Genomic DNA, 275,530 nt, shown 5'->3' with positions numbered 1-275,530 from the left:
TTGTGCATTGATAGCTGGACTCCTCCTTTTCCATGGACAGCTGTTCATAGTTACCAAATATAAAAGTTTCCATAGTCTTTGGTACATAATTCTCTTGGTAGACGCTTAGGGGCGGGGCCAGTATGATTGTCCTGTAATGATGAGGGGGACTGTGAATCTCAGAATGCAGAGCAAATGTGACCTAGGATCTGAAAGGAAGGACTGCCTTCTACAAAGAGAAGGGCAAAATGCACCTTTGAAAGCGGCAGAGGGTTCTTTCATGCTGGCTGTGAGTCTATCTTGCCATTCACCATTTTAGAAAAGACACCTGGGGGGAAAAGGCATATGACACAAGGTCTTTAGGCTGCCGTGGCGGTCCTCTTAGGGTCCCTGTCCAGTCTTCCTCGTGTTTTCTCCTGCCTCTCATCTCAGAGACGCTGGCTAGGCCCAGAGCTCACCCATGCTGCCTCCAGAGGCATCTGTGAAAGATCTAGCTTGAAAACTAACCTTAGCTGGCTGAGGTAGCTGATGCTTGTAATCCTAGCATTTGGGAGGCTGAAGCAGGAGGAACAGAGTTCAAGGCTAGCCTCGGCTACATGGGTCTTTGTCTCAAAAACAGACAGAGACAGACTCACAATCAACACCAACACTAAGGTATCAGGAAAGTGGAGGCTGGGAGGAGGAGGAGGAGGAGGAGGAGGAGGAGGAGGAGGAGGAGGAGAAAGCTTCCATTGCAGCCTTCATCAGCTGAGGTTGTGACTCAGAGTAGCCATAGAAGTCCTAAAATGGGAAGAAGCAAAGAAGCTTCTTTTAAGATTTATTTTTATTTTATGTGTAACAATGTTTTGTCTGCACGGAAGTCTGTGGATGTATATGTACGTCTTCTGGCCCTCAGAGGGCAGAAAGGGTCTTAGATCTTCTGGAACTCGAGTTAGACATGATTGCTATCTACTACGTGGGTTCTCAGAGCAGAACCTGGGTCCCCTGGAGCAGCAGCAAATGCTCTTAAGCCACCTCTGCAGCTCTGAACAAAACAAGAAACACCTAATGTGTTTCACCTAATGCGTGGAGAGGCAGGACTGGCAGCCCTCCCCTCCTCTTCCATCACCTATGGGACAAGTATCAGTCGCAGTCAAATGAGCCCAGAGACAAACAGCTCAGGCCTCTCCAACTCTTCCCGGGATTTTCCATTAGCCACGCTGGACTCTGGTCACGTCTCTTGAGCCTGGAGAATGGCAGCTGCTTGTTTGCATACTTGACGGTACCATGGCAACCATTCCCCACCACAGGGTCAGTCACAGGACTGATGATGTGACCCAGCAGCCAATCGGAGCAGAGGAGACCAGCTGCCATGGTGACAAGGCGGGGGGGGGGGGGGGGGGGGGGGGGGGGGGCCGGCACACCGGTTCTCTGGAAGGGATGTGGGGGTGGGAGTGCCTCTGAGGAGCAGGCTGACCTGGGCAGAGCCCAGCTGGCTCTCCAGCTGTGTCGTCCTCATCTCAGATGAGGATCTAGCAGGTTCCTCCTGGATAACTCCAGAGCCTCTTATATGTCTGCCTGTTTATACTGTTTATGCTTCGAAGCCCATTATCAGGCTACCTCACTGCATCTTCCTATAATATTTTATATCGTCCCTTAAATACCCACCAAGGATTGGCCAGTGTTCTTTGAATTAAAAAAAAAAAAATTCAGTCCCCCCCCAAACAACGGCAACAACAGAAATAAAGTTTAAAAATGAATAAATAAAAATTACACACCCAAAAAGATTCCCCCAGAAACTAGACCTAAACAGATCTGGGGGTGGGGGGAGGTGTCTGGAAACCTGTTTCCCACACCAGCTCTCGGTCAGTTCTGTGAACATGGCCTAGAATTATACCTAAGCAACTACATTGAAAACTTATTCCCTTGGGGTTTCCTGCTCTGGATCTTCCCCTGGCTGCCTAAATTCAGATGTCACGTCTCAAGTCTCTGTAGGTGTGGAAGAGCCCAATGTGGAAACCAGCCCGCTCTTACTGGGGCTCCTTGAGAGGAGAATGTGGCTGTACTGAGAAGAAGCAGGGCATCAGAAGACAAGAAACATGGTCCAGCTCCGCCCTCGCCCAGCCTGCCATCAGTTCCCTTCTATAAAGATGGCTGAAGGCAGGTCCAGTCCCCTCCTCCCAGATTGAGCCAAGCGTCCCTGCATAAGTCCCAGGTTTCAAACAGCTAACTCATGCAACGAGCCCAGGACCTGGTACCACTGCCTAGATGCCTCCCAAACAGATCAAGCCAATCAACTGTCTCACCTATTCAGAGGGCCTGATCCAGTTGGGGGCCCCTCAGCCTTTGGCTCATAGTTCATGTGTTTCCATTCGTTTGGCTATTTGGTCGATCTCAGTCCTCGGGGGTGGCCTTGATCTGGAGGAGGTGGGGATGGGGGGTGGGCTGGGGGGAAGGGGAGGGGGGCAGGAAGGGAGAGAACAAGGGAATCTGTGGCTGTTATGTAGAACTGAATAGTATTGTAAAATAAAATAAAATAAAATAAAATATTAAAAAAAAGGAAAAAGCTGGCTGAAGGCACCAAACTGATAGCATTTTATCAAGGCCTCCAAAAGGCTCCAATTCTTCAGAAACGAGCAAACGGGAGACTGAGTATGAGGAGCAACACACGCACAAGACAGACAGACAGACACACAGACACACACACACAGAGACACACAGGCACACAGACAGACACACACACACCAGGACTTCCCACAGAGCTCAAAGTCCAAGGATATTCAAATGCTTTATATGAATGACAGCATTTGTATATAAGTATATAAGTTCTGCACATTCTCCCTTTTATATGTGAATCATCTCCGGGTGCTTATAATAGACAATACAGTGTAAATAGTTGTCATACTGTATTGTTTAGGGGATAACGGTAAGAAAATCTGTGTGTGTTCAGTATAGACGTAACCACAGTAGGCCTAACTACATTTTCAATCTGCACCTCGGAGGCTGATTTCCGTGGTCTCTCCAGAGTCAGAACCTGCGCTTGTCTTCCCAGAAGAGACCATTGCAAGTGACTCAGAGGCAGAGGAAGTGGGGAGCCCTCCAGTGGGGAAATGAGGAATTTTCCTTCCACCCAGAACCAGTCAACAAGAGACAGGCATTTTTCGTATATTATCTTTCATCCTGCCAGGGTGCCTACCTGTACCCACTTTACTATGTGGAGGAGGACTTGAAGAGCTGAAGTCATATGTCCATGGTGTCAGCAGAGCCAGAAATGGCCTCGCTCTGGATGGAAATACAGAGCCTACCCACCAGGCACACCCCCCACCCCGCTTCCAGAAGGTTCTCCACTATGCTGTGCCTCAATGAATCCTTACCATTCCTTCCTGAGCCAAAATCAATCTCTTCCCTCACTCTGTGTCCTTTTTGTTTGTTTGTTTGTTTGTTTGTTTGTTTGTTGAGACAGGGTTTCTCTGTGTAGCATTGGAGCCTGTCCTGGATCTCACTCTGTAGACCAGGCTGGCCTCGAACTCACAAAGATCCGCCTGGCTCTGCCTCCCGAGTGCTGGGATTAAAGGCGTGCGCCACCACTGCCCGGCTCTCTGTGTTCATTTTTAAACAGGTGAGGTCCAGCTGTCACCCACTGACAGGGCTTTGACATGGTGTGTCTATCGAGGTTCAGGAGCCCTGAAACCTCTCAGAGTTAAACATTGTTCCCAGCCATGGCAGTCACTGGGCTCTGAGAGGATGCCGGCAGGAGAGACGAGAAGAAAATAGTGAGCAAGTCCAAAAAGAAAGGGCTGGGCCCGAATGCAGGCTCTCAAACTTGATAAGTAATCTCACCTTAGGACGCCAGAGCTCAAGTTTCTTTTTGTAACTGTCCCCTAGAAGACAAAGGCAGCCAACGGGAGCTAAACCTTTCAGCCCACTCATTAGCACATATCACGAATGGACCAAAGGCTACCGGTTAAAATGAGACAAGATCATTGGTCTATTCCCTGAGCTCCTGGATGTACCTATCAGCAATGCTCACTTTCTTTCTGATTCCCCTGTCTGGGTATAAGGATTCTGTCCTTAATTACATCAACAGCCTGCGACAGCGTCCCAGACTAAAAAGCGGGTGGGCCCTCTGTGCGCCCCCCTTCTCTTTCTGCTCTCTCTCCCTCTCCCTCTCCCTCTCCCTCTCCCTCTCCCTCTCCCTCTCCCTCTCCCTCTCCCTCTCCCTCTCCCTCTCCCTCTCCCTCTCCCTCTCCCTCCCTCCCTCCCTCCCTCCCTCCCTCCCTCCCTCTCTCTCTCTCTCTCTCTCTCTCTCTCTCTCTCTCTCTCTCTCCCAATAAAGCTCTAAAAGGTAACCATGGCTTGTGATTCTCCCAACCAGTACTCTACTCTGTTGGCATGGCTGCTGCAGGCAGCGGCCAACCACGAGCAGCGCCATAGCGTAACCAACACTGGGCATGTGCAACATGGGCCAATCATAGGCCTCAGAACTCACTCAGGTGGTTCTATGGGGAAAGGGGCCTGTGGATCCCTGAATCCCATCCCTCTGGGGCTGAAACCAGGGCACTTACTTATCTGGGTTTGCACTTCTGAGTGATGTCTTTCCAGGAGGGTCCTGCGGGGTGAGAGGGTGGGAAGAACTGGTACTTGGGGAGGTCTGCTAGGTTCATGCCAGAAACTAGATTATGATTATAACTTCTCCTTCCCCTATAGGCATGGTGGCACACACCTTTAACGCCAGCACTTGGGAGGCACAGGCAAGGAGTTCTGTGAATCCCATGCCAGCCTGGTCTACATAGAGAGGTCAAGAACAGCCAGAGCTATGCAGAGAGACCTTGTTTCAACAACAAAGAGGGAGGGAGGAAAAGAGAGAGAGAGGAAGAGAGGGAGAGGGAGAGGGAGAGGGAGAGGGAGAGGGAGAGGGAGAGGGAGAGGGAGAGAGAGAGGGAGAGAGAGAGAGAGAGAGAGAGAGAGAGAGAGAGAGAGAGAGAGAGAGAGAGAGAGAGAGAGAGAATTTTCTCTTCCCCCCACACTGCAGGGGTCCCACACGGTAGGGGACATTTGGAACCATCAGAGAGAGACTGGCTGGGGCACCAGAGGCAGCTTCTGCTCCGGATTTGAGTCCCCTGCTCTTGCAAGCTCTGTAATCCCAGGAAACTTAAATTTGCTGAGCGTCAGTTTTCTTACCCATGTAGTGATTATTAAGCCTCGTGGCATTGTGGAGAGAATAGAATATAAGGGAACGAAATGTGTAGGTGTTTGTTAGCTTCATACTTGGTTCTAAGCAATTAGACGCAGGTTTTGAATACTGCTGCTGAGTGTGCTGGGAGGCGCATAAGGCTGAGGACATCACCTCTTGCTCTCCAACTTTGTCATGTCGGTATGCAACGAGTCACACTCTGAGTGGCCCAGTTTCTCCAACTCAGAGTTCTGTGTGTGTGTGTCTGTGTGTAGGGTGGTGTCTGGGTGAAAACTCCATGACTCCTGGCTCTTGGTCAGCCAGACAACACCAGGGATGGGATTTTCCTCAAGCAGATGGATTTTGTTATATTTCAAGTGCGGGAGTGGGGTGGGGGGTGGGGAGGTGGGGGGGGGGGCAGCAGAAAGAGACAGAATCTGGTCTCAACCAATGAGAATGCTCCATTTCAAACAGCAAAGGATGGGCACTCTCCTACAGGTTGGAGGTCCTGCGGAAGGGAAAGCTAGCTGGGACCTTTTATAGAGGCAGGTAAGGGGCCTGGAATGGAGGGAGTTGATGCATCTTCAGGGGGCTATGTGCCCGCCTGTGGTCCTCTTTCCTGAGACTGTTTGCTCACTGGGGACAGAGACAGGCTGTCTCAGCACAGGCTGAGAGACAGGCTGCCTCTGCAAACATTCTTTGAGGCTGACTAATGATGGTTGCGCAAGGTCAGCTGTATAACCCCATAGGAATCCTGTTTTTACAACCGAGGCTCCCCGTCACCTCTCACAGCCTCTACCAACCCAAGTGAGAATAACTTTCCACTGAGGTAGGACAGGGGCTCCTGTCTTGTCCTGCTCTGGCTGGCCCTGGCAGGTGAGGCTCCAGAGGTGGGGGTGATCAGGCAGGTATAGGCAGAGAGGTTTTAGGAAGGGACTTCCAAGGTCAAGCTAACAGTTCCTTTTATTTGTATCAGACTAAAGCCAGTCTCCCTTCTCCTCTGGCTCTCCCAGGCATCACTAATCCTGCGGTACAAATGCAGGCACACACCTCACCAGGTGTGTGAAAGATAGAGTTCACGACCTCTTGGAGGGGCGGGCTATGCTCAGGTCCCAGGACTGGGTCTGTCCTCTAAGAGTACAAGAATTGCCTGGTGGTGGTAGTGGCGGCGGCGGCGCACGCCTTTAATCCCAGCACTTGGGAGGCAGAGGCAGGTCGATCTCTGTGAGTTCGAGGCCAGCCTGGTCTACAGAATGAGTTCTAGGACAGGCACCAAAAAACTACAGAGAAACCCTGTCTTGAAAAACAAACAAACAAACAAACAACAAAAAAGAGTACATGAATTGTCCTAGCAGAAACTTGGGCCAAAAGCCTTTAAAAAGTCCTGGCTATTGAGAAGCTGCATGCTTTCGACAATGGCTCCTGGACCAGCAAGTCTCTGCTGCCCTGCTAATCCCAGTCTCCTCTCTCACTTCCCATCCAGGAGCTCTCCCCTCTCTTCCTTCCTGCCCACCCTTTGTGTCTTCATTCCCTGGCCCTCACGCGGCTTGGGTTTAGACTTGTAGAGAAGAACAGCCTTTGGGCAGAGGCACCCTGTGGAGAGACAGGCGCAGGAGCCTTAGACAGCTTGGCCTAGTGAAACTATTTTAAAGGCAGTTCTGCCAGTGCAAATAGAAAAGCCATTGTCTCTTAACATGAGTGGAAGGTAAAAATGAACATCATAAGAGACAGTGTATTCCCTGCAACTTGAAATAAGGGATAGGGCTTTGGGAGGAAGACCATGGTCCCAGGAAGCAAATGAACCTGATGACCCCAGGCACCACCCCTTCCTCAGCAGCAGAGAGAATCTCCAGAGGGGTGGGTGTCGGTCTGAAAGTGGCTCTGGTAGAGGATGAAAATATGCACACTCTGTATGCACACTCTGTAAGCCTATCTGCATCCTGCGAGCCCACCTTGTGCCAAAAAGTCCTCCTCTGTTGACGACCAGGATGGATGGGGGAGGGTGTGAGGATGGTTAGAACTCCTGTCTCACTGAGGCTGTGTCCTCACTAACGGCCCATCCCTTCAAGGAGCCTGCAACCTGGACCTTCCTAAAACGGACTGGGCTCAGGGCTTCCTGCTCCTTCTGGTCTTGCCTTGGCCTCGGCGACTCTTCCTTCTTCTTCCAAGGCCCTGGGGTCTGGTTCCAAGTCCCTTGGCTCACCTTCTTTTTCTATCCTTCCTGCTGAACCCCTCATCACCACCTGAACTCACGTCTCTTAGTTCCCACACTCATCGTCCTATTTTAAACCTTGGCCTACACGACACCCACTAGCTTTCCTTTCCCAGAGCTTCAGAGTTAAGGACACCCACCATCCTGCCAAACATCCCTGGAGATAGCTCCGTGTCCTCCACTCAGGTTCCCTTCTCATGGTGGGAGCTGGGAAAATCCCAGTCACCTCCACACGTCCAGGAGCTTGCCAGAAGGAAAGAGAATCAGATGCATTGTTCCAGTCTTCCCGGGAGCAGTAGTTCCAGGACCTGGACCTCCCCAAGGAAGGTCATTGCCACCTCCCTCACCCCACAGTGGGTCCCCTCAATGGCAGTAGTAACCAGGTTGGGAATTCCTGCTCTTCTGCCTACCTGTCAGAGCACAGGGTTTTTTTGTTTTGTTTTGTTTTGTTTTGTTTTGTTTTGTTTTGTTTTGTTTTGTTTTGTTTTGTTTTGTTTGTTTGTTTGGTTTGGTTTGGTTTGGTTTGGTTTTGGTTTCTCTGTGTAGCTTTTTGCCTTTCCTGGAATTCGCTTTGGAGACCAGGCTGGCCTCAAACTCAGAGAGATCCGCCTGCCTCTGCCTCCCCAGTGCTGGGATTAAAGGCAGATGCTACCACATCCAGCCTGAACTCAGGTTTTTTTTTTTTTTTTAAGATTTATTTTTATTTTATGTGTATGGCTGTTTTGCCTGCATGTACGTCTGATCTGGACCAGCAGGTCATTCTTTCTTCAGTGACAGGATCCTAAGGGGGATAATGGCCAGAGGAGGGGAAGACAAGAAGGTAGGGAAGTTGGAATCTGGAGGTCTTGCACAAACTGATGACTTATGCAAGCAACTTTGTTAAGAAATACAGCACTGGGACTGGAGAGATGGCTCAGAGGTTAACAGTACTGGCTGCTCTTCCAGAGGACCTGGGTTCAATTCCCAGCACCCACATGGCAGCTCACAACTGCCTGTAACTCCATGTTAAAAGCAATGAATGCATTATACTTCCATAGGACCAAAACGTTTGCATCTTTGAGATGGACGGTGGAAAGAGAGACCCACTTCCCATAAGTTGTCCTCTGACCTCCATGTGCATATCATGCACACACAAACACACACACCAAAAATGTAATGAAAATGTGAAAAGAAAGCCACAGAGCATATAAATGATCATCATAAAGATACCTAACTTCAATTCTCCCCCTTGAGAAGCCCACTGATGTCTTGGGATTGTGTATTCTCCTTTCCTACACATCCCTCTCTCTAAAACTTGACTTCAGCTTGAAAAGTGGGCACTCTTTATCACAATAAACGTGCTAACTTGCCTTCAGTCTGGTTTGTCCTGAAATTTTTTTGTAATGATGTGGTTGATATATTGTGTACCCTAATAAAATTATCTGGGGGTCAGAGAACAGAACAACCACTAGATGAGACATTGAGGCCAGGCAATGGTAGCACACACCTTTAATGCTATCACACCTTTAATCCTAGGAGGCAGAGATCCGTCTAGATCTCCGTGAGTTTAAGGCCACACTAAGAACAGATCCAGTCATGGTGGCACACACCTTTAATCCCAGTGCTTGAGATCTCATGTCTTTGCTTGGGAAGGACACATGCCTTTAATCCCACGAAGTGATGGCAGAAAGCAGAAAGGTATATAAGGCATGAGGACCAGAAACTAGAGGCTTTTAAGCAGTTTGACTGAGATCCCTTCCTGGTGAGGACTCAGAGACTGAAGAAACAGGATCAGCTGAGGAGTTAGCGAGGTGAGGTTAGCTGTGGCTTGTTCTGTCTCTCTGATCTTTCAGCGTTCATCCCAATAACTAGTTCTGGGTTTGTTTGTTTTTTTTTAAATTAATAAGACCATTTAGCAATTTGTGTTACATAATGAAGTCAAGGATCTGGCTGTACCTGAGTGGGAGAGAGGCAAAGAACTCTTTAGGCTGCTGAAGACAATGCTCTCTGCCACAATTGCTTATATCACCAAGCATAAAATGTGAGGCAAGGCCTTGATAAAATCCATAGCTCCATATTAGTGAGGGCCCCTGCTGTCATTCTTCAGAGTCACTCACTTGTTGAGGGGGTGCTGTGTGACACTGTCCCTGGGGACACATGAACAAACATCTACCCATCCTAGGTTAGGAGCTGACAACAGACCACAGCAACCATACCACAGAAATCCACCTTGGCGAATCAGTGAGTTTAAGTGGGGTTTCTTACAGGAGTGTGAGGGAAGGGTTAGGGAGCAGGAGCAGGGATGACTCAAGAGACAGCGGCATCACTAAAAGCCACCCAGCAACTCAGGAGAGCTGCAGCTCTGGAGCCCCGCCCACAACCTGCAGGCAGTGCCATAGGTCAGACTCCTTTCCTACACAGTCCATACAGCTTTACTAACCCAAAGGAGGGGCCTTGTGATCTGCTAAGTTTCAAGGACTTCCTAAGGCTTCTGAGTTGGTTCCTTCCTGAGTCCTAACTAGTCTCCCTTTAGATCTTGAGTCTTAAGGAGCCTCCCCTTAGAACTTCCGGAGTCTTAATGAACTTCCCTCTGAGATGAAATGCTTCAACTCTGAGGATATTGTTTTACAATAGTCGGGTGTGCTGGGGGTGAGATCACCTGCAATCAAGAACATACTCATCAACAGCTTTGGAGCATCTCTGTGCCCAGGTTCCGTATCTGTAAGATAAGACTGATAACGTCTGTCACAACAGACTGACACGTGGTAAGCACTCAACACTAGTGACTAGGTATGTCTACTTCAATTCTTTTTTTCGGCCATTAGCGTTTCCTACAGATTGTTATTATTTCTTCCTGAAAACATTTCCTCTTACCAGCCCATATTTTTCCAGACCCTCATCTCACCCACCATCAATACCTGTTGCTGAGGTTGCATCTTCTGAAACACTTGGAATGGCTGGTAACTTGGGGTATGTATGTGCCAGGAGCCTAGAATAGTGTTTGGCTCGCCACTGGTGTGTAAAATACTTATTGAGTGTTGTTCAATCTTGCCTCCTTATAATTTCACAAGCACCAGGGGGAAGTTTTCTAAACTATCAATCCAAGCATGTTATTTCCTTACTTAACACTCTTCAAGAATTTCTTTAACACTCCAATAACTGTTAACCCCCTGTGGTGGTTTGAATGAGAATGGACCCCATAGGCTCACTCATGTTTGAATGCTTGGTCTCCAGTTAGTGGAACTGTGTGGAGAGGATTAGGAGGTGTGGCCTTGCTGGAAGAGGTGTATTACCAGATAGTTAACTTTGAGGATTCAAAAGCAAGAGCCCAGTGTTTTTCTCTCTCTGGCTACCTGTGGATCAGGATGTAAAGCTCTCAGCTACGTCTCCAGCTCCATGCTTGCCTGCACACCACCATGCTCTCCACTATGGTGATTATGAACTACCCTCTGAAACTGTAAGCAAGCCCTCAGCTGAATACTTTCTTCTGTAAGTTTCCTTGGCTGTGGTGTCTCTTCACAGCAACAGAACAGTGACTAAGACACCATCTGACCTTGACCTGAAAGGCAGCACTAAGTCATCTTGCTTTCCATTCCAGCCTTCCCTGTTCTCTCTCTGCCTTCCAGTACCATTTCTGCGTCACCAACAATTCTCCCACAGGACTACACCTGGTCTGGCTCCAGAGTGTTAGCACCTAGCCTTAATCCACCTTTAGTTTCTCTTGTTGCCCTCTGTGAATCTTGTCTGAGAGTTTCCCAAGGGTACAAAACCTAAGCAAAACTTGAATGGGAAAAATGCAGCAAACTGTGATATTCCTTAATCAAGAACTTGGACTTGGAATTGGTCCCTTTGGAAGTTTTATCAGGGTATTTTGGGGATATGAGGAAAACCAACTTGCTGAAAGTGTAAATTTGGAGAATAAAAATGCCCTTGGCTAAGGGAAGGTGTCTCAGTCCTGCAGAGGCTGGTTATCCCTGCAGCTGGAAAGGCTAGAGACATCCTAAAAGTGTGCTGTGTCTTCTTTCCCCGGACCCACATGAACCCACACCTGTACAGCAACAAATTCCATTTTCTTACCAATCACTATCACATCATAATTCATGCTATCATTATTAGTACTGACTTATGCCCTTGTTGATTTATTTGTGTCTCCTGGCTGGAGTCTAAATTCCAAAGAGCAGAGGACATGAATGTTTCTTTTATTGTCCCATCCTCAATTTCTAGCTTGGGAGACTGAGCTCACCTCAGAGTGGACAGTCAATAAATAAATGTGCTGAATAACAAAATGGACTTTAGTAAATGAAATCTCTCTGCCTTGTGCTCTCATAAACAAGCACTTTCTGAGGGTGACTGTGCTCACAAAGCCAAGTGATTGCTGGGACAGCAGATGCCAAGAGATGAGTCATGAGTCAAACTCTGCTTCATGTTCAGCTTCATTGGGCGCCACAGTTCACACCCATGAATGGGTCAAAGTCTGTCTTTAAAACCCACAAGGGCAGAGGCCTGGTGTATTAGTTTTCTGTTGCTGTGATTAAACAGCATGACCAAGGCTACTTTACAGAAAAGGGTTTGTTTGGGCTTCTAGTTCCAGAAGGATAAGAGTCCATCACCATCATGGTAGGGGCAAGTGGCAGTGAGCAGGCTTCGTGAGCTCACATCTTGAACCACAAACAGGAAGCAGAGACCGTGAAAGTCTTTAAGCTCCCAAAACCTGCCTCCGCTAACATACTTCCTCTAGCAAGGCCATATATCCTAAGCCTCCCCCACTGGGTCCCCAACTGAGGACCAAGCATTCAAATGACAGACTATGGGGGGCATTTATCATCAAACCACCATATCTGGTCATCCTTAAACATTCTTCTAATGAAGTTTCTGCTGTAATACTAAATTTTGCACATAATCTCCCACATAAAGAAAGTCTCCAAGGGGTTGGGGATTTAGCTCAGTGGTAGAGCGCCTGCCTAGCAAGCGCAAGGCCCTGGGTTCGGTCCTCAGCTCCAGAAAAAGAAAGAAAGAGAGAGAGAGAGAGAGAGAGAGAGGGAGAGAGAGAGAGAGAGAGAGAGAGAGAGAGAGAGAGAGAGAGAGAAAGAAAGAAAGAAAGAAAGAAAGAAAGAAAGAAAGAAAGAAAGAAAGAAAGAAAGAAAGACTCCAAAATTGTATGTTTCAGGTGCCACAAGACTGTCTCTAGCAATGTCTATTGCACCTTTATGGACTCGGGTTATTTCCAGTTTGAGACTCATAAGCAGTGCTGATATATATTCACACACGTCCCTTGATGTACACATGAACACACTTGCTGAGGATGTATCCCTAGGTTACAGTATTATAATGCCAGAGTGATGTCTTATACCAATGCCAGTTACATTCCTGCTAAGACTGTGACGCTACCAATACTCAGTATGGGCAGATTTATTACTTTTAAAGAAACTTTTTTTTAAATTTATTTAACTTTATTTTATGTGCATTGGTGTGACAGTATAAGATTGCCTGGAACTGAAGTAACAGACAGTTGTGAGCTGCCATGTGGGTGCTGGGAATTGAAACTGGGCCCTCTGGAAGAGCAGCCAGTGCTCTTAACCACTGATCCATCTCTCCAGCCCAAGATTTAATTTTTCTTTTTTTCAACTTTATTTATTTATTTATTTGTTTATTTATTTATTTATTTATTTATTTATTTATTTATTTATTTATTTTAGTAGAATCAAAACTTATTCTAAGCCGGTCACCCTAGCGTGCCCCCTGCCATACAGCCTCCCTGGTTCTGGGGGTTGCAGTCTGATTGTTCTTTGCTTTATATCTAGAATCCACTTATGAGTGAGTACATACCATGTTTGTCCTTCTGGGTTTGGGTTACCTCACTTAGGATAATATTTTCTAGTTCCATCCATTTGCCTGCAAATTTCATGCTGTCATTATTCTTCTCTGCCGAGTAGTACTCCATTATGTATATGTACCACATTTTTCTTAATCCATTTTTTGGTTGACAGGCATCTAGGTTGTTTCCAGGTTCTGGCTATTACAAATAGTGCTGCTATGAACATAGTTGAGCATGTTTCTTTGTGGTATGATAGAGCATTCCTTGGGTATATGCCCAAGAGTGGTATGGCTGGGTCTTGAGGTAGATCGATTCCTAATTTTCTGAGACACCACCAGACTGATTTCCACAGTGGTTGTACAAGCTTGCACTCCCACCAACAGTGGAGGAGTGTTCCCTTTGCTCCGAATCCTCTCCAACATTGACTGTCATTAGTGTTTTTTATCATAGCCATTCTGACAGTTGTAAGAGTCGTTTTGATTTGCATTTCTCTGATGATTAAGGATGTTGCACATTTCTTTAAATGTCTTTCAGTCATTTGTGATTCTTTTGAGAATTCTCTGTTTAGCTCTTTAGTCCATTTTTTAATTGGATTGTTCAGTATTTTGATGTCTAGTTTCTTGAGTTCTTTATATACTTTGGAGATCAGTCCTCTGTCAGATGCAGGGTTGGTGAAGGTCTTTTTCTTTTTCTTTCTTTCTTTCTTTCTTTCTTTCTTTCTTTCTTTCTTTCTTTCTTTCTTTCTTTCTTTCTTTCTTTCTTTCTTTCTTTCTTTCTTTCTGTCTCTCTCTCTCTCTCTCTCTCTCTCTTTCTTTTTTTTTAGCTACTACACTTGTTACTCATTTCACTGGTGTGTAAAGTATCTGACAACAGCAACTTAAAGAAAGGCGCTGGCTTCCAGCTCCAGGGAGGTCACACGGACAGGCAAGGCACGGTGGCAGGGGCCGAGCTGCTGACCATGGATGGCTGTGTTCAGTTCGCTTTTTCCTCTTATTCAGCCCAGGCCGCCTAGTTCATGGAAAAGTACCAACCACATTCAGGGGTGGGTCTTCCCATCTCAATTAACTTAGCCTAGATCAGCAGTTCTCAACCTGTGGGTCACGAGTCCTTTACTTTGCATGAAATTATATGAACTTGACATTTCAAAGTCAAACACAGTCAGTTTCACAGCTGAGCTAATATTTCTTTGATGACTAGTGAGCATATTTTCACTTATGTGTTTATTTTTTGAGATAAGGTTTCATATGGACCTCAACCTTCAGATCTTCCTGACTCCACCTCCTGAGTGCTGGGATTTACAGGTGTATGTTACCATGACCATTCTCAATCCTCTTACTTACATCTTTTGTCCCGTGTTCGGGGTTGGACCCAGGGCCTTACCCATTGCTAGCACCACCAAGCTCCATTCCCAGACCCCGTGCCTTAATTTTAACAGGATCAAACTTGCCAACATTATCTTCTGTGCTTAGTGCTTACCTTATTTAACCAAAGTCATAAAGCATTCTCTAGGCATTTTATTGTTCTTCCATTTACATTTAAGTCAAATATATACTTGTAATTACTTTTGTCCATTATTTTCCAATTTCACTTTTCTATATGGATACGAAGTTTTCACATCTCATTTATTGAAAAGACCAACTGAATTGCCACTTATGGTATAAATCAAGTATCAGCTATTCATGTTAGCTGTTCTGTTCTATTGATCCTTAGTCAGTAATAAATACACTGTCTTAATTGCTTGTTGTAGAAAATCTCTTTGTACACTATGAAGATGTGTCTTTGCCGAGGTGCCTTCTGACTGGCTTAATAAAGAGCTAAGTGGCCAATAGCTAGGCAGGAAGTATAGGTGGAACTTCCAGGCACTGAGAGGACTCTGGGAAGAAGAGAGGCAGAGAAGCCAGCCAGATGCAAAACAATCCAGACACACAGAATGGGACAGAAATAAAAACCATGTGGTAGAACATAGATTAATAAAAATTAAAAAGGTTAATTTAAGTTATAAGAGCTAGTTAGGATCAAGCCTAAGCTATAGGCCGAGCTTTCATAATTAATAAGAAGTCTCCATGTCAGTATTTGGGAGCTGGCTGATGGGACAGAGAAAGACTTGTTACAATTACTGAAGCTTAATAATGAGCTTCCATACTGGTAGTGAGTGCCATTATCTTCATTAAAACTGTCTTGACTAGAGTCATGCATAGAGACGCACACCTTTAATCCCAGTGTTTGGAGAGGCAGAGGCATGTGGCTCTCTGGGAGTTCCAGGACAGCCAGAGCTACATAGTAAGACCCTGTCTTATAGATAGATAGATAGATAGATAGATAGATAGATAGATAGATAGATAGGTAGATAGATGACAGGTAGGTAGATAGATACATAGATAGGATAGATAGGTAAATAGGTTTTGTTTTTAAGACAGGGTCTCTCTTTCTCTCTCTCATATAACTATATAAATCTTGACTAGGGCTAGCAAGAAGGCTCAGTAGGTAAAGGAACTTGTCACTAAGCCTGACTATTTGAGTTAAATCCCCAGGACCCAAGGAGTAGAGAGAACTGACTCCCTCAAGTTATCCTCTGACCTCCATATGTGTACTGTGGCATATTCATGCTCCCAAATAAATAAATGTAATTAAAGTGTCTTGACTATTTCTGTGTGTGTGTGCATGTACACACTTCAACTTGTGAACTTGCACAAAAGAAGAAAATCAGAAACAGGAAGGAACCTGCTGACATTTTTATAGGGTCATACTGAACCTATATATCAATTTGAAGGATAATTGATGTATTTTTACAATGAGTTTTGTATCTACAAACAGAAAAACCTGTCAAATTATCTGAGCCAAATTTTCTCTGTGGGGATCTTGCACATCTTTTATATTTAATCATAGGTATTTCACTCTTATACTTGGTAGAAGTAAGCCTCTTTAAAATTTCATTTTCTAACTAGTCATTGCTAGAAGATAGAAATGGAATTGATTTTGGTATATTGATTTTTTTTCAGCCAGCTTTCTTGATAAATGTTCCCATTAATTTGAATATCTTTGGGATTTTTCTATGTTACCAAGGGTATCCAAAAAGACCTTTGCTCCTCCCTTTCTAATCCATGTATATTTTTCCTTTTTTTAAAAAAAAAGTTTTTTAATTCATTTTACATACTAACCACAGATCCCTCTCTCATCCCTCCTCCCTTCTTTACCCCATTTTTCCTTTTTTTAAACCCCTCTTTTGTAGAACAAGAGGTTAAGAGCGGACATTCTCTTTGTCGAAGGATTTCTGACCCAGGGTGGATCTCCCCAGAGGCAGACCCTGAGACAAAGATTTGAATGCAAAGCCAAGCTGCTCACACTGCTTAACTCAGCACTAGAACAGCAGCCAACACAAAGTACAGTTATGAGGATAGTTTCTGGACTTTAACATTGCTGATGAGTGATTGTGAGCCTCACAGCTATCTTACCCAAGACAGGAGGAAGCTGGAGGATTCACACACACAAGCCTTGTTACTCCGAGATGGAGCTGCCCTGTCGTAAGGAGCATGCGTTCCCCAGCATGTCCACTGATGGGAGTAGAAAAACTCTTGTTGGGGCTGGAGAGATGGCTCAGCAGTTAAGAGCGCTTGTTGCTCTTGCAGAGGACCCAGGTTTAATTCCCATCAGCCACATGGTGGCTCACAGACAAGCCTGACTCCAGGGGACCTGATACTCTCTTTTGACCTCTTTGGGCATCAGGCATTCACGTTTACATATATGTAGGTAAAACACCCATAAACATTTAAAAAAGAAGAAGAGGAAAAGAAAATTCTTGCCAAGCAGCAAAAGGAAGTGCTCAGGCAAAGATGTCTAGATCCTGACAGCTGGAAGTGGGACCACACACACAGGAGTGTAGGACAGTTCCTGGCATAATCTTCAATTCGGACCTTCAACATTTTACTACTACAGATAGCACGGGCAGTCCCCAGAGAATCAGAGCAGCTGCCAGAGTCTGAAATTGTTTGTGCATCCTACAAAAGTCATTTAGGTTGAAATGGGCAGAAAGAAAAACAAATACTATGTTACAGAAAGTACCTCAGACTCTGACGTCAAGGTGCTACCTGCCATCCAGGCTCTGTGATGCTGAAGTTCCATCATCAACACCAGGAGCTGAGTCCACCAGCAGCATCCCTACCCTTAACCCTGGCCTGCAAAGTGCAGCCCCGCTCAGTGAGAATCTAGTCATGGGCATGACCCACCCCAGGGTTTCTCACGACCACACTTAGCACTGACAACTGAAAATGTGGGTACCTGGAAAAAACCCAAACACATCAAACAAAGTTCTAGCTAAGAAAAAAAGAGGAACTAACAAATCTTAGACAAATGAGGGGAAGGAGGAAAAAGGAGAGCAGAAAAAAGAACCAGGAAGAAAAAGGAAGGAGGAGGGGAAGGGAAGGAGGGGAAATTTAACAGAAGCAAACAAATAAACAAAAGCTTTAATAAGAGAATTTATAAGGAATTATGCAAATAGATATGAATGCCTACATGAGTAATTACATGAAATATTTGAAAATCAATCCTTTTAGAGGCAAAAGCTTAAGCACACCAGTTTCTGCACAATAAAGTTATGAACGGATTTCCCAGGACAGCATTAAATCCATTTGCTTTGTCAGAGAGACTCCATGGCCTTCCAAAAGCCCCAATGCTATTAAAAATCTCCAGAACATTAAAAAGAAAGTCTCTGAAGTAACAGTAATATTGATATCTGAACCTGATAGCACAAAAAGAAAACTGTAAATTCATTTTATTTATGAATATAGATGCAAATATCCCTAAATAAAATACCATCAAACAGAAGCAATGACTCAGAAAATAAGCTGGTCCTTGTAGAGCAGGTCAGTAATCCCAGCCACTAGAGACTGAGGCAGAATTCCAAGTTCAAGGCTGGCCTATGTAACTTAGTAAGACTCTTTAGAGAAGAAAATTACCGCTGTGAGACACACTTCTGTTTTAATAGAACGAGGTCTGGGGAGGTGGTTCAGAGGGAAGAGTGCTTACTGTGCGAGCCTGAGGACCTGAGTTCAAGCCCCTAGAACACATGTAAAAAGCTGAGGATGGCATGTGTGTGCCTGCAACTCACTTAGGGGCACAGACATGGAGACAGGAGGACTGCTAGGTCTTGTCTGCCACCAGCCTGGCTTCAAGTTCAATGAGAGACCCTGTCTCCAGGAAAGGAGAGCAAATGACAGAGCAGAGGACCAACCCAACGTCTTTGTCTGTACTCCACCATACACATAACTCTCTCTCTTGCATACACACACCACCAACAAACTAATAAAAAAAGAGCTGGGGATGTATTATAGCTGTATGGTAGGCAGCTTACTCAGTAAATATTAATCCACAGGAATAACCAATCAGGACTTACCCCAATTATCCATGCAAATACATGTAAGGAGAAACCACCACAAAGAGTACATACTGCATGATTCTATTCAGAACTCTAGAAGATGCCAACAGAAAGTACAGTGGCTGCTTGTTTCCAAATAAGGAGGAAGAAGAGGATGCCAAAGTGGTACCCTATGCCTGCTTGGCTTTCTATGTGGATGCTAGGGATCCAAATTTCAACCCTTACACATGCACAGCAAGAGCTTTATCCACCAAGCTCCTGCCCCAGCCCTTCACCTGGTGTTTCCTTGTTGAATAACGTTGAGCCACCTGGATACTCTTGCTATGAAGTTGCTATTCACACACTGCCCATTTTGATGGATTGTTATCTTGTTCACATTAATATGTATACTTAGCACACAGACATGCTCACAAAGTAGATTCAGAAGACAATCCTTGGATAAAGATGCCTATGACTAACATTGTCAACCAGGGTGTGGTTAGTGAAGGTTTTAAATGTTTTTAGTTTCAATGAGGTAAAATTTAAATGAAGTCAAACTATACTATAATCCTAATATTTGAGGACTAAGGAAGGAGGACCAGCTTGAGGCTAGCCTGTGGTACATAATGAGAGGCTCTGTCTTAAAAAAGAATATATGCCAGCCCAAAGCATACAATTCTATAAATTCTGACAGATATACACACTTGGGAAATTGCTACTACAAACAAGCCACAGACTCTTTCCCTGAGCTATATGCCAAGACCTTGTCTCAGAAAGACCAAAATCAAACCAAACCAAACATCAGCTCAAACACAGTGATTCTTTGTCATTTTTTAAAAGATTTATTTATTTTATGTATAGGAGTGCTCAATCTGCATATACACCTGCGTGCCAGAAGAGGGCATCAGATTGCACTATAAATGGCTGTGAGCTACCATGTGGTTGCTGGAAATTGAGCTCGAGTTCTATGAAGAGCAGCCAGTGCTCTTAACCTCTGAACCATCTCTCCAGCCCTGTCAACTTTTTTTCAAGTGTATCTCACAGCTGTAATTTTTTTTTTTTTTTAAAGAAAAAGATCCAGGAGCCTTTTGTCTGAATAACTATACACATAAAACTAGTCAGAGAAGTCACCAAGGAAGTGATGGTCACACTTCATTATTGTTTGCCTTTTGATCTTTCATCTAAGTTCTTCTTCTATGTTCTTTAAGTTAAACATTTATTTTGGTCACAAATGCAACCCAAATGTGAATAACAAATAGGATTTTTTTTTAAAATCTCCCCTTCATAGTCCTATAGGTAGAAAAAAATTACTAAACGTCTCTTTATCGCATATTTGGCCATGGCTGCCTCACACTCTGTAAACTGGTCTTCTGAACCCCTTACTGAACTATAGCTCATCCAGTTAGAGCAATCCTAAGGCGTGCTTGATCTCATGGGGACTCTAAAGGTGAGGGTGGTGACTGGCACGGAGGCCACTGAGAGGTCTTCAGCAAACTGAAGACCACTGGGGAACTGTAGAGGCAAATTTTGTTAACAGGACAGCAGGTCCTTCAATTAAAGCTCAGATGCCACCTGCCCTGGCTTGAATGAGCAATGGCTCCCAGAGGCTAAGGCACTGAACACCTGGTCCCCGCTGCTGCTGCTGCTGCTATTTGGGAAGGTTATGGAGCCTGCGGGAGGTGCAGTCTTTGGGAGGAAGTACGTCATTGGTGTGTGGGCTTTAAGCTTCTTCTGTTTGCCCTCTCTGCTTACGTCCCGTTGAGATGTGATTTCCCACCATGATGGACTGTCCGTCTGGGACCACAAGCCCCCCAAACACTTCCTTCTGTAAGTTACTCCATCACGGTATTTTATCACAGCATAAAAAGGAACTGATATGCTACCCAGCACAGCACAGCTGACTCAGCCATGGACAGTGGCCCATTTCTTGTTGCCAGGGTGGCTCCTGGTGGGGAACCATGAGTGATGAAGTCCCAGGGATCTTTCCCTGAGTGGAATCACACACACTACAGCCACCACAGAAAACAGACCTCCCCAACGGTAAAGGTTTGTTCCCACTGTGGAGTTAACAGCTGTCAACCATATCACAACCTACGGTTTACACCACCTCAGAATTTCAAAAGCCTTTGACTGCTTGAACACTTCTCCACCTGTGGTACCAAAGTCATCCACCATGTGCCAAGGCTAAGGCTCTCATGTATTCCTCCATCTTAACTCCAGGCACGTGGGTCAAAGAGCTACGGTTCTGGAAATGTTCAGTCTGACAAGCCTTTCAGCTATTTAGTCCGCCTATTCTTTCTTGGGTTTGTAATTGTGTCTTGTATATGCACTCCTGCGTGTGGTGATGTATTGTGTACCCCAACAAACTTGCCTGAGGATCAGAGGACAGAGCCAGCCACTAGATTAGACACAGAGGTCAGGCAGTGGTGGCACACACCCTTAATGCTATCACTTGGGAGGCAGAGATCCGTTTGGATCTCTGAGAGTTCAAGGCCAACACTGGAAACAGAGCCAGGCAGTGGTGGCACACACCTTTAATCCTAGTACTGGGAAGCACCATGCCTTTAATCCCAGAAAGTGATGTCTGGGCAGAGAAGGGTATATAAGGTGTGAGGAAACAGGAACTCACTCTCTTAGGCTGAGGATTTCACAGAGGTAAGAACTAGGGGCTGGCTGTTCTGCTTCTCTGAGTTTTCAGCTTTCTTCACCCTGATATCTGGCTCTGGGTTTTTTTTTTATTAAAAGACCATCTAAGATTGGAACAACATCTGCACACAGGGGTGTGTACACCTGTGGAGGGAGGTGGCATTCACTGTCTCCCTACCGTATTTCCTGGAGACGGGGTCTCTCACTGAAACCATAACGAGGCTGGGGGCCTACACGCCCTAGTGATTCTCCTGTCTTCACCACCTACAGCACTGGGATTACAGCACGTCTGTCTTCCTGACATGGGAGCTGAGATCTGAACTCAGGTCCTCCTGCTTTCCCAGCAAGTGTTATCCACTGAGCAACAGCTCTATCCCCTGGTTTCATAATTTCTTTTTATGTAGTGGATTGTGAAATAGTCTACTTATCCTGCTTTTGCTTCTTGAGACAGGTCCTATATAGTCCAGACTAGCCTCAAGCTGGGTCTTCTAGTCTGAAGCTCCCCAGTGAGTACTGGGGATGCAGACATGCTCCACCATGTCCTTGGCTTAAGCCTACCATCTTTTTTTTTTTTTTCCTGGTTTTTCGAGTCAGGGTTTCTCTGCGTAGCTTTGCGCCTTTCCTGGAGCTTACTTGGTAGCCCAGGCTGGCCTCGAACTCACAGAGATCCGCCTGCCTCTGCCTCCCGAGTGCTGGGATTAAAGGCGTGCGCTACCACCGCCCGGCCAGCCTACCATCTTAATTCTTCATCCTACTGTGATTTTCCCCCATCAGTTCTGGTTCTGAATTTTTAAATTTATCTTTACCGTTTTATTATAAAATGACTTAAATGCATACAAAATTTGAATTACTATAATCAATAACCATAGTCTCTTCAGAGTCAATAGTTTTCAAACCAATTAGTAAATAAGTCTGTTTATACAGCACATACACACACATACATGGTTTTGCTGAACCATCTTTTTAAAAAAGATTTTTATGTGTATGAGTATTTTGTATACATGTATGTCTATGCATGACATGGGTGTACATGCAGTGTCTGTGTAGGCCAGAAAAGGGGTACTGGATCCCCCGGAAATGGAGTTAGATAGCTGTGAGCCATCATGTAGATGCTGGGAACTGAACTTGGGTCTTCTCCAAGAGCAGTCAATGTTCTTAACTACTGAGCTATCTCTCCAGCCCCATATCTTAACCTTTTAGAAGTCTGGGAGATCAAAATCACAGTGAATGAAAGTGCTCTGAGAAGTGTGACGCTGGGGCTGGAGAGCGGCTCAGTGTTTCTTCAGCTGCTATTCTTGCAGAGGATCTGGGTTCAGTCCCCAGCATCCACATGGTGGTTCACAACTGCAGTTCCAGAAGAACCAGTGCTTCTTCTGGTCTCTGTGGGCACCAGGCACCATGGGGCGCACACACACACACACACACACACACACACACACACACACACACACACACGCACACACACGCAAGCAGACAAAACACTCATATACATAAAGTAAAATAAAGTCAAGAAAGAAGTGGTGTGAAGTCCCTGTAAACGGGAGCTCCTGGTTCAGATGAGACGCAATGAGGACAGCCCAACAGCGCTTACCTGCATTATAAGTACACGCACATCTGACCCCTTCGCTTCCTTTCTAGGAATTTATCCGTTACTGCACCCCAACCTTCACCTCTGCTCAGAGTTCAGAGGCTCAGGCCAGGCTCTACCCTACCATGCAGCTTCTGAAAAAGCACAACAGAGCTGGAGTACAAATCCACTTTAATAATCCAGCATCAGCCAAGCGGAGATCCTCCCCTCAGTCCAAGGGTGGAAGATAAGCCTCGCCAAGGGGCCTCAGTCCACTATGAGGTTGCGGCTTACAGAGGGGTACAGCTCAAAGAAGCCCTGAAGTGAGAGGCAAGGGGGGGGGGGAATTAGTGAATGACCAGACGCCGGAGTCCCACCACCCACCTCCCATCGCCCTCAGTTCTAGTAACAGCAGCATCGAGCTTTCTACACTTGAGATCCTCTCTTGCCCTCAGCCCCTATCCCGCCAACCACTTCCTGAGGCCTTGAAAATGGTCTAGCTGAGTGTCCTCAAAAGTCCATGTGCTAAAGGCTTGCTCACCAGCCTGTGCCATGATTGGGAGGTAGTGCAACCGCTAAGTGGTGGGGCCTGACAGGAAGAAGTTAGGTCACTTGGGATAAAGCATGCTTTTGAGGGGACACTGGGACCCATTTCTATCACAGCCCCCCTCCCGTCACTGACAACTCTCAGGGGAGCAGACTCCTCTACCACATGTTCTCACCATGATATCTGCTTTATCACAGGCCTCAAATTAACAAGCCAACTAGCCATGGAATAACGCCTCTAAAACTGCGAGCCAAAACAAGCACTGGCTTCTTATAGCCTGTTTATCTCACTTGCTTTGTTAGAGTGATGGGAAGCTGATACACAGACCCTTGTTGTTCTACATAACAGCACCATGGCAAACAGCCCCAGCACCAAGGCTAGCCCCTTAATGATGGAGAAGAGGGTCAGGGGGAGTTACCTTGAAAAGGGTGAGGGTCTGGAGGACTCCAGTGGTACAGGCTGTCTCCCGAATAGAGTGCATAGCCAGCTGGGGGCTACCTAAGTCTAGCACCCGAAGCCCCAGCCGAGAAGCCAAGATAGGTCCAATGGTGGTCCCACAGGGGGAGTCATTCCGGACCATGAGGTCCTGGAGAGAGGAGGAGAGGTCATAAGTCAGGTATGCCCATTAAGATCAGGGAGGAAGCTGGCCCACAGCCACAGGGCTGGAAGACGATCTAGTTGTCTTGAAGTGTTTAACAACACTGTTTTGTTACCCTCACACCCAACCCGAACCCTCAATACACACAGGAAAACACACAAAGTAGCTTTAATGTAGTTTTAAAAGCTACTGCTGGGTTGGAGGTGTGGTTCACTTGGCTGAGTGCTGACCTAGCATCTGTGTGTGAAACCCTATCATCTGTGAAGCCCTGGGTTTGAGCCCCACAGTGCGTACTCTGGGCAAGGTGGTGCACACTTGTAATTCCAAGACCTGGGAGGCAGAGGGAGCAGGACTTGACAGCTCCATTCTGCTACACACTGAGTTTGAAGCTGGCATGGGCTACGGAAGACCCACCCTATCATAAAAAAACAAGGAAATCATGATGCTAGATGTTAAGATTTTTCTTTTAAGTATCAAACAGAACTATAAAATAAAAGTCAATTTTTGTCAAATGAGAATTACAGTATTAACTCATGATTTAAAAAAACAACACATTTTTTTTTCCCCTAGCAGCCAAATCTGAGAAGGGAAATGAAAAACTGAGGCTGAAATTTAAAAGCAAGGTAACTTTCAAAGGTCATGTCACAGGGCGTAGGAAAGGGCTCCCACTGTCAAAGTCACAACTTGACCACCACACATAATAATTCCATGGGCAGCATTCAATCAATGAACATTCACAATTTTGATAGTAAAAAAGGAAAAGCAAAGAAACTAATTTATAATGCCATTTGGGATAAAATTTCACCTTGAAAAAAGTTATTGAAGGGAAAGAATGAGCAATTATCTTGTTTTCCCATTAAGAATCATCTTTTAAATTTTTTGTGTATGCATGCATGTATGTGCTATGGTACATGTGTCAGAGGACAACTTGCAGGTATGAATTCTCTCCTTCCACCATATGGGTCCCGACCATCAACCTCGGGTTGCCAGGCTTTATGGCAGATGATCTGACCCACTGGGCCATTTTCTCTGGCCCAAGAATCATCTTTCATGATAACTAATCAGCCTGGATGATGGGGGCAGGTTCTACTTCACAGAATGGGAAGGTAAAGAATGGGGTGGGGGTGGGGGCTGCCAGTCAGTTCTAATGTAATTGCTGATTAAGCAAGTATTATCAATTAGTGTTAAGAGGGGAGCTCACTGCTTGTCCAGCCAGTGTTTGAAAAGGGGGAACAAATGTATCCAGTGATTTCATTTTACAAAGTTTAAAATAAATGCACAGGAAAAATCTGGAAGACTATATGAAACTTTAGTGATAGTTTTTTTCCTTTTTGAGACAGGGTCTTATGTATCCCTAGCTGTCTGGAACTCACTATGTAGACCAAGCTCAAACTCACAGAGATCCACCTGCCTCTGCCTCATGAGTGGAGCGCTGGGATTAAAGGCGTGCACTACCCTGCTGGGCCCTCTGGGGTTGATGTTGATGTTGTTTTGTTTTTTTGAGATAGGGCTTCTCTGTGTAGCCCTAGCTATCTCAGAACTCACAGAGATCCACCTACCTCTGCTCCTAAGTGCTGAGATTAAAGGTGTACGCTACCACCGCCTGGCAGGACCTGTTTTTTTTTTTTTTTTTGGGGGGGGTGGGTGTGGGTGTGTTTTTTTGAGACAGAGTTTCTCTGTGTAACAGTCCTGGTTGTCCTGGAACTAGCTCTGTAGACCAGGCTGGCCTTGAACTTGCTATGTGGCTGAGGATGACCTTGAACTCCTGATCTTCCTGTCTCCACTTTCCATGAACTAGGGTTACAAATGTGAGCTACCATACCTTTTGTTTTTCTATTTCTGAAGTTCTGAAGTACACATGGCCCGCTTCTGCTGTAAACTATTAGGAAGAAGCCTACACTGCCTTCACAATACCTTAGGATATAAATGCTCTTCCAGGGCCTCAGAAGCAAACTGGTGCAGGTGAGCTTCCTCTTATCCCCTGCTCTCAGTCCCGGCCTTCTCTTGCACTACTAGGCTAACTCATTCTCGCACTACTAGTCCTAACTCATTCCCATTCCCCTGCTCTCAGTCCCGGCCTTCTCTTACACTACTAGGCTAACTCATTCTCGCACTACTAGGCTAACTCATTCCCATTCCTCTGCTCTCAGTCCCGGCCTTCTCTTACACTACTAGGCTAACTCATTCTCACACTACTAGGCTAACTCATTCCCATTCCCCCAGCGGATCTTTCTGTTCTTTTCCTCTGGCTATGATGTTCTTCCGTGGATCTTCCCAGAGTACTTCTTTCTCAGTGGCTAGATCTCATTTCCTCCCAGAGGCCTCTCTCTGAGTAGAATGGTCTGGCATTACACAGGACAGGATGTCTGGTCCTGCCTCCACCAGCACTGTGTAGTGTCTGATACTGGACCACCTCGGCCCAGATCCCTGATGTAGGACTGTGTATGTACACACACAGTGTGACTGAGGACAATGATGGGTGATTTCAAGGCTAGAGGAAGAAGATGAACAGTTGGGGTTCTAGGCTCTCCAGTCCTAATATTCCTTCTTGGTTGGTGTACAAGACACAGGGAAAGTGGGTGAAAGGTGGAAAAAAGGCAGGACGAAGCTATCAGGTGTCAGGAGTAATCCTTAGAGAAATCAGCAGTGCAGGGATCCTTATCACCCCACTTTACAGATGGAAACACTAAAACCCAGACAGCTTAGCAAACTAGGCTAAAGTCAGCACAACAAAACCAGCCATGTTTTGTTGTACCCCAAACCCCTGATCTCATTTACTGGGACTCCCTCCGCTGAAGTCCATCTACTGTGCCCCCCACTCACTGGGGGCACACAGGTTTCTGTCTTCCTCCTGCTCCCTCCCCCAGGCCTCCCCAGAGAGGACAGACACTCACCTGCAGGGGCACCCCGACTTGGCTGGCCACCTCTCGGATCAGAGCCTCCGACACTGCATTCGAGGCATACCGCTGCTTGTTGTTCACCTTGATCACAGGACCCTGGGAAATCAAGGGGACAGAGATGGCACGAGGCCCAGGGGACCACACAGGCCAGAGCCGACCAGGCCACCCCGTCCTTGGGAAGCATCTTACCTTATGGAACAAGGGCCGGTGGTTTTCTTCATGCTTGTCCCTGTGAGAGGTGGTAAAGGTCAGGAGGGCACACTGCAGTGGGGGAGTCAGCACCTCCCACCCCTTCCAAGGCAGAGAGCACTAACGGGCCAGGGCACTCTTTCCGAGCCTGCCCTGCAGGGCCTCAAGGGCATTCAACACAAACATTTCAGGCCAATGCTAGCCAGGAAAGGAAACGAGGTTACAGACAAAGCTTACCTAAGACACATACCCGCCTCAGGCAACACTTGACTTTCACTAAGTCTGGCCTTAGGACAATCAAAAGACTCCCAGAACCTCCCAGGAAATGGAGAAGCAGGCAGGGCCAGGAACCAGCCTGTAAATGGGCTATGCTGGGCTCTCTAGCAGTGAGTACTGTCTGGTACGGAGACTCACGCATAGTTTGGGTGCACAGCATGGGCCATGTCTGCACTGATCATGAAGGACTTAGGTATGGCTTCCTCGAAGGCAGTCAGACGCTGAGGGGTGGCTGAGATGCGCCGTAGTACCAGCTCCGTCAGCAGAGACTGTGCTCCTTGGGCACTTTCTGACCCCACCTGGTGATGGCAAGAGATTTGACTCTGGGAATCAGAACATGGGCCTGGACACTGAGGTCAGTAAGAGGAGCCCAGTGTTCAGAATGGCCAGTATCCTCCTGAGTCACTTGGTAGGGATTGGCATCCTTAGAAACTTTCCTATGCCCATCCAGGTCATTACTGAACATCTGACAGGGACCAGGGCCAGACTAATTCCGTCATTTATAGTCTAGAAACAGCACTTACTGATGGGGTTTCCACGCCGGTCCCCAACACTTACATCTAGGGCTCATCTCAGCAGGTGCCACAGCAACCTGCGTAATTTCCCTTGATGCATGTGACAGAGACTGTTAACTCTGCACGATCTCTTTCATAACAGAAGACCCAAGCTGTAGCTATACAACCAACTACCCAGCTAGAGACATCATTCCCAGTCTTCCCTGCACTAAATGTGGTCACAGTAAGTTCTGTGAATGTAAGTAATAATGAATTCCATTTCTGGAGCACACCCTTGAAGACACAGGCATCTACTCTCTCTGCCTCTCCTTTATTGCTGACTGGGTGTAGACAAGATAGCCAGAGATCGGACAGTTAAACACCCAGAGTAACAGACAAAAGACCTATCCTAACTGCTAACTGATCCTAGGGAGTTACATGAGAGAGAACTAGCTTCCCGTCAAGCTCCACTACGGTATCTCAAGTTGCAGCCAAACACACAGCTGAGGGCCTACTATGTGCCAAGCCATATATGGGATCCAGTTAGTAGCAGATCTATGCAGACAGAAGGGAACAACATGTGCCGCGGACACACTGGCAGCTCTCCTTCCCCCGTCTCTAGGGCCTCTAGGGTGGCCCTGACTCACTCTGAGTGTCTGTCACCAGGCCGTTACTGAGACTCCACAGAAGGACCTCTGCCCAGAACCCTCCACCTACCTCTTCATTGTCGTAGAGTGTGATCATGCGCACATGTGGTTCCCTGGCCAAGGAGGCAGGGGATGCACAGGAATCAATCAAAGCCTGGATGGGGAAGGAGACAGGGTCATCATCCCCGCCCTTTCGCTTCTTACAACGCGGTCTGCCAGTGCCTGGGAGCGGCATGCCGCCCTGCCAGTGAAGTGGGCGGGGCTTTCAGCAACCTTTCTCTTAGGGCACTGCCTGGCAGTGGAGGGGCTTTCTAATAGGGTAAGTGAATCCACTCTCTCGGAACCCGGCTCTCACGCCTTCCCTTGCAGAAGGCAGGAGGACAAGCCTGAAGACAGAAAGATGAAAATCCTTAAGAGGACGACTACGAAGTTCATGCAAACTGATGGGCTTCCATTAACAACAGCTCTAGAGGCGGCCATGAACCCAGCTGGTTGGCTCAGAAGCAGACACGTATTGTAGAATATTATTTCAAGGTGTGTTACTTTTGTTTATGCTCTGGCACGTTTAATGAGGCAAAGATGCCTGTGATTAAATAAAATTCACCTGCAGTCAGGAGGCTGCGTCAGCAGCTGGCTGACAGGAAGTGGTAGGGAGGAGCCAGGTGAGAAAGGGTTTATAAGGAGGGGTGAGGAGATGCATGAGGGCTTTTTGGGGTACACGAGCAAGGAGAGGAAGGCGGTGAGCTACTTGCTATTCAGCCTCTCTGAAGAGCAGAATTCCACCCTAACCTTTGAATCTGAGTTCTTTCGAGGGAGAGAGCTTTAGTTCAGTTCCCTTCGCAGCTTTGCGAGAGTTGGAGCTGGCCTAACCAGAGGTGCAGTTGCTGATTCAGATGCTGTGGCTTAAAAGGCAGCAACCACTTAAAAACACCAGACATGGGCCCCAGGTCGGTAGTAAGTACCCAAACCTATCTCCAACCACAAGCCAAGCAGGAAAAGGCAGGTTAGAAGGCAGAGGAACGGCCTGACGAGGGTAGAGAGAAGGTGGAGGCCATGAAGGTGAGCAGGAGGTTCAGACCGCCCTACTGAGGTCCCAAGGAACACAGAGCTGAGAGGAGACTTAAGGCAGAGGCAGAAAGAGAGACGCAGACGGAAGTGAGAGGTACTGTTTTTTGTTTTCCCAGAGCTGAGGACCGAACCCAGGGCTTTGCACTTGCTAGGCAAGCACTCTACCACTGAGCTAAATCCCCGACCCCGAGAGGTACTGTTTTTCATGGTGGTGAGGACTTTCTTCTCAGGCGGAGGCTGTTAATCTAAGGAAAAGTGGCAGACTGGGGGAGGAAAAGACGCCATGGCAGACCTGTCGGCTTTCCCGTACCTCAGGCTCCTGGTCTCAGACCACACAGGAATAGTAATGTCAAGGCTGCAGCCCTTGGGCCCTTCCCAGCACCAGCCCAGTGAAGGCCTGGTTAAGCAGCCATTTCTCACCACCTCCTGGGGCTTGAGGGGAAAGCCTCCACCTCAACTCTTTAAGATGGGGACTTATCTCCCGTGGGTATGTGCTGCGTGGGGTGCTCGCGCTCCTCACCTGCAGGGCGCAGAAGCAGCTGTGCAGATTGTCCAGGCGGGGAGCAAAGATGAACTCTTCATAGGCTCCACCCAGGACCTAGAAAGACAGGACCAACACCCTGACCCAAGTGCCCAGGCCCTCACCTGTTTCTCCCTGTTCCCAAGGGCCAGAGCAACCACTCCTGACAGGTGGCTTAGGAAGCTATCCTTGCTGTTCAGCTGAGATGAAGGCCACGAAAACGGTGACCTACAGCATATTACCAGTGGGGCAGGTGAAGGGAGGGCTAAGTGGCCACACACACAAGAAAAAAAGCAACCTGGTGGTGGTGCACTTTAATCCCAGCACTCAGGAGGCAGAAGCAGACAAAGTTCAAGGCCAGCCTGGCCTACAGAGCAAGTTCCAGGACAGCCAGGGCTACACAGAGAAACCTTGTCTCAAAAAAAAACAAGACAAAATGCCAAGTAAAAGGAAGAAACCAGCTAACAGAAACTTAGAAGCGAGGATCTAGATTTAGCAGTCCTCTACAGTAGCAGCTGGGAGGTGTGAGGTCTCGTGCTCAGAGGCTCAGAACCAGTGCAGGTCAAAGCAGACAGGGACCACTTCACACCTCACACACTGAGGATCCAACCCTCCTAGAAATAATGAGAGCTCCACGGCCCAGATCTCCGCTTCCGCCCCTTTCCTATCGACAGATCCAGATTCCTGGCTTCTGTTCTCAAAGGTTCAGTCCCAGGGCACCAGGACTTCCGCCCAGTTCCGCCCATTGAGCTGCAGGATCCCAAAGGTCCCCACACCCTAATCACGTTCCCGTAGGTGGGTCTTGGGGGGGATGGGGCTGGGGGTGGGGAGTTCTGCTTATCTGGGAACTCCTGAAAGCAGAGGAGGTAAAATCTACTAGGAGAACAGGAGGAGACTGACAGAGGGGCGAAGTGCTGCAGGGGATATGCTGTGGTGGGCTGGCCACCACATCCCACAGCCACTCCTTACTGCAGGCTGGGTGTCGGCCAGGCAGAGCTCCATCTCCATGATGCTCTCAGGACTCAGCCCCAGATGGGTACAGAGCAGGGACATGAGCACTGAATGGTGCCGCTCATCCTGCAAGGCAGAAGATGTTGGAAGGAGGCCCCCTTCCTAGGGGACTCGTCTATTCCCACTCTGCCCGCCCTCCCAGGAGCAGGGGAGCTTCTTACAGCAGCGCTGAGAGGCCCTGGTTCAGGAGTCCCTTTCTCCAGCTCTTCCTGAACCGCTGTGGCAAGAATAGGGACTCTGTGGGGAAATGTTTGAGAGAAGAGGGTAGAGCAGCCATGATTAGGCCTCTCCTTGTCCTCCAGTTTCCAGCCCACTCTCCAAATGGATAGAAACTAGATTCCAAAAGTGGAACTTGATTGTGGCTATTAAGAAGTGGTCTTCTGGGTCCAATGGGAGCCCTGTCACCTGGGACCATATCCCACCCCTCACAGTCCTTGGTGTAGACTTACAGGTGCACCTCTGTGTTGGGCCCAAAGTTCTCATTGATATTTCTCTGCAGATGGATAGCCAGATGTGGGATGCGCAGAATGGGCCGCTCCACATGTACAAGCCGCTGCTCCAGCCGACCTGAAGTAGGGCACTATGGCCAACTGGCCAGGTCAGAACCGGGCACCTCCCAAATCCAACTGACTAAATCCCTCATTAACCCCAGAATAACCAAGTCTCCCCTTCCCCACGGGGACTCTTCACTGGTGCCCTGAAGGAATGTGACATTCAATCTTCCGGCTGCTGAAGTGAGAACCTTCCCAGTTCCTAGTCCCTCTATACCACCTTGATAATGACTCTTCCGGCCAAAGTCAGATCCCGGTCAAACCACGTGCTCCAGATTCCACCACCATAGGTCTCTACACCGACCTGGTGGAAGCCCACCTGGCTTCGCCGAGATCTGCGTTTCACCTGGGCATAGAGGTGAGGAGAAAGAGAAGGTCTGGATGACAACATCTGGAGGTGAGACTCAGGCAATTGACACGTTATACAGAGCAAGTATCACATCAGTTGATTGCGGAAGTGTGTGTGAGGAGGGCACAGGGTGGGTCTACCTTCTTTCCCATACCTGGGGATAGGGTGTTCCCAAAAGTCCCTTCTGAATCTCTTCATTCCACACTGTCCCCGCCACCTCCCTTCAGCCCAGCGGAGCCCTAACCCCTTACCCGGAGGCAGGGACTGTCCGTGTGGGCCCCAATGAGGCTGAAGCCATTGCCAGGAACATACTGGCCCCCCACAGCAAATGCAATGATGGAGGAGGAGTTTCTGGTTAGGAAGTACTGGAAGAGAGAGTTCAAAGCCACGGGTGTGAGTTGCTTAATCACGTGGAACACGGGGCTTCGAACCAGCCTCTCTCCCCAAACTATCCTAGTACCTTGTTTTCTGGTAAGATATCCCAGCCTTCTGTTTCCTTGAGTTCACGGAAGCCAGCCTGGAGGAGGCGGCTGCGACACTCAGCCACGACTGTAGGAAAAAAAGGATTCTCATAGCGATGGAAGTTGGTCAGGTCACTCCCAGTCCTCGCCTCCCTAACCCAGGCCACCTACCATGGAAAGGTGAGGGACTCCGGTTCACGAACTTGAGGAGCTCCCTGGCTGTGGCCTGGATTGCCTCTTTCCGGGCTCTGCCGTTCATGGCCACCTACGGGAGGAGGGGGGGCGCTCAAGCTGCTGCCAGGTCCGGGGACCACTACGGTCACCCGAGCTCCGAGGATCCACCCCACGCCCCCCAAAAAAATGAGAGCTCCGAGGCTAAGACCTCTGCTTCCGCCCCTTTCCTAGGCGACAGATCCGGATTCCCGGCTCGACCGATCAGTGCTCAAAGGTTCAGCCCCCGGGGCAGCAGGACTGCCACCCGGTTCCGCCCCTCGAGCTGCAGGATCCAAGAGGCCCGCCCCCTAAGCAGAGGGATGAGGGCCCGGGCCCCCTAAACCCCACCCCACGCCCCGCCCAGCCGGGAGGTCCCGATTCGAACTGAAACTCCAGCTCCACCGCGGTCTTCCGATCTGAAAACGCCACCGCCAGCCGGCGCGCCGCCGTGTCCGGAATCGGAGCACGGCTTCCCCTGTCCCCCCGCCCCAGGACACCCCTTCCGGCCCCGGGAAGGTCGGGGCCACCGCGGAGGGTTTCAGTTTTCACTTGGACGCCAGAGTCCGCTCGCTCAGTCTCCGCGCCGCGTTAAGCTTTAGCTCCGAAAGGGGCGCGCGGCCACCCACCTGCATGGCCCCGCTACGCTCCCCTCGAGGGGTTGGACCGGCTTCGGCCCGGCCCCTGCCTCTCCGCTCCTCCCTCCTCGAGCAGGCCGCGCCCTCGCCTAGCTGTGCGCTCCGCCTCTCGCCAGGCCGCGCCGGGGCTCCGCCCCTATCAGGCCTCGCCCCGCCCCCGCCGCCCCGCGAGCTCCGCCCCTGCCGGGCCGCGGTCGGGCTCCGCCCCCCGCGCTTCCCGCTCAGGTTCCCATCAGGCCTCGTTCTAACCCACGCGGACGGCTCCGCGCCACTCAGGCCGCGCCCCGCCCTCGCCACTCCGCGAGCCCCGCCCCTGTCGGGCCGCGTTCCGGTTCCGCTCCCGCCTCTCGGCCCCCCTCTCCCTCTCCTCCTCCAATCAGGCCGAGTTCTAACCACGTGGACTCCTCAGCCCCAATCAGGCCGCGCCCCGCCCCCCATGCTCCACTAGCTCCGCCCCGTCAGGCCTACCTCTCCTGGCCCTGCCCCCGCTGCTTCTCTAGCTCCGCCCCGTCCAGGCCTGCCTTGGCAGGCCCCGCCCCTGCTGAGCCTCTCGCCCCGCCCCCATCAGGCGGAGTCCTCTGGGCGCTGACCGCTGCGCCCTTCCTTTTGTCAGCAGCCTGGCGTTCAGCTCCTGGAGCATCCTAGACAGCGCCGCCCACTGCGGCAGCAGGGCCCTCTAGCGCCCTGGAGGTGTTAGCACAGCCGTTGACCTGTGGGCCCCAGGGGTACAATAAAACAGGGCTCTGCACAGCCACCCCCGTAATAGGAGCAGCATGGTTAATGGTCATGGGGCACCATGAGCTTCTGTTATGATAGACGTGTTATGGCGTCTAATTCTGTTTTCCTATCCGTGTGATTTTACTGTCAGCATTTTATAGATGAACTAATAGAGTGAGGAGATTACCTGTCCCTAGTTACAGATGGCGCAGCTGGGCTCTGGACTCCATGAATTTGTTTGCAGAAGCCTGGAGCAACTGCCGCGGGCTTCGCAGGTCTTTTCTATCGTTCTTGGTTAAATGTTATGCTATCCTGTAGGTCTCTGAGGGACACAGAATTCAATGACCTATTCAAGATCGCACGGTTGTTTAAGTGGCCCGGGGATTTGATTTTGATATCCATGCTTTTTTTCTTTCTTTCAGACAGGGTCTCACTCTAGTTCAGGCATTTGTGGAACTCACTATGTAGCCCAGGCTGGAACTCATCTATGGCAATCCTGCCTCAACCTCCCAATTGTTGGGATTACAGGCATGAGCCACCACTACCGGCTCTTTTTTACTTCTTAAAATGATAGAAGGGGGCGGGGGAGCAGATTCCATATATTCTTGGAGGTAATTCCAATATTTTATTTCCATGTCAAGAGTGTTGTGTAGCAATCTTAAAACTCATACGTCCTAGTTATAGCAATGGATCAGACTCTTAGTGGCTTTGAGGTTCAAAACAGAGCCCAACTACAAAGGGTGTAATAATCTTCCAGATGATCACAGGTCTCTGGGGGCATCTGCCACGTTTATACTTGGGATAGGAATGGTCAGGGGTTGGGAGAGATTCTGGAAGGGTCCTTCCACCCTCACTGAAAACGGGGCAGTTTCAAGATGCACTCAGTGGGTGACAGACTACATCTGTGTAAAAATTCCTTAACTATTCTTTGGATATCGTTGTACCCCTACTGATTTGTACAATTAATTCTTGTTAACAATTATAGAAGTAGCGTTATGTATAAAGCTCAGTGCTGAGTGGAACATGAGGAGGATATCTGTTCTCTGAGAGTCTGTTTCCTTGGCGGAGGGGCTACATTCTGAGCTGTTGAGATCCGAAAGAGGGTATAGTCAGTTCTCCGTGTGAGTGAGTTCTGCATCCTTGAATCCAACTAAGTGTGTGGGGCGAGTCCTGTATATTAACCAAGTAGAAACTATAAACATATTTTTAAAAAATATTTTTGAGAGATACTATTAAACTGCCAGGCATGAACATATGAAAGACCCTATCTCATGTCACCCAAGGAAATGCAAGTTTAAAATGATGTGCCATTTTTAATTGGTAAGATTAACAAAAATGAAAATGGTTGGCAGTGCCAAGCATTGGAAAAGGCTTGGGGTAATACTTGTCTTTATATCCAATGTTCTGCAATGTAAATATTCCATATGGCTGCTTTCAGGTTATGAACATGAGGTCACTGAACACAGAGTTGGGAAGAAATGCGCAGAAGCAAGACACTGTGTGTGTTTCTGGCAGACGGATGCTTTGGATATAAATAACCTCTACAGCAGAAATTTTAAAATGCAGTAAAATAGATGAGAACTGATGGTTTTAAATTTTTATTATCTCTGCAATATAATTTGTGTAATTATACATCTATATACTATAATGTTTTAATGACTGCTGCATTTAACAGCAGGATCACCAAATCCTTGGGAATCTGACAGTCATTTCTCATGAACTGGTCTAGGTCAGTGTTCTGCCCACACTCACCATCTTTGCTATGAAAAGTACTGTCATAAGACACCAGGCTGGGCCACAAGGTCAGGATGTTTATGGACTAGGAGCCCCTTGTGGCTATACCAAGCTAAAATTACTGGAGTTTGAGAGATGCTCACACCAGTAACAAAATAAGACAAGAGGGAATCATTTCCAAGGAAAAACTTTGTCCCATCAAATGCTCTCAATAAGTCCCGAGAGTTTTCCTAAATGTCAGCAAGGGCATGGCACTCTCATGCTCTTGGATTCTTGGAAACCAAACCCTGGGATCTCCCGGCTTCACTTGCTCTGAGTTAACCTAAAAAGCGCTCATTTGGGAGCTCATGCAGCTGAGCCGTACTGACTTGCTCACCAGCTTTGCTATGACACCTCTGACCTTAGGGTTGTGACGATAGTTGCTTAGGTTACTTTGCAGAAACTTGAAGCCACTTTTGCTGAAAACATGGACTCTGCACGTGCGCTTCCAGATCAATCTCTGCTACGTGACTTACATGGGACAAAAGTCTTGGCATGTCCTTCATATTCTACCTGTCCCTTTTGTGTTTGGAACCTTAGGTCAGATTCTATTTGGCATGCAGATATCGATCACTTTAAAATGTTTTGTAGGGCTGGAATGATGCCTTGAGTTCCATCCTGGAGCCTAAAGGTGGAGAGAGAACTGACTCCTGGAAATTGTCGTCTGTCCTCATGTTTGCTGTGACATGAGCAAGTCCACACTCACACACATACACAAGTCCATCACACACACACACACACACACACACACACACACACACACACACACAAATCATGCAAACTTTTAAATTGTCTAAGACTATATAATACATGTGGTGATATATTGTGTACCCTAACAAACTGCCTGAGGATCAGAGGACAGAGTCAGCCACTAGATTAGACATAGAGGTCAGGCAGTGGTGGCACACACCTTTAATCCTGTCACTAATGAGGCAGAGAGCTCTCTGGATCTCTGCAAGTTCAAGGCCACACTGGGCTATATGAGACCGATCCAGTATAGGAGAGAAACAGAGCCAGGCATGGTGGCACACACCTTTAACCCCAGCACTTAAGATCTCATGCCTTTGCTTGGGAAGCACACAGGCCATTAATCCCAGGAAGTAACATGGCAGGGCAGAGAAAGGTATATAAGGTGTGAGGAAACAGGAACTCACTCTCTTTAGGCTGAGGATTTCATAGAGGTAAGAACTAGTGGCTGGCTGTTCTGCTTCCCTGGTCTTTCAGCTTTTGCCCTGAAATCTGTCTCTGGGTATTTTTTATTAAAAGACCATCTAAGATTCGAACAACAAATACAGGGTTAGCTCAGCCTGTTGCCACTAGAGCTGCCTTGAGTGTCTTACACGCTGACCTTGACCTCGCTGCACGGCTCAAACACCTGCACTTCCTCAGCCTTCTCAGACGCTTCAGACCAAATCATGGGGCCAGGACATTTATGTGACAGTGAGTAAGTCAGTGGTTTCTGGGTTAAGTCACCACACATTAGCCTGCCAGCCACAAGACCAGAATGTGTGCACGAGAGGGAAAAGGTGTTTGGAAATCTTTCCCATGACCAATGGGCAATTACCAAACCTTAATCCATCCCCGAAAATCAATGAAAGTCTGCTGCTTGCTTCTGTTCAGCCAACAGCAGCCTGATGTCCCTTTCAATCACTGCTCCGCATGCCCCTTTGGCTCACGCTGAGGTTGGCTGGCTCAGTCTGAAATTATAACAAAGATGCCTTGCTTGCCTGTCTTGTCCATAATATATGATTTGGTATCCCTCTATTCCTCGTTTTCTGCCCCCTTTCCATGTATGTATGTATGTATGTATGTATCTATGCATGTATGTTTGAATGTATTTTTGAGACAGGATATCACCAAGTAGCCAAGACTGCTCTTGGATTCATATGTAAACAATGCTAGCTTTCAACTCACAGTGATCCTCCTGCCTCAGTTTCTCCAACCCTAGGATAATAAGGCTTGGTCTTACTTCTATTGCTACTATGTCATAGGCTCTCCATCATCTGGTGTCATGTTGACCCACACGATCAGTATCTGGGACATTTCTAGAAATGGAGAAAATCAGCTTACCACCAGACATGAGATATTTCTAGATTTCTTTTTTTTTTTTTTTTTCAGAGCTGAGGACTAAACCCCAGTTGTCGTGAATGCTAGATGAGCACTCGACCACTGAGCCACACTTCCAGCCTGATTTTACTGTCGTTGAGACAGTGTCTGACTATGTGACTCAGGCTAGCCTGGTGGCCACTCTGCAGACCAAGCTGGACTTGAACTCTCAGTTCTGTCTCGGCTTCCTGGACACTGGGATTGTGAGTGTGCACCACCACGATGAGTTTAGATGATCTGAATGAACATTAAAGTTTAAGATGCAGTGTTTCAGAGTTCTGCGCTACAGAAACCAAAACAAAACAACTCCTTAGGCCAATTCTTATGTATTATCACCTGAAAAATGGTTTCAAATTACATTGCTGAGTAAAAAGAAAAGCGAAGCGATTTCTAAAATGTTTACTAGGCAAATAAATACATTTGGGCAAAATGATACATAATGAACTCAATTTCTAGAAAAGTATCTATATGTATCCACAAACAGGCTCGGAAGGAGGGCAGAAGCCTATAGATGAGGGGTTATAATAGGGGCATGAGGCTGGGATGGACAAGTCAGAATGACTGTAAGACCAAGAAGTTTCTTACAGTCATTCCTGCCCTCAGCCTTCTGAGCAGATCCTCCTCACCAGCACTAGCTGGTGTTTATAACGTCGCCATTATTCATCCTTCATTTTGATTTAACAAATATTAAAGTGCAAATACCTGGGAGTTGGCATAGCAATCAATTATACAGCTCATTGGGAGACGATACAATATGCAAGTCCTTTCTAGTCCATCAGCTTATTAGAGGAGCCGCCTGAGCGGTAATGTGCCCCATGATTGTTAAGGGTGATTTGTGACTTGGGAGAGCAAGCAATACTGTAAGGAAGAGGGCGTGTGTGTGTGTGTGTGTGTGTGTGTGTGTGTGTGTGTGTGTGTGTGTTTGAATCCTACCCTATCTGCTAAAACGGGTATGGTGAGGGGCTGAATGAGATGATTTGATTCCTATTGATGCCTACAAAGGGATATCTCACTGGTGACAAACACATTGTTCCAATGAAGAAATCATTTGCTTCAGGATAATATGATAGAAACTTGCATAGTCAGTACAAATTGTCTTCTTACAGGTTTCCTGGGTGGAGGACGCTTTAGTTTCAAACATAAGACTTCTGCTCAAGGCTCATTTTCCATTCAAAACTCAATTGATAACTACAGATCCCAGATATCCTGAGGAGAGCAACTAACTCAGGGATGATAATTTTGAATCAATTATGTTCTAGGAGGGAGGCTTAAGAACTTTTATATTTTAGATGATTTCTCCCCACCCCAATTTTTATGTGTATGGGTCTTTTGCCTGTGGTGCCCAAGGAGGTCAGAAGAGGGTGTTGAATCCCCTGGGACTGGAGGTGTGAGCATTATGTGGATACTGGGAATTGAACCCAGATCCTCTGGAAGAGCAGTCAGTGCTCTTAAACACTGAACCATTTCTCCAGCCCCAGAATGTTTCTTTTGATATGAATATTTGGGGTGACAAAAGAAAGTCTAGCCGGATGGTGGTGGTGCTCCTTTAATCCCAGCACTCGGGAGGCAGAGGCAAGCGGGTCTCTGTGAGTTCGAGGCCAGCCTGGTCTACAGAGTGAGTTCCAGGACAGCCAGGGCTACACAGAGAAACCCTATCTCAAAAAAAAAAAAAAAAAAAAAAAAAAAAAAAAAAAAAAAAAAAAAAAAGAAAAAGAAAAAGAAAAAGAAAAAAAAGAAACCCTGGAGATAAGGGCCAGGGCTCTGGTCATCTGTCTTCTACACTAGGACCGGGGATTGCCCATCCTATCTGTTCCTCTCTTCTGATGTCTTCCTGATCCTCCATTGCATGGGCATCCCCCATGCACACCTCTGCAAGCCCCCTGACCTCTGGGATCTGCTTACCTTCTAAACAACACAAAGCACAAAAACCCAACCCTGACGGCTCCTGGAGGCTCAGCTGCTCCATACCTGTGTCTGTCCGCACCCACGAGGCTGGAGAAACCCACAGCTATGCTGACTGCCCTCACTTGGAATTCGATAGCCTTCAAGGGGTTCTTTGTCCTGCTCAGAGCTCCTTCCTACTGGACCTCCTAGGAGTGCCCTCTTCCCTCCCTCTAGAGGACAGTTCCATCCAATGTCCTGCCCTTTGCTGCTGGTTTTACTATGAAAACAGAAGCCTTCAAAGAGCATGTGGTCCTTGTTTCTGTGGGGGAGCCATCTGTGCGTCACCACCCTCTACCTGCATACAAGGTTCCCCTTTTTCCTTTCTATCTTTTTTTATTTTTAAGTGTGTATTTTTTGCTTTTTTTGCATATGTATGTATGTATGTATGTATGTATGTGTGTATGTATGTATAGTATGTGCGCATGGGTGTATGAGTGTGGGTGGACATGTGTGCATGTGTACATATACATATATGCACAGACCAGAGATCGATATCAGATGTCTTCCTCCACTGTGGAAGCGTGGTCTCTCACTGAATCTAGAGCTCACAGATTAGGCTAATCTGACTAGCCAGCTTGCCCCCGGGAGGCCCTGTCCCTGCTTCCAGAGATCTAGAACTGCAGGCAAGCTGCTATGACGGCCCAGCCTTTTTACGGGTGTGCTGGGGACCTGAGTTTCGGTGCTCATGCTTGAACAGCAAGTGCCTTATCCTCTGAGCCATTTCCCCATCCTGCTTCTTACTTTCTTCAGGGGAAGGCCTCCCTTCCTCTTCCTGTGAGCAGCCTGAAGTAAGGTTTCTGTGGAGATGGTTGGCTACTCTCCTTACCCAGAAAACCCCACAAAATCATGTAAATCAAGAAGTCCATGCTGGGCGGTGGTGGCGCATGCCTTTAATCCCAGCACTCGGGAGGCAGAGGCAGGCGGATCTCTGTGAGTTCGAGGCCAGCCTGGGCTACCAAGTGAGTTCCAGGAAAGGCGCAAAGCTACACAGAGAAACCCTGTCTCGAAAAACCAAAAAAGAAGAAGAAGAAGAAGAAGAAGAAGAAGAAGAAGAAGAAGAAGAAGAAGAAGAAGAAGTCCAGATCTTCATGTTCACTTGAAGATCCCCTGTGAAACTGCCCAGGCCATCAAGAGTATGCATATCCAAAAAGACACCAAGTATCTGCAAGACGTCACTTTAAAGAGGCAATGTGTGCCGTTCAGGAGGTATAACAGTGGAGCTGGACACAGGGTCGGTGGCCAAAAAAGAGCGCTGAATTTTTGCTGCACATGCTTAAAAATGCAGAGAGCATAAGGGTTTAGATGTAGAGGCTCTGGTTATTGAACAGATCCAGTGAACAGAGACCTAAGATTCGCCGACGAACCTACAGAGCTCGTGGCGGGATTAACCCGTACGTGAACTCCCCCTGCCACAGTGAGATGATCCTCATTGAAAAGGAACAAATTGTTCCAAAGCCAGAAGAAGAGGTTGCGCAGAAGAAAAGAACATCCCAGGAGAAACCGAAGAAACCAAAACTTATGGCATGGGAATAAACGCAGCCTCAAACAAGTGCAGATAAATGTAAAAAACAAAACAAACACAAACAAAACAGGAAGGCCTCACACTCTTCCCCTCTCTCCTGCATTACCAGCCTCCACAGCTCTAGGGTGTAGAACAAATACTACAGCTTCACCCACTAAACAAAACAATCTAGACATCGAGACGGCTCAGTGGTAAAGGCACTTGCTACCAACCTTGGTGACCTGAGTTCAGTCCTGAGACCCACATGGTAGAGGAGAGTATTCCCAAAAGGTGTCTGTCCTCTGAGCTGGGTGTGTTGGCACACGCCATCAATCCCAGCATTCAGGAGGCAAAGGCAGGCAGATTTCTTTGAGTTGAAGGTCTGCCTGGTCCACATAGCGAGTTCCGGAAAGGACGGGTGTACATAGAGAGCTCCGTCTTAAAAAACCAAAATAAACAAACAAAAGTTGTCCTCTGACCCCCACACTAGTGCTGGAGCACGAGCATTCTCACACATACAGTGAGGAAATAAATGTAAAAAGGATTAAAAGTAAAAATAGTGCTGGACAGATGGCTCAGTGGTTAAGAGCACTGATTACTCTTGCGGAGGACCCCGGTTCGGTTCCCAGCACCCACATGGTGGCTCACAACTGTCTGTAACTCCACTTCTAGAAGATCTGAGGCCCTCTTTTCCCTCCTAGGTTACTGCATGCATGTGGTACGTAGACATGCCCACAGGCAAAACACCCATACATATAAAATAAAAACAAATCCTTTTAATAAATACACACAATTCTCTCACCCCATCCTCCAACGATGGCCCTACTTTTCCGTGTGCTTTTGGGTCAATCTCTTTTGAAAACAGTTGCAAGCCTCCTGTCTGAACTACCCCTCATTCGGTTGCAAACTCTTTGGAGTGACATTTTTCACCTCAATCATGGCATCAATACTTCTCTTGTCAAGGTCAAAAACAACCACCGCGGACACAGAATCCAGCGGCCCATTTTCAGCCCTCATCGTTCTTGACCCACAAGGTCACATCTGCCAGTCAGTCACTGTCTGTTCTTGGAAACTCTCAGCACTTGGCTCCCAGGCAAGTTACTTACCCTTCTGACTGACTGCTCCTTTAGTCCCTTTCCCAACTCTTCCCAGTCGTCTCAGCTTCAAGGGGAAGCCTGTGGTGGTGTGAATGGCCCCCATAGTTTGCATGGTCCCCAGTGGATGACCTGTTTGGAAAGGATCAGGAGGCGTGGCCTTGTTGGAGGAGGTGTGTCACTAGGGGTGAGCTTTGAGCTTTCAAAAGCCCAGGGCCAGCCCCAGGGTTTCTCTCTCTCAGCCTGATGCCTATGGATCAGGATGTAAAGCTCGCCGCTACTTCTCCACCACCATGCCTGCCTGCTGCCATGCTCTTTGCCATGATGACGAAGCTGTAAACAAGCCTTCAGTTAAATGTTTTCTTTTATGAGGGTCGCCTTGGACATGATGTTTCTTCGCAGCGATAGAACACTGACTAAGGCAAAGTCTTAGGCTGCGTTCTTAGAAACCCACATGCTTTCACTCCTTGCCTGATCTATTCCAACCTCATGGCTTTAATTAGTGTCTACACCTTGACAATTCCCAAACTTACCGATCATCTACCCCAGATGCTTCGTCTTCTAAACTGCAACCCCACACATCCATCTGTTTATTGAAAATCTCCACATGTACATCTAATGGGAATCTCCAGTCTCACGTGTCTAAATCTGAGTTCTGAGTTCCCCTAAAATGACTCCATCTGTTCTTTTATTTTTATTTTTTATTTTTTGTAGTTTTTCAAGACAGGGTTTTTTTTCTGTGTAGCCCTGGCTGTCCAGGAACTAGCTCTATAGACCAGACTGACCTTGAACTCAGAGATCCACCTGCCTCTGCCTCCTGAGCGCTGGGATTAAAGGTGTGCGCCACCAGTGCCCAGCTCCATCTGTTCTTTCTTTTACTGTAGCATGGCTATTTCTTCTGGGCTTGACCAACCCTGGGCCAGAACACTGTGGCAACCTACAGGAGGCTGAGGCCTGCAATTGTGGTGATGGCACAAAATTCTTCCCTGAGATTCCAACTACCGTTCCCTCCACCCCAGCTCCAGTTAACCTTAGATGTGCTAACGAGGCCTGAGGAGATGGCTCAGTGCTCAGTTAAGAGCTCTTTGCTGCCCTTGCAAATGACTCAGGTCCAGTTCCCAGAACTTACACGGTGGCTCACAATCATTCATAATTCCAGTTCCAAGGCATCCAATGCTTTTTGACCTGTGAGGGCCACCAGGCATAGATGTGGTGCACATACATATGCAGGCAAAACACTCATGTGCATAAAATAAATAAATCTTTAAAAATTAAAGAAAAATGTTGAAATACATAATAGACGATGGTCGGGGGATGCAGCTTAGTTGATAGAGTGCTTGTCTGCCATGTAAAAAATATGCCAAGCCTGGCATGCATGGTGGCATGTGGCTGTAGTCCCAGCAGTTGTGAGGTAGAGGCAAGAAAATGAGAGTTCAAGATCATCCTTGGCTCCTGAATGGAACAGCAATCAAGTCATTACTTTGCCAACATGGACTCCAGAATGTTTATTTGGTCTGTTGGTTCCTTCTCTGCCTGGGGTGAGTAGACCATGTCTCCCTAGGAAGAGTGTCCAATACTCAGTTAAGGACGATTCTGCCCTGATAGCTTCCGGCCAAATCCCACACCGTCATCCTCGGCCCCTCTCTTTCCCACAATCCATGTCCAAACTGTTCGCCTATCCTGCTTCCTCTGCCCCCCACAGCAGCTCCACGGGGCAGCCAGCTGGTCCCCTGTCCTCTCCTCCTCTTACAGGAGTGTCACCTCCTGTCTCAGGGTCTACAGAAGAAGTCTCAGTCAACTGAAGATAACCTGCAGGCCAGGGGCAGGTAAGGATTCCCGCTTTGCTCCTGTAATTCTCAGCTCCTGGGATGCAGAGACAGACAGAAAGTAGTCGAGAGATGCAGGAGTGGTTAAGGGCACTTACTGCTCTTGCAAGAGGATCAGGTTCAGTTCCTAGGGCTTCCTTGGTGGCTCACCACCATCTGTCATCCCAGATCCAGGATATCTGATACCCTCTTGTGAACTTGCAGGTCACCGAGCATTCATGTGGTGTACACACATACACACAGCCAAAATGTTATATATTATAAACATCATGTAGTATTTATTACACATAAAATACATACATTCACACTCTCAACGGCATTTTAAAAAATTGATTGCTCTATCTGGGTGTGATGGCCCATGCCTCCGATCCCAGCACTTGGGCAGCCAAGAGAGGAACACTGTCATGAGTGTGAGGCCAGCTGAGCTACGGAGGAAGAGCCTGTCTCAAAACCAAGAGTTCTTTGTAAAATAGAGGGCCTTCATGGAGTGTTTCTGAACAGCTGAAAGCAAAGAACCATGTTAAAATTCAACAACTTGAATGGATCTCGTGGACATTAGGTTGAAATAAAATAAACCAAGTTAAAGCAAGTAAGAATTGAAAAATAGTTGCTGAACACAGGGAGGGTTAAGGAAGGCAGGTGTGACTCTAAAAGGATAGTGTTAGGAACACCTTCCTGCTATTTATTTATTTATTTGCAGCCCGCCTGCTACTGGCTTTGTAGTCCTTGAATTCCAGGCAGCTCTCCTGCCTCAGCCTCCCACATGCTGAGAACTATGGATATGCAGTGCTCCATCTGGCTTCCTACAGAACATCTTTGTGATGAATGTGTTGGCGGAGTTTTTGTCGGGCCCACCCCCTCCCAAATAACCACACAGAGACTTATAAATACTTGGCTGACAGCTTAGGCTTGTTACTAACTAGCTCTTACATCTTAAACTAACCCATATTTTTCATGTATGCTCTACCACGTGGCGGTACCTTTTTTCAGTTCGGCATGTTCATCTCTTGCTTCCTCTGCATCCGGCTAGTGACTGAGAGTGACTCCTCCTTTCTTCTTCCCAGTGTCCTCTCAGTTTGGCTCTGCCGCTTAACCTCTCCCTGCCTAGCTATTGGCCAGTCAGCCTTTTATTAAATCAATCAGAAGGCTCCTTGGCAAAGACAGATCTTCACAGTGTACAAAAAGATTATTCCATAACAATTCTGTATTTTAATGATAGTGGTGGTTATGAGTCTGCACATGCTAAAATAAGTGTTGCCAAGGATTGGCTGTGCAACTCAGTGGTATATCTTGTATGTAACATGCACAAGGTCCTGGGCTCAGTCCCTAGCACAAATGGGCAAGAAGGAATCTGCCAGAGAAAATATAGGATGTGCAGTTCCATTTGAGTTTAAAATAAACAAGAAATAGTTTCAGAAAATATATGTTCCAAATATTGCATGGTGTACACTGATGCTAAAAAGAATTTAAATTAGTGTTTGTCATAGCTCTCTTTTGTTGCTGTGATAAAATCACTATGACCAGCTAGGAGGTGATAGCGCATGCCTTTAATCCCAGAATCAGGAGGCAGAGGTAAGCAGGCATATCTCTGAGTTCGAGGCCAACCTGGTCTATAGAGTTTGTTTCAGGAAAGCCAGAGAGAGATACACAAAGAAACCCTGTCTGGAAAAACCAAAGCAAACCAAACAAAAACAAAAACATACATATAAACAAACAACAACCCACTATGACCAAAAGTGACTTAGGAAAGAAAAACTTATTTGGCTCTTATTTCCAGTTCACAGTCCACTGAAGCAAGTCAGGGCAGGAACTTGAAGGCATGGAGGAACACTGCTTGCTAGCTCACTTGCAGACTCATATTCTGCTAGCTTTCTTACATAGCCCAAGACCAATCACCTCGGGATGGTGCTACCCACAGTGGGTAGCATCTTAACTTCTGCATCAGTTAATAGTCAAGACAACCCCTCACAGACATGCCCACAGACTGGTCTGATCTTCCTCAGTCGAGGCTTTTCTCTCAGATGTCTCTAGGCTGTGTTAAGTTGACAACTAAAAAAAAAAAAAAACTAGGACAATATCCTGTATTTTAATTTACTAATTGTGACAATCCTAGGTGGGGAGAAAATGGCCTTGTCTCTGCCCACATTCACAAGGCCAATTTTCTGTCTGTGGTTGCGTGCTTTGTAATCACCAGGAGAAACGGAGGGAAAGAAACAGGCTTCTCTTTTACAGCGCCCTGTGAGTATCTGATGATTTTAAATGAAGAAGTTTTTCTTGAATGGCCCTGGAAGGAAAACCGGCCATTCCTGCTGGGTGATGCACGCGGCGAGCACTGGTTACCAGCCTTGGGGGCTTACAGAACACTAAAAGCCACACCTCGCCAAGGCCGTGGGCAGTCTTGCCCTGGCATGTCAACAATGCCGTGCAGTTATTGGCCATATAACAAACTGGTTATAAACGTGCGCCTGGCTCATCCTGTCTCTCAGTTCTCCCATCTATTAGCCATAGGTGGTGTTTGCCCTGGTATGCCGGAGCCAGCAGCCCCTCGGCTCATTGCTGGTCTCTCCCTTCATTGACTAAAACACATCTGGGAGCACACCACCCAGATTGGCAGAGGTTACAAACAAGTACTGATTTTTTTTTTCCCCTTTGAGTCTCAGTTTGCCCATCTGGGGAAAAAAAATGGAGGATGAGAAGAGCAATTATGTCAAAATGCGGCCAGGGTTAAATGAGATGACACACCCAGGCGCCTGTGGCTGAATTCGTCAGTGAACAAGAAATGGAAGTTGATGTAACCTCTTATACTGTTGTGCTTTTAAACTTGGGGAAGCTTGGGGGTGAGGTTATGTCTTGAGCTGTGTGTATGGGGTGTGTGTATGGTGTGTGTGTGTGTGTGTGTGTGTGTGTGTGCACGTGCGTGCGCGTGCCTTACTCATCCTGGTGTCTTTAGTAACTGACACAGTACCTAATTGATTTATTAGATGTTAAGTAAATGCTTGTGGAATTGCTGGGTGAATGGCAACTATTAGTGACTTGTCGTACGCCTCTAGAAAATTCTCATGTGGTTTTAGGCCTATAGAGACATACTTACTCTTTAATCCTGGGGATTGTCAGGCCCTGGAGCCCTCTGTCATGGAGTTCTGGGACACTCCCCCCAGACACAAGGCCTTCCCTTAGCCCTCACCTCCAAAGGCACAAGGCACGTGCTCCTGGAGCCCTCCCTCCAGGTAGCAAGAACAGGCAGGCCCTCAGCCTCTCCCTCCTCGGGGAGCCGGCGTGGGGCAGTTTTGGCTCCTAGCCTGTCTGACTAGAGGTCATTTAATCCTCGATGGATTTGTCGTGTTTATTTTAGTGAACAGGGCTGTTTACTCTTGGCTCTTAGTTCTAGGGGTGCTTGCCCATTTCGCTTCCCCTTTATTTACTCTTTGTAAGCACTTGGGTTTGAGTAAACATGTCTATAAAGTTCCAGGAACCGGGTTAGTCTGTGTCTGGTATTTTAATGGCCTTTAAACAGTGTCTGCTCAGGTAGGCATTTTATAGATAGATCGAAAAGATAGCAGGATTCTGTTCTGAGTGGCCTCTGACTCCTTCCGGGCTGACAGGGGGGTCACCAATAGCCTATGAATCATGGCTTTCCGTCCATAATAAAAATGTCAAAGCCAACACTCAACTGCAAAGAGAAATTGACCCACCCTACTCAGCCAGTCTGGGATTTGTGCCTCTTAGAACAGGTGTAAAGGCCCACATCCTCAGGGGTGCTTTTTAAGATGCACATTCCTGAGCCCCATGCCTGAAAATTCTGGTTTGGAAGATCTGGCCTGCGGCCTGGAGATTTGCATATTTAGCAGGAACAGCGAGGGATTTTGCTATCTTTGGGCCACTCTGAGAAGCAGTGGTCCAGAATCTCAAACACCCTTGTGCCGATGGGTGGTGGGTGGGCTGCGCTCCAGCTTCCTGCTGTGTTGCTGGGTGCCATGGTGAGCTAGGGACAACCTTGTTTGCTGGGAACAATTGCATTGTAGCTGGAGCGAGACAGGGTGATGGGGAGCAACTTTCTGCTGAGCCAGGTGCTCCGGGTCTAATCTGTTGGCAGACTGAGGGCAGAGACCATGTATCCCCCAGAATTCCTAAGATAGTGCACCTCCACGAAAGTCGTCACTGAGGAGAGAGGTGACCTGGACTGCATGGGCCAGGACACTGTCATTGAAAACAGGAGAAACCGGCCTGGGTACCCGGTGGTGATCATGAAGCCAGATGCTGAGAACAGATGTGGCAAACAGAATGAGCACCACGGTGACCTGGCCACTCCTCCTGAGGCTAGGGTTCAGAATTTTTCCAATGCCTGGTAGACATAAGCACCCCTCTGGCACAACCTGAAGGATGCTCACTGCGTTGCCTTAGCTGGCTGTGGTATCGTGAGTGCAAGCCGGAGCACAGCTATTTCACAGAGCCCCATGCTAACTGGTAGTAGCCTTTTTAAACAGTTGTACTGCTGACCTGGGACAGGGAATCCTGTGTTCTGGGAGGCCATCCGCAGAGACTTTGTCTCCTTGAAGAACTCCTGGTTCCTCCCACATCAGCCAACGCACTCATCATTCTAACTGCGTGCATTGGCATGCCCGTGGTCTGTCTCCCCCATCAGAAGGCACGCTCCTCAAGGGCACCCCTGCCTTGTTCCCTGTAGGACCCAGAGCCTAATAGTCAATTCTCAGTACAGATTTCTGGCCCATGAATATTTGAATGAGAGGCATCCCTGCCACCCACAATCCATTCATTTACTCACCCTACAGCACGCTCCGAACATCTGCTGTGGGCCAGGCTCCTGTCAGCCTGAATAACTCCCTTTCAGCCCTGAGCAGCTCCCCGGCTGGTGGTGGGGAACTGGAGACACATCCTTTGTGTAATACACCCTGACAAGGCCTAGATCTGAGGTCTGATGGAGACGGGGGCCGCACGGAGGAGCAAGCTGCAGCCATGACAGGTTCTTAACTTAGAGAAATGGTGTCTTGTCCAGGAGGATTTCCCCCTCCTGATTCAGGGAGCCCCATCTGCCCTGAGGCCTCTCCGCCTCTGCTGACAACCGCGGCGGCTGCTTGTTTCTGCTAAGATTGCAGCAGGGTGCTTCCATTGCAGCGATCTATAAAACACCATTTACAGCCATAACCAAACCACAAAAATCAATCCCCAGCGCTTACTCCCATCAACAAACATGCTTAGGGCGCCGTCTGAGTGTGGAGCAGAGTTTTTAGGTGTCATGGGGGATAAACGGATGAATAAAATAGGACTCTGTCCCAAGGGGGCTTCTAATCTCCCCCAAGGAGACAAGATACCTAGAGATGAGATGATGAACCACGTGAGCAGAATTGTGCATGCCAAGTAGCAAAGGAAGGTTCTGGAACCTCGATGCCCAATGTGGCTACTGAGCCCTTGACAAGGAGCTGTGCACTCAAGCACTTTGCAGGATGAGAGATGCTGCAGTAGAAACTAATGTACAGGTCAGCTTAGAAGCAAAATGTATAAAATAACTCCATTCAAAATGTGGATCGTGTGGTAAAATTCTATTTTGGATAGATTATGTATGTTGTTATTAAGATGAATTCCGTCTGTTTCTTGAATATTTCTTTAAAATGTGGCTTCTGGGACGTTTAACGTTGCCTGTGTGGCAGCACTAGTCTGGCATTTGAGAGGATCTGTGCTGTCAAAGCCGCTAAGGGTTCTGAAGAAACGGGCCGGCTAGTTAAGGGCCAGCAAAGGAGTAGGGAGGACATTTGAGAAATTCTCAGGAAGGAAGGAAGGAGGGTAGTTTCAGGAGGCTGAATATCCCAGCGACAGACACTCACCAGCTCTACCTTCCTCCATGTATCTTCCAGAAGGACAGACCCGGAAACACCTGCAGCTTTCCTCCCATGATCCCTGGTGGGAATCTGGCCAGAAATGGGGAGCTGTGTTTGGCTGCTAAGTACTGGTATGTGAAGTCCCTAGCCAGGCCATCCAGGGCAAGAGGGGGATTTTTAAAAGGTGGCGCTCTCAACTGAGCACGACACCTGTAATCCTAGGGAGGCCAAAGCAGGAGTTCAGGAGGCCAGCTTGAGCGACACCCGCAAGATCCTTTCTCAAAAAGTAAACCAACAAAAATCATTGCTCCTACCTGGCCCTGGGCTTGGGTAAGGGCCATGGCAGGAAAGGAGAGAAAGCAGATGCTGATGCCCTTAGAAGTAGGAGTCTGAGCCGGGCGTTGGTGGCGCACGCCTTTAATCCCAGCACTCGGGAGGCAGAGCCAGGCGGATCTCTGTGAGTTCGAGGCCAGCCTGGGCTACCAAGTGAGCTCCAGGAAAGGCGCAAAGCTACACAGAGAAACCCTGTCTCGAAAAACCAAAAAAAAAAAAAAAAAAGAAGTAGGAGTCTGAAGCAAGGGAGGCATCCTTAGGGAACAGCATGACCCTGGAGTAGGAAGCCAGGCTCTACCCTAGCTAGACTAGGGTATGTTCTGTCCAGGACATCTGGCAGCTGGAATCCAATGTGATGTTTGCAGAAAAGCCTCCGGCACTGCCTCCCACTTCCCCGCAAGCCACACATAGATGCTGTAAACACTTGAATACAAGGATTAGCTCCCCATGTGGTGTCTGGGACATTGTGAGAAACTCTTGGTCGCCGTGTTTGTATCTTGTTAAATTGATTTTTTTTTTAACCTCCAGCACTTAGAACATGAGGCTTGGTACATATCCAGTGTTCAATACATATTGATGCATGGATAAACGAAGGAAGGAAAGGGTGCCCCATTGAATAGAGGATAGAGCTATCAAACCACAGATGCAGACTCTTGGAACAGGCTAACCACAGGGTTAACCTGGGCTAGGTTTTGGGAGATGGCAGAATGAAGAGTTTGCACAGGCTAGACCCCACAGTGTCTGGGTCACAGGAGAATAGCTCATAGCATTCAACCGTTGAACCAGCCTGGCTCCATCTTAGGCTTAAAAGCCATCTTACAATAACGACGAGCTAGTCTCCTTCCTTTATGATTAAACCTTTGTTTCTCAAGGATTGAGCTATGCCCCACCTGTAACCTTGACTACAAATGGTTCTGTATTGCCTGTTCCAGGAATGAAAATCATGACTTTGTTTCAAAAAGTTAATAACCATCTTACAAAGGTGCCTTGGTTTCAGAAAGGGTTGTTATGGCTACCTTGTGATGACTACCTGTTGTTATAACCACCTTGTCTTTGTTTCAGGAGGCTGTTATAACAAACTTGATAAGTTTATGTTATGCTCCTGTAACCCCACCCATTTTGTCCGTCAGATTCCCCATTTGGAACCCCCCTACCCCTGAGTAAAAAACTTTATCTTCCTCACATTTAATGTTCAAACCCTGCCTTAGGGGGAGGTAGCCCATGTACACAAATTAAAAAGCTTGCTGTAATTAATTTTGGCCATGATGAGTTGGGCCGGTGATGTTTCTCCTCCCATCATTGGGATTAACACAATGTATCTTTCCTTAAGACTCTGGACTCTGAGACAATGTGTCTAGGTTTATTCCAGTGCTAAACCTTGCTTCCTAGTCTTTGATATTACTAAGTACTCTTTTTAGAAACCCCTAAGGTCTCCTTAAAAGGAAGGGTAATGTGAAGAATTCCAGGAGGATTGGATGAGCCTGGCGTGGGTGTGGGTAGTTTAAATTTCTGGACCAGTTCAGGAAGGGCGTCCCAAAGCCAGCAGGAAGACTGCAGTTCCCCATTATGAACACTGGGGGGCATCTGGACCATGGAATACCCGAGCTCCACCTCCCACATCTTTGGAAAACTGATTGAATTCAACAAACGTTTCAAAATCGTTACAATAATAATAGCTCCCGTGTGTTGAATATCCAATTCACTGCTGTATAAATATATACATATATTTTGTTTAATATTCACTACGATTGTGAATTGCTTAAGGAAAAACCTAGGCGGAAGGAAATCAATGCTCCTACCTAAGGCCACTTAGCTAAAATTAAAAAAATAAACAATAAAACAAACAAACAAAAAAAAAAAACATTTGGGAGAAAGGAGTTGAACCCCAGCCTGTAAGCACCAACAATAAATAACAAATGAATGTAAGGAAGCTGGGACAGGGGCCCTCTGGATAGAGGCAGGCAGGGGTGCCACACAGTCTCATTGCAGAACCATTCACACATTCTGAAACCAGAAGATGGATTACTGACAGTTTGTACATTTCATACGGTAATGTTTCTGCTTCCTCCAGAAATGATGTTATTAAATAAATGAAGTGTCTCACATCTATGGTATCTTAACACAGAAGAAAGACTGAGAGATACAAGGCAGGAAATGGTGTTTGCATTTGGACACTTTTTAACAATTGCTCAAAAGAATCCAGACTATAATGAACATGTTGTTGTTGGTTTTTTTTTTTTTTGGTTTTTCGAGACAGGGTTTCTCTGTGTAGCTTTGCGCCTTTCCTGGAACTCACTCTGTAGCCCAGGCTGGCCTCGAACTCACAGAGATCCGCCTGCGTCTGCCTCCCCAGTGCTGGGATTAAAGGCTTGCGCTGCCACTGTGAACATGTTGTTTGGCAGAGCTGGGAAGGATAGCCCAGGCCTTGGGGATGCCAGCCCAGCACTCTCCCACCCAGCCTTATCCCCAGCCCTTCAGTTAGTGCCTAACTAGGACTCTTGCACCCAGAGCTGTCCATAGCGCCTTGCCTGAAGTTCCTCAGCTACTCCTCATGGCCCTAAGCTAAGGGGTCACAATGTGATGATCCCCTTTACTGAAGATCCAGTAAATTACGTTGCTAATTTGGGGTGGGAAGAAGAGGGGTTCAACTGCAGGATTGGAAAGTGGGGTTGCTTCTGTCCAGCTAAGAGCTGAGGCCTCCTTGGCTGGGGACCCTTCTCCAGTGACAGGCCATTTGGGAAGTGCAGTGTGTGCTCAGGAAATGGCCAGATTGGATTTCAGAGAAGATTAAAGGAGCTAAATCTGGCCGGGGCTGGGGGAGGTGCCAGGAGAGGGAATTGCAAAGGGCCGGCAGCTGGGAGACCCAGAGGAGTCGGCCTGGGACCTCGGCCTGGGACCTGTGGTGGGGGTGGGGATCCCGAGTGAGGCCGGAAGCCCTTTTGACCCCAAGAAGGCTAGAATGCTGGGTCAGCCTGTAGAGACATTCTACTTAAACGGAGTTAGGGGTGGGATGGGGGTCAGATACCCGGTTGAAAAGAGATGCTGGGCCAAGCTGAGAAGAGACGGGGAGAAGCAACTGGGGTGTAACCCCGTTCTGAGTTTTTGTGCCTGGAACCCCAAGGCCCTGACTCCGGGGGTTGTCCTGTGATGGCGCGGAGCTACGGAGCTACGAAGAAAAGAAGTGGGAGCAACTCGAATCCCCTCCCCCACTGGGCCCTCCTCTCCTTGCTGCCCCTCCCCTATCCTGAGTGGCAGCAGCGGCTGTGGCCGCTCCCAGTCCCAGGGGTAGGAGCTCAGTGCTTCTTTCTATTCCGGTACCCGGGATGGGAGGAGGGCGTGATGATCCGAGACATGAGGAGGGGCGTCCCGGAGGACTCTGGGACCGTTGTGGGTACAGCTTCTGGGAGGAGAAACACTTCTTCCAGTGCTGTTGGGATGTTCGTGGGAAAGGAGCCTGTCGGGGGCCATCTCTGTCCCGGGGGACCTGGGGAGCTGGGGTGCTGGGAATCGCAGCAGCTGGCAACGGGCCTCAGAGTCTCTTTCCAGCTCTTGAGGTCTCAAGATCAAGCCTGGCTCCCAGCCCCTCGTCTTCAGGCAGCCTGTCTAGAAGGGATGTGTGGATGAGGCCGGTGGGGGGCAGTCTGTGGCCAGGGTGCTACCCAGGGGACTGCATTTGTGCGGCACTGGCATTTGTGGGGGGGAGGGGGAGGGGTGGTGTCCAGCTCTTTTGCCCTACAGCTAGGAAACCTTCATCCCCCACCCCCCACCCCCGCACCCATCCAAAAAGGCCTTGGCTCCCTCCAGGAGGGCAGTGGGGCTGGAGAGAGAAGTAGTAGGTTCAAAGGTCGGGAAGCAAATGAACATGGGACTTTTTCCCATGGAAATCCCCTCATAGGACTGAGTTAAAGAGAAAGGTTGAGGTCGAGGCTGCCACGTCTGTCCGCTGTATGGCCCACGCAGAGAAAGGGCCAAATCTTGGCGGTTTAGTTCTTCTTGATGGTGGTGGAGGTAGTTTGTTGTTTTTGTTGTTGTTTATTTGTTTGTTTTTGTTGTTTTTGTTTTTGTTTTGGTGGTGGTGGTGTGGGTTTTGTTTTGTTTTGCTGTGCAGCTTTAGGGAACATACCGCTCACCTCTCCAAGCTCTACTCTGTCTACTCCGTAAAAGGAAGACAGAAATGGCTGCTTCACACGGTTGTGAGGATTAGGCAGGGTTTCTTTCCTACCGCAGCTATCCACAGAACCCTGCCCGGTACATACAGAGTTGGTGCTCATGAGTGGCAGCTAGGTCTGACGAGAGGCAGCGTAGGCTGTGGAAGATCTGGAATCACAAGGCGGCCGTGGCTGTGCATCTTGGCCTTGTGCCTCTGCCCAGAAGTAACTGTTGTGGACAGGGGTGCGATGTGGCAATGGCTGGCCCTTACTGAGAGACCACTGTGATGAATGATTTAGTTGCTGGTCTTGTCTCCTCAATGCAAGGTGCTCTTCTCCTTTCACCGATGGAGAAATTGAGGCCCAGCAGTACTGGGGGTTGAATGTAGGACCTCGTGTGTGCTAGTGTTCGACCACCAAGCTACAGTCTGGTTGGTCTCCAGTTCACTGTGTATCCCAGGTTGGCCTGGACCTCTGGTGCCCCTGCCTACACCTTCTGAGTTCTGGGATTCTAAGTGTGCCATGTCTAGCTTTCATCAGCTCCTGCATTCTTTTCTTTTTGTTTTGTTTTTTGTTTTTTGAGGCAGGGTTTCTCTGTGTAGCCCCTAGAACTCACTCTGTAGTCCAGTCTGGCCTCAAATTTAGAAATCTTCCTGTCACCGCCTCCTGAGTGCTGGGACTAAAGGTGTGGGCCACCACTGCCTGGCTTACATTCTTCTTCTTCTTCTTCTTTTTTTTTTTTAAATTACATTTTAAAAACATTGATTTTGTTTGCATATGTGTGGATATGCATATGTACCACAGCTCATGTGTGGAGGTCAGAGGACAATGTGTGGGAATTTTCTCCTTCCATTATGTGGATCCCAAGGATTGAACTCAGGCCATCAGGAATGGCAAGAGTCACCTTTACTTGCTGAGCCATGTGGCTGGCTCACTGAGGCTCAGAGGGGTGAATAAACTCGCTCCAGAGAGATCCATCTGGAATCTGAATCTAGGCAGGATCTGCCTGCTCTTCCCCAATTCTTTCTCTGTGGAGTCAAGCAGAAATGGAGCCATTGTGTTACTGTTACTCAAAGGCTTTAAGAAGATGGGAGGGTAAAGGCTAGGGGAGCCCTAATAACATACAACAAGCCAGGTGTGGTGGACAGGCCTGTAAGCCCAGCACGTGAGAGGCTATGTAGCAAGACCCTGTCTGGGTGTGCCCTGGAATTTCAGACCCAGTTTCAGTGGGAACCTGGATAGTTCAGAGACTAAGAACCCACCCACCAAACAAGCGCAGCCTGTTGGGGTACTGTTGTGTGTTGTGGTCTGAAGTGTCAGAGAAGGCCCCTAGGGCCTGAGTGGACCCCCAAGATGACCGTGACTCCACTGGCTGTGGGAAGAGCAGGGTGATCCTGCAGAGCTATAAATAGCAGCGGTACGTAGTGGCCCTGCCTCGGCCAGCCACTCAGGCCCTGTTTGAAGTACCCACAGCCTCAGAGGGCTGGAGGAAACCTGGAAAGGGCCCAGCACAGCAGGAATATGACCAAACTAGAGGGGCTGGAACCAAAAAGGCCCATGAGGTGAGATGAAAGGAATGGGGATGAGTCAGAGAGGGAAGCAAGCGCTGAGTGATGATGATCCAGGATCCCGGCTGGAGGCCTGGAGCCACCGGTCTGTGCTACTCGAAGAGAAGGGCGAGCCGGGTTTACCTTGCTTTAGTCACGAGAATTGGCTCTGGTGGTGGCTGAAGGGCCCTGCACTGTCCAAGCGTGTCGACCCCCTCCTTTCCGCAGATCTCAACACCTGATGCTGTGCCTGGGGTGGTGGCGCACACCTTTAATCCCAGTACTTGGGACACAGAGGTAGGCAAATCTTTGTGAGTTCAAAGCCAGCCTGGTCTAAGTAGAGAGTTCCAGGCCACCCAGAGCTACACAGTGAGACGCTGTCTGAAATAAAAAACAGTAGCAAAGACACAAACCACAAGCAAACAAACAAAAAAAAAAAAAACCAACAAAACCAAACCTGATTCCAGGGCTGGCCAAAGAGTGGGACCTCCTTTTCTCCTCGCCAGCTCGGCCTCATTGTCCCTTGGACAAGTTCAGGGCTGGTCAGGGCTAAGAGGGTAATGATGAACAGAAAGGTTCAGGAGTATACCCTACAGTCTGCTGGGACTGGAGACGTGGGGAAACTGAGGCTCAGAGAACCCAGGGTCTGTATCTGCTGTGGGGACAGCCAGTGACTTCGAGGATGAGACCATAAGAAACCTGGGAGAAGGGAGAAAGGAACCAGGGTGGAGAGATGGTAGTACCACAGAAGGTTGGCAGAATAGGCATGTCAGCATGTGGTGGGTAAGGTCTCTTTATACACCTGTGATCTGGTTTCTCTTAATGGGGAGTCTGGGGTGCACAAAGACTCCAGGCCAGACTGCTCCAAGTGGCTCTGAAAAGTCAGTGAGAAATTAACTTCTGGGTCAGCTGTGTGGCTTGGTAGGCAAAGGCCCTTGACCTTAAACCTGGCGACCCGAGTTCAAACCCCAGTGCCCACATAGTAGAAAGACCGAACTGACTGGACCCTTGTCCTCTGGCTTCCGTATACGTGATGTAGTATGACTCCCTCCTAGTAAACAAAACAAACAAATAAACAAATGCTTTAAAAATTAAAATCAAGCCAGGCAAGGTGCCGAAGGCCTTTAACCCCACACTCGGGAGGCAGAGGCAGATAGATCTCCGTGAGTTCGAGGCCAGCCTGGTCTACAGCGTGAGTTCCTGAACAGTCAGGGATCCACAAGAATAACCCTGTCTTGGAATTCTGGATCCTCCTGTCTCAGCCTCCCAGGCACTAGAATTACAAGCCCCCTCCCCCACCCACCCCCAGCCCTTCTTCTTCTTTTTTTTTTTTTTTTCTACTGAAGCTTCTCGCTCTGGCCTCCACCTTCATGAAGTCTGCTTCCATTACCACCTGAATTTTGTGGCGCTGACATAGTCCTTAAGGCATCACCCCGAGGCCAGGCCTCAACCTCCTCCACCCCCCACCCCCTTTCATTCCTTCCCTCCTACCCTCATGGACACAGACGTCCTATTTGGTAAAAGCTGGGGTAGGAGGAGGTGAGATTAGCCCCAGACGTCTCCTACTTTGGCAGAAAACCCAAGGGACTCGATGTCTGTAAAAGGAGTGTGTGTGAGGGGGGTCTGGAGCAGGGCTGGGGTGAGGATTGGGGGATGAGGAGCCCAGTGGAAGAAGAGATTTTTTTTTTTTTGGCAGGGGATGGGGGCAGGGGCAGGAGCGGGAGGTGGAGATATTTGAGAACAAGAGGATGCGTTGGGGAGGTCTTAAGCCAATCAGAGGAGAAGCGGGGCAGAGGGTGGGTCTTTCTGACTGAGTCATTGCCCCTTCTCAATGCAGCCTGCGGGAGAGATGAGTTTCAGGGAGAATCCTATCCTGACGCCATCCTGGCTGGGCCCCCCCAGCTGCAGCCCCGCCCCGAGGGTTTCAGGAAGAAACAATCGCCTCTGGACATTCCTTCCCTTTTACAGTCACTCAGGAGCCTGAGCTGGGGAAGGCTTAGGAGCTGCTAGCGAGGGGAAGCTGAATGGGGGCGGCAAAGGGAAAGGGGTCCTCCGGAGACAACCTCCCCTCTGCTGCCCAGAGACTCAGCCTGTCCGAAACGAACACCCGTCCCCACCCAAACCAGACCTGGCCGGGTCCCCCTCTCACAAAGGTCACGCCAAGGTCAGAGAGGACATGGCGCTTGTGGGATGGCACAGATGACTGCAGGTTGGACCCATCCAGGATGAGCACCCATCTTGACCTCCCGTGGGAACTCGACTACGCTGGGCCCCGTGTTTGTGCCTCTAGCCGTTTTCCCTATCGCGTGCTGTAGTGTTGACAAGGGTACAGGCTCCCAGAGTTCACCGGGCGCCCCAGGGTTACCAGGGCCCTCTCAAAGGATGGCTGACCGGAAACAGACAGAGGGGGTTGGGCCCTGGGGAAAGGAGCGTGCTTGGTCCAGTTTGGATATGGTTTGTCCTCCTTGGGTTCCTGTGCTGGAAGTGTGACCCCCTGTATTGATTTTAAGTGGTAGCTGACTTCAGAGGAGGGCTGTAAGTGACCTTAGGTTGTGGAATCTTTAAGAGGCATAAATTGGGCGTGGGAGCTCATGTCTGTAATCCCAGCACTTGGGAAGTGGAGGCAGAAAGATCAGAGTTCAAGGATATCCTCTGCTACACAGCAAGTTTGAGGCCAGCCTTGGCTACATGAGACCCTGTCTTTTTTTTTTTTTTTTTCTTTCGAGACAGGGTTTCTCTGTAGTTTTGGTGCCTGTCCTGGATCTCGCTCTGTAGACCAGGCTGGCCTCGAACTCACAAAGATCCGCCTGCTTCTGCCTCCCGAGTGCTGGGATTAAAGGCATGCGCCACCACCGCTTCCCGAGACCCTGTCTTAAATAAAACATAAACTAGGTTGGTGAGATAGGTCAAGGCACCTGTCACCAAGAGTGATGACCTGAGTTTATTTAATCCCCAGGTCCCACAAGGTGAAAGAATGGAATCCTGCAAACTGTCTAAGATCTCTCTGCCTGTGCACCGTCTTGACCTCCCATGATCCTGAATGGAGTGTCACACACACACACACACACACACACACACACACACACACACACGTGCTCACGAGAGAGGTGAGGCATGGTTGGAGGGGGGTAAGACAGGCTGCTCTTTGGAAGTATTAATATAGAGATGGGAGAGATGGCTCAGTGGTTAAAAGCACTTGTGCGCTCTTGCAGAGGACCTGGGTTAAATTCCCAGCATCCACATGTAGGTTCACAGCCATCTGTAACTCTAATCCCAGGGGCTTAACACCCCTGTCTGGCCTCCAGAGGCACCAGGTACAGACTTGGATACAGATAAAACCATACATACATACATACATATATGTGTGTGTGTGTGTACATATATATGTATATGTATGTATGTATGTATGTATATATATATATAATTAAAATAGTTCTCAAGAAATTCCAATCAGCTCTCTGCAAGAGTAAGTTATAAAAAAAAAAATAGCATGATTCCTGAATCACTCTCAAGCTTTCAGGCTTCCTGCCTTGCTTTGTGATCTGTTCTGCATGTGTTCCCTCCCACACTGTGATGTCATCAACCTTCATCGAAGCTCTTCATGAAGTCCCCAGATTCAGGCATTTTGTGATAGCAATGACAACTGAAATAAGACAGCCAGCCAGTAGAGGGAGGACATGCTATGGGAGGGATCAGCACTGTCTGGTCCCTGGGATCCTAGGGTGAGGCCCTTTTCCTTGTTGCAAAGAGCACAAGAGTCTGGTTCTCTCTCTTCCCATCCTGCAGTTTTGGCTCATCCAAGAGTCTTGTTCTCTACCCCAGCTCTCCATCTATGCCAGCCGCCTGTCACCCATCTGTGCCATCCATGGAATCTTGGGGCATCTCGGGGTTATCCAGGACCCTTGTGTTTCAGGGAGCCCTCTGTGAGGTCCGAGATGTGCAGGGAACTGCATGTACCTGCGAAGCCTGGAGCCTGGGGAGAGCTTGGCAGTGTCCCAACACAAAAGAGGCTTAAGTAAGGGACATACAGAGAGGCAAGGCAGCTGAAGTTGTCAGAGTGGGTGGGGCCATCCCTGGGGCAATGTTTGCTACCAGCAAAGGTGTTCTCTGCTGCATAGTGGAGACAAGTTAGGTGTAGACGGGTAGGTAGGCTTTGTGCAGACAGTGAGTTCCTAAGCTGTGGAGGGGCTCAACCAGCCAGGTGCCCACAGGAACCGCAGTGGAGGAGATTAAAGCCGTAAACAGAGGGATGAGCAAGGGCTGTTCCATCCGAAGACCTGTGGGTCCCAGCCTTAAATGTCAGAGTACTTCAGATTTTCAGCGAGACTGTCTGTCTTCCTTCCTTAGTCAACAACATTTAACACCAGTATCCACTGTGGAAGGCCTGAATCTTACATCATACACAGATTGTGTGTGTGTGTGTGTGTGTGAGAGAGAGAGAGAGAGAGAGAGAGAGAGAGAGAGAGAGAGAGAGAAAGAGAGACAGAGAGAGAATGTATGTGCAGATTCATGTGTGCAGATGCATGTGGGTGTGCATGTACTTGTGTGTTCGTGCAGGTGAAGGACAACCTCTGCTGTCATTCTTCATTGCTGTCATTTTAGCTTTTAGGTTGTTTGTTTGTTTGTTTGTGTCTTTGTCTGGGACAGGGTCTCTCACTGGTTTGAAACTCCCTAAGTAGGCTAGAGTGGCCCCCAGCAAGCCTCGGGATCCGACATGTGTCTGCCTCCCCAGCGCAGGAGTTACCAGCACTCGCCACTTGCCCCACTTCCCCCCCTAACGTGGGTTCTGGGGACAGAACTCAGGTCATCATGCTAGCAAGGCAAACCCTTTACCAATTACCCCACCACAGCCTCCGAGAACTTAAAGTGTGTCCGACAAATAGGTTGGCCTGGGTGGACCTGAACATTTCCCAGTATCAATGAGCTCCAGCAAGAGGTGTGATCATGAAATAACGTGAGTTTACATTAAAAAATAACTCACCAAAGTAGGCATTCAAAGGTGTGTCCTGAAGATGTTCCAAACAGCATTGTTTATACTAACAAAAGACTATATAACTGTTCATAAATAAGGGACGTGCTGAATAAACTGTGCCAGATCCGTAGAGTGAAATACAAGCAAAGACATTAAAGTGAAAATCTTCAGTTCATAGCCTGCAATATTGTAAAGATGTTGATATCCCCCAAAGCTGTGCATATATTCAGTTTGATCTCTATCAAAACTCCACTTTTTGCCAGGCATGGTGGTACATGCCTTTAATCCCAGCATTCGGGAGGCAGAGGCAGGCGGATCTCTGTGAGTTCGAGGCCAGCCTGGTCTACAAAGCGAGTTTCAGGACAGCCAGGACTGTTACACAGAGAAACCCTCTCTTGAAAAACAAGACAAAACAAAAAGCAAACACAACAACAACAAAAACCCCAAAAAATCCAAATTAAAAAAAGCCCCATTTTTTTTTTTTTTTTATAGAAAACAAAAAATACGTCCTAAACTGCCTACGGTCTCTCAAGTGGCTTCAACTAAAAAAACAAAACAAAAGCTGGAAAAGAAGAACAAAGCTGGCCAACTTATATGTGTTGATTTCAAAACACTACTAAAGTTACAGTTATCAAAACAGTGTGGTACTAGAATAAATACAAATATATAGGCCAATGGGAAAGAACAGAACTCAGAAATAAATCTCACATAGTCACATGGTTTTCAACCAGGGGACCAAGATCATTCAATGAGAAAAAGGCAGGTCTCCACAAATGGTGGTGGGAACATGGACCATTCACATGCAAGAACCAACTTGGGGCCATTACCTTACACCCTATATAGAAATTAGCCCAAAATGTAACTGTACTTAAACACAGTTAAAAAGTACAAAATTGTTAGGAAAAAACCATAGTGGGGAAACATCATGTCACTGGATTTGGCAAAACTGATGATATCTTGGATATGGCTTAAAAATGTGAAAAAGAGAGATAAATTGACTCTTGATTTTCACAAAAATTAAAAAAAAAAATTATTAGCCGGGCGTGGTGGCGCACGCCTTTAATCCCAGCACTTGGGAGGCAGAGGCAGGCGGATCTTTGTGAGTTCGAGGCCAGCCTGGGCTACCAAGTGAGCTCCAGGAAAGGCGCAAAGCTACACAGAGAAACCCTGTCTCGAAAAAACCAAAAAAAAAAAAAAAAAAAAAAAAAAAAAAAAAAAAAAAAAAATTATTGTCACCTAAGGACACTAGGAGCCTGGCGTGGTGGCACACTCCTTTAATTCCATCACTCAGGAGGCAGAGGCAGGAGGATTTCTGTGAGTTTGAAGCTAGCTTGATCTATATAGTGAGCTCCAGGACAGCTGGGAGTATAGAGAGAGACTCTGTCTCAAAACCAAACAAACAGATAACAAAGACCAAAAAAACAGAACAAAACAACAGAAGCCACCCAAGGACACTGTTAAGAGAATGAAAAGACACCCACAGAATGGGACGGTTGCAGACCGTATACCTGGTACCTGGTAGAGGATCAGTGCCTGAGAATATATAAAGAGATCTCACAAATCAGCAAAGAGAACAACCCAATGAGAAAGTGGGCCCAGGATTTGAATAGACACTGTGCTGGCTGTCACAAACTAGAGTTGTCTGAAAGGAGGGAACCTCAATTGAGAGATCGGCTCCGTAACATCCGGCTGTAAGGCGTTTTCTTAATTAGTGATCAATGGGGGAGGGCCCAGCCCATTTTGGGTGGTTCCATCCCTGGGCTTGGTGATCCTGGGTTCTATAAGAAAGCAGGCTGAGCAAGCCACAGAGAGCAAGCCATGAGGAGCAAGCCCATAATCAGCTCCCCTCCATGGCTTCTGCATCAGCTCCTCCCTCCAGGTTCCTGCCCTGCTTGAGTTCCTGTCCTGACATCCTTCAATGATGCACTGTGATGTGGAAGTGTAAGCTGAACAAACCCTTTCTTTTCCAATTTGCATTTGTCACAGCAGTAAAAACCCTACCTAGGACAGACACTTATCCAAAATTGACCAATAAACATAGGAAGATGTTTAGCATCACTGATGATTAGTGATTTGCAAATTAAAACCACAGTGAGGTACCACTTCATGCTCATTAGGACAGATAATACAAAACAGACAAGGTGAGAACATAATGAGTGTTGGGAGTGATGTGGAGAAGCTTTTTAAAAATGTAACTATTAACTTTGTTCTTTGAGAATTTTTCACATGTACATGATGAATTTCAGAGTTAGATGTGCTACCATTGATCATGAAGCCACCACAGTGTATTTTGATCATGTCCACCCCTCAATCTCCTCTGGGCCCTCCTTTCTCCAGCACACCCCCTTCCCAATTTCATATGCTCTTCTGTAAACAAACAAACCAACCAACCCCTCTGAGTTCAGTTCATGCTACCTGTGTGCTGCTCATGGGTGTAGGACCATCTATTGGAACATGGGTGTGGTGGTTTGAAAGAAAATGGCCCCTCATAACACAAATCTTAAAAGGTCTTATAATAAAAAAAAAAACAGAGCCAGATATTGGGGTGAAAGCTGAAAGATCAGAGAAGCAGAACAGCCAGCCACTAGCTTACCTCTACGAAATCCTCAGCCTCAAGAGAGCGAGTTCTTGTTTCCTCACACCTTTATATACCTTTCTGTGTCCTGCCATATTACTTCATGGGATTAAAGGTGTGTGTCTGGGCTGGAGAGATGGCTCAGAGATTAAGAACACTGACTGCTCTTCCAGAGGTCCTGAGTTCAATTCCCAGCAACCACATGGTGGCTCACAATCATCTGTAATGAGATCTGGTGCCCTCTTCTGGCCTGCAGACATACATGAAGACAGAACATTGTATGCATAATAAATAAATAAATCTTTAAAGAAAAAATAAAAAATAAAGGTGTGTGTCACCACTGCCTGACCTCTATGTCTAATTTAGTGGCTGGCTCTGTCCTCTGATCCCCAGGTAAGCTTTATTGGGGTACACAATATATTACCACAACCCCCCAAAGGGAGCGGCACTCTTAGGAGATGTGGCCTTGTTGGAGGAAGTGTGTCACTGTGGGGGTGGGCTTTGAGGTCTCTTGCTCAAGCTTCTTTCAGTGGGCTTCCTGTTGCCTGCAAGATGTAGGACTCTCAGCTTCTTCACATCTGCCTGCAAGCTGCCATGCTTCCTACCATGATAATGGACTGAACCTCCGAAAGTAAGCAAGCCACTCCAATTAAATGTTAAAAGAGTTACCGTGGTCATGGTGTCTCTTCACAGCAATAAAAACCCAAACTAAGACAATGGGAAACATGCTCGTGGCCATACTCCCAAAGAAAAATGACTCTTCCTTATCTAGAAGTTATCCATTGCCAATGATAGCTCTTCAGCTAGAGTTGGGGCCTCACCAGCCTCTCCTCCCACCCATCCTGGAACTTTGATTGGCTTGGTCTTGTGCAGATGACCACAACGGCTGTGGTTCATGAGAGCAATGGCTAACGGCCATGTCACGTCCAGAAGACAGAATTTCTCATCATTCCTTTCTAGTCTCCAGTTCTTACATTCTTCCTGCCCTGTCTGCTGAGATGCTCCCTGAGGCCTGGGTCAGGGAGAGGTTGGCACAGATGCCACAGTCACTTATTCTCAGCACCTTGAATAGTCATGAGTCTGTACTCAACACTGCCGCTACAAAATGAAGCTTCTCTGACAAAGGTTGCGCTCATTATAGGTCTAAACAAATATTTAGAAGGCAACTTGACATCATCATCATGTATCAAAACAACAATAACAGGGCCGATGACCTCCCCAGCCATAGACTCTTGACCATAATCACATTACCAGGTGTGAATTCCCTCCTGTGGCGCAGGCCTCAAATCCAACCAGAAAGCAGTTGGTTACCCCCAGAGCGATCACGACACTATTGTGCCACCAGGCAGGTCATGCCTGGCCAGTCAGTGTTATAGCAGGGCATCATCCAGCATTATTCACAACAGCTAAAGGTGGGAACAACCCAATTGCCCATCAACAGTTGAAGCAACCGAAGGAGTAACATTACAAATGAGAAAACATCATTCAACCTTTAAAAGGAAGGGACTCTGGCACCTACGATAACATGGAGGAACCTTGAAGGAGTTGTGCTAAGTCGAATAAACCAGTTACAAGGAGATGCATCTTGTGTGATGATTCCATGTCCATAGGTACCCACTGCAATCAAATCCATAGAGAAATAAGATACGGTGTTTAAATGGACTTGAGGAATCCCTGTATAGAAGAAAGCCAGACAGGGCTCGTGAGTAACCCGATAGTTGTTTGCTCTGCAAATAGAAGGGAAACTTGACTGGAGCTATTTCTTGTTCAAGACTGTACTTATAGGAAATCATAAGCTAAGACAGGAGAATCGAAAGTTCAAAATCAGGCTGAGGTACAGAATAAGTTCAAGGTAGGTCTGGGCTACACAGCAAACCCCCATCTCAGAACAAAACAGAGAAAGGCAGGGTAAATATGGATGGAAAGAAAGAAATAGCGAACTTAGCCCAAACAGGTGGAAATAACAGGCACAGACCAGGTTTCCAACTGGGAGACAAAGGTAGACAGACGCAGGACCAATCCAGTATTGTCTTTGCTTTGTCTGTGTGTCTGGCCGGTGAATGCCTCCCCCTTCTGCTCCCTGTATGGAACTCTTGAACCACTTCCCTGTGCAGCCGCCTGAGCCGGAAATCATTGTCAGGGCCAATGAACTCCAGCATTTGTTTGCTTTGGAAACAAAATCTGTAGCCCAGGCTAGCCTCAAAGTTGTTATGTAGCCAAGAATAAACTTGAACTCCTAATCCTCCTGCCTCTTCCTCCCAAATTCTAGGATTATAGGCATGTGCTAAAACACGCCTAGTTTATTCAGTACCAGCGATCAAATCCAAGGCTGTGTGTATGTTGGGCAACTGAGCTGGATACCCAGTCTCTGCTCACACAAACTCTTCAAGATTTGTTAGGGCTGGAGAGGTGGCTCAGCAGTCACAGAGCACTGGCTGCTCTTCAGGGGACCTGGGTTAGATTCCCAACATCCACATCGAAGCTCACAATCACCTGGAATTCCGGTTCCAGGGGATCCTACGCCTTCTTCTGGCCTTCGTGGACACCACATCCCTGTGGTGTGCAGACATATGTACCAGCAAAACATCCATCTACATAAAAATAATGAATACTTTCTGCCTAAGATTTGTGCCTCAGTTTACTTTTTGCCAGTTTTTGTTGTTGTTTGATTGATTGGTTTAGTTTTTTGAGAGAAGGTGTCTCTAGGTAGCTCTGGCTGTCCTGGAACCCACAGTGTAGACCAGGCTGGCTTTGAACTCACAGAAATCTGCCTGCCTCTGCCCCTTGAGTACTGGGATTAAAGGTGTGGGCCACCATGATTGGGCTTTGACAAATTTTATCAAGGGTAGGAGGGAGAGCTGGGTGGAGCAAGTTACTGTAAAGCGGAGTTTCAGCTTGGGAAAATTAACATAGTTTCAAGGTCGGGTAGTGATCATGAGTGCCCAACAGTGAGCATGGGCTTGCTGCTGCTGACTCTGCTTAGAAATGGTAAAAAATGGCCAGAGTGGCCCAGGCCTATAATCCTAACACAGGATCAAGGCAGGTTTGGGGTCAGTATGGTCTATATTATCAAGGCTTAGGCTATCCAGGGTTACATGGCGGAAACTGTCTCAAACAAACAGATGAAGGTCAATTTTATGCTACATATATTTTATTATAATAAAGCATGACTGTTATTAGGGTACTAAAAACAGGACACTTTCTAAGACACCTGTGTTTAAACAGGTGTTTAACATTGCTGACTCGGTTGGAAACAGCTTGACTCAGAACAGCGTGTGAAATATTTTAAGAGGGGAAAAAGCCAGGTGGAGCGGTATACCCCTGTAATCCCAGCGCTCTGGAGGCTAAGGCAGGAGAATCTTGAGTTGGACACCAGTCTGGGCTACAGAAACACAAAAAGAAAAGATTAAAAGGAGGTCAGTTCCATCTATATGCTCAAAATGTCTCTAGGACGACAACAGCCACCACCTAAAATTTGGTTCTGTGGTGGGTGGGGGAGAGACAGGGTGGGATGGTTAACTGTTGAAAAATGGGAGACATTTTTTCACTAAACTCTTGTATACCTGTATCTTGACCATGTACATTGCCCAGCCAGGAAGATAATGATTATTTTTAGTGTGTCCAGTTCCCAGTGGCCCCCTCGAGAGGCCAACGTCTTGCTCCAGTGGCACTGTGTGATTTGGAGAGCTTCTCTTTTAGCTGCCTTCCAGGCCCCAGGGTGTTATTTCGCTGTCTTCCATGAGCATATCCTCAGGAGTGGAACTGCATTTTGGAAATAGTCCCAACTGGTTTGAAGCCAAGTCTGGTAGTTGTTGATTTTGACTAGTGATGATGCAATTTATCTATTTGTTTTCTGCCTCATTTCACTAAGAAACTGAGGGGGCCTAGAGCTGGTCTGAATGCCAATTCCCTTACGTGTGTTCGGGATGACTCGAGAGGCCCCAGACGCTGTCCATTCGGCAGCGTCCCAGAAAGGAATGTGCAGTGTCCTGTCACTCCCCTCTTTCTTTGGGCTGTGGATGACTGGAACCAACATCAAGGGCCTTTAGTGGAAAAGGAGTGTGTCGATCCAAGCGGAGGGTAAAGCCTGAGAGCACTGAGTACGGACAACTGCACCCAGGTTAGCAGCGTCTCCTTCCTGGCTTTCCAAGCCTAACATGTAGACAGCTCCCCGCCCTAACCGAGGGCAGGAAACAAGGTCACCACGAGGGGCCATTTTAGCTAAACCCGTTCCATTCATGAATCGCAGAGGAGATCTTTGATTGTCCCTCTATTCAGGCTCCATATCCCTTGAGCCAGTTCTCACTCTTGGGAGAGGCAATAAGACTGGCTGGGATCAGAGTCACATAGCTATAGCTACTCTTTGTGCTGGTGAGAAGAGGCGTGACGTCATCAAAGTGAAGGAAAGGGCAAAAAAAAAAAAAAGCCTGTAGACTATGTTAAGGGACAATGCCAGCTGAAGATGCTGCTTGGGGTGTGTTAAGGATCCATACAGCCTCCGGAATCCTCTAGAAGCATACGATCTAGACTGGGAGCTGAGACCCAAAAATAACTAGAACATAACAGCTTGCACTGACTTGAAGGTTGGATAAGAATATCTGGAACTCCTCATCCATCTCAGAAGCTTGTCTCGGGGATAAAAATTAGACGCTCATCGTGAAAGGCTTTGAAAAGACAGCAAGCAGGAACAAGTCCTTTACCGTTCACCTGCTGTAGTCACATCCAGTCTGGGCCCAGAGCCTACATAGACCCTCACTGTGCTGAGCTACAAAAATGGGATTTACGTCAGTCCGTGCTTCGTGAGGGTGTTGGAGAACTGGGGGGTCGTAGGTGTGGCATGCTCAGCAGGGATCGGCACATATGAGGCATTGCTGTTATTATTGTTGGGAGCTTTATTTGTCTCCTGGGCCTGTTCAGATGACCCTTGCACAGTCATGCGAGGCTGCCTGTCCCCATTCTGACTAGGGACACCGAGGGTTAGGGAGGTAAAGGGCATGCTTTCTAGTAACTCTTTCCGACCAGCCCCGGGCAAGACGACGGCTCCTCACCCAGTACTCTGTTTCCAGGGTTCAAGCTATGGGCTGCTGATCTAGTGTTCTGTTTCTAGGGTTTGCATTCCGCAAGGCTCAGTCCTAAGAGAGACCTGTTGAGGGCAGGGAAAGTGAAGAGCCACAGAAATGTGCTTGGAGAAATGCAGATGTCTGAGGGTCGGTGAGTGCCCTGTGCCGTGTGGAGTGGGAATGGAAGGGAAAGCACAAGCCCACTTCAGGGCTTCATTTCTGCTGGCATTCTGGAGTGACTGAAGCTTGTCCCCCCTGCCCCCAGCCTTCCTTGACACCTGTATCTCCTCAGGTGCCTGGCCCCTAGTCCCCAGAATCCCTCTCCTGTACCTTGCTTCCTAGCCCATGCGTTCATCCTCCTCTATAAATACCAGCTCTGGTATTTCAGCTTGGCAGCTGTTGCTGCCAGGGAGATGGCTGGGTTGACATGTGCCTCCTGACAAAACACAAACCCCTGGTGCGAGTGGGTGTGGGGGGTGTGAGTAGGGGGATGAATCAGAGAAGGGGGTGAGGGAGACAGGGACTGGGGGAGTCAGGCAAAGGCAGTGCCGGGCGGGGAGGGGGGGCGGGGTGTGTGATGGAAGCAGTAATCAGAATCGTTCTGGAAATTATCTTGCTGGCTATAAACTTGAGGGAAACAGGAGGCCTACATTCCTCCAGAGGGACACTGAGGCTCGGGAGCTAGAGCCCAGGCGTCAATGGTATGCATAAGCAGGCAGGCACTGGCCTGGGTAACTCTCTGCCCAATGTGTGCCCCCCTCTACCCTACAGGCCTGCCTAGAGACCCCTTTGATAGGCTAGTAGACTCCAGTCTGGCCTTTACCCCTGGTGGTTGGAAACTTCAGCATTTTCTAGGCAATCTTTGCAAATAAAATACTTCAGGGTTCCTTCTTGTTCATCCTAATGGCCTAAAAAAAAATCTCTTCTTGGAGGAAATAGGCGGCCTCAAACAAGTGAAAAATCTCTAGCCAGCTTTCCCGAGGACAAGGCAGGCCTCCAAATGGAAAAAGAGGCCGGCCTGGGGTCTCCTGTCAGCGAGCTGCCCTGTGAAACCCAGCAGGCCTGCCTGTCTTCAGTCCTCTTGGGGCAGATCAGGGGCGCAGGCCTCCTGCAGGGGAGCTGGCCTCCCCGCCCCCTCGCTTGCGGCCGCCCTTTCCTGGCAGGACAGAGGGATCCTGCAGCTGTCAGGGGAGGGGCGGCGGGGGGGGGGTGATGTCAGGAGGGCTACAAATAGTGCGGACGGCTAAGGGGCTCTGTCTCCCCTCTTCACATCCACTCTCCAGCCGGCTGCCTGCCCGCTGCCTCCTCCGTGCGTCCGCCCAGCCTCGTCCACGCCGCCACCATGAGCCAGGCCTACTCGTCCAGCCAGCGGGTGTCCTCCTACCGCCGCACCTTCGGTGGCGCCCCGAGCTTCTCGCTCGGCTCCCCACTGAGCTCTCCAGTGTTCCCTCGAGCAGGCTTCGGCACCAAGGGCTCCTCGAGCTCGATGACATCCCGCGTGTACCAGGTGTCGCGCACGTCGGGCGGGGCCGGGGGCCTGGGGTCGCTGCGGGCCAGCCGGCTGGGGACCACCCGCGCGCCCTCCTACGGCGCGGGCGAGCTGCTGGACTTCTCGCTGGCCGACGCGGTGAACCAGGAGTTCCTGGCCACGCGCACCAACGAGAAGGTGGAGCTGCAAGAGCTCAATGACCGCTTCGCCAACTACATCGAGAAAGTGCGCTTCTTGGAGCAGCAGAACGCCGCGCTCGCCGCCGAGGTCAACCGGCTCAAGGGCCGCGAGCCGACTCGGGTCGCCGAGCTCTACGAGGAGGAGATGCGCGAGCTGCGGCGCCAGGTGGAGGTGCTCACCAACCAGAGGGCCCGGGTCGACGTGGAGCGTGACAATCTGATCGACGACCTGCAGCGCCTCAAGGCCAAGTGAGGGCCCAGCGCCTTTCAGATCTTTCCCCCCCTTCACCCCATCCCCCTGCCGGGAACTAGGCACCCCCTCCCGGAGCCTGGGACCCTCCTCATCCCATATCTGGAGAAGGTCATTCCATGGGTGTTCCCTAGGAAGAGGTGGACCCCGGATCTTTCCGTGGCTCCTTCTCTATAACACTGGAGTGGTTTGCTTGGGGAGGTAGACAGAGAGAAGAAATGGGGGGGGGCGGGGGGGGGGCGCCTGGGGCGGCCTAGTGCATGCCGAGCAGCCGCCTTTGAAGGGATTCTAAGTTGCTGGAGTAGCGGTGCTGTGCCGACCAGAACAGAGGCAAGGTAGAGGGCCAGAGCATGGTCAGAGGGAGAAGAGGCTGGTGGGAGCCCGCAAAGCTGGGTGGGCTGGGAAGGGCTGGAGGAGGGAAGCAAACTTTCAGCTCTGCTGTGCTGAGGTCCTGGGGAGCGGGGGAGGGGGGGGGGGGAGGGGGAAGAGGTAGCTTGGTCCCTGGGCCTAGCTGAGGTAATGAATGCTATTATTGCACTAGGTAAACGATTAGGCTTGAGGAAAGGGGACAGTGGACAAGGGCTGTGGCCCCTTTTAAAGCTCAAGAAGGCCGGCCCATTCCACCATGATCCAATAGGAAAAGGCCGAGTAATGCCGCTATGGGGGCACGCCCCCCTGCAGTTCCTTGGGAGGATGATTCAGGAGGATTGCCATGTGAGTCTTAGGCAAATCTGGGATACAAAGCAGGTACCAAGCCAACTGAGCCTGCATAGCAAGACTTGTGTTTAGACAACTAAAAATAAATAAATAAAAGATAGAAAAGGCTCTGTACGTTCACGGTCCTGCTTCTGTTACCCAACTGAGCGGAGTCACCTTCTTGCCACCAAAGTCACAAACATTTATTTAACTAACAGCCACATGGTCAGGCTAGGCCTGAGAACACTGAGGTGGATAAAATAAAACACAGTTCCTAACCCCGGGGAGGTCAAGCTATTTGGGACATAGACTTCAAGGGTGTGGCTCCAGGGTTGAGACCCAGCCACTTCCTGTCCCCCCCCCTCCCGTGGGAGGGGCCTCTGCTATTTTTTTTCCCCCAGGCCTCTTGTTTCTACCTAGCAACCGGGCCTTGTCCCTGTGTCCTGAGCTGGCTCCCTGATAGGTCCCAGGCAGTGGTTTCCATTGACAGCTCTATCCCTCACTATTTGTCTGTCTGTCTGCCCTGCCTAGGCTGCAGGAGGAAATCCAACTGAGGGAAGAAGCAGAGAACAATCTGGCTGCCTTCCGAGCGGTGAGCCCTCTCTGGTCCCCGACAGGCATCCCTCTCTTTTCTCCCCCTTGGCTCCACTTGAGCTGTTCCAGACCCCAATGTTGTTGTTTCCCCGTGTATCCAGGATGTAGATGCAGCCACGCTAGCTCGCATCGACCTGGAGCGCCGAATCGAGTCACTCAATGAGGAAATCGCGTTCCTTAAGAAAGTGCACGAAGAGGTACACCAGGGCCCTTGGGGATTGGAGAAAGCAGCTAGAAAAGGGGCTGACTCTGAAATGGGGGAGCGGAGGTGTTCTGGCAGGGACTGGAAGGGGACTGAAACCCAGCTGTGTCCTTCAGGAGATCCGTGAGCTTCAGGCCCAGCTTCAGGAACAGCAGGTCCAGGTGGAGATGGACATGTCCAAGCCAGACCTCACAGCGGCCCTCAGGGACATCCGGGCTCAGTACGAGACCATCGCGGCTAAGAACATCTCTGAAGCTGAAGAGTGGTACAAGTCCAAGGTAGGTGCTCTGGCCGAGGGGCTCTGGCCCCCGTCCTCTGTCTCCATGTGAGGTGCTTCCCGGACCTGCATCCGTGGAGTAGGGTGAGCCTGGAACTTCCACACTCCCTTGCCCACACTGCATCCTGCCTGCTTCTCTCCATCTCTGCCCTCAGGTTTCAGACTTGACCCAGGCAGCCAACAAGAACAATGATGCACTGCGCCAGGCCAAGCAGGAGATGATGGAGTACCGGCATCAGATCCAGTCCTACACCTGCGAGATTGATGCCCTCAAGGGCACCGTGAGTCCCTCCCCATGCCCACAAGCTCGGCCTCTTTCTGCCCACAGCTCAGTTCCGCACCCTCCTCCCTCTGTGACACTTTGAGCCCATTACAGACCCTCTGGGGCCTCCATCTCCTCAAAGGAGGTACAGGGAGGTAAAGGCAGACGGGTGGATTCCTAGTTGGATACTAAGGAATCAGAGGACTCCCGGGGGTGTCTCCCTGTGTAGGGTTGGAGGGCTAGTATAGACGCTCCTTATTAGGTGGTTTGTTCTGAATGACCACATAAGACTTCTCAGGGTTCCATAGCTAAGGAAGAGGGCTTTGATGATTCTTCTACCTGACCATGACCATGAGGAGTTGCCTCCAACACTGGGTTTCTTCCCACCCTGATTCTCTGGTGCTCTCCTTCCTAGCTCTGCTCTGGGACTGTCCTTGACTTGGGCCCCCTCATCCCCTGCAGAATGACTCCCTGATGAGGCAGATGAGGGAGCTGGAGGATCGCTTCGCCAGCGAGGCCAGTGGCTATCAGGATAACATTGCGCGCCTGGAGGAGGAGATCCGGCATCTGAAGGATGAGATGGCCCGCCACCTGCGGGAGTACCAAGACCTGCTCAATGTGAAGATGGCCTTGGATGTGGAGATTGCCACCTACCGGAAACTGCTGGAGGGCGAGGAGAGCCGGTGAGGACTTAGGTAGGGTAGGTAGGGGAGGGTGCTGGGAGCCCAGTCCGTCACAAGATGATCTCAGCAAGACCTGAAAACAGTCCTAGACGAGAGGCCACTATTCTGCCCATCGCGGAAAATTAACCAGGGCCACCTGGGTAAAGCGAGATGTAATTAACAGCTTTTTATAAAGAAGAGAAATGTAAGTATTCCCTTATCTACCTTTAGAATTAAGAACCCGCAGCATAAAATCATATTCGGCAATCAGTAATAAAATATTACTGCCAGTCCAGGGAGAGATGAAAGCCGAGTGGAAAATGATGAGGAAGAAAAGGGAGGGGGCCTGCTGGAGACAGACAGACATGAAGAGGCAGGAAGCCTTGTGCATGGAAGGTCTCAGAGAGGGGAGGCTACAGTGAGTGTACACACAAGCACACACAAAGGAAAAGACACAGATGATGTGCTCAAGGCAACCCGCCCAACCTCCAGACAGGAGAAACGGGAGTGCAAGGGAATCTTCTGGGAGACCGTAATTCTGTGAATCTGGATTCTTGACAGTTACATGGAGATAGATACGTCTCCAAACTTACTAGATATACCCTAAGGGTTTGCCCATTTCATTATATGTAAATTTAACATCAATTTAAGACAGATCCATTATGCCAAAAAAAATGGCATCATCAATACTCATAAAAGTGTGACAGCCATGTTTAGGTATGAACTTACAAGGAGAATTCACGGTTTTTATTTGTTTCTTTCCTTTGAGAAGGGTTTAATGTAGCCCAGCCTAGCCTCAAACTCACTATGTAGTTCAAGGATGACCTTGAACATCTGTTGCTCTTGACTCTGTTTCCTAAATGCTGGGACTTGGACAGGCTGTGCCGTCATGCCTGGTTTCTGTGGTAGCGGGGTTTGAACCACAGCCTCATGCATGCTAAGCAAGCCCTTTACCAACCCAGTTACATCACCAGCCCCTGAGTTTTGGAGAATGACATCTACCTCTAACACAACATGGATGACCTTTTAAGGTAGCTAGAGCCAGATGCCCTTTTCTAGACTAGGCATAAATGGCCCACTCCTGGATCTGGCCTGCCTGGAGGGTGGGCACCACGTGAGTGTCACTTCCTCTAGTACCAGGAGCAAGGAGGACCTGGGGACCCGGAGGGTGCAGTGGGGTTAGGCATCTTGGTGTCACGCCCGAGGTCAGGATTCGAATTCGTGATCTTTCTAGAAGGGGACAGTTCCTGGAACAGCTAGAGTTGGTTTTTGATCTGTGCATTGTGGGGTAGTGAGAGTATTGGGCTGGGGGAGGAGGCTGGGACAGTAAGGAAATGGTGGCTTCAGGGAAGAGATTTGAGTGTCCTTAACCCTCTGGGGACACGGTCTCTCGCTTTTCAGGATCAACCTTCCTATCCAGACCTTCTCTGCTCTCAACTTCCGAGGTGAGTGTGTGCTGGGTGGTAGAAGGGGGCTGCATGGGCCAGGGAGTCAGCTTGGGTAGCCCAACCCTTTTAGGGGAGAAGGATGGAACCCTGGAGCAGACCAGGCATGAAGAGAAAGAAGGTTGTAGACACAGCACCGAGGGGTGGGGGAGGGGAGGTGGGGTGTTGGTTTGTGTTTTATTGTGCTGACTACATTCCCTGTACCTTCTGGATTATTGGGTCTCAAGCATCAGGATGTGTCTGTCCTGAATGGCAAACTCTGGAAGCTGCAGGGGTGTTCCCCTGGCAGTAGGAGCATCTCACTCTCTAGGCAGGAAGGTACCCCTTGCTCATGATCTGCCTGGCATGCTGCCAGAGAGCACTTGGCACACCATTCTCTGGCTGTTTGTTGAGTGCCGTGTTTGCGGGGAGCAAGATGTTTGGATGCACGGTTGAAAAGAGGGAGCCAATTTTTTTTAGCAAAGCCAAACAATGAAGAGAATGAGCTTCGAGGGCATTCTGCCATTCTGACATTAGTAATATGCAGATCAAGTGGCTTCCCAACCCCAGAGAGCAGAAAAGCGCTCACTAATGATACATTAGGAAAGGGAGTCGGAGATCTTGGCAGCTTCTCCTTTCCTAGATCAAACCTTTTACATCTTCGATGTTCATTTCCATCAGGAAAAATACATGCTGTGCTCCATCGAGTCAAACGTTCATTACAGGCTACTTGCTTGCTAAGGGATTCATGAACGCCAAACTCCTGACACCAAGGAACTGAATGTGACCCCCACTATGAAACTCAGGCTTCTTTTTTTTTTTTTTTTTTTTTTCCACTTAGTTGTTTATTCAGTTACCAAGTATGCATTTTGCATATCAAATCACTTCTGCTGCAGATCAGTAGCCCCTGTGCCACAATAAGGGAAGTATCATGGCTGCTGTTTCCCAGAGAGGAAACTGAGGCACAGTAGGGTCAGTGAAACACAATGAATCAGTGACTAGCTTTATCCATAGATAAAGAACTGGAGCCTCTACGTTCCTCCAACAGGTCCACAGGCCTGGGTTTTTGGGGCTCTCTGTCGTAGAGGAGAGTCTAAGGATACATACTCATGCAGGGCTCTTCTGGAAATCCAGAGGCAGAGAAGGCTAGGGAACATGAGTACTGGGCCTAGGCCTTGGGTCCCCTGCCATCCTGCACCAGCACTCACAACAGCATCTTTTGACTCTTGAGGACAACATCTCTTTAGCAGGACTGGATCCTGGCTCTACAGAACCACCTGCTTGCTGGGTGCTGGGCTCAAGGGTCAGGTCTTGGAGAAGTCAGAAGGTTGTCTGTCACGAGGAGGGTGCAAATCAGCTAGCACATGGGACCATGAAGCCCGGGTGGAGTTCCATCCACGGCGCAGCTTAGATATGAACTTGGCCAGGCTGAGCGTGTGTGTGTGGGGGGGTCTGTTACAGAAACCAGCCCTGAGCAAAGGGGTTCCGAAGTCCACACCAAAAAGACGGTGATGATCAAGACCATTGAGACCCGGGATGGAGAGGTGAGTGGTCTGCCGGACCCCTTGTCTTTGGTGGGAGTCGTGGGGGTGGACACCATGGTAGTCTGCCAGCCAGGTGTCTTTCACCAGCGGGGCGACTTCCTACCCTGAATGGGGGTGAGGAGGCCCTGCTGCCTTGGGGTGGAGTAAATGGAGCTGAGGCTCCCCTTAGCCAGCAATGAATGGACTGGACTTCTCCATCTGCTCAGGTCGTCAGCGAGGCCACACAGCAACAACATGAAGTGCTCTAAGCCAGACACTGTCCTGGCCCCGTCCTCACTGCCTCTTGAAGCCTGCCTCTTCCACTCTCGGAGGTCACACCCAGCTACTTCCCTCCACTCACAGCCTCTGACCCCCTCCTCACCGATCTCACCCCTTGGCGGTCTTCATGCTGCCCAGGAAATACCCCCAGCCACCTCTGCAGACCTTACCATGAGTCCTGGCTATTGGCGGGTGTCAAGCCTGGCTCTTCAAGATAGAACCCGGCTCAAGCCATGGCCCGGCCCCTCCCACCTTTGTTACCCCAGGCTCACTCTAGCCTTCGGCTTTGGAGAGGGTACCAGAGAGAGGGGGTTGGGAATCTGCAGGGTCAGGACAGAGCTTTATGGACATCCCCACATTCGACCCCCAGCCTGGGTCAGAGACAGAGGGAAGCCTTCTCAGATGAGATGGAGGGGGGGGGCCTGAAAAATGTCCGAATGACCCCTCTCTTTCCCATCCCAGTCCAGGATGGGCTTAGAAAAAAACGGGGACTGTAAAGAGGGAACAGGAAGGTGCTGGATGTGGGAGCAGGAGATACAGAAGGAGAGCGGGTGGGTGAGAAGCTGGAGGGGAAAGGAGAGAGAGAGGCAGAGTGGGCTCAGGCTGGTGGGAGGGTACCACCTCCCGCGCCTGCCCCTCCCACTGCAGGGGCCCTGGACAGAAACAATAAAGAGCCAAGCACAAACCTACATGGCCCTGCTGTCTTGACTGTTGACTCTCTTGGGGCAGGGGGGGTGGGATGGGGGGCGTGGGGCTGGACCCTGTCATTACCCTGAGATGGACTGTGCCACCCTTTTGCCCAGCTAGATTGCCCTACGGGCCTCCCAGAGCGGCAGGCTGTGTGCACCGTAGGGGAGGTTGGGTAGGGGGTTTCTGTTAGAAAGCCACAGCGCCTCCTCCTTAAGCCTCCTACCCTACCTTCCGATCATCTGGCCATCTGGGTGAAGGCAGGGATGGAGACAGTTCTCTTCCACAGACCGGCTGTGAGGGAAGCTCCCAAGTCCTTTCTCCCAAAGAAACTGCCGGCCCCTTTCATTTACTTTTTTTTTGGAGACAATATCTCATATAGCCCAGACTGGCTTCAAACTCCCTCTGTACCCAAGGTTTGACTTTAAACTCTCGATCCTTTTTCTTCAGTCTTCCAAGTACCTTTTAACCCTTTCTAAGGTGCTTTAATGCACAGAGGCCAATCCAGGCAAAAGAACAACGTTCACAAAAGTGCAGACAGAATTTTTATGTGGATAAGGAGGCTCGATCGACACTGTGAGAAAATGTCAACCCATCCTTCATCCATATGCAATTCCAATGGAATGCAGTCTCAATTAAAATACCCAAGGGAGCCACGGGAGGTGTGCCGCCTTACTCCTAGTGCTGGTACTCAAGAGGTGGAGGCCAGAAGACCTCAGGTTCAAGGCCAGCCTGGGCTACCTAGTGAGGCTCTTGTGTAAAAAACAAAAACAAATCCAAACAACATGAAAGGGTGTATAGGAATTATTAAAGAGAAGAAAAAGAAGGAAAAAAAAGAGAAACTAGAATAAAACATGTATATGTATTATGAGGCCATGATAACTTAGTACAGTGGTTCTCAACCTTCCTAATGCTGCGACCCTTTAATACAGTTCCTCATGTTGTGGTGACCCCCAAGCATAAAATTATTGTGTTGCTACTTCATAATTGTCAGTTAGCTACTGTTATGAATCGTAATGAAAATATCTAAGATACAGGATATCTGATATGAACCCCCAAGGGGGTCACGACCCACAGGTTGAGAACCCCCCAACCTAGAAAGTGATGTTAACAAAAAGGAACTGTGTAAGACATTCATGTAATAAAACAAGCCTCACATATGCATGGGACACTGGTGTACGTTTAAGGAGGCATTTCAATCTATGGATAGAAGACGTAATCGATAGTTTATAGAGACAACAGAGTAGCCCAAAGGTCTGGGGCATAAAGTTTGTCTTTCTTCCTAAAACATATTTCAGGTTAATGAAAGATTTAAGGAACATGCTAAGCCCTCGGACCTGAGGCTCCATGCTGCTCCTCCTGTATCTAAATGACGGCCCCTTAAAGGAGATGGGAGAGTATAGAAGGCAGAAAGACGATGAATACATGCAGGTTGCACGTGAATAAACCAACGAGGCTTTAGCCTTAACATCCCTACCGGCCATTCTAAAATAGCTTTCCAAAACCTTCCAGAATCCTTCCTGGTAGTGTTATCTTTCTTCCCCTTTTGGATACACCCGTTTTACCAGTTCCCCACCTTCTTGGCGCAGGCCCATTTTGAGGATCCACCCCGAGTCCCCACCGCTGCCACCTGTGACTGCTGGCCATTTCTGTCTCCCACATGCTCTAATGGAGTCAGCCTAGGGACAGCCTCTCATGGAACATGGACTAGAATGACATTAACGTCTTTACGTGGACCTAGAGCAGGAAACGTGAGCAAGGAGCTATCTTTGAGACTCAGATATGTGTTGACTTCTCTGGAGAATATCTGGGCTGAGGGCCTAGCCTTGGTGGACAAGGCTGCCACAGCAGCCTGGAAGAAGTTCCTGGAGCCTCACTGTTTCTCCTTCACCCCGAGTGAATTGTGTTCACTCATAGGCTCCACACAGGGCGGAAGGACACATAGGTCGGGGCTGGGGTAGCCTCACTGTCCTAAAATAACAGCTCAAGTACAGACTAATCCTTAGGGTGTGGGGCACTGGAGGTTCCAGACTCAGTCAGACCTCAGACAGCCCTCTTCTAGGAATCCCCTTCCCAGCCTCATCCCATCCCATCATCTGTGGCTGTTCTCTGGAGGCCCCTCCATAGGGGATGCTCTGAAGGGAAGTCTTGCCTTCACACACCTGTCTCCTGTAACTACCCTTGCCAGTCCTCAGACAGGAGGCCAGTGCTGCGCTCCACACCCAAAGGGTACATTTTGAGTAGAGCTTTTCTGAGCCTGCTCCCATGAGCTCACAGTGACCCAGGGGATGGACAAAACAAACCATAGATGATTCATGTCTCACATGGTTTTGAAACGAGTCAGCGTTTCAGTGCACCTTACCCCAATTGCTTCCACAGCAAGATCTTCCCCCGTTCCTTGAGACGCTGTGGAGCTTGCTACAAGACTGTGTACACCAAGAAGGGAACAGACCTTCCGAGGCTTCCATAACCCGAAGGCCAGGCTCAGGCTAGCTCCAATTCTCTGAGGAGGAGAGCAGGAAGAACTGTGGAGGCAGCTAGATCCCAGTGGGCACTCTCCTACCCCATCTGTCCACTCTGGCTGAACTCCAGCCCTGCCCTCTGAGGTCACTCCTTGCCATCTCATTCCTCTCTGCACAGCTCACCAGGGCACGTATGCAAATGAATCAGTGACCTTTGATTCAATACCTAAAAATGTCACTGCCCAAGGACAGTTTTTATCTGTTTTATTCACTACTATATCCCTTGCACCCCAAAGAGTACTTGGTGCGGGGTAATACTCATTAAATATTTAAATGCTTCTTGAATGAATACCCACTGGGCACGTTTATTTACTTTTCTCTATATTAAATATGCACTAGGAAGGGCTGGTGACACTCACTGCTTCACCCGTTCAATGGATATTTACTGAGAGTTCCCCTCACCCCATGAGCACATAGTATGTTATTGAGACTTGGAGGAGGAGGCTGGAGAGATGTCTCGGCAGCTGAGAACACTAGCTGCTCTTCTAGAGGACCCGGGTTCGATTCCCAGCACCCACATGGCAGCCTACAAACACCTGTAACTCTAGTCCCAAGGGATCCTGGGACTTCTTCCTGCCTCTGTAGGTATTGTATGCACGTATCCACAGATGTTCATTCACAAAACACTCATACACATAAACAAAAATAAATAAAATCTCAACAACAACAAAAAAAACCCAAAACAAAAAACAAACAGTAGCAACAACAAAACATTTGAAAAACCACTCCGAGGAGCCAGACACAATGGTTCCAAGCACTGGGGAGGTGGAGGTACACCATGAGTTTAAGACCTGACTGTTCTACATAATGAGTTCCAGGTTGACCTCTTAAAACAAACAAACAAACAAACAAAAGCAAGAACAACTTTGATGAAATGTTCTTTGGCCCAGAGAGGCGGCATGATCTGCCAAGGTCACACAGCCATCTATAGCAAAGGAAGACAGGACTGCTAGAGCCCAGAGATCTTTCCATGACACCATAGACTTGTGATCAGAAGGCAGGGCAACCTGGCAGCATGCACACCCAGCCTGGCGCCAGCATACAGGGTACTGTGGGGCCCATGCTGAGGGACAGACCAACACCTTACAGCCAGCTGTCTTGAGCAACTGGCCTGACCGCAGCCTGACCTTTTCTAGTTGTCTCAGCTGGGACAGCCTGGTCCAGGAGAGGGCGCCAGCGACTGTAGACCCTGGGGAACAAGTCCAGGTATACCTCTGAATGGACATAGAAGGCAGGAAACAAGCCGTGCTCCCGGCCCTGTGCCAGGGCCTTTTAAATAGTTAATATTCACTTTAATATTTAATATAATTTAATACCACCACAACATAGGTCAGCTCATGTAATTCTTCTCCTCAAAACCCAGAGATGCTTTCCCATTCTACTGAGAATAAAAACACCATGGCCTGCAAGATGCTAGGCCATCTTTTCAAGCTATATTTCACCCTGACTCTGTGTTCATTCCCTCCAGCCTTGCTGGCCTTCCGGCTCTTTCCAGAATCCGCCAGGCACATCCCACCTGGGTGGCAACGATCCTGCCCAGCTCTCTGCAGCCTGCCTTTCCTTCCTCATCCCTTCCAGACCGGCTCCAGTGTTGCTGTGGAGGTGACTCCAATGACCCTATATTATTTTTATTTTATTTCTTTATTTCTGAGACAGGCCTTCACTGTATATCCAAGACTGGTCTTGAATTCCCATCTTCCTGCCTAAACCTCTGGAATGCTGGGATTGCAGACATGTACCACCACAGTCTCCAGCCACCCTATTTTAAAGCGATACCCCCACCACGCTCATATCTCTCATTCCTTGCCGAGTTATCTACACACTATTTCTCTCCTCAGTCTTTACACTTTCTCTATTTGCCAAATGTCTGTCTTCTCCAATATAAGGAACCCCAGGACTGGAGTCTTTGCTTCATCCATGGCTATGTTCCTGGCCAATGGAATGGTGCCCGCCTCACAGGAAGAACTCAAGAAATATTTGCTGAAGGAACAAATACACCCCAAGTTTGACTTCCCCCACACATAGGTGAGCAAACTGAGGTTTAGAGGTGTTATGTGACTTGTTCAAGGTCACGTGGTTCATTTATTTAACCAACTAGCCAATCAGCCAATGTTTACAGACCATCTGCTGCGTTCCCTGTACGGTGAGGCATGGTGTTAGTTAAATGGCTTTGGGTGGTGAGCTTTGGGTATGTGTGCAGAGTGGGTGGCGTGCACAGGTGTACCACCAATGCATGCCTGTGTAGAGGACAGGAGTTGGTGGTAATGTCTTCTCTATTGCTCTTCACTTTATATTTTAAGACAGGATCTCTCACCGAATCTGGAATGTCCTAATTCCGGTAGGCTGGCCAGCCAGCCAGTGAGTCCCTAGGATCCACCTGTCTCTCCCTGTTAACACTGAGGTTAGAGATGTGTGTCGCCCTACTTGGGTTTTTTACCTGGCTGCTGTGGACCTGAACACCGGCCTCATGCCTGCACAATAAACACTTTCCCACTGAGCCATCCTCCTCTGACTGATTGTAAGCTTAAGAACAAAAATGAGACAGTATCTGTTCCTTTGTTCTTGGTGTTCTGTCTATTATGGCTTCTCTCTCTCTCTTTAAAAAAAACCTTTTTAGAATTCAACTTACACTGTAGAATTCAATTCATCACTGGAGGTTGCCAGGGACCGGTAGACAGGGTGTGGCTGCCTACAAAGAGGAAGCGCACGTGAATATTTAGGGTGATGGAGCTGCTTTTGTATGTTCCTGGGGTAGCAAATACACAATTTCATGCATTTGTCAAAACCCACGGACCTGCACATCACAAAGAGTCAGCTTTAATGTATGCAAACTACATGAAAAGTCATTCCCTAAGGCTCTTAATCTTTATGGACATAATTCAGTGTTAAAATTGTTTCTTCTGTACTGCACGCCTGGGAATGCATGCTCACGCTCACAAGCACCATTGCACACACGCATGCCCGCCCCTACACACACACACACACACACACACACACACAAACAAGCACACATGCACACATGCACGCTTTGACTTCAGTTTCTCAGAATGAAGATGGTTCATTTAACCAACCAAGAAGACAAGAATACTTACCCCCATCTCTGAGTGACCCTGGCTTTCAGCTCTTCCCAGGGTCCATCCTTTTAGAGTTCACAGTCAGGTCTGGATCTCTAAAAGGGCGTGTGTGTGTGTGTGTGTGTGTGTGTGTGTGTGTGTGTGTATGACTGCAAACAGAACTGAGGCGTTCAGAAATCCTATGCAAGCCCTCTAATACTGTGGTATTCCCTGGACTGTATACCTTAAATTTCTTTTGTTGTTGTTTAGAAATGTAAATTAATATGCCCTTGTCAGAAATAACACAGACAGATTCTGGACACTTCACTCGGGTTTTTCCAGGGGTGACACCTTGTATGAATATCAGGAAAGTGACATTGGCATGGCATATCCAGCTTATCAGATTTATATGCACTCTTGTTTGTATGGGTCTCCCCAGGGGTTTCTCTCTACTCTCTCTACTGGACTAGTGAGAAGAGCTTCTGCACTATTGTCCAAGAGGTCTCTGTGGGTCTCAGGCTAGACCCACTAACTACTGACCCTTGACCTCTGACCTCCATGTGGGAAGCCTCTACCTTGACACTTTCCCTGCCCTTCCCTGTTGATCTGCCCTTCCGAGTGGGCACAGCTGAGAAAATTGGGCACCTGGGAAGATGGTGAGGGGTTGCAACTTGTGTCTAGTGGCTTGGGCACCTGTCTCTACCCCCCCCCCCGCGTGTGTGTGTGTGTGTGTGTGTGTGTGTGTGAAACATCCACAAGTTTGGACAAAAGAATCATCTACTACAGCTTGAAATCAGTCGTCGCGCTTCCTGCCTTCAGAACGGAGTCCTTAACAACCCAAGCTTTGCCCTCATCCACGCAGTTCAAGCCCTCCAAACCCCACCTCTACCATGTTCTCCTCCAGCTGTCCCTCCGGCTCCACTGCCCTTGCTGCTGCTATTGGCTGCTGGTTACCATCCTAGTCAACTACCTCTTCCCCGGGCGGGGTAGATTGTGAGAGGGTTGGCGGTGGGCTGGGCAGTGAAGCTGGGCTGGTGCTGGTAGTGAGCGCAGGACCAGCTAGGGCCCAGAAATCCACCCGAACTCCAGGATATGGGTCTCGGTGCTTACCAGCTGTAATGGAGGTGCTGGGAGAGCCCACCGGTCCCTCTGCTCACCTCCACTGGGGCCTGTCTCTCCACGCACCTCTCAGACATCTCCTCTGGACCTTTCCCCTTCCTCTCCAGCAGCCTAGTGAGGCTGGGGCGCTGGGGCTGAAGAAAGGAAGTGGGCCTGAGCCCAGGCAGGGGTAACTCGACTCCCCAGGTCCAGCAGGCTGGGGGCGGGGTTGGGGGAGGACAGACATACCGCGGGGGAGGAGATTCTTTCAGGCCAGCGCTGGCGATGGGGGCACTGGGAGAGACAGAAGGAGCCACATGGAGTCCAAGTCCCCTCCTCTGCTGCCCCCTCCCTCTACTGCTCATTCGCAACCCGAGCCGGGGGGCCTAAAAATAGTCCCCGAGAGGCGCAACTGCCGGCGGCCCTGGTGACCTTCTGGGTAGCACAGGCCGAAGGCGGGCGGGCGGGCAGCAGGAAGGCCGGCCGCCGGCCCCATAGGACCCATCTCCTAAGGCACCATACCCCCCGGGGCGTCCCTCTGGTCACCCAGTTCTAGCGTCTCCGGTCCCCCAAGTCCAGATCACAGAGGCCATGCAGAAAGGCCGGGGCGCGCGAGGCGAGGACGCCGGCACGAGGGCACCTCCCAGCCCCGGGGTGCCCCCGAAGAGAGCCAAGGTGGGGGCCGGCAGAGGGGTCCTCCCCACCGGGGCAGGGGCCGGGGCGCCGGTCTTCCTGCGGCCCCTGAAGAACGCGGCGGTGTGTGCGGGCAATGATGTGCGGCTGCGGGTGGTAGTGAGCGGGACGCCCCAGCCTAACCTCAGCTGGTTCCGGGATGGGCAGCTCCTGCCCACACCGGCCCCAGAGCCCAGCTGCCTGTGGCTGCGGAGCTGCGGGGCACAGGACGCCGGTGTGTACAGCTGCAGCGCCCAGAATGAGCGGGGCCAGGCCTCCTGCGAGGCTGTGCTCACAGTGCTGGAGGTCAGAGGTAATGCAGAGGTGGGGCCTGCCTGGCAGGGCTGGGGGCACAGGGGTAGAGACGGCTGCCCAGGCCACGCGATGCAGGTTAAAGTCCCTCCCTCCCTCCTTCCTAGGTGCCCAGTTTTCTCAGCTGCGCCCACTCTGAAAAGGGCAGATCAACAGGGAAAGTGTGTCACAGTAGAGGGGCTTCCCAATGAAGGTCAGAGGTCAAGGGTCAGCAGTTAGTGGGCCTAGCCTGAGACCCACCCAGACCTCTTGGATGATAGTACAAAAGCTCTTCTTATCTAGCAGAAAGGAAACTCCCTGGGGAGAATTGCCCTCTTCTGCTCCAATGACAGACTTGAGACCTGGTGACCAGCCCCTCACAGATGTGTGTGTTCATCTGAAGGGGCCAATCCCCCTTTTTGGGGCCCGCATGGAAGGAGGGTGGCCAGATCTTCTCTCTTGAAGATTAGCACTGGGACAGGATGATGAGGTCAGGACCAGGCAAGGTGGAAGGGATCAGATGGGAATGAATAGGGTCCAGGGTTTCAGCAGATGAAACTAAGTCCAGACATGAGAAATGGCTGCTTAGAGTCCACGTGCATGTATGTGTGTGTGTCTCAGGGATTTGTGAGTTGTGGGAGGCTCTGGACTCTGGCGGTGTAAATACAGATATGTAAGAGGAGGGTAGATGGAGACGATATTGAAAACCTGTGGAGCATGTCTCCTGAGGTTCCCAGGTGAGTGTCCAGGGGACATGCTTTGGGCTGGTGTGAAGGCAGAGTTCTAGGTTGGTATACTAAGGCAGGAGGGGAGGGGCAGGAGCCTCCGTCTTGTAGCATGGTCCTCTTGTAGCTGGTGGGGGTGTCAGGCCAGGCTGATAGTCCTTGGGTCAGTTTTGGGGTTTCCTTTTTTCATTTTTCTGAACCACGTGGTTCTCTAAACCAAAGACAGTCTTGGACCTACCAAACTTTGAAAAACGGAATTCTGGGAGAGATGCAAAGGGCTTGGATGTCACCGTTCTGGTCATTTGCTAAGAGACACCTCATCCCACTCAGTGGTAGGATATAAGGGTCAATCTTTGGGATCTGGGGAGGAAGTCCAGCGATGAAAGACCCCCACCAACAAAGTGGAGGGGAAAGAAGTCCAAAGTGCCGGCAGGAGATGGACGTGAGGTGCCCTCCCCCAGTGTCTTCTCTCCCTGGCTTCACCCTGCCCATTTTCTGGAGTCTTCTTATAGTCCCAGTGGCCAGGCCTGGCCTGTAGATGGCCAAGGGTGGCTTCCATTTGGCCTAGAAGGTGCCAGTACAGACTTCCTTAACCTGGGCCTAGGGGCTGGAGCATGTTCTGGAAGCATTCTGAGCTGAAGGAGTCGATTCTTGTAGTTTTTTATTTACTTATAGTCTGGAGTAAAAGAAGCTGAAAACAGACTATAACTCAAAGATAAAGGTGGATAAATTAATACAACTGGGAGGAAAGAGAGACGAGGTCAGGAAAAGGAAAGACAGAGGAAGAGAGTGGCGGTCACAGGACTTGTTAGATGTTGGACAGGTCCATAGAGAACTGCCACTCTGCCGGGCGGTGGTGGCTCATGCACTTTGATCCCAGCACTCGGGAAGCAGAGGCAGGCGGATCTCTGAGTTCGAGGCCAGCCTGGGCTACAGAGTGAGTTCCAGGAAAGGCACAAAGTTACACAGAGAAACCCTGTCTCAGAAAACAGAAACAAAACAAAAAAACCCTGCCACTTCAAATGCTTCCCTGGACAGGTGAGAACAATGTGGGCCAGAGAGGAGGGACATAAGGGCTGGTTATAGCATGTCAGGACTGAGCATCCTGTTCGACCTTGGCGATCTTGGGGCCTCTCTACTACCCAAGATGTTCTGGGGGAGGGAAGGAGAGAGATTGTTCAGTGTCTTAGAAGGAGCTGCTAAGAAGTTGGCCTGGCCTGTCACCTGTGAAGATGCAGGCTACCTCCAAACCCCAGCAGGGATGTTTCTTTGATGCTTTTGAATCAGGGTGGCGGACTAGGCAGAGGTAAGCCCAGACTGGACTCACCTAGACATAGGGGTACAATCTCCCGGCTGGGGCCATCTTGGTGAAGAGCAGGGGGAGGGGCTTGGAGTGAAGAAAGGCTGTGGGGCTGGGTTTAAGGCCTCTGACATCCACATTAGACAGGAAGAGGGTACTGAGCTGAAGCATGTCACCTTTGAGAACATGACCACAAGTATAGATACAAGGTGGCGAAACAGTCCAGGCCGGGTGGGGGGCAATGGTTTCGGTGATGCTGGTGGGTAAGCGACATGAGTCTGGCTTCTGCCCCTTCTATTGCCCATCCCTCACATCCCTGCTCAGCGACAGCTCCTGGTCCAGGGAAGCCAAGCCAAGAGCTCAGCTTCATAGAAAACGCTCTTATTTGGAACCAACAGCACAAACATTCAAGGAACTTGAGGAAGCCAAGCAAGGACCTGGCTACAGAAGGAAGGAGTGGTTTCCTGGCCATGACTGCGTTCTGGCTGGGTGAGACAGGGTGATCTGAAGGCTCCTGGCGCTCCAGAAGCCTGAGATGTTAGTTCAGGGTGGAAGGGTCTTGGCAAGACTCTGGGAAACAAGTCTGCCTCAGGGTGGGAGTTTTGTAGGATGAGAACACCCAGGTGGTAAAGGTGCAGGTTTTGGGGTGTTGCGATAGGAAATAAAGGAGAGAAACTGGCAGAAACTCAGGATGCTGGTAAAATTCTTAACATGGATTAAGGGTGCTATCTCATTTAATTATTTAATCTTCCAAACTCTCTGATTATTATTTGGACTATACGAATATATAAGACAGCCCAGATTCCAAGGTATCCAAGGTTGAATGGCTAGTGAGTGAGGTAGCGGGGTTAGGTCTGGAGAGCTGGGTCTCTGAGCCTGGGTCCTCATTGCCTGTCCACAGAAAGAGAGGGGACGGCTAAGTGAAGAGCTTCTCACCACACCCACCTTTCTCCTGTCAATATCCCAGTCCTCCTCCAGCCTGCCTCACACACGGGTGGGCTTTCTCTTTGGAGGCATCTGGCTTCCATTCTTACATGGCTCCCTAGCAAGTGACCAGAACAAGTCAAATGGTACCCTCAGATCAGGGGGCATGTGTGGCTTAAGAGGAGCCCCCCCCCCCCCCGAGACAGGGTTTCTTTGTGTAGCTTTGGATTCTATCCTGTACCTCACTCGGTAGACCAGGCTGGTCTCGAACTCACAGAGATGTGCCTGGCTCTACCTCCCAGGTGCTGGGATTAAAGGCGTGTGCTACTGCCACCACCACCCAGCAAGAGGAGGCCTTCTTGCACTGCCAGGCAGGGGGTACAGAGCAGCTGAGAGAAGGGGCAAGCAGGGGGAGCTGGTATGTGTGTGTTAGCTGAAGCTTTATAGTGAGGATCTGAAGATTGATGTTAATCAGAAAGGCCAGTGGTCAACAGACGGCCAGGAACCATCCTGGACACTTGAAGTCATGGAAGGGAGAGGTTCGAGTTAAGATAGAAAGAGGGCAGTTTAGTCCAGGAAAGGAGAGGAATACAGCAGAACCCCGCCCCTCAGGAAGGACTGTTCTCTAGTTACCATCTTTCCCACCTGGACTTGGACTGTCTGTATAAAAAGCCACGAGAAACTACTGTGGAACTGGAAATGGGAAAAGAGGGTCACCATCCATGTGTGCATAGCACAGCAAGTGCCAATCAGAGAGAGGGGGAGGGGCCAGTGGGATCACAGAGGAACCCTGGGAGGGGAAAGAGAGTAGCAGAGAAGTCTCCCTCACGTTGTTGATCAGAGCAAGTCCTCCCTGAAGATCTGGGCAGAATGGGGGGTCGTCACTCCTCCAACAGTTTCTTGGGAACTAGCTGGGGTGGGACAGAGAGGAAGGAAAGGCTGGATGAAAGGGGCTGTTCTAGAAGATTCACCACCTGTTGTTCCCTACCGCTGCTTACCTGTCGCCTACCCGGGACTCACTCCCGTGTTTATCGAGTGTCTCCTATGTACCGGTTTTCTACCATTTTGGGTGCTTAGGGTACATAGCGGGGTGGAGGGGAGAGAACCAAAAGCTATGACCGAAAGCAAGGAGAGAGATAGTATGAGGCACCGTCCCCTGGACAGTAGGAGAGTGGCAGACAGGACGGTCATCAGAGGAAGGGAAAGAGAGGCTGAACGGAGGCAGGAAAGAGAGGTGGAGGGTAAAAGAGGGATGTGTGTGGCTCAGAGGAAGGTCTGCCAAGAGATCCGGGCAGGCAGCATCTTTTAGAGTCGTCCGTCCGTCGTGCCCCCCCCTCCCCCCCCCCCCCCCCGTCTCCCCCTCTCCCGGCTAAAGAGAAGGCTGGCGGGGCTGAAATGAGAAAGTGGCAGCCTAGCACAGATGCTCTGCCATGAAGAAGAAAATGGAGGTGGGGGGCGCCCTTGCTGCGAGTGATACCTCCCAGGCCAGTCCTTCAGGTTGCCGCGGACTCTCGGGGGCAGGAACACAAAATCCTGCCAGTGGCTCTTCGAGCCCAGCTGTCCCGTCACTCATGCCCGCCGCCCATTGGTTATTTTTGCTGTGGAATGTGCCAGCCCCTCGGATTCTCCCGGGGAACAGGGGTTCATGTTACCCTCTCTGTCCACTCAGCTCCTCCATCTGCAAGATGGTGTGTTTGGGGGGGTCTGGGGTCCTCGGGCTGGAACTAGTATGGACAGATAAATGTGCCTTCTCAATGCACATCTCTACCCATGAGTCTCCGTCTGTACCGTTGGCCATTTGTCTGAGAAACAAGGACCCCTGTATGTAGCCAGAATGTGGGAGGCAGGATCTTAAACTCCCCAGGTATGATGGTACGTACCTTTAACCCCAGAACATGAGAGGCTGAGTTTGAGGCCAGCCTGATCTACAGAGTGAGCTCCAAGCCCGCAAGGGCTATAAAGTGAGACCCTGTCTCAAAACAAAATAATAATAATAATAATAATAGTAATGATGATGATGATAGCATCTCAAATATGAACAACTCCAGGAGTCAGGTAGAAACAAAAAATGAGAGAGGTATTGTTGTCAACAGTTGAAAGTGAGTGTGTTGTCTCACCCTTAACCAAACCAAATTCATTGGGTCTGACTCTATTTATTTTAGTGCCAAGGTTTTTAAAGCAATAAGGTCAGGAGACACAGGGACGAACCGGCATACGGTTCTTTATGACATAATGGTCAATAACCTAGTCAAAGGCTCCAGCTCCCTCAATTTATTAGCCGTGCAACCTGGGACAAGTAATTGCTTTGTACCTCAGCCTTTCTCCTTATGGGGATTAATTGAGTTACTCACACAAAGTCCTCAGCATCATGCCTAGTACGGACCACGAAGGCAGTCCACGTTAATAATTAGTACTGTAGTCGTAGCTGGGGCTGGCACCACACCAGTGCATTCTGGGATGAGGAGACCTGTGGTGATACCAGTTCTCTTAGCCTCAGCTGCCTGCCATTTTAATGGGGATGGGAATACTCCTAAGAGTTTCAGGCTCCTGGGGTTGTTTTGAATGAACTGACTGACAGGTGTAAGGTGCCCGGTACTTGGCAAATGCTAATGAAACCTAGCTACATTGTTTTGACGAAAGGAAGGTAGAACTACTTTGTTTAGACGCAGTGTGTGTGTGCATGGTGCTGAATAAGGTGGGGTGGGCGTGGGGGGACATACTCAAAAATCTTGTGAGTAGCTCATTTGTGGGACTGTGAGTTGACTTTGATTATTAAGAATACCTATGAGCACCTTAGCCCGTGTCGTGTGTGTGTGTGTGTGTGTGTGTGTGTGTGTGTGTGTGGTGTGTAGATGGATGGATGGAGGGAAGAGGACAGTACAAGGAACATCCAGAAATTCGAGCCAAAGAGAGGAAAGCCCTTTTTTACTGTCCCGAGGAGCCTGGCTCCAAGTCAGCACGTAGCCCCAACCCAAGGATCTTTGTGCTGAGCATGACCCTAGGCGCCCCCACCCGGCGCTGTGGCTCCGAGGTGAGTCTGACCGTGTTGCCTGTGCGCATGTTTGCGGAGTACGTTAGCGAAGATGCTGTTGACCTTCCATAGCCAGCCTGCTGGAGAAAAGGGGGATGCGGCGAGGAGGCCGCCTCTCGCTGCCAACCCAAGTGGCCTGAACTAGAGGCTACTCCTGCACGCCTTTCTGTGCCTCAGTTTCCCCATGTGCCCAGGGTCCGAAAGGCAGATGCGGGGTGGGGGTGCCGGCTGTCCGCGCAGGGAGGTGTTCCGTGGGAGAGCTGGAAAGCAGGCGAGTGCTGCCCCAGCGTGGGGAGAAGGGCTCGCAAGGGAAGGGTCGCCAGGTAGGACTCAGGCTGGCGGAGGAGGGGCGGGCTCTGGGCGCAGCCGCCTTCGTCTTACCCCCACCCCGGCTCCCAAGGCCCGGCGGCTTCTTCCGCCACCCGCGCCGGCTCCGGCCCGCTCCCCAGCTCGCCCCCGGCCCCGCCTCCGACTCCGCCCCGCCCCCGCCTGTCCCCTCCTCGCCCGGCCGCCGGCCCGGCCCCCTCCCCCGCCATGAAGAAGCTGTGGGTGAAGAAGCGTTTCCAGGTGAGGGCTCCGGGGGCGGGTGGCGCCGGGAGGGGGCAGGGAGGGTTGGGCGCCCCGAGGGAGGGCGGGTCACCGCGGCTGGGCCCAGGGGAGGGGGCGCTGGAGTGGCGCTGGCCCCACCCCAGCCCGGCGGAGGGCGACGGGCCGGGCACATGGGGTGGGGGAGCGCCCTGGCCAGCGACTGGAGAGCTCAGGCCCCTCCCCGTGCTGAAGGGCAGAAGCCCCCATCATCCCCCATCCCCTCGACCCCTGGAGGCTCCGGTTACAGTCTCAGCACGCAGCGCCCACCGGCTTCTTTGCCATCTCACCCACATCCAGCCCTGGCTCCAGTCCCCGCCCGGCATTTCCTGGGCCCCCTACTCCGCAGCCTTCGGTAATTCCGGAGAGCCAGAAAGCAAAGCTCATGGATCCGCGCTGAGCTCAATAAATTTCCCCAAGCTCTGTCCTGTCCTCTATGTACTGGGGCCTCCTTCCTGCCTTAGCAAGGTGCTGGCCTTTGAAGGACTTTATCCTTTGCCAGCCACTACCCTGCCTGCTCGACACCTATCGCAGGTATCTGCCCTTCCCCGCAGCGGGAATCTGTGTCCTCCGTCCTCCATCTCTTATTCATTCTAGCGCCCCCACTCCATCTTCCCTCAGTCATGCTGATTTCCTTATCTCCTCCCCTGTATCTCTGGGCGTGCTGCTCTGACCCCAGGCTCTGAGCCTCCAGCCCTTAGGAAGTACTCGGGTTTGCTCTACAGGCCCTGCTGTTCCCCATCCTTTCTTCCTTGGCTCCTCCCCAAAGCCCAGCTGGATAGCCTAGGGGAAGGAGAGCTGAGCCCTTCCGACTAAGGCAACCTAATGGCTCTGGCCTCTGTGCCCTGAGTTCCTGTTTGAAGATAGCAGATCGGGATGAGAGGTGTATGGACTCAGGAACAAGCCTCCCCCTCAACAACGCGTTCTGGCTTTTTCTCTTTCAGAAAACCGGCCATTCCCGCCGGGCCTTTGGCCGACTTACCCATGGTGCGTGGACTTCGGGTTGCTGTAGCCCATGCCCACTTCTGCTCTTGGTTCATGCCCCTTCATGAGGCATCTCAGACCTGAAGATAGCTCATGAGATGTGGAACCCCCTCCCCACCTACCCATCCCCAAGAAAACCTCTATTCTCTGCAGCTGAGAAAGGCCCTAGTATTTGGGAAGGGGCTCCCTAGCCCACCCACCATGGTCCTCAGCGCTCTGTTATCCATCTGTGGGACCAAGTGAGAAGCATTACATTGCCATGTTCTGGCAATGACTACATGGCCCCTGATTGTTATGGTACCCAAGGGGAAACTGAGGCACGGAACATGATAGGCTCTGGGATGTTGAAAAATGCCCAGGAATCTTTGCTCCTAACCTAGCCATGGCATTTTTTTTATTATTTTATTTATTTATTTATTTATTTATTTATTTATTTATTTATTTATTTATTTATTTTTGGAGGACCATTCAGTAGTAGAGAAGTTCTGGAGGAAGATAGCTACCACAGCACCATGGAAACTACCATGCAAACACTGTAATAGAAAATGGTCCTGATTCCTAGCATTAGGGAGACAGACCTGAGTCTGTGGCCGGTCACAAGTGTGTGTGTGTGTGTGTGTGTGTGTGTGTGTGTGTGTGTGTGTGCGTGCGCACGCTGAGGGTACCAGAATCACTGGGCATTTGAGATGACAGCTGAAGCATATGGCTCCCCAGTGTTGGTACATTCTGGGGGGGTCTCCCTCCTCGTCCTACAGACCATCTCTGGGCACCAGGGACCCTTATGCCCCTATGTTCTGCCTGCCTTCCGTGCCCCTTCCCACAAACACTCTGATAACTGTCTGTCCACATCTCTCTCCTGCTGCTCCTATGGAAGCGAAGTTTTCCGCTCCTGCAGAAAGCAAAGTTACGGTAGGAAGCTGGCTCCTGCCCCTAGCCCCTCAACTCCCTCCCCCTACCCAGTCTGGGCTTCTCCTCACCCTGCCTCAGTTACGCCCTGATGCCTTCCGGCTGCTTTGGGGTTCAGGACAGCCTGGTCCTGCGGTTGGTTGCGTGCCTTGACAGTACAGCTCGGAGGTGACTCCTGGGGTACGGGAACCTAGACTTTGGAACCCTGGAACTTAGGGCCTTGTTATGTGGGATGCCGCTATCCGAGACCTTAAGGTGTTATGGACATGGAGAGGGTGGAAGAGGCAGGCCCTGGTAAGCCTGTAAGTGGGTGGGGGTGGCTTATTTGGAGGGGTCCGTGGAGGTAAAGGGTGATCATCTGAGGGTGAGTGGTCCAGGGATGGAGCCAGGGCACCTGCATGGGAGGGGCTGCCTTAAGTATCCCAGGCTGGACTGGGGGCGGGGGAGTCAGGAGCAAAAGAGTCGACTGGTCCTGGAAGCTCTCCCTGTGATGAAGATGGAACTTGCTATGGGGGAGGCAGGAGGCGACTAGGGAAGAGTTGGAGGCATAGGGAGGAGGTCCTTGCCCACACAGACCCCCTTCTTCTCCAGACTCCGAGACTGCTGAGGATGACATCAGCGATGTGCAGGGGACCCAGCGCCTGGAGCTTCGGGATGACAGGGCCTTCAGCACCCCCACGGGTGAGCTTTCTGGGTGCTCCAAGAGCAAGCCGCCTGGCTTCCTACAAAGGCTGCCTCGGTCTCACTGTGCTCCTTTTCTTTAGGGGGCTCTGATACCCTGGTGGGCACCTCCCTGGACACACCCCCGACCTCCGTGACAGGCACCTCAGAAGAGCAAGTGAGCTGGTGGGGCAGCGGGCAGACGGTCCTGGAGCAAGAAGCGGGCAGCGGGGGTGGCACCCGCCCCCTCCCAGGCAGCCCAAGGCAAGCACAGACAACCGGGGCCGGGCCACGGCACCTGGGGGTGGAGCCGCTGGTGCGGGCATCGCGAGCTAATCTGGTGGGCGCAAGCTGGGGGTCAGAGGATAGCCTTTCGGTGGCCAGTGACCTGTATGGCAGCGCGTTCAGTCTGTACAGAGGACGGGCGCTCTCAATCCACGTGTAAGTAATGGCCTCACCCGGGGCCCACACCGTCTCCATCTCACCATGCCGCCCCTGCGCTGGCCCATCACTGCTCCATTAGCCTCCATCCGGTCTCCTCTGCCTCATCCATCTCCGCACTCCATTCCCCACGGCTTCCACTCCTGGCACCGGCTACACTCTCTTTCCACACCACTCCCTCCTTGTGTCCTCACCACCCACGGGCCTCCTGCTCCCACCTGTGCGGGCTCCCAGGGCCGTCTTCACGGTCTCGTTGGACCCCTCTGCCCCCTTCCTTCCTCGTCTCCTCTAGGAGTTCCGATTTGTCAGGGCCCCTCTCCCGCCTCGCGCATGTAGGCTCCAGTTGTCCCAGGGTCCCCCCCACCCCCCCCCTCAGGGGCTCCTCCGTGCCTGCTGTCTCTGCAGCTGCCGTGTCTTTTTGTCTCTCTGCACATTCCTGTTCCCATGTGGGCCTTTTTCTGGGAGGAACAGAACCTTTCCGGCACGGCAGCTCCCGGGAGAGCAGGAGAGAGCAGGGGAGCGAGACAGCACCCAGGAGAGAGAAGAGAGCGAGGTGGTCAGGGGCAGCTGGGGCAGCTGGGCCACGGGGCCTGTGGGCACCGTGGGCACCGGGCACCGGGAGGATGTGGGTTGTGGGGAGGCAGCCGGCTGAGAGATGAGGAGGGGGTGGGGATAGGGAGCTGGGGTGTAGGTGGAGGGTCGCAATAACAGTGGGGGGGGGGAGGTTGATCTCATGGACAGAGCACCTGAGGAGGAGGGTCCATGGCTGACCTGGTAGGGGGTTTTGACAAGTGGAGGTGTTGGGGGGTGGAGGTGCTGAAAGCCCTTTTTGGAGATTCAGGAGATGGCAGAAACAGGAGGGAGTGGCTGATGGTAGATGTGAGGGTGGGTAGTTGGGTAGCTGGAGAGGGGCTTCACTTGTGATGAGGGTGGGTGTCGGGCAGACATGGAGGATGACAGGCGGGCCCTGGTGTGTTTTTTAAGAGGGTGGTTAGAGTGACCAGTGATGGACAGGGGAGAGGCCTAGGTCCGTGGCAGGGGCCTAGGGAGCTCCTTTGGCTTATCTTATTGGCTTTATCAGGCACTCCTTCCCTGCCTTTCTTTCCCAGGCCCCAGCCTGGAGCCTGGAGTTGCTATGGCAACTTCAGAGGAACCCATTTCCTTAGTGATATCTATGGTACAGAGTCTGGCCTGGAGCTGCGAGCTGCCGGCAAGAGAGGTCTCCTCCGCTGTCCCCAGTTTCTCTCCAGGCCTTACCCAGTTCCCGGAGACCATTCCTTAAGGACTCTGCTGCCCCTCCCTCACAGTGGACTGCCTTCTCAAAGGCATCCGAGGCTCCTTTGGCCCTTCCCCCTCTTCCAGGCAGGGGCGGGTCTACGGCGTGGGTGGTGACTCAGGTAGTCTAAAATATCCTTACATTGAAGCGCGCACAGAACTTAGGCTCCTGGATGGTACTGCATGATTTCTTCTCTTTTCCGTGCTCCCAGAAACCCAGACAGCTGGAAGGGAGCAAGGGCTTAGGGACCAGTCTATCTGTTTCATCCCTAGCACCACCTCCTAGCTGTCAGCTGGGGAGGGCCACTGGCCCTCCTTGAATCAACCTCAGTTTATTTATCTGTAAATGGGGACAATATCAGTTCCTCCCGGGGGGGGGGGGACACTTTTGTAAGGATTTAAATAACTCAGTGCGCGTGAAGCCTTAGTCCGTGTGTGGCACACGCTAAGTATTCAATGAGCTCGCTCATGAGTTTTCAGCTGGAATACGTCAGATCTGAAAAGAGCTCTTGGATGCCGTTCTTTGCCAGTCTCCATGTGCAATGTGCCGTTTCCCCATGTAGAGGTGGGGAAACTGAGATCTAGGTCATGGGCATCAAAACTGTTTGATGAGGAGGTACTCTGGGTTGACAGGCTTCTTCACGCCTCACCCCCCCCCCCCCCCGCCCCGCCCACACATTCTCTGTTCAGTCCCACTTGGTTGTTATTTCTGAGTGGGACTCATTCTGAGCGGGCCCCTTGAAGGAGGACTTCTGTCCTTCTCAGAAAGGTTTCCAAGGACTCAGATTATTCTCCCCCCCCCCCCCCCCCCGCCGTGAAGGGTAGACAGAGGTCTACACTAGGGGTAGATGGATGAAAAAGGTGTGCCACAGGGGTAGGACACTGCTCTCTCTGCTATGCCGAGTGAGGAGGCAGTTGCTTTTCTGGGAGCCACTGGGAAGGACAAGTATCCCGTCCAGTTTGGGCAGGGCCGCTGTGGGGACCAGCATGGGGCAGGAATGAGTAGGAGGCACATTCCTGAGAGGAGCCCCTCCCCCGTCTACCCCCCCCCCCCCGTGTTTTCCCTCACCATCTCATCTTTGGGTCCTCAGCTCCCTTCTTTTTCTCTCCCTCATGCTAAGTTCTTGCTGTGTCCCAGCTTCCAGGGCTGGGGGGAGGGGGCTGGCCAGAACCCCTGAAGCTGAGTCTGTATCTGGACCCAGCTACTAGGCCAGTCTTCTGGTGCATGAGCCGCTGGCCTCTCCCCAGCACCTGCTCTGGCTGTGCCCTCGTGGGGGGGTGGGGGTGGAGCAGGAAAATCTGGCCCATGTCACCCCAAGCCTGCCCAGCATGCCCCACTGCCCAACCCTTCTGACAAGCTAGGGGTCTAGGAGGAAAGGCCCCCTGAGTCCCCCACCCCTCTCGGCCTTGGTTCTGCAGCAGCATTCCTCAGAGTGGATTGCGCAGAGAGGAGCCTGACCTTCAGCCTCAGCCAGCCAGTGATGCCCTTCGTCCACGCCCTGCCCTCCCACCTCCCTCCAAGTCCGCGCTGCTTCCCCCACCATCTCCTCGGGTGGGTAAGAGGGCTTTGCCAGGACCTAGTGCCCAGCCCCCAGCTACTCCCACTTCGCCCCATCGGCGTACTCAGGAGCCCTCGCTGCCTGAGGACACCATCACCGAAGAGAAGCGAGGGAAAAAGCCTAAGTCATCAGGGCCGTCGCTGGCGGGCACAGTGGAGTCCCGGCCCCAGACGCCACTGAGCGAGGCCTCGGGTCGCCTGTCAGCGCTGGGCCGCTCGCCCCGGCTGGTGCGTGCGGGCTCCCGCATCCTGGATAAGCTGCAGTTCTTCGAGGAGCGGCGACGCAGCCTGGAGCGCAGCGACTCGCCACCAGCGCCCCTGCGGCCCTGGGTGCCCCTGCGCAAGGCTCGCTCGCTGGAGCAGCCCAAGTCCGAGGACAGCGCGGCGTGGGGCACACCAGGGGCCTCGCAGGAGGAGGAGCTGCGGTCACCTAGAGGCAGTGTGGCAGAACGGCGTCGCCTGTTCCAGCAGAAGGCGGCCTCCTTGGACGAGCGCACGCGACAGCGCAGCTCAGCCTCGGACCTCGAGCTCCGCTTCGCCCAGGAGCTGGGCCGCATCCGCAGATCCACGTCGCGGGAGGAACTGGTGCGTTCGCACGAGTCCCTGCGGGCCACGCTGCAGCGCGCCCCATCTCCTCGGGAGCCCGGCGAGCCTCCGCTCTTCTCCCAGCCCTCCACACCCAAGACTTCACGGGCGGTGAGCCCGGCCACCACCCAGCCGCCTCCTCCCAGTGGTCCCGGCAAATCTGGGGACGAACCTGGGAGGCCCCGGAGCCGAGGACCGGTGGGCAGGACTGAGCTGGGGGAAGGCCCGCAGCAGGAGGTTAAGCGACGGGACCAGTTCCCGCTCACCAGGAGCAGAGCCATCCAGGAGTGCAGGAGCCCGGTGCCGCCCGCCACTGCTGATCCCCAAGAAAGCAGGACAAAAGCGCCCTCTGGTCGGAAACGGGAACCCCCTGCACAAGCGGTACGCTTTCTGCCCTGGGCCACTCCGGGGGGCGTGGAGGGCTCTGCTCTGCCCCAAACCTTGGAGAAGAACAAAGCCGGGCCTGAGGCTGAGAAGAGGCTTCGCAGAGGACCTGAAGAGGATGGTCCCTGGGGGGCCTGGGACCGCAGAGGGACCCGAAGCCAAGGCAAAGGTCGCCGCGCTCGGCCTACTTCCCCTGAGCTCGGTAAGAGCACAGATGATGGCTGAGAACGGCAAGGGTGAGCGGGCTAAGGCAAGCGGGGTTTGTTTGCTGCTTCGGTTGCTGACACAGGGGTCGGAGTAAAGGTCCTAACAATCTGCCACTGACGAGGGGAGATGTGAGTGTGCTCCGTGGGGCAGAGATGTGAGCAAAGCCCGGTTGTCTGCTGTATGCCCTTTAAGGTCCAGCGAACTGCTTGCTACCAGAGCGCGGCAGCTGGAGGAGGCGCTGGCTGGAACCTAAGGAGTTCTCATGGTCCCCATCCCTTTGTGGGAAGAGAGTCTAAAATTACTGGGGGGGGGGGGGAGGAGGGAGAAAGAAAACCAAAAGAAAATGGAAGCTTCCCTAACCCTTTACTCTGTCACAGCTCCCACCCCACCCCCATTCGGGCATGATTCCCTTACCTCTTTGTGGCCCGCAAAGGTCTGAGCCACACTCTCCTTCCAGCCTCCCCTGTCTCATCCTTGCATCCTGTCTCACTGATTCCTAAGGATGATGAGCACCATCACCAGCAGGATGCTACTGTCTCTATCCCCGAACATTGCTAACAGCAACTCAGGGCCTCTTCCTGGAGAAGCAAAGGAAGGCACCCTTCACTCTCCCCGACTCCCTGGTGCTTTCTCCCAGGGTGTCCCAGGGCCTGCCAGTACCTGGATTATTTATTACGCTTACCACCTGGTAATTTTCCCTATCGAAATTATTTTTCATTTCCGGATCGGCCCCTCAGAATCTTTAGACCCGTGTAGGCTCTCATTCATCTTACTTAGCACCATTACTGTGTTTCCACCACACTGGCCCAGACGTTGCGTCAAATAGGCCCATAGAGCTGTTACTCCATTTCATTCTCCATGCCGGCTGTACAGAGGGCACTGAATGCCCTACCTTCCTCTTCTCCATCACATAGCTGAGGCTCAGAGAGATGATCTCATTTGCTGAAGGTGATATAGTTAAAAAGACAGCCAACCTGGGATCCTCGCCGCCCTTTTGGCTTCCTATGTGGTCCATTAGAATCTAGCTGATAAAATGTTAGAGGTGGGAAATACCAGGGGAGGGTTTGGAGGTATGGCTCAGCAGAGAAGCCTTTGCCCAGTATGCAAGGGGCCCTGAGTTCAACCTCCAGCATGCATCCAGAAGATACCTAGGGAGAACCACAACAGGGTGATTTTTATCTCTCTCTATGTATAATATCCTATAAGCAGGCACCATATCTGTTTTTTTTTCATTAAAGAATATTGACACACTCTCTCTTTTTTTAAAGATTTATTTATTTATTATGTATAGAGAAGAGGTGCCAGATCTCATTACAGATGGTTGTGAGCCACCATGTAGGTGCTGGGAATTGAACCCAGGACCTCTGGAAGAGCTGTCAGTGCTCTAAACCTTTGAGCCATCTCTCCAGCCCCCAGGCACCATATCTTATTTCCTGTTGTATTCCTGGTACTCGGTGTTCAGTGGGCAGTTCAGTTTATAGTGTTACTGTTTGCTGAAGGGGACATAATCAAAGCTGATCTTCATAGACCCCCTGACCTCTCTGCCACTGCCTCTTTGGAATCTGGTGGCCTTACGCATTTGACTGCCTCTCCCGTGTCCCCGCGCGCCCCCCCCCCCCCCCCCCCCCCGCCACGTTTGCCTGTGAACCTAGTATTGCTGCTTAGGTCTTAGGTGGCTGGTAGCTTGTTCTCTGTCCATTGGGTTTGGGTTTTCTAGGATTCCATACGACCAACATCTCCTCCTCCCGACAAATGTCCCCCGATGGCCCCACAAGGCTCATGTCCCCCTCATCTTCTCTACCTCTGCTCCTGTGTCTGGCAGAGTCCTCGGACGACTCCTATGTATCCGCTGGAGAAGAGCCGCTGGAGGCACCAGTGTTTGAGATACCCCTGCAGAACGTGGTGGTGGCACCAGGAGCTGACGTGCTACTTAAGTGTATCATCACCGCCAACCCTCCACCCCAAGGTGAGCCGCAGGGAGGGCTGGAGGCTGGCAGGAGCTTGTGGTATGGGGACAGGATAGGTTTCCAGGAATCCTCTATGGCAGGGTGGGGAAGAGGAAAATTGCCAGTCCATGGGGCTGCCCTGACTCCGGTGTATTCTGCAAGATTATCCCCTACCTCCCCAGCTCAGGGGTAAGGCAGCCTGGGCCTCTGGAGTGAGGGCAGGTTCCTCAGAATTCCCTAGAGGGCTGAAGGTACCCTAGTTGGCAGAGTGCTTGCCTAGCACACACAAGATCCTAAGTTTGACCTACAGCACCCCATAATGTGGCGGAGCATCTGTGACTTCAGCTATATAGTGAGCCTGGGCTTCATGGAATCCCATCTCATTTTAAAAGTTGAAAAAATATATATATTGGCATGGGAAAACATGTCGGGGAGGTAGGGTGGTGGGCAGGGATGCAATTCCCCAGCAAACCCTTTGTGGCCATGATGAGCTGGTTCTTCCTCCTTCCCCACAGTGTCCTGGAAAAAGGATGGGTCCACATTGCACAGTGAGGGGCGCCTTCTCATCCGGGCCGAGGGCGAGCGGCACACGCTGCTGCTCAGGGAGGCCCGGGCTGCTGATGCTGGGAACTATACCGTCACTGCCACCAACGAACTGGGCCAGGCTAGCTGTGCTTCCTCGCTGGCCGTGAGACCTGGTAGGGAGCCCTTCCAGATTGGGTCCTGCTTGGGGTGAGCTGTGGACGCTTCCTGGTGAATGTGGGGACGTGGGTTCAGAGTCTCCCCACTTGTGCCTGAGCACTTGGCTTCCCGGTGTGCTCGATCCTTCCTTAAGCTGGGTCTGACTCTCTGGAGGAAGCAGTTGAAGGGTCCCAGTCTCAGGACAAAGACACTCTAATCCGGAAAAAATCCATGACGTTGTTGAAATTCATCCTTGAACATCCTTTAAATGCTATCTTGCCAAGGCGATTCTCTGGATGGGGTCTGTGGAAAGGCCGATTGTCTCTGAGTCTCAGGGGTGTGTGTGGGTGTCTTAGTTCAAAGGATTTAAGAGGCACCAAGAGCTTCTGAGGTCATTTCTTTCCAGGACAAGAAGAAAATAGAAAGTAAGAAAGAAGGGCCCAAGTGCTGTGTCCATTCCTCTTAGGTCTCAGGCCCCACAGAGGCCACAGCTGAGAGTACCATTCAGAGATGGCCATCCTGAGGCTGCCTTGTCTATTTTTACGAAGGCTCTCACTTGGTGTCAGGCTACATCCTTTGGGTTTCAGCCCAGTATCTTTCTGGTTCAGGCAGGGCTGGACCAGTGTCTATGTGCATGGAAGTTCTAGTCATTTAGGTGGTTGAGTCTCACGGTGTGCTGATCCTGGGCGGTAAGGAGGGGATGCTGAGGGTGTTATATCAGGAAAAGGTACTGGTGAAACCCGCAGAGGTGGATGTTACCATTGGGTATCCAAACTGGCTGGGAGGCCAGAGCTCAGAGACCAGTTTTCTGGGATGCTTGCATTGAGACTTTGGGCCATCTTAGTTTTTTTTGGTGCATGCCCATCTTGTGGCCTTCTTCCTTCATTCCACACCCCTCCCTGGAGTCATCTGAGGCTTTCTCCTCTCTCCTCACCCTCCCACTGTGCTGAATCATGCCCACCCCTCCATTCCGTGCCTCCAGCCTTCCATCACCTCTGGGACTGGCTTCTGACTCAGCTCCCAGCTCTCTGAGGGGCCCCAGGTCTAGCTCCAGAGCTCCAGTCAGTACCTGGCTTCGGCTAAGAGCTGGCAAGGGGTGGGGTGTGAGGTGTCCCAACACTGGCTGGTGGCCATCCGGGAGCCTTTTAAGGTTGGGAAAGCAGCTTGGGGCGCGGACAGCTTTCGGCACTTGCCTGGGAGCTCTGTGTTTGCCACATTGACTCTCCCGAGCTTCAGTTCCCTCATTTGTAAACCAGAGATAATTAGGCCATCCTCGCGGATGGAAGTAAATGTGCGAATGGGCTTTATGAACTGTAAAGCTGTAGACAAAGGTGCATGGCTGGCGCTTGAGGGTGATGTTGTGCACGTTGAGCTCAGCTTTCCATGAGGATCTGGAAAGTGCCTTGTCCTTTCCCTGCCCGCTTCTCCACACTGTCTTGTACCTGGGGGACTCCACTCCTGCTCTTCCAGAGCCACTGCCTTCTAGACCTTCCCTGTTCTCCAGCCCCTGTCCTCAGCTTGTCATGACATCTCTTCGCCTGCTGCATCCTGGGGACCCAGAAACCTCTCATTATGTCATTAGGTTACACCAAGCATTGCAGCAGGCCCTGTAAGTCAGACTGACTCCAGCTGACTCCAGGACCCAAGAGGCTGGCACGCAGGTCCAGTGTCAGCGCTGGTGACGGACCAAACTGACTTTCTTACCCTACAAGGCACTGTTTGGTCTGGAGTGGTTGGACGGAGGCCAGGGGGCCCAGAGAGTAGTTGGAGCAGGCAGAACCAGTGGTGGCAAAGACATTTGGCAAAAAAAAAAAAGGGGGGGGGTGTCAGACCCGGCAGCTGTAGGTACTGAAGGATGGGATGAGGAGGGTGTCTGGCTGTGGGGGTACAGGGGGTGTGTGGAAGGAAGTGGCACTGTCGTGTGGAAAGAGGCCTGTATGGAGCCACGGCCCTTTCTTACAACCTCCCCACCCTTAGACTCAGTGCCATGGCAACCAGGGTGGATGCCCAGTGCACTCCAGGGGTACCCACACCATCAGGGCCTGCTTTTAAAACCCACGGATGTCAATTCTTGGTTGGGAACCCCAGGAACCGGGACCCAGGCAGCTTGAGAACACAGCCACTGGCCTGGGGGACGGGGGCTGAAGTGAAGGCTCTCTTGTCGGAGCCCCGGGTCCCTCTCGCCCACCGAATAACTCTCAAGCTGAATGTAGATGGAGGGAGTCTCCGGGGTGTGGGGGGTGTGCCTAACTGAAGTGAAGCTTCTGACAGCTGTCACATCTGTCATCCAAGCCTCTGTTGAGGCCCTGCAGATGCCAGGTGCCCTGTCTCTGAACGGTCGCTTCTGTTTGCAGAGTGTCATGTACTCTTTTCGTGTTTCTTTCCTCAGGCAATATTGCATCATGTACCTGTGCGTGTGCGTGTGCGTGTGCGTGTGCGTGTGTGTGTGTGTGTGTGTGTGTGTGTTACTCCCATCTTTCAGATGAAATGGGGGGGAAAAGAGTATGATTATGATTACATAGAGCTTGAACCAGGCCAGCAGCCTGGGAATCTGCCTGGGAAGTTTATTAATAATAAGTGATATAGTAATGGAAATTACTTATCCAAGTAACAAGTTAGTGCATGCCTTGGGTCAAAACAACCACTATTTGGTATTTGCTGGATGCTTCCTGTGTACTGGGCCCACTGTTGATTACACAGTCACATTTAACCCAGTTCTGTGAAGTAAGTTCTCTTGTCATGTCCACGTCACTGATAAGGTCACTAAGACCAGGGCAGTGTTAGCAAAGTGCTCCAGGGCAGTGGTGACCACCAGACCTTGCAAGACAAGGGAAGTCTTCTATGTCTGAACTGTGCGATGTTGTATGGAACACCAATCGCACACTGCATCCAACATTTGAAATGTGGCTAGTGCAATTAGGAACCTCAGGTTTCGTATAATGTCATCTTTTTTTTGTTTTTGTTTTTGTTTTTGTTTTTTTTGAGACAGAGTTTCTCTGTGTAGCTTTGGAGCCTGTCCTGGGACTCGCTCTGTAGACCAGGTTGGCCTCGAACTCATAGAGATCCACCTGGCTCTGCCTCCCGAGTGCTGGGATTAAAGGTGTGCGCCACCACCGCCGCCCGGCTGTATAATGTCATCTTACTAGTGATGCATGTTAATGGTCTCAGCCGCTACTTCCCCCCACCAGTTAGGATGCTAAGCTAGGGCAACTGGTGGCTGAATATCCCTAACCACTGCACGGTACAGCCCCTTTCCTGTTCCTCTGAAGAGACTGGAGCTAAGGTGTGTCCTGAGCTTGTAGGGAGGGCATTGCCCAGGCGGGCCTCTATGAGTAGCCAGATGTGGGGAGGGGGTGTCTCTGCCTCCTCTCTTGACTCTCCATCCTTTGTGGCTCTGGTCCTGTTGTGTCCTGATGTTCCTGGGTCCTTTCTTCTGTGAACTCTGGCAGGAGGCCCTCTAATGCTGGCCAGGAGGAAAGGGCTCAGAGAGCTTCATCCGCCATTCTATTGCCTGCATGTCTCATGTACTTGAACTCAAGGCCTAGCATTTTCCGGCCAAGACCTTGGTCTCTTCACTTTGCCTTAGCTGGCCTGGTTTTGGTTGTTTTGTTTTGTCTGTCTGTCGTGTAAGGATCATCTTAATGGATGAGCTATGTACTCAGTAAGACTGGCGAGGTTCTAAGAGGACAGAAAATTGGCCTCCAATATTTGGACCAGGAGACATCATTCACTGTGACTTATCTATCTTATATTTAAGATTATCACTAACATGTTTTTTTAAAAGATTTATTAATTTATTATGTATACAGTATTCTGCCTGCATGGGCACCTGCAGGCCAGAAGAGGGCACCATATCTCATTACAAGTGGTTGTGAGCCACCATGTGGTTGCTGGGAATTGAACTCAGGACCTCTGGAAGAACAGTTGGTGCTCTTAACCACTGAGCCATCTCTCCAGCCCTAACATGTTTTTTTTAAAGAGTCTATTTATTGGGTATCATGAATACAGAAGGAAAGGAAGAAAATCGTGCCACCAACCTCTACCCTCTTTGCCTGGTCTGGGTCCTAGGCGACCATCTGCATGGTTTGAGGTTCTTGACAGTGGCCACTGATAGATGAGCTCTCTAAATGTCACACAGTCCCTGTTAACCGTTTCACTGGGATCTGGACCACATTTGAGGAAGCAGAGCACCATGGTCTACTCATCCAGACTCAGTCCTTCCTCCCTGTCCTGCATCAGGGGTACCCGTGGACTGACTCCCCGAGGCTGGTATTTAGAATGATGGGGTTTACTCTCACCCACCACCTGTCACAAGAATGGAGACCCCAATTTAGTGTGGATGCAAATAGCTTAGCTGACCCAATCCAGCATCATCACATGTGAGAAACTGGGCACTCGCCTGGCTGGGTCGTGTGAATCCTCACCAGGGCGTCATACATTTAAGACTAAACCCGAAACACTCTGAGCAGCATTTCTTCTTGCCCCAGGGAGTTCTGGGGAAATGTTCATGCCAACACACTGAGACAAGTCCCACTTCCAAGCCCAGCCCCCATTCCTCCTCACCTCTTCACTGGTGATCACTGGGGCAGCCATGAAAGTGCCTGTCCAGAGCCTACCAGCGCGTATGGAGTGTGTACTATCGGTACACATGGCAGTACATATGGAGGGTAAAGGCCTGGCCACATGGAAGTACTGGCCACCCCTCAGCCAGTTCTTCCTTTCCCACAAACTCTGGGGGGCTCCCTCCGGCCTTCAGAACAAAGCCAGCCCTTCAATGGGCCTCCACCTTCTAGAGAACGAGGGCACAGGTCCCTCAGGGTGACGGGAGCCAGCCAGGGATTCCCGCTCTCACACGGCTGCCCCTTTCTTTCTTTTTTTTTTAAAGTTTATTTTTCCATTTTTATCTCTTACTTTATTTACCAATTTTGTCTCCTTTTCCAAGCGCCCCTACACACACACAAAAAAACCCCGCAACTAAAAAAATTGTTCCGCCAGTCCCTGTGTATCAGCCCTGGCTATCCTGGATCTTGCTCTGTAGACCAGGCTGGCCTCAAATGAATGCACAGAGATCTGCCTGGCTCTGCCTCCCCAGTGCTGGGATTAAAGGCGTGCGCCACCACATCCAGCCCTGTGGCCCCCTTTCTTAATTTGCCACCCACCTCTGTTCCCAGACAGTTGGCAGGCCTCTGAGCCTACACTTTCTAACTCATGTAGTTTTTAATTAGGGGGAGTTTGGGGTTTTTTTTTTAATTTTTTTTTAGAATTAATATCTCTAAAACAAACTCTTATTTATTTACTTATTTATTATGTATACAGCATATATGACTGCAAGCCACATGAGAGCACCAGATCTTGTTACAGATGGTTGTGAGCCACCATGTGGTTGCTGGGAATTGAACTCAGGACCTCTGGAAGAGCAGTCAGTGCTCTTAACCTCTGAGCCATCTCTCCAGCCCCCACAAACTCTTATTTAAAGACTACTTCTTCCCTCAGTCCCAGAGCCAAGAGGCATCTCTGTGGCCTTTACTGACTCCTCTTTGCTTGCCACTGCGTCCCCAGTCCGGCTCACTATTCTACTCAAAAGTATCTGGCTAGTCTTCCTTACCAAGCCAAAGTCCCCTCACTGCACGGCTGTGTCTTTTCCACATCGTGGTCCTTGCAGCCATGCCTGGAGGCCCTGCTAGACAGATTAGGGGCTGTGTGGATCACAAGGCTTGGGGGTGAGGTTGGAGGAATGAGAGAAGCATTGTCCGGGAAGTTGAAGCCTGGACACACCCTGAGTTCTGGAAGTACCTATGGAGACTGGGGAGACACACAGAGCAGTAAGGCTCTGTCTGAGATGGGAGCTTGGGATGGCAGCAGAGACCACAGAGATGTGGTCCTCTGAGTCCTGGAAAGCTTCAGCATCCCTTGGGGGATGTGCTGGATATCCAGACTGTTGCCCTACCTGTCCACCTAAGCCTGTAATCCTAGCTACTGGGGAGGCTGAGATCATAACCTGCTAGCGATACAGAGTGAGTTCAAGGCCACTCTAGGCAGCATAATGGAACCTTGTCTCAAAGTAAGTAAAAAAGAGACTCAGTGGACTGGTGGCATAGCGGTCCCAAGTCCCTAAGTTCAAGTCCCAGTACTGCAAAATAAATGATCCAAATAGACTGTCACCCTAGTCCATGAATCGGAAACCACAGGGAGGGTCCCAGTAGGTTGTAGCCCACAAAACTCTCCAGGTGATTCTAAAGCACAGCAAACTTTGAAAACCAACCAGCTGAGCTAGGCAGAGGTGGTGGTGGTGGTGGTGGTGGTGGTGGTGGCGGCGGCGGCGGCGGCGGCGGCGGCGCACGCCTTTAGTCCCAGCACTCAGGAGGCAGAGGCAGGTGGATCTCTGAGTTTGCATCCAGCCTGGTCTATAGAGTGAGTTCCAGTACAGCCGGGGCTACACTGAGAAACCCTGTCTTTAAAAAAGGAGAAGAGGCCGGGCGGTGGTGGCGCACGCCTTTAATTCCAGCACTCGGGAGGCAGAGCCAGGCGGATCTCTGTGAGTTCAAGGCCAGCCTGGGCTACCAAGTGAGCTCCAGGAAAGGCGCAAAGCTACGCAGAGAAACCCTGTCTCGAAAAAACAAAAAAACAAAAAAACAACAACAACAAAAAAACCAAACAAAAACAAAAAAAAAAAAGGAGAAGAAGAAGAAAAAGAAAGAAAACCAATAAGCTGGAAAAAAAATGTTTAAAATCACTGGCCTGGCGTTAAGGACCTGGCTCATAATGGGGAGCTGGCTGGTACAATTGGAATCACAAGGGCTGTCGATGCAGACGTCTGGCTTTATAGCTGTCCTTTGAAGTTGAATGGCCAAGTGCTCTAAGATTCAGTGAAATCGCCTCTTTGGGTTCCCATCCTCCCGCGAGGATTTGCCTGGGTCTCGAAACTTTCATGTGCCTAGGAATCCCTGGAGTGCTTTTGAAAAAGAAATACAGTTTTTGACTTCTCACTTCAGAAAATCAATTCTGCAGTCTGGATAAGGTTTAAGGCTCTGTATTTCAAAATAAGCCCCAAGTGGTGCTGGTGTGGGTGGCTGGAGCATCACTCTGACAGTCTCGAGGTAAAGGGCCTCGGGGGGATGCCATTCATGTGCTAGACACTGGGCGGGAGCAGCAGCTGTGTCTGTAGTGAAGGCACCACAGACAGTTGGGACCAGCTGGATGCACTGGCCGGAGGAGCTTCGCGGGCTTTCTAATAACCAGTTTTTTATGGAATGGGACTGACCTGAAAGCGTCATTGACAGGACAGCTATGTGAATGGAGTCACTGTGTGAATAGTGGCCCTTCAATGGGAGGGCTCTGGAGAACCACCACCACCCCCTTTTCCTTGCTGGTATAAGTGTATCTCCAACAATGAAATCTGGGTTTGTAGATGGATGGATCAGTCCTGGAATGTTAGGGACTAGTTAGAAAGGCGATTTTGCCCATCAGGCCAATGGAGCTTAGGATCCTCTGTTAACCTCCCTGGAGACACAGTTTGGGTTTATGGTGTAGCAGAGACCACTTTTTGCAGAGAGCACTCATCTAACCCCTCTGGACCCTGAGCCTCCAGCCTGGCTAGCCTTCTGGCCTGGAGAGACTTGACCTAGACTTGCTGATTGGCTGGGTAGCACCTAGGTGCTATTCCCCTGGTGGCCACCAGGGGTCTCCGCGGCATGCACAGACCTTTGCCAATCAGACTTCAATCTTTGCCCCGCCCTCCCTTTCCTCAACCTTGGGGCTGCCTCAGCACTGTCCAGCTTGGAGGTGACCCTGGAGCCAGGAATGTAAGCTCCATGGAGGGAGAGGAGCCCCCTCTCCCCAGGATTGTGCCTATGATCTCAGTGTCAGCTGGGGGTCATGTCTCCAGCGGCAAGAGCCATCCTGATTTCACTCTCCTCCCCAACCTTGAGACAGCCAACCTGAAACTGGGCCCTCCACTTGGCCTCTACCGCTCTTCCTCACTGGTAGTGCTGGGGAACACAGGTCATAGCTTGGGAATGTGGCCCTGGGTGGAGGGAGGGGGGAGGGAGGGAGAAGGACTCGTGGCCACTGGCTCAACACCTCTGTCTCTGTTGCTCTCTCCAAGCTCCTCCCCCGACTCCCCGGGTGCACATGGCTGCTGGTGAGGACTGACCACTGGTGGGGAATAGCCCACACCTTCCTAGTTACAGGCCTGGCGGGCTGATGGGTGAAGGGCAAGTCTCCAGCAGGGACCCGGTAGAGCCCGTGGTTGAATTAGATGCCGGCCTGGGTCCTGAAGTACCTGTTCTTCCACGCTGGCCTGCTGCAGGACCTGGGAGGCAGCAGCCATGTGCTTGCTACGTTTCCTTCGGTCGACAGGGAAGGGGACACGTCTGGGAAGGAGGGCTCCCAAGCCCGGGCAGTTCTTCGGTTCTCCATGTCTTAGAAAACCGGCTGTGGCCTCTTCTAGGGTTTAAGGCCGGCCAGTCATGCATTCCCAGGTTGAGTCTTGTTGGTTTGGGCAAAGCAAGGGGTAGGTAGCCTAGCGCCCCATTCGCCATTTGGCACTCCTTACGGTGGATCAGTCAAGAATATTAAATGCCGCAGTGCAGGGTCACCCTACCCCTACCCCCCTCTGAGGACTGCGGTCCCCACACCTGGAGTCCAGGCCCTACCAGGGCGCTCAGCGCTTGTCAGTGTCCCAAGCTGTAACGAGAGGAAAGGCAGGCGCTGGGTGCTTGGAATGAGCAGCGGCTAAATTCAGCCGGGCCGGGCTCCGCCCCTCCCCCAGTTCCTATTCCACCGCTCCCTCCAGGGGCTGCTGCTCCCTGTGGTCTCGGCAGGCACCACCTTCCCACCAGCCAGGGCCGGGCCTCTCGCTGGCCACCCCCACCCACCTCCTCCTTCCCCCCCCTCCTGGGCTCACTTCCCCTCCCCCTCCGGGGCCCGGCTCAGTGCGGGGCCTCCGCTGGGTCAGCGGGAGTGAGCGGGGCTGGGCAGGCTGAACGCCTGCTCCCTGGGGAGCTAAGGCCCAGTGGGCAGTGGGGCAGGGAGCAGGAGGGCCCGGTGCCAGGGCCGAGGCTTAAGGAAGGTGCAGGCCGGGGGTCCGTGTGCAAAGTCTCAGGGTGAGTTGGGGCGCAGCGCCGCTGGGGGCTTGGGGTTGGGGAAACAGGAGGAGGGGCCAGGGGGGCTGGGGCAGATTCATGGCTGTATTTGGCAGTCGGAGAAGCGCCAGCTCAGCGAGGCTGGGCCCCTGGCCAGTTGGAGGGGAGAGCTTCAGGGCCCTGGGGACACCCCTCCCCCCCCAGGGCAGATTCAGGGGTCCCCCTCCTCTTTCCCTAGGCGGAATCACCCTTTTCTATGGATGACTGTGCTTTCCTGTCCCCTGAGAATGTGGGGTTCATGCTGTAATGATGGGGCCAACAGGTGCCCCTGGGGAAGCTGAGAAGCGGGAGGGGGAAGGGCCGCCTGGTCACCGCCACCTCATTGGCCCTGGACAGAGGTCAGGATGGGGCTTGTCTGGGGTATGTGCTCTTTCTGCGCCAGGTCCAGCTCACCTAAGAAACCAGTGTCTTGATCCTGCTGTCGTGGGGTCCTAGAGATATCTATTGCCTCCTTTGGGGCTTGTGACTGGGAGTCTGGAGGCCCACTTCCTGCTGGCGACATGACTGAACCGCCTCAGTAGGACTCAGGATCGCCCCCAGACCAAGTAGTGGCCCTTCGGCTGACCAAACCTTTGGCTCTAGGCTCTTCTCTGTAGATTATCATCAGGCTCAGGGTTGGCAGCGCTTGGCAGAGGAGGAATCAGACTCAGGGAGAGGAAGTGGCTGGGCATGGTCACACACACAGCAAGGGAGCTTCCCCAGGAGGTGAAGTCAGGGCTGGGCCCGCAGGGGCGGCCTCATCTCTGTAACATACCCCAGCCAGCTCTCTCCATCTTTTCTCCCTGAAATCATCTATCTTTCCTCCAGGCGGGTCCACATCCCCTTTCAGCAGCCCTATCACCTCTGATGAGGAGTACCTGAGCCCCCCAGAGGAGTTCCCAGAGCCTGGGGAGACCTGGCCCAGAACCCCAACCATGAAGCTCAGTCCCAACCAGGATCGGGATTCCTCTGACTCCAAGGCACCCCCAACCTTCAAGGTCAGACCCCCGAGGCTGGTACCCAGCCTTCTGTGGACACTATCCCTCTGTGCACCCCTGGTTCCCCAGGCCACTCCTAAGTGTTGCACTTAATGGAACCTTGCCCCCATTAACCCTTGTTACCCAGAGACAGCCACTGACTGGTGTGGAAGAGACCTCTCTCCCAGGTCCCCCAGTTCTCAGCAGCCAGTGCTGTGCTCTGTCACCCCTGATGCTTTGGGATTCTCCTTCAGGTCTCACTCATGGACCAATCCGTAAGAGAAGGCCAAGATGTCATTATGAGCATCCGAGTGCAGGGGGAGCCCAAGCCTGTGGTCTCCTGGTAAGTAGCAAACCGCACATACCACCCACCAGTACCGCCCACTCCGCCCCACTTCCCAGGCTAAGCCTAAGAGCTGGCTGCGGTAGAAGGGAACAGAGCTCTAGAGAACTTCCCTTGGGACCCCATTTCAGACACAGCAGTACCACTCTGCATGCCTGCCCAGGGCCTCCTCTGTTGGAGAAGCATGGGACAATGAGTGACTTCATGTCCACCCCCACTTTGAATGAATGGCCGGGACTCCTCTGGCCATGTAGACGGCTGCTCGACTCTATGCCGTCAGCTGATGCAGGGTGATTTTTAAAGCCCAAGCCGCTCTATACCCGGGCTGTGGTGGACCCAGTCGTCACAATCTTGTTTCTGGGCTACCCATGTCTGAGTTAAATGTGGTTCTCAGCTGCCATGCCTGGTGCCTCCCAGGTGCCCGGAACATTACTCAGCATGCCATTGTCCCCGCCCCCACGCTGGTTTGGGTTCTGTTTTTCATTTTTAATTGATTATGTGGTCTCCGGCGTTATTATTATTATTATTATTTTAAGACTGAAAGTTCTTCAGTATCCCGTTGGGGGAATGGGCATCTATGTTTGTGTTACAAATAAGTGGAAATATGATAAGGGATCATTTAAGAAATATTTAGAGGTGACACAGGTTCTGAGATGGTAGAGATCCAGTTGGGTCTAAAAGTACTTGGAGAAGGCAGGAAGATGGAGGTGGGGTAATCCTAGCCTTGGATCCCAAGGTTGCCTTCACATCTGCCATACAGATTTGGGAAGCCAGTGAGGAGGAGAGGCGTGCAGCCCATGGGGAGGCTCCACAGCCTCCCTCCTCCTGCTGCTGTGACTGCGGTAAGGCCTTCAGGCTGTAGGACTGAGCCTTCTGTCTCGTTGACAGGCTGAGAAATCGTCAGCCCGTGCGCCCAGACCAGCGGCGCTTCGCCGAGGAGGCGGAGGGTGGGCTCTGCCGCTTGCGGATCCTGGCTGCCGAGCGGGGCGATGCTGGCTTCTACACCTGCAAGGCCGTCAACGAGTATGGCGCTCGGCAGTGTGAGGCCCGCCTAGAGGTCCGAGGTGAGAGGCACATGACTCATGAACCGCCTGCCTATCCTGGTCCTTACCCTCCTGACAGCTCACATTCCCACCTCAGTTACAATAGGTCAGGCTGGAAGAACCCCTAATCCACCTGCTCGTATCATGGTTGGCTAAACCGAGGCCCAGAGAAAGGAAGAGACTTTGCCCAAGATCACACAGTAAATAATTCCATACTCAGCTGGCTCCCCGGTTTGCCTTCCCCATGCTCCATCACGACAATGCCTGATGGTGGCTAGAAGCCCTGCCTCCTGTAGCCAGCCATCCCTCTTCCCGTCCTTCTAAGCTTTTGGCGCCTGCTCTGTGCAGGTCCATTCGTCACTGACCCCGTTGCCCTGCCCCTGTCCCCCGCTCGCCCTCCATACACATCTGATTGTGGTGCAGAAACGGTTGGGGTTGGGGTAGCAGTGGGGAGTGGCTGGTGGCTGGACCCGTTCGAAGGGACCCTGAGGGTATCATCGGCATGATGGAGGGGCATCAGAGGTGCCAGGGTTATAGAGCCCTGAAGTACGGAGAGGGCTGGGTCCTCAGGGTTGGGGGCATAAGGGGGGCCTCTCAGGCAGCTGGCAGAATAGGATCTCTCCAGACTGACCTTCGGAGGCTGCTGGGTCACCCTTCCAGAGGGTGGCCATCCACTTGACCATCCCTCCCATGTGACGTCACAGGATTAGGAACGTCTCCTCAGCCCCTCACTCTACCATGGTCCTTCCCTGCCCCTCACTGGGCACAGTTCCTTCAAGCCTGGCAAAGGCCAGCTCTGGGGGCTTCCCAAGACATTCCCAAGCCCCTGCTGGAGCTCAGACCTACAGTCCTAGTTCCCCGGCCAGGCCTCGCCTGCCTCAGTCTCCCCGGTTCCTCTGGCTGTGGTTACCAACCTCTCCGAGCTCTAGATTCTTCAGGCCCCTTCCCCGCCCTCTTCCTTCTCTGGGGTTGGGCTCTACCTCGCGTCTCTTGTGTTAACCTGTGTCATGGTGCTTCTTTCTCTTTGGGGTTCCGTCCAGCATTCCGAAGGCTTTGGGGTGCTCCTAACGGCTATGAACACCTCTCCCCTTGTTGCTCAGGGTCTCTGTCTGTCGAGGAACCCCGGGGACCAGGCTAGCCACTGGCCCTTTTACCCCAGCACGGATCTAGGAGGACCTAGATGCCCCTAGTGGCAGGTTTAGGGGCAGCTCCATATCCAGAGGGGCCCTAGCTAGGCCTGTGTGCCTGTGTGTGCGTGCACATGTGTGTGTGCGCGTGTGCGTGCGTGCGTGTGCCGCACTAACCTGCCGCTTGCTGACTGAGGTTTTTGTCTGTACACAGGCGAGTGAGCTCAGGGGGCCACCTGCGCTGCCCCCCGCTACCCTCCGGGCCGCGCCTCTGTCTCAGGACCTCGCTGTGTTTCACTGCCTCCTGCCCACAGACCCAGCCGGCTCTCCGGCCCGGACTTATCCCTGCCTCCCCTCCTCCTCCCTCCCTAGCCCATGAAGCACTCTGGGGTAGCCCATGGGCCCCAGTGGATCCATCCTCCCTAAGTGGGTATGGGGCTGTGCAGGCCAGGAGGCCCCCCAGAAGGACTGAGGGCTGGGAAAGGGACAACGATGAGGGGTGCCAAGCTCCCCCAGTCTCCCCGTAGGGGAGCTTCGAGCGAGTGCATGTGCTATGCTGCTACAGGCCACTGTCTGTCTGTCCGTTTGTCTGTCTGTGTGTCTGTGACAGTTAGGGAAGGATTGCCTCTGAGCTGAGGTGGAATAAGGCAGAACATGGCATCCATGGGATGGAGGGGCCCAGAGCGGCAGGTGCAGTGGCCAGGAGGCTCACCGGGAAGGGGCAGGGCACTGACCATTTCAGAAATGGGTTTTTAAAATGGCACACAACACTTTCTATTCCACCAGAGACCAAAGGCCAGAGGTCTGGGGCAAAGCCCTGGCTGCTGGCAAGCTTAGGGTCCAGTGGGGCGCCCTCCTTCACAGCCATGTCCGGCATGCTCTGTCTGGGAAGGAGAGAGAGAGCCAGGCTGAGTACAGGAGCAGGGTCACCGTGGGGGTGGAGGCTTGGAGATAACTATTTTGTAGCTCAAATAAAGTCCAGTTTGTACCCAGCCAGCGTGCTGTGTTTTCTTTACCGCCGCCGCCGCCGACCACCGTCCTTTTGGATCCCCTCCCCCAAGGCCCTTTCACCTCTCATCCCTTCTCCCTCCCAGGGGCCAACACGGGTTCCCATGCCAGAGCCAGGTCTAGGGGCTCCTTGCTGTCTTGCCTGGGGGCGGATGGGCTTTCCCAGTCTCCAGAGGAACCAAATGCATCTCTCTCTCTGTATCTGTCTGTCTCTCTGTGTGTGCGTGTGTGTGTGTCTTCCTTGCCCCGTGTGTCTCTGCTCTGTCTGTGCCCCCCATCCCCGTGGCTGCCTTCCCTCAGCACACCCTGAAAGCCGGTCCCTGGCCGTGCTGGCCCCCCTGCAGGACGTGGACGTGGGGGCCGGGGAGATGGCGCTGTTTGAGTGCCTGGTGGCGGGTCCGGCCGACGTGGAGGTGGACTGGCTGTGCCGCGGCCGCCTGCTGCAGCCCGCGCTGCTCAAATGTAAGATGCATTTTGACGGCCGCAAGTGCAAGCTGCTGCTCACCTCTGTGCATGAGGACGACAGTGGGGTCTACACGTGTAAGCTGAGCACCGCCAAAGGTACCTACTCACTCAGGTGCTGGGGCTCAGAGCCGGGGGGCGGGGACTAAGAGACGGGGGCGGGGACTAAGAGACGGGGGCGGGGACTGGTGCAGAACAGACGCCCCGGAAGAGGAATTCTAACCATGGGGGGCAGGAGAGAGTATGGGCCTCTGGCCCATGAACAATGAGCACTTAGATCAACGGTTCTCAACCTTCCTAGTGCAGTGACCCTTTAAGACAGTTCCACATGTGGTGGTGACCCCCAACCATAGAATTATTTTCACTGCTGGCCGGGAGGTGGTGGAGCACGCCTTTAATCCCAGCACTCAGAAGGCAGAGCCAGGCGGATCTTTGTGAGTTCGAGACCAGCCTGCTCTACAGAGCGAGATCCAGGAAAGGCGCAAAGCTATACAGAGAAACCCTGTCTTGGGGGGGAAAAAAAGAATTCTTTTCATTACTACTTCATAACTGTAGTTTTGCTACTGTTATGAGTCATAATATAAATGTCTGACATGCAGGATATCTGATATGAGACCCCTGTGAAAGGGTCATTTGATGGGGGGGTCATGACCCACAGGTTGAGAACCACTGACTTAGGGCTCTCTCTGGCACAGGAAGTGATGCTGTTCCCAGGTAGAGCGAGTCCATTGAGATACAGCAAACAAACCTGACTTGGGTAGCTCTATTCTTGCCCTGCACGTTCCCAAGCTCATGTCTTTGAACCAGTCCCTTCCTCTGTATGAACTTGATTCTATCCATCTGTGAAAGGGGATGGTGCTAATACCTACCAGGCAGGGGGATTGGCAGGATTAGGGAGCTAACCCCTGCAGAGAACAATGCCCCAGTGCCCGTCAAAGGGTAGAGACTCATGGATGCCAGCTGTTGGTACTGTCAATGGTATCTCTGTCCTGGTCCTGTTCTCTGAGGAGAAGAGAGACGAGGGCACCTGCCTTTGGGGCAGGGGGTCTAGAGTGGGACCAAGAGGCACCTGCTCTGGGTGTATGACAGGTGGGACAGTATGGGCATGAACCAGACACAGACAAGTCTGGGCAGGGGGCTTCTCTTCAAGAACCTACTCAGAATCAAGCTATGTTTCGTCTTGAATGGACAGAGGAAGGTAAGCGCTTCAGCAGGCCCTGTGTTCCTGTAGTGTCCCCAGCCCACACTGGGAGGCTGCTACCCATCCTTGTTGACCCCCTGCCTCCAAAGAAAGCCTGGTCTATGAATCTTTGCCCACTGCTTCGGCCTTCATGCACAGAGGCTCCGCAGGGCTCAGCCCAGGCTCTTAAGGCTGGACTGGACCCGTGAGATGAGGTGTCTGGGCTGCCACAGCTTTCTTTAACTCAGTGCTGCCCACTTCCTCGCAGATGAACTGACCTGCAGTGCCCGGCTGACGGTCCGGCCGTCGCTGGCGCCTCTGTTCACCCGGTTGCTGGAAGACGTCGAGGTGCTGGAAGGCCGCGCAGCCCGATTGGACTGCAAGATCAGCGGTACCCCGCCTCCCTCTGTTACCTGGACTCATTTTGGTATGGTCCCCTCCCCACTCTGAATATGTTGAGACAACGTCAAGGGCTAAGATCGGGTGTGCTTAGAGGGCAGTCCTTCCTTCTGCTCTAGCAGCTTCCTGTCTATGTCCTCCTGTCCCCAGGCCACCCCGTGAATGAGAGCGAGAACTTGCGGCTGCGGCAGGATGGGGGTCTGCACTCACTGCACATCGCCCGGGTGGGAAGTGAGGATGAGGGACTCTACGAAGTCAATGCCACCAACGCTCACGGCCAGGCCCACTGCTCTGCCCAGCTGTACGTGGAGGAGCCTCGGACAGCCGCCTCTGGCCCCAGGTACCACATAGGACTCCGGGTGCTGCCTGCCGTGCCTCTGAGGGACCCTTACCCTGAGCCAGGAGGGCACAGCTGTGCACATCTGGGCAGCCATGTGGTTCTTACAGCTCGAAGCTGGAGAAGATGCCATCCATCCCTGAGGAGCCGGAGCATGGGGATCTGGAGAGGCTGTCTATTCCCGACTTCCTGCGGCCACTACAAGATCTGGAAGTGGGGCTAGCTAAAGAAGCCATGCTGGAGTGCCAAGTGACCGGCCTGCCCTATCCCACCATCAGCTGGTTCCACAATGGCCACCGAATTCAAAGCAGTGACGATCGACGCATGACACAGTGTATGTGACTGGGAGGGGACCCGGCGACCTCTTGGCTTTTTGGATCCTCCCCTAGGAACCTCTCAGGGTCTTCTCTTCATAATTTGGTTAGAGATGGGAGGGGCCGAGGAACACAACCTTTAGGGGCTCTGAGGTCAGTCTGTCCTTTCTTGAGCCCACAATAGTGCCATCTGCCGAGTCATCCCCGAGTGGTACTTCCTGGGCCCTCACAGCCTGCTGCGGAGCAGCCTGGGGACTGCAAGCAGGTTACAGGACCCACAGTGCTCTTCTTCCCTCATTTGCAATGGAGCCGTGATGAGAATGAAATTAGTGATATATATCACCCAAAGCCGGGCCTGCAAATAACAAGCGGTCAGCAGATGATAAATCTTACGACAGGTTTTGTGGCCACCTACTCTCACTGTTGGTAAAGCCGAGCTGCCCATATGCCCGAGAAGTCTCAGTGGAAGGGCTGGCATGCACAGGGTCTTGCTGTGAAGGGAAGTAGATCCAGGCTTGCTGACGAATAGTAAATGACAAAGAGGAAGCCAGGGGATACGAAGAACAGGCTATTTGGGTGGGAGTCCTCTTGCCTGGTTATTTCCCCAAAGGAACACTTGTGTTCTATTGTTGAAGCAACATGGATCTCATGTGAGTTCCTCCTGCCTCTGCCTGGGATGGATTTCTTCTGCAGCTGCATCTAATAGCCCCTTGGTGTGTGCTTTCTGTGTGGTGCACCCCAAGTCCTGAAGCCCTGACAGGAACAATCTCACTTTGCCATAGGCCTGTGAGGCAGGTTCTCTTATACCTGTTTACAGATGGGGAAACTGAGGCTTAGAGAGGTATAGACACTTCCTCAAAGGTAAGCAAGGACTTTCTGACCCAAACCCGTCTCTCTAAGAGCTCCTGACTGGGGATGCAGCTCAGTTGGTAAAGTACTTGCCAGCCCCAAGCCCTGGCTATGACCTCTCCTTTTGCAGAAACTGGGTATGACAACATGCACCTGTAATGCCAGAATTCGGGAGGCAGAGATAGGAGAACCAGAAGGTCAAGCTCATTCTCAGCTGCATAGTGATTTCTAGGCTAGTCTGGACTACATGAAACCCTGTCAAAGAAAAGGGAATGTGGGAGAGAGAGGAAAGAAGAAAGGAAAGAGAAATAAAGGCTGTTTTAGTGACTAACGGTCCGTTCTCCCAACTCCACCCTCATCTCGTCTCTGGTGCCACCACAGCAGCCCTGCTCCCTCTAGAACTGTCATTGCTCAGACATTTCCTGTGTCCCCACTTCCTTGGAGGCCCTGGTAGGTGTCTGTCTCGGGATCTGAGCTGACGTCGGTGCTGTGCCTGTACCTGGGACCACCGGCAGGCGGCCTTTGGCTCCTCTTCCCTTATAAATAGCGTAGGCAGAGATAAGTGAACGGACTGGCCGTTCAGAGTGAGATAACAGGAAAGGAAGACAGGGCTGTTTGGGCACATCCCTGGTGTGGAGGAGAACAGTACAGGCCGTCCCTTCTTCACGTCCTGCCAGGGACAGCCTCCTTATCATTGACGGGGCAGAATGCAAGAAAGGAGCTTTGGGGGGAAATGGATCTTAAGGTCGAACCATTGCTTCCTCACTCATTAGCTGTGTCACCGTGGACAAGCCAATTAACGTCTCTGACCTCATTGGTAAATGGGGATAATTCTGTAGAGTTGTTGAGAGGATTAGGGTTGAGAAAAGCATGCCAAGTACCTGGCGTAGGATGAACGCCGAGCCGGCAACTCTTATTGTAATTTATATTATGACACATCTTTGGCACTTACTGCATGCAAAGCATTGAGTCCTGGGTGGAACCAGCAGAGCTGGACAGGAGCTGCCACTCATGGAAGTGAAAAGAGGAAATCTCCAAAATCACGGGGACCTGGTACCGGGCAATGAGCTTCGAGAGGGCTGGGGACCCAGGGAGGGCATCAGGGCACTGGAAGGAGGGGTGGGGCCATGGCAGGCTAGGCTTCGTGGACAGGTGCTTGAACTATGTCGTAAAGGAGAAGGGAGCTTTAGAAGAGTTGAGAACATTCTGAATGGGAGGAATTCGGTGAACCAAGACTCAGAGGTGGAAACCATTGGCCTCTTCAGGGCCCCGATCGTCTATGAGAGTTGGGAAGAAATAGCCAGATGGTGGGGAGGGCATGGGGGGGGGGGTCACTGGGTTTAGCTGGTCTCTAGCGGACTTTCCTCAGGCTCTGCGGGAGAGGAGGCACAGGCAGCGTCCGCTGGGGTGAGAAGAGACCGGGGAGGGACCCACTCACCAAACTTTGTCAGAACTGTGACTTGGAAGTCTCAACCCCTTGCGGGGACAGGAGTGAGGGGCCTGTCACGGGGTTAGGGACCCACAAAGACAAACCTTGTGTGAGAAGAAGATATGCCAAGTGACATGCTCGAGAGGCACAGGGACCAGCGTTGGCTGCAGGAAGCACACGTCTCCTGGCGCCCTCCCCCACCCCCCCCACCCCCCCCCCCGTTCTTTCCCCTTTCCCCTCTCCCTGCAGCGGGTACTGTGCGTGTGGCCAGGCTTGAGGTTACATGAGCCGAGCCCACAAAGTATTCTCCTGATCAGCCATGTGTCCCTGTCCCTCCCCGACAGACAGGGACATACACCGCCTGGTGTTCCCCGCCGTGGGGCCTCAGCATGCCGGGGTCTATAAGAGTGTCATCGCCAACAAGTTGGGCAAAGCTGCCTGCTACGCCCATCTCTACGTCACAGGTGAGGCAAACACCCTCCCTAGCCTATGGCATCACCCAGGGGCTAGGCTGGAGGTGGTGGTGGTGGGGGCTCCATACCAGCTTCCTCTCCACTCCGGAGGGAGTAGCTGGCATTGCCCTGTGCCTGTGGCTGAGCCTCAGCCCCAGCTCCCCCAGACTAAAGGTCGCTGGTCCTGTAGAGCCCTCAGGCTCTGAAGCACCCCCACACCTCCCACCTGTGGCTTTCAGATGTGGTTCCGGGCCCTCCGGATGGCGCTCCGCAAGTGGTGGCGGTGACAGGAAGGATGGTCACGCTGACATGGAACCCACCCAGGAGTCTGGACATGGCTATCGGTGGGTCAGGGCCACACAGGTCAGAGGGTAGGGATGGGGCATGGACGGAGAAGGCTCAGGCAGAGGCACTAAAATGTCCAGGTTTTCGAGCATAGGATGGGGGAATGGGTAGAATGCAAGAAGCGGGCCCAGGAACATCCTCTGTTGTTTCTTCTCTAGACCCAGACTCTCTGACATACACTGTGCAGCACCAGGTGTTGGGCTCAGACCAGTGGACCGCACTGGTCACAGGTCTGCGGGAGCCCGCGTGGGCGGCCACGGGGCTGAAGAAGGGACTCCAGCACATCTTCCGGGTCCTCAGCACCAGCGGCAAGAGTAGCAGCAAGCCCTCGGCGCCATCGGAGCCTGTGCAGCTGGTAGAGCACGGTGAGCCCGATGCCATGGGGGTCGGTGGCGGGGGGGGGGGGGGGAGGAGGAGTCAGTGACAGAGGCTTAAAGGCTGCTCCAGACTTGGTGACTATGGCGTGGATGGTGTCGCTCGGCAGGATCCCATCCCATCAGCAGCAGTGGTCTGGGTACAAAGCTAAAGATTGGTGTTATCCGTCCTTCCTTCCTTAGCTGCTTCCTGGCTCCGCCTCTCTGAGCCTCAACTTCTCCATCTTTCATAGCTGGAGAGTTTCTCTCTAGCTCCCGCCGAGCCCCGCCAGTCCCGGAGCCCACTTACAAAATAAACACATCGACTCTCATATTATTTAAACCGCCCAGCCATTAGCTCAGGCCTACCATTGTCTAGCTCTTACTCTTATACTCAGCCCAATTCTGTTAGTCTATATGTGGCCATGTGTTCCGTGGCTTTACCTGTTGCCTCTACGTGATGCTCCCTGGACGGCAGCTGGTGTCTCTCTTTCCTGTCTTCCTGTCCTTTCCTCTCTCCTCTCTGCTAGTCCTGCCTATATATACTTCCTGCCCGGCTACTGGCCAATCAGTGTTTTATTTACCAAACAATCATCCACAGCAATCTGTAAAACTGGAACTTCAGTGGGGTGGGGGTGAAGGTGCAGAGGGTGCCCTGGCCCCAGTGCCAGCCCAGTACAAAGCCTGTGTTCTCCTCCCCCCCACCCCAGGCCCACCCCTGGAGGAGGCTCCGGCAGTGCTGGATAAACCAGACGTTGTGTACGTAGTAGAGGGCCAGCCGGCTTGCGTCACGGTCACCTTTAACCATGTGGAGGCCCAGGTTGTCTGGAGGAGGTAGGAGTCCTTACTCACCAGCCCCCCCCCACCTGTGATAGTCCCAGCCCCAACCCTGCCTGGCAAGATCACCCATCCTATCCTTCTTAGCTGCCGAGGAGCCCTCCTAGAGGCACGCGCAGGTGTCTATGAACTGAGGCAACCAGATGACGACCAGTATTGTCTTCGGATCTGCCGGGTGAGCCGCCGAGACCTGGGGGCCCTTACCTGCACCGCCCGGAACCGCCATGGCACCAAGGCCTGCTCGGTCACCTTGGAGCTGGCAGGTGGGTGACGACGTCTTAATATTGCTCCCTCTCAGGCGCGCTTCCATTGCTGGAGACTCAATTCCACGTCCTCCCTCTCATTCCTGTCCTAGTAACAATACCAGCATTAGTAATAATAAGAGTAATATACTAATATTTATTGAGAATGCATGGTAACATGTTCGGTAATAACTACACTCAGGAAGCCAAGACAGGAAGATTATGAGTTTGAGGCCACCTGGGCCACGAGTGAGGGAGGTCTAGTCTAAAAAAAAAAAAAAAAAAAAAGCCTGGACTGTAGCTCACTGTAGAGTACTCGCTTAGCACAAAGCCTTAGGTTGGATCCATAGGCGCTGACACACACTCACACACATATACACACGTATACATACACAATGTTATACATAATGTTACATGTAGTATTTAACGTCTCCTATGTGCCGGGATCAGTATGAAGAACTTCACCTACCTCGTTTAACGCATTAACCTTGTGGGATGGGGTTAGTTGTCCTTCCCGTTCTGCAAATGAGGACGCAGGGTCAAAGTGTTAGGTAACCCGGCCCAAGGTCCCAGAGTCCGATAAGTACAGGAGCTGGGTTCAAGTTCCCACGTCAGACTGCAAAGCCCTGAGTACTGTTAGCCTGTGTGCTAAAGACAGTAAGGAAACCCTGTCTTAGCTAAATCGGTATAGGAGGAGGAGCTGATTAAAAGCAAACGTCCTTGGGCTGGAGAGATGGCTCAGTGGTTAAGAGCACCAACTGTTCTTCCAGAGGTCCTGAGTTCAATTCCCAGCAACCACATTGTGGCTCACAACCACTTGTAATGAGATCTGGTGCCCTCTTCTGGCCTGCAGGGACACATGCAGGCAGAATACATAATAAATAAATAAATCGTAAAAAAAAAAAAAAAAAAAAAAAAAAAGTTGTCACCCACCGCCCAGCTCTGCGGCCCCCAGCTGCACGTCAGGACTACAAGTCTGACATGTCACTGTCACCTGTTAACCATGTGGAGGCCGAGAACCAAAGTCCCTTTCTGTCATTTCTCCTCAAAAGTCAGAGCTTCTGGGGCTGCCGTGTGCATTAAGTAGCCATTGTTTTTTTTTTTTTTTTTTTTTTTTTTTTGGTGTTTTGCTTTGTTAATTAACTCCAGGATCTGTAAGTGCCACTGAAAAACCTCAGCTCCACCTGAACTGAATGTTCTTACCTGCTGAGTGGATCCAGTCCCAGCCAAAAAACAAAGAAAGTGACATTTTTAGTTAGCACAGACAATCTATGAGCAAATGGACATTTTTCTGCTGGGAGTGGAGGGTGGGGGAGGCCAGGTGGTGGTAGCACACACCTTTAATCCCAGCACTCAGAGGCAGGTGGATCTCTGTGAGTTCGAGGCCAGCCTGACCTACAAAGCGAGGTCCAGGACAGCTGTTACCCAGAGAAACCCTGTCTCGAAAGACAAAAACAAAATCGTTGAAGTTCTCTTAAAAACCTCCAGAGTTTTGACCTTGGTAGATGCCTCCTCCCTCAGCAGACTGGGGACCAAGCTCCTAGAGGGAAGACAGCTGTGGAGGGGGTACAAGCAGCCACGGGGGTGTGAAGAGGAGGTGGGGGCCCTCCTGACCCCGGGTCGATAGGGTTTCCATTTCTGGTGTTTTGCTCATGCCCAGCTCCCACCCTGCACTTCCTACTCGGTCACCCCTCTGTCCCCAGATCACAGTATCTGCTAAGCTCGTCACTTAAGCTTGCAGTCAAATTTAGGGCTTGGAGAGGCCTGGAGCCCTGAATCCTAGCTTGCCATGGATGGTGACTGAGGGAGACTATCTTAACCGGATAGTTATACCGGATGCTCCATTCTGCTTGGCTCTGCTTAGCCATCAGTCAGGCAGGATAGATAGAAAGGCAGCCCCCTTCTCTTTAGGTCTGCCACATAATAGCCTCTTTCCCAGACCCAGAATGGCCTCTCCTGTTGTCTATATAAAGCCAAGAGGTCCCTGGGGTGGTGGCAGTCTATACCCAGCTGCTCTATTTTTTTTTTTTTCCCTTGGGGCTTGATCAATCTCACTCCTCTTAAAGCTGGGGTCCTGGAGACGCACTCAGAACGCGGGGTCTGGAATTCACAGTCTTTACAAGCCACACTGCAAAGTGTGTTTAATTCTACCATGAGAATGAGAGGCTGCTTTGCAGGACGTAACATGGCCATGTGGTTTGTGGGAGAAGGAAGCCGAGAGTTCACTCCCAGACTGTCCGGTGAATACCTGGGCAGGGCATTTTGTTCAGCTTGCCGCCATCTCCCAGAAGGTAGAAGGCTTCCTAGACGCTTTAAATGAGAGAGGAGCTTCCAGATAGAGGCGGGGGTCCTTCAGGAGCTGAATTCTAGGTTACAGCCCCAGTCTCCTGCAGGGGCCAAGTAGAGGCAGTCAGAGGCCACCAGGTGGGGTGCTGAGAAGCGCAGTCACCCACAGGGGGCAGCTCCGAGCCACACTGCACCAGCCTCCTGGTGACTGCAGGGAAGGAAGGGCTGGATAGCCAGACCAGAGCAAGGGGAAATCCAGACTTCTTTTGTGTGTGAAAATGTCCTGATTTCAAAGCCATCAGAGGAATCCTAAGGGTCCCACAAAGCAACCTGTACCAGTGACGGTGTTTCTGAGCCTTGGAAAGCACCTTTGTTAGGATTTGCAGGAAGAGCCAAGTCAGGAACTCCAGTGTCCTCAGGCATGGTGGGGTGGGGTGATGGGGTGGGGTGGGGTGGGATAGGGTGGGGTGGGGTGGGGTGGGGTGGGGGATTGTGGGAGGGTCCGGGGAGCCAGGGCCTGGTATTCTCACCATCCCGGTTGCTGATCGGGACAGGGGCTGAGGAGGCAGACGCCTGTGGTGATGACGTCCGGTCCTCTTCTGTTTGTCACAGAGGCCCCTCGGTTTGAGTCTATCATGGAAGACGTGGAGGTGGGGCCTGGAGAGACCGCCCGCTTTGCTGTGGTAGTTGAAGGGAAGCCACTGCCAGACATCATGTGGTACAAGGTGAGAGGGTGATGTAGGCTGAAGCAGCTGGCAGGGAGCCCTGGGGTTTGTGCAGTTCTGGGAGGCCTTAGAAGAGAAACATCTGGGCAGAGGTGTGGTTACAGGAGGAGGTGGGGCTCAGGGGACTAACCGAGGGTTAGGGGCTTTTTTTTTTTTTTTTTGGTTTTGGTTTTTCTGAGACACGCTTTCTCTGTGTAGCCCTGGTTGTCCTCGAACTCGCTCTGTAGGCCAGGCTGGCCTCGAACTCAAGAGATCTGCCTGCCTCTGCTTCCCGAGTGCTGGGATTAAAGGCGTGCGCCACCACTGCCTGGCACTGGTTAGGGGTTATTAACAAGAGATAAGGGAGACGCTGGTTCTGGTCCCCGGGGTCAGAGGAACTGAACGGAGACAGAGTGGGGCTTGACAGGCAGGCGCCTGGTCGTCAGGTCCAGATGAAGAAGAAGGCTGTCTGGTGTAGAGGGAAAACTGACTCCCCGACGGCAGTAAGGTCAGACCTAGGCTGCAGGTGACACCCACTTCTGCAGGATGAGGTGCTGCTGGCCGAGAGCAATCACGTGAGCTTCGTGTATGAGGAGAACGAGTGTTCGCTGGTGGTGCTCAGTGCAGGAACCGAGGATGGAGGCGTCTATACCTGCACAGCCCGGAACCTGGCCGGCGAAGTCTCCTGCAAGGCAGAGCTGTCTGTGCATTCAGGTGGGTTAGTGTTTGGGGGAGAAGTTCAGGACAGGCAGGACCCTGCCCTTCATTTCTTACCACCCCAGGCCCCTAGTTCCAGCACCTGACTGAGTGCCAGCATTCCGCCCTTGGTCTTTTGAATCTGTCCCATGTGCCTTGTCTCTATGTGGCCCCCTTCCCGACACGGGAACATCTGCCTCCTCCCCAGCTCAGACAACTATGGAGGTCGAGGGGGTTGGAGAGGATGAGGAGCCCCGAGGAAGAAGACTGAGCGACTACTACGACATCCACCAAGAGATCGGCAGGTATGGGGCAAGGAAGAGCCGGCACCAGAGACCGACTGAAGGAGGCCGCTGGGTCTGAGGGCCAGGGAAGGTGGAGGGTCGGCGCTGCAGTGACAGCCGTGTCCTGTCACCCCGTGTCATCCAGGGGTGCCTTCTCCTACCTGCGGCGTGTGGTGGAACGGAGCTCCGGCCTGGAGTTCGCAGCCAAGTTCATCCCCAGCCAGGCCAAGCCCAAGGCATCAGCGAGACGCGAAGCCCGGTTGCTGGCCCGACTCCAGCATGACTGTGTGCTCTACTTCCACGAGGCCTTCGAGAGGCGCCGGGGACTTGTCATTGTCACCGAGCTGTATCCTGGGACAATATTGGGGGGGGGGGGAACGACGATGATAAAGACTGTCCTTCATCAAGGCAGATGGGGAACATGTTTTGCCCTTTGCAAAGTGGTCCTTTGAGCTAGGCTGTAACCGGGGTGGGATCTAGCTCATCCAGCATGCTTGAAGCCCTGCACCACATAAGAGTGAGTGCTGAGGCTCACACCTGTGACCCCCCAGGACTGGGGAGGTAGCTCAGAAGTTTATGGTCACTTTTGTCTACATAGCCCAGTCCAGGCTGCATCAGACCCTTAAAAAACAATGGACCTGTTGACAGTTGGGATGAATGATGAATCTGGGGACATCTGTGACAATCATTTCTAGATCTTTTGTTTAAAAAACTAAACAAAACCAACAAGAAAAACTTAAGTTCATGCCAGGCACGGTGGTGTATGCCTTTAATTCCAGCTGTCAAGAGATAGAGACAAGTGGATCTCTTTGAGTTCCAGGCCAGCCTAGTCTACAAAGAGAGTTCCGGAACAGGTAGGGCTACGTAATGAGACCTTGTCTCAAAAAAAAAAAAAAAAAAGTGTTAAGTTCACATAGCATTTAGCAGTATATGCCTGGCAATAAATACTGCATGGATTTTACACTTAGCATATACTCAGTCCTCATGGATATCTACCCAGTAGAATTTCATCCTTAGTTTCTGGCTGATGGAAGAGGCATAAAGAGGTTAAATAGTGTATTCTAAGGCCCTACAGCTAGCAAACACCGTATGTTTTTATCACAGGGTCCAATGTATCTACACATATGACAGGCCCCTGCTTCAGGTGAGAACCCACACCTCGTTTCCTTACGAGGACTCTTTTCACAAAGCCACACCTTTCTCTCAATGTGCTAAGCAAAGGCACCTTGAGCTAGCAACGCTGGCGGTTGGCTTCACCCTCCTGGAGCAGGGGGACTGTGACCTGAACACCAGCCTCTCAGTCTGCATTGTTCAAGGCCAGACCGCAGCACAATGACACATAATTTCATTACACGGACCTCCGGGTTACTCTCAAATACAGTTGAGGAGTTTCCTCTCTAGTCGACGAGATTTTACTGTAACGTGAACCCTATAAAATGTTCCATAGGCCAGGAGAGGAACGGTCACCTTCATTTCACTCTGGGAGGAAACCTATGCTCAGAAAGGGTCAGGGAGTTGCCTGGGAGTCCAAATTCAAGCAGGTCTCCCATGTGCATAACCTGATGCCAGGAAAGGGGAACATAGTGTCTGGACCTGCCTGTCTGTGTCAGATACGCTTTGTGGGGAAGGAGGGCCCTGGGCTCAGTTCTGAGGCCGGGCCGACCAGTTAGGAGTTAGTGCCTGACGCTTCTCCTTGACCTACGACACAGTTGTACAGAAGAGCTTCTAGAGCGCATGGCCAGGAAGCCCACCGTGTGTGAGTCTGAGGTGAGGGCAGTGGGCGGCAGGGGCCGGCTTGCACACCACCTGTGTGAACTCTAAGAATGATGGGTGGGTCCTGTGAGTGCCATTCGTGCCCACCAGGAAGCCAGGGGTGGCGGTGGAGAGCACACAGCCCCTCAGACAGCAGGAGTCCCCATCCCACCAGACAAGCCTTGCTCTGTCTTTTGTAAACAACAGCAGACATATTCCGGACCCCAACTCCGTGGCTTCCCCGTTTTCCTCACATGTACATTCTACAAAAACTACCGAGACTTTCATCTCACTGTATGGCCGGGCAAACTGTCTACTGCACAGTTCTGTTTATATAATATAAATCACGATCCTCGTTACGTGTACTGTGCCCCAACTCGTACAAATGTGTGTGGCAAATGGCGACCCTGAGACTTAGCATCCCTCATCCCGTGTGGTGGGCTACAGATGAGCTTTCAACGACCCACCTGAAGGTCACTGCCCAGGCATGGCCTGACCTCTCGCCACACCCCTGGTGATGCTCAAACAGAATGCCCCCCCCCCCACCTCCACGGACTCTGTCCCCTGTTTCCGCAGACCCGGGCCTATATGCGGCAAGTGCTGGAAGGAATATGTTACCTGCATCAGAGCCGTGTGCTTCACCTTGATGTCAAGGTGAGGAGGGACGTGGAGAACAGTCAGGAGGTGGGGGGGCTGTCATGTCCGGTGCTCGCCCTTAATCAGCCTCCATGCTTTGGTTACAGCCCGAGAACCTGCTGGTTTGGGATGGTGCAGGGGGTGAAGAGCAGGTGCGCATCTGTGACTTCGGGAACGCCCAGGAGCTCACTCCAGGGGAGCCCCAGTACTGTCAGTATGGCACTCCAGAGTTTGTCGCACCTGAGATTGTCAACCAGAGCCCCGTGTCTGGAGTCACTGACATCTGGTAATGCTGCCCATGCTGGCCATGCTGGGGACTTGCTCACTGGCTGGGAAGAGCTTCGGGAAACTGGGGTTCTGATAGCCAGTGGGTGGCGTTGCTCCTGAGGTTTCTCTTCCTGCCCATCTCCTTCCTGTTCATCATTCAGGGCTAACCCAGCCCTCTGGGCCTCAGCTCTGTAGCCCTCAGCTTCCAGCTTCCTTAGGGCTGGGCCTCCCCCAAGTAAGACTGGTATAAGCTTATTGGTCCTCAGACTTCTGGGGTTCTTCAGCCAACCCTGCCATGGCCCCTGACTTTGGGTTGAGTTCCTCCCTGAAGTAGGTACCTGCTATGCGGCATTCCCCGGGAGGACCCATCCTTTTCAGAGTGTGGTGGTGGAGAGATCGACTCATTTCTGGCTGGAGTGAGCTGGCCTCTCACCCATACTTCTGGTTTCCCACAGGCCCGTGGGTGTCGTTGCCTTCCTCTGGTAAGGACCCCTCTGCAGTCTCCTACTGGTCTCCCGATTGGGCCACCCCTACCATTTACACTGCCCACAGCCCACTCCCGTCTCTTCCACATATACTGCTCCTTCCCCCACTTAAGGGCTTTCACATGCATGAGGCTGCTTACCCTGGTTGGCATGTCCCAGTTCCATAAGAGGTGGGCATACTGGATCCACAGAGGCCCGTAGGCTTAGCACCATTTTGGCAGGGAACTTCCTGGTCCTAGGAGGTCCAGGGCATGGCCTAGAAGGAGATATGTCTCCTTATGGGAAAGCCACACTGCGGGAGGAACAGAACTTGTTCTCCAAAGCACAGTCAACCAGCTCCCAAGGTCTCCCTAACCCTCTGAGGACCTCAGGGGGCAGCGGGACAATAATCTGAAAACTCTGGCTTCCCGTCCAGATTTGCCCAGCCTCTGATGTCCCCACATCCTTAGGCCTCCCCTTGTTCCTGGTCCCCTGTCACCAGCATTGCATTTCACCTTAGCCTCCGCCTCTTACCATACCTACCCCTGACCCTGCCTACCTCTCACCATAGCCTACTCTCTCCCTGCAGTTTGACGGGCATCTCCCCGTTTGTGGGGGAGAACGATCGGACAACACTGATGAACATCCGAAACTACAACGTGGCCTTTGAGGAGACCACATTCCTGAGTCTGAGCAGGGAGGCCCGGGGCTTCCTCATCAAAGTGCTGGTGCAGGATCGACTGTGAGTAGACCTCTTCCCTGCAGAGACCCGCCCTCAAACCACATGCGTACTCCTACCAAGCCTCTGCCCTTAGACACGCAACTCCCTGCTCTTTTTCTTTTTTCTTTTTTTTTTCTTGTAGCATTTTTAGGATTTACTTTGAATTTTATTTATTTATTTATTTATTTATTTATTTATTTATTTATTTATTTATTTTATTTATTTATTTATTTCAAGGCATAGTTTCTCTGTGTAGCCCTGGCTGTCCTGGAACTCACTTTGTAGACCAGGCTGGCCTCAAACTCACAGAGATCCACCTGCCTCTGCTTCCGGATTACTGGGATTAAAGGCGTGGTGTTCACCACTATTGCCCGGCTAGTTTGTATTATTTTTAATTTTGTGTGTGTGTGCATGTGTACCTGAGTGTGTTATGTGCATATGAGCAATGGTATCTGTGGAGACCAGAGGCATCAGACTTCCTGGAGATGGAGTTATAGACAGGGCTCTGATCAGATCCCTTGGAAGAGCAGCATGTGCTTCTGACCACTGAACTATCCTTCTAGCCTTAAATCCCTAGTTCTTAGGAGGTCCCATTTTCTCAACCATTCATAAATGGATGCATGATAAATCATTACTTCTCATTCCTTTACAGGAGACCTACTGCAGAAGAGACACTGGAACATCCCTGGTTCAAAGTGAGTCTAGTCCTACCAAGTATGGTACAGAGATGGAGGGGAAGAAAATGTTACTAATGGCTCCATTTACAGAGCAGCATTATGTGTGATAACTATCATACCCATTTTTTAAAGTTTTTTTTTTTTTTTTGGTTTTTCGAGACAGAGTTTCTCTGTGTAGCTTTGTGCCTTTCCTGGAACTCGCTTTGGAGACCAGGCTGGCCTCAAACTCACAGAGATCCTCCTGCCTCTGCCTCCCAAGTGCTGGGATTAAAGGCGTGCGCCACCGCCTGGCTAAAGGGTTTTTTTTTATTATGTATACAGCGTTCTGCCTGCATGTATGCTTGCAGGCCACAAGAGGGCACCAGATCTCATTACAGATGGTTGTGAGCCACCATGTGGTTACTGGGAATTGAACTTAGGACCTCTGGAAGAACAGTCAGTGCTCTTAACCTCTGAGCCATCTCTCCAGCCCCTATGATATGCATTTTATGTACATGTGACCTATTATCCTCACAATGGACCTGTAAAAATTGTAGTATTGCTCCCATTTTATTAATAAGGTAACGGAGGCCCAAGTCAATGATCAAGTTGGAGTGGCTAGACTCTAAGCATAGCTCCTCTTTTACTCTGGTGGATCTTCTTCAGGGTTTTCACTGGCGCTCAAGACCAATAGAGGCCTAAGTCCCTCCCTTTTGTGTGCCCACCTCTGTCCTGGGTTGGTTCCACACACTAGTGGCTGGTTGGCCTGGCTCACTCACTTATTATGAAGGTCAGAGGGTCAGAGTTCTCCTTTTCAAGCCCCAGCATCCTGGGGCTAGGCACTGGCAGAGAGGCAGTCAGCAAGTGAGTCCAGAAAAGTCATCTCAATAAACTTGCCATTGGATGAGGCCATATAGCTCAGTGGCAGACTGCTCAATTAGCACGTTCAAGGCCCCGAGCTCGGTGCCCATCATCCTACAAAACAAAATACTCGTCATTGGGCACAGTGCTGGGTCATCTGAAGACAAGCCATTCTAACAACCCTTGAAGTAAGAGTTTCCTTCCTTGGACCAAAATCAAGTGGCACCCAGTGAGGTGGGTGGGGTGTTGCAGGGCAGCCTTGGTAGTCTGGGCCACCAGGACGGCAGATGTCTGGGATGCTTGTCATACATACAGCTGGGGACCACCAGGGTACCCACGCAGTACGCCAGGGCAAGCCACCCTCAGGTACTGCTCATCACCTGCTTCTCCCCTTACAGTCAAATGATTTGTCTCAGGTGTGTCTCTGGCCTGCCACTAGTCACAGGGACAAGACCCCCAGGAACCCATACTTCTTGCCCCAAGCCCCACAGTTGACTTTGTCTCTCAGAATGGTCGGGGGTTGACAGAGTGCGGTCCCTCGGGCCCTCTTTTCTGGGTTTGCAGACAGAAGCAAAGGGTGCAGAGGTGAGCACGGATCACCTGAAGCTCTTCCTGTCACGGAGGAGGTGGCAGGTGAGTGTGTCTGTCCTTTCCGCACTAATTTCCTCCCACACAGCGCCCCCTCCATGTGATTTCCCCCACCTCCCACTCCAGCCTGAGCTGCCTTCCCGTCGCCATATTTCTTGCCCCCAGAGTTGAAAAGGGCCTGGGAGCCAGTTAGGCCTCTGGGTCTTTCCGGTCTGACCTCAGTACTTTGATTGCAGCGCTCCCAGATCAGCTACAAGTGCCACCTGGTGCTGCGCCCCATTCCAGAGCTGCTGCGGGCTCCCCCGGAGCGGGTGTGGGTGGCCATGCCTAGAAGACCACCCCCGAGTGGGGGACTTTCATCTTCATCAGACTCGGAAGAGGAAGAGTTGGAAGAACTTCCTTCGGTGCCCCGCCCCCTGCAGCCCGAGTTCTCAGGTTCCCGGGTATCCCTCACCGACATCCCCACTGAAGATGAGGCTCTGGGGACCCCGGACGCTGGGGCTGCCACTCCCATGGACTGGCAAGAACAGGGAAGGGCTCCCTCTAAGGACCAGGAGGCCCCCAGCCCTGAGGCACTCCCCTCTCCAGGCCAGGAGCCCCCAGATGGGCCTGGCCCCAGGCGGCCGGAGCTCCGCAGGGGCAGCTCTGCTGAGAGCGCCCTGCCCCGGGTCGGGTCGCGGGAGCCGGGCCGGAGCCTGCACAAGGCGGCATCTGTGGAGCTGCCGCAGCGTAGGAGCCCCAGCCCGGGTGCCACCCGCCTGACTCGGGGAGGCCTGGGCGAGGGCGAGTATGCCCAGAGGCTGCAGGCCCTGCGTCAGAGGCTGCTGCGGGGGGGTCCCGAGGATGGCAAGGTCAGCGGCCTCAGGGGCCCCCTGCTGGAGAGCCTGGGGGGCCGGGCCCGGGATCCCAGGATGGCGCGGGCTGCCTCCAGCGAGGCTGCACCCCACCACCAGCCCCCTCCCGAGTCTCGGGGCCTGCAAAAGAGCAGCAGCTTCTCTCAGGGTGAGGCAGAGCCCCGAGGTCGGCACCGCCGCGCGGGGGCACCCCTCGAAATACCGGTAGCCAGGCTTGGGGCTCGCAGGCTGCAGGAGTCTCCCTCTTTGTCTGCCCTTAGTGAGGCCCAGCCACCCAGCCCTGCGAGGCCCAGCGTGCCCAAACCCAGTATCACCAAGACCCCAGAACCTCCCGCTGCCACACCCAGAGACTCTCCCCAGCCCCCCGCACCTCAGCCTGCCCCAGAGAAGGTCCCAGAGCCCAAACCAGAGCCAGTCCGAGCTGCCAAAGCAGCACAGCCCACGTTGGTTCTGCAAATGCCAGTGCAGCCTCTCACCCCCTATGCTCAGATCATGCAGTCCCTCCAGCTGTCCAGTCCCACCCAGACCCCACAGGGCCCCGCTGTGCCTCCATCAGAGCCCAAGCCCCACGCGGCTGTGTTTGCCAGGGTGGCCTCCCCACCTCCCGGGGCCTCCGATAAGCGCGTGCCTTCGGCCAGAACCCCCCCAGCGCTAGCCGAGAAAGCCCGAGTCCCCACGGTGCCCCCCAGGCCAGGCAGCAGCCTCAGCAGCAGCATCGAGAACCTGGAATCAGAGGCTGTGTTCGAGGCTAAGTTCAAGCGCAGCCGCGAATCGCCACTGTCCCGGGGCCTGCGGCTACTGAGCCGCTCGCGCTCGGAGGAGCGCGGTCCCTTCCGTGGGGCGGAGGACGATGGCATCTACCGTCCCAGCCCGGCGGGAACTCCGCTGGAGCTGGTGCGACGGCCCGAGCGCTCGCGCTCTGTGCAGGACCTCAGGGTAGCGGGAGAGCCTGGCCTCGTGCGCCGCCTTTCGCTGTCCCTGTCGCAGAAGCTGCGGAGGACCCCTCCCGGGCAACGACACCCGGCCTGGGAGTCCCGCAGTGGAGACGGCGAGAGCTCCGAGGGTGGTAGCTCAGCGCGGGGCTCCCCGGTGCTGGCGGTGCGCAGGAGACTCAGCTCCACCCTGGAGCGTCTGTCCAGCCGTTTGCAGCGCAGCGGCAGCAGCGAGGACTCCGGGGGCGCCTCGGGTCGCAGCACACCGCTCTTCGGACGGCTGCGCAGGGCTACTTCGGAAGGGGAGAGCCTGCGACGCCTCGGTGTTCCACACAATCAGCTGGCTTCTCAGGCTGGTGCCGCCACACCTTCTGCTGAGTCGCTGGGCTCAGAGGCCAGCGGCACATCGGGGTCCTCGGGTAAGGAGGGGATTAGGTGAGACGTGGGTGTGGGGTGCTGGAGATGGCTCTGAAAGGAGAAGGGGGCTCCAGAGGCCGGAAGGGTGGCACTGGCAGGGGCTAGAGAGAGAGAGAGAGAGAGGAGGAAGGTGGAGAGGCAGAGACTAAGAAGGGAACAGGCAGAGGAGAGGACAAGGTGTTTTTTGTTGTTGTTGTTGTTGTTTTTGTTTTTTTAAACTTTGAGAGCTCCAGGGATGTGGGTGCTGGCTGGTAGTGTCTACACAGGAGCTCATGCGTCTGGGTCTGTCTGTACAGCTCCAGGGGAGAGTCGAAGCCGGCACCGGTGGGGCTTTTCCAGGCTGCGCAAGAACAAGGGCTTATCGCAGCCAGACCTCTCCGCCAGTGTCCAAGAGGACTTAGGTCACCAATATGTGCCCAGTGAATCAGGTAAGAAGCCTCTCGGGTTGCTCTCCTGGCTGCGTGAGGAGAGTGTTTCATCACGGGGAGCTTGGGCAGCCATGGAAGAGGCCTCGAGTTAGGAAAACAACAATGATAATTACAGTAGCAGCTGCCATTAATTAGCAACGGCAAGTGTCCTATTAAGCATGTCACAAAGGCTGTCTTGTTTAACAGCACCGCGTTCTTTAGAAAGATGATCTTCAGCAGCCTAGTTTACCGGTGAGGAAGCAGGCTCAGTGAAGTGATGCTGAGGAGCTTGTCCAAGTCAGATCTAATAAAAAGAGCAGCCACAGCCCAGAAGCATCTCCAGGTCACTCTGCTGAGGCCTTTGTTTGGTTGGCCTTATGTCGCTTGTGAGACCTTGGAAGGTTTCTGCATCTGGGTGTTTTGGGGTTTTTTGTTTGTTTGTTTGTTTTTGGTTTTTCGAGACAGGGTTTCTTTTGTGTAGTTTTGGTGCCTGTCCTGGATCTCGCTCTGTAGACAACCAGGCTGGCCTCGAACTCACAGAGATCCGCCTGCCTCTGCCTCCCAAGTGCTGGGATTAAAGGCGTGCGCCACCACCGCCCGGCCCTGGGTGTGCTTTTGAAGCAGCTCAAAATCCTGCTTTTGTGCACCCAGAGCCCCAGAGTGTGTGCCCTCAAAGACACACTTTTGTCTCCCAGCTTGGACGTCTCCCTCAATTCTCTGCAACTCTGAACTCCTGGCTGCCTCTCCTCATCACCCACAAGGCACATCTTCGGGGAAAAGTAGCCCTCCGGCTTTTTTTTTTTTTTTTTTTTTTCTTTTGCTGGAGTAGAGGCCTGCCATATGCCCTAGTCTATTTCTTGCTCAAGCATCCTTAGGGCTGCAGGGAGGGAGGTATTCTCCACCTGGTGTCCTTTCACCTGGAAAAGAGGAGGCCAGACCACTGGGGTAGTCGGGAGGAAGCCACCAGGCAAAGCTGTACACATGAATTTTAGAAGCTGTCCGCTCTTATTCTGGCCCAGGTTTGGACTAAACTGCTCAGCCCGGGTCTGACCTTCCCTTTGCCTCAGCTGGCTTGCTGGAGAGGACTGTTCCTGAGCCCTAGTTGGGACTGTTACTGGTCCAGTCTCAGTGAGTGGCAGGGAGGGAAGACCAGCTGGCTGGGAGAATGGAAAGGAGAGAGATGGAGGAGAGCGTGGCAGTGAAATGTGGCATGGCTAAGCCCTTCCCACCTGGGGTCTCCATGTGGCTAGTGCAGCTGGCTCCCTGCTCAGCTGTGCCCTCTGACCTCATCTCCCCGCAGGAAGAAGCCTTTCCCACTTGATCACCTGGGGCTGGTCCTGGGGGATGAGATTAGGACTGGCTGGGCCCGGCCAGGGTCCTCTTTCACCTCTTCTCCTGGCCTGTTCTTCTCCCTCCTTGGTACCCCAACTAGGCCTGAGTGCAGCGGCTGATGAGGCTATTCCCAATACACTGGAGGATGAGGTTAGGACCCCTCCTCGGGGAGCAATAGACTACAGTGAGGAGAGACACACTCTTCATGTGCTCCTGCTGAATTCCAGATCCCTCCTGGGTCTTCAGATCCTGCTTTCCCAGGAGTCTTTAGCTCTCTTTCCTGGGGTGAAGAAAATAGCCCCTCCAACCCCCGTGATCCAAACCAGATTGGATCTTAAGGAACAAGCCGAGGGATCACAATCTCAAATCATCATGCCCCTGAGGAAACTCCAGCCCAGCAGGGCTGGCACAGAACTCCAAGCCTCTTGCCTTGGGCAAGGTCACCAGCCAGTGTCCTTCCTGCTTTGCTCAAACAATCCCTTTTTCTAGGCTCGACTCCTGGCTTCTCTGCTGGCTGTGTTAACAAGAAAATAGTAACAGCCTCAAGAAAAGCTAACTAACGTTTGGGAGTACTTCCTTCACACCAGACATGCGCCAGCTCTCCATGTGTCTCCCTTAGATTCTCACAGGGAACCTTCCCCACACCCAAGCTTGACTGGGCTCAGTCTCTCAATTCACAGATCAGAAGTGGAGCCTCTGAAGGCACATGTGACTTGCTCAGGGTCCTGTAGTCTCTGTTCTGCTCTCTCAGAATCTCTTTTTAGTGGCCTGATTTGAGTATGCAATAGTTGGAATGTCAGGAGCCTCCCCTATCTCCCAGGGAGGCAGAGAGACAGCCTTCCAGGGACTGCCCATAGGGGGCGCTGGCTTCCGGTCTCTCAAGACTAGTTTTAGTTGGTTGCTTGGTTGGTTGGTTGTTTTTTGTCTTTTTGAGACTGGGTCTCTCAAGTGTAGCTCTGGCTGTCCCGGAATGCACTATGTAAACCCAGCTGACCTCAAACTCACAGAGATCCTCCTGCCACTGCCTCCCAAGTGCTGGAATTAAAGGTGTGTGCCACCATGGGCCAGTCTTTTCTACATTTACATTTATGTAGTGTGTGTGTGTATGTGTGTGTGTGTGTGTGTGTGTGTGTGTGTGTGTGTGTGTACAAGAATCATGTGCCTGCCATGGCATGCGTGTGGAAGACAGAGAACAACCTTCAGAGTGTGTTTTTTCCTTCCATCATGTGGCTCTCTTCAGCTGAACTCAGGTCATAAGGCTTGTGTGTGTGCCACAAGACCGCACGTTCTGATCACAGATTCTGCATGCAGCCCAGGGTAGCTCAGGTCACTGAGTCTTCTCCTTTCCCTTCCCCGCTTGCCCTGCGGTGGCCCAGAGGGAGTTTAAATTACAGGGTTTTAACTGCTATCATTTTTCAAAAAAACGTGTTTGTTTTTATTTTAACAAATGCTCGTAGAATGCTTAGCGCTGGTCTCAGCTCTGAGTGATTTACAAAAGTGAGGTTTGCCCCGAGCATCTTCAACCGTGAGTCAAGGAGAAGGTGGTTCTACATGTGCTGAGGGCCCGGAGGAGGTGACGCTTACCAAAAGAAAATTCTTGAAGGCACGGCGTGAAGTTCTACTCCCCGCTGGGAGGAAAGAACCGTTGACTATGTTCCCTGCGGGCCGGGCCCTGTCCCACCGGGGCTCACATGCGTCTGTCCCTCCCTCCCTTGGCAGCAAGCAGCCAGGGCCCTGAGTTGTCTCTTTTCCTTCAGATTTCCCCCCAGTCTTCCACATTAAACTCAAGGACCAGGTGCTGCTGGAGGGGGAAGCAACCACCCTGCTCTGCCTCCCGGCAGCCTGCCCGGCACCCCGTATCTCCTGGATGAAAGGTAAGTAGCTTGCATCTTCCGCAGAGACAGAGACAGACGGGGAGGCAGGAGGTGACAAGTGGCTCCCAGGGAACCAGCATGGGAGAGGCTAGGCCGCAGGGAGGCAGGAGTAAAGGTCAGGTGTGAGAAACCTGACTTTACCCGGCTTCCAACCCCCCGCCCCTCCCCCCATGCCTCCTTGTCCCCAGATAAGCAGTCCCTGAGGTCAGAACCCTCCATGGTCATTGTGTCCTGCAAAGATGGACGGCAGCTGCTGAGCATACCCCGGGCTGGCAAGCGGCATGCTGGGCTCTATGAGTGCTCAGCTACCAACGTCTTGGGCAGCATTACCAGCTCCTGCACCGTGTCTGTGGCCCGTGAGTTGGGGGGGGTGGGCAGGGCCCCTGCCACAGAGATGAGGAGGTGGGGTGGAGCTTGCTGAACCCTTGGCTGGGGGGGGGGGCCTCTCCTTCTCCTTCCAGGCATCCCAGGAAAACTAGCTCCTCCAGAGGTGCCGCAGACCTACCACGATACAGCGCTGGTGCTGTGGAAGCCGGGAGACAGCCGGGCGCCTTGCACATACACTCTGGAGCGGCGGGTAGATGGTGAGGCCAAGGCGGGGTGAGGGGGTGGGGTGGGGTGGGGGGGAAGGAGGCAGCCAGTGGCAGGCCAGGGGTTGGGGGAGGGGCGCTGCTTGGGAAGGCCAGTGTCTTCTCTAGATGGAGGGGCATCTTCTCTGGGCTCTTGATAGATAGCACGGAGAGCTAAAGCCTGTCCCTTCTGAGGCCTTAACCCTCCCTCCCTGTGCCCTCTGCAGGGGAATCTGCCTGGCACCCTGTAAGCTCAGGCATCCTCGACTGTTACTACAATGTAACACACCTGCCTGTGGGTGTGACTGTGAGGTTCCGCGTGGCCTGTTCCAACCGTGCTGGGCAGGGGCCCTTTAGCAACCCTTCTGAGAAGGTCCTCATCAGAGGCGGTCAAGGTCAGTGGAAGGTGTAGGGTGCTAGTGGCAGAGCCCAGGAACCCCCCCCCCCGCCTCCCGGCCCCCCCATTCCTCGCCATCCCATCCCCCGCCTCCCCACCCCTTGGCACATCCATAGCTTTGCTCCCGGAACACGCAGTGATAATTTTCTTTGTCTCCTCTTAGATTCTTCAGCTCAGCCAGCTGCTGCTCCCCAAGATGCCCCTGTTACCTCAGGGCCAGCCAGGGCCCCACCTCCTGACTCTCCTACCTCACTGGCCCCCACCCCAGCTCTTGCTCCCCCGAGTCCCCAGGCAGCCGCCGCCCTCAGCTCCTCCCCCACGCCCCCCAAGTCTGCTAACCAGGCCTTGTCCTCACTCAAGGCCGTGGGTCCACCTCCCCAGACCCCTCCACGAAAGCACAGGGCTCTGCCGGCTGCCCAGCCAGCAGAGCCCACCCCCCCACCCCGTATCCAGGTCACCCCCAGCGAACCCCAGCCTTCTGTCCCTGACACTGGACCCCTGAGCCCAGCCTCTGCCCCTCAAGGGGTGAAACCAACGCCTTCCTCCTCGACGCCTCTGTATATGGTGACTTCCTTTGTGTCTGCACCTCCGGCCCCCGAGCCCCCAGCCCCTGAGCCCCCTCCTGAGCCCACCAAGGTGACTGTGAGGAGCCTCAGCCCAGCCAAGGAGGGGCCTGAGGGCACCACTCTCCGACAGGGGCCCCCTCAGAAACCCTACACCTTCCTCGAGGAGAAGGCCAGGTAAGCGGGGACGGGTGGGGGGGAGGGGAGGTGGGAGGAGAGTGGATGGGACACAAGGAACACAGAGCAGACAGGCTGTCCTGGCTGCACTGGGAGAAGATGCTGAGCTGCGGGGTCTTTAGAACTGTTGAGTTCAGCTAGGCACTACCCCGAGCTTGAGCCATGGGCTGTCATTTAATCCTCACCACCGCGAGAGGAAGGCACTGCCTTGTTATTACCACCCCATTCACAGATGGGAAAACTGAGGCTACGGACTCTCCCATAGGTAGAGCCAGCGAGTGCCGGAATCTTTGTTCCCAGCCCTCCGAAGCCCACTGCGTTCTTTTCCCCGGGGGTCCCCGCTTCCTGCTCTAGCTCTCACAATGAGAGTGCCCACCCTGAGTCTGTGACATCCCGCCCCCCTCCTACACACACAGGGGCCGCTTTGGTGTTGTGCGATCCTGCCGGGAGAACGCCACAGGCCGGACGTTCGTTGCCAAGATCGTGCCGTACGCGGCCGAGGGCAAGCACCGGGTGCTGCAGGAGTATGAGGTGCTCCGAACCCTGCACCACGAGCGGCTCATGTCCCTGCACGAGGCCTACATCACCCCTCGCTACCTCGTGCTTATTGCGGAGAGCTGTGGCAACCGGGAGCTCCTCTGTGGGCTCAGCGACAGGTAACTGGGTGTTCCTGGGAGATGGGGCGGGTAGCCAGAGTTGGGGAGGCTGGCTGGGAAGTTCGCCGCCGCCGCGGCCGCCACCACCGCCCCTCACCTCCCCACCCCCACCCTAGATTCCGGTATTCCGAAGATGACGTGGCCACCTATGTGGTGCAGCTGTTGCAAGGCCTGGACTACCTCCATGGCCACCACGTGCTCCACCTGGACATCAAGCCGGACAACCTGCTGCTGGCCGCTGACAACGCCCTTAAGATTGTGGACTTCGGCAGTGCCCAGCCCTACAACCCTCAGGCCCTGAAGCCTCTTGGCCACCGCACAGGCACTCTGGAGTTCATGGGTGAGAAGACCAGCCGCTGGTAGGGTAGAGGGTGGGGGAAGCTGCCAGAGGGACATGCCAGGCTCACCCCCTCCACCCACAAATGTGCCATTCACTGTGCGTTAACTGTTATGTAAATAATGAACAGAGGTTTTTTTTTTTCCCCATTGATCTTTACAATAGCCTTAGAGTTGAGCATAATAGTACTCCCTTTTTACAGATGAGGAAAGAGAGGAACCCTGACGTTAAGTATTCGTCCAATTAGACAGTTACAAATAACTGCGATGGGATTTGCAGAAGCTGGAAAGACGAGAGAATCAATTATGACTGTACAGAGCAGGGGAGACCAGCAGTCATTTAACTACCTGCTAACTGAGGCTTATTGTCTCTATCCCTTAGAGTTATTCTACAAGCCGCACTTTATAGACGAGACAATGGAGAACCAGGCCAGTTTAGTAAATCGCCCCAGGTCCCACGGTTAGGAGGGGCAGGCTTGGGATTAGAGCCAGCCAGGCTGATTTCAAATGCTCTTGAACTTGGTGCTAGCCACATGGAAATGATCCAAGGCAGCTTGGGAAGTTGTAGCTTAGGTCCTCTGGAACCTGCATCATCCCATGCCTCAGGTGGCCCATATCTCCTGGTGGCCACCCCCACTTCCGTCCTGTCTGCTGACCTATAAGGCCTGCTGCTCTGATTTTACTCATGACATGGTAACCTGGCCATGGTCCTGCTCCTCAAGGCCGCAGAACCCCCCCTACTCCCCCCCCCCCCCCCGCCCCTGCCTGCCTCTTTCTGTTCCCTGGTCACAGGGAACCTAGGGTCAGCTTGGCCTCTGTCTCTTGTCAGCTCCTGAGATGGTGAAGGGAGACCCCATCGGCTCCGCCACGGACATCTGGGGAGCGGGTGTGCTCACCTACATCATGTGAGAGGCCTCGCCCTGCTGCAAATCCCTGCTCTCCTGTGCCCATGATCCTCTCCCTCTGCCTGCTCTCGCTCTCAGCCCGCTTCTGCCCGCACCTCCTCCTTCATGCCCTGCCTCCCCACCACACAGCCAGTGGCCAGGTGGCAACTGTCCCCGAGTATTGTGCCCCTCCCAGATGCCCTACACTGATGTCTCCTAAGCCTGACAGCTGACCATCATTCTAAGGTGGAGGCAATAAGAAGGGTATCTGAGACCACGCCAACCCCCCTGTCTTCCACAACAGGCTTAGCGGATACTCCCCATTCTATGAGGCAGACCCCCAGGAAACAGAGGCTCGGATTGTGGGGGGTCGCTTTGATGCCTTCCAGTTGTACCCTAACACATCCCAGAGTGCCACCCTCTTCTTGCGAAAGGTCCTCTCAGTACATCCCTGGTGAGTAGGCCCCCGACCTGCCAACCCTCCAGTGAATGCAGACTGCCCTGCCTGCCTTCACGTGGCCAAAGACTCCCAACTCCTTCATATAGTGCAGCAGCAGCAGCTGCTGCTGTCTGTCATTTAAAGCCTGTAACAGCCCTGGGAAAGACACGGTCCCTATTCCAGAGACCGAGAAACTGAGCCCACGAGCTGCCCAGTAACACACACATATTCGTGAATCAGGATTGGTAAAGGGGCCTGAGGGAGGGCACAGCCTGCCCTCTCCAAGAGCGTCTTCCCTGGCTCACGGTCTCTGACCGGCCTGGCAGGAGCCGGCCCTCCCTGCAGGACTGCTTGGCCCACCCGTGGCTGCAAGATGCCTACCTGATGAAGCTGCGCCGCCAGACTCTCACCTTCACCACTAACCGGCTCAAGGAGTTCCTGGGTGAGCAGCGGAGGCGTCGGGCTGAGGCTGCTACTCGCCATAAGGTGCTGCTCCGCTCCTACCCCGGCAGCCCCTAGGTGGCATGGACCACAGCCCGGCCATGGGCATCAACTCGGGTTCCCACTCATGCTGCCAAGGGACATTCCAGAGCCCATGCTGAGCTGGACAGGCCGGGGGGCTTCAGATACCAGCAGCAGCAGCAGCAGCAACAACATCTGGCTGGGCTATTACCTCATGGACCTAAGGGGACAGGGCCCCTGGGGCTTCAGCCGGATGTCACCCCTGGCCACAGCCAGAGCAGGAGACCCCACTGGTCAGCCTGGGCAAGGGTGAGAACAGAAAGAGGCAAGAAGGTCGTGGGGGAAGTGAAGAGTGGGAAAGTAGAGGCCGGGGAGGGAGGAACGTGAGGAAGGTTCTGGAACGGGGTGGGAGCGGTATATCTCAGGGAGAACCCAGTGAGGGAAGCGGCTGAAGAGGAAGAAGGATCCCCCTGTGGCGTGGGGACAGTGAGCTGGGCCGTGAGTGTGGGACAGGAGGACAGGACATTAAGACAGCACCAGGAGCCAGAGCCGAGATATAAGGGAGGGCGCGGAGGTGGGAAGGAGGGCAGGCCAGCGGCTGAAGCTTCAGAAAGAGAAAGGAGAAAGGCAAAGACGTGGGCCTCAGGCCACTCAAGCTGGTCTCCTGTGCCCGCGGGTGCAGTTCTGGGCCCCCTCCACTGGCCCCAGGATGTCCCCACTGCTCCTCCATGGCCTTCGCCCTTCTTCCTGTTTGTATTTATTTATTTATTGCCTTCTACGGAGTTTCCTTTCCATCCAAGAGTCCCTGTTGCCTGTGTTGTCCTGACCATCCCCCTCAGCCATCCAGATGTCTGTGCAGCTCTCTGTCTGTCTGTCACACGAGGAAAATAAAAACAGCAAGCGGCAGGAGCTGTGTGTGGTCTCTGGGTGGGGTGGGAAAGAGGACGCTGGTGGCTGGGAGGGAGTCCCGAGGGCGCTTTAGCCTTCTCTGGGCAATGACGGTGCTTCAGGGGTACAGAGGGTGTGTCAGTGAGCGCCCTGGTACCTCACAGTCCTTCCCTTGGCTCTCACTCCTTTTTGTTTCTAGAAGAAGGGAGACTGTAGTCACCTACCGAATTCCCATTGCTACCCTCGGTCTAGATCCCAGGAACCCAACCCTAGCCCTATGGGTCCTCTTTGTAACTTGGAGGATTGCTGGGCTCTGGCATGGACCAGTCCCGTCCCTGGCCAACTCAGCCTCGTTTATTCTTGTCCTTCCCCAGGACTAGGGAGAGATGGTTTTATCTCAGTAATTGGGCCCTGACCCTAGCCTCTAGGGATCAGAGTATAGATCTGAATGCATGGAGCAGCCGTGGTGCTCAAGGCAGCCATGGCCAGTGTTTTCCTAGGGTTGACGGACACATCAGGCTGGACCTTCTTGTCTCCATGGTAAGTTAGGAGTCCCCTGGACCCTGACTGGACACACCCATGCAGTACCCCAAAATGGTCAATGGGTCCCAGAAATGAGCTTCCTAGACCTGAGGTAGAGGCAAGAGGGATCCTGGTTTTTCTGTGTTCTACCTTGAAGTTCTACTCTTGGCAAAAAATGAAAGGAACAAACTTCTGACTATAAACAGAGGACTTTGGCACTGGCTTGGGGACCCCTTGACTCAAGCTCCAAGAGCTGTTCTGGCTTCCTGAGACCTCAGGAAAGAGGTGAGGCTCATCATCATCATCATCATCACACACACACACACACACACACACACACACACACACACACACACACACACACACACACACAAGATGTTAGAACCAGTGAGAAGGGATGAGGGAGACACCTTGCCCGCCCGTCATTTCAGCTCTGAAGACACCCCGTTTGCCTACGAGGATCTCCAACCCCTACCCGCGGCAGATGCTTTCCTATAAAAAATGAGGTGCCTGAACTCATATCTTGATAAATGGTAAGGAATTCCTCTCCCGTCCCGCTTTGATCTGCAGCTCGCTCCCCATCTCCATTGGAAATGGCATGTGAACTGCTTCTTCCCAGCCCGGAGGAGCCAAGGTAATTTATGTCAGTGGAGTGGTGTCAAAACTGTTCTGATCAAAAGGTGACAATACCCCACACCTGAGCGAGTGCTTACACTGAGCGGAAACACCGCTCCTACTCGATACCCTAGCCTGCACAGACTGAACTCCGCTCAAGCCCCTGGGAGACGGTCCTTACCGCGGGCAGTCTGGTGCCCCTGTGCACCAGTGTGTATGCCCAAAGGACTTCACAGACCTAGGGGTTGGGCAGCCAATCACAGTGCTGACCTTCAAGGATAGGACTGACCAGCCGGACTCTACCCTGTCACAAAGAGGGACGTGTGTGTGGGGGATGAGGGTGGCACTGGGGTTCAGGGTGATGGCTGCTGTTCTCAGATATCTTTCCTGCACCCCCTTGGTGTACTTCATCTAACCACCAGGGGGCATGGTGTCAAAAGGACTCAGGGGTAAGGGTGGCTGTAAAGGTCAGGTGATTCCCACTGGTTTTGACAACCATGTGGTTCTTTTTACTATTGGCTGTATGGACTGTTCAAGGCTACTGTATTTAAGGATACTTCCACAAACACCTGTACCCCTTTTACTTACAGTATCAGGAAAAGGGCATGTAATATGACTGCCTGGAGGTTGAGATAAGTATAGAGACATGTCTCCCATCTGCCACCTCTGGTTCCCCTGAGAGTGGGATCTATACTCCTTGCCCTGAAAAGGGATGGGTCATATCCAGCTGTCCAGCTAGTCAGGTGCTGGTGTACCCCAGGGCAGTTCATCCCAGGCATCCCAGGGCTAAATAAGGAGCCTGCTTGGGCCAGTGGGTGCACCCCAACTGTGACATCTAAGGAGGCGGCCTACAAACAACCCAACTAGCCAAGTGGTCTGGAAGTCAACCCCTGTGGGACGAGTCCATTCCTGAGAGAGGTTTCAGACAGTCCTGTCCCGGGTGGGTGTTTTCCTTAAGTCGGGAGAGGGTTGAAAACCCAAACCTCTGGCTTAGCCTGGACCCCCATATTTGTGGTCTATCTATTTTTCAGATGTCCAAAACAGTTCCCGTGAGGGGAAAAAAACAAACAAACAAACAAACAAAAAACCCAAACCAAACCAACAAACAAAAAAAACCAGCTTCCCCACCTCCAGGATGTTCCTCTGGATATCAATGACTCCCATGTCCAGAGTACCTCCATCTGCATCCAGGCCTCCTACAGGGGGCCATGGATAAAGGAAGTGCAGAGCCATGGAGAGGAGGCTGCTAGACCTGCAGAGGACCAAGACAGGGTTTCTCTGTGTAGCTTTGCGCCTTTCCTGGAACTCACTTTGTAGACCAGGCTGACCTCGAACTCACAGAGATCCGAGGATCATTTTTAAAATGGAACAGTTCAGGAGTAGCCCCCTCCTAACCACCCCAATTTCCAGCTCAGGTATCTAGTGGGTCACAGGGAAGGGGCAGAGATGACGTGCTGGCAGATTGGGCTGGGAGCAGTCCTCAGTATTATTATGGGAGCTCTGAGTACTGACCCAGCCTGGGGTGGTGGTGGTAGTGGTGCATGTTTCAGAAGGAAATGAGAAGGGCCTGACCCGGGTTCTGGAGCCACTGAAGGACATAGTTCGGATGCAGCCAAGCTGACTTGCTGAATTTCGGCTCTCCCTGACCTGTTTATCCGCTGGAGTAAGGATGCAAGATGCAGGATGTGGTGGCCGATGATGTTGTGGAATTGGCTTACCTGGATCAGTTTAGCATCCATGTAGCCAGTCCCTTCTGCCGGTGCTCAGATTCCATGCGCATCTTTGTGGAAGGTACAGGTGCCATTGGCCAAAACAGCACCACCCGGTGGGCGTGGCAGTAGTAGCATCCAGGCTGGCATGCCTTTGTGGCTGGGCCTAGTCCAGATAGAATGATGAGTCCAGCCTCTGCATTGCCCGGAGGGCATGACAATTTTCTCCCCTACTTCAGGACCTGGTTCCACCCAGACTGTGGGCTCCCCTCCTACGACTATAGGGCCCAAGGTCATAGAGCAAGCCAAGATTTAAAATCCAGTTTTTTAGTTCCCAACCCAGAGCAATTTCCTCTACTCAAATCTGTCTCTGAAGGACTGTGAGAGCTGTATCACTTTTGATCTTCTACTCGACCCAGAGAAGGAGGGACAGGGCTAAGTCCTGTTTAATAGCTACAGAGATAAAAACCTTAGAGGCTAATCATTTGTCTGATATCATACTGTGAATTCAAATGCACATTTGGGCGAGACATTAGTTGGAATGGTGATGCTCTTACCGCACCTTGCCTTTACGTCCCTTACTGGTGGGGTTTCCCTGTTCTTCATCTGGTCCCGACTAAGATTCAAAAGGGACCTGATAACACTAACGTGCAAAGACACCATAGTAACACTGACCGCCCAGATACTAGCGGGGTGGGCTAGCCTCCCCCAGATGTTTGCTGGATGAAGGACAAGGGAAGGGCTGGGATCTGCAGCAGAAGCAGGGCCTGGGACTGGGACTGTTCCCAGAAACCTTGCAGAAGGATGAGGGTCGCTGGGTTGCAAAGAACCGTGCATTCTAATTAACTAGACTCTCCACGCGGGTAAATTGACCCACAGCTCCACTCTCCATCTCTCCACACCTCCCCCAGGGTGTTGAAATTGGCACCAACACCAACCACCACGTGGACCATTCTCCAGACCACGCCCCAGGACAGCTGCAGGTGTGAGGTTAAGTAAAGAAACAGCTTGCGCAGGGACCCAGCGCTTTCTCTCTGGTGGACGTGGCTTGAAAGGGACCGTCAGACCTTTCGCCCTGGCTGCGAGCCCAGGAACCGTTGGTACCCAAAACCTCCTCTGTCTTGCTTAATAAAACAGCTTTCTTTCTGACCCTCCGAATCTTTTTCTGTTTTTTTTGTTTTGTTTTGTTTTGTTTTTTTGCGTCTCCATTTACCCTCCCCCTCCTCCCCTCCACACCCTCCCCCGCCCCATATTTATTCCAAGACCCACAAGCCAAGGTCACAGAATGGTGGAGTCACTAGGAAATCCGGAGAGCGCGCCTAGTCTGGTGCTTCGTTTCACAGACAGTAAATCCGGAATAGGATTTCTCTCTTTGTCAAATATCCCACCCGGACAAACACGGGAAGCCTTCTCTTCTTTTGCTCAGGCTAGGTGCAGCCTCTCCCGGCAGTTGGCGCTCTGGCCCCTGTCCCTTCCAGGGCTGGCCACACCCCTTCCACCTCTAGTCGGGATTCTCCTGTGACCTGTCTCCCGTCCCTGAGCCCGTTCTGGGAAAGCTCAGGTCTCAGTATTAGTTTTTCATGCCTAACTTCTTTGCCTCCACCTTCACCTTTCTCTCTTTTCATTTACGCCCGCCCCTCGATCCCTCGACCAAACTCGTAAGTTTCCAGCGCGTTTCCCAACTGTTCTAATCAAGTTGGAGAGAGGACTTTTTCAAAACTACAATTCCCGGCATCCCCTGTGAAGGAGCTCTCGCGAGTTGTAAGAAGACACGTACGCGGAAGGAGCAAGCTGTAGCAGGCGGCAGAGCTGGCGTAAAGGGAGCTAGTGGTAAAAGGATCTACATGGTGGAGGGGTGGCGGGCAGAGGAGGGGTAGGGAAGAGACCCTAGACGTAGGGCGGCCTCAGAGGTCCTGTCCTGCTTTCCCCATGTCCAGGCTTGTGTTGGTTCTATAACCCTTGGCTACGAGGAGAAACTAACGTCTATATTGGACAGACTCAGTTGTGGGGTCCAGAGGGTCAGCAACCAATCCTCGGAATCCAGAGATTTGACACCAGTCGTCAGGACGGGCACTGCGGGACCTTGTAGGCTCAGTGTTCGGCGTGCCAGGGGAAACCTGTCCCCTGACTGAGCTTTAGCACATGCAGGTAGCTGTAAGATTCACAGTCAGCACCTAGAGGGGTCAGGATTGGTGCACATCAAACGCAGATTAGCGTTAGTTCAGTGCTTGGGGCTCATTCTGAAGATTGAAATGAAATACCCGGAGCTCACGCGGGGTTTGCGGTTCCATAGTCACCGCTGGGATTCGGAGCTGAGCATCTAGAGAGAGGACGCAGGAGTTTTCGAGCCATTGGGTTGGAGACTTCAGGTTTTTGAGGGTTGGGGTCAGGGAAGGGGGTCCGTTGAGTTCCCGAGTTTACAGAATTTGTTCATGGCCAAGGGGAAGTCGTTAGAGATGAAAGGGTGGGGTGCATGTTTTTTGAAGGCAACTGATTTTCTGGATTGGGAAGAAATCTGTGGTGGGAGGAGAGGACTGTACTGAACTTCTGAGTTTCCATCCTAGGGAAGGGCTATGTGTTGCAATTTGGAGCGTGAGGTCTGAGTGCAATTCTTCCGTTGGCGGTTGAGGTTTAGGTAGCAATCTGCATCATGCTCAAAGCTGTGATCCTCATTGGAGGGCCTCAAAAGGGTGAGGAGCTGGGGGAGAGGGTGGTGGGGTTGGGACAGAAGGAAGCAGGGGGCTAAAATCTTCTCTCCTCTCTCAGGGACTCGCTTCAGGCCTTTGTCTTTTGAGGTGCCCAAACCACTGTTTCCTGTGGCGGGCGTCCCTATGATCCAGCACCATATAGAAGCCTGTGCCCAGGTAATAGGTTCTCCTCTCACACCGCACTTCCTGTTCATCTCTTCCATGCCTCGTGTCTTCCCTTGCTCAGCCATGATCTTTTCCCACCAAGTGTAACAGATGTCTATGTGAATGGCACTTCTTCGGGTGGTGTGCTGCACCTAGCTCTTTTGACTTCCCGGGCCTCTCGCTGTTTAGATTTCACACCTAGTTTTACAGTATGGGATGTAAATTCTTCGGGCAGGGATCTTAAAAGATCATTTAGAGTCTTGGCATGGGGGCCCTTACTGATAATAAAGCACAGAGGCCTTGCTGTGGCTCCTTCTCTTTATTGCTTTGTTATTGGGATAGGTGAGGTTCGAGTTTGAGTCCAGTCTCCCTGCTGTGACCCGGAGCAAGCAAAAAATGTTTACCTTCTTTGAGCTCTGGTTTCCTTATCTGTAAAGTAGAGATTAGACCTCCTTTGTAGGGTGGCAGTGCTGTGCAAGTGCCTAATTCAATGCAGACCCTTGATAGACCCTCATCTCATGCTGGTGTCAAACCAGAAGGACGCATAATGAAAGATGATTCAGTTGGTACTGGACTGGCTTGCAGAAGCCTGAGGACCCCAGTTTGATCCCCATCACCCTTATAAAGAGCCAGTCATGGTGATGGGCATTTGTAATCCCAGCACTGAGGAGGAAGAGACAGGCAAGTGTCTGTGGCCTGCTGCCAGCCAGTCTATCCTAATCATTAGGTCCCAGACCCCAGTGAGAGACCCTGACTCAAAAACAAACAAACAACCCAAGATTGACCTCCAGGTGGATGCATCCACCTGGGCGTGTGCACCCACATATGTATGCACACACACACACACATGCTACACCTGTAGCTCAGAGATAGAGCACTTGTGTAGTTTGTGTGAGGTCTTGGGTTCAGTCTCCAGTACTGAGAGAGAAAGAGGAGGGCCCTGGAGAAGGAAAGGGGGGAAAGACGAGTGGATTATACATTAATCCAGTAGCTTGGTAGACAAAGTCATTCTTAGAGTGGGCTCCAGTTCAGGTGCATGGGAGAATATTAAAAAGTGGAAAGATCTGGGCTGAGAGAGTTCTTCTCACTTTTGCATCGTCCAAAGAAAAAGCAGGCCGGAATGGCTGGTTACCCAGGATACCCAGCTCAAGCTGAATTTGTATCCTCTGGACTTGTGGACCAGATTTTCCCAGTTCGCATCGGAATTTTCTCTCCCGACCTCTTCTCTTGTCCTAGGTCCCTGGGATGCAGGAGATTCTGCTCCTTGGCTTCTACCAGCCTGATGAGGCCCTCACCCAGTTCCTAGAGGCTGCCCAGCAGGAGTTTAGCCTTCCAGTCAGGTGTTTGAACATATATATGTATACATATGAACACACACATATACATACATACATACATACATACATACATATATATGTCATATACATGTCTGAGTCTCGAAGTTCTTGGGAATGGGTTGAGTCAGCATGTGCCAGGGTTCACCCCATACCCAAGGGATTCTTATTTGGGGCATCAGAATGGCTTCACCTGAGGTTTCTCTGCAGGCCCTGGCCAGAAGTACTTCTGACCAGGGCAGCGGTGTTGGGGGAGGGTGTGTCAGGTGCACTGGCTCCTGGTACCTCACTGAGCTGTCTGGGGTTCCTGGGAACAGGTACCTGCAGGAGTTTGCCCCCCTCGGCACTGGGGGTGGTCTCTACCATTTTCGGGACCAGATCCTGGCGGGGGGACCTGAGGCCTTCTTCGTGCTCAATGCCGACGTCTGCTCCGACTTCCCCTTGAGCGCGATGTTGGAAGCTCACAGGCGCCAGCGCCACCCTTTCCTACTCCTCGGCACCACCGTGAGAGGGCTTGGGGGGGGGGCCGCAGGCTGTGGAGAGAGAGAGGCCAGGGGGGGGGCACCCTGGGTCTTGGAGGAGGAGTGGCTGATGGGAAGGAAATGGAGGTGTCATTGGCAACCCCGAGCCCTTTGGTTGCTGGGAAGCAGGGAGGGGGGAGGGCAGCTGTCAGCTCTTGACTCTGCCGAAGGCCTGTCAATGTCGGAGCTGCGTGCCAGGTGCGAGAGGGGAAGGAAGGGAAGGAAGGGAAGACAGCCTTGGCTGCCCTGAAGAGGGCAGGTCACTGTCTGGGCTCTGTCTGTCTCTCAGGCTAACAGGACACAATCCCTCAACTACGGCTGCATTGTTGAGAACCCGCAGACGCATGAGGTGAGGGCAGGGCTGGGCTGGGTACCGCCTTGTGAGATCGGGGGCCCCGTACCGTACACCTCCAGAGAATGCTGAGACCACTTTAAGGTGGGGCCCGTCCTGTCAGACTGATAGGACAGTTGGGGTGCCACCACTGCCCCTCCCCTACCCTGGGGAATTGTCTTGTAACCCTTTAAGAGAGAAGGACTGGGAAGGGGTGCCAGTTCATTTCCCTAGGTGTGGTGTTTTTCATGAATGCACGCATGAGGTACTAGGGAACACAAAAGAGAGGCCCAGCCATAGCCTGAGGTAGGGCCTTCCCTCAGGAGCAGGGTGAGCTGAGTTAAACTTGAGGAGATGAAGGAGACTGGAGGTTTTGCAGGCGGAGAGAGCAGTTGGTGCAAAGACAGACAGGAAGTGCGTGGTGCCCCGTTGTTATTGAGGTGGAAACAGTCCCTCAGGCAAGAGGCCATTGTCCCCGTTTGCGAGAATCGCTGCCCCGAATCTCACTGGCTTTGACACAAAAACCATTTTATTCGTTCATAGTTTAATATATATATGAAACATACGTGTAATGTACACATGTGTGCATATGTGCATATGCAGTTTTGAGGCAGACACCAGCTAGACAGGAGAGAAACAGGACCATAGAACACATTCTCCACTGCTCAGGAAACCGCAGTCTAGCAGGAAAAAGAGTCAGAAGCCAATCCTTGCAAATGGCACAGTGTCCCGGGTGAGGTATGACCAGACCAGAGGTCAGGGGTGACAGGCCTGAACAGCTAAGAGGGGCTGGCAGGGGAGGACTGAGGAGTGACAGTGTCATCTGGGTTTCAGAAGGTGGATTTTCCAGAGGCAGAGGTGGGGAGGACATCCCGGTGGCCTGGAAGTGGTTCTCCTGGAGTTAGGGAGGCTAGAGCAGGTAGCCCTCTGGGGATGTAAAGCCAAAGTAGGGGCAAGGCGTGAGCTCCCCTTTGGGAAGTTGTCAATAGAAGGGGCCCGGAAATGAGTATGAGATGGCGGTGGTGGTGGTGGTCGCGGCCTGCCCTCCACTCTGAATTCTGCTTTCACCTCCCTAGGTCCTGCACTATGTGGAGAAACCTAGCACCTTTATCAGTGACATCATCAACTGTGGCATCTACCTTTTCTCCCCAGAAGCCCTGAAGCCTCTCCGGGATGTTTTCCAGCGGAATCAGCAGGATAGGCAACTGTGAGGCAGGCTCCATGACCCTGTGACCCCCACCCCACCCCCAACATCCTAAACCCGGACCCCTCCCCCACACCGGGCTCTGCAGTGACCATGTCACCCCGCTCACCCTGTCTCCCTTTGCCCCTTCCCACTCATCTCCAGCTAGGCCCCCCTAATCCTTCCCTTCCTAACCTCATTCTGTCCCTCTTCCTTACACGTCCCGGCTCCTCCTCCGTCACCGCCTGCCCATTCCCCTTCTGGTCCATTTCTCGCCAGCCCTGGGTGTCCCTGAGACATCTTTCCGAACAGACGGCGACACACACTTGGGTGCACATGTGCTCAAGTGTAGACACACACACACACACACACACACACATACACACGCACACACACACAGGCTGCCCAGAGCCCTGCTTGCTCCTGTGAGGTTTGTCCTTCCAAAGCCTGAAAGCTGGCCACTAGGCTTCCCCACCCCCACCCCCGCCCTGCCCCGCCACACTCCTCCCCCCCCCAGCTCCCATCTCATGCCTCATTCATTTGCTGACAACCATTTCTCACTCCACCATGTCTCTGCTTCTCCCCATCTCTCCCGGCTTCTCTGTCTCTGTTTCCGCTGAGCCGGCATCTCTACCATCTCTTTCCCCCCTCTCTCTGTGACTGTCTCTGCCCTCACCAGCTGCCTTGCTCTGGGGTGAGTTTGTGGTTTGGGGCCGTCCAGTGAGGGAGGGTGGTGACTAGATGGGTGAATTGGGGGGGGATGGGGGAGGTGGGCACGGGCAGGGATGGGAGGTGTGGGGTCTAGGCCTGGGGCTCCCCGGTTAAAGCAGTCCTCCGAGCGTAGCAGAAGGAGGTGCCGAGGATTTGGATGGACCTTGATAGAGCAGCCAAGCTAGAGGAGGGCTCCAAGAGGTGGCGAAAGCCCCTTCCGTGCCTTCCTGGAGAGACCCCGAATTCGGTCTCAGCTAGGGCACTCACGTCTCGTCCTTTCCTGGCCAGAGAGGAATCTCCAGGCTCGTGGCCGGGGGCAGGGACCATCCGACTGGAGCAGGATGTGTTCTCAGCCCTGGCTGGGCAGGGCCAGATCTACGTGCACCTCACCGAGGGTATCTGGAGCCAGATCAAGTCTGCAGGGTATGTGGGGGCTGGGGAAGAGCCTGTGCCTCGGATCTGGAGGCTCTAAGGGTGGCCTTGGGATGCTAGGCACAGGCCCTGCTGGACCCTGAGTGCCTCACCCTCCCTTTTCGGTCCCTAGCTCAGCCCTCTATGCCTCCCGTCTCTATCTGAGCCGATACCAGATCACTCACCCGGAACGGCTGGCCAAACACACTCCCGGGGGCCCACGAATCAGAGGTACCCACCCCATCCCATCATTACCTATCACTCTCCCACGCCCTTGTAGCCTACACTCTTCACCTCGGGTGCGGAAGTGGAGACTCAGTCTCTTCCCCTCCCTGTCCAGATGTGTTTTGGGGTATCTGCCCCCAGGTTGTTTCTTCTGCTTCTAGGAAATGTTTACATCCATCCAACTGCTAAAGTGGCCCCGTCGGCTGTGGTAAGATCTGGCCCCAGCCTCAGGGAGAGGCTCTGCGGATTGGTGGGGATCCCCAGGGACTGAACTCAGATGCCGGTCTGTCTCTCTGCCTTGGTACACCTGTTTTGTGGCCTTGAGCACCCCCACATCCCCACTCTCATGGTATGATGGTCCGTCCTCTCCACAGCTGGGCCCCAACGTCTCCATTGGGAAGGGGGTGACGTTGGGCGAGGGTGTACGTCTGCGAGAGAGCATTGTCCTCCATGGAGCCACTCTGCAGGTAGGAACCGGGCACGGAGTAGTGTGTGGTACCCAAAAAGCTGAGGGAGAGGGCCCAGGTACGCCTCCCAGGGCGAGAAGGGCGAGCCCCACCCCCAGGCTCTGCATCCCCCCACCCCCATCTCCCGCCTCCCACTCTACTCACCCAAAACCCATCCTATCCGACAGGAGCACACCTGTGTCCTTCACAGCATCGTGGGCTGGGGGAGCACTGTGGGGCGCTGGGCCCGCGTAGAGGGGACTCCCAATGACCCCAACCCCAATGATCCCCGAGCTCGCATGGACAGTGAGAGCCTCTTCAAGGATGGAAAGCTACTTCCTGCCATTACTATCCTGGGTATGGTTCGTGGGGGGCTGGGGGTAAGGGCTGGGAAGCTCCACAGGTGACGGACGGCGGTAGGGAACGTGTGTGTGTGTGTGTGTGTGTGTGTGTGTGTGTGTGTGTGTGTGTGCGTGTGTGTGTGTGTGTGTGTGTGTGTGTGTGTGTGTGTGTGTTTTGTCACACACACGTGTTATTCTGTCAGCAAACATTTACCAAGCTCCTGCCATGTACCCAGCCCACATGAGTCACTGGGGGATGAGACCAGGGCGGGGGCACAGGTGGGCAGCAGGGAGGACTCCCTCTTGATGGCCTGGCCATGGCCCCAGCTCCTCCCCTGCCCCAGTACCTCTCATGACCTGCTCCTGGTGACCTTGCCCACGCTTCAGGCTGCCGCGTCCGGATCCCTGCCGAGGTGCTCATCTTGAACTCGATTGTTCTGCCACACAAGGAGCTAAGTCGAAGCTTCACCAACCAGATCATCCTGTGAGGGTGCTGCCTCACGCGCACCCCCCCCCCCCCCCCGGACTCCCGCTCGTCTTCCTCCGGGCTGCGGCCTGCCTGGCCCGCTCCGTCCAGAACGGGATCTGAGGAAACCAGACGGAATCTTCCCTTGCAGGGAGCCACGTGTGTGGCCAGGGACGTCTGGCCACCCTCTCCACCCCCAAATAAACCCCTATGAACCTTGGAGGCAGCTTGGACTCCGCTTGTGCCTGGGCTGGGGGTGGCGGGGACAAGAGGGGCAGCTGAGTCAGGCCCCCCCACATTAGCATTTAAATTGGAGTCGTTGCTGCTGCTTCATGAATAATGAATCCAGAGCCTTGGTAAATCTCCCCCTCCCACTGCCTCGGCCTTCTGCGCTAGCTGCTTTAGACGAAGGCCCTCCAGGCTCCCTGGCCTGCTGGCCCCCTGACCTTCGCCCTGCCTGCCTGCCTGCCTGCCTGCCTCCCTGGGCCTGGCTCTCTAGAATGCTGAGAGAACGCTGAAAGGATTTCAGTGAGCACACTTGCTGGGAGGCTGGGGCCCAGGCTGAACACCCAGCAGCCTGCTCTCAGCTCCTGCCAAGACCCAGCCCTGGCCTGTTTAACGCTTTGCCAGCTCCATCTGCTCCCAGGCTGGCTTTGGGGAGCTGGGGGTTTTGCCCCCACCCAGGGGTCTTCCAGGGTCTCTCTCCCACTCCTCTGGCAGAGGTCTCTGGTCTAGGAGGTGCCTTGTTACCCCTTGACAGCCTGATACCTTCTGGCGGGTCATAGCCTGGCTCTTCCCACGTCTCTCGTGTTTGCCCGTGACCCCAGAGTGCCCCTCTTGGCACCCCCTTTCCGCAGCTGTGGGTGCTGAGCTTAGTTGCCAGATGAGCTGGTAATGATCGTAATCTGCTAATTGAGAGGAATCTAATTACCCGAAGAGAATAGGGGGGCAGGGTTTGGGTGGGAGGCAGGAGGGGGTCCTGGCAGCCAGCTTGGGTGGCAGGCAGGAGGGTGTCGGGGCCTTGTCAACAACAGGGTCTGGGACAGAGCCCAGGATATCATAGCTTCCTAGACAGGCAGTTAGAAAGGTAGATGGGAGCTAACCCAAGAGTGACCTGGGGACTAGCCTAGGTACGACCTCCCAGGTCCCGAGGGCTGAGATAGCCATGGGAGATGACCAGGTCTTAGCAATCCTAACCTGTAACCTGCTTCTCCCCAGCCCTTCCCTGGTTCCTTCCCAATCTGCCTGCAGCTGAGACCTATCACCGCCATCAGCAGAGGGTTGCAGACCCACTCAGTCTGGGGTCACCTCCCTAAGGAAGGGGCTAGGAGAGGGTTGGACCACGGGGCCGGGCTCTGGGTCCCTTTCCTCTCCTCCCCCTATCCTGACCCTTCTGTTCCAAGTGGTTGGCAGAGGCCATGGCAGCTCCATCATAAATATGATAATTTAATTATTTTCTCAGCAAAACACCGTGAAATCCAATAAGTCTGTGTCAGGCCCCGGCCCCCGGGACCCCCCTCCTAGACCCGGTGGGGGTGGAGACATGATGGCTGGAGACACTGGAAGGGGAAAGGGTCAGTGTTTGAAGGTGGGGTGCGACAGGGACGCTGGCCCCTTCAAGACATTCCTCGGGCTGAGGGGGTCACCCGTGCAAAGGGTCTTAACGGTAAGGGACGATGCCCCCACTTCTCCCCAACACTGAGAGGAGCCAAGACCCCATCTGTCTACGGGGGCAGCTCACACCCCATATGTGGGAGCATTCTGAAGCCTCAAGAGGTTAGCAGGGAACCCCCTCGTCTGCCGCTCTGGGACCCTGCACCCAACCTTGGTCTCATGGAGGAATAGGTGTAGGAGGGTATCGGCGGCTCAGGGATGGGTTTGAGAAAGGAGAAACCAGGAGGAACTGGGGTGGGAAGTTGGGGGGGGGATGAGCAGGGGGAGGGATGCGGGGGAGGGGTACGCTCCTGCCATTAGTGCTTTTTTTTTTTTTTCCCCAGTTTCCATAAAAAGATTATTCTGTAAAATCAGTGAAGGGGAGCGAGCTGGGGGCCAGGGAGGGGGGTGGGCCCCTGGCATCCAGCTGGATGGGGCAGGAGAGGAGACAGGGGAGGAGAGCTGAGGACAGGGACTGAGTGTGGAGGAAAATTTTGGATGGGCTTCATGAGCAAGCAAGGCAGGGTGAGCCAAGAACACTGAGTGGGGAGGGGGGCTGGTCAGAGCCGGGTTGGGGGAGGCAGTGCCCTCTCTCATTCCTGCCCTTTGGCTGGGGTTGCCCAGGGCCCAGTCCTACCTCCTCCGTCTTAGTTCCTCCCCCCTGGCACTTAGCAGCCATTATGGGGGAGCAGATTGCAGCCCCCCTCCCCCTCTCTGGGAAGCAGGCACAGCTGGGGCCCGCCACATCTGCCGCATCAGCACACGGAACACAGCTGGGTGTGCCCAGAGCCATGCTCCCCAAAACACAAAGAGGGCGGGAACACCAGGAGAGCCCGGACCCCTGAGATAGACACACTGTCACCCCTGCCAGCAGACACTCCTCAAAGTGAAGCAACACCCACCAACACACGCTCCCTCCTGTGCAGAGACTGAGAACTGGCAAACACGCAATTACCCAGCCCCGCCTGCCACCCCCGCTCCTCTCCTGCAGCCCCCTCTCTTTCCCTTCCTTCTCCCTAAGGCTGCTTTCTGTCGCCAAGGCCATCCCTGAATTGTCCTAGGCTAGGTGTGGGGGAGCAGGGGGTCTCATTGGCACCAAGAACACCCTTCTAGTAGGGAGACGGATGGTCAGGGATGCCTCGGGGTCTCACCCTGGGAAGCCGCTTACCCTTATCCCAAGATTGTACCCCTTCCCAGAAGGAGGCCTGCCCATAAGGAGGCCTGCCCACAGACGGGGTCTCCATGCCACTGGACCACCAATGACCTATTCCCGTGGCTCGCCGATGTTCCACCGGCCACCGCAAGGAGGCGCTGTGTGCTCTCAGTATCTCCAGACCTGTTCTGAGCAGCTCCAGGGGCCAGCCTCTGCCAACCCTATTATCCCGTAGTCCTCTACTCTGCTCAGCTCATCGCTCGGCTTAGCTCTGCCACCCCGGGCGTGTGTGGGGTGTCGGATTCTGCCCATAACAGGAAAGTCCTCCTTCCCAGAACGGATGATCAAGAGTTTCTTCTCTCTCCTTTTCCTGGCTAATAGCCCCTGATTAAACCTGCCTCCTCAAAGACCTCATTTCGGCGCTCTCGTCTCCTTGGCCGGGTGTCTTGCCCTCAACTCTCTCCTCCCTGCCCCCTCCCATCATCCCACACGGCACCCGCCGCCCCCCCCCCCATGCCCCTCGGAGCTTTAATCCCTCCTGCTGCCTTGCCGCCTTATCTGCTCCCAGCAGCTTTCGCTGCTGCAAAGCCCTCCCCCCCCTCCTTCTCGGGATCTTCCCTCTCCTTCCTGCTCTCTGACCAGCGCCCCCTCCTGCCCAGCCTCTCTGTCACTCAGATCCCCCCGACTCGGGGCTCCCTGGCGGACACCAGATCAGTGCCTGACGGCCCTGTGCCCTCTCTCCAGGATGCTCAACCAATTCCCACTCTTTCTCTTAGCCCTCTCCACTGACCCCTCAAACTTCGCCCGGCTTCTGGCCAGTCAGGATTTGTATCTTTTCTGCTTCCTGGTCTCCCTTTCCAAGTCCCCTCCCTGGCTCCTCCAGATTCCTCGCATCTTGGACCCCAACCTCTCCATTCCTGGTGGCCAACGACCTCCGCTTGAGAATACCCAAATAGGGATAGATGGTATGAATGAAAGGCAGAGGAGCATGGGCTTCCCTGGGATAGCCCAGGGAGGGCCTTGCGCGCGGGGTGGGGTGGGGGTGGGGGGTTGCATGGAGTACTGGTGACAATTGGGGGCAGGGCCTGACGGTGGGACGCTAACCCTCTTCAGTTGCCTCAGATCACGTCCGGGCCTCCCCATCCCCCTTCGCCGGGACTCTCATTAACCGCTTCTCCTGCCTCGTCCGTGGCATAAATAACCCAGATAAATCAGCCCGCCGTCCGCCCCCCGCCCCTCGGCCCCCGCACAGCCCGTTTGTCACCGCTGTTCGCTCGCCAGCCAGGCCTGGCCTGGCCACCCCCTCCTCCGCCCCCCCATCCTTGTCCCTTCCCGCCCACGTCTGTCCCACACTGGCTTCCCACCCCCTGGTCAGCACCAGGTCCAGGTTTCTGAGCTGGGGCGGGTGGCAAGGAGGTGTCCCCTTGGGATCAGGAGGCTGGGGATTCGATCTATGAATGCTCCTTAAGAGTTCAAAGGTCGTGCTGTTTATGGATAGAGCCAGCCAGCCAGCCGGGGAGTCAGGAGCCCACAAATGACAGGAAGGAGCAGGAACCGCTTCCTTTGGGGGCGTCCCTGGGCTGTGAAGAGGTTCCCTGAGAACCCCTTCAGGTTCAGTCCCGGGAGGCCTGGGTCTCCCCTTGGGGACATTTTGCTCAAGTAAAAACTCTAAGCATCCTCCTCCCAGTACCCACTAGCTAATCCGTCCTGCTCTCCCTGTGGCCTCCACCCCTTTCCCGGCATGCCTAGCACAGAGTACTCCAACCTCAGCTTCCCTATCTCGCTACCCTTCTCTTTCCTATTTTCAGGAAACCTAATCCGCATCCCAGGGCAGGGAGAACTGGCCTGTGAACAAATCTGAGAAATGGGGATAATTGGAGGGTGGAAGAGTCTGAGCGGGGCTCACATCCCTGCCTGAATGGCAGCCCCGTCCCCACACACCCAGCTCCGGGATCCCTAGAAGCCCCTCCCCCTTGCTCACCACCAGTTTAGGTCCTGGCCGGCCCCCTTCAGCCCTCTTTCCCCTCCCTGGCAGGGGCAGCTGGTCCCCAGGGAATGGGTGAGAGGAACGGGGAGGGGCTGAGGGAGCCGGGGCGCAGGGCTGGGGGTGGGGGTGGGGAAGAAACTGGGCCGGGCCCCAGGGACCAGCTGGGCAATGAGCCGGGGAAGCTGCCGGGAGGCTAAATGAGGGAGATTATCACCCAACTGCAGCCGGGCAGAGAAGGAGGCAGGCAGGGAAGCAGGGAGAGAGGGGGGGAGAGGGGACAGGGCCAGAGGCGAAGGGGTGTGGAGGGATAGGAAGGGGGCCAGAAGGGGCTGGGGAGGAGTGAGTGGAAAACACCAAGAGATGGGCTGGAAGGATGGGGGCCCCCACTGAGCATAACCGGATTCCTAGAGGTCTGGGAGACTGGATTGTAGGGACTTGGGGACAATTAGAGACAGCTGGCCACCGGGCAATGGTGGGAGTCTGCATGCAACAAACTGCTGCTTCATTCCGGTGGCCTCGAGTCCCCCCCCACCCCACCCCCACACAAACCCCAGTTACCACCCAACCTCTTTCCTTTTAGAGGTGGAAGGGTCCCTGCTGACCTGAAGAGGGGAAGAGGGTATTATCTGGGCTCATGATGGAGGTCAATGTGCGGTGGAGACAGCTTGACCCTGAGATCTCAGCAGATAGCCAGGTATTCAGACAGGATGTCAGGGCGGTAGGGAGTGTGCTGGGGAGAGATTGGGGGGCAGCTCCCACTCTCTTGGCAGAGCCCCAGACTGAAGTAACCTAAAAAAAAAAGCAATTAAATCACCTTTTTAAAAAACCCAGTAAAGAAAAATCGATATTGGGAGAAAAGGGAAAAGAGAGGAGGGAAGGAGGAATAGTGTGCTTGTAGCTCCAGGTGGGGGTGGGGGGCTCTGGAAAGGTCTGGGGGTCGAACAGGGAGCGTATGGGAGAGTACTGCCAGGATATGGGGTGGAGAGGGAGCTGTCGGCGGCCACTTGGACCCTTGCATAGGAACTCGGCACCTGCTGCCAATACCAACTCGACTTTCTCCTGCTGTGTCCCAGCCAGAAGCAGCCGGAACCTGTCCCCAGAGGTCGTCTCTCCCCAGCTCTGGGAGCCTGCTGACCTAGACTCATGGGAAGCCTGTGGGGGAAACCCAACTGTGGGGCCCTGGGAAGCCACTTTGCTGAAAGATTGGGGACATCTAGTTAGAGCACCGTGCATGGCTAGGACTCGGGTGTGTGTGGGTGGATTCCACACAGGAGTGACCCTCACTTAGGGGTCTGACCTCGCCTTGTTGCCAGGGTGGGTTGAGCAGCAACCTGAACCCAAGGGGAGCCACACTTGGGACCCTCCCTCAGGGCCAGGCTGAGACTGCGGGGCCAGCCTGACGCAGGGGAGGGGTGGCCGCTGGGCAGCGCGTGGACCTCGGGCTCTAATCCCCAGCAGCTGCCGTTTCCCTCAGATCGATTCCCTTCTCACTTTTTTTTTTTTTTTCAGCTGCTGGTTCCGCGGCTTGGATCGATGGAGCCGCCTCCCCCTCCCCTCTGAGCTTCCTCTCCCTGCTGCTCATTAGCGCCCCGATTAATCAGCCCCCCCTTCCTCCCCAGGACAAGTGCTCCCTCCCCCCATGAGGATTCACACTTTCACATGCCCCTTGGAGGGGGGGCACAAGTGGACTATTCTTGCTACCCCCCAGAGGGAGGTACCAATGTATCTGCCTCTGTGAACCAAGAGGGGCTCCTACCTCCTCTTGTGGTGATGGTCCATGGGTCTGAGTCCTCCTCCAAGGTAGCAGCCTGCAGGGCTCCCCTGCCTGGCTCTCCCGGGGGACAGGACATCCTTGGCACCATATTTCCTTAGTTTAGCATTTCCATTAGAGCCCCCACTCACCTTCCCACTCCCTCTAATAACCCCCCGTGGGCTCTTCATTTCCTTCTCCCCTGCCTTTGCGCTCTTTGCTCCCTGGTCTGGCACCTCCAGCTGCCCTCCTTTTCCCCAAGCCGGGTCATAGCAAGGGATTTGGAGCCTACAAGGCTAGCAAAGTGGCCACAGATGAGCACGTCGGCCAGGGTGGCCGCTGCTCCAGTCACAAGAATGGCTAGAACTGGGACTGGGGACAAAGTCAGAGAAAGGGACCCACCGGTGCCCCTCCTGGAACGGGTAGGGGTGTGGCGGGTGTTGGAATCAGCAGCAAGGCTCTAGGGAAGGAGAGTCCCGGTGAAAACCACAGCTGTCCTTTTTATCTTGCTTGCCCATCCCTTCCTTCCTTCCCTCCCTCATTCAAACAAGTGGCTCTCTCAAGGAGTTTCTGGAAGCTGCTGTGAGTGGGGCAGTGAGATCAGCTGAGGCTGGAGTCAGGGAAGCCAGGAGCTGGGGGACAGAGTTGGTTGACCCTTCGTGGGGTGTGGTCCAGAAAAAGAGGCAAGGAGGGAGTGGGCTGAGCCCTCTGAGCATAGATAGCACCATTCCCTGGATGGCCTGAGACTGGACTCTCTGGGAGCCCCCACAATTGACTAAGGTACAGCGAGAGTTTCAGAAGCACCCTCAATACTGGGCTCTCCATCCTGGGCTGGGGTAGGGCAGGGCGGGGGGGGGGGGCGTTTTCCCTCCCTGGCCTGGCTCCTGCCTCCCGTGCCAGTGCCCGACGGTGAAACGCTGTTGACATGTCCTGAATTATTAAGCACGGGGTGGGCTCCAGAGCACATGCTGAGCGGAGCGGCTGGGGCTGCGCGGCGGCGTGGCGGAGCAACGCTTGCTCCCTCGCTCCCTCGCTCGCTCGCAGGGACACACGCAGGGGCTGACAGCTGTGCTGGTGCTGATAAGGGAAGCCACAAGGAGACGATCGAGGAGAGAGACAAGCAAGCGGCAGCAGAGGCAGCAGCGGCAGAGGCAGCGCCGGGGCTGCGGAGCCGCTGGGAGTGGGAGTGACGCCCCCACCTCGGGCCCCCACCCTGTCCCCATCCTCCTCCTGATTGCCCTGAGTTTTAGAAGAGCAGCCGCTGCCGCCACCGCCACTCCGGAGGGCACCAGGGCTGCTGTCCAGGGAGAGACAGTAGCAGTGAGGCTCTGGCCAGTCCCAGCAGCCGGGGACAGATGCCGATCGAGATTGTGTGCAAAATCAAATTTGCTGAGGAGGATGCAAAACCCAAGGAGAAGGAGGCAGGGGATGAGCAGAGCCTCCTGGGGGCTGCCCAGGGGCCAGCAGCCCCTCGGGACCTGGCCACCTTTGCCAGCACCAGCACTCTGCATGGGCTGGGCCGGGCCTGTGCCCCAGGCCCCCATGGACTGCGCAGAACCCTGTGGGCACTGGCCCTACTCACCTCACTGGCTGCCTTCCTCTACCAGGCAGCCAGCCTGGCCAGGGGCTACCTGACCCGGCCTCACCTGGTAGCTGTGGACCCTGCTGCCCCGGCCCCAGTGACGGGCTTCCCGGCTGTCACCCTCTGCAACATCAACCGATTCCGGCATTCGGCACTCAGCGACGCTGATATCTTCCACCTGGCCAATCTAACAGGGCTGCCCCCCAAAGACCGGGATGGGCACCGTGCAGCTGGCCTTCGTTACCCAGAGCCTGACATGGTAGACATCCTCAACCGCACCGGCCACCAGCTTGCCGACATGCTCAAGAGCTGTAACTTCAGTGGGCACCGCTGCTCCGCCAGCAACTTCTCCGTGGTGAGTTCTTCTAGCCGGGCCACCTCAACCTGGGGTGGCCCAGAGGCTGAAGTGGGGCGTGGGGGGTGGAGGGTGGTTCTTGAGGGCATCCTCAACAGGGCTTCCCTTCCTTCTGCCACCACAGGCAGGCCTCGTGTCTCCCCCAGCTGGTGTTTCCCTCTGGCTCCTCACAGCCCTGGAGCCGTGGAAGCTCAGAAGGGCTTACCCTCAGTGGTACAGCTCCTCTTCAGCTGCTGATGCTGATGCTGCAGTGCTCAAGCTTGGGGGGCCAGGGGCATCCCTGGGGATGGGCTCAGGGTCCTGAAGCTGGTCTTCATCCCAAGGCCAGACCGACTGAGCGCTACTTTGCTCTTGTTCTTCTTTTCTTCTGGGGCTACCGGATTCTTCTTCTTCCCAGCAAATGAAAGTGATGGGGGAGAGGGTTGCTGGAGGGGAGAGGTGTCCCCGTCAAAGGAAGGACTCAGGGCTGCCTTCTGGGGAGCTGGCCCAGCCCGCCAGCTGGATGGAGATGGTCTTCGTGTATACTGGGTGACAGTCTCTTCCGTCTCTGTGTCTTTCACACACGCCCCTTCACAGCCGCCCTCACACATCCCTCTTTCATGCTCCCCTTGGTCTTCCCTGCTTGCCAGGGCCCCCACCCCCCTCCAGCCCCTGTTCTTGCTGCTCCCTTGCCTGGCTCGGGCTCTCACACTGGGAATCACTCATTCCCTCTCTGTGCATAACTCACCCTCAGAGCTGGCACATGAACACACACACACACACACACTCCTACTGCTCAGGGACACAGTTTCCTTGCATACTCCCTGTCATGCACATTCAATGTCCCTGTCACTACACCCATATGCACACCTGCACACCCACACTCCCAGAGAACTATTCATTCCATGCCTGTACCCCAGCTCACAGCTGCCAAGGATGGGGTCATGCTTGGGATGCCATTCCGCTCCCGACACCAACCCTCCATCTGCCCCAACCTCTTCCCTCCATTCTCCAGGCAGGGACAACTGTCACCGCCGCCCCCATGTGTGTGAAGACAAACACATGTACCCATACCAGCAGCGGAGCATCAGCTCTGCCTGCTCTGCCCGCACATCTCCCACAGTCAGGTGTGTGAGTGTGGAGGGTGTGTCTTGGCCTCTGTCAGGTCTATCAGGGTTCCTTTCATCCACATTCCCAAGCTAGTAGTCACCATGTGCTTGAGATGCCTGTCCCCAGTTCCTAGTTGATGTCTGTCTTTATGTATGTATGTGTGTGTGTGAGGTTTCATCCTTGTGGCTATGGCCTGGTGTATGAGCAGATGTGTGGTGTTAACCTGACGCCCATCACACCCGGCCTCCAGCAGCAATGGGTACTTTCCCTCTTAGGAGCCTGGCTCCCTATCCACAAGCTCGCCTCACTGCCTCAGTGTTACCAGGAAACCTGCATCAACCAGGTTCCTGGCCCCACTGTGTCTGCAGTGTCTAGGGCCTCTTGCTTTGGGGTTGTGTGGGTGGGTTCGGTGGGTGGGAGAAATTAACATGAAAAGGGGGCAGGAGGGAGGAGATTGTACCAGGAGTGGAACTAGGGAATATCAGCCTGTTGTCTGGCTAAACACTCTGTCTTCTAGGAAAATGAAATACTGCTCTCCAAAAAAAACCAGAGCTGGGGGAGTCCCTACAAAGGAAGTGGTGTGGAGAGTGTGAGCGTGGCCTTTGGGATCCACGGGACTCCTGTCTTGCAGTCTCACCCCTCTGCGATGGGGGTGGGGTGGGGGGGAAGAACTCAGTCTCAGCAAGTGTTGCCAGGGCAGAAATCAATGGGGTCTTTGTGTCCCTGAGTTTGTGTCTTAGGCTCCAGTTGGGGTGGACAGGAAAAGGGAAGGGTAAAGATGACACACGCCAATGGAGGAGAGATGGAGGGCATTTAGGAAGTGAGCGGGAGGTGACAGAGGGTTTCTGTTAGGATGAGAAGAGCCCAGAGAACACAGCGGGCAGGGATTCCCTTGATCCAAGCTGAGAGTCCCTGGAATCCTGGGAATAACTGGGGTGGAGGTGGGGTGGGGGAGTCAAGGACAGCTTTCCCTAGGTCCTTTGGTACTCTGGGGCTGGAGACAGGAGGGTCAAAGCTTATGGACCTCTTCTATGGGGCTGTCCCAGGAACATCAGTGCAAGTCGGGCAAAGCGAGCACTGGGGGACAGAATTCCCCCCTTTGGGGTTCTTGTTCCCCGGTGCCCACCTTAGCCAAGACTCAGCCTCCTGCCCACACCCCATCCTCCACCTGCTGCATGTAATTCCTTCTGGACCTGGAGTACTTGGTTGAGTCTGAGATAGTTGGGAGCTGGGCTGGGGCTCATGGCGATGGAGAAGGTTGGATGCGTTGCCTGGGTGAGGCTGGGGAAGGTGAGGTGGAAGGGAAGGGGAAGGAGGACTCCAGGCCCCTGGTGAGGACACGAGGTCCATAATCAGCTCTGCGGTGAGGGTGTGGGCTGCATGATGGGGATTTGAGGGTCTTTGGTAAGGAGATGAAAATTGGAGCCCGTTGGGGTAGCGCCTGCCCCCGGAGTGGGTGGTGGAATGGTCAGTGACTGTGACAGACAGGCTTCGGTAAGGGACTGTGATGTGTTTTCTGTTGCTTTCCCTGTTTCCTCCTTCCCACTCCCCACTCTGCTGTGACCTTTCCTCCGGAATCCAAGTTAATAAATGTCACATTTTCCAGCCTATTTTTACTCTGGGTAATGTGCCCTCCCCCAGTCCCCCAAGCTTCTGCTCTTGCTGCTGGTACCACTGAAATCACTCTCACCCCCATGCTCCCAAATATCCCTTCCCGTTTACTCCTAGGCAGGCACTCAGAATGCTCGCCGCTCTGTGTGCCTGCACACACTGGGTCCTGGCTAGGACCTGGGGGGGGCAGTAAAGAAGGGACACCCTAGTCCTCAAACCCTGTCCTCAAGATGCCTTCAGTCTCACGGAAGAACAGGGACAGGGATGCTCAAAAGCTTAAGCAACCATGCAAGAGTTAATCAGCCATGCAAGCAATGTCATAAGGTGCCAGGATTAATTGCCAGATGAGGCTCCTGGATGGTAAGAGCCCGAGTTCAGAGAGAGAGAGAGAGAGAGAGAGAGAGAGAGAGAGAGAGAGAGAGAGGCCACTCTGGGCTAGGAGGGCTAGGAAGGCTTAAAGGATGAGGCAGCCTGACTGAGATTCAGAGAGGAGAGAAAGAGCGACATGGTTTCTGAGGTGCAACGCTAGGACCATTTCCACACACACCCCATCCTCCACGAAGGCCCCTGGCTCTTCTCTTCCCTTTTCTCCTTCACTCAGGCTCACACCAGCCCGTTCCCACTTCTATCTCATGCTCTCATCACCACTCCACTCCCCGACACTGTAGAGGGCTCCCCCTCCCTTCTCCATGCCACTGTCCCCCAACTGTGTGCCAAGCCCCAGTTCGACCTCCCTCATCATGGCTCACTCGCAGTCTGTCAGCTTGGTGGGAGGCGATTGCTTTCTCCCTAGCCTCCCTTGCTTGATCTGTACAAAGCAAAGGTGTCTCTAAAAGGCAGCATCTCCTCTCAGCAGGGGGACTGCACACCATGTGTGCGCTCCGGAGCTGTCTGATCGCGTGGACTTGAACCTCGGTTCTGTTCAATTCCGCGGCCTTGGAGGAAACCAAAAGGCTTCCATGAGCATCCATTTGTGTATTCATTACATAGGCTACGGGGAGGTGGTGAGGGCAAGCTGCCCGGAAAGAGTTTCGCACACTGCCTGGCATGCGCACAGTATACACTCAGCAAGCGTCAGTTGCCACAAACACCACCACCTCAGCTCCTGACCGTCCTGTCCTTTAACCTCGCTGCTCTCAGCATCACCCCATGGTTTCTGATCCCTGCTCCAGAACAACACTGCTTGCCATTCCCTAGTCTTCCCCCCCCCCATGTAGCTCTCAGACGCTCACGGTCCTCTCTGCAGTCATAGCCCTCCCAAGCAAGCATGCACATGTACATATGTGCATTATACTCTATAGGTCAGGGTTAGATGATTAAACCTTCTGTGGTGATGGAAAGAAACCTCCCATGGACTACCGTTGTCGGACGCGGTAGTCACTAGGCATGCATGGCTGTGGAGCATTTGAGATGTGATCTGGTATGTGCAACTGGTACATGCTGGACAACATTACTGGTGAACAAGGTTCAGATTGCCTGGCCGAGGCAGGGCTAGAATTACTGATGGGACTAGAGGATACACTTACGATGATGTTTTGTGGGCTGCGATTAGAAGCCAAGCTGAGGTCCCAGATTAAGCTGAGGATGGAGCCAGTGTCTTGGGGTTGGAAGCTTTGGGGTGTCTAAAAGCATCCTGTGAATGCAGATACTTCTTTTCCTAGAGGCAGACACGACCTTGGTCTCTTCTCTTCCATGCCCCTGCCTGAAAACTGTGGCAGGAAGGAGGAGGGAATCCCTTAGCGGGTAGGGGCAGGGCCCAGCTCCTGGTTGTAGGACTCCCCAGGGTCAAGGGTGCAGACAGCCCCTAGAAGGGTAGGAGACCAAGGCCCCGTGGGTACCTCACTGTCTCCATCCCCTCTTGGCTCTCAGGCTTCCCTCCCCCTCCCAATCCTCCTTCCCCACACGCTGGTGACTGCCGTGACTATTAATCACTCGCCCTGTTCTCTTCCTCTCTACTAATCAGGCACAATTAGACAAGGCCTCTTCCAGCTGGGCAGTCCCCCCTGCCCTCCCCCTCCCCTCACAGCCCTCCCCATCCGCTACCCAGGACAGCTCTGAGGCAAGGAGGACTTCATGCAAAGCCCTCTGCTACTCTGGTTGCCCTGACCCCCAGTTTGGGGCTTTTCAGGGAACCTCCTCTTTCCATCCATTTCCGCCTTAGTTCCCACACTCTTGTCTAGTGTGGTAGTCAGGCCAGTATTGGCAGGCTGTACCTCTGACCTCCTGCCATCGGCTATAGAAGGGGCTATCCCATGCTCACTTCCCAGCTCCAGACCTTCCCTATAACCCCTTGGCTCTAGAAAGGGGGACATTCCATCTGATGTGGATCCAGGCCTTTCACATGCCAGACGAACTTTGTTAACTCTGCCTGAATCCCCTATCTGGTCCTCTGTCCCTACGGTCCCATTATGTCCTGAGGTGTGAACCTCGTACACATTTAGTGAACATCTAGTTGAGGGCTGCTCTTGCCTTGGGGAGTCGGGCGGGTGGAATCCGTGAAAGCAAGGTAGTGAAGGGTGGGATCTCAGCCTCAGCTCTCGCTAACTGCTGCCCTGTGTGAGGGTGTCAGTATGCTTCTGTGGCATCAAAAGAAGCCCCAAATCTAGTTGCTTTCAATAAAAAAAATCCCCTGATTTTAACAACCCTGTAGGCTGCCTACAGTTCAGATTGCAGAGCCCGGGTGGGTACTGCACACCTCTTACTTGGCACTGGCTGCTGCTCCTCCAGTCCGCCTGGAGGTGGCGCTCTCAGTCTGGCTGCATTGGCAGTGAAGTTGGTGGACACTGTTAGGGAATTATGCCTACAAGGAAGGGCAGGGGAAAGCATCACAGAGGGCCGGTCTTCAAGGGCAATGGGGAGGGTCGTGAGAGGCATGCCCCACCCGGCCCCACTCAAGAAGCCCTGTGGCCTCTTCATTAATCAGGAATCAGCCCCGAGCTGGGCTCATTATCAACTCAGCTTCTCCTCGCACTGCTGGAAGATGCTGATTAGCATCTGAAGAAATGGCCCCCATACGTTCCCCTCCTAGCCTCTTTATGGACCCCCATGCCTGTCCTTGGGCTTCCAGGGGGAACCTGCCCCCTCTTGTGGTGGAGAACAGGGCTGCCTGACCTAGGTCTGGGCTGAGGAGCAGAAAGGATCAGAAACCTGGAGGCAAGAGGGTCCTAGAGATCTCAGAGAAAGTCCAGCCTCTAGGCTACTGGACCCACCCCCTGGACAGGGAGTGGAGTGGAGATAGAGCCCAAGAATGGTCCAGGAGAAATGGGCAGCCTCCCTGGAGGAGAAGGAAGGGCAGTAACCTCGAGCTGGGGAGAGACCAGCTTTTCCTGCCCTTTCTGGCTCTCCTGCATCCACCTCCTTTCAGCACCTGGATCAAGGAGGTGGGGACAGCCAGCTCGATGGGCAACATGGGCAGCTGGAAGACGATCTCATCTACCAGAATTGTTGTGCATTTGGTTGTCTTTGTTTTTGCGTTTGGTGGGCCGTGACAGAGGCTTAGGGTCTTTAGAGTACCCCCCAGCCCCTACCCCTACTCCCCACCCCCGAGCCTGGGAGTAGGCAGGAAGACAGAGTCTGGGGCTGAGAACAGAAAGGTCTAATGCTGTGTGTCTTCTAGAAAGGGCCAAGGATGCCTGCATTTCCTCCCTTGGCTCCCAAGCAGGGGGTAGCAGGACCGAATATCCAGCCCACCCCCTAAGTGTTCACAGTGCCCTTGGGACACCGCTTTGGGTTGGAGGGGGAGCAGTTCCAGAGAGATAGGCATAGGCTGCGGCAGGCGAGGCAGCCGCGAGAGTTCAGAGAGGAGCCACGGGATGATTAAGGGGAAATGGAGGATTGATTTAGGAGGAAAGATTAAAGGAGCTAAATCCGTGGCGCTTGGCTCAGCGGTGACTAAGCGTGGACAGGATAATAGCTTACAAATGTGTGAAAGGTGTAAATACCAAGCGGGGGGTGGGGGAGGCAGCTTGGCTGGCCAGGGGAGTGGGGACAGGGGGCTGGGCAGAACCCGGGCAGGGTTGGAGACTCCTGGGGGACTGCGCGGTGGAGTAGGCCTCTCCCTGGCTGGGATGCAAGCGGACGTTGAGGTGTTTGGGAGCCTCTAGTTTCAAGAGGAGGTTTCATTTCTACGGCCCAGCTCCCTGGACCTCGGGGTGAGTGACCTCCACATTTCACTCCAGCCAGGCTAGCGACTGAGGTCGCGGGTTCAGATCTTCCTCTAGCCCTTCAGCGCCGCCCCAGCACCAGGCTCACTGGCCACGTCCAGCCCTGGTCCCCAGCTCCATCTACTCCTGTCTGCGCTGTTCCAGCTCCCGCCCATTTGATCGCCTCCCCGGCCGCAGCGGGGGGCGGGCGACGACGGGCGACGGTGTCTCCCTCCGCGGTGGAAGCCTCTGGCGCTGCTGTGTGCGCGGAGGTCACTTTGCCGAGGAGCCGAGAGCCGAGGGAATGCAAATGAGGCGAACCCGGGGAGGAGAGCCGAGGAGCCCGAAGGAGACGGAGGGAGGGCGCTGCTCGGTGATGGATGCCTGCCCCGCAGGAGAGGCAGCCAGCAGGGAGCGTGGCCCGTGGGTGCGGCCTCGCGGTGCAGCGCGGGCAGCTAGGCCTGAGCTGCTAGAAGTGCGTCTAGGACAGGGGCTCCTGATGGGCGCCCACCCACTTGTCCAGCGGACACACACACACACACACCACCACCACCACCACCACCAACAACAACAACAACAGCAACTATTACTATTACTGCAACTACCCCAGTTCTCCCCGAGTTTTGTTGGAATTGAAAACTCCCGCCCACCAACTGTGAGTGTGAAACTCTTCTGGCAGTTTTGTTTGCATCAAGCGGCAGGAATGCCGGGGAAGGACTTAGTTACCAATTAAAAACATTATCGCCTGCAAAATTGCCTTTCTGGGGTCTAATGCTTAGGCAACGGCTGCCCAGGAACAGGTGTAACTGTTTCCCTGGGTCCTGGAGTCCCTCCTTCATCCACTTGGGAAACAACCCCGAGCTCCCCATTTCATACTTCCGCTTCCTGTGCCCCCTCCTATGCTCTGGCCAGTGGGCCTTAGCCAGGTCCCCCTCCCCATCCACCACGGTTCATTAGAGAAGGGTTCCCTGAAAAGCATGTGGGTGGCATTGGGCACTGGGAACTGTGTACTCCACCTGGGCTACACTTCCACTGTCAGACCTACTGGAAGTGAGGGAAGTAGCGTGTCTCCCCTAAGTCTGCCGGATGTCCTTCCTGGGTGGTGGGCCAGCCAGCTTATTCAAAGATGCATTCCCTAACCCTCCAACTGGAGCCAAACTCCTGTTGCATCGGCCGTGGCCTTGGCTAGGATCTCCAGCACAGCATGGCCCACCGCCATGTGTGTGTGTGATTGTCAGGTTTGTGTGTTCCGTTCCCTCTTGTCGACCTGGCACTTTGAATACGCCTGGCACATGGGGTAGGTGCTCAGTGAACACTTTTTGAATGAATGCATGCGTCCACATCAGACAGCAAACTCCTTGAGACAGTTTTGTTCCGGGATGTATCCCCAGCACCAAATTCAGTGCCTGACACATTGTAAAGGCTCAAGGGATACTGTCTGACACATGGGTTGTTCCAATACCCACCATTCTCGCGCTCTGCTACATCATGTGACCCTGGCAACGTTTCTTACCCTCTGTGCCTCCACCATCTTGTCTGTGAAATGGGGACAATGGAAATAACTTCTATCATCCCCCGCCCCCCAGCATTAAAGAGTTCATTTATGTAAAGCTCTCAAATCTGTGCTCGGTTCAGAGTAGGCATTTAGAAAATTAGCTGTTGCTAATGTGCTATGTTATCTCTTTTCTCATGCCAACTTGGAAGGGTACCTGATTTCATTCCCATTTCACAGATGAAAAATGGAGGATCAGGGGGGTTCCGTGACGGAATCTGAACCCCACAGACTTCAGTAAGAACAAGTCCTGGAGGTCAGCCAGGTTGAGCTTTCCATCTGCTGGAAGAGCCGCGTCTCCGAGCCTGTGAGGTTTGCTCTGAAAGAGCTCCATGCTGATCAGTTCCTAAGGGCAGACATCTTTACCGAGAGGCAGAATGCCCTGTGAAGATGGGCCCAGTGGGAATCCAAAGCAGCTGTGGTCTCTGACTGGAAGCTCCCTTCCCGAGGTCGGCCCCCCCTCTCTGAGTGTCTGCCATGCATCACTCAGGAATCTATCTCTAATCTGCAGTCCTAACCTGAGGAGGAGGATTGCTGGTTGCCTTTTATGGAGGTGCAAACCAAAGGCATGAAGAGATTGTCAGGCACTCGGCTCTTGATCCCTGCCTCAAGTTGTTTGTTAAGGTTGACGGAAGAGGTGGGATTTGAACTCTGCTTTGTCAGGCTCAAACTCTTTTCCATCTCCCCCGTGTTCGGAGGCTTCTGTATCTATTCCCAGCATCACAGACCAAAGCTGGGGTGTCATGCATATGATTTTACTTTACAAATATCTATTTACTTAATGAAGGGGGGGGGTCTCGGGGTGTTGCCCCAAATTCCTGGACTGAAACAATCCTCCTGCCTCAGACTCCTAAGTAGCTGAGACTACAGGGCCTTGCCTTTGGGTCTGGTATTTTTTCTCCTTTCAACTTATAACTATCCCCATGAAACAAGGCAGGCAGACATTTTTCTGGAAGGTTCCATTTGACAGAAGAGAAAACTGGGGTTCAGAAAAGTCGAAAAATCACTAACCCAGGTTACAGGCTGTTGTTGGAGGTAGACTGCAGCCAGACTCGATGTCCACTGACTCGCAGGGAGGTGACAGAGTTATCGAAGAACGCTGGCACTGGTTGGGGTGGTGGTGGACTGGATTATAGTGCTGAGTTTTATTCCCCATGGGCTCTTGGACATGAAGCTGGCATCTTTAGGCTTCTGCTTTAGCCTTGTTTAATGGGGGGTTGGTCCGCGTGATCCCAAACTTTTGGCCAGCACAGACATTCAAGCATTTTGAGTTGGCACTATCGTTCTTCCTCTGTCCCTGGAGAGGCTAGAGAAGGATGCAGTACTAAACCTGGATCCTGGGTCACCCCTGAGTACAGCCATGGCTTAGGAGCTCTCCCAACCAGAGTGCTAGTCATGGCTGGATGAAGACGTATCCAACCCCTTCTATTGGTCCACCGTGGACTCCCAGGCACTGGAGGGTAGAGGGGAGTTCATTCTGGGGCAGCTAAGGAGGAGGCACAGGGGTGGACCTCACGGAGGAGGGCAGAGGGATAAAGGAGAGGGGCTGCCATCTATAGAGAAGTAGCTAGGAGGTGCTGGGGTCTTGGCAGAAGCTGGGTGCCCAGAAGGCGGTGGAGATAAAGCCCAGGCTGCAGATTAGCTATGGGATTAGCTGCCCGGTCTTTGCTGCTTCTGGCTGCTTCTTATCTCCTGGAGGCCCAGGGCCTTCTCCCACATAGCTGAGCCCTGGCCCTACTAATTGGCTATTAACCCTATGGGCTTTGTGGCTACAGGGAGGAAGAGGAGCTAGGGAGGGCTGAGGGGGGGGGGGAGCTAGCAGCCAGGCAGAGAGAGCTATCTTGGGAAATGGGAGCTGTGGATGGATGGAGCTCAGAGGGCTGAGAGAGAAGCCATCGCTCAGGGGAGCAAGCTCTGGACAGATCTCTTCCAGCTCCTGATCATTGTCTCAGGCAGATGGGGAGGGCTGGGGGTTGGGGGAAGGGAGAGAGAGGAGACTAGGGAGGGCATCTGGGTAACCTTAGGCCTATCGTAAAATCTAGGAGGAAGACAAGATACAGAAACTGAATACTCACGTGGACAGAGAGAAAAGTAAATAAGATAGAGGTCGACAAGGCAAGGGACAAAGGGACCAGACAGCATCTAGGCGAGAAAGATAATAAACAGGGGGGGCAATGGTTAGAAGCAGAGAAACTGAGTCCAGAAGGACTCTGGTTGGGTGCCCAGAAAAGGTAAACCAGGGAGCTAGAGAAATGGAGAGACAGACAGATCGGAAAACAGACAGTGACCCGGGCCACTGCTGTTGGGAGAGATAATCAGAGAGGGACCAGATGAGGGCTGGCTAGAGGAAGCTGGTGGAGGGGACCCCAGCTGTCCTGTTTACAGCCCATCCGCTTTGAGCTCAGGGAAGTTCCGAGAGGCTACACACTCCAGCTCGGGCTGGTATAGCATGGGATTGGAAGCCAAGATAGAGAGGAGGTGATAGGGCTTTGACAGGATCAAGGCCCCGTGGGCAGCGCTTCGAAGCTGAGGTTATCTGGAAATGGCCCTTCCGCCATCAGGACACTTCATGGCCCAGCGCCAACCCTCTCTGTGACTGGGCCCCCAGGCTCTCAACTCTTGTATACACACACATCCTCCTTTCGGGCCAGTCCACGGGGAGGAAGCAGTGGACAGCCAGTGGGACCTTGCGGCTGAACGGCCGTGCCGTCTCCATGGAGGAGGCTGTGGGCTGTGCTGCCACCAGAATTCTACCACTTAGGAGCCAGTGGCTGGCTCCATCACCAATGCCCGGGCCAGGGACGGTCTCCGGGGCAACGACGTGCTCTTCCCAGCAGTGGGGCCTGACCCAGGCTGTGCGGGTGGTCCAGTCCCGACAGCCTGGTCTGTCCGTTCTCTCTCGAGTGTCCTTTGAGCCCGGACTATTTTCACACGCCGTTTGTGTCACTCACAGCCCCCCCCCCCCCCCGCCGGCATACAACCACGTCACCAGCACATTTGCTAGGTAATCAACTCCTCCCAAGTGAGGTGTGAGCTCCGTCGTGCAGGAGGCTGGACTCACTGTCCAGTGGCCTGCGTCTGTGGACCTGTGTTGAAATAGAAACCTCCAGGACAGTTCTACCAAGGGAGCATCTTTCATCCACTGGGCCCACGCCAGGCATTTCCTAAGTACTGACTGTACTGTACATGGGGTTCCGTCTGGTTCAAGTCTCTCCTGCCCTTTGCTGGCTGTGTGCACTTAGCCAAGTCCCTTTCTCCTCTCTGAGTTTCAGTTACTTCACCCTTCGCAGCGGCAACAATTATCTCATGTGGCTTGCGCCGAGGCTCCAAGGAGAAAATATACCAAAAGCAATTCTGAAAAAGACCTGAGATGCCGGGTGGTGGTGGCACACACATTTAATCCCATTACTTGGGAGGCAGAGGCAGGCTGATCTCTGTGAGTTCGAGGCCAGCCTGGTCTACAAAAGTGAGTTCCAGGACAGCCAGGATTGTTACACAGAGAAACCGTATCTCAGGGGGAAAAATTGACGTGGGATGAAATGAGGATGTTTGATCATGCTTGACGTTCTCCTGCCCTTTGCCTTTCCTTTTGCTAATCTCACTGGACTTTGGGAATGCCCAGAGGGAAGGAAGCAGCGATCCATGCTTCAGGGTATTGGAGACCTGTGAGTGAGGCTAAGCTCCAGAGAGACGGTGGCATTGCTTGGCAGACACGCGTGAGCAACACAGACCCGGGGTTCCCTCGCATAGCCTGGGCCTCATTTAGCCTCTCAACGCAAGCATGCACTCAAAACTGGCTGAGTTGGCAGGAATTGATTCCAGCGTCTTCTTGGCCTGAAACAGGAAGATGTTGGGCACTTCAACATTCCCTGTATCTGCCTTTCCCATGTTACCAGGGAGACAGGGAATCTTGCACTCAGCCCATTTCAGGTTCCTCTCTCTCCACAGACATGTCCCGAGACCATGACAAGGCCCAAGCTGTCTTGCTTGACTCTTGTATCTCCTAGTCATTTTCAGTTTTAGCACCGGAGATGGAACATTGGACCCCCCCCCCCCCCACACACACACACGGCATTCACTCTACCACTGAGCTATATTTCTGGCCCTCTTTGCTTTTCTTATTTCGAGACAGGGTCTCACTAAGCTGCTGGAGCTAGCCTTGAACTCAGTTTGCAGCTCAGGCCAGCCGTGAATTTATAGTCCTCCTGCCTCAGTCCGGAGCTGCTGGGGATTACAGGCCCGTGCCACCATGCCTTGCTCACCTAGACCTTTCTACTTACTGTGCGGTCCATGGATCAGCAGGTTTGTAGAAACGCAGAATTTCATTCCAGGGAATCCTTCTGCCTCCATGTACTAAACCAGAAGCAGCACGTTACAAAGGGGATCTGGGTATGAATCGGCATTTGAGGAACGCTGATCTTGGAGACCGATGCAAGCCGGTCCAGTTCTCTGCGCTTCTGTCTCCTCATTTGCCCTCTGGGTAGTTGTGGGGCTTCGATGAGCCTGAGCATGGACCCTAACATGCCTGGGGCACTTTGAATGCTCTAAGGTGTCTGTGATGCCCGCTCCTGTGAGGTCCCTGGGATGCTCCACAGGGGACCTACTGTGATGGAGGGTACACAGGACTGGATCCAGACGGGGACAAGGACTGGACCCCAGAAGCTGGAGGGGACAGAAGACACCAAGAGGAAGGGGCTGAGGAATGGAGCTGAAGGTACAGAGGAGCAGGGGAAGGAAGGTCCAGTACGAGGACATCCCAGCTCTCTCCATCCTGAGGATACTAGTAATGAATCAGGGGAGTGGCTGGAGCTTTGCATCCCCATGAGTTCCATCCGACTGGACCACTAGCTGTGTGGCCTCATTCCAGTCACTACACCTCTCTGAGCTTCAGTTTCCTTTTCTGTCGCCAGGGTCATTAAACACGTCTAAAATCAGAGGCCCCGGTAGATGACACAGCGTAGCAGTGGGTGTTTTCATGTTTTGTAAATGTCAAGGCGCCGGCTCTGTGCCTTTTTTGTTGTTGTTTCAGAAATCAGTTTGGGAGGAGGAAGTCCTGGGGTAGGGGGTGGGGTGGGGGTAGGAGATTGCTGAAGCTGCAGATAGCTAACTCACCAGAGGAGGGAGGCCAGAACTCTCCTACCCCACCCCCAAGATGTCCCGGGTGGTGGTCCCCTCAGACTGCCTCAGAACTCCACTTTCCAGGCCTCGGCTTCTTCAGCACTCTCCCGCCGCCGCAGTCAAGCCTGGGGAGATTCTTTCCCCTTCGCGCCACTTCGTGCCCTTTCCCAGCTCTTACAGTGGGAGCACGTGCGTTCCCAGGAGAGGGGTGGAGGTGGTGCTGGAGCACACTGACCCCCTTGCCCCCAGAGAAGGCGCTGCCTGTGATGGGTTTGACCCAGGGGCACGTCTCTGCGGGGTGAGCCTGGCACAGGGGGGCAGCCAGCATCCGCCTCTTTTTCAGTAGCTCTCCCACTCCAGGGGCTCAGTGACTCCAGGCAGCCGCTGAAATCCCCGGGCTGAGACTGTGCCTTCATCTTTGGATCACCAGCGCCATCTGGTGTCTGTGGGGCAGAATGCTCATCAAGGAGACGAGCTGGGCTTTGGATAGGAAAGGTTTACGAAAGCTCCTTATGCACCCCACAATGGAACAAGTGTATGGGGACACCAGGCGGGTTCCCTGCTCCTGTGCAGCGTGCTCTCTAGTGGAGGACATGGGCAATGGACAGGGAAATGAGTAGATGAGCAAAATCCCAGGCCTTGATGCATATACCGAACAATCTAACCGAGTGAGCATGGGGTGTGAGGTTGACTGGGGCAGGACAGCTAGCTCTGCCACGCCTGGAGAGAGAGCGACAACAAAAATCTGAGGTGAACAGGAGTACCAGATGCTTGAGTTTGTCACAGTTTCAGGAGTGGAGGGGCAGAAGAGAGTCAGGGCCACACTGAAGGGCAACTTTAAGGCTAGGGCAAGAGTCTGACTTCATTCTCTGGAAAAAGGGAAGCCATTGTGGTTTCGTGTAGTCTAGTTTAAAAGTAAGTTTTACTGGGGCTGGGGGATGGCTCAGTGGGTGAAGGGCTGGCCATGCCAGCGTGAGGACTTTGAGCATCCACGTAAAAAGCTGGACACTGGGGCACGTGCCTGTAATCCCAGTGCTGCGGAGGCAGAGAAAAGAGGATCCCTGGAGCTGACTGGCCAGCCGGCCTTGCCAAATTGATGATCTCCATGCTCAGTGAAAGGCTTTGTCTCCAAAACTAAGGTGGAGGGTGCCTGGGGAAGATACTTGATTTTAAATCTCTGGCCAGCTCCACCTGAATGTACAGACCGGGTACAAATGCACTCAAGCACAATAATGAAATAAATCTTATTGTGCATCCCTTATTGTGTATACCTGTAGCATGGTGTGTAAGCTACAGACAAAATCTGGCAGGGGGACTTGGTTGGCTTGAGTGCTTTGACAGCCGTGTGGAGAACAGAAGGAAGGGATGGATGAAGGGAGGACCAGGTAGGTGGAGATCCTGTTAGTTTTCTATGGGAGGGGAGGGAGGAGGTGCAGATTTTAGGGCTCCTGTCTCAAAAAACTAAGTAGCAATAAGAGGACCCTTTTCTCAGTGGAGGGAGGGCAGGACAGGAATAGCAAGAGTCTGAGCTTGAGTGGTGCACATGTGTATTCCCAGAGCTCGTGTGGTTAGAGCCAAGAGGATTGTGAATTCAAGGCCAGCTACATGGGGAGCTCTTGTTCACGCAGTGCAGCAACTCTTGGGTAGGGAAATTCCTGGGGTGCTGCAAGGCTCTGGGGAGGAGTAGATCCAACTTGAACTACATGGTGAGAACCTGCCAGAATATTAAAAAAAAAAAAAAAAGAGTTCTGTTACTGATATGTTCTATCTCCCTCCAGGTCTACACTCGCTATGGGAAGTGTTACACCTTCAATGCAGATCCTCAGAGCTCACTGCCCAGCCGGGCGGGTGGCATGGGTAGTGGCCTGGAGATCATGCTAGACATCCAGCAGGAGGAATACCTACCCATATGGAGGGAGACAAGTATGGGGCGGGAAAAAGATAAGGGCCAAGTCAAGGGTGGGGCCTGGGCTCTGCTCTCTGTCTGGAGTAGGTTCTGAAGCTCCTCATCTCTGCTGTGCAGATGAGACGTCATTTGAGGCTGGTATCCGGGTGCAGATCCACAGCCAGGAGGAGCCTCCCTACATCCATCAGCTGGGTTTTGGTGTGTCCCCAGGCTTCCAGACTTTTGTGTCTTGCCAGGAACAGCGGGTGAGCATTCCCAGCTAGTCCTAGCCTGGGCACAGCATGATGAATCTCTGTTTCAAGGGATGCTGGCCAGATCTGCCTTGCAGACATCCAGTCTGCCAGCCCCATGGCCTTGCTGGGGCTACTGACACTGGAGGACTGGCCTTGACTGACACACGCTTGGCCTTGACCTTGTCATGCCCCATCTCTGCAGCTAACTTATCTGCCCCAGCCTTGGGGCAACTGCCGGGCGGAGAGGGAGCTCAGGGAGCCTGAGCTTCAGGGCTACTCAGCCTATAGTGTGTCAGCCTGCCGACTTCGGTGTGAGAAGGAAGCCGTGCTCCAGCGATGCCACTGCCGGATGGTGCACATGCCAGGTGGGCACCTCCAGCCAGTCTCTGGTGCCACTCTTCTGGGCTCTTGAACTTCCAGGGGGCAGAAACATGTGTACAGTGTGTACACGTGTCCACACTCATGAGCATGTGCTCATGGGTATGGTCTGGTTATTTGTGCATGTTTTCCTATGTTTGGGAATGCATATATATACATGCTTGTGGCATGCTAATGTATATGTTGTGTGTGTGTGTGTGTGTGTGTGTGTGTGTGTGTGTTTTGGGATTGTGTGCATGAACGTAAGAGTATACACATGGTTGCGTAAGTAAGTGAATGATTACATGTATATATGTATATATGCCTTTTTATTGTTTTTATGCATGTTCTTATACATTGATCTGTTATGTACATGTGCAAACATGCATAGATGTGGATGCCCACATGGGTGTGTGGCAAGGGAGACGGGAAAGGACTATAGATCTCAGACATACTCTTCTCTCCTTCCAGGCAATGAGACCATCTGCCCGCCAAATATCTACATTGAATGTGCCGACCACACACTGGGTGTGTGTTGCCTTCTCGTTCCCTGCCTCTCCCTGCTCTCTTCTCCTCCTCTGTGGCTTCTCACCTCTCCTCCCAACCTGTCCTGGGGGAGGGTCTTGCTGAGGTTGAGCTTTATCTCATGCCTCAGGGGGACAGGCCTGAGGGCTTCCGCAGGTTCAGACACTCGGGTAAGTGGTGACAGGCCATGGGGAGATACTGCAGAGAACCCAAGACTGTGAGTGAAGGGCTGGGTTTCTCATCTCAGTTCTGCCATCTCTGTCTCTGTCTCTGTCTCTTTCTCTCTCTCTGTCTCTCTCTGTCTCTCTCTGTCTGTCTCTGTCTCTGTCTCTCTCTCTCCCCCTCTCTCTGAGAAAGTGAAATGACTTCTGAGCCCTAGGAAAAATACATTGCTGGATGTCAGTATGGGTAAAACAAACTCCCATCTTTCCACAGGCCTCACCTGATCTGCAGCTCATCCATCCATCCATCCACCCACCCATCCATCCACTCCCCCACCCCCCTAACAACTGACTGATTGATTCATTCTCTAGACCTATTCAACCTGTTCTGAATGTTGAGAGTGAGGGACCAAGAGTCCTGTCCATGAACACTTACTGAGGACCGATAGTAACAATGTAACAGTTCTTGAATAGGGTGTTACAAGGGCCTGGGGAGGGACCTGTGGCCCCAGTCTGCAAAGGCCAGAGGATTCTACGTGGAAAGCTACATATTAGCAGAGATGTGAAGGGCTCTAGGAGCAGGGATAGCATGTCCCATGTCCCAGATATCTTGTGGCTAGAGAAAGCAGGCTTTGTCTAGGACACCCAAAGGTCACTATAGCTGGAGGCAGAGGTCAAGGGAGGCAGCAGAAAGTAGAAGAGGGAGGTTCTGGGAAGCCAACCAGGGCTTGAGGCTAAGTGGAAAGGTGAGTGAGACACCAGCTAGGAGTTCACTGCAGAAATCTAAATGTGATGGGCCTCTGGGGATGCGTTTGAGATGCTGGGTAGCAGACTGGTGTACCGAGACCCCCTCTATGCCCCCATACCGCCTGCACCTGTCGGGTGTGCAAGAGAACATTAAAAAAAAAAAAAAAAAAAAAAGGAACAGGGCGGGCGGCGTTGGCGCACGCCTTTAATCCCAGCACTCGGGAGGCAGAGGCAGGTGGATCTCTATGAGTTCGAGGCCAGCCTGGTCTACAGAGTGAGATCCAGGACAGGCACCAAAATAACACAGAGAAACCCTGTCTCGAAAAACCAACAAGGGAAAAAAAAAAAAAAGGAACAGACGCATCCGCTGGAGAAGGGGAGCCATGGGTGTGGGGGAGAGTCCATGAAATAAGTGACACCAGGGAGCCTTCACTCTCGGGCCGGAAGGAAGGAAGGAAGGAAGGAAGGAAGGAAGGAAGGAAGGAAGGAAGGAAGGAAGGATGGATCACGGAACAAAGAGAGAGAGAGAGACAGAGACAGAGACAGACAAAGAGAGTCAGAGAGACAGAGAGAGAGCACACACCTAGGGCTGTGTGAGAGGCGTGGACGGTGGCAGTGTGGCCCAAGAGGAAGAAGGCACCCTCTGCCTACCTGTGGCCTGGAAACTGGAGAACCGGGGAAGAAGTACCCAGGCTCCTCTGCCCTCTCTTCCTCACCCGCCTGACCACAGGCTGGAGGGCAAAGGGGTCAAGGTGACGGATCTGACAAGGATCAGCAGCCTCCCGGGGCATAAGGCAGGGAGGAAGAGAGTGGAAAGAGGGCCTCCCGGGGCGAGCAGGGACATCGAGCATATCAAGTGTGTGGACCCTGTTCGTTCTGTCTATCCGTCCGTCTGTCCACCCATATTCCCCCCTCCCATCCCAGCATCCTTTCCTTAACTCCCTGTGTGTCTGAGACCTCGTGTTGACTAATTCTGGCAGATACGCTCTCACCTTCGGAGCCACGGGCCCTCCTTGTCCCAGGCAGCTGGGGACAGAGGGGGAGATCTGTGGAGGTGCTGCCGTCATGGGTAAAGTTGGTTTGAGGCAGCCCCCGCAATCAGCATGCTCTAGGAGGTGGCAAGTCTGGCCCCTCGGATGGACTTGCCAGCTCAGGCTAGGCTCTGTGCCTGTCCCCATAGCCAGCCGCCGGGGCTGTGGACCCCCCCCCCCCCCCACCGCAGCTGGGGCCTGTCTTTGTGTCGCAGACTCCCTGGGCGGAGGCTCTGAGGGCCCATGCTTCTGTCCCACCCCATGCAACCTGACTCGCTACGGCAAAGAGATCTCCATGGTCAAGATCCCCAATAGGGGCTCCGCCAGGTACCTGGCGAGGAAGTACAACCGCAACGAGACCTACATCCGGTAAGACATGCCCACAGACGGGCTCTGTGGGAGGGCCCTTGGGCAGGCCCCGGGGCATAGTAGTGACTGAGAATGAGCTGCTGCTTTGTGTCTACTGGGTATCCTGCCAGGGATGCTATTCACCATCTTCCTAACTGCCATCCTTTGAGTTACATCCTGGTCCACTTCCAGGAATGCCCTTCCCGGCCCAAGTCTGAGTTGTCACAGCTCCTAACACACATGCCTGCCACTGCGGATGCCAGTGTTTAGACCCGTTTATGTCTTTCCCCTCAGATACATAGGGAGGTTGAGGCCAGTGTGGACTATATGAAACCCTTTCTCAGAAAAACAAAGTAACCACAAAGCTAACACGGCTGGACCCGGCTCCCTCTGAAGCCACCAGCTCCCCAGCACATGGGGGTCTTAGATCAGGATCAGCTAGCCTGGGGATGCCCTTGACCGCTGCCCCCTCAAGACCAGCAGCCCCACACGGCTGTCCTTTCACACTTCCCAGGGAGAACTTCCTAGTCCTGGATGTCTTTTTCGAGGCCCTGACGTCTGAAGCCATGGAACAGAGAGCAGCCTATGGCCTGTCAGCCCTGCTGGGTAAACCCTGACCTTTGCCCCCACTCATGTGTGGCTCAGCCCAGCCTGTTCCCACTGACCCTGCCCTCTTGCTCCTCAGGGGACCTTGGGGGACAGATGGGCCTGTTCATTGGGGCTAGCATCCTCACCTTGCTGGAGATCCTTGACTACATCTATGAGGTAAGGGCATCTACGTAGGAAAGGCAATGTGAATGGACGTGGCTCCTGGGTGGGCAGTGGGCTCAGGGTTCTAGAAGTGCCTGAGGGTCTGGCTCTGAAGAGGCTGGGTTGGGGGTGAGGACCCCTATGAAAGGGCTGGCTAGGCACCAAGTCCTGTAACTGAGACCCTTCTATACACCGCCTTGACCTGCAAGGTCTCCTGGGATCGACTCAAGAGGGTGTGGCGACGGCCCAAGACCCCGCTGCGGACATCCACTGGAGGCATCTCTACTTTGGGGCTACAGGAGCTGAAAGAACAGGTGAGTGACCTACTCTCCCCCCAAACCTGGAAAGCACCCTCTCTCCAAGGCCAGAAGAGAAGGAAAAGCCACTGTTGAGACGTGAGTACACAACTTGACCTCTGTCCCATCCCCTTTTTCATTTTACAGAGTCCCTGTCCGAGCCGGGGACGTGCTGAGGGTGGAGGGGCTAGCAGCCTGCTTCCCAACCATCACCACCCTCACGGGCCCCCAGGAAGCCTCTTTGAAGACTTTGCTTGCTAGGATGGTGCTGTGTGGGGAAGTACCCATGAGTCTGGGCTTCTACCCACCCAGGCCCCCCCCACATATCTCCTGGTCCTGGGACAGAAGACCTGGGGTAGCCCAGGGCTAAGGGAAGGGGTGGTGCTCACTGAGAGGCCAGGACTGGGGTCCTGCTCTCCCCGACCCAGGCTCGGCTGCCTTGCACAAGGGTCCTTCTTGTCCACACTCCCTGCTCCCAGGCGGGTGTCCAGGAAGGGCTGGAGACCAGACTAGAGGCCCCTGCGGAGGGGAGGGGAGGGGGGAAGAGAAAGACGGGGGAGATGGAACCCTGGCAGGGCCCCGCTGTACATTTGTATATATTCAGGGACTGGGTGGGGGTGGGACACAGACATAGAAGGGTGGGGCTGCAGGGGAGGGTGACACAGGATAGTCAGGGTCCCAGCCCTAGAGGTAGATGGCAACTCCTCGGGACCCAGGCATGCTGGGCTAGTTCTACTTCCCCCTCTCCAGGCCCAGCTCCCCTCTTGGCAGGGGGAGTGGGTGGCCCAGCAGGCCTGGCCCAGCTCCCAGTTCCCCCTGTACCAGCCCCACCCCAAGTTCCCTCCATGGGGGGCGGGCGGGCGGAAGACCTTCCAGGCCTTGGCTGAGCTTAGGGGGAGGGGAAGCGGCCTTCTCAGTCCTTGCTTCCTAAAGACTGGTTTTATAAAGTGCAGGCGAAATTGGGAATAAAGAGTCACAAAGAATTCTGTGTCTGTGTGTGTGTGTGAGAGCGCGCACGCGCGCGCGTGTGCTGGCATACGCTTGCCAGGGGCCGGGCAGCTGTAGGACTTGGTCCCTGTGAAAGGAAATGAAAGCCCTCACAGGAACAGGGCCCCTCCATCCTTAGAGTCAGTTCTCACCGCTCCCACGTCTATCTTGCCCAAACTCTGAATCACCAGTCCATCTATACTCATTAGTCCACATGTAGTCAGTTTATTACAGCCAGGGCTTCATCATGGATCCAGAAGGGAGGTGGTGGTAGATACCAGACCCCTCCTCTCTCTGTTCCCTCCTTCTCCAACAACTCATCTACAGCCCAGCTCCCCGGACAAGATCCCAGGAACCATGGCTGGCGTCAGGCATAAATACATAGAGAGACCACAGCCTGAGTCAGCAGCGTCAAGGGGTGGTGGGGTGGGGGTGGGGGGGCAGGGAGACTGGACAAGAGAGGATGGCTCTAGGGCACCTCTCTCGGGGCTTGTCCTGAGCCCCGTGGGCCCACGAAGCAAAAGACAAGGGACCAGTGGGCTGCCCTAGGGTCTGAGGCTACAGCCAGCCCTGTCCAGCGAGGCTGGTGCGTGGCTCCAGGTTATCCGGGAAGAGCAGGGAACCGGGGTAAGGAAGGGGGCTAGGTGCTATTGCCCTGTTCCTGCTCAAAGAGGAGCATGGCAAGCTGGGTGCGGGAGCCGAGACCCTCGAGCACGCTCTGGCGACAGCGGTGGTACAGGTCCTCACTGAGGCGCGCGCTGCACGGCTGGGCCCGGTAGCGTTGCAGCAGGGCCGGCTCCACCGCCCGCAGCACGTGCAAGCTGGAGAAGCGCAGAAACAGCTCGTACACGTCCAGGCTCTCCAGCAGCTCCTCCTCCTGCTCCGAGGCCGCCACCAGCCGTCCCCGGGCCGCCACGTAGTCGGAGTTGTAGAAGCACGCCTCGCTGGCGGCCTGGCGATCAAAGTGGCCCGTGTCGCGGCCCAGTTCCGGCGGCCCAGGCCCCTGAGGTGGGGCCACGGCGGGGTGAAAGGCCTGGAAGTGCATGGGGAAGAAGGCCTGCCAGCCCGAGATGGCGTGCATCCGGCAGCGGTTCAGGAAGTCGGGTGTGAGCACTGTGTCTGGCCCGGCCAGCAGGAACAGAGTGTCTAGTGGGTGCTTCTTGGAGAGGAGATCCATGAGACGCAGCGGAGAAGGTGCAGCCGTCTGCACACTGAGCCAGGGCACTCGGGCACCAGGGAAACGCCGCTCGAGCTCTGCCACGTGGGCCTTGACAGGTGCGAAGACGTCTGCGTGGGCCGCTCGCTGGGCCTGGCGTGGCTCATACAGCAGCAGCAGGGTCAAGGACGCTGCATCACCGGGCTCCAGCGCTGCCGTGGCGAAGGCTTCCAGGAAGCCAGAGGCCAGGTCGCGCTCGGCCGCGGCGAGCGGGAGGAGCACAGTGAGCCGAGAAGCCTCCGTGACATAGGGCACCGGCAAGATCTCCACCCGGCTCAAGGGCCGGAGGAGCTGGACCCTTCGGGTGAGGGGCCAGCGGCCACCCTGGGGCGTCAGTGCTTCCAGCCGCAAGTCCAGCGTGTACTCCATGCCTCGGGCTGGATCGAAACGCCGGTAGCCATTCACCAGCTGCTGCTTCTGGAGCCGCAGTGCTGGTTGGTAACGACGATTGAGTTCCTCTAAGGCTGTCCCCAGAACATCAGCCACGTCAGCCTGGTCGGCCCCACGCAGTGGGCAACGGGGCGAGCCATCGGCACAGGAGAAAGCGTACTGTTCCGTGAAGTAGTCCCAGCGCAGAACCTCAAAGCGTGAGGCGGGGCGAGACGGTGCCGGGATGCCTACTGGCCAGGTAGAAGCCCGGTCCCCATCAGCAGCCAGTCTGCTCGTATTCTGGATCTCCCACTGGGCCAGAAAATAGGCCATGAGCAAAGCAGGGAACCACAGGGTCAGTAGACATCTAGAGGCTACGTGGTCAGTGACACTCAGAGAGGACCCGCAGCCTACTACAAACCTCTGCTCACCCAAGGGCCCCACACAGTCTCTCCACAGGTTGAGGCGGCTTGAAAATTAAAAGGGGGAATTTCCTGGAGGTTCCACAGAGGTCAAAGACAGACCTGGGATTTTAGCGCTGACTTTTTATTCCTCCCCATGATCTCTCAGAACCTGTTCCCCTTCACCCCATTCATTCCCCTAACCCTCAAGAGTAGACTGTACCTGCAATTGTTGAATCTCCTGGTACGTGCGGTCCAGCTCAGCCCGGGCAAACGCCTTGTGTAGCTGGTACATGTGCACAGGATCACGCACAGGGTGGGCCGTCAAGGCGCTGCGGAAACGGGAGTCCCCCTCCTGCACAGGTTCCCCAGGGCTCAGCTCCAGATAACTGTAGTGTACTCCCTGCGGAGAGGAAGGGAGGCATCCGTAATGGGAACAATGACAGAACAGTCTCCCCCCCCCCCCCCATCTCCTAGCTAGTGTCTCCTCTCCTAATGCTATGGACTTGGGAGTCAGAGTTCTGCAGATTTTAAGTCAACGTGATCAGCTGATGTTGTACAACCCTGGTCAAATCTCTTTGAGCTCATCTGTGAAAGCTGCCTCAGAGGTGTCCACAGGACTCAGTAAAATAACTGACACTGAATACACACAGTATGCAGGGATCTCTTACTTTTCCCTAATCCCTACACAGCCCTGCCTAATAACTGTTCCCATCAGCATGCACGGGGTTACTGAAGCTCAGATCTGGTAATTTACCTAGGACCACTGGGATTTTTAAAAATGATAGATTTAACATGGAAACCCAGGCCTCTCTCTCTACCACTCCGTATCTCTCCTGGGAACTATGCAAGCTCTGAGAGGAGACACTAAGGGGGAGGCTCATCTTCCTACCTCATGGTCACCAGTACAGCCCACGCCCGTGGCATCAAGGATGCACCGCCCCAACCACTCATCTGGGCGAGCACTGACGATGTCGTTGCGGCAGCTTTCCAGGTGGGGGCGCAGCTGCTGCAGCAGCGTGCGCGACAGTAACACTCCAAAGCCCCCGTGGCAGTAGCGGCCGGGGGTGGTCTCTCCACCGATGAAGTCCTGTGGCCGACCAAGATAGAGGTGGGTTGCCGAGGCAAGGCTGAGGTGGCCAGCTAGACGGTCCAGTCCGTGCGCCTCAGTGTAAGTGGCATCGGGCACTAGGAAAAACCAGTCAAAGTCATCGCCGTGCTGCTCCAGCAGGTGGCGCAGCGCCAGGTGCAGGTGTCCGATGGGCCGCTCTTCGCCCAGTGTCACCACGGCCATGCCTGATGGGGTCCGGCGACCCCGAGCACCCGTCAGGAACAATACACGCTCCAATCGGTGTCCCAGAGTTCGGTTCACAGCCACGCCCAGTGTAGGCAACGTGGCCTGTGAGGTCAGCACTGCCACCAGCAGCCTCTGCCTGATGCCCAGCTCCGTGCTGATATACCGAGTTCTGGGAAAAGACAGTTACAAACAGGATAGCACACAGGCTCTGCTTGTTCTTTCTTCTCTGGGCCTGTTCTGCACCCATGAACAGGGTAAGAATAACATCTCTCCCACGAGGCATGAGAATTTAAGTGAAATACAGGTCTTAGCGTTTAGGACGTAGCAATTTCCATGCAGGTCAAGAGAGAGGGATATTAGATCTAATTCCAGGTTTCACAGGATAGTAGTTGTATCCCTGAGCGTAATACTTAATTTGAGCCATCTGTGAAATGGGACTGGTTGTATGTAAACAGTAAAGTGCTTGGCACACCTTGCATATACTTCCTGCTATACGAAGATGCTGTCACCCCCCCCTCCCGCAAGAATGTTCTACTACTAATGATGTGTAGGAATATATGCCATAGTGTTGTAGAGAATGTCTTTCCAGAAGGGACAAACTATGACAGTAACTCACCTTCCTAAAGGTAGAAGGTAAGTTGTAAAACTGGAAGTCACTGTTACTTAGAAGGAATTACTTCAATTCGTGGGCAGAGACATCAATGTGATGAGTACCTTCCTCCCTCTCCCATCTCATCCCAAGGTGGCCCTTGAAACCCATCGAGGAATGAAATACAGGTAAATTCCAGTTCCCCCCTTTTTCTTTCCTCCTCTTGATACACTTATCCTCCTTAACACTAATTTCTCTAATCCTAAACAGACCAGCTAGGGGCCGAGAGGGTCTTTGGGAGGAACTATGGGCGCAGCCTGTTTAGCTCTGCTCAGATCCGGGCGTGATCCAGAGAAAGCTTCAAACTGGCCCCCTGCCTCCCTGGAAAGCAGGGTCATAGGAAGTAATCGAGGCCCAAGGACTTCCTGGCCGGCCAGCCCCTTCCTTCCGGAGCCTGACCCGGCCTCCGGCGGCCTCCCCAGCACGCGCGTCCGGGTTGGTACCCGAGGGGGGGGGGGCGGATGGAGCGGATCAGTACCTGACGGCTTTCTTGGCGGCCTGGCCGGGCTGTGCCGGGTGGTAGGGCAAGACACGAGGCTCCCAGCTCTCACCGGCGCCGGCGCCAGCCCCGGGTCTCTCGCGCTCCGCTCCGGGCTGCACCGAGTTGGGCCGGCGCGCCGCGTTGGTGTTGCCGCGCGGCGGCAGCTCAGAGTCTCCGGGTTGGGGCGGCCCGGGGCCGCAAGGCTCCTCCACCCAGGTGACGCTGAGCAGGCTCAGGGTGAAGCCCAGGGAGATGCCCACGGCCACAGGCCCCGCGGGCCGCAACACGGACAGCAGCAGCGACGCCCGCATGGCGTCCCGACAGCGGGGCCCCGGCCCCCGCGCAGCCCGAGGAGGCTCCGAGGGGGCGGGACCGGGGAGGGGGCGGATCCGGAGGGCCCGGGCCCAGCAGGCGGGCCCGCTCCCTCCCCGCCGAGCAGAGCCAGCAGCGAAAGCCGGAACCCCCGCGCTGCTCCGCTGCCCCTCCAGCTGCGCTCCGCGTCCCGGGCCTCCCAGGCGGCTGCTGTCCGACGTGTCAAGCGAGGGCCCCGCCCCCGAGGTGGGGTCTCCGCCGTCAGCGACCGGAGAGGGATGGAGGGGGAGGAGGTTAAAGGGGAAGGACCCCCGGAAGTGCCCCCTCCTCAGCGGCGGAGAGGCAGACGCCGGGGGCGGAGTCCCCCTGCCTCCCTCGGCGTGGTTGGTGCATCCCGGGTGACGTCAGATGCAACCCGCCCCTGCCTGGATGGTGCACCCTGAGTGACGTCAGGAGCAGAGGCCGGAGCTGTCCATCAGCACCAAAGGCCGCCGGCGGGCTCAGGGGCATGGGGCCGCGGCTCCGGGGCAACCCGAGCTCCTGCTCCTGCTCCTGCTCTTTTCCCTTCCCCGGGCCGGGTCCGAGTCACCCGGCCGTGGGGCCGCAGTGCCAGCCGGTGTTGGAGGTGGAGTGGCGACGCCGTCGCACAGAGACCTGTCTCTCCGGCCCAGCAGCCCCCTTCGCGCGGCGGACTTTGCCCGGACCCCAGTCAGTAGGAGCCTCTGGCGTCCCACAACCCCGGCTCCTCCGGCCCTTGAACAGCCTCTCTTGCTCGGAAGCTCAGGTCACCTCCAGCCCAGGTAGATCTTGGACAATTCCAAATTGAGCCTCTCACAGATGGTGCTCGGGCTTGCCTCTTTTTTTTGCCAGCAGCGCCCTACCCTCGCCTGGCCCCGTCTAGTCCCTCTTTTAAGTCCATCCCAACCGCCTCTAGCCGGGCACTTGTTTCCCTTTGTCTTTGCTGCCCGTTCCAGAGACGCTTCCAGAGCTGCCTGATGTGGGCACCAGTTCCTTTGTCCACCGTGCCCTTGCTGAATTCCCCCACTCGCACTGTTATCCTGGTGGAGACCCACCACTGACTCTTGACCCCGATTTCCCGTCAGGTTGACCTGGGAGGGTGACCCTCTTCCATTCCCAGCACTATGCCGGGTACTATGGAAACTCTGCGGTTCCAGCTGCTGCCCCCGGAGCCAGATGATGCCTTCTGGGGTGCACCCTGTGAACAGCCTCTGGAGCGCAGGTATCAGGCACTGCCGGCCCTCGTCTGCATCATGTGCTGTTTGTTTGGAGTCGTCTACTGCTTCTTTGGTGAGATCCCCCTCATTCCTCACCTGTGCCCCTCCACTGTTTCCCCGAGGTTCCTTTTCTGGTGCCTCCCCGAAACCATTGCCAGCCCATCTCGCCCCCATGGCTGTATCTTTCGCTTGTTGATCCCAGATATATTTGTAGATCATTGACTCTAGATTCTACGGAGCAGAGGTTTTTAATTTAGGCTCTTTGAGTTTGAACCTGGCTCTATATGTTAGTCACTGTGGTGTAATAGGGACATTAACCCGAGTCTCAGCTTTCTCACCTGGACAAAGGCAACAATGTTTGTCTCATATACATGAATTAGTAGGTACTCAAAGGACAGTAGCTATTGTAGTGAAGATGTGTTTGGATCTCCAGGCTAAGCAGTGAAAACACTTAGCATGGTGGTTAAGCATGGTCCCTTACAACAGGGCATATTGTATGGTGGGGGCGAGACCTAGAATGTTCACACTTGTGATACATATTAGTGTGGGCTGGATGGTAGTCACACACATGGAGATCGCCTACAAGGCAGACTCCCATAAGGATGGTTATTGTGAAGAGTTGTATGGGGGAGGGCGTGGTATGTCTGTAATCCCAGCATCCAGGAAGCTGAAGCAGAGAAATGGAAGCTCAGGGCCAGTATGGATGACATGGTGCAGTGGGTTGTATGCGTGCGTGCGTGCGTGCGTGCGTGCGCAGTAACTGCAGGAGTTCAGTTGAACAGGTGACTGTGGGTCCAGTTGACAGCTCTCGAGGTCTTGGCCCAAGGTCTTGGCTGCCTTCCTTAAAGAAAAGTGTACCTTTTTCTCATTTCCACAAAGGTTATCACATGGGCTAGTGACAGCTTAGAGTAAATGCCCAGTGGATTCTTCACAAAGTTATAGAACTTCACAGTGGAGCCTGCCTTCTATGAGTAGGGACCCAAAGAAAGCCTCCAAGAAGATAGTAAGTATCAGAACCAGTTTGGGCAAAAGGGCCGGCAGGTTTGCCAGAGTGTGGCAGACTCTATACCTCCCAATAGAACAGTTGGGGATATGGGGTGTGGGTCAGATGGTCTTTCCTTTACATTTTTACAGAGTGGGCAAGAGAAATGCTCCCCCGCCCCCACAAGGGTTTAGGACATGTAATGGGTCTTCAATGATCTCCACTCCCTCTGCATGGTGCTCTGGATAGCTTCATTCCTTAGCCTCAGCTCCCATGTCATCCTACCCATCTTGGATGCTCCTGTCGTGGGATTCAGAGCCTTTTTCTAAACTCTGCTCCTCTCTGACTCCAGAACCTTCTGGGATCTGATTACACCCCCCCCCCCCATTCTTGGGACCAAATCTCCTTTTTCTTTTTAGTATCTTTCTCTTTGCTCTCCCTGTCTCTCCTTGACTCCCAACTCTGCCGTCCACCTTCCCAGCTGTTCAGGATCTACACCCCGCCCCTCTTTCAGGTACTGCCGATGGGTGTAAATTCCCTATAACCCCCTCTTCTGAAACTCCACAACCACACCTTCTCCACATAGTCCTCTGGGATTCCCTACTACCCCATATGGATCCTAGCGCCCTCCACTGGCTCTCTTTGATCCCTGCAACTCCAATCAGGAGACCATTCCTCCACACTGTGGTCTCTAGTGATCTGACCCCACTTCTCTGGCCTCAGCGTTTCCCTCTGTCTTTAATAATCTCAATGCGTCTACTTTTGTCCCCCCCCCCCGAAACCCAGCTCTGCTGTCTCTGTAACCTCCCAGCAGTGCTTTAGTTCTGAAGCCCTGTGACCATAAAAGGATCTCATCTTCCCACAAACTTATGTGACCTCACCCCTGTACATCATTTCTTTTCTGACTTCCAGAGTCTTCATCTCTGACTAGTCCCCTCCTCAGAGGACTCCATTGCTGATCCCCTTGTAACTCCAATGAGTGATCTCTCTGAACCCTATGATTCTAAAGACCCCATTGACCCATTACTGATTTACTCAACCCCAGTGATCCTTAACTCTCTGACCCTCAAAGACTTCAAAGCATTATTTCATTAATTACCTCTTTCCAGAGATTCCCAGCAAACATTTACATGCTCCCCCCTGAACTCTAGCTCTACTGCTGAGCCCTGTGACCTCTAATTTTCTTATTTCAGCCCCCCGTGTCTCTGATTTTCTTGTGACTCTATGTTCCCAACCCTCTGACTTCCAGCCTGGAGACACCATTCTGGCCCCTCACTGACCCCTGTTCCCCTCCAGGTTACCGCTGCTTCAAGGCAGTCCTCTTCCTCACTGGGTTGCTGTTTGGCTCAGTGGTCATCTTCCTGCTGTGCTACCGAGAGCGGGTTCTGGAGACGCAGCTGAGCGCTGGGGCAAGCGCAGGCATCGCCCTGGGCATTGGGCTTCTCTGCGGGCTGGTAGCCATGCTGGTGCGCAGCGTGGGCCTCTTCCTGGTGGGGCTGCTGCTGGGTCTGCTGCTCGCTGCTGCCGCCCTACTGGGCTCTGCACCCTATTACCAGCCTGGCTCTGTATGGGGCCCGCTGGGGCTGCTGCTGGGAGGCGGCCTGCTCTGTGCCCTGCTCACGCTGCGCTGGCCCCGACCACTCACCACCCTAGCCACCGCCGTGACCGGAGCTGCGCTCATCGCCACGGCCGCCGACTATTTTGCTGAACTGCTCCTGTTGGGGCGTTACGTGGTGGAGCGACTGCGGGCTGCGCCTGTGCCGCCCCTCTGCTGGCGGAGCTGGGCCCTGCTGGTACTCTGGCCCCTGCTTAGCCTGATGGGCGTTCTGGTGCAGTGGAGGGTGACAACCGAGAGGGACTCCCACACGGAAGGTGAGAGGGCACAGGCTAGGGTGGGCATGGGAAGAAGAAGGGATGGACAGAGATGGGTAAGGTGAGGGAGGGGTCAGTGAGCCGGGACCCGAAGCTATACACACCCCAACTGGGAGGGCCTCGGTTAGGAAGCTGACTCGGCCAGGGTCTAGGAGATGAGGGCTAAGGAACAATATTCATTCGAAAGGAATGTGGGGGACACTGGCTGTAGGTCAAGCCCATTCCAGGCACTGGGGTGACAGAGCAGAGATGAAAGGAAAGAAGGACAGAGGATGTAGCTCGGTACATGCTTGCCCAACATGCGAAGGGCTCTGAGTTTGAGTCCTAGGACCACAAACAAACGCTACCAGACATGGGCTCGTGCCCTTACAGGGGTACATCCAGGGCAGCCGAGATAAGAAACATGCAAACAAACCAACAAGTTAATTCCAGTTGTGCGGAGTGGTATGGAGGGATACAAGGTAACAAACATAAAACTGTAACTTTATGGAGTTCACTGTAGCGAGAGTGGCCGAGGAAGGCAGCTTGGAGCAGGTGCGGTTCACGAGACAGGCTGATGGTGTGGACCCTCTGGGCTGGATTTTGTTAGGACAGTGAGATGCCCGTGGAGGGCTCAGAGCAGGGGAGGAAAGGACATGGTTAATGTTGGGAACGTAGAACACATTAGAGCAGTGGTTCTCAACCTGCCTGATGCTGCAAGCAACCCTTTCATACAGTTCCTCAGGTTGTGGTGACCCCAACATGAACTTATTTTCGTTGCTACTTCATAACTGTAATTTTGTTACTGTTACGAATGACAATGTGTTTTCTAAATGGTCTTAGGCGACTCCTGTGGGAGGGTCGTCTCACCAAGGGGGTTGAGACCCACAGGTTGAGAACCACTGCATTAGTTGGGAGGTCAATGGAGACAGGAAACAGTGAAGGAGCAGCTGTCCAGTAAAAAGGTGATGGCGGCTGCCCTGGGAGTCACCCAAGGCCTTAGGATTGGAACAGCAACACCAGTTGTGGAGGGGTGTTGCACATACAGGCCTTTGCAAGAAAAGAAAAACTGTGGCAAGTGCCATCTTGGAGGCGGGAAATGAGGAAAGGAAGTAACAGGGTGGAAGTGGGGGGTCAGAGGCAAGGGGCTGTGCCAGCCTAACGCCCCCCTGAGGGAAAGAGAGGGAGAGGGCTCAGGGAAGAGCTATGTGAACTGAGTCTTCTGTGCCCCCCACCCACTCTCTCCAGTGGTCATCAGCCGGCAGCGGAGGCGGGTGCAGCTGATGCGGATCCGGCAGCAGGAAGAACGCAAGGAGAAGCGGAGGAAGAAGAGGCCCCCTCGGGCTCCTTCCCGAGGTCCTCGGGCACCTCCGCGGCCTGGTCCCCCGGACCCTGCCTATAGACGCAGGCCCGTGCCCATCAAACGCTTCAATGGAGACGTCCTCTCCCCGGTGAGAGCCCAGAGCCCCTCCAGCTCCAGGGTGGGAGGAGTGTGTAGACCAGCCATGCAGGACTGAGCCTTCTAAGGGGACCCTGGCCTTAAAAGGCCTCCGTTTTTCTATCTATCAGAACCTCTGTACCTGGGCCCTGATGGATCCCGCTTTGTAGATGTCCACAAGTACTGACATTAAGTGGATATGGTATATGGTGCGGTTTAGGGCTGTGGACTCAGTGTGGAGATGCCTTGGGTTTGCGCAAGTCAGGAGAGTGTCAGGCCTGGGTGGTCCAGGGAGAGGTGGATCTGCGGCAGTACTCAATGCCCATGCTTATCCCCACAGAGTTACATCCAGAGCTTCCGGGACCGGCAGACTGGGAGCTCTCTGAGCTCCTTCATGGCCTCACCCACGGACACGGACTATGAGTATGGGTCCCGGGGGCCACTGACAGCCTGCTCGGGACCCCCTGTGAGGGTGTAGTCATGTTTCCAACGTCTAAAGACTACTCTGCAGTCGTCAACTCTGCCAGCTTGGAGACGTCCTGCCAGACCACTACTGCGGCTGCACGGCCCTGTGGTCTTTGGCCGGCTCTCCTTCCCTCCTTGGAGAGGGCTGGCCAGCCACCGGAAGGGAGGCTGTGTCTCAGGCTAGGTAGGCCTGGCCTGAGGGAGAAGCTCCCGTCCAAGCTCCCGAGGGACTCGGGATGTGAGGCCCACTGGGATGTGCTCAGGGTTGTGTATTGCCCGTGTATGTGTGCAAAGGGGTAGGATTTCGAGGGGACGCTGGGATCCTTGCCTTAGATTTCTGATGGGCAGGACTTCTTCAGGGCCAGCCCTGCCTCCCGTCCCACGGCTGGGGTCCCACAGGCCACTCTCCTGCATGTCTGTGAGGAGGAGGAGGCCTGCCTGCCTCCCCTAGTGCTCTGCCTTCCAACCACTCATGCAAGGGTTCTCTGTCACTGTCCATGGAGCTAATGCAGCACCCCGCACCCTGGTCCCCTGGCCTCTGCAAAGCCACCAGCCTGAAGGGCAGTGGCAGGGGATGCGGGTGGGGAGTGCCGTTCTGGGTTGGGTTTGGGAGGAGGGTGGAGGGAGAATGGAGGGAGAAGGGCTGAAATGCACGGTGCATGTCTGGTGTCTGCCATGCCACCCTAGACACCTCATGCTTCTGTCCCCTCCCACCCCGTTGAACATCTTTTATAAATGTGCCAAACTACGTGGCCTCTGCCAGAAGTCTTCAGTAACTGGTACTTCCATCAACCAAGTTGGAAACACCCTGCAACCTTGGAGCTATGTCATTGACTCTAAGGGGCTCCCAGCACACCTGCCCTCCCATGGCACACAGACAGGCGTGGGCACAAACAGTAGTGTGTTGTTGTTGTTGTTTTAATTGTTTCCTGATACCTCCGGCTCCCCCCTTCCCACCATGCCCAGCATAAGGGTACTCGTCTCCTTTCCAAACTGTCTGAGGGCATTGGTCTGGTTCAGTCTTCTAGTCACCTGTAGAAGAATGACTGCATGTGGGACCGGGGTTGGGGAGAGTACGGCAAAGCCAATTTCTTCCCCCTGGCAGAGTCTGGGTACCCACAAGGGGAAGAAGAGCTGGGTCCTCACCCTTTCGGAGCCTCTGTCAAGGGTGTCTGTGGGGCCAAGAAGGTGGGAGCAGGTAGGGTAGAACACACAGCAAAATGTGTGAAAGATGTGCCAAGATTTGGGGTACAGTGGGCACCTCCCATGTGAAAGAGGGGAGGGATGGAAGGAGCTTGCCCAGGCTGTTCTTGAACCCACTCAGGAGAGCAGCAGCCAGCTGGACAAAGGGCAGGAGCGGGTGAAGGACAGGTACCAGCAGATACTGGTGGGGAGTGAGGGGAAGAGCAACTGGTAGAATGGGGTGTTCTGGGGAGACAAGCATGCACCAGAAGCAGAGGGAAGAGGCCCTTAGCAGGAAAGGTTCTAGGAAGGTCAGGGAAAGTTCTGAGACTCAGGGTTCCCTTTCCTCTTCAGCCTGGGGTGTGATCTCTCCTGCCCCTGCCCACATGCACCAGAACCTACTGCCAAGAGTCTTGCCCCGAGTCCGGGGAAAACCTCTCATAGGTGTATCTCAGCACTGAAGCTTCCAGGAGGCCCCCCCTGCCTGGTCAGCATCCGGTTCCTGTGATTCTGCCCAGTGGGCTTGACTCACCCTCAACCCGCAGCTGTGTGTCAGCACTGTCCTGGCCCGCCTGGCAGCTGTAGGTGCCCTGGTCCTCAGGTCGGACGTCATGGATGACCAGGCTGTGGGTGGGGCCGTGGCTGCGCATCTCGTACTTGTTTCCCGGACACAATTCGACCCCCTCCCGCATCCAACACACGTGGCCTCCAGGGCGGGACACAGTCACCTCCAACACCGCCCTGCGGCCAGCCAGGACCGTCTTTTCTCGAGGTGGGCGGCGGCACATCTGGAGAGGCAACGCTGCGGTTGGGGGGACAGGGGCTTAATAAGGACACGCACGGCCCCCAGAGGAGAGGTGTATCTTCCCTGCCTACGACCTCCACTCCTGGTACAAGCCCTCCGTGCCACCAGTCGGTTTCCCCCGCATGCCCGGCTCAAAGTCTCTTCCTCTCGGTCTCCTCCCGAGGAAATGAGCTGCCCTCTGTGACCTGCCCCAAGCGAGTCCCTCGAAGAGGAGAGATGAAGGAAGCAGCGTCTCTAGGACCAGCGGCTAGTGAGTCAGTCCCAGGACGGGAGATGATGCCCATCCCTGTCGCCTTCGCCTCAGAAGCTTACCCGCCACCTCCAGCCGAGCCAAGGACTGGGCGGGTCCCGCCTGGAAGCAGACTTCACCGGTGTCCTCGGCTCGCAGCTCGCTCAGCACCAGAATGTGTTTCTTCCCTGGGCGCGGGGGAGGGGAAAGGAGCGAGGCCTCAGCCGCTTCCCGGGAGGATTGGAGAACGAGGGTGGCACCCGAGCAGGTCCCGGGGGGTGGGTGGGTGGGAGTTCCGAAGTGTCGGTGCGCGGAATTGTAGAGAGGAAGCGAGAAGGAGCTAGGCTGGACTCGTTGCTGGCGGCGGAGGAAAGTCCGGGAGACCCGATAGTGGGGCCGTGGGGCGGGGCCTGCTCGAGCTAGAGGCGGAGCTAATCCTAATAGGGCGGAGTCTGCCTGAACCCTGGGCAAGGTAACGGGGGCGGGGTCACAGAGGGTAGAAAAGCGACCAGACCTTCCTGACGGATGCGGACGCGACCTCCGGGTCTCAGGACACGGCCTCCGAGCTCCCAGCGCCCGGTGGTCTCGGTCTCCGACACGGTGCACTCGAACGTGGCGCCGTCCCCTTCGCGGGCGCTAACAGACCGGAGCTCGCGGAGCACAGACACCTCGCGCTCTGGGGCGGAGCCGGGGGGGGGGGCGTGAGTCGGGGCCGGGGCGGAGCCAGGACACACACCCGCCACGCCCCCCTCCCTAGAAGTGTGGAAACTGTCGGGGAACACCCTTCCGCAGCCCCGGGCATCCCTGGGGTACCCACCGCGCACTGTCAGACGCGCAGGCCCGGCGCGGGCCGTCCCCACCACGCAGCTGTAGGTTCCGGCGTCCGAGGAAGTGCAGCGCCGCAGCAGCAGCAGGCGGCGCGTGCCGAGGGCCTGGAGCCGGAGCCGCGGGCTGAGCGACAGTGCCTGCCCATCCTAAGGGCCGGATTTGCAGCCGGTCAGACCGAGCCCAGCAAGACTCTGGAGGCCGAGGCCCTGCGAGGTGGCGGTGGCCTCTGTGCATGCCAAGCTGTCTAGGGGCCCACCAGTGGGGATCATTTGTGTTCCCCTGCTAGGGTTGGACTGTCCCACATCTTCCCTCTCCGGTCACTTCTCTGAGAAGGTGACATCCCCTGGGGACTTTAGTGCCGGGATTTGACACCAATGGCACAGAAAGCCCAGAGCTCTGCATGGACCCACCGAGTGTGGATTCTAAAAATTGATTTCCAACATAGGCTCTACCCCTTTTGTCTGCCCTTGAGCAACTAATTCCGTTCATCCCACAGAACATGTTCCTTTGATAACCAATCTGGTGATAACAAGTTGTACCGGATTCCCAGGGTGTGGTAAGGATTAAATGTGCCATCCCTCTTAGCCTAGTGCCAGCCTCACAGGACCAGTGGAGTGTTAGTTGCTTGCCCGAATTATGGTTATGTCGATAGGTCTTCACTAGGGCCATGCTCTGACCTTCTCCCATATAACGTCAGCCAAAGTCTGGGAAAGCTCGCACTCGAACGTGGCTGCGTCCCCTTCAGTCACTTCTAGGTCCTGTGGCCCCCGCACTATAGTCACTGGGACCTCTGGGAGTGGGTAAGGGGGAACAACGCCAAGGGACAAGGGTGAGGAACGAGGGCCCCATTTGCACAGCACACAGGCAGAGCAGATCAGCGGTGATGCATGCAGGTGGCCAGTGGAGGCCGCTGGCGAGTGGAGGACATTCGAGGACAGGAAGTTCAAAGGTGATGCCGGAGAGGGGGAGACACAGCAGGGCCAGAGGGCCAGTGGGGTAGGAGTGACGAGAGCTGGGAGTCACATGTTGAGGCGATCAGCCGGGGACATGCTGGGGTTGGAGGGGAATGGTAGAAGCTGAAGAAGGGATCACCAAAGGGATCACTCATGGATGCATGGACAGCAGTGGCCATGGAGCGGGAATGGATAGCTGAAGACACTGGGCTTGCGGTAGGAGCATAAAAGCTCCCCAGAGCACCAAGGTCCATTAGTCACACAGAGGTGTGATTCACGAGGAAATCAGGAGGGCTGGAAAGATGGGGGCCCTCAGGCAGAGTTAGTACCAGAGCACCCTCAGTGGCTCATCAGTGGAAGAACTACAAGGGATACACTTAAGCAGCAAAAGGGTCCACTGAGTTAGAATAATAGTCAGTGAGCCATGTCCAGGTCGGGAGACTAAGGGACCATACAGACATGGGATTTTCAAGATGGCCCCAGTTTGCAGGCTTGGACACAAAGGTGGTCACTGTGGGGGCCACACAGATTCAAAGGGTCCAGGGATCCCCCACTCTGGCAGGGTGGTCAGTAGGAGCCACATGCTTAGGTCAGTGGTCACACACAGGAAATTAGCAGGCAGGGGCCCAGAGGCCACACCTCTCACTGAGAGCCGAGCAGCGCATCGAAGGGTATCCGAAGTGAAGGAGACACAGCCCGAGTCAGCCAGACCCAGGTCGCTGAGCACCAAGCGGTGAGTACGGCCTTCTGCATAAATGTGGCACTTGGGCCCTGGGTGCAGCCGGACTCCACCCTGGGCCCACTCTCCAGTCACACCCTCCTGGGACAGCTCCAGCTGGAAGGTGGCACTGCCCCCCTCATTGACAGTCACATCCTCCAGAGGCCGAAGTTCCCTCAGCTGCCGGGCTGGTGTGGGTAGATGAAGAGAGAGGGGAGGGATGCCAGCTCTAGCTCTGATCAGGGTTCAGGGGCTCGCCCACCCCTTAGCACTCTCCACACCACCCCCCCCCCCAGCACTCAATCAGAGGTCCTAACCATAGAAGTTCAGGCTGGGTAGGTGGGAGGAAGGGACAGACATAATTGGCTAGATTTGGTCAAGGGAGAGGTGTACGGGTTAGGAAAAGGAAAACACATAAAAGATTGTTAGAGTTTGGAGGGGCGGTGAGACGTGTGGGGTGTCATGACACCGGAAGGAACAGGAAATCTGAAGCCAGACCCGCTGGGATTGGGGCCTCGCTTTACCATATAATTTGTTATGTGCCGTGTGATCTTTGGCAACTGCTCTGACTTTTTCTGGCCCTAGTTTTCCCAGTTTGCACCAGATGAAGAGCAGGGAAGCTCTGGATTAGACTGTGATGAACACCTATCACCACCGATGGCAGCCAATCACCAAACGCTGACATTTCCGCTAACGTCCTCCAAGTCTCTAGAGTAGAGATCAACCCCACTTTTAGGGAGACTTGTTTGAGAGAGATTGCATGAGGGCTCCAGCACTGGGGTGGTGGGTGAGAAGTGCTATGTGCCAGCCATTCTTTCGAAGAATAAATACAGAAGAGTCTTTCTGGAGTATAACATTTATGTTGCTAGCAAAGCCATCTTGGGAGTTGGGGGTTGGAAAGCCAAGTCCACTGGGACTTCTGAGGTAACCAGAAAACATTAGAAAAAGAGAGGTTTCGCTTTGAGCAGGGAGTCTTCAGGCTCTAACCCCTGAGTGGGATGGCCAGGGCAGACTTTCCTTAGCAGAAAGGGGCACTTTGGTGGGGGGGTCTCGGGGACTCTGGGCCAGCCAGGTGGATGATGAATTAGGAGAAGACAGGGCACTCACGCCTCACGCTGAGCCTGGCCAGGGTGCGATCATGGCGGCTCTCGCAGCCGTAGGTACCCTGGTCGGTAAGTAGGACTCCATGGATGGAGAGGCGGTGGACATGGCCATCCTGGGCAGTGGTCAGGCGAGAATCAAGGGGAAGAGGTTCCCCACCTCGTAACCAGCGAATGGCTCCAGCTGCACCCACTCGGCCTGTCTCTACCTCAAGGCACACATCCTGACCTTCCTCAGCCCGCACATCCTTCAGCCGCCTCAAGAATAGCAGCTCTGTCTCTGGAAGGGAAGAAGAGGGGAGGTCACGGAGCCCTGGTGTTGAGGGCTGGCCCAGGCTATCTCACTTGTAGGCCGGGATTGTGAGGGGGGGTGACAGGGAACGGAGCATTTTATGCTCAGTAGCATTGAACCTCGAACATGGAGCCTGGCACTTGTGTCTGTGGCTCCCACTCGGGCAGTCACGGTCCCCGTGTCTTTGAGCTGGCAGCCTCGGATGATCAGAGTGCGGCTTGAACCATTCTGGACCATTTGCAGCTGGGGCCCTGGAGTAACTACAGCTCCATTGCGTAGCCAGGTGACCTGGGCATCCGGTGGGGAAACTTCACACTGGAATGTGGCATCATCGCCCTCGTGGACCGTCAGGGGCGTCAGTTCGGAGACTAGTTTCACTGGTGGGGATTCTGGAAGGAGGGGTGAGGCAGTGAACTGGGTACCTCTTCCTCCCTCTCTCCTCATCTCTTCCTTAGGACTCAAGCCCTCATTCTCCCCCTACAGCTTGAGTAAGATTCTACTGTGTTGGTCATGGGGCTTCTCCCAAAGACCAGGATGCCAATTCCTGGCCACACTTAGTAAGCTTCCTGCAATCCCAGCCTGGCACCTCTTCCCAAGTCTCTAGTACCAATACATCATTTACTATGGGCCCCATTACAGCATTTGGTAGTCATGGCAACCTACATGCTATCCCATTTCAGAGTTGGGGCTCAGAAAATTAAAACAACTTAGCTAATGTCACACAACTCCCAGAGAGCAGAGTCTGGGCTGGACCTTGGGCAAGTTGGTTCTAGAGGCTCTGTTCTTATCTGCTGGGCCACACAGCATGCTAGGGTCCTGGGAAAAGGAGTTTGCTCTCTCAGGGTGACGTCATGCATGCATTGGTGGGGAACCACAGACAGGTTGGGTGAGACGTAGATGAGAAGAGCCCAGAAGGACAGGACATGGTCTTTTTTTGTGGGTGCCAGAAACCCATGGGTGTGAGGGGTGCACGGTTACCTTCCACACTGACGACGAAGATGCGACTGTCCTGGGGTACATCACACAGGTATTCCCCAGCGTCCCCTCTCCGTGCCCCCCGCACCCGAAGCACCTGCCTGGCCCCGGCTTGTTCCAGCTGTACCCGCCCCTGGTTCGCCAGGCGTTCCCCGTCCTTGTACCAGCGCACAGGGCCCCCTGGCCTGGAGAAGTGCACCACCAGCTCTAGGTCCCCGCCTGGGGTGCTTCGAACCCTCGTCTGGGCTGCCTCGGGGGCCACTACCCGCACCGGGGGCTCTGTGGGGTCAGAGCTAGGGGTCACTGGGAGGGCCGTGGGGAGGGCAGGGAGACAAGCTGGGGAAACAGGGCAAGGGGATAGATGCGGTGTCTTAGGAAAGTGGGGGAGCCCTGGGTATGGATGGGGTGCTTCTAAGGCTTTCTGCCCAGGCTGTACTCACCAGCCACCTGGACATTGAAGTCGAGGCTTGGGGCCCCTGGGGCTGGCCCAGACTGGCAGGTGTAGACACCTGCATGACCTAGGTCTGCAGCCCGGATGTAGAGGATTCGGCGGGGACCCTCAGCTCTCAGCTCTAGTCCTTCTCCCTGCTGCACAGGGTTCCCATTATGGCTCCAGAACACCTGTGCGCTCGCTCGGGACAGTTCACAGCTCAGCACCACTGGCTCCCCAGGAGCCACACAGAGCGGGCTTGGGGCGGTCTCTGGGGCCAGGAACTGCACTGGGAGCTCTGCGTAAAGAAAAGAGGTCGTGAGTCCGAGCCAGCCCCCGCCTCCCCACCCCAGGCTAGCCCGGCACACCCACCAGCCAGGCTGACGTTGAAGGTGACAGCCTCATCTCGGGTCTCACACACATACTCCCCGGCATCCTCGGGCTGGGCGTGGGGCAGGGTGAGAGTGCGGGCAGGCCCCTCGGCACCCAGCTGCAGTGCGTCTGACACCTCTACTTCTAGTCCATCCTTGTACCAGCGCACCTGGGACCCAGCCGGGGCCACTTCGCAGCGCAGCTCCACATGCCCTGGAGCCCCAAACTGCAAGTCCAGGGATCGGGCTGCTGGGTGCACAATCCTCTCTGGTGGAGCTGGTGGGTGGGCAGGGAAAGGGGCACATGACTTTGACTCAAGGTCTCTCCTTGCCTCTCCAGTACACTTTATAGCTAAGGACCTGAGGGCTCCTATGAGGAAAAGGACTGCCCAAGGTCAAAGAAGCGGGTCGGACTCATACCCAGACCTATCAAGTCACTCCTCCTCCTGACGTTTATCCTGATTTCCTCCCCTGTTATGCTTTGCCTCTGACACACTTATCTTTTGTTACTTGATAAACTATTTATTATTATATTATTATATATTATCATTATATTATTATTATTATTATTATTATTATTATTTGCCTGTCTACCCCTTCCCAATGTGAGTTCCACATTTATTATTATTATTATTATTATTATTATTATCATTATCATTATTTGCCTGTCTACCCCTTCCCAATGTGAGTCCCACGAGCACAGGAACCTGTAGCTTACCGGCTCACTTTGCACCCCAGCATCTAGGATGATGTCAGGCAGGTACTAGCTGTTTTGATCTGCGTTTGTTACATGAATGAATGGTCCTAACGGCTGGGCTCCCTCTCACCGGCCCTGTGGTCACCGCCCCAGCCTGACTGCTCTAATGGTTACGGCTGAGGAGGCTGTGACGCTCTAGAGGCATGGGGGAGGGGGCAACGGGGCCCCTAAGATGAGGAAAGTCAGGGGAGTTGATGGCGGCCCCACAGCACCCTGTCTCTCTCCCTCCCTGGAAGAAGGCTACCCACGGAAACGACCCACCTGTGACGGTGACGGTGAAGAAGGCTGAGTCATCTCCAGCATCACAGACAAACTCGCCCCCGTCCTCTGGCTGGGCAGCAGGCAGCACCAGTCGGCGACGAGGCCCATCCGTCTCCAGCACCAGGGCCTCACTCTCCTCTACCTCCAGCCCATCCTTGTACCAGCGCACGGGAGCATCCTCTCGAGACAGCTCACACGTCAGCACCACGCATTCCAAACTAACAGCAACCAAGGTCACCTCGTCCTGGGGGTAGATGATCCGCACGGGAGGCTCTGTGAAGAAGGGCAAACAAGGCTGTCACCAACGGGCATGATTTGGACCCCCTTGCCCATGTGGTGATAACAGTACTGAGTACTGAGTAGCATAATGATAAGGAATAGGTCCCGTCCTCTGAAATCTCTAGGGCCAGGTCTTTACAGAAATCAGAATAGTTTGGAGTCTAAAAAGAAGGCTGCATTTCTCACTTATAAGACACCTTCAGGCCCTGCACCTATCCCTTATAACTATCCCCACTAACATTTATTTTTTGCTGTGTAATGTATTTACCCTCAGCAAGACATATTAAAAGATAACAGTCACACCTCACAATACACACACACACACACACACACACACACACACACCCTACCAGATAAATCAGATAAAGAGTAATTAAGTATGCAGCAGTTAAACTCAGTTCTAGTGAAATAATTTTTTGTTTTGTTTTTTTTCAAGACAGGGTTTCTCTGTGTAGTTTTGGTGCCTGTCCTAGAACTCATTCTGTAGACCAGGCTGGCCTCGAACTCACAGAGATCCACCTGCTTTTGTCTCCTGAGGGCTAGGATTAAAGGAATGCACCGCCACCACCCAGCCTTAGTGAAATAAATTTGACTGCCAAACCTTTCTTTTCTTTCTTTCAAGAAAAGGCCTTACTACATAGCCCTGCCCGGTCTGAACCTCACTGTGTAGACCAAGATGGCCTGGAACACACAGAGCTCCGCCTGCCTCTCCCTCCTGAGTACTGGGATTATAGATGTACACCACCATACCAGAAGGGCACTGAACTTTTGGAGCTTTCAAAATTGTGCCTAAGGGATGGTCAGGATCTGTAGGACAGATACTTCTTAATGCTCTAGTAATGGCTCAAAGCACTTGGCAGGGTTAGCCTCATAGTGATGTCTGGATCGAAAGTACTCCAGTGTCTCCATTTTCCAGTTGAAAGAACTAAGGCACAGAATGATCAGCAATGAGCTGTCCTTAAGGTCACAGCTGACTACAGTTCCTGGGGGCAGGAGGAAGCACTTTCTGTGCCAGGCAGGCTCTCCTGCTGCTGGCAGTGGGAGGCAATCCAAGCCCAGGCTTGAGGCAACCAGGGAATGCTTTTGGTACCCGCACACCAGAGTTGCTAAGACCAGTCTAAAAATTTCCCAGGAATGCTACACGCTGCTTCGGGGATCTCATCCCCAAGCACAGGCCACTCCTCCAGAGAAGAGGAACCAACTCAGTATTATTAGATGCTCAGCAAGCCCAACCTTACCCTGGTACCACGCCCTCTTGTTCCCCTGGGAATCAAGTTTCCAGATTAGCATGCACCGGGCCCCCTTGTGGCCGGGATGGAGAACTGCTAGCTTCCCTGACTAAGACTTTTCAGAAGTTCGTGGAAGGACCCAACCCCAGCACACTGCAGCCTTGAGCTCCTGTGGGCACACCTCCATACATGGGATTCTTTTCTCAGAGTGTCTGAGCCAGAAGATTACAGAAGGCAGCTTCTTGGGCTGGGGCACAGATTGGGGCAGTGAGCTGGCAAAAAGCTGTGACCAGAGAACCCATTTGGTGTGGGACCTGATCCACTCTGGCCTGGGGGTGAGGCGAGATTTGTGTGAACTTTCCTGTGAGGCACCTGGCGCTTTGTGGTTGTGGCTGTTATGTCTGGCCAGGGCTGGGAACAAGACAGTGAAAGGTGGCTGGCTGTAAACCAGAATGTGTGCATGGCCTTGTTGCCGTTGTGGACTCCGCTAACTGGGATATAGGGAGTGGGAGTCCGTCAGTAACTCGGTCTGGGCAGGACTCCTTGGGCAGGTCAGGGAAGAAAGGTAACAGGGCCACGAACAATGGGGTGGTTGTCACAGTGCCTTTGGGGTTCTTCTACGATGCCCAGAACTGCCTAAAACCCCCACTACCATCCTGAAGTCTCTGGCAAAAACAACCATCACTTCTGCCCCCCCCTAGCTAGAATATTCTCTGCCCACTCCTTCATTCAACTTAGCTGCAATAGAGTAAGTATTTTCATTACCCTGACCAGGACAGCAGCCGCCAGCCCTAGGATTCCAATGCTGTCCTTGATGATCTACATTGACATGTGTCTGACTTTCTTACTCGGCTGTGCCCTTTGGGAAGGAAATGCATGTCTGTCCATACGCTGCAGATTCTATGGAGCCCAGCCTATATTACAGTCACCCTGGGTGACTCCCTCCCAGGTCTTCTCCACCTGTCTGCTCTGTGGAGTCCTCGACCCTAAGCATGCTTGTAACTTATCACAGGTGTCTTGGAGCGTTTATTGGTGTGTTTATTGGTTTAACAGAGGGGTCGCAAACTGCAGAGGCCAAGCAGGGTTCAGTCAATAGCTCAAGAGGTCTGGGGAGAGGCAGAAGGGAATGGCAGGGTGGGTGGAACAGAGGGATGGGGGGGTCCCCAGATTATGGGGCAGCTGCTACTCAGTGCCAGCCGTCCGTCGCCACGGGGGGAAACGGGACCAGAGCCGGCGGGTCTTCGGCTTTTTCAAGAGGACGCATAATTCCAGGTTGTTATTTTGACTGTCCTGACTTTGGTATGATTCTGCAGGCCAAACAAAACACATCTGTGGGCTGCACGGAGACCAAGAGAGTCTCCCTATTTGCGACCCCTGGTTAACAACCGTCTTCCTAGCTAGTCTGGCAGCACCCTGGCCAAGTCGCCCAGGCACCTGGCCCAGTGACCGGCCCAGACGGGGTGTGCAGTCCGTGAGCTGGTGATGGAGCACAGCTAAGACCTGGCCTTGACACGAGAGAAGGGCCTGTTTATTCCAACCGGGGTTCCGGGTTCAACCAGCAGGGCCCCCCTGGTGCATGCACCCTCGACCCACACTTCCCTCCCTGACACCGGTAAGCTTGCGAGCGAGGGAAGGGCCACTCAACACCCTTCACCCCCGGGGCTGTCCTCTGGTGATTCTAGGGGCTGGCGTGGGCGCACACCTGTGACGGTGACAGTGAAGGACGCTGACTCGTCGTCGATTTCACACAAGTACTCGCCGGAGTCCTCCAGCTGGACGGAGGGCAGCACCAGGCGACGGATGGTGTCTTCCTTCTCCAGGAGCAGCGCTGGGCTCTCCACCACCTCCTCCCCGTCTTTGGTCCAGCGTACCTCAGCCCAGGGCCGGAACAGCTCACAGGTCAGCACCACACGCTCCAGCCGTACGGCTGCCACATACACTTTGCCGCTGGGGTACACGATCCATGAGGAGACGTCTAAAGGACAGAGACATCTGGTGCTAGCTGAGAGGGGGGGGACTGGGGTCCCCTACACTTCGAAAGTCTGCCGTGTGTGGAAGAAGTCACTCTGCAGGCGGTCACTCACAGCTACAGCCACCCAACCCTGAACATAACCATCACAGTCAGAAAGGCAGGCAGGACCACGATCTCCAAAGCACACCAAACTTCGTGTGGGAGCTGCAAAATGGGGACTGTGGTGACTTTGGCTGTGAGAACAGTTCACATTCTCTGGGATGAGACAGGGACTGAATAAAAAATGAAATAAATGTGTGAGAAGAAGGCTGGGTCTCGGGTGGAACTGGGGTCCCCCCACGGGCCTCAGGTATTTTTGACCCCTTCCACACTGGGTACCACCTGCTCTGTAACAGGACTTTTGTCCCCCAAGGAACCCTCTTGGGGCGGGGGGGGGGGGGGCTCCTGGAAGATGGAGATGGAAGGGCTCCCTAGGGACGAGTAGCCAGGACCAGTGTGCTCAGGACTGGCCAGCGCAGGGAGGCTAGCCGAGTGACCCGCGGGAGCGAGCGTGTGCGCGAGCTACTCCAGCTGGTCCCACCTGTGATGGTGACGGTGAAGTAGGCACGTTCGTCTCCGGCCACACACTGAAACTCGCCCCCGTCGGAGGGCTGGGCTGTAGGCAGCACCAGGCGGTGGTGGGGCCCTTCGTTCTCCAGCACCATGACGTCGCTCTCCCGGACCTCCTGTCCATCCTTGTACCACTGAACAGGGGCGTCCTCCCGGTCCACCTCACAGGACAGTATGACACACTCGGAGGTGATGGCGTGTACAAACACGTGCTCTCGGGGGTCCACGATGTGCACCGGGGGATCTGGATGGGGAGCAGAGGCGGGTCATAAACAGCCCCTGACCCAGGAGACATGTCTCTACATGGGAGGGCACTGGCGGTAAGGAGGAGGGGGTTACTGAAGCCCTGGCACGCCGGGCTTTGGGGCCACCTGACATGAGATCCTGCTGGCAGGCAGCTTAGGCATGATGGGAGATGAAACAGCACTGAGTGATCCACAGAGCCCCACAGGTGGCTGAGGTGGGGACCCAGAGGGTCGGAGGCACAGAGAGGTCACACAGTGGCACCCAATAGCGACAGAGGCCGAAGGAGGGTCACAATCACAAGGCACATGGCTGAGTTTACTGTTTCCGCCACAAGGACAGGCCAGGACAGGCCTGCAGGATGACTTAGCCAGAGTCAAGCAACTGCCCTATTGGTCAGGGCTGTGTTTTGTATACCGGCACTATCTCCAAGGCCCAGGTGTTAAGTAAGGGCTTGCAGGCCGGTCTGGTGCTATCACGGTGCTATGGCTTGGCTGGATGGGAAAACCTTAGGTCGCTGGGGCCAGTCTTCAAAGGGGCTGTTGGGATCCCAGCCCCCTCTCCTCCTATTTCCTGACCATGAAGATGAGCAATTTGTTCTGCCACATACAACCCAGCCTTGGACATCCAGTGGCCCCATCCATCACAGTCTCAAAACAATGGGTCCCCTCGGTCTTGGGTTGGAATCTCCCAAACAAACCTTTTCTCATTATCAGTGAACTTCTCAGGTATTTCACTACAGTGACAGAAAACAGACTGACATGGGTAGAGGGTTCCCTGTCACAGGGACATATGCAGGATTGTGCAGGTTGGGGTCACAAGCTCTCCCGGTAATGGAGTTGAAACAGGATTTCTACGCAAAGGGATCAGTGGTGCTTAGGCTACCATCCTTGAGAGTCAGCTCCCTCCCTGCCTCCCTCCCTCCCTCCCTCCCTCCCTCCCTCCCTCCCTCCCTCCCTCCCTCCTTTTTTTTTTTTTCAAGACAGGGTTTCTCTGTGTAGCACTAGCTGTCTTGGAACTCGCTCTGTAGTCCAGGCTGGCCTTGAACTCACAGAGATCCGCCTGCCTCTGCCTCCCGAGTGCTGGGGTCAAAGGCGTGCGCCACCACTGCGGGCTCCTCCCTCCCTTCTTGTCTCACGTAGTTGAGGCTGGCCTCAGAGCTGCCTGTGCCACCTTTCTGAGTTCCTGTCAGCTGTCTCAAAAGAAGATCCCCTAGGCTCCGTCCTGGATGTCCCCACTCCGGATATCCCAGGAGACCTGGGAACATGCATTTGCAACAAGCGTCCACAGTGCTGTCTTGTGTGAACCACTGGACCAATACACGTGACACTCCTGCACGCTTCAACCACCACGGGTAGTAGGAAAAAGCCAGGCCTGGGTGTGTCCAAGCCTCCGTCCTTGCTGGCTACGTGATGGCAGTGAAGTCACAGTAACTCCTTATCAGCCCTGGCCGTCCTGGAACTCTCTCTGTAGACCAGGCTGGTCTCGAACTCACAGAGATCCACCTACCTCTGCCTCCCGAGGGCTGGGATTAAAGGCGCATGCCACCAACGCCCGGCTGAGATTATACCTTATCGAGTTGTGGAAATTAAACAAAATAGCATAGGTTCAAATTACCTAGCATAGCTCTAGCCCCAGGGTAGGTTCTGAAGAAATGCCAGTGACTCCCTTCTTCCCTCAGCTGCAGTTAGCTCCCTCACCCAATCCAGCAGAGGGTGTGTATGCACTGGTGAGCAAGTGTGTTTGATGATATGGATACATGAGATTAAAGACATAAATGCAGGACCGGGGATGTATCTCAGCAATACTCACCTAGACCCACGAGGCCCTAGGCCACATCCAAATACCACAAAATGAAACAAATAAAAAGCTCTCCTTTTAAGGGGACCTCCACCAAGCCAACAGACCACAGGGGCAGGGGTCACCAGGCTCCCAGCATTAGCCTCAGCCAGAAAAGGCCAGCGTGGTTCCTGACCTTTAACAGTGACGCTGAAGAAGGCTGAAACCCCTTCGGTTCTGCATTCAAATTCACCGCTGTCTCGGACGTCAGCCTCGGGCAGGATCAGCCGATGCTTGCGCCCGTCCACCTTTACTATGAGTTTCTCACTCTCCTCCACTTTCTGTCCATCCTTGTACCAGGCTGCCGGAAAGTCCACCCTTGAGAGCTCACAGGTCAGCACCACACGTTCAGAGGTTGTGAAGGTCAGTAACACCTTGTCCTGGGGACTCAGGATGTGCACTGGGCTTTCTGTGTGGAGAGAAACCTGGTCACCGACAATGTCTTTGGTCTCTTCTGCTCAGATACGCATCTTTTTCTCCAGTGTGTGCTTACGCAGGGGTGAATACATGGGGAAGACAGCTGCTGTCAGTGACTAAGGCCCAGCTGTCAGTCAGGGTTTTAAAAACAGGTCTGAGGTCAAAGACATCTGTCAAGCACAGCCTTAAGGTACTAGGTTCAATTTCCTGTACTTGGAAAAAGAAAAAAGAAAAAAGAAAAAAGAAAAAAAAAAAAAGGATTGTGCTCTGCTATGGTTTGGATATGATCTGAGTTGTTGCTGAAAGGTTCATGGTGATGGAAATGTGGTCCTCGGGAGGCAGAGCCAGGCGGATCTCTGTGAGTTCGAGGCCCGCCTAGTCTACAGAGCGAGATCCAGGACAGGCACCAAAACTACACAGAGAACACCAGGGGTGGTGGTGTTTGGCGCCTTTAAGAGGGGAAGCTTAGGGCCGGGTGGGTGTGGTGGTGCAGGGCTACACAGTGAGACACTGTCTTAAAACCAAAACCAAAACACCTAACCAAGCGAGCAAGCAAGCAAAAACCAACCAAAACCAAAAAAAAAGCACAAAACAAACAACAAAAGAAGGAGGGGAGGAGGAACAGGAAGTAGTGATGGTGAGGCTTGGTGGGAGCAATTCTCAAAGGACCCCAGCCAGTTCTTGACGACATTGCCACAAAGCGAGTTCACTCTACACACTTGCTTCCTTCTGATCGTGACAGCTTTTCTACTTTGTCATTCTGTCATTAGTGAAAGGTTGAGGGCCGGGTCACTGGAGACTGAACTGATGGGGCTGACCAACACTGGACTTCCAGTTTCCGGAACTGTGAGCTTAACGAAAGTACCCAGACAGGGTTTCTCTGTGTAGCTTTGGTGCCTGTCCTGGATCTCGCCCTGTAGACCAGGCTGGCCTCGAACTCACAGAGACCCACCTGGCTCTGCCTCCCGAGGGCTGGGGATTAAAGGCGCGCGCCGCCACCGCCGCCCGGCCCTAAGAGTTCTTAAAGAGCCCATCTTTCCTGGTGCCTTGGGTGTGAGTGGTCCTAGGTTAGAGTTTAGAAACGCTGCTCTTGATAACGTCTGCCTTTGCTCTCGACTTCTGATGCTGGAGGTGACCTCTGGTAAGGCCTCAGGTTCTCTAGCAGTAGCAAGACAGCCAAGTGCTAGGATGGCCCTTGGATTTTTAGCACCTGCTTCCCCAGTCCTGAATGATGCTACATTCCCTTCCCAACTTGTTCCAAAGGAAGCATGGTGTGTGGGTGTGGGGTGGGGTGGGGATGGATGGATGGGTGGGTGGGTGGGTGGGTGGGTGGATGGATGGATGGATGGATGGATGGGTGGGTGGGTGAATGGATGGATGGATGGATGGATGGATGGATGGATGGATGGATGGATGGATGGATCCTGGAGCCAAACAACCTTTGGGCAGGCCATTTAACTTCCCTGTGTCTGTCTTCCCACAAGCCAAGTGGAATGACATAAGAACTCGTATTAAAGGGCCATTGGCAGGATCGTGCTAGTTGCCCAAGTCGTGTGCCTGGCTCAAGGTGAACCGCTAGGAGACAGTGTTGGCAATCGGACAAGAGGACGGAAAGCAGGCAGGGACCAGGGCCAGGATCCATGTCTCTCAAAAGAGAGGACACGTGCCATTATTTTTTGGTGGTATCGAGTTGGACCCAAGGCCTTGCACATGGTAGGCAGTGAGTGTTGTAGCACTGAGCCCAGCCCCAGCCCAATGTGACAGAATTACTGCAGATTAAAGCAACCCAAAGAGGAACGACACTGATGAGCCTAAGAGAAGCTCTGTGTGCTGTGAGTTGAACCCTCAATCGCCGCTCATCATGAACGCCCCTGTTCTTGTAGCCCAGCTGTGAGAAATAGGCACATCGTAGGCTTTGGACCCATCAGCCTAGGTGTCCACCAGTACCAACCTTGGATAGTGAGAGCCGCCGAGTCTTGCACACCAGGGCAGATGAAGCCCACCAGGGCCCCGCTGTCCTGGTGCTTCACAGCCTGCAGGATGAGTCTGTGCTGCAGCCCCTTCTGTTCCACACGGTACCGCAGGGCTCCGGGCTCCACCTGGCCTTCGGGCTCATCACTCTTGAGCTGTTCCCCATTAAGGAACCAAGTGCCCTGGATGATGGTGGACAGATCAAGGGAGAAGACGGCATCCTCCCCATCATACACCTGCACGTCCTCCAGGCCTGACACCAGGCGAGCCGTGGGCACTGGGACAGAGACAGGGCATGGCCGTTAGAACCAGCAAGGGCAAGGCGGGGCAGGCGCTGGTGGGCGGAAGAACACCATTAAGGACTAAGAGTCGGAGAAGGGCAAAGGCTTAACTCACCGAGGTGAGCAGAACCGTTGAACACGACATGGGAACTGCGGCCGTGTTCACTGACGGTGCAGATGCGGAAGCGGTAGTCGCCCTCGGAAGGCACACAGTCCCCCGGCACCTCTACAGCTCCGGCTTTCTCAATGCTGAAGCACTGGACCCAATCTTCAGAGCCGACCTCCTGCCGCTCGAGGCGGTAGATGAAGGAGGTCTCTGGGGCTGGCTCGGGGGCCTTCCAGGTCAGCAGGACCGTGTTCTTTTGGCCTTTGAACATCTCAACCAAAACGGGGGGCCCAGGAGGGCTGTGCTTGACACCTGAGACACAGACGAGACTTCCACCTGAGCCTTGCACAAGCCCCCAGCAACACTTCTGCTTTAAATCCACTTGGCCAACCCAGGAGCCAGCAACTGGCTACCCTCCCGCCCTGCCCCTCCTGTTTATAGGGCTTCATGCTCTCACATTTGACCCTGAGCAGGGTGGTGGTACGGGAGTTGCCCAGGCTGAAGGTGATCTCGCCAGCATCTTCTCGGGTCACCCCTGGAAGGACCAGCGCATGCATGTGACCACAACTGCTCTGGCAGGTGGCTGGTAGCTCCTCCCCATCATGGCTCCAGGACCCCTGGACCCCAGCTTCTCTGGTCTCCACCAGCAACACTGCATTCTCTCCCTCCAGGACGTCAAGCTTCCGGGGTAAGCGCTTCAGGATGGGTCCTGAGAGGCGGATGGGAATCCATCAGCCCAGGATCCAGACACCACCTCCGCCTCAGCCTCCTCCCACTGGCCAGCTGACCTTTGACCGTCACGTTGGCCACAGTGCGCACTCGACCCCGCATCTCGCACAGATAGACGCCGTCATCATCCGCCTTCAGTCTGTGGATGATGAGGCGTCTCACGGTGCCCTCCTCAATCTGCTCATACTTGCGGCAGGGTAGGAGTCGTTGGTCCTCTCGGAACCAGGCGGTGGGGATTCGAGAGTTGGGTACTTTACACTCCAGCACCGCAATCCCATGCTCTCGGCCCTCCACATCCTGGAGGGGCCTTGTGAATCGGAGGCGGGGTTCTGCAGAAAAGAGGAGAGTGAGAGAAGGCTCAGAAGAACCAGCTGAGGGGGTCTGCTGGTACCAGACATTATCTGCTCCTCCCACAAGGCTGGGGATGACAGCCAAATTCCCAGCAGAGTCAAACGGCCTAATTTCCAGCCTGACCGTGATGCTCACCAGCCATATCACTTTGAACACATCAGTTTGCTTGTGTGTTAAATGGGGAGAGGGAGGGTAAGAGCTGGACCGGGGTCGTGATTTTTTCAAACTGTTCCCCAACTCTACAACTTTTCCCTAACTCTGCCAGGGTCTGCATTGAAGTTTGCTTTAATAGCACCCCAAGCATTTCGAAACCGTAATTCAGAAACAGGGAGCTAACTTGAGCTGGGGAAACAGGTTTTTGTGCCACTTGGAGAAGTTGCCTTGAGGGAACTTCTTGAGGACGGCCCAGTGTCGCACTGGCCTGGCAAGTTTGGGCACATTGAGTTGTGCCCATGAGGACACTGCAGGTACCACACACTTGGTGAAGTGCCAGGCAGGACCCCAGGGAACTTCCCGACATGTTTTCCTTGGAAGGAGAAAGCATAAGTGGAATCGCTCAGGTTGTGACCAAGTCCTGTCAAGGAGGACATTAGCTTCAGTGTGACTTCCGGGTGTGTTTTGTTTTCTCTGGATTTTCTGTTCATGAGTCCTGAGAACACGTTAGGAAATTTCTTTTTTGTTTTTGTTTTGTTCCCCCCGCCCCCTTTTACGCTCATCTTCTTTCAAACTTAAACAGCAGATTAATGAAAGAATAGAGACTGCCGGGTACTTTTCCTCTAGCAAACTTATCTCCCCTGTGAATGAGCAGTTGCCCCAGGGAGGTTTGCACGGGCCTTCCCAACAGATTCCGGGCCTGAAGCTGTGAACACAGCCTCCACTCCAAATGTGTGTTTTCAATACAGCATCCCCCTTGTTCTCCCTGATTAGCATGTTACAAATTTAGACTTAGTTATTTACACTCATAAAATGCTCCTTTTATCTTACAGACAGGGCTGCCTGCCGATGGGAATCCAGTTGGGAAAGGAGGCCTAAAAGAGCAGAGGATGAGAGTGTGGGACTTGAAAGTTTTACACAAGTCATCTATTCCTAAATTTAGTGGTTTTAGTGATTTTTCAACATCTGCCTGGGTAGTTTGCTAAGAATGTCTCAAGTGTCTTGGAGACGTCTAAATCCGCATCCCTGAGGGTGGGAGGCAGGCAGGAAATGGGAATTCAGTATTTCCCCAGGACACGGAGGTGGACATGAGCAAGGAGGATCTCCGAGGACATTAGAGACCCGGTGCTCTACCTTTCACGTGCAGCTGGACGGCGCTGAGCGTCTGGCCCGCCGAGTTGCGCGCCGCGCACACGTAGAGCCCACGATCTTTGGCTTGGCAGTAGAGCACCTTAAGTACGAAGCCACCGTCGCGGTCGCGGTACATGAGGCGGCGGCGGTCGGGGAGCAGAGGGCGGCCCTCCCAGTGCCATTCGATCTCGGGCTCCGGCTTGCCCATCACATAGCAGCGGAACTTGGCATGCTTGCCCTCGTTCACCCAGAAGGTCTTGGGTGCACACTTGAGAGGCTCCACCACGGATACCGGGGCCTCATCCGGGTCCTCGGGCGGGCTCTCGTGGGGCTGGTGCACCTGGAGTAGTGCGCCGGCCTGTGCGTGGCCGTGCGCGTTGCGGGCGTGGCACACGTACACCCCGGAATCGGGCAGCCGCGCAGCCTGGATGCGCAGCGTCAGGCTCGCACCCTGGCCATCGGCGCCGCGGCCCGGCTCCAGCGCGAAGTGGCTGCTGTCCCACACTTCGTCCAAGGCCATCCCATCCTTCTCCCAGTACAGCTTGGGCTCCGGGAGGCCTCCCACCTGGCACGTCAGCACCACCTCCGCCCCGCGCAACACCCACTGGGACTGGGGCCCCGTTAGGAACACCGGGGCGCTCTCCCCGGTGCCCGGAGGCTGCAGCGGGCAATCAGAGGACTGGGGCTCGGGCTCTGGAGCGGGGGGCTCCAGGACGGTCACCGCGGCCGCCGCGTAGGCCTCTCCTGCCGCGTTGCGGGCGCGGCACACGTAGACCCCGGCGTCGGTGGGCAGCGCGCCGCTCAGCAGCAGGCTGTGCTCGGCGCCGTCCTCCGGGAAGCTCAGGCGATCGGAGGCCACTAGCTGCTGCCCGCCTTTCTCCCACAAGACGGTGGGCGGCGGCTCCCCCAGGACCACGCATTTGAGCTCGGCCTCGGCGCCACTTACCACCCGCACGGGCCGCGGGAAGCGCAGGAAACACGGGGGGCTCCCCTGATCCCCTGATCCGGCCTTCATCGCGGCCGCTGCAGATGGCCTGCCTGGGCGCGCGGGAAGGCCGGGAGCCGAGACCGGAGCGTGGCGGAGCAGGCGCGGGGACCCGTGGAACTCCGGTGCCCTCCGGTGTCGGCTCGCCTCCTTCCCCTCGACCCGACCTGCAGCCCTGCTGCGCGGCGATTCCCGGGCCCAGAGCCCAGAGCTCAGGGGGCAGTCCTTCCTGTTTGCTTGTGCAGCGAGGGGCCCTGCAGCCTAGTCTGCCCGCGGCCTGGCTTCCTGCTCCCGGGAGCCTCTCTTCCCAGCCCCCTCCCACAAGCCTGGGCCTCTTCCCCCTCCTCCCTCCCACCTCCAGCCGCCAGGTCCCCAACTGCCGGCCAGGCTTGGGCCTGAGTGGCAGAGGCGCCTGCAGCTGCCAATCCCAAAAATATTCTCTGATGACACAGCTGGAGGACAAGAGCCCAGACTGGCTCCTCCAGGCTAAGTATAGAGCAGGCGGGACCACCTGCCCTCGGCCCAGAGCCCCAGCCCCAGGTCTTCCCTCCCACGTTGGCCCGAACAGCTGCTGGGGTTGAAAGGAGCCCCAGAAAGTCGGAGGGGGTTGGTGCATTCCGTCTTCCTGACAAACGACACATTTTAGGAACTCATGACTGGCCAACCTTAGCACCCAGGCACCTGTGGTACCTGATGTCGACTCTTGGTGTGTGTGTGTGGGGGGGGGGGGGGGGAGGATGGGTTGTATGCTTGCATGAATGGGTCAGGTCACTTGGGGTGAACGCCCTCCACAGCCCCTTCCCCCACATTCTTGGCGGGAGTGGGAGATAAGGCTCAGGGCCACAGACATCTGCGTCAGAGATAGGAGGTCTCAATGCCATGGGCAGGGGCAACTGGGACTGTAGGCCGTGGGAAGGACTGGGGGAGACTGGGTCCAGAAGGGTAGAAGAAGGCAGGCAGTGGGATGGGGAGGGGACAGGGGGGAGGTCCTGGACAGAAGGGCCACGGGACAGGGTGTGGGTTCCCCGTTGTCAGGGCCAAGTGAACTATGGTGATCCAGCCGTCCCTGCTGCTGCTTCTGCTGTTGACCCTACAGGATGGGGACAGCTGCCAGGGACCAGAACTGGTGCGGGAGCTTGTCCTGGCCAAGGTGAAGGCCCTGATCCTAGATGCCTTGGGGCCCCCAGCCACAGCCGGGGAAGGTGGGAGTCCCGAAATAAGGCGGCTGCCCCGGAGACATGCCCTGGGGGGCTTCATGCACAGGACCTCTGAACCAGAGGAGGAGGATGTCTCCCAGGTCATCCTTTTCCCAGCCACAGGTAATGAAGTTGGGGACTGACTGAAAGGTCAACTTTGAAAAGTAGTCGGTGCCCGTCTCGTGGGCTGGGGAGCCGGGCAGGTCTGGATGTGAATGGCAGCCCCACTGCTCAGCAGGCTTTGTAGCCGTGGGACAGTTCCTAAGCCTCCCTGGTCATCACCAAATAGGTGACAGCCTCCACTCAGGCTGGAGCAATCAATCCCCGGGGCCTCACGCAACTGGAATATTAGGGAAGCTAAGACTCTATGAAGACAGAGCTCAGGCTCCTGTCTGCTGTCTGCCCTTCAACACACTCAACACACACACACACACACACACACACACACACACACACACACACACACACACCCCGTTTCATTAGCTCCAGGCAGCTGGGACTTGAGAGGGTCCCGGGTGCAGCAGAATGCTTAGCTGTGTTCCCAGGAGTCTCTCTCTCATCCCTGTATGTTGCCCATATCCCAATGACTGGAAGAGGAAAGCCCTCCTCCGCTGGGCTCCCGTCTCATCTGGACCACTGTCCTTCCCCTCGCTTCCCTCCCTTTGGTCCCTGGGGAAAGTATGGATTTCAGATCAAGTGGAATCCCAGCCTGGCCACTTAAGAGCTGACTGGCAGCCGCTTCATATCTCTGGCCTCAGTGTCTTGTCTGAAAACTGGATCAACGGTGAGAATTTATGATGAGAGAGGCTGTGTACTAGTGCGGCCCCGTCTGCCGGTCTTTGGACGACAGTTGGCCCATACAATGTTTACTGTAGTCTGGATGTATTTTGGGACGGGATGCCAGCTGCACTTCCTTGGGAAGGCTTGACCTCTGTTTTATTCTCCTGTCCATTCCATTCTTCCTCTTTTCCTTCCCCGCTCCTCCTCCACTTTTGCATGCTGTTCTTCTTGTCTGATGATGCATATGCACGTAAGTGTGTGGAGGTCAGAAGTTGGCACCGAACGTCTTCCTCGGCCACTTTCCGCCCAGGTGTTTGAGACAGTCTGTCACAGAGCCGGGAGCTCACCGGTGAGACTGACTGGCCGGCATTCCCCAAGTCTCTCTCTCTCTCTCTCTCTCTCTCTCTCTCTCTCTCTCTCTCTTCTCAGTACTGAGAGGGATTACAGGAATGCATCCAGCTTTCTGTGTGGGTGCTGGGGATTGAAATTTGGTCCTAATGCAACAAGCATTTTATCAAATGAGGTGTCTCCCTGCCCTGCAACCTGTTCTTAAAAATACAGTTATATTAGGGAAATTATCATATTAAGTTTCTGACATGCCGAGATATATCAAAAGCAACCTAACGCAGATCCATATACACAACAGCCAAGATAATCACTATGTGAATCTGATGAGCACTAACCTGAGCCTTACCGGTGTCCCTGAGGGTGGAGTGGAGAGAGTGAAATGGACCCTTACACGTGGCTGTTTGTATTAATTGGTAAAACCGCTTAGAAGAGAGATTGCCAATGTCTTGTTTTGATGATGAATAGAAAATTGGGGAGCCTCTGTTGCTTTCCCCAAGACTCCAGAGAGTGTCTGGGTCTAGGCACTCAGCCATGTTGGAGACAATAGTCAGCATTGAGGGATGTCCTCCACGTTCTTCTCGTGGATGTGGAGGTGGTTCCAGTCCTACAGATCAAGGTTGCCCTCTCTTTCCCCTTCTGTCCCCTGCAGGTGCCACCTGTGAGGACCAGCCAGCTGCCGGAGGGCTTGCCCAGGAGGCTGAAGAAGGCCTCTTCACTTATGTGTTCCGGCCATCCCAACACATGCGCAGCCACCAGGTGACTTCAGCCCAGCTGTGGTTCCACACGGGGCTAGACAGGAAGAACACAGTGACCTCCAATGGTTCTGCGCCCCTTCTAGACCTGCTGGTGCTGTCATCTGGGGGGCCCACAGCTGTGCCTGTGACCTTGGGACAGGGCCCTCCTCGCTGGGCTGTACTGCACCTGGAGGTCTCTGCTCTCCCTCTGCTGACCCACCCCATCCTTGTCTTGCTGCTTCGATGCCCACTCTGTTCCTGCTCAGCCCGGCCCGAGACCACGCCTTTCCTGGTGGCCCACACTAGGGCTAGACCACCCAGTGCGGGGGAGAGGGCCCGCCGTTCGACTCCCTCGATGCCCTGGCCTTGGTCTCCTGCCGCTTTGCGTCTGCTGCAGAGGCCTCCCGAGGAACCCGCTGCGCATGCCCACTGCCATCGAGCTGCGCTCAACATCTCCTTCCAGGAGCTGGGCTGGGACCGCTGGATTGTGCACCCTCCTAGTTTTATCTTCCACTATTGCCATGGTAGCTGTGGGGTGCCCACATCTGACCTGCCCCTGCCGCCAGTCCCTGGGGTTCCCCCTACCCCTGCTCAGCCCCTGTTTCTGGTGCCAGGGGCCAAGCCCTGCTGTGCCGCTCTGCCAGGGAGCATGAGGTCCCTTCGTGTCCGAACCACCTCAGATGGAGGTTACTCTTTCAAGTATGAGATGGTACCCAACCTTATTACACAACACTGTGCGTGTATCTGAAAGCATCTTGTTTCCTCATCCATCCCACAGCCGATGGCCGCCGTCATCAGCTAGGAGGAAACCAGGGTGTGGAAAACAGACAGTTTCCGTGTCCTCTTCCCTACACTTTTCTGTCTGAGGGCCCCATACCCTATTCCATCCTGCTCTTGAGGATAACAATAAATAAAGAAGAGTGTGTGACTTGGCACGCATTTTCAGCTTTCTTTGATATGGGGTTGGGGAAGTCTGGGGTCAGAGAGAACGGCATGATGGGATTTCAGATTACTCAGCTACGTTTGGCTTTGAGATCTATCATCTAATAAGAGGTAAAATTAGGTGTGAATTTGTTGGGAAGCTGCCAAATGTCCCAAAGCTCTTTGGACACCCACTCTAGGGACAGAACTGTCCCCTTTCAAGATGAACTTGGTATGTCACACAGTCTGCCGGTCTTGCCACAGCTAAAAGGAACTGTTATTCTCACAGTGGCTTCATCCAAGGCTGTCATAGCCCCCGTTACATGCGGCTGTTCTCTGTTCTAGCTCACTGGTGTATAACTCAAGGTCAAGCGATTCATAGCCTAGCCAGAGAGTGTGGCCTTTGCAGCTCCACCGAGACAGTTGTCCAGAGAGGGTCAGATCGTGATGCCTCTTGGGAGCTTAGGTGGGAAAAAAGGAGCAAATATATGAACGGACAGCGACAAAGAAACTCTCAAGGGGAGAAACAGTGTCATATGGAAGTCTGATGTCCAGAATGAAGTTCCAAGAATTGCAGTTGGCTGAGGGTCACGGGATTGCTAAGAATCTGCTTCCGGGTCTTTCTTCCATTCCCTAACTACTCCCACCCTTTTTTTGAGACAAGATCTCATCCTATAGCCCAGGCTGGTCTTGAACTTAAGGCAATCGTATTGCCTCAGTTTCCCAGGTGCTAGGGATTGCAGGTCACCATGCCTGGCTTCCATCCTTGCCTCTTGAGATAAGCTCTATGAGGCCTCATTGACCTGGGACTCGGGCTCCTGAGACCCCTGGGTCCCTTGATGCTTCCTCTGTATCTTTACACAACACTTAATAGATGACGTCAGAAAGAAGATGAAATGATAGCCCATGGTTGGGAAAACGGGTGCTTTTTGGTGAACTGGCCCACACACTTCGTGTGTACACTGGGAAAAGCAGGACATTTCTTTTCTCATTTGTTTCCTATCAATCCATTCTGCCTCCAAAACGGGGCATTAGGAACTTCCTTCTCTGGATTTTTTTTCACACTTCATTATCCCAGGGCACTGGCTCCCAGCTGATTAGCCCTATCTATCGCAGCAGTATGGTATGTGTGTAAGGGTGGCCTGGGATGTTCACTCTATCAGCATGGGACTTGAGAGCACTTTGGGATCCTGACTGGAGGACTGCAGAGTGTTTTTGTCACTGGCTGGTCAGAAGCTTCCTTCTGGCAGCTCAGTTGAGGGTGGGTAAGTGCCTGCTCCAGCAAACGGTAAAGAATCCCAGAAGTCAGAGTCATATCAACACCCCTCCCCCACTCCCTGCCTAAATGAACCCGAAGGAGGAGTTTCTGTTCCTGGGAGCCCAGGGCCCCCAGTACAGGCTCCCCACACAAGCCCCAGGCTCAGTTTGCTCACCCTAGGGGGCTGCCGCTTCTCTGAAGGTGCAGAGTGGACGGGGCTGTGTCCACAGTTGACTCCTCCAGTACCTTTACGTCCACGAGCGTTAGAACTGCTTTGTGCTCGGGGGTCCACGGTCCCTACTCAGGCCAGGGATCGGGGACTGCGCTGCACAGGTTTAGCCAGTAGGATCTGGGGGCGTTTTCTCAAGGCTGCCTATATCCTTTTGTTCCCTGCCTGATTCCTGGCCAGGCTTCCCTGTCCCAACACCAAGGACTTTCCCTGGGAACTTGGAAGACCCTTCAACTCCTTAGTCTTCCTGCTGGGACCTTCCAGGTCACTGTACATCTAGACAGCCCCTGTCACATAGAGGTAGAAGAGCTCTGAGGAGGGGACACTCTACTCAGGGCTACAGGACCCTCCACTAGGCCAGCTGTCAGATGGCTATTATAAGTAAAAGTTTTTACATGTCCAAGACAAAGCAAGGAAAACAAAGAGCGCAATTAAACAAATGATCTTCCACAATGGCAAATGTATTCATTTTAAAGAGCCAGTCATTCATTCTGAATTTTCCCCCTTTCTCTGTCATACACACATGAACACAGGATCCACCTGTCCCTGCCCCCTAATGCTGAGATTGTAGATGTTAGCCACCACACCGGCCTTTTGCATGGATGCTGGGCTTCCAGAGTCAGGTCCTCATGATCGTACAGCAAACACTTCATCTGTTAAGCCATCTCCTCTGCCACCTTGCCCGCCCCCTTTTTTTTTCTGGACAGGATCTCACTGTGTAGTCCAAGCTGGCTTAAACCGAAGATTCTCCTGCCTCAGTCTCCTATGCTGACATTGTAGGTAAGGGCCACCAAAATAAATAAATAAATAAATAAATAAATAAATAAATAAATAAATAAATAATAATAATAATAATACAAAATCGAATAAACCACCAAAAGAGATGAGAGATGATCAGGTTATGGAGACCCCTCCCCCCCACCTTAGGTTAGGCTGAGCCCTCATGGAAGTGATTAGTGGCCCCATAACCGTGTGTGAGGGAACAAGTTTACAGACTCCCTTCAACCACAGGAAGATGGGGTGCAGCCGAGTGTCTGCCCTCACTGGGTAGAGTCCATCGGTGCCAGGGACTTGTACTTTCCAGCCTCTGGAATTGTGATGCTGGAACTTTTCATGTGCTGGATGTCTGCTACCCCTCAGCGACATCCCCAGTCCAACCTCTGGCATTTCAAAAGCAGCCCTATACAAGGCATTTTGTTTGAGCAGCAGGGACAAACTAAGAGAGCACCCAACCACAGTCCTCCAAATTTCATGGATACAAATCCGGGTCATTCTGCGGTCACATCTGTTTCTCAAGCCCCCCATGTCTCCTGCACGTCTTCTGGCCTGAAGTACCACCTCCTTCAAGACATGGCTCTGAGGTCTCTTCTGGGTCTCTTTCCCGACTCCCGGATAGCAGAGGGCCTCAGTCTCTTTCCATTGCTTCCTGCTATTTCATGCCAGCTCCCCCAAATTCTCATAATATATTGATAAATTCTCAATCAGTACGAAAGGTGAAGATGAAAGTCAACTGAGCATTGTTACCAGTTCCTTCCACAGAGGAAGCAAGGTGCTTTGGCTACCCCGTCACATATTTCTACGAGTGAACACACACATACCTAGTGAGGGAGGAAGAGGGAGGAAGGGAAGGAAGGAGGGAGAAAAGTTTCTGCCTACGAATGGTGTCATGTCCATGTGCATTGGGATGGAATGTCACTATTTTATATTCATGAGTTTTCTTAATTTTTTTTTTTTTTTTTTTGAGATCAAGTCTCATTGTATGCCCTGGTTGGCCTGGAACTCACTATGTCTTTTAAAAGTTTTTGAAATTTCATTTTGTTGAGTGTGTGTGTGTCTCTCTGTGTGTGTCTCTCTGTGTGTGTGTCTGTGTGTCTCCATGCCACAGTGCACATGTGATTGTCAGAAGACAACTTGGAGTGAGTTTTCTCTTTCCACCATGTGGGTTCCAGGGACTGAACTCAGGTTATCAGGCCTGGCAGCAGGTACCTTTACCTCATAAGCCATCTCACATGCTCTCTTGAGGCTTCTTTAGCTTTGTTTTATAGCTTTTCTGTTGCCTTCTTTTTCCTTAAGTAATCACAACCCCTTCCCCAAGAAGTAAACTCTTGCTAATCTTATTATCCATACACCAGCTCTATGCAGCACCACATGCTTAGGCACAGTACAGCTCAAGGCTCATAACAACTACACGCAGCAGGCACTGGTGTCCTGCCCACTGTATACATCGGGGGGGGGGCATAAAGTGATTAAATGCACCCAGGGGTATAGCCCTGGAAAGTGGTAGAGGCAAGATTCCAACTCCGGAAGTTCACGTCTGTGTATCCCTCCGTACCAAGTTCCTCTCCTACTTATTGAAGAGACAGAAGTATTTGTGTCAACTGATGAGAACATCCTGAACCTGAATAACTTGTAATCTGAAGTGGCGTGTCCATTTTATGTTTCCTTGCTTCCCTTTCCTCCCCCACGTTGCTGTCTATTTCGTACAATCTTGTCTTATACTGAAGTTTGAACAAAGTTTTGCTCATGTAGCGTTTTGCTTCTCATTGGGTCTCGTGGGTTCATTTTCTTCTGCGGATGACTCCCTTTCTTTGTTTCAGAGTGCTTCTGTGGGTGATAAGCCTCCTGAAGAAGTCTTTTATTTTCATAATACAAGGTTCCTCTAAACATTGCAAGTTTTTTTTCCATTTCTTTTTGCACTTTCTCTTTTTCAGAGACTTGATACCGATTCTTATTCTTACACCTTTGTGATTTTATTTAGGACTTTCCTTTTCTCGCTTGATTTTTTTTGGGGGAGGTCATCTTTATTATAGAGCCTGATGTTGCATCATAATAAAGTTATATGTTAATTGCACAAACATCCTGGTTGGCCTTTGCTGGGCCCTTTCTGTAGCAGACTTTTTTTTTTTGAGCCACAAACCAGTTCCCAAATCATGACACAGAGACTTATTATTAGTTATGAATGCTCGGTCTTATCTTATGCTTGTCCCACCAGCTCTTATAACTTAATTTAATCTGTTTCTCTTCATCTACATTTTGCCTCGGGGCCTTTTATCTTTCTTTCCTTCTGTATGTCCTACTTTTCCTGCTTCTTGTGTCTGGCTGGAGGCTGCCTGGCTGGCCCTGCGTATCTTTCTCTTTTTCTCCCTCATTCTCTCTTCTCCTGACCCTAGATTCCTCCTCTTCCTTATTCTCTCTGCCTGCCAGCCCTGCCTTATCCCTCTACTGCCTGGCTATTGGCTGTTCGGCTTTTTATTAGACCAATCAGGTGCCTTAGGCAGGCAAAGCAACATATCTTTACATAATTCAGCAAATGCAGCATAAGCAAATGTAACACACCTTTACGTAGTTAAGGTAATATTCCACAATACCTTTCAAACTGAATTTCCACATTTTTGGTTTGAAATTTGGGATACTTTCTTCTTTTATTTGTTTGATTCACATTTCCCCCCATTTTCTATTTTAGGTGACATCAAAAGTTTTAGTTGATCCCCAAAATTAAAAAAAAAAAATTATGAGCTGGGAATGGTAGTTCATGCCTTTAATTCCAGCACTTGGAAGGTAGAGGTTAAAGGATCTCTGTGAGTTCCAGGCCACCCTAGTCTTATAGGAGTTCCAATTTTTTAAATTGCATTTATTTAATTTGTCTATGGGTATTCATTCCACAGCACATATGTGGAAAGAATCAATTCTTTCCACCATGTTGGCCCAGGGATGGAAGTTGGGTCATCAGGCTTTGTGGCAAGAGCCTTGCCCCACTAATCGGTCCTGCTGGTCTTGTTATTTTAATTTTTAAAACAAACACCATCCATATTTTGTGTGGTGCATGTTCTAAGAAAATGTGGGAGCACCTGATGAACCAGCCTACCTCCATCTTAGGCTTGAAAATTGTCTTATAGTAAAAACAAACTAGGTTCATTCCTGTTTATGATTAAACCTCTGTTTCTCAAGGATTGGGCTGTGTCCCACCTGTAACCGTAACTACAAATGGATCTGTGCTGCCTGTTCCTAGAAACGGCAACCAAACCTGCTGTGGATATCGCTCTATATAAATAAAACACTGATGGCCAGTGACCAGACAGGAAGTATAGGCGGGACAAGGAGAGAAGAGAATTGGGGAAACAGGAAGAAGGAGGGAGACACACTGCAGCCACTGCCAGGACAAGCAACATGTAAAGACGCCAGTAAGCCACCAGCCATGTGGCAAGGTATAAATTTATAGAAATGGGTTAATTTAAGATATAAGAACAGTTAGCAAGAAGCCTGCCACGGCCATACAGTTTATAAATAATAGCGTCTGAGTGATTATTTTATACATGGATTGTGGGACTGCAGGGCTTGGTGGAACCTGGAGAGAAGCCCTCCAGCAACACAAACCTTTGTTTCAAATAGTTGTTATGATCACTTTGCAATCACGTCTTTGTTTCAGGAGATTGTTATGATCAATTTGTTATGCTTATGTTCTGCTTCTGTAACTCTTGTCTATTTGCCTGCCCAATCCCCCATTTGTAAACTCCCTAATCCTGAGCCGCTGCCCCACCCCGCCCCCCAAAAATAAAACCTCTTATTTTACCCATGTCCAATGCTGATCTCTTGAACCCTGCCTTAGGGGGAGACAGCTCATGTATGAAAGACCATAACCCTTCAGGCTTACACCTCCAAGCCCCAGGAAATGAGAAACTAAAAATCTAGTTCCAAGGGCAAGCTGACTCAATCATTATTCAACCACCCCTGTAACAATGTAACAATGTAAAGAGATTTCTGTTAAGAGATGTGCTCAACTGTGACTGGGATAGTTGCAGGTGTTCCAGGAAGGACCACTGTGACCTTTGGGTAAACTCCACTCCCGCCCTGATACCCCCCTTGAGGTTTCTGGAAGAATATACATGCGGAAGTTACTGTACCCACTCTGTGATCAGACCATGATCTTGTGAAACGAAATTGTATGGGAATTGTAATCTTACGGCTTTTGTGGGTTTTTCCTTTAAAAGCCCCCATGTGGCTGCAGTAAGATGTGACTCTTGCTCTCAGGACAAGAGTAGCCCGTCTGTACAGTCGCTTCAATAAAAACCTCGTGCTGTTGCATCAACTGGACTGGAGTCTGCGTTCTTGGGGCACTCACTTGAGACCCTAGATTTTGGGGTCTAACAATGTACATGAATAAAAAAAGCTTGCTTTAATTTGGCCACAATGATGATTTGGGTCGGTGGGATTAACATTCCACCTTCTGGGTCACACATATTCTCAGTGAGCCCTTGAAGTCGTTCTAGTGAATGCCTATTATTTGCTAATCACATGTGTGCTTCTCAGTGAGTGACGTCCTTCATGATTATAGGACACTCTAAAGTCCTATTCTTTTGTTTTGTTTTGTTGTTTTTTGAGATAGGGTTTCTTTGTGTAGCCCTGACTGTCCTGGAATTAGCTCTGTAGACCACCACTGCTGGCTAAAGTCGTATTCCTGTCCAATAAGCAATTTTACAAGGGTTCTTTGGTATGTTGGGGTTTTTAATCTACTTTTTAAAACACTGACTTTCAGGAAGTAGAGGCAGGCTAATCTCTGTGAGTTCGAGACTATATAATGAGTTCCAGGCCAGCCAGGGCCACATAATGAGACCCCGTTTCAAAAACAAAAACAAACAAACAAAGAAAAAAATGAAAGGTTTTACTCTCTTTGCATGGTACTTATGATTGTCAGCTTCTTTGATCTGAAGTTTTCTGCGTCTTTGTCTTCTCTGTATCTGCCTTGGAGAATGGCTATGAGGCAATCTAGGGCACTTGCCACAGTCTAATGTAATTGTCTTGCAAGTGTGGGCTGCATAGATTAGGTTTCCTTGGACTCCCAGAAGAGAATGTTCTCTCTTCTCCTCCAAGCTATCACCAGCCACCAAGAGCACTATCCTTCTTTTCACCTGGGATTTCATAGCCATAGCTCCCATTTATAGGCCACCAGCTCTTCAGGAGAAGGGGAGTGTGGGTGTGTCTGGCATTTGGTGTGCCTGCTGTGGCATCTTAAAAACTCATCCTCCCCTTGGTGTCCGCAAGAAGCTCTTTTTCTAGAACCTCCATCCCTCAGTGTAAGGATTTTTTTTACTCTTTTATTTTTTATCCTTTTGTGTATGGCATGTTGAGGCTTGAACTCAGGGCCTTGCATGTGTTGGGCAATCACTTTACTGAAATGCTACTCGCTCAGTCTGTTCTCATTCCTCAGGGTCATCTACTGATAGGCATATTTGAGATGTGTATTTTCTTCTCTGATTTTTTTTTTTTTTGTATCTGCCATCCATCCTGAAGAATTTTTTTTTTTTTTGTAGTTTTTAATGCACCAAGGTCTCTTCATGCTGTCCTACATAATTATGAACTTTTATTTTTAGATCTCTGTTAGTTTGGGAATGGGTGGATGGTGGTGGGGGCGGGGTGTGGCTGCAGCACATATTCAGTGTACAGCCTTGGACCAGAACTGTGTCTCGTGTTTGTGGTAAACAGAGATGTCTGCATCCTGATCCTTAGTTGCTGTAAATACATTCTGTCACAGGGCAAGGGGAAAAAAAAATGAAGATTGCCGATGTCATTCCATTTTCTTATCAGCTGACCCGACAATAGAGAGATTATATCCCGGATCACCCTGGCAGAGCCAATGCCATCACAAGGACCGTTAAAGAGGGGGTGGGAGAATCAAGGTCAGCGTGCTGTGTTGTGAGAAAGACCGGGGCAACCATTCCTGGCTGTGAAGATGGAAAGGCACCAGGCCATGGAAGCAAATGGCCACTTGACTCTAGAAAGTACAAGGACAGGGATTCTCCCCTGGAGCCTTCACAAAGAATCTGAGCCCTGATGACACCTGAGATTTGTTTGGGTCTTTTGACCTTGTTTTAAATATGGTAACTAAAGTTGGTTTCATTTGACACAGCGGTGGCATGGGAAGGTAAGCCAGTGAATGTTGTAAAGTGATCGCGGACTCTCCTCTACCACAAGGCCTGTTCTTGGGGAAAGAGCCACACCTTTGTGTTCTCTACCCTGAAATTAGCTTAGGACCTGACTCATAGTCAAGGGCTGAGAAAATATTCAAAGATCAAAGGAATTCTCTTGGCTGTTCTGTAGGGTGCTAGATCCCCCACCTGAAGCCCCTACTGGCTTCCTTCCCCCAGTCCGAGTCCCCCAGCCCTGTGTTCTCACTTTGTTCCAGAGTTTCCAATCCCTGTGGCCCAGGTCTCACTGTTAATTCCATCCGCTGCCCTTTCCTATACGGTGGCCCACTTCTCTCCATGGGTCCCTCTGTTTATGCAGAACTGCAAAGGCTTGTCAGGCTGGGTGACCAGTGCTATTCCTGGGCCACCACCATAGGAAAATTCCTATCTTGTTGCTTCCTCTTCTTCTTCTGGCTATCCTCAGGATCCAACCCAGGGCCCTGCACATGCTAGGCGAGTTGCTGTATCATCGATTGCTTTCCCCAGGCCTCAGCTTCTCTGATTCACATACAGCTGGTCTCTGCTTCTCCAGCTTTCCTCGGAATGCTCAAGTTCATCCCAGTCTCTCCAGGAACTAGGCTCAAGGTCTGACACAAGTTCTCAGCCCGGACCTCCTCCAGTGCTCCCGTATATTTGATTTTGACTAAACCCAGGCATCCTCCCTAACCCTCTTGTGGCCAGGTCTGGTAGCAGCGCCAAGAGACACAGTGAGGTGACTCATGGAGCAAGGGCTTCTTCTCACCACGCAATCCTGCGGCTGAGTGTACTACACACAAATGCTGCTCTTGAGCATAAACGTGTTTACCAAAACTGTTTGTGGGAGCCGTGTTCTTACTTCTTCGCTTTCTTTCCTGGGTCTCCTCCCCATCCCAAGCGCAGACCAGGTGGATAAAAACAAGCAGATCACCTAATTTTCCTCTCTCCACCACCAGCCCCTGTGTGAAAACTTCATTTTTGCAAGAATTCTTAAGTTTTGGCCTCTGATCTTCTATAGGATTGAAGCAGGGAGGTCAGGGCAACAGCACACATTCTAAAGGTGAACCATGACTTCGTTCCTCTGCGGCAGCCTCCTGGCTTTGCCATGTGTCAAGGTGTCAGAAACAAGCAGGCTTTGGACCAGGCTCTCAGGGCTGAGTTCTCCTGGACCTGGCCGGTCATTCTGGTCTGAAGATATCCTTCGCCTGCAGGCTAGGCTAGCGACTGTCACACCTTTCCTTATTCCTGTTTGTTAGAAGTGTCTGCAGAGGCCATCCCAGGGCGCTCACTCCCGGGGAGGCAAGAAGCTACCAACAGCAGCAGCTCTCTCCTCCTGTGACCTGGAGGAGGAACATGAGGGACGGATGTGACTTTCGAGGGACCAGATCCATTGCTATGCTGAGCAGTCTTGGTCACGCGCTTGGCTGGGCCAGCGACATGTTTCTGGTTTTAGGCAGCGTGTTACTCCTGGGGACTGCAACTCAGACGTGCTTACAAGTTGAGAGCATGATGTCATAGCATTCTTTGTGGAGGCAATTTCATTCACAGTAATAAATCACGGAACACTACTACTATCCCGTGGTATTTTTTGTATCTTTAAAAAAACGGTCTTCTTTTTAAAAGAAACGTAAATTAGCTTACAAAGTAATACCAGGGCTTTGTCTCAGTGCCCTGGCCCAGCTTTCCTCCCGTGGCCTTTCGTAACAATTTCCACTTCTCTCCTGCTCTCCCCCCTCTCCTCCCTCAGGGCCTCTTTCTCTCCTCCAGTCACACAGGCCTCTTTCTACCACCCCACCCCGCCCCCACTCCCCCAACCACACAGGCCGCTTTCCAGTTTCTTGGTCTTTATCCCCATTTAATTTTTCTTGGATACACATATTTAACTGTTAGAGGCTAAGATCTGCATATGAGAACATATGGGATTTGTTTTTCTGAGCCTGGGTTTGTATCTTTTTAATAAAGCTCTGGGGTTTTTATTATTATTTATTTATTTATTTTTCTTTTTAAAGTGGTAAGAGTTTAATTTAGTGCCTCGTTCACGCTAGGCATGTGCTTTATCATCTCCACCCTCCCCCGCCCCCACACCCATCTTTTAATTTTTATTTTACTTAATGTTTTTAAAGTTAACATTTAAGGCCCATCATGGTGGCACACGCCCTTAGTCCCAACACTGGGGAGGCAGAGGCAGAAGGAACTCTTGTGAGTTCGAGGCCAGCCTGGTCTACAGCAGAATTCCAGGACAGCCAGGGCTGTTCCACAGAGAAACTGTTTCGAACCTCCCCCTCCTCCAAGTCACTTTTATTTATTTGTGTATATATGATCTCTGTGTGTGCTTTGTTGGCTGTGTGGCAGCCAGAAGTCTACTTGCTTTTTCTTTCCACTGTGTGGGGCCTGGGGGTTCAGGTTGCTGGGCTTTATGGAAAAAGGCCTTTCTCTGCTGAGCCATCTTTCCAATCATGCTTTCTATTTGAACGCTTTGTTTTTATTTTATGTGCATGGTATTTTGCCTGCATGTGTGCCTGTGCACCACGTGTGTGCTTGTTGCCTGCAGGGGCCTGACACGGGGATTAGATTCCCTGGAACTGGAGTTATAGGCAGTTGTGAGCCATGCCACCATGGATCCTTTAGGAAGAGCAACAACTGTCCCTAACCACTGAGCCATCTTTCCAGGTCCCCTACATTTTATTTTGGAGCTGGGTCCTCTTGCTAAATTGTCTAGGCTGGCCTCAAACTGTCACCTTCCTTCTCCCCTCATCCTCTCTAGTAGCTGGGACTAAAGGCTGGTACTACCAGGGTCAGCTAAGATCATTCTTTGAGAAGTAAATTGAAGTGTCACACTTGAAAATCAGTTTCTGTCTGTCTGTCTCTTTTCTCCTCTCTTTCCTTCAGCCCTCTTCTCTCCTTTCTTTAAGTCTGGACCTCACTGGTGTAGTCCAGGCTGCCTTGGAACTCCCAGGCCTTCTGCCTCAGTCTCCTAAGTGCTGGGATTACCAGGATGTGCCATCACACTCAGATCTGTTTATTTGCTGATTTCAGAAAGTGTTTAGCTGTTTTATATTTCTGGAATCTCATATGCAGGATGAAAGTAACTGAGCTTTTTCCAGATGGACAGGTAGTTTAGTTCTCCCGAGACAGTTTTATTTCTCATTCTTCTGCTGTGTCCCACTGATCTATTAACGTTTATCGTTATTATCACATGGCTGTGGTTGCTGTGACTCTAGAGGACACTTCACTGTCTGCTAGGGCAAGGTCTCTGTTAGTGCCTCTCTTTGTTTTCATTTTTTTTCCTTCCAAGTTTCTTGGCTCTGCACATATGTTTAGTCTCCTAGATGGATTTTAGAATCAACTCGTCAATTTCTGAAATCTTCCTGTTGGGGCTGGGATTCAGATTGTATTGAATTGACGTCATTATAACCCCTATTTTTCTCATCAGGAACATGATTTGCTTTCATTGGCTGGGTCACTTTCAGGGCCTTTCAATTCTTTGTTTTCTTATGGATCTGCCAGCCTCTCAAAGTCTGCCTGCTTCGTTTTAGTAGCTTTCGTGACCCAGGATTTTCTTTTTCCCTTTGATTAGAAAAAAATTATTTTTCTAAAGTAACAATTTGCAGAAGTACATCCAAAGTAACTTAGGCAAGAGAGAGAGAGGGAGAGGGAGGTAGGGAGAGGGAGGGAGAGAGAGAGGGAAATTCTTTGGAAGGCAGCCAAGGCCTTGCCTGCAAGCCAAGGACGGAAGGGGGAATGGGCCTCACTAGGAGCATGGAAGCAGGACTGTTTACTTTCCCGTTCCTGCTTCTCTTAGCTCAGTCTTCTCTCTCTATTACAGTTCTGTCTTCTCTCTTTTACTTTCCTGGAAGCACTGCAGTGTAGTGTAAACTGGCTACCCACACGAAGGGAGGATTCTTAGACAATAACTGTGCTCTGGGGAGGCCAGGCTAAAAACAAGAGATTCCAAGGCACCATGTCAGGACATTTTTTTTTTTTTTTTTTTTTTTTTTTTTTTTTTTTTGCCTAGGAGAAGTTGACTTGACAGTTAAAGGGAGAATTCCTCCTCCCCCAAAGCCAGTTTCAGGTGATCAATAAACAGGGACTGATAATTCTCATGTTATGGGATTATTAGTTTCACAAAATGTGCTGGATCCATGAGATTGTATCTAGGAAGTTTCTGAATGCCGGAGAAGCCCTCTACCACTGAGCTATACCTCTAGCTCCAAATTTGACAACTTGAGATAAAGATGGCTGACCCTAATCACACCATGTATACGCAGTGCCCATGGAGGTCAGAAGGTGGTGTTGGACCCCCTGGAACTGGAGTTACAGATGGTTGTGGGTTGCTGGGAACTGAATCTGGGTCCTCTGGAAGAACAACCACTTAACCACTGAGCCTCTCTTCAGTCCTACAATTCATTTTAACTTCCTTGTAGTGGAAAGGGGTGCTTCATAAAAGACCCTCCCCTTCCAAGCCCTAGTCACTCCGTCTAAAGAATGTGTTTTCTAATGTAGTCCAGCAGCTGATGTCAGCTGCCAGTCCAGGAACCAGGGTAAAAGCTACAACGGCAACTTGGACGCTAGAAAACTTAACAGTCTTGCTTTTGTTACTCATTGAAGGTAAATAGCCTAACCTTTGTGAACATATTTTCTTATTTTCAAACCTAGGAAAACTACTTTTTGTTTGGGGTGTGCTGAGCTGTAAACACTTTTTTTTTTTTTTTTTTTAAAAAAAAGAAACAGTGGCTAATTTTTGTTTTTGAGACGGAGTCTATGTAGCGCTAGATGACCTGGAGGCCAGCCTGGTCTACTAAGTGAGCTCCAGGAAAGACGCAAAGCGTAGGGAGTGTGCTAAACCTTAAGGAAAAATAAAGTTAAGTCTGGAGATTGAGAATTACGACATCAAAGAGGATTCGAGAAGGGGGCATCCCGGCCGGCCTCAGCCCTTTCTGGCTGGTACTGAAGAACTTCGCAAGGAGGACAGGGCTGTTGGACTGGAAAACCAGTATTTGTTTTGGATGAGTTTTTTTTTTCCTACTACTAAAAAAAAAAAAAAAAAAATCCCATTTCTCCAAACTTAGGTTCCCCGCCCTGTCTGCAAACATGGAGTCAGATTTCCCCCTCCGCCGAAGGAGCCGCCGCCCAGAGCCAGGCTGGAGCCAGAGGCCCAGCTCGGGGTTGAGTGCTGCATCCTCAGCTCCCGGCGGACACATCAGCCCACCCAGCAGCCAGGGCGTGGCTTCCGGCAACGGAGGCGGGCTTTCCGGTAGTTCTCCTGCCTTCCGGGGCGGGACTTCCTGTCCTCGAGGAGTCTGGCAGCAAAGGTTGGCGTGCCGATTGCGTGAGTCCATGGGCTCCCGAGGCCCTGTGTTCTTGGAGCGGGGGTCCGAGAGGACGTTCTTTACAGCGGACCCTTGCCTTTTCCATTACGCGACGCCTCCACTTGCGCAAAAGCGCTGGGCTTTGGTCGCCACCGCCCACCTGAGGCTCTTCCGCTTCCCCTTTTACCAGGCTCCGCCCCCAGCGTCCCTGTGGCTATGACGACCGCGCCGCGGGACTCAGTAGTGTGGAAGCTCGCGGGGCTGTTGCGGGACTCGGGTGAGTGGACTTCCGGCTTATCTGATTTGCAGGTTGTGGGTGAGTTCCACACCTTCCAGAAACGCCGGAGTCACTGAGTCACTGCCGGCCGGGTCACGAGGTGTGAGAGTCTTCTCATTACTTTCTTTTTCTGGGGTGTGTTCCTTGCGACGCCTTGCTTACCGTCCTGTCTTTGACAGTCTAAAGTTTAGCCATTACTAGTACCACTTAACCTCTGCAAAGGGAAGGGGTCGTTACTGGACTAAACACTTCGAGACAAGAACATAATCACGTGTATAGAAAGCCACCAAGTATAGCACCTTAAACACCTAAAATTTGGAGCGAGACCCACATAGGTTAGTCCTAACCCTCTTTCAGACTTGGATAGGTTTTCAGAGCCTCGGTATTTTTCGCAGGTAGGTTATCATAGTGATTGTACTTAACGATATCAGCATTTCAGTTAGCTTATTTAGTGCAGTGTATCATACATAATACATGTTCAAAAGAGATAATTGCTTTCCTCGGTGTTTGGGCACGGTGAAGTTCACAGTGTTGTTTGTTATGTGGTTGGCATCAGTTGTAGAAACAGGCTTTGACTTGATATCAAAGATGTATTAATTACTGGCTGGATGATCACAATCACGATAATTTTTTGAGGGCTGAGATATAGTTCAGTAGCAGAGCATGTACAAAACTTTGATTTCAACCCCTAGTATCACACACGAAAAGGAGAGATTCCTCTTGGAGCCTCAGTTTTCCTGTCTGTAAGGTGAGGGTAATAGTTCTTTTAGGGAAATAATGATGAGATTTGGATGAGGCAGCAGAGTCATTTGGCAATGTGTTAGCTCGTTAATGTCAGTGCCCCCTGTCGCTACACTCCCATGATGGGACTGAGAAGTCTCTTGATAACAATTGAATTTTCTGGCTTATATTAATAATTACTCCCATGCCGTGCCTTTTCTATGCTTCTGAGGGACTCCTTGAATCATGTCTCTGTCTATACTCAGTTCAGTGTCTAGTTCACAGAAACTCTTTATGCAAGATTGTAAGATCTATTATTCTGCAAAAATCTGACATGGCTCCTGGGCTAGGAATCCTGGAGTGCATGAAAATTATTATGGGGCTGGCTGGAATACTTTCTGTGTCTTGATTGTGGTGGTGGTTGTCATCATATACACAAACAGCATAGAACTGAATATTATATCAACACCAATTTTCTGGTTTTGATAATTGTACTATAGTTATAGAAATGTAAACATTGGGGAAAGCTGTAATTATAGATGTGTGACACTACACCTGACTTCTGCAATATTCTTTGACTTCTTGATTTTTATTCTCTCTCTCTCTCTCTCTCTCTCTCTCTCTCTCTCTCTCTCTCTCTCTCATTTTGGAGACAAGGTCTCATTATGTAGCAATGGTCTGGAATTCACAGCTGCCCTTGCCTCCCAAGTTCTGGAATTATAGGTGTGTACCACCACGCCTGGTTTCAGAATATATTTTAAAACACTTCTTCATAGCTAGCTTGTAACTGTACTCTCCAGATGGAGTGAAGAGTGGGAAAGTGCCTGAAAGATGTCCTCACAGGACTAAGAGTCTCACTAGGTAGAGCAGCAGCTTTATAGAAATATTCAATGCTGCGATGGACAGTGGCATGCATTTCAATATTGTTTGAGAATTCCTATAAATGTGCATGCCATTCTTGAAACTAGGAAAAGAAAGGAAGATCAACATACAATCAGCCTTTGTGTAAAAGTGGGTGATTTGATTGCAGTGTAGAAGCTCAGTGGCATTACATCTTTAAATACTTTTATTTTGGGGGGCACCCTTGTGTCAAGGCCAGAGGGCAGCCAGAGGTGTCATTCTTCAGGGGCTGTCTACCATGTTCTTTGCGACAGGGTTTCTCACTGAGACCTGGGGCTTGCTGATTAAGGAGGCTGGCTGGAGGCTTCCTATGCCTGTCTCTTTACTTTGTGCCCTCAGGTGGATGGAGGGGGTCAGAGTCAGATTTCCATGCTTTCTCAGCAAATGCTGTACTGACGGGGTCATCTCCCCAGCCCCCCGAGGTAGTACTGAGAAGGCTGTCTGGGTGAGGTTGGTCTTCAGCTTGGCAGTAAAAAGGGATGTATCAAAATGAGAGAGCTGTGGACCAAGTGGGCTGTATTTCCAACAATGAAAGTAGCCTAGGCTCTTTTGAGTTGGAAAAGTCCCTTGGAGTCTTGTAGTGAAGCAGTTTCTTGTGTCAGGGTGAAAAGCTCGGTTGTTTTTTTGTTTTTGCTTTTTGTTTTTTGTTTTTGTCTGATTTTTTTTTTGTGTGTGTGTGTTTTTGTTTTTGTTTTTCGAGACAGGGTTTCTCTGTGTAGCTTTGCGCCTTTCCTGGAACTCACTTGGTAGACCAGGCTGGCCTCGAACTCACAGAGATCCGCCTGCCTCTGGCTCCCGAGTGCTGGGATTAAAGGCGTGCGCCACCACCGCCCGGCTTTTTTTTTTTTTTTTTTAAAGACAGGCTTTTTCCGTGTAGTTTTGGTGCCTGTCCTGGAACTCACTCTGTAGACCAGGCTGGCCTCGAACTCACAAAGATCCACCTGACTCTGCCTCCCAAGTGCTGGGATTAAAAGTGTGCGCCACCACCACCCGGCATCTGATTGTTTTTAAGATGGGGAGCTATGGAAGACTTCTGAGCTGGGAAGGGGTAGAAAGTTTGATCTTGCAGTGGAATCTCTTCAATACGGATGAGAGTGGGTATATTTCAGGGTCCCAGAAGGGAAGACCTTTCATTTTCTCCTCCTTCCTGTCTGCCCGTCTTCCTGCAGGGGACGCAGTTCTCTCTGGCTGTAGCACACTGAGCCTGGTAACAGGCACACTGCAGCAGCTGAACAGAGTGTTTGAACTGTACCTGGGGCCATGGGGCCCTGGCCAGACGGGCTTTGTGGCTCTTCCCTCCCATCCTGCCGACTCACCCGCCATCCTCCAGCTTCAGTTCCTCTTCGACGTGCTGCAGAAAACGCTTTCACTCAAGGTCCTAAGAGGGGCCAGGGGCCAGGGTATTGATGGAGGCCGGGGATGAAGAGAGTGTGGGACGGCTGTGGAGCTGAGATCCAGATGATGTCAGCGATGTGGGTGGCGGTGGTGCTGAGAAAATGGTGCTGATGAAGGGAGACCGCCATGCCTCAGTAACCCGAGTGTTCCTCTTTGCAGCTGGTACACATCCCTGGTGTTGGCCTTCCAGGGCCCATCAAGATTTTCCCCTTCAAGTCCCTGCGGCAGCTGGAGGTGAGGGAGTATTGGAGCATATGGGCGGGCCAGAACCTACTGCACAGCCGCCTCTTGGGCGTGAGGATGGAGAGATGGCCTCTTTTGGTGGGAGGTCGGGTGTGAATGTGCCATGGCTCGTCAGTAATGTCTTTTCCATTAACACTTCCCTAAACCAATGGCTGCGCTTTGCCGTCGTTTCCTCCTTCCCATCAGAAAAGGTGGAGACGAGGCCTTCGTCCTTCTTTGAAGCTTTGCTTACCTCCTCCTCCCCTTTCTTCTCTTGTACCAGCTTCGAGGAGTCCCCATCCAGAGCCTGCGTGGCCTCCGTAGCATCTACTCACAGCTAGAGTCTCTGGTTTGTAGCAGGAGCATCCAGGCACTAGAGGTAAGGAGGGTGAAGGGTGGACCCTGGTGCCTTGTCCTGCGAAATACAGAAGACCAAGCTTTGTGGTTTTCCCGTTTTCTCCCTCCCTCTGTCCTTTGTGACCCCACAGCAGTCTACACCTGTCTGTCTGTACAGACATACCAAGCTGTATAAATAGTCTAGTGTCTATCTCCCTGTGGTCCCCATATTCTACCTCTTAGGGAGAGTGACTTGAGCTTTTCTCAAAGGTGCATCTCCAGGTAGACCCTGGTATATATGAATTATGGGCTGGATGATAGAGCATGCATGGGGAGGGGGTTGAGTCTCCAGGTAGACCCTGGTATATATGAATGATGGACTGGTATATATGAATGATGGACTGGTATATATGACTTATGGGCTGGATGATAGAGCATGCTTGGGGAGGAAGTTGAGTCTCCAGGTAGACCCTGGTATATATGACTTATGGGCTGGATGATAGAGCATGCATGGGGAGGGGGTTGAGTCTCCAGGTAGACCCTGGTATATATGAATGATGGACTGGTATATATGAATGATGGACTGGTATATATGAATGATGGACTGGTATATATGAATGATGGGCTGGATGATAGAGCATGCTTGGGGAGGAGGTTGAGAATGAAGTAGCAGATGTGCCTGTCTCCTACCCAGGAGCTCTTGTCGGCCTGCGGTGGCGACCTCTGCTCTGCCCTTCCCTGGCTCGCTTTGCTTTCTGCGGACTTCAGCTACAATGGACTCACCAACTTAGACAGCTCCCTGGTGAGTGCCCCTCCCCCAGGGGAAGGATGGTCCTTTGGGAGGAATTCCAGACAGGTGTCCTTGTGTGAAGAACCTTTGTGTGCCTCCTTTTCCCGTCCCTTCAGCGGCTCCTGTCAGCTCTTCGCTTCCTCAACCTGAGCCACAATCATATCGAGGACTGCAAAGGCTTCCTGATGGTGAGTGTGCGCTGGTGGGCTTGGGCCTTGGATGGCTCTGTGCTCGCTCACCCCCTCTCAGGTTAGCTCCTCCTCCACATTGCTCTCGGCCCTAGGTGGAGCCACATCCTGAGAGTCAGGACTGTGTGTGGGTCTCCCCTCTAGCATCCAAGGCAGTTGTGATCTCAGCTTGGGCTACCTGGATGCCTTGGTGCAGATCATTAGCTTCTTGGTTTATTTCCTGCAAAGTGTAACTCATAGGAGTTCCTGTAAAGAGGATCCTCTGTTACTTAGCCAGTGTGTGGCTCAGAAGTAGTAGATTGGATGGCGATGACGAATCTTTTCCCTGTGTCCTTTCTGTCCTCCATTAAAAATAAATAAGGCTGCTGGGCGGTGGTAGCACACGACTTTAATCCCAGCACTTGGGAGGCTAAGGCTGGTGGGTCTCTGAGTTTGGGGTTAGCCTGGTCTACAGAGTGAGAGAAACCTGTTTTGAAAAACTATAGTAATAATAATAATAATAGTAATAGTAATAATGCCGAGTACTTGTTAAAGTGGTAAGGGCATACTTCCATGAGAAATAAACTCAAAATAGGGAAGAGGGCTCAAAGTGAACTGAATGGAGAAGGAAGGGGTAGGGAAGGGCATGGGGTCATCTGCACACCCAAGAACTGGGAATTTACAAGTTGGGAAGTGGCTGTGGGTCCACAGGAAGTGCATCCGGGTTGTCTCACTGACTGCACTGACTGGCCCTGTCTTCAGGTGGTGGCTGAAACAAACAGGATCTCTTTGGTTGCTCTGAGTGTGCCTCAGAGCCTTGTCCTCTCCTAGGTGGGAACTTGGTAGGTGGGAGTCACCATCGGGGTGTAGCCTGGAACCGTTAGGAACGTGCTCGTGTTTGTTCGGGTCTTTCAGTGCGGGGTGGAGGAGGGGTGGAGGAGATTGCTTGTGTTGTGTCTGCAGTTCCTGTAGGCCAAGGTAGATTTGAAAAGATGGCCCAGAGGACCCTGCCTAGAGCTTCGTCAGGCTGAGAACCTTTGTCTCCCCCCCACTGCCAGGATTTATCCGAGCTGTACCATCTGGACATCTCCTATAACCACCTGCACTTGGTGCCCAGAGTCGGGCCTTCAGGGGCTGCCCTGGGGATTTTGATCCTGCGAGCCAATGAGCTTCGGAGCCTTCAGGGTAAGCAGGAAGTGTGTGTAGGGTGGGTGGGGTCAGTCTGGAAGGGTATTGGACGGGTATGGCTCAGGTTGGCTTATAGACCACGTACACCTAGAGTAGTGGTTCTCAACCTTCTCAACACTGTGACTCTTTAATACACTTCCTCATGTTGCAGTGGCCCCCAACCATAACATTATTTCATTGCGACTTTACAACTGTAATTATGTTATGAATCATAATGGATATATCTGATATGCGACCTCCGAAGAGGTCAGGACCCACAGGTTGAGAACTGCTGATCTAGAGCCTCCTGAGGACTTAGAGGTAGGACTTTGGTGCCAAGACTTGTCCTTCTCCTACCTCTGTCCTCAGCATATAGACCGCCACACTCTCTTGTCCCCAGCATGCCTCCACAAGGCCTCTTCCTTCTCTCCTCTGCCCTAGGCCTGGAGCAGCTGAGGAACCTGCGGCACCTCGATGTGGCCTACAACCTCCTAGAAGGACACACGGAGCTGTCACCACTGTGGCTGCTGGCTGAGCTCCGTAAGGTGAGACCTGCGTGCCTTCCGGGCCTGGGAGCCGCCTTCAGGTCTGGGAGGATTCTCTGGCTCACTCAGTCTCCTTTTCTGCCCTTCAGCTCTATCTGGAAGGCAACCCCTTGTGGTTCCACCCGGCACACCGTGCGGCCACTGCTCAGTACCTGTCACCTCGGGCCAGAGACGCTGCTCATGGAGTGAGTGGTTACCTGGTGTCTGTCCTTCTTTGACTGTACCCCCTTCCCCATCCCTGAGTGCGAGGCAAAGACCTAGTCACCCCGTGGTGCTGTTAATACCTGGAGGAGTCGCTGCCCGTGGGCTCTGTCTCAGGCGCTGCCATCTGCTCTCTCTCACACAGTTCTTGCTGGATGGCGAGGCTTTGTCACTGGAGGATCTTCAGGTTAGTCTGGTGGGGGTGGGGTGAGGGAGGACTCACGGGGTGGCACGGGGGGAGGGCAGTAGCTCGGGAGACAGGGTAGGAAAGGTTTTTCCCGGTCAGTGGGAAGCAGAGTCCTCTCCTGGTTAGTTCAGGCAGGCCGAGGTGCTCCCTTGGTTCCGACCTCCTTCCTCTCGTCACACACCAGGCTTCAGAATCTTCAGGGCTTGGTTCCGTGGCCCAACCTCCTCCGTCCGTGCCAGTGGGGAGTACCACTGAGACCTCAGGTGGCCCCGAGCTGAGTGATAGCCTCTCCTCTGGGGGCGTTGTGGCCCAGGCCCCGCTTCGTAAGGTTAAGGTGAGTGGTATCTTCTGCCGGTTTGTGCCTGGGCTTGGGTGATCTCTTGACTGGCAGTGTGGGTACTTCGTGGGCGCTTTCTGATAGTTTAGGTAGTGGCCGTGGATGGCCAGGCTAAAGGCTCTGGCTTTCATAGAACCCCATCTGTCTGTCCAAACTAGAGCCGAGTCCGCGTGAGGCGGGCTAGCATCTCTGAACCCAGTGACACAGACCCGGAGCTCCGAACAACAGGGCAGGATCCCTCCCCAGCTGGTAAGTGGACCCTCCCTGCTCACGCCCTTCCCCCTCCCTCCAACTCTCTCTGATCTTGATGTCGCCTTGTAGGTGTCATAGGAGAAGCTTGATTTTGGGGTGGTGTGGGTTATTGTGGAGGGCCCCTCAGTCTACTGTCTTTTTAGTTTAGGCCAAAGAGAAGGGCCTGCTTCCAGGCAGCATTCTCCTAAGGAACACAGATTTCAGAGGGTGCTAAAGACTGTAGAATAAAGAGATGTTATGGCCAGAACCATTCGGGGAGTATGTATAAGGTGAAGCAGAGTGGACCAGGCTTTTTTTCTACAGGGCATCTCAGGGTCTTAGATGTGAGGCCATGTTTTGTGAACCTGCACAAGTTTCGTTTGGTGCGAGTGGTTTTTGGAATCACAGCATTCCTTAGGGCACACCTGAGGACATACTGTGGAGGGGAGGCCTGTTGAGGAATGGCGGCCTGGCCGTAGAAAGAGGCTGGGGTCACCTAGCGTCCGGGGAGGGCCTCAGCTCTTGGTCCTTCTCCATCCCAGGATGCTTTGCGCAACAGCACCGGCAACTGGAGCTGCTGAACAGCTTCCGGGAGCGGTTTGGCTGTGACTGGCTGCAGTACCGGAGCCACCTGGAGGCCGCGGGGAGCCCCCCTCTGGCCGCCACCAAGACTCCCGCCCTTAGCAGCCCTCCTGTGGACGCCCAGGGCCTGGAGACTGCAAGCAGCCCTCCGGCCACAGGGGGAGCGGAAGACACTAAGGAATCGCCAGAGACGGTGTCAGAGGAGGGCAGGGTGGAACCAGAGCCCCACGAAGAAGAGAGGGAGGAGAGAGATAAAGAAGAGGGGTCGAGAGAGGACCTGGAGGAGGAGGAGGAGGAGCAGGAGCAGAAGGAAGTGGAAGGTGAGGGGCCCTGTGACCATTGGGGATATGGAGACAAGTGGTATTGAGACGTCAGAAGGACTGTGGAGAGGCCAGGCTGGGTAGAAGGCCTCCCATGGGAGAGCAGAGGATCTGGACCCGTCTTCACTCTGCCGCGTCTCTCTTGGCCTCTCTGCAGCGGAGCTCTGTCGCCCCATGCTGGTGTGTCCCCTGCAAGGGCTTGAGGGCGTGCAGGGCAAGGAATGCTTTCTCCGAGTCACGTCTGCCCACTTGTCCGAGGTGGAGCTGCGAGCAGCTCGGACCCTGGAGCGGCTGGAGCTGCAGAGCCTGGTGGCAGCGGAGCTAGAGCCCGAGCCCGAGATGCCAAGAGAACGGGGGCCTGAGGTGAGTTGTGGGGCCCAGACTCATCGTTGATAATCTGCGGGATCTCATGTGCCAGGCGCTGGGCTGGGTGTTTTCCCACTTCCCTCCTGAGTACTTGGAGCCAAGGAGTGCCCTGGGTGTGGGAAGGGCTGTGGTGTGTGGCTTGGGAGGGTGGGCTAAAGAATGGATGCCATGTAAGGGCTTGGTGTCCCTGTTTTCCTCCATGCTCCCTGAGTTGTCTTTGTTCCTGCACAGGGCTCAGGTCCACACCCTGGGGCTCCGGTTCTTGTTCTGCGCTTTGCCTACATTTGTCCTGATCGGCGGTTACGTCGCTATGCAGTGCTGGAGCCAGAGGCCCACGAGGCCATCCAGGTGATGAGATCCGGAGGCCAGTGGGGGGAGTGGGGGGGGGGGGAGCGGGTCCGGGCTGGAGGGTTGGGGGTCTGCCGGGCAGTTCCACCTGGAGTCTGCCTGCTCACAGCGGGCTGCCTAGAGATCCACCCCCTTGCAGGAGTTGCTCGCTGTGCTGGCCCCGTTCACCAGTGTGAAGAAGGAGCAGCAGTCTGCGGGGCCCAGATTCCAGTGTCTGCGCTGCAGCTGTGAGTTCAAGCCAGAGGTGCCCCGGTTGGGACCCGAGAGTGAGGAAGGCTGGAAGCCTCTGTTTCAAAATCCAGGTACCAGCTGTGCCCTTGATCTCCCTGCCCACATAGCAGGGAAGGTGTCTCTGAGAGGGATGTGCAGAGGGAGCCCCAGGGAAGAGGGCCTTATGGGAGTGGGGGCAGCTGTTGGCAGTGGGCAGAAATGCAACCGCCTGCCTGCTGCCTTAAAGAGCAGAAACGGTCCTGTCAGAGTCGGCAGGGCTGTTTTGTGAGGGTGCCTAGCCATGCTCATTATTTTTTCATAACTTGACAGCTTTTGGTTGTTTGGGGGTAACATTTCAGGAGTGGCATGAAGCCGAATGAGCCCTCGGTGCGGCGCCAGGCTCCCGTGAGCCCTCTGTGCAGTGGCTGTTCAGTGAGCAGCTTTAGGGGTTGGCACAAGTTGTCCTTCCCTGACTGACCTCGAAAGCTGCCGGAGAGCATGCAGCACCTCGTGGCATCTCGTTATATTCTGATCTTGGGGACTGCTCCACTGTAGGCCAGTCAAACCGTAAGGGCTTTGAAGAAGGAGGGGGAACTCTGGATAACAGCTATGGGAATGCAGTTTTTATCAGCCATGCTTCTTGGCAGCAGACATAACAGGACTAAGTTATTTTTTTTCCAGAAAAATACCCCTGTGTCATTGCCTGTTGTGAGCCTGCCCTAGCAGGCTCAGCCGGCCGAGCTACAGATGTGCAGTGGAATATCACAGCCCTTTCTGGAGCCTGGCTGTCCTCCATAGCTACTGTGGCTTCTGCAGCCCTCCTGTGGTGGAATCTCTCTTTGAAAGTTTTTGATGTTTTTAGACCATGTCTCATATAGCTAGGCTGGCCTCAAATCCTATGTAGCTGAAGCTGGCCTTGAATTTGTGATAGTCGCCCTGCCTCAGTCTCTTAAATACTGGGATTACATGTGTATGCTACCTCGCCCAGCTTTCTTGTGAGATTTAAATGTGACAATAAAGCACCGAGCATGGCCCCTGGCATAAAACAAAGGTCCTTCATATATGGTGGCTTCTGTTATTACCTCCAGCCATATAGGTGTGGACAGGGTATGTAAGTTGTTAAAGTTTTTCTTATTTGCAAAATGGTAGGGAAAGTGTTGGTGGGGCTGCCACAGGATAATATTGATGTGGGGGCTAGCCCATGCCCAGAATGTTGTCGTCACTCAGTATCTCTCTCCTCATTGTTCATCCACATCCTTCACTCTTTACCTGCATCCACTCACCCAGCCTGCCAGCTCCTTGAGACAGACATGATTTTCATTCTCATCTTATAGATAGTAGTAGTCAGGCTGAGATTGCAGATGACTGGTCCACGATTATCCATCTATTAGTTAATGGATCTGGGATTTAGACTCAACTGGCATGAGGGACCCCTCTGTCTTCCCCAATCTGTTGTTTTTGTCTCTGTTGTTATCATTATTATTGTGTGTATGTGTGTGCATGTTGTATGTATGTGTTCATATAGTTGTGTGCACAAGTATGTGTGTACATGTGGAGGCCAGAGGTTGACACTGGGTCTTCCTCAGTCACGCTCTACCTTATTTCTTGGGATAGTCAATCTCACTGAACCTGGAGCTCATCAATTTGACTAGACTGCCTGGCCAGTGAGCTCCAGGGATCGGCCTGTCTCTCCCCCAGGTACATGGCACCATACTGCTTTTACCTGGGGCCTGGGGATCTGAACTCAGATCCTCATGCCTGTGAGGTAGTACTGTGTTTGAATCATCTTCCTAGCTCCTGATTTTGGTTTTTCAGGCGTTGCTAGTGAAGGACTGCAGTGCTTGATTAACCCAAGGCTGTGGGAGGGGGCCAGAGCAGGACCTGGAAACTAGAAGGTGGGATGTATTTTTAGGAGGCTGTTGACCATGAGCTAGCTTAGCCCTTACCGGGATGGGGGGGGGGGCGGTCAACATGGTGTGTGCCCTTGGGAGGCTCACAGGGTCTCTGTCCCTCCCTCCAGAATCTCCTGTTGTATGTCCAAACTGTGGGAGTGACCATGTGGTTCTCTTGGCCGTGTCTGGGGAAATCCCCAATAGAGAGCAGACCCAGGGAGACAAACCACCAGATTCCTCTGGGGTCCCTGACCCTGTCTGTGACCTTGCTAACTACAGCGGCCACCCCAGCGGGTCTGATGGCACCCCACCTCAGACATCCATAGCCCATGGCCGTAGCAGCTGGAGCCTCAGCCCAAGTGAGTATGGCAAGACAAGGTGGGGGTGTGTTTGGGGGAGGGGTGGGCATGGGGGAAGGTAAGTTGGAGCTGTGGCCTCCCAGAGCCAGGCTGACGGCCTGTTGATTTCTCGTAGCTCCTGAACGCTCTGGTCTTCGCTCTGTGGACCACCGACTCCGGCTCTTCCTGGATGTTGAGGTGTTCAGTGACTCTGAGGAGGAGTTCCAGTGCTGTATCAAGGTCTGTGCCACTCCCTGACCCATGGCCACGGGCGTCGAGTCGAGGGCTTGGGTTTCGGGTGCAGCAGATACTTGCTGTTTGACTCAGGGGATGTTCCTTCACACTTGAGGCTCAGTTGTCCCCCCCAGGTAGGGATAAAGCTCCTGACGCAGAGCGGGGGCGGAGAGCTGACATCTGTCGCTCAGCACAGCACAGCACCTGGCACTTGGTAAATGGGTCCTCCTGTCAGTACAGATACATGCTATCACTCCCTCGTGTCCATCTGCAGTCTTGTTTCAGTCTGAGAGTCAGGATTAGGCAGTGTGAGGCTGCTGCAGCCAGGGCAAGGTCCTGGAGGGGCATCGAATCCCGTCTGAGTGGACCCACGCTCTGGGGAAGGAAGCTGTGAATGTACAGAGGCCCAAGAGCAAGTGGCTGGGGGAAAGACAGGACAGCCAGTGACAAGGGTTAGAGGCAGGTGTCCATCCTCCGGGAAGTCTAGGAGGCAGGGGTAGGCTGTTCAGGAGCAACCTGCTGTGTCTGCCAGGGAGTTTGGATCGGATCCAGGGACTACCCAGAGGATTTGAAGCAGGGGAGTGATGGTGAATTTGTTACTTCAGATAGTCTTGGCTGAGTGTGGGGGATAGGTTGGAAACATCTCGAGGACACTGGGCGGCCTGTTGAGATCCCGGGCTGGTGGGAGGGCAGACTGCGGGGTCAGAAATAGAGTGATGAGAGGCTGCCGATCACCATAGTAACAGTGGGTGGATGCAGCTCGGCTTTCGGTCTGGCACCTGCCTCCTTGCTTGTATTTCCTGGTTTCTCATCAGTGTTCCCTCCCCTTAGGTGCCAGTGGTGTTAGCAGGCCACACGGGGGAGTCTCTGTGCCTTGTGGTCGTCTCTGACCACAGGCTTTACCTGTTGAAGGTGACAGGGGCCATTTGGTGAGTTGCCAGGGGTGTGGCTGGGGGCAGCATCAACTCCTGCCCATCCCACCCCGCCCTCCTCTCAATCTTGGTTATCCTGCTCTCTCCGCAGCGGGCCTCCTGCTAACTGGCTCCAGCCCAGCCTGGCCATCCCTCTGCAGGAGCTGAGTGGCATGGAGCTTGGCCTCGCAGGCCAGAGCCTTCGCCTAGAGTGGGCAGCTGGGACAGGCAGCTGCGTACTGCTGCCCCGAGATGCCAGGCATTGCCGCGCCTTCCTTGAGGAGCTCACTGGTGAGGGAGAGGCTGGGAGGGATGGACTTGGAGGTCAAGCTTTCAGGGCCTGTTCCTCGTTTGGGTGCTCACCGGTCGACTGAGGTCATGGAACCCCCTGCTCCCTCGGCCCCCACAGTAGACGTTTCCGAGGCCCCACATTACAGAGACGAGCCAGGGTCAGGAGGCTGAGATAGAGGACTGCAGAGCCTCTGAGGCTTTCTGTCTCTGGCTGGCCCCATCCAGGTGTCTTGCAGTCTTTGCCTCGCACCCAGAGGAACTGCGTCAGTGCCACGGAGGAGGAGGTGACCCCGCAGCACCGGCTCTGGTGAGTCAGCAGGAGGTTAGGGGTCGGTGGGGTCCAAGCCTTCTCTTGGCAGACTCCAGACACAGGCCCATGTTCATGCCACACCTACCCACCGACTCATGCCACACCTACCCACCGACTCATGCCACACCTACCCACCGACTCATGCCACACCTACCCACCTACTCATGCCCACACCTGCCCACCGACTCATGCCCACACCTGCCCACCGACTCATGCCCACACCTGCCCACCTACTCATCCCCTCACCTACCCACCGACTCATGCCACACCTACCCACCTACTCATCCCCTCACCTACCCACCGACTCATGCCACACCTACCCACCTACTCATCCCCTCACCTACCCACCGACTCATCCCCTCACCTACCCACCGACTCATGCCACACCTACCCACCTACTCATCCCCTCACCTACCCACCGACTCATGCCACACCTACCCACCTACTCATCCCCTCACCTACCCACCGACTCATCCCCTCACCTACCCACCGACTCATCCCCTCACCTACCCACCGACTCATCCCCTCACCTACCCACCTACTCATGCCACACCTACCCACCTACTCATGTGACACCTACCCACCTACTCATGCCCACACCTGCCCACCGACTCATGCCCACACCTGCCCACCGACTCATGCCCACACCTGCCCACCTACTCATGCCACACCTACCTACCGACTCATGCCCACACCTGCCCACCGACTCCCCTTCCCTGAAGCCCATCCTGCCCTGGCTGAGCCTCCTCCTGTGTCTGTTGTGGTCTCCACAGGCCATTGCTGGCACAAGATACTTCCGCAGAGGCTCCCCAGTTCTTCTACCTTCGGGCCTTCCTGACTGAAGGTAAGGTCGACGCTGAAGATGCTTCCCTGGTTTCTGTACCCCATATTGTCCCTGTTGCCTTCATAGTGCCCGTGGAGTAATTCCAGTGTCTGGAATTTGGACGCCTCGCCTTTGCAGGCTACCCAGCACGATAGGCTGGTGTCCCCCTTCTCCAGGTGGGGTCAGGAGGTCCTCGGAGCTTCCGCTGTGCAGAGACCTTAGCTTTGGCATCCAGCCTTCCTGAAGTGGTGGACTGGCTGGCTGTGGGCCGTTCCTCCTGTCAAGAGGCTGTGGGCCCTCGATTGGGCCGACTGGTGTGGTGGCTCCCTCAGTACAGGCCTTCAGGGCCTTGGATGGTTGGGGTCTCTGGAGTTTGTGGAAGCATAGTGGTGATGTGTGGCCTCCTCTTTAGTGTGCTCCTACCTCTTCTCCAGGGCAGCGCTGGGACACTGGTCCTGGGGACCCAGGCCTGTCGTCGCCTTTCACTCCAGCCGTCATCTTGCCTCCCTCTCTCTCTGCAGGCTCCTCTACCCGCCCCGTGTCCCTGTTCCTGACACTGTCCACACTGTACCTCTTAGATGAAGACCTCGCGTGGTCCCAGGCGGAATCCCCCCTTCCAGTGGTGTCTGGGGAAGCCTCTGAGCAGGCCCCTCCTCTGGAGCCTGGCCCTCCCATGCAGGTCAGGGAGCAGCAGCCGCTCAGCAGTCTGAGCTCCGTGCAGCTGTACCGCACAAGCCCTTTGGACTTGCGGCTCATCTTCTATGACGAAGTAGGTACTCGTGTGTGCGTGTGTGTGTGTGTGTGTGTGTGTGTGTGTGTGTGTGTGTGTGTGTGTGTACCGTATGGAAATACGTCTAGGAAGAATGGGTATTAGTTCTGGATGGTGCTGAGAGAGGGGCAGGCATACAGTGGGTGCAGAGTCCAGATGTGAAGACCTGGGTTTGCCTAGGTCTCATGTGTAGGAAGCAGCAGTTAGCACGTCCTGGCTTGGGAGACCTGGACTGAAATACCTAGCTGGTGTGAGTTGGTGTGATCAGCCTGCCCACTGTATGCCAACTGTTTGAACTTCACAACTCCAGCATGAGGAGGAGGTGCCATTGTTATCCCTGCAGTAGATGATGTAACTAAGACTCATAGACGTGACAAACTGGCACAGGTCACAAGGGTTAGAGGCAGGAACTGAACCTCCGCAGTTCTTGGAACTGACTCGAGAGCGTGGAAGATTAGAGATGGGCCTATGAACAGCAGCCCTCCAGAGGCTGCAGTCAGTGCTGACCAGACCGTCTTCAAGGCTTAGAGTCAGCCCTTTAGTGCAGAGTCACGAAGACTTGGGAGGGGAAGAAAGGAAGAGCCGTTAAAAGCCAGGGAAGGTGGCGAGTCCTCTCCAGGACTTCCCAGGGCCTCTTGCCCTGTCTTCTCCTGTGTCTCCTCCCCTTGCCAACTGCTTGATCTACCAGGTGTCCCGACTGGAGAGTTTCTGGGCGCTCCGTGTTGTGTGTGGAGAGCAGCTGACAGCCCTCTTGGCCTGGATCCGGGAGCCCTGGGAAGAGTTGTTCTCCATTGGGCTCCGGACGGTGACCCAGGAGGCTCTGGACCTCGACCGATGAGACGTCTACATTGAGCTGGGACTGATGTAGGAGGTGCATGGCAGAAGCCCCTTCTCCTGATCTCTGGGTCTGTCTTCTTGCCTGGCTGCAGACCTCTCCAGCGGTCGGCCACTGGGCCGTGAGGCCCCAGATGACCCACAGCTTAAGAATAAGGACAAGAGAAATGATCTGGCCCTCGGGTGACCTGCCTAGCAGAGCAGGCTCAGTGGTCGGTGAGAACATTTCTCTAGCACTTTCTCTCAGGTATCAGTAAAGTTGTTTCCAGGTCGGGTGTCATGGGTGGCACATAGAAATGTCACCCGTAACCTGCCATCCCCTAGTCTCTTCCTGGAAGCGACCTTGTTTGCACTATGAAACCTGTCTCCAGTCCTGCTCTGGCAAAGTAGGACTGTAGACCCGGATGCGCCCAGTCCTCAAGCAGGTTGTAACCCGTCATACGGCCTTGCATGGGACCACTGCCAGTTACAGAGGGGGGCCTCTTAAGACTTTTGTTGTTCTTTTTGAGACAGGGTCTCACTATGTAACCTTGGCTGGCCTGGAACTTGCTTTGTAGACCAGGCTGGCCTGGACTCACAGAGATCTGCCTGCCTCTGCCTTCCAAGTGCTGGGATTAATGGTGTGAGCCGCCAGTTGTGGGAAAATTGTGAACTTCCCTGTTCCCCAGAGTTTACATTTTAAATAAAGACCTGCCATAAAAAGACTGCTGAGTCTCTAACTCACCGACAGAGCCACACACTGCACCTGTATAGAAATGTCAATGCGTGGACATGCCTATGTACATATTCCCCTAGATCCAAGTCACCGACAGAGCCACACACTGCACCTGTATAGAAATGTCAATGCGTGGACATGCCTGTGTACACATTCCCCTAAAAGAGTAGTTAGTTCAGTCACTCAACCAAGAGACTGATTCTTAGGGATAATTTCTCCCAGGCAGTGCCCTGTCTGGTCTGGTGGGAGGGTGAGGGGGAATGCTGAGTCTTGGGACTGGCCACGAGAGGTGCTCCTGGGATAGTTGTCCTCTGGCAACACGTGCAGAGGACCCCGACAGGCCTGCTCAGAGTCTCACAAAGTCATCTCACCTACTTCGGTTTTGCTCAGAGCTGCCCTGAATTCTTAATTGAAGTAAATTAAAACTTCCCAAAAATATTAGTCTACTTTTGCAGTGGTGTGCATGGCACTTTTCCATCCATGACTTTATGCTGTCTGGAAGCAGGAACCTGAGGAAGGCCTGCCCAGCCTCTGGCCCAAAGCCATATTTTTGCATTAGGTCTCTAAGCAAGTGTGTTTCTAGAAACAGGGGTCACAGGGCAGAGGAGACAGAAGAATCTCCAAGTATTTAGGCCGATGTGCAAAGAAGCATGAGCCTGGGAGGTCAGAGAAACCTCTTCCAATTCTTTGTGCTTCTAGTTTCTGGGAACATCTTTAACAATGATGGCAGCCTTGTGACAAGGTGCTCTTGCTTTCGTGACCCAGAAGACAGATTATCAGACCTGAGGCCATCACTATTTAGCTTTGTGCCTCCCCAGGAAGCAGGGCCTCCATAGCCATGTCTCCTCCCCAGAGCCTGTATGCTCTGAGTAGGGGTGATTACTTCCCAGCAGACTGTAGGCACAGGGGTCAGGAGGCCCTAGCCTCACATGCCCTGGGCTGTCCCCAGAGATCAATCGGTCCATTCAGTCTGCTCTCCCCACCCCCACCCCTGCCTGCCCAGCAGTGCCTATCGATTGGCTGGCCTCAGTCTGGCCTTAGGCTGCCATGAAGAACACTCAGCAGAGGTCTGGTGGCTCCTGAAAAGCAGTGGACAAGATTCTGAAACAACCACACCACTGCGCTGCATCTTCTAGAAAAGGAGTAGAGGTGGGGAGAATGGCTTACTATTTCTTTTTATTTATATATATATATATTTTTATTTTTGCGACAAGGTTTCTCTGTGTAACCCTGGCTGTCTTGGAACTTGCATTGTAGACCAGGCTGGCCTCGCCTCGAACTCAGAGATCTACCTGCATCTGCCTCCCTAGTGCTGGGATCAAAGGTGTGTACCACCACCACTCCTGGCTTGAGGGTTTACTTTTTTTGTTTTGTTTGAGACAGGGTTTCTCTGTGTAGCCCTGACTGCCCTGGAACTCTGTGTAGGCCAGGCTGGCCTTGAACTCACAAAGATCCTCCTGCCTCTGCCTCTCCGAGTGCTGGGATTAAAGGTGTGTGCCACCACGGCCCGGCAAGTGTTCAACTTTTTAAAAAGAAAATTTAAGTCCTTCAAATTATTATAGACCCAAAAGTTATATTTAAACTTTACTTGAGGCCTTATGGGGTTAATGGACAAGCTGAGTGGTATTCATGTTTCATAGGACTGGCCAAGGGAAGCTGGCCGGCTGAAGAACCATCTCTGTAGGAGAGGGTCTTAGCTTGGCAGGACTGCTCTCGTGGCTGAGCTGCAGCTGGAACTTGAGTCACGGTTCTGTGTGTGGTGCTCTACCTACCTGAGTGCATGTGGTATTTGCATCCATCTCCAAGGGTCAGTGTGTTGTACTTGTGGTGTGGAAAAGACACAGTGTAGCTAGAGTTTTCCTGCCTTGCCCACAGTCAGGACAAATCTCTGTCACCCACCAGTCCCACAGCCGTTCAGACCCAACCAAGTAAACACAGACTTCTATTGCTTACAAACTGTATGGCCATGGCAGGCTTCTTGCTAACTGTTCTTATAGCTTAAATTAATCCATTTCCATAAATCTATTCCTTGCCATATGGCTCGTGGCTTACCGGCATCTTCACATGCTGCTTGTCCTGGCGGCGGCTGGTAGTGACTCCTTCTGCCTTCCTGTTCTCTCTTTTCTCCTCTGTTAGTCCTGCTTATACTTCCTGCCTAGCCACTGGCCAATCAGTGTTTTATTTATTGACCAATCAGAGCAACACATTTGCCATACAGACCATCCCACAGCAACACAGGATTTAGAACTATACCTTAGTTGTATGAGTCACTGCTTAGCTGTGGCCGCATAACTTCCCCTTGCCTGTTCATCCACAGTGTGGAACTGAGACTAACCAATAGCCCAACGACTTCACAGAGACATAGACTGGACATGGAAGTACTGTACAAACTGTAGTGCATTAAATAAAAGCTGGCTATAAAACCTACCTACTGCTTGTCACCCAGGTGTAGCAGACTTTTTCTTTTGGGTCACCAACCAGCTCCCAAATCATGACACAGAGACTTCTTATTAGTTATGAATGCTCGGCCTAGCTTAGGCTCGTTTCTTGTTTTGTTTTGTTTTTTTTGTTTTTCGAGACAGGGTTTCTCTGTGTAGCTTTGCGCCTTTCCTGGAACTCACTTGGTAGCCCAGGCTGGCCTCGAACTCACAGGGATCCGCCTGGCTCTGCCTCCCGAGTGCTGGGATTAAAGGCGTGCGCCACCAACGCCCGGCTCGTTAGGCTCGTTTCTTGCTAGCTCTTATAACTTAACCTGTTTCTTTTCATCTACGTTTTGCCTCGGGGCTTTTTACCTTTCTTTCTGTATGTCTTCTTCCTCTCTTTCTCCCTCATTCTCTCCTCTTCTCTTGTTCTTCGAGCCTAGATTTTTTTTCCTCCTACTTAATCTCTCTGCCCGCCAGCCCCACCTTTTCCTTTTCTGCCTAGCTATTGGCCATTCAGTTTTTCATTAGACCAATCAGGTGCCTTAGGCAGGCAAGGTAAAACAGCAACACATCTTTACATCATTAAGCAAATGCAACAGCACATCTTTACATTGTTCACAAAGTCAGCAGACACAAATGCAACACAGTCAAAGTAATATTCTGCAGCATAAACAAATACAACACATCTTTGCCCAGTTAAAACAAACCCCAGGAGCCTAGGAATGTTCTTTATAATTGGAAGAGTAGATGCTTGGATCTTATTGCCCATGTGTTTACGAGTGGACATTTCCCCAGCGTGCCTTGGAGGAAACTCAGGCACTTGTGGAGAGAGCATGAGTCAGGGCATGGTTTGTTTGTTTTTTTTTCTTGGCCTGTCCTTTTGTCATTTGATCATTTTGGACTTGCTAACTTCTCTGGCCTCCACAAAAAACATTCTTTAGTTTATTAGTTACTATAATTACTGGTGCACTTGCTCTCAACTCCACAGATATTTACTGAACACTTCAGAGGTGCCTGGCTCTATGCAGGGGGGGTGGGGGAGAAATCAGATATGCTTCTCTCTCAGCGCCTGGTTATGCAACTCTAGCTGGTCATGAACTTGAGAGCCGCCTCCTGTCTCAGCCTTCTGTGTACTGGGATGATTGGCCTGAGCCAACAGGAATCACACAATGGCTGTGTTTAAGGACCTACTTTGTGCTGGTCTGAGGTCTCATTATCCTTTTGATATTATTCTGACTGCCCTGGGGAAGATCGACATTTTACAGGTCAGGAAAAGGAGATAGGTTACTAAAGTGGTCTTGCTTGGACCCTCTACCTACAGACAGGATCTGTGCTGTCTTCCTTAAACCGTATTTCCTCTTAGGCCTTATGAAACGCCCATCCTGTTCAGGCTCCAATCTTTTCATGTTCCCTGGTGGCATATCCTTCAGGTCATTGCTTAATTGTCACCTTACAGAAGGTGACCCTAGCCCTGCGACTTGAATCTCCTGTGTTATTGGGCTTTTCCTTCATGGTACTTGCTGTGGATGCTTCATAATAAAAATCAGTGTTTGATTGTTGGTGGTAGCCAAATGTATACACAACACGTGGCATCGAGTATAGGGAGACTGTGTGGTCTGGACAGGGCTCCCTGACTTGACTCTTTCCCCTTCATGCCTTGGGGGAGCCTCCTTCTGATTCGCTGGCTGGAGAGGGCAAAGGTCTCCTCCCCGCTTCCCCAGCTTCCGGCCAAGATCTTTCTCTTTTGCTAGCCCACCTCTTTCTCTTCCTTTATAAACACCCTGCCAGGCGGCGGTGGTGGTGGTGCGCACCTTTAATCCCAGCACTTGGGAGGCAGAGGCAGATGGATCTCTGTGAGTTCGAGGCCAGCCTGGTCTACAGAGCGAGATCCAGGACAGGCACCAAAACTACACAGAGAAACCTTGTCTCAAAAAACAAAAACGAACAAAAACGTAGCTGCACCCTTTGTAAACACCCTTGGCTGTGGCACTGGGGGAACCCAAGGGTGGAAAGGCTGGTAGGTTGTCTCTGCTTTCTCTGCCATCTGTTTCCTCAAAACACAACTCAAGCAGGATGACTGAGGAGCAGGACAGCACAGGATTCATCTCTCAGAATGCCATCCTAACACAAACATGTCAGGAAGGCTGGTCTGGAAGGTGAGCTCTGCTGGGAAAGATGATCCTCAGGGACAGTGGTAGTGTCCAGACATTGGATTTCTGTCAAAGCCGAGGCCAGGCACATGTGGATTATGAGATAAACCACTGCAGAGTAAAAAAAAAAAAAAACCTAGTAACTAAGGGTGACAGTTATTGAACACCTGTTCTGTGCCAAGTGTTGAATGTTGAAGTGGTATTAAATTACAACATCTCTAACTCCAGAGCCTGAACTCTTACTCAATGCCAGCTTACCTGTAAGATCATGAACCCACTCCGTCGCCACTGGCCCTGAGTGCTACACTCTGGGGAGCAGGGAGATAATTCTGGTAAGAGTCTAAGTGACAATCTGGGCTCAATGAAATCATACTCACTGTATAGATTTAGAAGTAGCAACGCAAAGAATTGGTTTATTGAGGTTGGGATACAATTAAATGGTAGAGTGCTGTGGGAGTCCAGCGTCCACCTTTAGAAGGGTTCTTAGGTGGAGGAGAGAGGGATAAGAAAATATCAGATAGAAACATAGACCTAGATGATGAGGAGAAAGACAGAGACACAGGATAGCTTCGGGAGGGCCTGGGTCAATACCCAACAGCCCCTTCGTTTATTCAAAAGTGCTTTTTATAACAATGCCAAGGGGAGAGGCAAAAGACCTCTCCCTTGCAAGATCAAAGCACACTGTACAGCCAAGCTTCAAAACAAAAGGTACACTGTACCTTCAAAACACCTGGTAACTACACCCATGGTCGAATCATCCCATTATGCAGCCCTGCTGGGTAAAGCAAGCTCAGATTCTCTGACCCCGAGTAAGTTCTCACTAGGAGGCCTCTGTGTGTGTTTACAGAGTACTATTCTTGCATGTGTGAGGCTCTGGGTTCAAACCCCTAGGAAATTAAAAAAGAAGAAAAAAGAGATTGCTTTGTTGGCCAAAGACTGTCAGGATCTACCTGATGGGAGGTCAAAGCCATTCTGGGTCTCCCTGCCTTTATGGGGTTTATATGGTTTGAAAATTTATTGTGGCCCTAAATATACAGTTCTTGTATGTTAACACAAGCTAATGTGCATTTATTTCATATGTGTCAACACTATCCTTTCACATGCTTATCTGAGGACTCTGCAGACTTGCATGTCATAAGTTCACAGCAGCATTGGACTGGCTCATGTTTGCCGAGCTCACTTCATGCCAAGTCACCGTTCTATGTGTACACACTGACAAACTCACTTTTCCCTCTCAACAACCTCATTGTCACTGCTAGAGAAACGCAGTGCCAGGAACAGTGATAATTAACTTGCTCAAGCAGTTTCCAGTGGCCAAGCTGGTTCATGATTTCAGGCCCCTCGGCCCCCGGGAATCTCATTCTTAACTTCTCACCTCTGTAGCCTCTAAGAGCAAAGGTAGTCTCGAAAAATACACCTGGGGAATGAGTGATGTATTTCAGTTTTGCACATGGCTTGGAAGTTTTAGCAGTTGCATAAAGGCATTGAGACAAGGTGTGGGGAGTGTTGGCATACTGTGATATTTAGGGGTAAATGTTAGATACAGAGCCAGAGCTCTGGGGCTCCTTTGGCTGTGTTGCCTATGGGTCTTGAATCTTGAGCAAGCTGTTTATACTTCATGAGCCTTTTTATTTTATTTTATTGTTTTAACCTATCAAGTAGAGGGTTGCTGTGAGGGACCATGAGACTATCACAATGCCTTGTAAGTTGGAAAGTACCACTTAAATTTCAGGGCTAAAAGTTATCTTGGCTGTTATCTTTAAGAGTAAAGGCTATGATTGCTGACATTCTCTGAGCTTCACCATACTACCCAAGGTCAGGTGACAGGAAGAAAGATGCCGGAAAGTTGGCCAAGAAAGACAAAGGTCCAGTAAGCAAGTCTGAAGGTCAAGCCAAAAAGAAGAGGTCCAAAGGTGAAGTTCATGACAAGCTCAGTATCCTAGCCCTGTTTGATAAAGCTATGTTTAAGAAACTGTAAGGAAGTTTCCATCTATAAGCTTATCACTCCAGCAGTAGTCTCCAAGAGACTGGAGATTTGTGGTTCGTTGGCCAGGGCAGCCCTCCTGGAGCTACTTAGTAAAGGATGTGTCAAGTTCAGAGTCCAGGTAATTTACACCAGATACACTAAGGGTGGAGATGCCCCAGCTGCTGAAGATGCATGAACAGGTTCAACCAACTGTACATTTAGAAAAGTAAAACTTCATTAAAAAAAAAAAAGTGAAAGGTGTGTGTGTGTGTGTGTGTGTGTGTGTGTGTGTGTGTGTGTGTGTAGAGGGGAGTTGAAGAGATGGCCTGGCAGTTAGCAGCACTTGTTGCTCTTGAAGATGACCTGAGTTCAGTTCCCAGCATCCACACGCTCGTCACCATCCATAACTCCAGTTGCAGGTGATCCAATGCTCTCTTCTGACCTCCAAAGGCATGCACGTGATATTCATGCATACATATAAGGAAAACACTCATACACACACTTGAAAAAAATCTAAATCGCCGGGCAGTGGTGGCGCACGCCTTTAATCCCAGCACTCTGGAGGCAGAGCCAGGCGGATCTCTGTGAGTTCGAGGCCAGCCTGGTCTCCAAAGCGAGTTCCAGGAAAGGCACAAAGCTACACAGAGAAACCCTGTCTCGAAAATCCAAAAAAAAAAAAAAAAAAAAAAAAAGAAAAAAGAAAAAAAAAGAAAGAAAAAGAAAAAAATCTAAATCATTTTTTTTTTAAAGAGTAAAGGATAGGGGCTGGTAAGATGACTCAGCAGGTAAAGGTGCTTGTCACTGAGCCTGACAATCTGAGTTTAATTTCTGGGACCCACACAGTGGAGGAAGAGAACCAACTCCCACAGGTTGCCTTCTGACTACTACCCAAGCACTAAATAAATAAATATGTTCCCCCATCCTAAATAAATATGGTAAAATAAAAAAAAAATCCCAAAGATAAAGGATGGGGATGATGAAGCATAGCTCTCTTCACAAGAAAAGAGGGAGCACTGAGGGCCATAACCCCACATTCTCTGCCTGTTCTTTAATGTCAGCACTGCTGCTGCCTGATGACCTGGATTCTGAGCCTTTTTCCTTATTGTATCGGCCAGCTTGCCTCGTTGCAACCAACTGTGACTTTAAACTGGCGAGGGGTTTATGAAAGAAAAGAGTGTATATTTTATGGTATTTTGGGGAGGAATAGAGAGCTAAGACTCATGACCAGCTACCATGACAGTTTCGGTAGCAGAAATAATGACATCAATGAGCACCAAAGCCTCCACACTGAGAAGAACCCCTTAACTCCATTCCATCCCTTACTTAGAGGTGGTATCCTCTGAGCATATCACTCACTTCTGAATTCAGAACTTGTACTAGTGAGTCTTACTGTTGGAACTCAGGTCAGTGTCTTAACCTAGCTGCAAGGGAGTCAAGACACATGAGTTTTCTAACTTCTACCTTGGCAAGACAGCACTTAAATGACCAAAACATGAGAAGAGGTTTCAAAGATTTAGGTTGCCATAGATGACAAATGTTTTTGTTTTTTTTTTAACTGGTTTAGAGTCTAACATGTTGGCTCCCAAGACCAAGCCATTATAGGGAATGTCTATAAGAGAAATCCAGCCGATTGAGCTCCTGGCCCAATTGTGGGGAACTCTGAAAACAGTGTACTTGTATCTCCAAGTCTGGATGCCAAAATGGATCAGAGGACATGGTTTGTGGTTGTGTTGCATGTACCAGGAAACCGTTCTGGGGCATCGGCATGCAGGTGAGAAGTTCAAATGAGACTGGATTGTGAGGGAGGGTGCGTGGGGGTAGCTGTTGATTTGAACCTGTCTGTCACTGGCTTCTCCTGCCTTTGCTGTTCCCCTTTCAGTCAACAGTCAGTGAAGGATCTACAGGCTCTGAGCTGGTAGCTGACACACGCCAAAGTGGCCATCCTTGGCACATGCAGGGGCCACTCCTGTCACAGTAACGAAGACTCCATCAGAACTCACAGTGGGGAATGGATACAGACAGGAACACTGGAGGCAGAATGCCAGATCTGCAGGCATAATGAAAGAATACATTATGTCAAGTAGAATGAGCTGGTAGGAAACAATTGGTAGGGTGTCAGCATCTCCTGCTCACGCTGCCTCAGAATGAGAGATGAACATGGGCTCATAAAGACCTTTTCTTTGGGGTGGAGTGGGGTTTACTTCATTATCCCAGAGATATAGATATAGATATAGATGTAGAGGTAGAGATAGATATAGAGATAGAGATAGAGATAGAGATAGAGATAGAGATATGATCAAAGGAGATGCTTGTAGAGTTGAGACTGAAGCTCTCATCTCTGAGTGGGGTAAGGGTCTCCAAGGGACCAGTTGGGTGTTCCTTTCTAGTGAAAGGAGAACCTTTGTTCAACATCCACTCAGGTGTGGGGTCTCCAAGGGGCCTTATGTGTTACAGAGCCCAGTACCTCAGGGTTCCTGGGTTGGCCAAACTCTTCTCTGGCTGTCTCAACATAAAAGTAGCTGATGATTTCCCAGTCTGTGAGGGAGGGTCCAGCACCACGATGCAGTGGATAGAAGGGAGATGAAAGGGACCATCCTAGAATGTTCCCAACAAGGGCTGGCTCCCTCAAGACTTAGTGCCTAGTTAGCTGACTCAGAAGGAGGAAGGTTGGGGACAACGGGTTACTTCACTGGGGTTTCTGTAATGAGGTATGACAAACTGCTTCACCACATACTGTGGAGGACAGAAGTCTGAAATCGAGTGTCCACAGAGCCAAGTTCTCTCCGAAGATGCTCAGGAAGGACCTGTTCCAGGCCTCTCTCTCAGTTTCTGGAATTGCCTTGGCTCGTGGCAGCACACTGCCAATCTTCGCACGGTGTTCTTTCTATGTGTGTCTGTGTCCAAATCTTCCCTTTTTATAGCCATGCCATGTCGGCTAGGAAAGGAGCCCCTGTCACTCAAGTATGGCCTTAACGTCTGCAGTGGCTTTATTTCCAAATAAGTGCTCATTCCGAGGTCACGGAAGTTGAGATTTTGCATATGAGTTTTGAGGGCGGTGGAGAGACACAATTCAACGCCAACACGTGGGCCTCATCTGCTGACTTTTGGGAGGCAATTCGAATGTTCTGTTTCTGCACAGCATTGACAACCTCGTTTCACGTTCTCATGCCCCTGTAAACCGGATGATAATGAGAAAGCTGGAGTGAATGGCCATGTCTCAGTCACCTTAAATCTGCCAAGGATTTGATTACCCCAGATTTGGGGATAACCTTCTTCCTAGGTGTACCCTGCATCTCCATGTTCTTAGCTGAAATAATAATAATAGTTCCCTGTGGTGGTTAGTGTTGTTACCTTGACAGCATCTGACAGCAGAAGGTGGGCCTTTGGGCATGCCTGTGGAGCATTCTCTTTATTATCTTAATTGATAACGAAAAATCGACTTTTTTGGGTTTGTTTGTTTTTTGACACAAGGTTTCATTATGTAGCCCTGGCTGGCTTGGAACTGGTGTGTAGACCAGTCTGGCCTTGAAGGCCTTGAACCCATACAGATCCACTTGCCTCAACCTCCTGAGTGCTGAGATTAAAGCCTCGAACCAGCACACCACAGTGCCCTGCTCTTGGAAGACCCATCTTAATTGTGCCAGGTCCGTTCTCTGGCCAGGGGATTCTGAACTATGTAAACTGGAAAGGGGGAACCATTCATCTTTGTTTCCCTGATTGCAGATGTGATGTGACCAGCTGCATCAAGCTCTGGTGGCCTTGACTTCCCCAGCGTGAAGGATTGTGCCCTTAACAGGAAGCTAGAATAAACCCGTTGTCTTTTAAGTTGCTGTTGTCGGAGTATTTTATCACAGTAGGAAAGAAACAGGGGCAATCCTTGATTTGAGGGGGGCGGGGCGCTACCGGGCACAGGGCTCTGAGCACAAAGTGGGAAGCCAGAAGACAACGTTTCCTCAGCACCCCACAAAGCTCTGTATGTATAATCTCTTTCCTTGGGTGGTGCTGAGACCCTGCAGGGCAGGGGCAGAGGGGTAATACACGTGCTCCTCTCTCGTCCTTTCCACTTCTCTTGCAGATCCAGGAGACATTTGTTTCTCCTGCTGCCAAGCCTGCCTATTTCACCTTCTGCTGACCCTCTGGTCATCCCCGGTTGTCCACTTTCATTTGTTCTAAGGTACAGGGGCATGGCTTAAGCCGACTGTTATCCGGGGCTTTTATGGGCATGGGTTGTGCTAGGTGCCCAGTTTCAGAGACACCCCGCGAAGAACACACAGGGGTCTAGGTGCTCCTTCCAAAGAGCTCTCTGACCTTGGAAAGTGAGACAGGTCCTCAGCGGCTGGGGAAGTGGAGGCGGGGGCGTGGAAGCTTAGCCACAGGATTTTTAAAGTGGTTGGCACAATTGGAATGCCCCTGTTTCAGCTGCCTCTGGCTACAGATGGGTAGATAATGTGCCAAGGTCAAATGTTGGGTGGTGCCCAGCTCCAGAAGCCAGGCCTTTGAAGGGCATCAGCTGAACTGAGACTTGAGGTGTTGATGGCAATTGCTTCCAGGGGTCTGTGATCTCCTGTCCAGGCTGGAGAGGCTTGTATGTGCGGAGGGGGTCTCCTCCAGTGCTCCTGAGGGGAAGGGAGGGGTGGCTAAAAGCAAGGTGGAGGAGTGTGTTTGAGGGATTGTGGGAATTTAGGGCCGTGCACCCGCCCCTCCTCCCCCCGCAATGCGTGGGGCGCTTGGAGAGGGGTCTTGCGGGCAGGTGGGATCCTGCGGGGACCCGAGCGCGGAGTCCGCGCTGGCCCGGGCGGGGTAAGTCAGGGCTCGTCCGCTCCCATTGTGCGGCCGGGCGGCGGCTGGCCGGTCGAGCCAAGCGCTAGGAGGTGGAGCCGTGGGCTGCGGGCTCCGGCGCCTGCGTCCAACCCGGCCGGGCTCTGCGCGGCGAGAGGCCGGACGGGAACCCGGCAGCCGCGCCCCGGAGCGAGCGGGGAGGGACATGGGGCGCGGCGGCTCTCCCAGGCCCCGCAGGTTCCGGAGCCCCGAGGTACTTAAGGGCCAGGCGTGGGCCCCAGGCCGGGTGGGGACATCGGGCTGACCCGAACCGGGCTGGGCCTCGGAAGGGAGCGCGGGCTGGACACTGGGACGTAGCTCCCTGGAGGGGGCCCACTAGCCTGAATCTTGACCCCGCCTTCCTCCCCCAGGGCTCCCAAAGAGGTCTCCGCAGCGCCCCCTTCTTCTCACCCAGGGTTTGGGTCCTATAGTGATTGAGAGACTCCTAAGTCTTCAGCCCTACCATGGCTAATGGGGTGATCCCACCGCCCGGGGGCGCCTCCCCCCTGCCCCAGGTGACTGATGCGTGGAGGGTGGGGTGGGGGAGGAGGGGCAGGATGGGTGGTGTGTCCTCTGGCTGACCCTGGGACCACCAGATCCGGGCATGGAGTTGTACTGGTGGTATGGAGGAAGAGGGGGGTCTGTTAGTACTTCACGCATCCGTAGCTGGTGCTCCCAAGGCCTGGGGGAGCCCTCAGAGGGTGTTTTAGGGATGTCGATGCAGGCAAGGGTGAGGATGTTGGGAAGGTTGAAGTATGGAGTTGGGAGTGGTGGTGGGTGTTCACCAACTAGGGGTCCTTAGGAGAGGCTGTCTGGCCTGCAGGTCCGGGTGCCCTTGGAGGAGCCCCCCCTGGGTCCAGACGTAGAAGAGGAGGATGATGACTTGGGCAAGACCTTGGCTGTGAGCAGGTTTGGGGACCTCATCAGCAAGACCCCGGCCTGGGACCCTGAGAAGCCTAGCCGCAGCTACAGCGAGCGGGACTTTGAGTGTGGGTAGCCTGGGGACCCCTAGTGCGGCAGCCTTCACCACCATCACCACCATCACCTTCCTCGCCACCATTACTGCGCTCACCTCCGGCTTGATCACTCAGTGCCATCCTGTGCTGGACGCTGTGCTGGGCCGCCATGCCGTGTTAAGTCATCCTGCCTTCCACACCACCATCACCTGTTCCACCTGTCAGGGGAGCTGGGCTCCAGACCCGGGGAGATGGAGGGGAGATGGGCTTGAGGCTCCCTCTGTGACCTTCATCATCCACTCTGGCCCCACTCACTCTCTGCTCTACCATATTCCCCGGTGTGTCTTCCCTCAGCTTCTGGTTCTCTTCTGTGTCACATCCCCTATGCCCTCCTGCGACTTTTCCCTCTCTGTCACCCTTGACCCCACTCTGCCAGGCCTCACCGATGACAGGGAGCATGGACACAGTAGTTGGGAGGGACGTACTGGCTCTAGAGGAAGGATTAGGGTTGCCCTTGTTTGAGACTTTGAGCTAGAATAAGGTGTGTGCTCCTTGGAGGGCGGGGGAGCCCTACTCTGCTTCAGGGGTCTCAACCAACTCTCCTGCACCCCCAGTTCACCGGCACACATCCCACCACACCCATCACCCGCTCTCAGCCCGCCTGCCTCCACCCCACAAGCTGCGGCGACTGCCCCCCACCTCTGCACGGCACGCCAGGAGGAAGAGGAAGAAGGAGAAGACCTCTGCTCCCCCTTCAGAAGGGACACCCCCTATCCAGGAGGAGGGGGGTGCTGGAGCAGAGGAGGAGGAGGAGGAAGAGGAGGAAGAGGAAGGAGAGTCCGAGGCCGAGCCTGTGGAGCCTCCACCCTTGGGGCCCCCACAAAAAGCAAAGGTAGGGTCTACTCACTGAAGGAGGGTTGGCTGGCCAAGGGGTTGGTACAGAGCGGATGCAGGACGCGATAAGGTGGCCGCTGGGAGGTAAATCTATCTGTATGTGTGTGTCCACAGTTCTCCATTGGAAGTGATGAGGATGAGAGCCCGGGCCTTTCCAACAAGGTTGCCTGTCCCAAGGCCCTGCCTTCTGGGGGCCTGCACTCTGACCAGAGCCCACAGCGCTCCGGCAGGTACTGGTCCCAGCTCCCTGGACCCAGCTAGCCGAGCGCTCATGGGGCAGAACCCACTGCAGTCCAGAGCAGCTGGCCCAAGTCCAGGACACCTGACTCCTAACCCTGAATAGTGTCCCTAGGTGTGACCTGGAAAGTCAAGAATGAGATGGGAGCTTCATCTGGCTCCGGGTTTCCAGGTGGGAGGGAGCAAGGGAGGAGAAAAGAAAGAGTTGAGCCAGAGGTCAAGGGTCCTCTAGACCGGAAGTGTTGGTGAAGAGGAAGGGGGTACAGGTAGACGAGATGAGCCAGCAGCGGGAAGGATGGGCATGTTGGGGAAAGGGGGCCTGTGTATGTCACTCTGGCTCCTGAGACCAGGGAAGTAACAGGAAGTCACTAGCTTAGCCAGCTCCTTGCCTCTCTCCATCAGACCTAAGGCTCATGTTGCTTCCTCAGCTCGCCCAGCCCCCGAGCCCGGACTTCCAGAATCTCTACAGAGAAGACCCGGCCCTGGAGTCCATCAGCCAGCTATGATCTGCGGGAGCGGTTGTGCCCGGGCAGTGCCCTGGGCAACCCTGGGCCGGAGCAGCGGGTGCCCACTGATGAGGCTGAGGCCCAAATGCTGGGTTCTGCAGATCTGGATGACATGAAGAGTGAGTGGACCTTGAAGAGGCCCCCCCACCCTCGGGGGTGGGGTGGGCTTAGTCTTTTGCACAGTGCCTCAGTGGCAGAGGGAGCTTAATCTCACAGAGCTACCTCTCTTCCAGAGCTGTTTCCCTGTGTCACCCACGAGTGCTCTCTGAGTTACCTATTGCATAAAACGGCCCTCTTCCTCACGTACTCTTGAGGGGAAGCTCTCTTGAGACCTCACTGCTCTGTAAACTCTGCTTTCACCCGCCTGCCTGGAGGCTGAGGACTGAGCCGCACTACCAGGCCCCGCTTCTCCCCAGGCCAGGCCTGCCACTGCCCTTCCTCTTTCCTGCCACCCTTGGCCCGGCCTGGCTGTGATCTCGGCACATTCCTTCCATCTTATCAGTGCCTGGCTTTGGTGCCACCTGTCATCACCCATGGGGCGCTGTGCCCAGGCTAGGGGCATCACTGGTCTCCCTCCTCCTCCTCCTCCTAAGATTCACAGGGTGTGGGCGGGGGCAGAGGTGGCGGGGGGAGTTAGGGCTTTGAGCTAATACGTCATGGAAAGTTGCCAGGGCCTGAGGACAGGGACAGGAACAATCCGATGGCAGCGGGATTGGGGGGGGTCATAGGGAGGGTGTATTTACAGATCCAGGCTGGGACCTGGTAGCAGCAGAAATAGACTTGGGGGACCAGGGAAATTGGGAGCAGGAAACCTTACCACCTCCAGCTCCGTGTGGGCAAAGGCTGTTCCTGCAGGAGGCTCCCACCTCTTGGGACATCCGGGGTTCTGGGAAGGATCAGGGGCTGAGGCCTTGGCCACCAGGGGAATGACGAGCGCGCTGGACAAGGTCATGGAGCCCAATGGGGCTCTGAGTCCTGGGCCCAGGGACACTGAGGACCGGGGCCCTGGGAAGAATCCAGTTCCCGGCTCTGGTGACTTGCTGGCCTCAGAGGATTTGGAAATGTTTGTATTGGACTTTGAAGACTATGGCCTGTGGGAGCCCGTGAGGGGCCACCCGAGCCCCCTGGCAGGGGTAGCTGCTTGTGAGTAACTGGGCAGCCAGCCTGTCCCCAGCTGTTCGCCTGGACAGGGCAAGTGGGAGGGTGACCAGGCAGCCCTGCAGAAGCCTGTTGGATGGGTCCTAGTGGGACTGGCATTCGGGTGTTGCAGATTTTGGGGAGCCAGGTGTTTAGGGACAGGCATTAGACCTACAGCCCCACAGGGAGGACCAGTGGGTATGGTAGGGTCTTCGGGGTCTGGATGGGGCTGAAGGCGTAAGCTGGGATCTGCTTTCAGTTGTGGCTCGGTCCGTGGTGCAAGGTGGCTCTGTACTGTGTCTTGCCACTTCCCGAGAGTCAGTGTCCAGCTCTGGGAAGTGGTCACCTGGATTATGCGGTCTGTCATAACAACCGGGTGGACTTGGTGGGTACGGCAGGGACCCGGTGCGTGTGGGCCGTGTAAGTCAGATGCAGAGATGGATCCTTGGGGCCTTGTCCACAGGCCATCGGCTGGAGGACAACCCTGGTGTGAGGAGACACTTAGTGAAGAAACCATCCCGGATACAGGGCGGGAGAGGCAGCCCCAGCGGCCTGGCTCCCATCCTGCGCAGGAAGAAGAAGAAAAAGAAGTTGGATCGGAGGCCTCATGAAGTAGTAGCCTGCGGGGGGGTTGGCCTTGGGGATCCAGTTTTCCTCTCCTGACAGCCCTAACCCTGGCAGCCTCCGGGCCCTCACCTTGATACCCGCTGCAGGTGTTCGTGGAGCTGAATGAGCTGATGTTGGACCGTAGCCAGGAGCCACACTGGCGGGAGACGGCGCGATGGATCAAGTTCGAGGAAGACGTGGAGGAGGAGACAGAGCGCTGGGGGAAGCCCCATGTCGCTTCCCTCTCCTTCCGGAGCCTGCTGGAGCTCAGGAGGACCATTGCCCAGGGTAGGGCTCCTCAGTCTGGCCTGAGCCACCGGACCCTCTGCCCACCAGAGCTCAGCCTGTGTTGGGCTGCCCGGTTCCCTGGGACCACTCTGGGAGTTCTGAGGGAGCAGGGCCGTGGATTCCACCTGGGGGGGCACAATGGACCTTCTAGCTACCTGCACTCTGAGCCAAGACTCGCCTCCATTGGCCCCTCTTTTGCTCTGCTTTCATGTCCTCCCCCCAGCTGCCCGTGAAGTGTGTTATGTGCTATAGGACACTGGCACTCAGCTCACCTGGCATATTTGCCTGCCCTTGGGGAGCGAGGCTGTGGGGTGGGTCCCCTGTCTGGCAGGACGGCTCCTCCTCTTACTGTGTCCTAGGAGCGGCTCTCCTGGACTTGGAGCAGACCACCCTGCCGGGCATCGCTCACCTTGTGGTGGAGACCATGATTGTATCTGACCAGATCCGGCCCGAGGACAGGGCTAGCGTCCTACGGACTCTGCTCCTGAAGCACAGGTATGAGGCGCTGGGAAGAGGGCTCTGTCGGTTTCGGCTGTCCTTCCGGGGGGCGTTGGCTCTTCTGAGAGGGTCTCAGTCTGGAGCATGCGTCCTTGACACGCTGCTGTCTTTCTACAGCCTCAGCCGATAGAAAGCTCTCACATTAAGGAAAAGGGCTGGAGGCTGTGGTCCTCTCACGTCTCACCTCCTTGTGACCTCGGTCTAACATACGCCTCTCCAACCGACCTTGTCATCTCCTTCTTTAGCCATCCCAATGATGACAAGGACAGTGGCTTTTTCCCTCGGAATCCATCCAGCTCCAGTGTGAACTCAGTCCTGGGCAATCACCACCCAACCCCGAGTCATGGCCCCGATGGTGCGGTACCCACCATGGCTGATGACCAAGGGGAGCCAGCCCCGCTGTGGCCGCATGACCCGGATGCCAAGGAGGTCAGTGACCTTGTCTGACTGGGGCCTGGGGACTTAGAAGATGCCCAGTTTAGTTGAGATTGGGAAGGTTGGATGCCTGGCACGGTGCAGAGCATGCCGTGGGTCTGTGGGTGGCACACACAAAGATTCCCTGTGCTGGCAATTACAGGGTTTTGGTGTGGTGATGCGCCTAACCCATGGCAGCCATGAAGCTGATAAAGCTGAGGTGGGCTAGGGCATCGAGGAGGGTACAGGGCCCTTCTAAGAGGCTGGGGAGAGAGGAAACGGGGCCCAGAGCTAGGGCTGGGGCAAGGGGTGGGAGGGCCTGCCGTGGCCTCCAGGCTGGGTCCCAGCACTATTCCAGTTCTGCGTCCTCAGAAGCCCCTCCATATGCCCGGAGGAGATGGTCACCGGGGGAAAAGCCTGAAACTGCTGGAGAAGATCCCCGAAGATGCCGAGGCTACTGTTGTCCTTGTGGGTAAGGGAGGGCTGGGTGCCGGGGACGCGGTTTGCTGAGTGCCCTCTCCTGTGGTCTGTTCCCCTGGACCTCTGGAGGAGGCTACTGTTGAGTCCTTTCTTCCCCGTTCCTGCCTGCTTCCATCCCATCCCATTCCGCCGTATTGCTAGTTTAATATAGCACCGCTGTAGGAATTAGGAAGAAAGCAGTCTTTATGTGCAAGCCTTAATTTCCCCCTATGGGTAACTGTTAGGTGACTATAAACATGGAGGTGGACGGGGGCCTTTTAGAGCTGAGGTTTCTTTTGCAATTCCCGACTGCCCCACTGTACAGAAGAACCCGGGTCTCCCTTCCAGGGCCGGCCTCGACTGTCCCCCCCTTGTCCATCATTGCCTCTTCTTCCTCTAGGCTGCGTGCCTTTCCTGGAGCAGCCCGCAGCGGCCTTTGTGCGGCTCAGCGAGGCTGTTCTCTTGGAGTCTGTGCTGGAGGTCCCCGTACCTGTCCGCTTCCTCTTTGTGATGCTGGGGCCCCGCCACACCAGCACGGACTATCACGAGCTAGGACGCTCCATCGCCACTCTCATGTCTGACAAGGTTAGTCCACCTGGGACCTGCTTGTCCCTTAGCTGTCTCTAACTGTGTCGGGAGTGGAGGTGGCGAGCTGTTAGCCCGGGCTCGAACCCAGAACCCTGGGCTGTGCATTGGAAAAGAATGGTAACAGAACAGCCCACGCTCAGTGCCTTGGATGTAGTAGGAGATTTGGACTGAAGGGTTGGGGGTGCTGACCATGACTGGCCTCGGATAGGAGGGTCTCCTAGCCGAGTTGATGTCTGAGGTGCTCCTTAGCCTGTAGGAGATGGGCAGATATGTTCTAGAGTTCCCTCCTAGACTGTCCTGGTGCATGTGGCTGTCTACCCTACCTCTGTGACCCAATGCCACCTCTCTGAAATCTTCTTCCTGGGCTCTCTTGGCCCATCCCTGAGAGCCAAACTCTCTTCCCAGCTGTTCCACGAGGCTGCCTACCAGGCAGATGACCGGCAGGACCTTTTGGGTGCCATCAGCGAGTTCTTGGATGGCAGCATCGTGATACCCCCATCGGAGGTGGAGGGCCGTGACCTACTACGCTCCGTGGCTGCCTTCCAGCGCGAGCTCCTGAGGAAGCGGCGGGAGCGGGAACAGACCAAAGTGGAGATGACCACCCGGGGGGGCTATGTGGCCCCTGGCAAAGGTTAGACCCCCAGCCCAGTCCTGACTCTCTGAATCCTTTGTGTCCTTCCCACCCCTGCCCGCAATGCTGTGGGGGGATGCAGCCAGGGCTTCCAGACAGGAAGGAGTCTCTTGTGTTCCATCGGCATCTTGCTCCCTTCCCCAGAACTGTCTTTGGAGATGGGGGGCTCCGAGGCAACCTCTGAAGATGATCCCCTGCAGCGGACGGGCTCAGTGTTTGGGGGGCTAGTGCGGGATGTGAAGCGCCGGTACCCACACTACCCCAGTGACCTGCGGGACGCACTCCACTCCCAGTGTGTGGCGGCTGTACTCTTCATCTACTTTGCAGCCCTCAGCCCCGCCATCACCTTCGGGGGGCTGCTAGGTGAGGCTCCTGGGGTCACTGTGGGGGCCAGCTATCACCTGCAAGGTTATGTGGTTCACATCGCTTAGCGGGGTGATGGACAGAGAGGATAGGGAAGCTGCAACCCCCCTACTGGATCAGAAACCCCAGCAATCTCTTTGTTTGGGGAGCTAAAAAACGAGGGGTACAAGGATAGGATTGCTGTGGTCTCCTGGGGGTGTGTGGCCTTGTCTGTCATTCTGGGAGCTGTTCTGCTCCTCCTGGGGAGCTAGATGAGGAAGGGACTGGACAGGAAGAGCCAGGCTACGGCCACCCCGCTGACCCCTTTCCACCCCAGGAGAGAAGACGGAGGGGCTAATGGGCGTGTCGGAGCTGATTGTGTCCACGGCTGTGCTTGGGGTCCTCTTCTCTCTGCTGGGGGCCCAGCCACTGCTCGTGGTGGGCTTCTCTGGACCTCTGCTGGTCTTTGAAGAAGCCTTCTTCAAGGTGAAGCCTGCTCCCTACCCCCAGGCCCTGCCCCCTCCTGCCCACCCTTGTCAGCCCCTCATCCCGGTCGGTGTCCAGGAGCTGGGTCTCTGCACTCTGTCCCTTCTTGGAGTCCACCCCTGCTCAACCCACAGGCACCAGCTCCAGGGCAGACGGGCCCCCTGTCGGTAACCCACCCTCCTTACTGTCTCCAGTTCTGCCGAGCTCAGGACCTGGAATACCTCACCGGTCGAGTGTGGGTAGGCCTCTGGCTGGTGGTCTTCGTCCTGGCCCTGGTGGCTGCAGAGGGCAGCTTCCTGGTCCGCTACATCTCACCCTTTACCCAGGAGATCTTCGCTTTCCTCATCTCGCTCATTTTCATCTATGAGACTTTTCACAAGCTCTACAAGGTGTGGCAGTTCTTGGAGGGTGGGGAGGGATAGGGAGGTGGCACCCTAGGGAGGCCTGGAGCTTGCTGAGAGCCAGGTATAGGGAGAGGGGTTTCATTTGAGTGTGTGTGTGTGTGTGTGTGTGTGTGTGTGTGTGTGTGTGTGAGTGGAGGTTAGGGACACCATGGCCGGGGTTGCCATCTGCCTGTGGAGAGTGAGGCATCCTCTTCTCCACACACAGGTGTTCACAGAGCATCCTCTGCTGCCCTTCTACCCACCGGAGGGGGCCCTGGAGGGGACCCTGGAGACTGGCTTGGAACTGAATAGTAGTGCCCTGCCCCCCACAGAGGGACCCCCGGGCCCAAGGAACCAGCCCAATACAGCTCTGCTGTCCCTCATCCTCATGCTGGGGACTTTCCTGATCGCCTTCTTCCTGCGCAAGTTCAGGAACAGCCGCTTCCTGGGAGGCAAGGTACCCCTGTCTCCCTTGATTCCTGTGTCCCTGCTCGGCTCAGCTCCCGAGAGTCTTCCTCCTGCCCCCTCCCGGCCAACAAGACAGTAGTGCCACCCAGCTGTGGCTGGGACACAAGAGAGTCACCTAGAGGGACATCTTAGGGTACTTCTGAGATTGGTCCCAGAAATGGTTGGGGGTGTCTCCTGACCCTCATCCTCTGGCCGCCCTTGGCAGGCTCGACGCATCATCGGGGACTTCGGCATTCCCATTTCCATCTTGGTGATGGTCCTGGTGGATTACTCCATCACAGACACCTACACGCAGGTGAGTGTGTCCCATCTGAATGGGGACTGCAGATCCCCACCAGCCCCAGCTTCTAGAGCAGGGCTGCAGCCCAGCTCTCCTGGTAACAAGAAGTTAGGCCACATCAGGGGCTGCTGTGATGTTCAGCCCAGGGGGTTATCCAGGGTGTCTGAGCTGTGTATGATCCCAAGTGGGAGGGATTTGGAAGTGGGCTGGTGCCGAGTACCCGGTCTCCCCACAGCTGTAGAGTTAGGGGGAAGTCCCATTGCTATGTCTTCTGCCAGCCCCTGGAGGAGCAGTGACGAAAATGAGTTTCGCCGGCTCCCTCGAGTTCTGGGGACTCTGTGGTAGGAGCAGCTGCAGTGTAGACCTCTTGTATGGGAAGCCTCGGTCTCTGGCCCACGTCTTCTTTCCCGCCATGCAGAAGCTGACGGTGCCTACCGGGCTCTCAGTGACTTCGCCGCATAAGCGCACATGGTTCATCCCACCCTTGGGCAGTGCCCGCCCCTTCCCGCCCTGGATGATGGTGGCCGCTGCTGTCCCGGCACTCTTGGTCCTCATCCTGATATTCATGGAGACACAGATCACCGCGTGAGAGGGGCTGGAGAGGGGAGGGGAGATGGAGGGACGGCTCGGTTTCAGGGTTAAGGCAGGGGTATCTTATCCGTGGAGGGGTGCCCCGTGGCAGGCTGCGAGGAGCTTGCTGGGATCCGGCAGGAGTGCGGAGGAGGAGGGGATGGAGGAACTAGAGCAGCAGGCTGGAACAGGCGTGGGCATGTGGGCCCAGGCACGGTTCTCCCCGTGATGGTTTGACCTGACCTGGTACCTCTCTCACCACCACCAGCCCTGGCAGGGTGGCACTTGGCGGTTCTCAGAATTCTGACAGGGTGCTCTCTCACACATCTCTCGGCGACGCTCACACATTTCCCATTTTGGTTAAACCAAAAAATCACGTGGTCTGAGCTGGCATCTGGCTTTTGTGGTGCTTTGAAATGTTCGCAGCATTTGGGGATTTGGCTCCGATTTCCTGCAGTGTGAGAACCTTAATTTGGGAACGTGACAGAGGAAGCTGACAGGTCTGGGGAGAGCTGTTGTTGAAGGTGTCCCCACCCCCTCCCCGCCTCGCCTCAAGCCTTGGGTGACTGTCATGTGCCTTACAGGTCTGCCCGCTGCTAGCTGGCTCCTTCTCTCTCTCTCTTCCCCGCAGGCTCATTGTCAGCCAGAAGGCGCGGAGGCTACTCAAGGGTTCGGGCTTCCATCTTGACCTGCTTTTGATCGGCTCCCTGGGCGGCCTCTGCGGGCTGTTCGGATTGCCCTGGCTGACGGCCGCCACGGTCCGCTCCGTCACCCATGTCAACGCGCTGACGGTCATGCGCACGGCCATTGCGCCTGGCGACAAGCCCCAGATCCAGGAGGTGCGGGAGCAGCGGGTCACCGGCGTGCTCATCGCCAGCCTCGTGGGTGAGCATGGCGTCTTCCCACGGACGTGTTCCCTTGGGCCCGGTGGCTTGAAATCCTCATGATCCTGGGCTGGACCCTCCTGAATCTGCAGGCGCCTCACGCTTAGTCTCCAAACCCGTCAGCCAGCGGACACTCTGAGGGGTCTTCCCTGATTTCCTTTTGGCCTGCTCCATCTTTCTCTGTGAGGCCCAGATTGGTCAGATGAATCTTGTTCCCTTACCAGGCAGGCCCTTTGTCCGGGCAGGACAGGGCACAGGGTGAGGCAGATCTGTGTCACCTCCTCCAGGCCTGTCTATCGTCATGGGGGCTGTGCTGCGCCGGATCCCATTGGCTGTGCTCTTCGGGATTTTCCTGTACATGGGGGTCACGTCACTCTCTGGTATCCAATTGTCCCAGCGTCTGCTGCTCATTTTCATGCCAGCAAAGCACCATCCTGAGCAGCCTTACGTGACCAAGGTCAGGCCCGGATGCATGGAGCTGGGGATATGCAGGGTGATGGGAGGGGGGTCTGGAGGGGCTGCCCGGCTAGAGATGAAAGGGATGAATGAGAGAAGGATGACCGGGCCCTGGAGAGCCACGTTCCCATAGGTGTGGGTGGGGGCAGGGTGGCCACTGTGTAATGAGACCGAGCCTGTACCCCAGGTGAAGACGTGGCGGATGCACATGTTCACCTGCATCCAGCTGGGCTGCATCGCTCTTCTCTGGGTGGTCAAGTCAACGGCGGCCTCACTGGCCTTCCCTTTCCTGCTCTTGCTCACGGTGCCTCTGAGGCGTTGCCTTTTGCCCCGGCTCTTCCAGGACAGGGAGCTGCAGGCGGTAAGGGACGGTGGCTTGGGGTGGCAGGATGAAGGCAGATGGACGCTGGACTTAGATACCCAGGGTCCAGTGTATCAAGTCCAGACTACCTGTTGGGGTGTGTGAACTTGGGAAAGTTATTGACTGTTCTGAAATGCTGTTTTCACCAGTATAATGGGCTCGGAGAGTCTGTCATAGGACTTTTGGGAGATTTAAACATGAATCTAGGTAAGGCTGTTGATACAAGGCTTCAGAAAGAACAAGACAGGGCTGCTGTGGACAGTTGTGCAGATTGCACCTGAACGAAAACACCTGGCCATAGGCTGCGTATGGGTTGGCATAGCCCAGACATCAGTCCTGGGCCCTGTTTCTGTCAGTGATAGGAAAGGATATCTTGTTGCTATTCTTTAAATTTTTTCTTTTATTTTCTTACGTTTAAAAAAATGTATTTTATGGATATGTGCTGAGGTCAGAGGGTAACCTTCAGGAGTTGGTTCTCTCTTTCCACCATGTGGGTGCTGGGGCTTGAACTTAGGTCGTCAGACTTGGTGGCAAGCGCCTTTATCTGCCGAGTCATCTCACTGTTCTGTTTTTGCAGTTCTTGAATGCTCAGATATGGGGTACAGAGGTGCCATGATCCTAGGAATGAGCATCCTATGTCATAGTTACCAATGTATTGGTGTGACTTGGATGTTCTGGGTGACCCGGTAATGAAGGCTTTGGCCGGGGAAGTACTTCAAGCTGGGGTCCCGGAGCAGGGAGATGAGATATTTAGAAGAGGCTGTGAGGAACAGAAGGAGACATCTATGCGCCCCCTGCCTTTCCCAATCCTGTGCTCCCTTCTGCAGCTGGACTCCGAAGACGCCGAGCCAAACTTCGACGAAGATGGCCAGGATGAGTACAATGAGCTGCACATGCCGGTGTGACCCTCAAGATGTTGCCCCTCAGAGACCCCACCTTGGTGACTCACAGACCCTAAGAACCCAGCACCAGGGCCAGGCACTCCTCGGGACCCACATGGTGGGAGGGGCCAGTGGCCCCTTGACTTTCACAGACTAGACGGCACAGGCTTTGAAGTCATTATACCACACTCCTTGTCTCGTGTCTGCCTCATTTTCTTGGTGCCACCTGTGGCTTCCCAGGCCACATTTACCTATCTGAAATATTATCAGGGTCATCCAAACTGGAAGAGGTTTGAAGCAAGGGACAGAGGCCTCGAGGGGGAGGGAGGAGGTTCAAGACTGCAGAAAGTTCAAGGTGGGCCTTACCGTTCCCTCCTCAGCTCCCTTGAGTAAAGCCGGAAGAGCAGGAGGTTCAAGGTCGATCGGGTATCACATGCCCATTAATCTAGCCCCAGATTAGAAAGGCGGAGAGGACAGGAAGGCATCGCTTCCCTTTAGCCGCTTGGGAAATCAGGGTGACTTTTGTCCTGTGGGGCTACAAAGCTGAGTGGAAAATGTGCATCTAGGGAGCAGGAATAGCAGCCCAACCCCCTAAGACGCCGGGACGGTGCGCAGGGCTTGGGGCCTCCCGGACGGACCATTTTAGAGTCTCCTGGTTTAACAGTGAAGCGGTTCTAGGATTCCTGAAACCGCTCCGTGTGCAACAGTCTGTTTGGCCAGAAATAACCTGGGAGGCCTTGCGGAGGGTGGAAACGGGACCCATTGCGTCACGGTTGCTAGGTAACCAGAAGCCTGATGCAGCCTGCCCGCCTTGTGTAGCCCTCTGGTGGTGGTTTTGACACACTGCATGGTCTGTGGACTGAGCAGGAGTAAGGCTGCCACCTGGCGGATCCGATTTGATCCCAGGCTTAGTTTCCAGAGGGTTCTGGGAGGTTCTTGGAGGTCTGTAGCTCCAAGCATCCAGGTAATGACCCCTTAGCTTCACACGGCCCTTTCCCTCTGGAGCTTGCTCTGTACCCCTTAAGTTTGACCTCTCCGTTTCTGCCACGTGTTCAGGCCCACAGCCAGCGCCCGAGGCAGGGGACACAGAACAGTTGTGGTGTTCGGTTGTGTTCCTAAGTCAGTGCAGAGTAGAGCCAGCAGCGCTGGGCTGTCATCACGGTTTTAAGCATTTCATCTCGGTTGTCCACACACCCTTGGTCTCTGACGCTGTCACGCCTTTGACTGGCTCCTTTAGCCCCTGTGACGACGACAAAAACCTCGTTAGATGGACAAGGTAGAATGTCAAAATTCTCTGCCACAGAGCAAAACAAGGGTTTCACACACACACAGAGGGTGTGGCCTACTTCCAGGCAGGCTTGGCTGACAGGCTTCATGTGAAAACCCACTTTTTTTTCCCCCAGCCTGGGGCCCTTTCTGGGTATTGGCTGCTGGATGGCTCTACTGTTGTGGGGATTCCATACACCTCGGGAAGGAGCCTGTTTTTCCCAGGACCCCTCTGCCGCAAGTGAGAAGAAGGGGGTTTCACATGGAAATGAGTCCTAGTCAAGGTCAGCAGCAGGTGACAAACGATGTCTGATGTCTGATGTCCGGTAAAGTGAGGAGACCCAGACGCCTCACAACAAAAGGTGACAGCCACCTAAATGTAGAGTCAGACACCCAGGACACCTGATATCACCTAACATGGAAAGGAGACTGGAACTGTAGGGTATGGGCCGCAGTTTAGGAGGTCAAGCCTGAGGTGGGCCTGACAGGAGATGGAATTCTGTGGTGGGTGCCTGGGCAGGGCTTGAGCAGACCGATGGTGTTTTCCTAACAACCCCCCCAAAAAAAACCCGTCACCAGGAAGGAATTTGTCCCAAAGCCTTGGTAGTCCCTGTGTGTCTGCTGACCTTTCTTTGACTGGGCCTTTGGCCATACCCTCTCAAGGGCTTGGGACCTTTGAGGACATTTTTAAGGCATA

The 275,530-nt window shown here is 53.0% G+C and overlaps 12 protein-coding genes and 1 pseudogene across 37 annotated transcripts; 9 read left to right on the top strand and 4 right to left on the bottom strand.

Annotated features, from left to right (window-relative positions):
• Nucleotides 1–22,875: 22,875 nt before the first annotated feature.
• Dnpep (aspartyl aminopeptidase) lies at nucleotides 22,876–33,306 on the bottom strand. 2 transcript variants are annotated; one of them, XM_006972148.3, is made up of 15 exons: nucleotides 33,151–33,306; nucleotides 32,483–32,576; nucleotides 32,311–32,399; nucleotides 32,102–32,215; nucleotides 31,722–31,847; nucleotides 31,400–31,530; nucleotides 31,112–31,187; nucleotides 30,909–31,016; nucleotides 29,940–30,017; nucleotides 28,422–28,505; nucleotides 27,349–27,509; nucleotides 26,935–26,974; nucleotides 26,740–26,841; nucleotides 23,666–23,833; nucleotides 22,876–23,018 (listed from the first exon to the last, which is right to left on the bottom strand). In XM_006972148.3, exons 1-15 carry the CDS (start codon nucleotides 33,154–33,156, stop codon nucleotides 22,968–22,970), a joined length of 1,428 nt encoding a protein of 475 aa, XP_006972210.1. In that variant the 5' UTR covers nucleotides 33,157–33,306; the 3' UTR covers nucleotides 22,876–22,967. The 2 variants fall into 2 exon arrangements, with proteins under 2 accessions (XP_006972210.1, XP_006972211.1); XM_006972149.4 differs by lacking the exon at nucleotides 33,151–33,306 and adding an exon at nucleotides 32,694–33,129.
• Nucleotides 33,307–69,805: 36,499 nt separating this feature from the next.
• Nucleotides 69,806–77,115, top strand: Des (desmin). The gene is made up of 9 exons (XM_006972147.4): nucleotides 69,806–70,506; nucleotides 71,735–71,795; nucleotides 71,899–71,994; nucleotides 72,116–72,277; nucleotides 72,432–72,557; nucleotides 73,001–73,221; nucleotides 74,602–74,645; nucleotides 76,086–76,168; nucleotides 76,375–77,115. Exons 1-9 carry the CDS (start codon nucleotides 69,932–69,934, stop codon nucleotides 76,414–76,416), a joined length of 1,410 nt encoding a protein of 469 aa, XP_006972209.1. The 5' UTR covers nucleotides 69,806–69,931; the 3' UTR covers nucleotides 76,417–77,115.
• Nucleotides 77,116–77,212: 97 nt separating this feature from the next.
• Nucleotides 77,213–84,151, bottom strand: LOC121822044 (uncharacterized). Its single transcript, XM_076550009.1, has 4 exons — nucleotides 83,799–84,151; nucleotides 82,265–82,324; nucleotides 80,763–80,824; nucleotides 77,213–79,616 (listed from the first exon to the last, which is right to left on the bottom strand). Exons 1-4 carry the CDS (start codon nucleotides 84,149–84,151, stop codon nucleotides 79,603–79,605), a joined length of 489 nt encoding a protein of 162 aa, XP_076406124.1. The 3' UTR covers nucleotides 77,213–79,602.
• Nucleotides 84,152–84,377: 226 nt separating this feature from the next.
• Speg (striated muscle enriched protein kinase) lies at nucleotides 84,378–142,880 on the top strand. Of its 17 annotated transcripts, none has more exons than XM_076550000.1 (43): nucleotides 91,210–91,296; nucleotides 92,259–92,301; nucleotides 93,178–93,207; nucleotides 93,796–93,885; nucleotides 93,969–94,128; nucleotides 97,000–98,309; nucleotides 100,137–100,280; nucleotides 100,776–100,958; nucleotides 110,892–111,061; nucleotides 111,295–111,383; nucleotides 112,272–112,447; nucleotides 114,862–115,122; nucleotides 116,472–116,630; nucleotides 116,753–116,942; nucleotides 117,050–117,273; nucleotides 119,876–119,995; nucleotides 120,223–120,327; nucleotides 120,487–120,693; nucleotides 121,392–121,515; nucleotides 121,606–121,781; nucleotides 124,659–124,771; nucleotides 125,296–125,464; nucleotides 125,655–125,751; nucleotides 125,876–126,076; nucleotides 127,440–127,497; nucleotides 128,059–128,136; nucleotides 128,226–128,404; nucleotides 128,841–128,867; nucleotides 129,439–129,591; nucleotides 130,223–130,265; nucleotides 131,652–131,720; nucleotides 131,912–133,880; nucleotides 134,175–134,306; nucleotides 137,375–137,491; nucleotides 137,680–137,847; nucleotides 137,953–138,075; nucleotides 138,288–138,455; nucleotides 138,621–139,197; nucleotides 139,614–139,853; nucleotides 139,970–140,193; nucleotides 141,019–141,094; nucleotides 141,378–141,527; nucleotides 141,839–142,880. In XM_076550000.1, exons 1-43 carry the CDS (start codon nucleotides 91,264–91,266, stop codon nucleotides 142,029–142,031), a joined length of 9,318 nt encoding a protein of 3,105 aa, XP_076406115.1. In that variant the 5' UTR covers nucleotides 91,210–91,263; the 3' UTR covers nucleotides 142,032–142,880. The 17 variants fall into 17 exon arrangements, with proteins under 17 accessions (XP_076406112.1, XP_076406111.1, XP_076406114.1 ...); XM_016009997.3 differs by having other exon boundaries at nucleotides 93,969–94,305; XM_076549997.1 differs by lacking the exons at nucleotides 91,210–91,296; nucleotides 92,259–92,301 and adding an exon at nucleotides 84,378–84,771.
• Nucleotides 142,881–147,220: 4,340 nt separating this feature from the next.
• Nucleotides 147,221–154,749, top strand: Gmppa (GDP-mannose pyrophosphorylase A). 2 transcript variants are annotated; one of them, XM_042260072.2, is made up of 14 exons: nucleotides 147,221–147,538; nucleotides 147,646–147,856; nucleotides 148,273–148,398; nucleotides 148,475–148,572; nucleotides 149,797–149,900; nucleotides 150,212–150,398; nucleotides 150,705–150,764; nucleotides 151,823–151,953; nucleotides 152,929–153,063; nucleotides 153,185–153,282; nucleotides 153,438–153,484; nucleotides 153,651–153,743; nucleotides 153,911–154,079; nucleotides 154,451–154,749. In XM_042260072.2, the coding sequence occupies exons 3-14, from the start codon at nucleotides 148,359–148,361 to the stop codon at nucleotides 154,549–154,551; spliced, it is 1,263 nt and encodes a 420-aa protein (XP_042116006.1). In that variant the 5' UTR covers nucleotides 147,221–147,538; nucleotides 147,646–147,856; nucleotides 148,273–148,358; the 3' UTR covers nucleotides 154,552–154,749. The 2 variants fall into 2 exon arrangements, with proteins under 2 accessions (XP_042116006.1, XP_076406109.1); XM_076549994.1 differs by lacking the exon at nucleotides 147,646–147,856 and having other exon boundaries at nucleotides 147,402–147,538.
• Nucleotides 154,750–161,970: 7,221 nt separating this feature from the next.
• On the top strand, nucleotides 161,971–183,856 carry Asic4 (acid sensing ion channel subunit family member 4). The gene is made up of 10 exons (XM_006972140.4): nucleotides 161,971–163,009; nucleotides 178,300–178,444; nucleotides 178,545–178,672; nucleotides 178,863–179,025; nucleotides 179,489–179,545; nucleotides 181,697–181,850; nucleotides 182,344–182,435; nucleotides 182,515–182,594; nucleotides 182,789–182,893; nucleotides 183,023–183,856. Exons 1-10 carry the CDS (start codon nucleotides 162,428–162,430, stop codon nucleotides 183,134–183,136), a joined length of 1,620 nt encoding a protein of 539 aa, XP_006972202.3. The 5' UTR covers nucleotides 161,971–162,427; the 3' UTR covers nucleotides 183,137–183,856.
• A 211-nt stretch (nucleotides 183,857–184,067) lies between these two features.
• Nucleotides 184,068–188,938, bottom strand: Chpf (chondroitin polymerizing factor). Its single transcript, XM_006972139.4, has 4 exons — nucleotides 188,273–188,938; nucleotides 186,741–187,314; nucleotides 186,072–186,251; nucleotides 184,068–185,759 (listed from the first exon to the last, which is right to left on the bottom strand). The coding sequence occupies exons 1-4, from the start codon at nucleotides 188,584–188,586 to the stop codon at nucleotides 184,503–184,505; spliced, it is 2,325 nt and encodes a 774-aa protein (XP_006972201.1). The 5' UTR covers nucleotides 188,587–188,938; the 3' UTR covers nucleotides 184,068–184,502.
• Nucleotides 188,939–189,004: 66 nt separating this feature from the next.
• Nucleotides 189,005–195,323, top strand: Tmem198 (transmembrane protein 198). 2 transcript variants are annotated; one of them, XM_006972138.4, is made up of 5 exons: nucleotides 189,005–189,387; nucleotides 189,691–189,895; nucleotides 192,101–192,676; nucleotides 193,904–194,106; nucleotides 194,434–195,323. In XM_006972138.4, exons 2-5 carry the CDS (start codon nucleotides 189,730–189,732, stop codon nucleotides 194,569–194,571), a joined length of 1,083 nt encoding a protein of 360 aa, XP_006972200.1. In that variant the 5' UTR covers nucleotides 189,005–189,387; nucleotides 189,691–189,729; the 3' UTR covers nucleotides 194,572–195,323. The 2 variants fall into 2 exon arrangements, with proteins under 2 accessions (XP_006972200.1, XP_076406110.1); XM_076549995.1 differs by lacking the exon at nucleotides 194,434–195,323 and adding an exon at nucleotides 194,225–194,352 and having other exon boundaries at nucleotides 189,091–189,387.
• Nucleotides 195,324–195,458: 135 nt separating this feature from the next.
• Obsl1 (obscurin like cytoskeletal adaptor 1) lies at nucleotides 195,459–216,064 on the bottom strand. Of its 3 annotated transcripts, XM_006972135.4 has the most exons (21): nucleotides 214,773–216,026; nucleotides 213,194–213,463; nucleotides 212,863–213,114; nucleotides 212,415–212,717; nucleotides 211,999–212,295; nucleotides 209,767–210,039; nucleotides 207,520–207,792; nucleotides 206,670–206,942; nucleotides 203,460–203,732; nucleotides 202,443–202,718; nucleotides 202,081–202,368; nucleotides 201,644–201,919; nucleotides 200,785–201,054; nucleotides 200,381–200,653; nucleotides 199,195–199,461; nucleotides 198,280–198,392; nucleotides 197,592–197,748; nucleotides 197,289–197,450; nucleotides 196,858–196,962; nucleotides 196,273–196,542; nucleotides 195,459–195,590 (listed from the first exon to the last, which is right to left on the bottom strand). In XM_006972135.4, the coding sequence occupies exons 1-21, from the start codon at nucleotides 215,782–215,784 to the stop codon at nucleotides 195,583–195,585; spliced, it is 5,691 nt and encodes a 1,896-aa protein (XP_006972197.1). In that variant the 5' UTR covers nucleotides 215,785–216,026; the 3' UTR covers nucleotides 195,459–195,582. The 3 variants fall into 3 exon arrangements, with proteins under 3 accessions (XP_006972197.1, XP_006972198.1, XP_006972199.1); XM_006972136.4 differs by lacking the exon at nucleotides 201,644–201,919 and having other exon boundaries at nucleotides 214,773–216,056; XM_006972137.4 differs by lacking the exons at nucleotides 195,459–195,590; nucleotides 196,273–196,542; nucleotides 196,858–196,962; ... (8 more) ...; nucleotides 202,443–202,718; nucleotides 203,460–203,732 and adding an exon at nucleotides 205,985–206,274 and having other exon boundaries at nucleotides 214,773–216,064.
• Nucleotides 216,065–216,671: 607 nt separating this feature from the next.
• Nucleotides 216,672–219,747, top strand: Inha (inhibin subunit alpha). Of its 2 annotated transcripts, none has more exons than XM_006972134.4 (2): nucleotides 216,672–217,073; nucleotides 218,728–219,747. In XM_006972134.4, the coding sequence occupies exons 1-2, from the start codon at nucleotides 216,803–216,805 to the stop codon at nucleotides 219,558–219,560; spliced, it is 1,104 nt and encodes a 367-aa protein (XP_006972196.1). In that variant the 5' UTR covers nucleotides 216,672–216,802; the 3' UTR covers nucleotides 219,561–219,747. The 2 variants fall into 2 exon arrangements, with proteins under 2 accessions (XP_006972196.1, XP_042116007.1); XM_042260073.2 differs by lacking the exon at nucleotides 216,672–217,073 and adding an exon at nucleotides 217,980–218,079.
• Nucleotides 219,748–233,429: 13,682 nt separating this feature from the next.
• Nucleotides 233,430–249,874, top strand: Stk11ip (serine/threonine kinase 11 interacting protein). Its single transcript, XM_006972133.4, has 25 exons — nucleotides 233,430–233,487; nucleotides 233,658–233,744; nucleotides 236,534–236,739; nucleotides 236,919–236,993; nucleotides 237,265–237,360; nucleotides 238,012–238,119; nucleotides 238,224–238,295; nucleotides 239,333–239,459; nucleotides 239,883–239,986; nucleotides 240,076–240,171; nucleotides 240,333–240,374; nucleotides 240,559–240,708; nucleotides 240,870–240,960; nucleotides 241,485–241,844; nucleotides 242,002–242,207; nucleotides 242,442–242,558; nucleotides 242,698–242,860; nucleotides 244,789–245,019; nucleotides 245,135–245,238; nucleotides 246,064–246,161; nucleotides 246,256–246,434; nucleotides 246,660–246,741; nucleotides 247,518–247,588; nucleotides 248,089–248,336; nucleotides 249,025–249,874. The coding sequence occupies exons 2-25, from the start codon at nucleotides 233,684–233,686 to the stop codon at nucleotides 249,172–249,174; spliced, it is 3,237 nt and encodes a 1,078-aa protein (XP_006972195.1). The 5' UTR covers nucleotides 233,430–233,487; nucleotides 233,658–233,683; the 3' UTR covers nucleotides 249,175–249,874.
• Nucleotides 249,875–254,381: 4,507 nt separating this feature from the next.
• Nucleotides 254,382–256,625, top strand: LOC102910189 (small ribosomal subunit protein eS25 pseudogene; annotated as a pseudogene).
• Nucleotides 256,626–260,986: 4,361 nt separating this feature from the next.
• Nucleotides 260,987–273,755, top strand: Slc4a3 (solute carrier family 4 member 3). 4 transcript variants are annotated; one of them, XM_016009902.3, is made up of 23 exons: nucleotides 260,987–261,009; nucleotides 261,614–261,757; nucleotides 262,066–262,231; nucleotides 262,813–263,090; nucleotides 263,207–263,322; nucleotides 263,758–263,954; nucleotides 265,436–265,584; nucleotides 265,686–265,866; nucleotides 266,226–266,361; nucleotides 266,610–266,793; nucleotides 267,151–267,250; nucleotides 267,638–267,822; nucleotides 268,231–268,456; nucleotides 268,601–268,819; nucleotides 269,136–269,284; nucleotides 269,479–269,673; nucleotides 269,894–270,124; nucleotides 270,341–270,430; nucleotides 270,834–271,000; nucleotides 271,617–271,870; nucleotides 272,157–272,326; nucleotides 272,513–272,686; nucleotides 273,514–273,755. In XM_016009902.3, the coding sequence occupies exons 2-23, from the start codon at nucleotides 261,707–261,709 to the stop codon at nucleotides 273,589–273,591; spliced, it is 3,696 nt and encodes a 1,231-aa protein (XP_015865388.1). In that variant the 5' UTR covers nucleotides 260,987–261,009; nucleotides 261,614–261,706; the 3' UTR covers nucleotides 273,592–273,755. The 4 variants fall into 4 exon arrangements, with proteins under 4 accessions (XP_015865388.1, XP_015865385.1, XP_006972193.1 ...); XM_016009899.3 differs by lacking the exon at nucleotides 260,987–261,009 and adding an exon at nucleotides 261,048–261,224; XM_006972131.4 differs by lacking the exon at nucleotides 260,987–261,009 and adding an exon at nucleotides 261,311–261,456.
• Nucleotides 273,756–275,530: the final 1,775 nt, after the last annotated feature.

This window comes from Peromyscus maniculatus, chromosome 13 (assembly GCF_049852395.1).
Source record: "Peromyscus maniculatus bairdii isolate BWxNUB_F1_BW_parent chromosome 13, HU_Pman_BW_mat_3.1, whole genome shotgun sequence".
Lineage (NCBI taxonomy): Eukaryota > Metazoa > Chordata > Mammalia > Rodentia > Cricetidae > Peromyscus > Peromyscus maniculatus.
This window is presented reverse-complemented; position numbering and strand designations above follow the sequence as displayed.

Bases quoted from the DNA above. Each gene is read 5' to 3' on its own strand.
- Inha (XM_006972134.4), top strand. From the start codon at position 216,803: ATGGTGATCCAGCCGTCCCTGCTGCTGCTTCTGCTGTTGACCCTACAG. The intron at 217,074-218,727 runs GTAATGAAGTTG...TGTCCCCTGCAG, and splicing joins CATCCTTTTCCCAGCCACAG to GTGCCACCTGTGAGGACCAG.
- Gmppa (XM_042260072.2), top strand. From the start codon at position 148,359: ATGCTCAAAGCTGTGATCCTCATTGGAGGGCCTCAAAAGG. The intron at 148,399-148,474 runs GTGAGGAGCTGG...CTCCTCTCTCAG, and splicing joins CATTGGAGGGCCTCAAAAGG to GGACTCGCTTCAGGCCTTTG. The intron at 153,485-153,650 runs GTAAGATCTGGC...TCCTCTCCACAG, and splicing joins AAGTGGCCCCGTCGGCTGTG to CTGGGCCCCAACGTCTCCAT.
- Tmem198 (XM_006972138.4), top strand. From the start codon at position 189,730: ATGCCGGGTACTATGGAAACTCTGCGGTTCCAGCTGCTGCCCCCGGAG. The intron at 189,896-192,100 runs GTGAGATCCCCC...GTTCCCCTCCAG, and splicing joins AGTCGTCTACTGCTTCTTTG to GTTACCGCTGCTTCAAGGCA. The intron at 194,107-194,433 runs GTGAGAGCCCAG...TTATCCCCACAG, and splicing joins ATGGAGACGTCCTCTCCCCG to AGTTACATCCAGAGCTTCCG.
- Dnpep (XM_006972148.3), bottom strand. The intron at 32,400-32,482 runs GTAGGTGGCCTG...TTTTTCCTACAG, and splicing joins GAGTCCCTCACCTTTCCATG to TCGTGGCTGAGTGTCGCAGC. The intron at 27,510-28,421 runs GTAGGTGGAGGG...TGCCATCACCAG, and splicing joins CACTCTACGACAATGAAGAG to GTGGGGTCAGAAAGTGCCCA.
- Obsl1 (XM_006972135.4), bottom strand. From the start codon at position 215,784: ATGAAGGCCGGATCAGGGGATCAGGGGAGCCCCCCGTGTTTCCTGCGC. The intron at 212,718-212,862 runs GTGAGAGCATGA...TCTGTGTCTCAG, and splicing joins CACCCTGCTCAGGGTCAAAT to GTGTCAAGCACAGCCCTCCT. The intron at 198,393-199,194 runs GTGTGGCCTCTG...ACCCACTCCCAG, and splicing joins TGCTCGGCTCTCAGTGAGAG to AGGTCCCAGTGACTATAGTG.
- Chpf (XM_006972139.4), bottom strand. From the start codon at position 188,586: ATGCGGGCGTCGCTGCTGCTGTCCGTGTTGCGGCCCGCGGGGCCTGTG. The intron at 186,252-186,740 runs GTAGGAAGATGA...TCCTCTCCGCAG, and splicing joins GCTGTACTGGTGACCATGAG to GGAGTACACTACAGTTATCT. The intron at 185,760-186,071 runs GTACAGTCTACT...TTTCTGGCCCAG, and splicing joins AGGAGATTCAACAATTGCAG to TGGGAGATCCAGAATACGAG.
- Stk11ip (XM_006972133.4), top strand. From the start codon at position 233,684: ATGACGACCGCGCCGCGGGACTCAGTAGTGTGGAAGCTCGCGGGGCTG. The intron at 233,745-236,533 runs GTGAGTGGACTT...GTCTTCCTGCAG, and splicing joins GGGGCTGTTGCGGGACTCGG to GGGACGCAGTTCTCTCTGGC. The intron at 242,559-242,697 runs GTGATGAGATCC...ACCCCCTTGCAG, and splicing joins AGGCCCACGAGGCCATCCAG to GAGTTGCTCGCTGTGCTGGC.
- Speg (XM_076549996.1), top strand. From the start codon at position 84,378: ATGCAGAAAGGCCGGGGCGCGCGAGGCGAGGACGCCGGCACGAGGGCA. The intron at 93,886-93,968 runs GTGAGCTTTCTG...CCTTTTCTTTAG, and splicing joins GGCCTTCAGCACCCCCACGG to GGGGCTCTGATACCCTGGTG. The intron at 115,123-116,471 runs GTACCTACTCAC...ACTTCCTCGCAG, and splicing joins TAAGCTGAGCACCGCCAAAG to ATGAACTGACCTGCAGTGCC.
- LOC121822044 (XM_076550009.1), bottom strand. From the start codon at position 84,151: ATGAGCAGTAGAGGGAGGGGGCAGCAGAGGAGGGGACTTGGACTCCAT. The intron at 82,325-83,798 runs GTAAGCACCGAG...TCCTCTTTGTAG, and splicing joins CAGCACCTCCATTACAGCTG to GCAGCCACACCCTGTCTACC. The intron at 80,825-82,264 runs GTAAGTTGAATT...CTTGTTCCCCAG, and splicing joins GATGAATTGAATTCTACAGT to GGTCTACAGTCGCTGGCGCC.
- Asic4 (XM_006972140.4), top strand. From the start codon at position 162,428: ATGCCGATCGAGATTGTGTGCAAAATCAAATTTGCTGAGGAGGATGCA. The intron at 178,673-178,862 runs GTGAGCATTCCC...CCATCTCTGCAG, and splicing joins TGTCTTGCCAGGAACAGCGG to CTAACTTATCTGCCCCAGCC. The intron at 182,436-182,514 runs GTAAACCCTGAC...CTTGCTCCTCAG, and splicing joins TGGCCTGTCAGCCCTGCTGG to GGGACCTTGGGGGACAGATG.
- Slc4a3 (XM_016009902.3), top strand. From the start codon at position 261,707: ATGGCTAATGGGGTGATCCCACCGCCCGGGGGCGCCTCCCCCCTGCCC. The intron at 265,585-265,685 runs GTAGTAGCCTGC...TACCCGCTGCAG, and splicing joins TGGATCGGAGGCCTCATGAA to GTGTTCGTGGAGCTGAATGA. The intron at 269,285-269,478 runs GTGAAGCCTGCT...TACTGTCTCCAG, and splicing joins TTGAAGAAGCCTTCTTCAAG to TTCTGCCGAGCTCAGGACCT.
- Des (XM_006972147.4), top strand. From the start codon at position 69,932: ATGAGCCAGGCCTACTCGTCCAGCCAGCGGGTGTCCTCCTACCGCCGC. The intron at 71,995-72,115 runs GTACACCAGGGC...TGTGTCCTTCAG, and splicing joins TTAAGAAAGTGCACGAAGAG to GAGATCCGTGAGCTTCAGGC. The intron at 72,558-73,000 runs GTGAGTCCCTCC...CATCCCCTGCAG, and splicing joins TTGATGCCCTCAAGGGCACC to AATGACTCCCTGATGAGGCA.